Source organism: Delphinus delphis, chromosome 14, assembly GCF_949987515.2.
Source record: "Delphinus delphis chromosome 14, mDelDel1.2, whole genome shotgun sequence".
Taxonomy (NCBI): Eukaryota; Metazoa; Chordata; class Mammalia; order Artiodactyla; family Delphinidae; genus Delphinus; species Delphinus delphis.
The window spans coordinates 25,350,494-25,638,851 of NC_082696.1; the positions used below are offsets into that span (position 1 = coordinate 25,350,494).

The following is a 288,358-nucleotide window of genomic DNA, read 5'->3' on the forward strand; positions in this document are numbered from 1 at the left end:
ATAAAATGATGGATCAATGTAATGTTTTCAAAGGAGTGGCCCTTGAAAGTGACTCATTTGGGGACAATATTGCAGGCAAAGGCATTGGGAAATAAGATTTAGAAATGTGTCCAGGAATATAGAGTCTTCTGAAATTATGTGCAAATTTAGAGTTTCACTTGTGTCATCCAGATACAACCTTAGTATCCAGAATGGCCCCAGTGCTGATTAGTTAGGGAGCAACTGGGTGTTCTCTGAGTCGCGGGGGCTGGTGGGGGGGAAATGCTATCAGCTGGACTGGCAGACATACTCTAAACCCTCCTGGTGTATCCCCTTGGGAATGGAATGTGAGTCTCCTACACAATGATGTCATAGACACGGCCCACTCTGCCGAGCCATTCTCTCACAGCCTGGCGAACTCTGATGTCAGTCACGTGACAGGTCAGCTGGCTGATGCATGGGAACACTGCTGGCTGGAGCGCTGTGAAGGTCTGGTCCGGAAGGATCTGAATCTGATTGAGAACTGTTAGCACCATGTTGGTCCATGCCTAAGAGAAAGGGATTAAGAGAATTAGCAGTTTTCTCCAGCAGTTTCATTTGTACTCAAGTGTGGCTAATATGCAAATGAGTTTTCTCAGGCTTTAGGCTTCAATAAATGTAGTCTTTACTAATTTAATGCACTTATAATAAAACATCAGTTTAAGTTCATATATATATATATATATATATATATATAAGGACTAGCAGAGACTCATTTCACATTAGGAATACATTATTTCCAGCTTTTACAAAATACAAAAATCTTACTCCTCAGATTTTTAAAAACTCTCTTGCCTTCTCATGATGAGATTTTCATAGGCCATGTGAGATTTTTAATCAGCAGTCTCTCTAATGTCTAGAAAACTTGGAATAGGTCTACCTTAATTTAGGGTAACTTTTGAAATCATAAGCAAATCTCCAAGACGTGAAAAAGCAATTAAGATTTGTTATTTGTCAAGCAGGTCATCTGTTAAAGAATAATCTTACATCTCAGTTTGACTGGATACTTTTACAAATACAGTCTAAGATGATTTTTGTGGATTCTGAACTATGAAGTTTAGTTCTATGTTCAAGATACATCAGAGGAAAAAAGTATCTTGCAAGATTCATACTAATTCCAAGTTTATGTTCATTCTAAGAATACATTCCTGTATAGGTCCACAGAATCCTAGGGCCCAAGAGCTCCTATCTTACTATGCCTGCAACAGGAATCTACAACTTAAAATAAACGTCCAGATGACTTTTAAAGGGCTCTCCATGAGTTTAGATCCTTCTGTCTTTTCCCATCTCATCTTTTCTTAAATTGAACGAAACAGTGCCCCTCTTCTTTACTTCTCAAGCTCATTTTTGGGAGGTACCATAGAATTGCAAATATTAATTATATAAAGGGATAGGAACACTCTGAAAATGAGAATTTTTATGTGCTCAGGATGGGCTAGAAAAACAATTCATTGGAATAACCACATAATATGCACTTTGCCTTTTCCCTTTACATAATTCTTCATAACTACAGAATTGCTTCAGGGCTATCTTCAAATGACTAACTGGCATTGAGTCCTGGGTTTAAGTCCATCCATTTTCTAAGCTTTGGCGTCATCTTATTTACACAGGTGGGTTCCTAATTCTCAGTAGTATCTGTTATGACCCATAGAAACAATTCCTGAAATTATGAGAATACAATTTCAGTTTCACAAGGATGTACTGATGGATCCTATGTCTTAGGGGCAGGCAGTCCCCTGACTGTGGAGGATCATAACGTGTCTGAGTGCTCCCTGAGGGGCACAGGTGCGTCACTGGTACCCAGCTTCCCTCCTGCATGGCTGGCTGTGGACCCTTGCATCCTCTGGTGGGGGGCGGGTACCCACCTGGATCTGGGCTTCGGCGTCCCTTGCGGAGACACTCCGGGAGCTGCCGGTGGAGCCCGAGCGGGGCCTCTTCTCCTGGCGCAGCAGCTCGGGGCCAGCGCTGAAGGAGTGCCGCATCTGCCCCTGGTCCATCAGGTGCTGGGGCCGCTGGAGCAGCGGGGAGCCTTGGCCCCTGGGCCCCAGTGGCTCTCCCTTCTTCTCCACCTTGACCTCTTTGGGGAAGGTGGGCAGGTTATGCTGTTGTTTCCTCTTCTTGTACTCGGTCATCAGCTTTGAGATGGTCTTGTCGGCTGCCATGGTGTAGATTTTGTTGCCGGCGTTCTCCCACCACTCCTTCTTGCGGCTGGGGTCCTTCTTCTCTACCTTGGGGCTCGGGGGCAGCAGCAGCATTTCCCCGCTGGTCCCCCTCAGGCTCGGCGGCTCGCCCGCGTGATCGCGGGTCTGACTGCGGTCATCCTCGGAAGGTGTGTCTTTCCCCGAGAAGCCCCCAGTGGACGGGGTGGATGACCCCGACTGGAAGGAGGGAAGGATGAAGAAAGGGTCGCTCTTGAAGATCGGTGCCTCCTCCATACTGTTTTCCAGGTCCAAGTGCATCTGGATGTAGTTATTACACAGCTCCATGCACAGCTTGTGAAGCCTCTTGACCAGCCACACCCAGTCCGCGTTGCTGATGGGCTGGACACTGAGGGAGGGCATCCGAGCCCTCCACTGCCTCTTCTCCTTGCCTCTAGGGGGGCTCACCTGGGCTGTCTCCTCAAAAATGTCTTCATCTTCTGATGAACACTGCTGGGAGGAATCTGTGCTCCTCTCATCGTCCTCAAAAAGGACCTTCTTCACTTGCTCAGCAGTGATGGTTTCCTGGTTGCTGAGAACAGCACACACCAGTGCGTGGAAATAAATGTTAAAACTCATGGCAGACTGGCGGTAGAGGTTGGCAGCGCCCCCGATGCCAGACACTTTCTTCAGCAGGCACTTCAACCCAGGGCTGGTGTCAAACTCTCTGGCCGTCCTGTAGGAGTCCAACAGCAGGTCAAAGATGACGGCCAAGTTCTGCATGGAGATGTATCTGAGGAAGCCAGCCAGCTTGGTTTCTGGCACTTGGATCTTCTCCTCCCCAGGAGAGGGGCCTTTGACAAACTCTTCTAACAAGATATCATATAAGTTCTGGAGTAACACTTGATGGGATAGTAAACTCACCACAATTTCCCTGAAGGAAACACTTCAAATGAAAAGAAAGGCATTGATTAGTAGCCAGCTGCCTTATATGAGTTACCTTAAAGCAATTCAGACCTTACACAAACAGATGACTAGGCAAAATTACAAACTAAACTACTTGTATTTTAATGTCTTTCTTCAAAAAGGACAAATTTCTTGGGGCATTACAAGGTGACAATTTTAATCATGATTAATGGAATTCCTGACACTTTTAAAATCTGGGAGCTATAGAATTAATATTATGATATTGAGTTAACGATTCTCAACAAGACTTAGGAAACAAATAGAACAATTTTATTAAAAAATCTTTAACGTAGACACAATTATGTTATATGAGCTGTTTTCTTTCATAGTTATGAGTAATAAAACAAATCAAGAAAGTAACAATTTCTGTTGAGTTATAGTAATTTTAATTGGCCTTTTTCCAACCCTTTGCCATTTTTCCTTAAACCCAATGCTTTTACTATTTTTTTAAGTGATGGCTGAGGAATTTTTAATAAACAGAAAAATTAATATATAATAATTAACATTATGCTTGGACATTTGAGTTCATTTTGTTTCCCCAGTTTCACTTTTTCCTGCATATCTAGGAATGAAGTCTTTATTTCACTAAGATAGGCTTAAGAGCTTAAAGTCTCTTCTGCTAGTTATCTAGGGAATCCAAGAAATAGCTAATTGCAAGATTCCACGTTATTCTTTAACTGGTTGCATCATTTTATCTTGTGCAAGGATAGCCTCTGAAAGTACAAAGTCAGGATGTGACAGCACGTTGTATAACATACCCAGACAAAGGCAATATTCCATATAGGCTTGGGGGAAGAGAGAGGAAGAAGGAAGTATTTACTGGTCTGCACATTCCAGATATAGGAATTCTGACTACAACTGTCAAGTGTGTCAACTCTGCTAAGACACCTAGCTATGAGAATACCTGGAGAGATTTTTTTTAAAATTTAGAGTATAGTTGATTAACAATGTTGTGTTAGTTTCAGGTGCACAGAGAGTGATTCAGTTATACATATACATGTATCTATTCTTTTTCAAATTCTTTTCCCATTTAGGTTATTACAGAGTATTGAGCAGAGTTCCTTCCCTGTGTTACACAGGTCCTTGTTGGTTATCTATTTTAAATATAGCAGTGTGTACCAGTCAATCCCCAATTCCCAATCTATCCCTCCCCTCCATACTTCCCCTCTGGTAACCATAAGTTCATTCACTAAATCTGTGAGTCTGTCTCTGCTTTGTAAATAAGTTTGTATCATTTTTTCTGGATTCCGCATATAAGCGATATCATGTGATATTTGTCTTTCTTTGTCTGACTCACTTCACTTAGTATGATAATCTCTAGGTCCATCTGTGTTGCTGCAAGTGGCATTATTTCATTCTTTTTAACGGCTGAGTAATATTCCATTGTATATATGTACCACATCTTCTTTATCCATTCATTTGTCAATGCACAGATGAATGTTTCCATGTCTTGGCTATTGTAAACAGCGCTGCAATGAACAATGGGGTGCATGTATCCTTTCGAACCATTTTTCCCTGGATATATGCCCAGGAGTGGGATTGCTGGATCATATTGCTGGATCATAGCTCTGTTTTCAGTTTCTTAAGGAACATCCATACTGTTCTCCATAGTGGCTGTACCAATTTATATTCCCACCAACAGTGTAGGAGGGTTCCCTTTTCTCCACACCCTCTCCAGCATTTATTGTTTGTAGACTTTTTGATAATGGCCATTCTGACGGGTGTGAGGTGATAACTCATTGTAGGCTTGATTTGCATTTCTCTAATTAGAGATCTTGAGCACCTTTTCATGTGCTTCCTGGCCATCTGTATGCCTTCTTTGGAGAAATGTCTATTTAGGTGTTCTGCCCATTTTATGATTGAGATGTTTGTTTTTTTCAATATTGAGCCGCATGAGCTGTTTGTAAATTTTGGAGATTAATCCCTTGTTGGTCGCATTGTTTGCAAATATTTTCTCCCATTCTGTAGGTTGTCCTTTTGTTTATGGTCTCCTTTGCTGTGCAAAATCTTTTGAGCTTAATTAGGTCCCATTTGTTTATTTGCTGCAATTTCTGTCAAAGAGTGTTCTGCCTATATCTTCCTCTAAGAGTTTTATAATATCTGGTCTTAGATTTAGGTCTTTATTCCATTTTGAATTTATTTTTGTGTATGGTGTTAAAGAATGTTCTAATTTCATTTTTTTACATGTAGCTGTCCAGTTTCCCCAGCACCATTTCTTGAAGAGATTTTGTTTTCTCAATTATATAGTCTTGCCTCCTTTGTTGTAGACTAATTGACTATAGTTGTGTGGGTTTGTTTCTGAGCTTTCTATCCTGTTCTGTTGATCTATATTTCTGTTTTTGTGCCAGTACCATACTGTTTTGATGACTGTAGCTTTGTAGTATAGTCTGAAGTCTGGGAGCCTGATTCCTGCAGCTCTGTTTATCTTTCTCAAGATTGCTTTGGGGCTTTCCTGGTGGTGCAGTGGTTAAGAATCCACCTGCCAATGCAGGGGACACAGGTTCGAGCCCTGGTCCGGGAAGATCCCACATGCCGTGAAGCAACTAAGCCCATGTGCCACAACTACTGAGCCTGCGCTCTAGAGCCTGCGAGCCACAACTACTGAAGCCCATGTGCCTAGAGCCCGTGCTCTGCAACAAGAGAAGCCACTGCAAAGAGAAGCCTGTGCACTGCAATGAAGAGTAGTCCCCGCTCTCAGCAGGGGACTGAAAAAACCCGTGTAGTCCCCGCTCTCAGCAGGGGACTAAAAAACCCGTGTGCAGCAGTAAAGACCCAATGCAGCCAAAAATTAAATAAATGAATAAATTAATTAAAGAAAAAGATTGCTTTGGCTATTTGGGGTCTGTTGTGTGTCTATACAAATTTTAAATGTTTTTGTTCTAGTCCTATGAAAAATGCCATTGGTAATCCGATAGGGATCGCACTGAATCTGTAGATTGCCTTGGGTAGTAGAGTCATTTTGACACTATTGATTCTTCCAATCCAAGAGCATGGTATATCTTTCAAACTGTTTGTGTCATCTTCAATTTCTTTCATCAGTGTCATAGTTTTCAGAGTACAGGTCCTTTGCCTTCTTAGGTAGGTTTATTCCTAAGTATTTTATTCTTTTTGATGTGATGGTAAGCGGGATTGTTTCTTTAATTTCGCTTTCTGACTGTTCGTTGTTAGTGTACAGAAATGCAACAGATTTCTCTGTATTTATTTTGTATCCTGCAACTTTACCAATTTCATTGATGAGCTCTAGTAGTTTTCTGGTGTCATCTTTAGGATTTTCTGTGTATAGTATCATGTTATCTGCAATCAGTGGCAGTTTTACTTCTTTTTTCCAATTTGGATTCCCTTTATTTCTTTTTCCTCTCTGATTGCTGTGGCTAGGACTTCCAAAATTATGTTGAATAAAAGTGATGAGAGAGGACATCCTTGTCCTGATCTTACAGGAAATGGTTTCAGTTTTTCACTGTTGGGTATGATTTTAGCAGTAGGTTTGTCATATATGGCCTTTACTATGTTGAGGTATGTTCCCTCTATACCCACTTTCTGGAGATTTTAAAAATCATAAATGGGTATTGAATTTTGTCAAAATCTTTTTATGCATCTATTGAGATGATCATATAGTTTTTATTCTTCAATTTGTTGATGCGGTGTATCACACCGATTGATTTGCGGATATTGAAAAACCCTTGTATCCCTGGGATAAATCCCACTTGATCATGGTGTATGATCCTTTTAATGTATTGTTGGATTTGGTGTGCTAGTATTTTGTGGAGGATTTTTGCATCTATGTTCATCAGTGATATTGGCCTTTAATTTTCTTTTTTTGTTGTTGTATCTTTGTCTGGTTTTCGTATCAGGGTGATGGTGGCCTCATTGAATGAGGTTGGGAGTGTTCCTTCCTCTGCAATTTTTTGGAAGAGTTTGAGAACGATGGGTGTTAGCTCTTCTCTAAATATTTGGTAGAATTCACCTGTGAAGCCATCTGGCCCTCGTATTTTGTTGGGAGTTTTTTTGTTTGTTTGTTTGTTTTTTGCGGTATGCGGGCCTCTCACTGTTGCGGCCTCTCCCGTTGCGGAGCACAGGCTCTGGACGCGCAGGCTCAGTGGCCATGGCTCACGGGCCCAGCCGCTCTGTGGCATGTGGGATCTTCCTGGACCGGGTCACGAACCCATGTCTCCTGCATTGGCCGGCAGACTCTCAACCACTGCGCCACCAGGGAAGCCCCATTGTTGGGAGTATTTTAATCACAGTTTTAATTTCAGTACTTGTGATTCATCTTTTCTATTTCTTCCTGGTTCAGTCTTGGGAGATTGTACCTTTATAAGAATTTGTCCATTTCTTCCAGGTTGTCCATTTTATTGGCATATAGTTGCTTATAATAGTCTCTTATGGTCCTTTGTATTTCTGTGGTATCTGTTGTAACTTCTCCTTTTTCACTTCTAATTTTATTGACTTGAGCTCTCTTCCCTCTTTTTCTTGATGAGTCTGGCTAAAGGTTTATCAAATTTTTTTTTTAGAAGATATTGCGGGTAGGAGTTTATTAATTTATTTAGTTTTGCTGTGTTGCATCTTCATTTCTGTGTGAGGGCTTTCTCTAGTTGTGGCAAGCAGGGGCCACTCTTCATCGCGGTGCACGGGCCTCTCACTATGGCGGCCTCTCTTGTTGTGGAGCACAGGCTCCAGACGCACAGGCTCAGTAGTTGTGGCTCATGGGCCCAGTTGCTCTGTGGCATGTGGGATCCTCCCGGACTAGGGCTCAAACCCGTGTCCCCTGCATTAGCAGGCAGATTCTCAACCGCTGCGCCACCAGGGAAGCCCTATCAAACTTTTTTATCTTCTGAAAGAACCAGCTTTTACTTTCATTTTTTTTATTGTTTTCTTTGTCTGTATCTCATTTATTTCTGCTCTGATGTTTATGGTGTCTTTCCTTCTACTAACTTTGGGTTTTTTTTTTTTGTTGTTTCTCTAGGTGCTTTAAGTGTAAGGTTAGGTTGTTTATTTGAGATTTTTCTTGTTTCCTGACGTAAGATTGTATTGCTATAAACTTCCCTGTTAGAACTTGTTTTGCTGCATCCCATAGGTTTTAGATTATCATGCTTTCATTTTCATTCGTCTCTAGGTCTTTTTTGATTTCCTCTTTGATTTCTTCAGTGATCCATTTGTTGTTTAGTAGCATATTGTTTAGCCTCTATGTGTTTGTGTTTTTTACAGTTTTCTTCTTGTAGTTGATTTCTAATCTCATAGCATTGTGGTCGGAAAAGATGCTTGATATGATTTCAATTTTCTTAAATTTACCAAGGCTCTCTTTGTGGCCCAGCATGTGATCAATCCTGGAGAATGTTCCATGTGCACTTGAAAAGAATGTGCATTCTGCTGCTTTTGGATGGAATGCTCTATAAATATTAGTTAAATCCTTGTGGTTTAATGTGTCATTTAAAGCCTGTGTTTCCTTATTTATTTTCTGTCTGGATGATCTGTCCATCGATGTAAGTGGGATGTTAAAGTCCCCCACTATTATTATGTTACTGTTGATTTCTCTTATGGCTGTTAGGAGCACCTCAATATATAAGGCAGATACTATGTTGGGCACATATATATTTGCCATTGTTATATCTTCTTGGATTGATCCCTTGATCATTATGTAGTGTCCTTCTTTGTTTCTTGTAACAATCTTTTTTTTTTTTTTCTTGTAACAATCTTTAAAGTCTGTTTTGTCTTATATAAATATTGCTACTCCAGCTTTCTTTTGATTTCCATTTGCATGGAATACATTTTGCCATTCACTCACTTTCAGTCTCTATGTGTTCCTAGATCTGAAGTGGGTCTCCTGTAGACAACATATATACACGTGTTGCTTTTGTATCCATTCAGCCAGTCTGTGTCTTTTGGTTGGAGCATTTAATCCATTTACATTTAAAGTAATTATTGATATGTATATTCTTATTGCCATTTTAACTGTTTTGAATTTGGTTTTGTACGTGCTTTTTCTTCCCTTCCTCTTTTGTTCTCTTGTGATTTGATGACTAACTTTAGTGTTGTGTTTGGATTACTTTTTTTTGTGTGTGTGTATCTACTGTAGATTTTCGGTTTGCAGTTACCATGAGGTTTTTGATATAGAAATCTATATAAAAGCAAGATTGTTTTAAGTTGCTGTTCTTTTAATTTCAAATGCATTTCCAATATCCTGCATTTGTGATCTCCTCTTCTCACAATTGCTGGTTTTCATATCATATTTGTGTGCAGATTATTTCCTATTTTTACTGTACGTTTGCCTTTACCAGTGAACTTTTCCATTCATAATTTTCTTGTTTCTAGTTGTGGCTTTTTCTTTTCTGCTTAGAGAAGTTCCTTTAGCATTTGTTGCAAAGCTGGTCTGGTAGTGCTGAATTCTCTTAGCTTTTGCTTGTCTGTAAAGCTTTTGATTTCTCTGACAAATCTGAATGAGAGCCTCGCTGGGTAGAATATTCTTGGTCATAGGTTTTTCCCTTCCATCACTTAAATATATAATCCCACTCCCTTCTGGCCTGCAGAGTTTCTGCTGAGAAATCAGCTGATAACCTTATGGGAATTCCCTTGTAGGTTGTTTCTTTTCCATTTTTGCTTTTAATATTTTTTCTTTATCTTTAATTTTTGTCAGTTTGATTACTATGTGTCTCAGTGTGTTCCTCCTTGGGTTTATCCTGCCTGGGACTCTGCATTTTCTGGACTTGGGTGACTGTTTCTTTTCCCATGTTAGGGAAGTGTTTAGCTTATCTCTTCAAATATTTTCTTAGGTCCTTTCTCTTCTCCTTCTGGGGCCCCTATAATGTGAATGTTGGTGCATTTAATGTTGACCCAGAGGTCTCTTAGGCTGTCCTCCTGTCTTTTCATTCTTTTTTCTTTATTCTGTTCCACAGCAGTGATTTCTATCATTCTGTATTCCAGCTCACTTATCTGTTCTTCTGCCTCAGTTATTCTACTATTGATTCCTTCTAGTGTATTTTTCATTTCAGTTATTATATTGTTTGTTTGTTCTTTAGTTCTTCTAGGTCTTTGTTTCTTGCATCTACTCGATCTGTGCCTCTATTCTTTTTTTCAAGATCTTGGACATCTTTACTATCATTACTCTGAATTCTTTTTTAGGCAGATTGACTAGCTCCACTTCACTTAGTTGTTCTTCTGGGGTTTTATCTTGTTCTTTCATCTGGGACATACTCCTCTGCCATATCATTTTCTCTGACTTTCTGTGATTGCAGTTTCCATTCCACAGGCTGCAGGGTTGTAGTCCTTCTTGCTTCTGCTGTCTGCCCCCTGGTGGATGAGGCTGTCTAAGAGACCTGTGCAGGCTTCCTGGTGGGAGGGACTGGTACCTGTCCACTGGTGGGTGGCGCTGGATCTTTTCCCTCTGGTGGGCAGGGCCATGTCAGGGGGTGTGTTTATCAGGCAGCTATTTATTCAGGAAGACTTTAAGCAGCCTGCCTGCTGATGGGTGGGGCTGTGTTCCTTCCCTGTTGGTTGTTTGGCCTGAGGCATCCCAGCACTGGAGCCTACAGGCTGTTGGGTGGGGCCAGGTCTTGGTGAGAAAATGGCAGCCTCCAAGAGTGCCCACGCCAATGAATATTCACCAGAACTGCCGCCACCAGTGTCCTTGTCCCTGCAGTGAACCACAGCCACCCCCCACCCCCAACTCTGCAGGAGACCCTCTGATACTAGCAGGTAAGTCTGGCCAGTCTCTTATGAGGTCTCTGCTTTTTTCCCTGGGTACTGTGTATGAGCCCTGTGTGCGTCCTCCAAGAGTGGAGTTTCTGTCTCCCCCAGTCCTATGGAATTCCTGCGATCAAACCCCGCTGGCCTTCAAAGCCAGATTCTCTGGGGGCTCCTCCTCCAGACCCCCAGGCTGGGGAGCCTGATGTGGACCTCAGACCTTTCATTCCTGTGCGAGAACTTCTGTGGTATAATTGTTTTTCAGTTTGTGGGCTGCCCACCTGGTGTGTATGGGGTTTGATTTTATCACGATTATGCCCCTCCTACTGTCTCATTGTGGCTTCTTCTTTGGATGTAGGGTGTCTTTTTTGGTAGGTTCCAGCATTTATTTGTCAGTGGTTTGTTCAGTAGTTAGTTGTGATTTTGGTTTTCCCATAAGAAGGGGTAAGCTCATGTCCTTCTACTCCACCATCTTCAAACCCAAAGCTTTTAGAATCTTATTGAAGTTGGTTTATAGGCACCAAACCAGTTTTCCAGGATTAAAAATGTTAATGCTTTAGGTACATATGTATAAAAGCTTTAGTGCTTCCAGTGTGGGAGATAGAGAAGGTCTAAACACTGAAAAGTTTTTTAACTTTAGAGGTATTATGGGGCTAATATTTTCAAATAAAGAAATTGATAATTTAATTTGCAGCCTTCTAAAACAAACCTAGGAGAGAAAACAGCATTCCCTCAGCACAGGCTAATTCCTTTCTGCATCCTTTTCTGCCAGCACAGACGTGGGACTTGTTTGTGGGCCTTGGATGTGCATTTGGGGGAGGTGGGGGAGGGTGGATGCTCCCTAGACATCTGGCCAGATCTCCTGGTTGAGAAGCAGGTGCAACCCGCCAGTCATGACAACTTCCTAATCAATCAGGGCACAGCCCTGGTAAGGCAACATTAGAAGTGAATGCTCACATTTTGGTGATCCAGCCCCTTTTGTTTGGCTGGATTCCTGTACTAAGAAAACACTCTCAATTCCAACATTTTAATCCACCAATGTGGTTTAGGGTTTATGGCTTCCCATTCTTTTCACTGCTCTTAGAATTTCATGAAAATAGCTTATGCCATGATGTTGCAAACTAATTCCCATAACTGGATAATGACAAAATTACAACTCATTCATACTACTGATTTCAAAAGTCCAACTGTTACATTAATACTTAAATTTTTTTTATTGGAGTATAGTTGATTTACAATGTCATGTTAGTTTCAGGTGTACAGCAAAGTACATCAGTTACTATATTACATATATACCTATATCTCCTTTTAAGATTCTTTTCCCATATAGGCCATTACAGAGTATTGAGTTCCCTGTGCTATACAGTAGGTTCTTATTAGTTATCTATTTTATATATAGTAGTGTGTATATGTCAATCCCAATCTCCCAATTTCTCTCTCCCCACTCCCTTTCCCCCCTGGTAACCATTAGTTTTCTACATCTGTGACTCTATTTCTGTTTTGTAAATAAGTTCATTTGTACCATTTTTTAAGACCATGAATTTAAAAATTATTTTATAACTAGCAGGAAAAATATTTTAACTAGCAAAAAAGAACAGAAATCCTCCCATACATTTTTTAAAGGTTGACCTTGACCTTGGCGTAGTGGTATCTCAAAGAAAACATCGTACTTTCAGCAAAAATGGAATATGTACAAAGAGCTGTCACTCACAAACAGTAACCCCTTGTAACATATCACTTAAGCAACTTTTTTGTGGTAAAATATATATAACCTGATGTTACCATTTTAACCACTTTTAAAAGTTCAATTCAGTAGCATTAAGTACATGCACAATGTTGTGTAACCATCACTACTATCTATTTCTAGAACTTCTTCATCATCACAAACAGAAACTCTGAACCCATTAAATGGTAACTCCCCAACCCCTCCCAATTCCCCCACCATAGAAGTTACTTGAGGTATTAGGAGACCTGAATATGCACTCTTTTGAAGAAGCAGGCTGTGAAAGCCACCAATTTGGTCTAGTGCTTCATGTCCACAACTACAGGACCCTAACTAAGAAGGGAAATCCTGTCACTTATCACTGGGCTGGCCTCCCCACTATACCATAAATCTTCAAGGGACAGGGCAGTGCCTTTCTCATCTTCTTGTCCCAGGGCAAATGTATGCTGAGAGAAGCATTCAAAACAAACCAAAATAACAAAAACCAGATTAGTTCTGAGTGCAGGTGCCTGGAAGAAATGGTCTCCTTGAGCAGTGGCTCTGACACTTCAACCCCATCCTGCTGGCAGCCTGGACTCCTGAAGTAGGAAGCACAACCTTCAGAAGTCATCTGTTGATGGACACTTAGGTTGCTTCCATGTCCTGGCTACTGTAAATAGAACTGCAGTGAACACGGTGGTACATGACTCTTTTTGAATTATGGTTTTCTCTGGGTATGTGCCCAGTAGTGGGATTGCTGGGTCGTATGGTAGTTCTATTTTTAGATTTTTAAGGAACCTCCATACTGTTCTCCATAGTGGCTGTATCAATTTACATTCCCACCAACAGTACAAGAGGGTTCCCTTTTCTCCACACCCTCTCCAGCATTTATTGTTTCTAGTTTTTTTGATGATGGCCATTCTGACTGGTGTGAGATGATATCTCATTGTAGTTCTGATTTGCATTTCTCTAATGATGTTGAGCATTCTTTCATGTGTGTGTTGGCAGTCTGTATATCTTCTTTGGAGAAATGTCTATTTAGGTCTTCTGCCCATTTTTGGATTGGGTTGTTTGTTTTTTTGATATTGAGCTGCTTGTAAAGTTTGGAGCTTAATCCTTTGTCAGTTGCTTCATTTGCAAATATTTTCTCCCATTCTGAGGGTTCCCTTTTGGTCTTGTTTATGGTGTCCTTTGCTGTGCAAAAGCTTTTAAGTTTCATTAGGATATGGGGAGGGAGAAGGGTAAGCTGTGACAAAGTGAGAGAGTGGCAATGGACATATATACACTACCAAATGTAAAATAGATAGCTAGTGGGAAGCAGCCGCATAGCACAGGGAGATCAGCTCAGTGCTTTGTGACCACCTAGAGGGGTGGGATAGGGAGGGAGACACAAGAGGGAAGAGATATGGGAACATATGTATAACTGATTCACTTTGTTATAAAGCAGAAACTAACACACCATCGTACAGCAATTATACTCCAATAAAGATGTTAAAACAAACAAGCAAACCCAGATTTCTCTTTACTTAAATGTTGCAATCTGGTTTTAGTTCCAGTCTTTTTTTCCCCATGGGTGATTTTAATGTGGACCTCTGAGGACGCACCTAACCAGCAGATGCACAAACTTTTCTTACGTCTAACTCATCTTCTCCTACTTTCTGTGCTAAGAATTGCCCCTGTGAATGAGTCAAATCCAACAACGCAAAATACTTAAAGAATTTTAGAGGATGTTTTAAGGCGTAGTGGCTTCTACTAAAGAATTTGTGCTTTTCCTGTTTTACTGAATTTCATTGAGGGGGGGTAATTGTCTATTGAAAGTACTAAGTAAACTGAGGAACCATGGTGATAAATTTTTAAATCTTAACCTTTTAAAACAGTTAAACCAGTAACATAGGAATATTAGGTGATCCTATTTTTCCTGTGTTTTATTTATAATGTGAATTCAGCTTATTATTCCTCTCCCCCTTTTTCTCCTTTTACTTCAAAAATTGTTTTAGTAGGAATAATTGGCTGAAGGGACTAGAAATATATAAAAAAAAGGAAAACAGGTAAGAACTGAAATTTGAAAGTAGATCAACGCTTAAAGCTGTGGAAAGGAATGCACAATCATTGGTATGCAGAATAGATAAAAATGCCCAACACTTTGGCGTGCTTGGCAGTGGAGGGAAGCAGGGCACAGAACTGGGAGGAATACGTGGGATATCGGTAAAGTTCTACTTCTGAAGTGCAGTGGCAGGTTCATAGTTATTTCACTTTTTATTCATGCTTGATAACCTCTGAACCTTCCACATAGTCTTCTGTATGTACCACACACACTTGACTAAAAAAAGTTAGCACCTGGAAATTTCACCCAAATAGGTCTAGTAATCAAACTGCTATGCTACCTGGTAACTTTTGGAAAATTCACACTCTCCCCTTAACATGGAAATGGTAAAGGACACAGGCATTGTGCTCAGCTAGACCTGGTTTTGATTCCAGCTCCCCTGCTTCGCAGTCTCCCTGAATGTTTCCTCATGCACAAGTGAACGGGGATTACCTACTCCCTGTACTTCATCTATTGAACTCAAATACTTATCATCATTATTATTAGTGTGTCAGAAGTTTTAAAATGGGAACTTTCAGTCACTGGCTTCATCTTAAACTCTAGGAACAATGTTTTTTTGGCAGGATGATAGTATTTAGAAAGAGCAAGTTTCCTGTGGCATGCACTGAGCTTTCTGGATCCTAACAGCTGTACTGCTCATGAGAAGTTAATGATGTATTTCTCACTGAAACAATATGAATCAGAGCTCATATTATTTTTAAAACGGTTATGAGATGTATGATGCTATAGATACAGTGAGTTGTGCCCCGCCCCCGGCAAATTCATACATGGAAGTCCTAATCCACAGTATCACAGAATGCATACCTGGAAAAAGGGTCTTTAAAGAAATAATTGGGTTAACGAGGGCATTAGGATGGGCCTTAATCCAATATGACTGGTGTCCTCCTAAGAGGAGGAAATTTGCACAAAGGCATATACAGAGGAAAGACCATGCAAAGACACAGGGAACGGACGTTCATCTAGAAGCCAAGGAGGGAGGCCTCAGAAGAATCCAACACGGCCGACACCCTGATCTTGGACTTCTGGGCTCTGGAACTGTGAGAGATTAATTTCCTGTTGTTTAAGCCACCCAGTCTGTGTACTTTGTTATGGCAGCCCTAGCCAACGAACACATGTGAAATGTGGGAGATTTGGTTAAAATGCTGGCAAGTTTTTGCTAAGTGACTCCACAACCATTTTCAGTATTCTTGGCTGAAGCTTGAATTACAATGAGCAGGAGCTGGGCATAAATGGACTTTCCTTATTATAAGCGCTTAGCTGCTTACCTTTTCTTGGTGTGTCCATTTGGCTTCTCATCAGGAGGCAGTTCGATAATGAGCTGACAGGACTGAGCATGATCAAAGTTGTTTGGAGTCTTTGGGGAGCTCTGGGTGTCCAACATAAACACCTGCACACGTATACAAAGGTACAGGTCAGAGCGCCACCATCCTCGACCTGCCTCCGCCAGGGCTCAGCTGGATGGCCTTCGGCAAGTGGCTCACTCTTTCTACTCATTTTTTCACCTTTAAAATGAGGTTGGTAATGATTTCCTACTGGTATGTTTGTTGAGAGAATTAAATGAATTAATGTGTGTGTACTGACATATGCAAAGCATTAGAGCAGAAGAGTAAGTACTCAATAAAAGTTAGCTGCTGGCACGAATAGTAATAACACTACTGCTTCTGCCACGTGACAAGTCATTACACTCCAAATAGCAAGGACTGACATTTAATGTTGTTAAGAGTAAATAAAAAGGGGCTATGTTTGTAAGAGGTCTTCTCTGCTTTAGACGTCCGTTTGGTACATATTCTAAACCATATATACAGAATGTTCTCCGCTCCTGACTCATCAGCTTACAACCAACTTTTGTGACTTCTGCCATGTGTCAGAAGAAAAAGTCATTGGTACATGGTGATTCCTGCACGGTAAGTACATCTTAATTTTACTGGTTAGTTAACATTTACAAGTTGTTTAATAAATTTGAGTTGAATGTTAAGCTCTTTGCTGTGTATGGGAGATACAGGGAAAAAAATAAGTTTACCATTTTTAGACACTCATAGTCTAGCATTAACAATAGTATTTCAGTAACTATTTATAACATAAGTAGTGCAAGTCAAGTTATGTATGGAGTGCAGCGGCCGGGTGGAAAAGGACCCTATTTGATCAGGGCATTGCAGGATGCAACAAGCTGGAAATGGTGAGAGGACCATGACGCTGTTGACTAGGTTCAAGTGATTTCTGGAAAAGAACAGCACTGGCTAGAGCTCAGAGCCAGGACACATATGTCCCTAAAGGAATGAAAGGCAGTGTGGTGATGCACGGCCTTCAGAAACCACCCCTAGCAATAGCTCAAGCTTCCAGAGACCCTGGGATCCAAAACCCCATTCTTACCTGCTGAGCCATGGCTCGGATGCGCCAGTACTCGGCCTCAGCACTGGGGGAGGAGGACGGCGCCGCCACCCTCACCTGGCAGCCTTCCCCGCTGAAGCTCTCGGTGCCGCTGTGGAAGCAGCCCAGCAGATCCTGGGGAGAAACACAGCAGTCGTTCACTGGGTGCACCTGAGTTCATGGCTCCAGGCCCTGTCTTTGATCTGCCACTGTGTCTGGGACAAAATACTGATCCAGCTACCTTGTTCCCACCAAGTGAGACTGCCTGCCACAAGGAGGGAGGCGGAGTCCCGGCAGCCCAACTTGAGGATCACCAGGAAGGCTGGAGGTGCCCTGGTCTCTCCTCTGAGTGACTTACCTTCACCGGCTTGAGCGTGGCCGAGAAGGCGTCCTGCAGGGCACAGCAAGCCAGCCTCCACATCTCCTCCGTGAACACGGGGCCCGCTGTCACGAGGACGTACCTGCCAGGAGAAAAAAGGAAAGAAGTCTTGAATTCATATATTTTATTGTCACAAAAGGTAGGTAGGTCCTTCCAGACGCGTGCCTAGATTTAGTCTACAGTTCCCTTACAAGTCTTGCTGTCTTTTGTCACTCTTGCCTTCGGCCCATCTGGTATGCCATCGTCCTAATACAATTTCCTAACCCATTTAATGTAAAAAAAAAAAAAAATCAATGGATCCCCACTACAAATAGGCCGATGTTTAAACTTAGGCTTGCATATATATATTCTATACTAATTTTCCCATTCCAGCCCAATTTGCCACTACTCCTCTACACATAACAAGATAAAACCCTCTTGTCACTTGTAACTCTTATCTCCATGTATGTGTTCATGTTGTTCTTCTGCTTACAAAGTCGCCACCTATCGGAAGCTAACCCACCTTGGGAGATCTGACCAAGTATCATTACTACAAAAGGTCTTGCTGACTGCTCTACTCCCCAGGCGTCTCGTCCTTTCATGGCATTTATAGTTCCTCCTTCCTATTATTACTTTTCCCATGACTCTCTTTGTCCTTTAGAACAGGTTGTATGCTCCCTGTGGGTAGGGACCTTGGTCACATCACTTTCTGGGCAGCAGAGCACCCTGTATAGTGACTTACACAATAAACATTTGCTGACTGGATGAAATGAAGAGTTAGTAGCACAGTCATTTTTGTTTATAAGAAGTAGACTGCTACCATCAAAGAATTTAATTCCCCTGGATTTCATAATAAAAACTCCGTGGAGAGCCAGGGAACCTTTATGTCACCTAATACAGGAGCAGCCCACTCGGGAGATGGTTTCTGTGGGCTTGGCCACACACGCCACCAGCAACTCAAAGAGGTCCTTCAGCATGGTGTTGAGCATGCTCTCGTACCTGATGTCTGCAGGAAAATCAAAGCAAGATTGCACTCAGCGGTATTGCAAAGGAACGGGCTGGACAGCATCTATACTACAGCAAAAGAGGAAAGGCTAAATGATACAAAAAATATACAAGTATCTGGGAAATAGAACAATGAGAGAAATGGCCATAACAATAACAACAAAAAAACACTCATTATAGCAAAAATTGTCTTGGGTTTTACCTAATTTTAGCTTGTTTCATCCATTTCTAGATATATCAAGATGAAATGCATGTGGCTCACTTTAATGTGTTGATGTACACTTTTCAAAGTATATAATTCCTCTGCTTAAGCAAAATAGAACATATACTATTATACAGCCTGAATACTAGCTAGTAAAAAATTTTAATTCTTAAAGGGAAAGATAAAACAAACATTCCTTACGGCTGATCGTTGCATTAGATTGAGTTAAATGCTCTTAGTAAACAAAAAATCTTCTCATACCAACTACCACTTCTTGAACCTTTTCAGTTTGGCTTCAGTCTGCATGCTGTCCCCAGACTAAAGAAAATAAGACCTCCCCAAATCACATTCTGTTTGCCCAGTTCAAGGAATACGCCAGTGTTCTTTTCCACAAAGTCCTTGCGATGCCACAGAACCAATTCTCAGTGGAATCCTCAAGGGTCCTGAGCTGTGCAAAGCCAGGACCTGGACAGAAACTCTACCACTAGGGATGCAGTTAGTGCCTGCATGTGGAAATACCCATTTTTCTTCTTTCTCGATCGGTGTGTTTTTTGCAGGGCAAATTGTCCTTACTAAGCTTAGTGGAGACCCCCATTTCTTATCTTTGCTTTTTGACTCTTCCTTGGGGTCAAGTTCTCATGAGTTTCTCTAACCTCGCCAACAAGGGAGCCTCTGACCTCCCCTCTTCCCTTAAACTTCTGTATGTCTTTCCCTTTTCTTTGTAACCTTTAGGGCTAGCAGCAAGGTTCCTCCTGCTCCCAAATTTCCAGATCTTTCCATGGCAAGTATCTATTTCACAAATGCTGCTCCACTGGTACCACAGCTGACATAACAGCTCCCTCTCTGTCTGCTGACTTCAGCATACTATCCACCCCACACTTCCAAATCTTTTTCAAAGTGCCACAGATATGACCCCCCACTTCCCCGCTAATCTGTTAATAATCTGTTAAGTAACCTCTTGCCCATAATCTGAGCCTTTTCTAAAACCCTCCCTCTTCCATTTAGCCTCCCCAGATGCAGCAGGACAATAGGATACACTCTCTCCCTTATCCCCCAGCCTAGAGGGGTATTTCTTCTTTTTTAATTTATTATATACTTGAACTTGCCTCCCCTCTCCTAATGCACAGATATCCTAGACCTCATTAGGTGTTTTATTTTTAGTCACACATGTATTTTAAGCATTCTGTTTGATAATTTTGTAGAGGACACAGGGGTACCAATTTTCTTCTTGACAACCTACTATTAGAAGGCTGGCACTAACCATGTAATTCTATTTTAATAATTCCCAGGACAAAAATCATGCACTGGTGTTTACTAAGCACTTCTAGACAATGCTGCTGTCTACTAAACAATGACTCAGCATGAGCTGCTCTGGCACCATAGATACCTGAGTGGATGAAGCTCTGAATGTGCTCTACCACCAACTCACAGGACAGACCAATGGCATGCTTGAAGTTAGCAGAGGCCACGTCCCAGTAAGAATGGTCTTTATGGCTACGGCGAAGCCAAAGGGACATCACAGGAAGGAGAAGGTGAACAACTGCATAGATGCCAAACCCTGGTCCTGAAAAAGAAAGGTCAGCATCAGAATTGTGATCTTAGCACCTCTCCTGCAACAGAATGGCAGCGCCAAGTGACGGCAGAGAGCTTCCCACCTCTTTCCTCTTTCGCAGGAGCTCCCCATTCTGAGAAGGAGCAAGGAAAAAGAATTTACCACTGATTGGGAAATATATGGTCTTTGGTGACATTTTTCTTTTTTGTTTCTGCATGATTTAAATTACGTAATATGTAAATATACTCGTTAAAAATTCAAACAATACTGATAAAGCTAAAGTATCACTTGATCAATTCCTTAGTCCCCATAAACATACAAATACATATACACATATAAGAAAAAGTTCACCCTTTGAACTCTATGTATATTTATATGAAACTAAGAGTACATATATTTATAAGAAACAGAGAAATAGAGGTTTTTTTAAATTACTTTTATATAAATGGGATAAGGTAAACCTTGGTCTGCATGTTGATTTCTTGCCCATAACAGTTACAAGTTAGAGATCATTCTGTGTCAGCAAATTAGATATTCCTCATTTTTATTACCACATACTGTTCCAAACTATTCAAACTGTATATGCATTAGTTTACTTATCCATTTCCTTACTGATGGAAATTTAAGATGTTTCTATATTTTGCTTTATGAACAACACTGTAATAAAAATATTTGTGGAAATGTTGATGGATTTTTAAAATTCTGACTACACAAGCAAGGTATCCTTTTCATAATAAACACAGAAAACACATGAGAATATAAAGAAGAAAATAATATTTTGATGTATTTCGTTCTAGTACTTTTTGAATGTATTATCTTTGGGTGTATGTGTATATTTATAAATGCTTCTCATAAAGTTGAGATTGTACTCCAAGCTATATATATTTTAACATAATGCCCTGTAAACAATTATTGATGTCATTAAATATTATTCACAGATATTCATTTTAATGCCTGTAGATATTTACATGCTTTTACCATAACTTATTTAACCCATTTAGGGTGTTCATAATTATTTTGGTATTCAAGATGCTTCATCAAACATCATTATATATAGAATGTTATCTTCATTACTGTTAATTTCCTTTGATAGATTTCTAGGAGTAGAATTATTGGGCTAAAACGCTCTTCATACACACTTAGTAGTAGAAAATGATACTGACCAATAAAACAGATTTAGAAATAGTGGCATATAATTAATTCTATAAGATACCTGCTTATTCTTGGATAGAAAGTCTTTAAATTTTTAATGTGTAGGAGTAGCTATAATGGTGTTCCTGAAAAAAATTCTGATATAAACTTTGCTATGGGTCTTAAAACAGTATCACTTATCAAGTCTTCATCAGTTTATGCTGAATACAAAACTCCTCTTATTACTCGAGAATTAAACTAGTGGTTTCATTTGTGGTTCTGATTCTGTTAGTGAAAACTAAAATTTCTATAAAAAATTTCTCCGATCTTGGGAAAATTTGATGAGTAAGTGTGCATGCTAACCTTGACTAATTCAGAACAAGAAATAAATACCCAAAGGCCATTTCCTGTACTATCAGGAACTCACTAGATGTCTTTTCCCAAATATAATCACCTACGACCCTTATACAATTAAGATGTTGCTGTCTTCATACATTTGAGTGGTTGGTTCATGTCAGTGGTAGACCTGTTAAGCTCTACTGACAGCCCTGGGGCCAGGAGTATATGAGACCCAGCCACAGAGGAAGGCTGTAACCATAGAACAGAGCAAAGCCAACTGGCTCAAGGGGACATTGATACCACAGCATTGGCCTGAATATAGTGGGGTTCTACACATTCACCTACCTGGCCACCACCCATTACTTATAAATGGACTGGTGGGAAACCCATAAACAATACAAGAACATGTCTTTAATGGTCAACAAATATATACATCGAGCATCTATTATGCTCTCTGCGGTTACATCAGTGAAATAGACACTCATACAAATACCTTCCTGAGAAAAGTTATATGTATAACAAACTCCCTCGAAAGACAGACATAGAAATATTTACCAGGTGTTTTGGTAACATCTCTCAACAGCTCAAAGAGCAAATCCAAGGTCGGGGGTTGGTGCTGACGTGGACAGTTAGACACAGCTGCTGTGAGCTGCTCCAGCAGAATGATCCAGACTTCTATCAGACCTGGAAACCAAAAGCAGACCTCTGTGAAATTCGGTCAAACATAATACAGAATCGTCACAAGACCAAACTAAACACTATATATAAAAGGCTTCTGAAAACTACCAAGCGCTATATGGATATAAGGCATCACCCTGTAAGGTAGCCCTCAATGCCTATAAGCATGGATTAATTATGACTTACATGTTCTGACAAAGTCAAAGAAAAAAAAATACTGTTCAAGTGTCTTCCTTATTCCCCTTCAGGAAGAAGGTGATGTGGTGTGTAAATTCTACTATATGAAACAATTGTTAGATTCATTGGAAGTTGATGATAGCAAAGTAATCTTTAATCCTTTTTTAAAAAATTATAAATATATATAACAAAAATTGCCATTTTTACATGTGTAATTCAGTAGTATTAATTACACATATGATGTTGTGCAACCATCATTACTATTAATTTCCAAGACTTTTTCATTACCTCAAAGAGAAACTATAACCAGTAAGCAACAACTCTGCATTCTCCGTATCACTCCAGCACCTGCTAACCTGTGTCTGGCTTATTTCACTTAGCATAATGTTTTCAAGGTACATCCATGTTGTAGCATGTATAATAACTTCATTCCTTTTTATGGATGAATTATATTCCATTGTATGTATATACCACAGCTTGTTTATTGAGGTACAAAAGTATCTAGAGTAGAATATGCAAAATAGCTCACTCTATATCTTATTTTAATACTTCTAATTTTCCAGCAAAAGAAAACTGTATGAGAAGATGCAATGTTGAAATACTCCCATTAAAAAAAACCTACTTCCCCAATTTTGACTATCCCCATTAATAGGAGCCAAAACCAAAGTCATACACAATAAACATAAGAAAACCAGGTGACAAGAAATTCTCATGAACCTCAAAATATAAGTGGGGGTGGACAAGCTAATTAATAGGATATGCAGGGGAAAGAAAATCATGTTATACACTACTGTAAGGGGAGCAACCAATAAAATCCAAGTGGAAAACTCTACGTGACAAAGAACCTCACTTCTTCAACAAATAAATTGCAAAGACGTAAAAGAGAGATGGAGAGGAAAATCTATAGACTGACAAGGACTTAAGAGATGGAGCAGCCACACATGTAGTGTAGATCTTACATGAACCTTGAAAATTAACTGATATGTATAAGAAAACTGGCAAATGGGCTATAAGTTAAAAACAGCTGAAGCCACCTTGGACGTGAATCCGGGCCTGTCAGGCCCAGGTGGAGTCCCTGGCACGCTGGGCAGTGCGGGCAGTGCAAATGGCCTGGCTCTGACTCTGAGAACACCAGGCTGCCCTGTGCACCTGAGGCCACTGCCCTGCCCCTCCTGCAGCCCTGGGTCCCCATTGCCATGCACCAGCCAGGCAGTTCCAGGGATTTGGATGTCCGTGTTTTTGGGTGACCGTTACTTCACCTGCCGCATGCTTGCGGGATCTTGGTTCCCAGGCCAGAGGTCAGGCCTGAGCTCCTGTGGTGGGAGCTCCGAGTCCAAACTGCTGGACTAACAGAGAACCTCAGACCCCAGGGAGTATCAATTAGAGTAAGGCCTCACAGAGGTCCTCATCTCAGCACCAAGACCCAGCTCTATCCAACTGCCTGCAAACTCCAGTGCTGGATGTCTCAGGCCAAACAACCAATAAGACAGGAACACAGAAGCACCCATCAAAAAACAAACTTAAACGACAAAAAAATTGTTACAGACGAAGAAGTAAGGTAAAAACCTACCACACCAAATAAATGAAGATGAAATAGGCAACCTACCTGAAAAAGAATTCAGAGTAATGATAGTAAAGATGATCCAAAATCTCAGAAACAGATGGAGAAAATACAAGAAACATTTAACAAGGATCTAGAAGAACTAAAGAGCAAACAAACAGTGGTGAACAACACAATTACTGAAATTAAAAATACTCTAGAAGGAATCACTAACAGAATAACTGAGGCAGAAGAACAGATAAGTGAGCTGGAAGATAAAATGGTGGAAATAAGTGCCAGGGAGCAGAATAAAGAAAAAAGAATGAAGAGAATTGAGGACAGGCTCAGAGACCTCTGGGACAACATTAAATGCACCAACGTTCGAATTATAGGGGTCCCAGAAGAAAAGGAGAAAAAGAAAGGGTCTGAGAAAATATTTGAAGAGATTATAGTTGAAAACTTCCCTCACATGGGAAAGGAAATAGTCAGTCAAGTCCAGGAAGCACAGAGAGGCCCATACAGGATAAACACAAAGAGAAACATGCCAAGACACATATTAATCAAACTATCAAGAATTAAGTACAAAGAAAAATATTAAAAGCAGCAAGGGAAAAGCAACAAATAACATACAAGGGAATCTCCATAAGGTTAACAACTGATCTTTCAGCAGAAACTCTGCAAGCCAGAGGGAGTGACAGGACATATTTAAAGTGATGAAAGGGAAAAAACTACAACCAAGATTACTCTACCCAGCAAGGATCTCGTTCAGATTCAATGGAGAAATTAAAACCTTTACAGATAAGCAAAAGTTAAGAGAATTCAGCACCACCAAACCACCTTTACAACAAATGCTAGAGGAACTTCTCTAGGCAGGAAACACAAGAGAAGGAAAAGACCTACAATAACAAACCCAAAACAATTAAGGAAATGGTAATAGGAACATACATATCAATAATTACCTTAAATGTAAATGGATTAAATGCTCCAACCAAAAGACACAGACTGGCTGAATGGATACAAAAACAAGACCCATACATATGCTGTCTCCAAGACACCCACTTCAGACCTAGGGACACATACAGACTGAAAGTGAAGGGATGGAAAAAGAGATTCCATGCAAATGGAAATCAAAAGAAAGCTGGAGGGACTTCCCTAGTGGTGCAGTGGTTAAGAATCCGCCTGCCAGTGCAGGGGACACGGGTTCAATCCCTGGTCTGGGAAGATCCCACATGCCGTGCAGCAACTAAGCCCATGCACCACAACTACTGAGCCTGCATTCTAGAGCCCGAGAACCACAACTACTGAACCACGTGCCACAACTACTGAAGCCCGTGCGCCTAGAGCCCATGCTCTGCGACAAGAGAAGCCACCTCAATGAGAAGCCCGAGCACCGCAATGAAGAGCAGCCCCCGCTCGCCGCAACTAGAGAAAGCCAGCGCACAGCAACAAGGACCCAACTGAGCCAAAAACAAATAAATAAAAAGTAAATAAATTTAAAAAAATAGAAACCTTGAGTAGCAATTCTTGTATCACACAAAATAGACTTTAAAATAAAGACTATTACAAGAGACAAGGACACTACATAATGATCAAGGGATCAATCCAAGAAGAAGATATTAGAATTGTAAATATTTATGCACCCAAAATAGGAGCACCTCAATACATAAGGCAAATGCTAACAGCCATAAAAGGGGAAATCGAAAGTAACACAATCACAGTAGGGGACGTTAACACCCCACTTTCACCAATGGACAGATCATCCAAAATGAAAATAAAGAAAGAAACAAAAGCTTTAAATGACACATTAAACAAAATGGACTTAATTGATATTTATGGGACATTCCATCCAAAAACAACAGAATACACTTTCTTCTCAAGTGCTCATGGAACATTCTCCAGGATAGACCATATTTTGGGTTACAGATCAAGCCTCGGTACATTTAAGAAAATTGAAATCGTATCAAGTATCTTTTCCATCCATAACACTATGAGACTAGATATCAAATACACGAAAAAAGCTGTAAAATATACAAACACATGGAGGCTAAACAATACCACTACTAAATAACCAGAGATCACTGAAGAACTCAAACAGGTAATCAAAAAATACCTAGAAACAAATGACAATGAAAATACGATGACCCAAAACCTATGGGATGGAGCAAAAGCAGTTCTAAGAGGGAAGTTTATAGCAATACAATCCTACCTCAAGAAACAAGAAAAATCTCAAACAACCTAACTTTACACCTAAAGCAATTAGAGAAAGAACAAAAAAAACCCCAAAGTCAGCAGAAGGAAAAAAGTCCTAAAGATCATATCAGAAATAAATGAAAAATAAATGAAGGAAACAATAGCAAAGATCAATAAAACTAAAAGCTGGTTCTTTGAGAAGATAAACAAAATTGATAAACCATTAGCCAGACTCATCAAGAAAAAAAGGGAGAAGACTCAGATCAACAGAATTAGAAATGAAAAAGGAGTGGTAACAACTGTCACTGCAGAAATACAAAGAAAGGATCATGAGAAATTACTACAAGCAACTGTATGCCAATAAAATGGACAACCCGGAAGAAATGGACAAATTCTTAGAAAAGCACAACTTTCCAAGACTGAACCAGGAAGAAATAGAAAATATAAACCAATCACAAGCACTGAAATTGAAAGTGTGATTAAAAATCTTCCAACAGGGCTTCCCTGGTGGCACAGTGGTTGATAGTCAGCCTGCTGATGCAGGGGACACGGGTTCATGCCCCGGTCCGGGAAGATCCCACATGCCACGGAGCGGCTGGGCCCGTGGGCCATGGTCACTGAGCCTGCGTGTCCGGAGCCTGTGCTCCGCAACGGGAGAGGCCACAAGAGTGAGAGGCCCGTGTACCACAAAAAAAAAAAAAAAAAAAAAAATCTTCCAACAAACAAAAGTCCAGGACCAGATGGCTTCACAGGTGAATTCTATCAAACATTTAGAGAAGAGCTAACACCTATCCTTCTCAAACTCTTCCAAAATATAGCAGAGGGAGGAACACTTCCAAACTCATTCTATGAGGGCACCATCACCCTGATATCAAAACCAGACAAAGATGTCACACACAAAAATACTACAGGCTGATATATCTGGTGAACACTGATGCAAAAATCCTCAACAAAATACTAGCAAACAGAATCCAACAGCACATTAAAAGGATCATACACCATGATCAAGTGGGATTTATCCCAGGGATGCAAGGATTCTTCCATATATGTAAATCAATCAATGTGATAAACCATATTAACAAATTGAAGAATAAAAACTATATGATCATCTCAAGAGATGCAGAAAAGCGTTTGACAAAATTCAACACCCATTTATGATTAAAAACTCTCCAGAAAGTAGACATAGAGGGAAGCTACGTCAACATATTAAAGGCCATATATGACAAACCCACATCCAACATCATTCTCAATGGTGAAAAACTGAAACCATTTCCTCTAAGATCAGTAACAAGACAAAGCTGCCCACTCTCACCACTATTCAACATAGTTTTGGAAGTTTTAGCCACAGCAATCAGAGAAGAAAAGGAAATAAAAGGAATCCAAATCGGAAAAGAAGTAAAACTGTCACTGTTTGCAGATGACATGATACTATACATAGAGAATCCTAAAGATGCTACCAGAAAACTACTAGAGCTAATCAATGAATCTGGTAGAGTAGCAGGAACCAAAATTAATGCACAGAAATCTCTTGCATTCCTATATACTAATGACGAAGAATCTGAAAGAGAAATTAAGGAAACACTCCCATTTACCACCGCAACAAAAAGAATAAAAAACCTAGGTATAAACCTACCTACTGAGACAAAAGACCTGTATGCAGAAAACTATAAGATACTGATGAAAGAAATCAAAGATGATACCAACAGATGGAGAGATATACCATGTTCTTGGATTGGAAGAATCAACATTGTGAAAATGACTATACTACCCAAAGCAATCTACAGATTCAATGCAATCCCTATCAAACTACCACTGGCATTTTTCACAGAACTAGAACAAAAAATTTCAGAATTTGTATGGAAACACAAAAGACCCCAAATAGCCAAAGCAGTCTTGAGAACGAAAAATGGAGCTGGAGGAATAAGGCGCCATGACTTCAGACTATACAACAAAGCTACAGTAATCAAGACAGTATGGTACTGGCACAAAAACAGAAATATGGATCAATGGAACAGCATAGATAGCCCAAAGATAAACCCATGCACATATGGTCACCTTACCTTTGATAAGGGAGGCAAGAGTATACAATGGAGAAAAGGCACCCTCTTTAATAAGTGGTGTTGGGAAAACTGGACAGCTACATGTAAAAGAATGAAATTAGAACACTTCCTAACATCATACACAAAAATACACTCAAAATGGATTAAAGACCTAAATGTAAGGACAGACACTATCAAACTCTTAGAGGAAAACATAGGCAGAACACTCTATGACATAAATCACAGCAGGATCCTTTCTGATCCACCTCCTAGAGAAATGGAAATAAAAACAAAAATAAACAAATGGGACCTAATGAAACTTAAAAGTTTTTGCACAGCAAAGGAAACTATAAACAAGAGGAAAAGACAGCCCTCAGAGTGGGAGAAAATATTTGTAAACAAAGCAACTGACAAAGCATTAATCTCCAAAATATACAAGCAGCTCATGAAGCTCAATATTAAAAAAACAGACAATCCAATCCAAAAATGGGCAAACGACCTAAATAGACATTTCTCCAAAGAAGATATACAGACTACCAACAAACACATGAAAGGATGCTCAACATCACTAATAGTTAGAGAAATGCAAATCAAAATTACAATGAGCTATCACCTCACACCTGTCACAGTGGCCATCATCAAAATATCTACAAACAATAAACGCTGGAGAGGGTATGAAGAAAAGGGAACCCTCTTGCACTGTTGGTGGGAATGTAAATTGATACAGCCACTATGGAAAACAGTATGGAGGGCTCCTTAAAAAACTGAAAATATAACTCATATGACGCAGCATACCACTATTGGGCACATACCCTGAAAACCATAATTCAAAAAGAGTCACGTACCACAATGTTCATTGCAGCACTATTTACAATAGCCAGAATATGAAAGCAACCTAAGTGTCCACTGAGAGACGAATGGATAAAGAAGATGTGGCACATATATACAATGGAATATTACTCAGCCATAAAAAGAAATGAAACTGAGTTATTTGTAGTGAGGTGGATGAACCTAGAGACTGTCATACAGAGTGAAGTAATTCAGAAAGAGAAAAACAAATACCGTATGCTAACACATATATATGGAATCTAAAAAAAAAAAAAATGTTCTGAAGAACCTAGGAGCAGGATAGGAATAAAGACACAGATGTAGAGAATGGACTTGAGGACATGGGGAGGGGGAAGGGTAAGCTGGGATAAAGTGAGAGAGTATCACTGACATACATACACTACCAAATGTAAAATAGATAGCTAGTGGCAGGCAGCTGCCCAGCACAGGGAGATCAGCTCGGTGCTTTGCAACCACCTAGAGGGGTGGGATAGGGAGGGTGGGAGGGAGATGCAAGAGGGAGAGGATGTGGTGATATACATATGCATATAGCGGATTCACTTTGTTATACAGCAGAAACTAACACAACACTGTAAAGCAATTATACTCCAATAAAGATGTTAAAAAAAAAAAAGTTGAAGCTGGATGATGGGTACATGAAGGTTCATTATACCATTCTGTCTAGTTTTATATGTGTTTGAAATTTCCATAGGAGAATGGAAAAGCAATTATTTGCCTTTGGAAAGCAGAGGAATAATATCTAAGTATATCAATGATGAGAAGTAATTTTTAATACTAACTTAAAGCTCTTACTTTTATTCTTTTCTCTGATCTAGCTGTGTTTCACATATAACTTTAAGGCCCTCAATGAATTTATACTGTGGGAAACCTTAGGTGGGCTGCCTAGAAAAAAATGGATTAACGATTCGCACAGATGGGCAGGGAATGCTCACTGTTACATATACAAACTGTTTGCAACTGTTTTAAAGACTGTACTATAGATAAGCAACATTAGCTTCTGCTTTTAACCGTCTGGGTTGGAGGTTTAAGATGCTATGTAAAAATTCCTATATAATCATTAAAAATGAAACCTCTATTAGGCAACATCTAGCCAATTTCCAATATTTAATTGTTCTGTACAGTAGATATTTATTCTTTCCTATATTTTTTTCCTGAAAACTGATCTGAATTTGTAAGGTTTTACTGTTTGTAATCCCAGTGGAAAACTGGAAAATTTCTAGATATCCCCATAAGTGAATTTGTGTCTTGAAAAATAAAACAGACGAATAATGAAAAACAAACAAAAGAGCAAATTAAAAAATCTTCCCCAGAAAGTCCTTTTGCAAGGGTTTGAAACACCTATGCTCAGATATTAGACTTCTTTAAGGATATCATTTCCAGTTTTAGGTCTAGAAACAGGACAGGGTCATCTGAATTAGAACACAGCAAATGTGAACATGAGTGAACCAATCTGAAAATTATCCAAAGTTACTAGATCGAAGTCGAATTCACAGGAAATTACACAGGAACTAATTTGAAACATATTTTTAAAATTTATTCTTTTAATGAGCCTTCAGCTTCACCAGTCACAAACAGATTGTCTCTTCAGTAATGACTTAATTTCCCCAGTCTCTAACCAGATAGTCCTACAGGAAGTAATTATACAATGATTGTGTTTCCTAGAAGGTATTAAAGACAATTACCAGCCAATTTAAGTATCAATGCACCAAATGCAACCACAGTCCAATTTGCTAAATTCAAAAGAATTCAGAGTTAAAAACTATATTTAGTGGAATCTGCAAATCTACACTGGTTTTAGATGGAGGTATCCATCTAAAAAGGATTGGTTTGGAGACACTGATGTAAAACGTTGTCGGAGAGTCCATGGAAACTTTAGGTAGGCTTGTTCTGTTAGAATTATAAATAATAACGACATAAACGGATGACCATTCATGATCTGTAAACTACTGAATTCATGGCTTAGGCTTTTGGGAATACAAACATAGCAAATAACCTGGTTAGGCCCAATCAATTAACTTACCAGTGTCATCATCAAAGTCAGACAAGACTGACTCAATTCCATCCTCACTGCTTGCTGACTGCTCCTGAAGTCTTCGGGGCAAGCTAGCGAGTCGCCCACTAAGGAATATTGGCTTCAAGGGCATTTTGTAGATTTTAGCCAACAACTAAATTAAAAATACCAAATTGCAATTATAAATTGGAAAAAGCTGCACTCTATTAAATGACAACAAAACTATATACCGGAAGAGAAGGTGGAGAGAAAACCAGAAAAGCTCCCACTGTAGCAGTTTTAAATTTGGCAGTCCACAAGAGGCATTTATCCCATGAAGCAGCTGAAACAGCATTCAGTGGCAACAAAAAGGTAGAGGAAAAGATTCTGTGGGTACCTTTTCAGCATCTTAATTGCATACGAGTTTTATAGACTTTTATAAACCTGTGAAGGGACCCATAAACATGTGAAGAATTTTTGCCTAAGAGAAAGTGTTCTATGGGGATCACTGGGAAGAGAGTCTGTAGGCAAATGAGATACCAGACTCTGATTTCCCTTCCCCTGACTCAACATCAAGGAAATGGGGGTGGGGGGAGGGCACATGGGGGATGGAGGAATCCGAGGGCAGGGTGGGTGCGATGAAGGCATGAGAAGCAGAGCTAATAGGCTGCTCGGGCTCTTTACTCCACTCTCACTGCTACAGCCCAGACCGCCGGAATCTGTTACTGGGACAGACTCCCAAGGAGCCTTGTACCTTCACGAATTAGAATTGTGCCTGCTGTGGCCCCACTGTTTCAGAAATTAGGGAAACAGCTGGGAGTGAGACAGACAGAAATCCTGCCCTGTGCATCTTACAGACATACTCCTTTCACAAATAATAAATAAAATTTGACAGAAACGTTATAGGAAAAATTAGGCAGTCCTACAACGAGCGACCTAGGTGTGTGGGGAATGCTGGCAGGGAGTTGGTAGATACCTAAGCCCTGGTCTCTCTGAGGAGATGATGTTTCAGATGAGATCTGGACGATAAGGCGTGTCATACAGAGATCTGAGGAGAGAAAATTCCAGGCAGAGGGAACAGCAACAGCCCTGAGCAGTAACAAGTAGGGTGTGTCTGAGGGACAGAAAGGGAGTGTGGCGAGCACAGTGAGTGAGGGGCAAGGAGCTGAGGGGGGAAAGGGAGCGGAATCAGGTCATGTGGGCCTTGTGGAAGCAGCTGGAGGAGGAAATCAGGGCTGTGCATCCTTTCTAAAGCCCTGGGGCTTAATGCTATTGATGTTATCACCAAGGGAGAGTGAGGAACAGACAGACAAGAGGACGCCAGGGACACAACCTTAGAAGACAGGAGAAGAGCTACGGAGAGGGGGTGTCACCGAAGCCTAGGGAGAAAGGGCTTTGAGAAGGGAGCATCATCTTGTCCCATGGGCGTGTGACACGGTAACGACAGAGAGTCGCTGGACTTAGCATAAGGAAGGTCACTGTTCACACTGATAAATGATGTTTCACTGGATTTTTTTTTACTAGATCTTGACTGCATACTTTTTAAAATGTCTCTTTTCACTGTGTGCAGCCCACTGTCCATGTTTTCGTACCATCGGAAGGATTTCGATATCTGACACAGATATAGAGATTATGGTAGTTCACGTATCGGAGTATGACTGAGAAGTTTCAGAGATCTCAAAACCCAATTGTGTGTTTTAGTACATTTTCATTACTTTCTTTCTCTCCTTTGTAGAAGCGGGGGGGACAAAACTTTATACTCCAAAACTAAGCCCCAATCTCCTCAGAGACAGCAGAAAGTACTTCGCTTAGGCATCCACAAAATACCTCCATGCGTGTTTTGTAAGCATCTTCTGAGGTGGGTTTCAGGGCCTGCGTACCTGAGAACAGCGCCTGAGGTAATCCAGGGCAGGGAGGCACAGGTCTGGGGACGTGGCTCCGGATCCTGGGACACAGTCTCCGATTTCTTTACAGTCCACCTCCCCTGGGGGCAGCAGGAGAGACAGAGACAAATATTGTTTATCCCCTTATAACAGAAGACCTACTTAGTCATACAGCATGCGTTCCCCAAATGTCTACTAACGTAGAAAAGAAAGGAAAAATTACTCCAAATTGTACAACCCTTTCAGTCAAATTTCCCCCTACATGTGTACATGTTAAACACATTTGGGATCACACTGTACATCTTACCTTGTTGAAATTATTCTGTTCCGTAACTCCCCTTTTCACTAAACAATGACCACTTTTTCCATATCCTGCAACAGTACTTTCAGTGGCTGGATGGTGGTTTTTTGTACCTGGACACACGGCAATTTTTCTAATTAACTTCCCTGGGCCCTGCTGTTGATGGTGTGACTCTGAAGCTTTGATGACAGGATGATCCTGGAGACCAGCCATGTGCTGGGCAGAAAGGAAGCACTAGGCCTCTCTCTGTTTGGAAAAGGACCTCCTTTGTTGCCAGTGTTCAGCACTAACCAGGGATGATAAAGGAAGACTCTGGGAAGATCTGAGACATCTAGGGTGGGGATGGAGACTACTAAACTGAACTGAAATGACCTCTATTTTGTGTGTATATATCTAGAAATTTAACAGATCTGTAGGGGGCATCTAGACAGTCTACAGGCACACAGTAGTTGGAAATTATCATCTTTCTTCTCATGTACGAATCTACTTCTATACTTTTAATACAATTATTCCACAGTACTGTAATTGTTTCCGTCTACAATTGTAGCAACTGGCACCCTTCCCTGTGGGTAAACAGACATAATTACTAGGTATTCGTTAAAATTTAGCAGACAAAGAGGCATGTTTCTCCTTAAGAAAGAACAGATAACCATTTGTATATTTTAGATCAGGGACTGGTGAACTTTTTTTTATACAGGGCCAGAGAGTAAATATTTTAGGCTTTGCAGGTCACACTCTCTTTGTTGTAACTTCTCAACTCTGTCACTATAGCACAAAAACAGCCACAGACAAATGACCAGGGCTGTGTTCCAATAAAACTTGATTTCTAAAAACTCTGAGTGGGTGGGATTGGCCTGTGGGCCATAGTTTGCCAACCCCTAGTTTAGATTAACACACCTTACAGTATAAAAACACAGAGCAGTTCAAATTCATGTCGACATAACCAAGTGGGAATAAAAAATAAATCCATTTCCTATCCTGTTGATCACAGTGTTCCAAGTTTTTTACGGAGGCTGCTGTGCCACACATCAAAGTCTGTGCACGGGGCGGCCCCTGGAGGCGGGCAGGACACAGCCAGCGTGGCTGTACTGGGGCCGCGGATGTGCCCACTGACCCCAAGCCACAGACAAGTAACTCCACCTTATAATTCACAGAAAAAAATGGCATCTTTCTGTTTTAAATATCCTCAGGTGTGCACTGATAATTCTGCATCTCCATTTTCAGGCCCCAGCTCCCTCGCTGAGATAAGATCTCAAACTTCTAACATTTCTACCGTGAAAATTTCTAACATCTCCACTTGAATATTTCATAGAAACTCAACATGTCCCAGTGCCCAAAATAGAATTCATTATTGTTCCTCTCCTCCACTCCTTTTGGATATCCTAATTCTGGGAAACGTCAGTCCTGGCAAGGAACTTGGGGAGTCAACCTCAGCTCCACCCTCCCTTACACCCCACGTCAGAGCGGTCCAAGCCCTCTGGACCCCATCTCTACAATATCCTGACCTCCATCCTCTCTGTTCTCTCCCAAACTCCTGCACACTGGTCTCTGCCTGCAGCCTCTTGTCCTTAACCCACAGGGACACGTGCCTGCCAGTTGTTTCTAATGTCACATGTGATACACCACTCGGTGGCTTCAGAACCGTCCCTGCACATTCTCGATTTCCTGGTGTGGCATTCAGGGCCCTTTAGAGCCTGGCCCCTTCCTCTGTTTCCATCTCATCACCTAGGATCCCTCCTTTGTGGTACCTCCAACGTACCCTACTTTTAGAAAAGTAAACCTACAGCAGCTCACGCCGCAAAATTCAATTGTCACTTTCCCTTTGAAGTCTGCGTGGCCCTACTACCAAGCACCCCGTCTCAGCTGCTTGTTCATTTCAGCTTAAATAGCTTTTTTTTTTTTCCTAGCCTCTATGAAAATATTCATCTTCCTGAACTGTGACTATTGATTTGTGTCTGTTTCCCAGAAGAGGCTGTGAGCCTCTCACAGGCAGGAAGCATGTTATATTCATCTGTGTATCCCCACAGTATGTACGGGTCACCATGCCCCCGTAGCAGGTCCTCAACTGTTCACCAAACAATAGAATACCAATAATAATGGTTCTTAAATAAAATATAGGGTTGTGGAATAATGGAAAATACATATGTTGGTCTCTGCCTCTGGCTCCTGGCACAGAGCTCCTAAAACCCCAATTTCCTACATGATAAGACTACTAGGCTTCTTTTGTTCTAATATTTGATCTTCAACTCTAGTTCCTGATACAGAGCTCCTAAATCCCTTGGAATTTCCTGAGTGATAGAGTCTTTTGTTCTAGTGAGGCGAAGAGCTTGGTAAGCTCCTGGACGGGGGCTGGTCACCAGAAAAACCATAGGAAGAAGAGGGGGGTTGGAAATTGAGTTAATGATTGATCATAGCCACATGGTGAAGCCGCCATAAGAAATCCCCAGAGTATGGCGTTCAGAGAGCTTCTGGGTTGATGAACACATCTACATGCTGGGAGGAGGGTGTACCCCAACTCCATGAGGGCAGGAGCTCCTGAGCTTGGGACCCTCCTGGACCTCAACTTATATAACCTCTTGATCGGGCTGTTATCTGTATCCTTTAGCGTATCTATTACTATATAATACGCTGATAAATGAGTTCTGTGAGCTGTTCTAACGAATCACTGAATCCAAAGGATGGGGCGTCACGGGAACCTCTGATTTGTAGCCAAGTTAAACAGAAGTTGTGGGTAACTTGGGGACCTTCTACTTGTAATTGTCATTTGAAATGGCAGGGGGCAGTCTCATAGGACCGAGCCCTTCACCTGTGGGGTCTGCTGGTCTAACTCTGGTTGGGGTCAGAATTGATTTAACAATAGGACACCCAGCTGGCATCACAGAGAACTGCTTGGTGTGGGAACAAAGCCCACACATCTGGTGTCAGAACTCTTGTGAGTGAAGTAGTAGTTGAGAGAGTAAAGGAGAAATACAGGAGGAAAGTTTTTTCTAAACAAGGACTGGATTTTTTACTATCTAAGACAGAGATTCATTACTTTAAGGTATTCTTATGATTAAGATACTAAACTGTTTGGCTTCTATTTAGTGTAGAGCAGAGTTTAAAAAGAATAAAATCTTCCTCTTTCAAAAGAAACCTTCCGGGCTTCCCTGGTGGCGCAGTGGTTGAGAGTCCGCCTGCCGATGCAGGGGACGCGGGTTCGTGCCCCGGCCCGGGAGGATCCCACATGCCGCGGAGCGGCTGGGCCCGTGAGCCATGGCCGCTGAGCCTGCGCATCTGGAGCCTGTGCTCCGCAGCGGGTGAGGCCACAACAGTGAGAGGCCCGCGTACCGAAAAAAAAAAAAAAAGAAACCTTCCTCTGAAGCCCATTATGTAAAGTGGGTAAGTGAGGGGCTTTCATGGTTGCCCCTCAGCTCAGCCCTCTATTTCCCAGGGTATACAGAAGCATAGAATGGGTGTATGTAAGAACAGAATGTAACAAGGATGGTCTGTGGATCAGACCTGTGGCCTCCAGCCTCTGTCTTGAAACTTGCATTTTACTCCTGCTCCAAAATAAGGGGAACATGAATGAAGTCACCTAGCTTCTCTGTGTCCTATTTTCTTTTACAAAGAAACTGTCAGTTATTTTACAAGAATACAAAAGAATATTATGAACCTTATATTTTCTTTTTTTAAAAGAAGGCTACAGGTCTCAGAGCACACCAGGGTGAAAATCTCAAAACGTAAAGACTTAAGTTCCTTTTAAACTTTGGGTTTAACTAACTGCTACTCCCTTCCATTTCACCCCAGATAAACACGTGTTATACAAACATCTGATCCAGCAGGTTATGCTGTAGAGCAAGACTCTACTGTGTTAAAGTATTTCTAAACTAAGCATAAAATCAGCTAGGTAGTTCCTAAAACACACAAAGTCTCAAAGAAGGGTGACTTCTACACCTTCAAAATACGTTTTGTAATCAGTAAGGTCTGGGGGAAGGCATTCTTAATTTTTGCTTAAGAGCTGGGAACTCAAACTCTAATTAGGCTAATAGACTAATTAATAGACTTCTAATTATATGACACTGAGGACAGTAGTTTCCTGTATGAGGGTAATTATTGAACACAATATTGACTATTTTAAGATTCAAAAAGAAGTTGGAGTAAAATAATATATGAAGACATGCTTCATTATAAAATTATTCCATGAACACAATGAAAAGTATCAACCCTGGACAGAATCCAAGCTGCGTTTACAGTAAGCTTTGTGCTTCTGAGCGCACAGCATAGCGCCATCTGCTTCTATACCAGGATGCTGGCTTGCTTGCTGCAGCCAGTTCACACAGAGCCATCCAGGAGAGGGTCCCCAGCTGTCAGGAGGCAGGAAAGGAGGGCTCCACTTACCCAGTCCTTTGACAAACTTCATAAGGCACATGATGTAACTAGTGGCCGCATTAGCAAAGACCTGGATGTTGTCGGTATTGAGAAAAGCTTCAAATACATCAAACACCGGAGCCTGGCCTTTTCCTGAGGGAGGAAGATTATAGAGTTTTAAGAAAGTTAAGTCTCTATCCTTCAGGTTGCCCATACTCCCAGCACCTTCCACAGAGCCTTAAAAAAGGTCTGTTGGAGAAAAGCCTGAGCCTTTTGACTGGATAACTGGCTTGGCTCCCATGCTGTCCTTCTCAGCTTTGCCTGCAGAGGGAACTGTAGGAAGGCTATGAAGAGAGCTCAGTAGAGGGACGAGGGCAAAGCCGGCTGAACACAGGGCTGAGGCAATGGGTAGGTCTACATAGGGCAATTAAATATGTGGTCTTTTGGAATTCTCCTCCACACATAATTATAGGGAAGGGAAGGTTTAGATAAACCCCTGATGGCATATACTAATTTATTCATACCTAAGCCGAAAAGAGTTAACATAGAAGGCTTAAGGCTGCTATCCTTAGAAAGGCCTGCTTGCACAATGGGCCCTTGGCCGGAGTCTGGGAAGCCGGCTCTCAGAATATTCCCAAGCAACAGTTAACTGGATGGTTCACTGTGACTGGATGGTTGGTGCAAACAATGTGGTTTAATCTGAACCCCTGCTTTTTTTCAGGGAGTATGGATTTTGGAATATGCTAGGCAGAGGGTACCTAAGTGACCAGCCCTTTGCTGGGTCTCTAGTGGGCTTCCCTGGGCAGAAAGACCTACACACTGCCCTATGGTCATACATGTTGCTGCATTTTCCCTGTTGGAGGAAGAGTGTGCTCTGTGGGACCCCCTCATGGGATGGTGAGAAGCCTGTGCAGGGATTCTGTGTTTTCCCCTTATGATCTGGCTTGTCCTTACTATCGTGGCTGTTAGCCATGTAATAAATCTGAGCTATGTAATAATTCTTGGCATAACTACAGGCTGAGTCCCATGAGTCCTTCTGATGGGTCTCTAAGTGCAGGGGTAGTCTTGGGGACCCCTGACACAACACCTCTTGTCACTGGGCCTGCTGTATGGCTGCCCATCTATTTCCAGCCAGACCTGATCTCCCTAATTCGAACTCCCTGTTATTTGGATGCTTTTTGCTTCTTCCTAGCAAGTGGATAACATTTTTCTTTTGGCTTTACGAAAGAACTCAACACAGATACGTATAAGTGAAACAACAGAAGTCTCTCGGCCTTTTGTCCAATCTGTCACTGAGAGCTGGGCCTGATAACGCTCAGGGTTCTTGGTCTGCTGGCAGAACTCAGAACTTGTATTCCTGATACACCAGCTCATTTCCTGCTGCTAAAACAGCTGAATGCCAGTCTTCCTATTATCCAACTTCTTTTTTTTTTTTTAATTTATTTATTTTTGGCTGTGTTGGGTCTCCGTTGCTGCACGGGGGTTTTCTCCAGTTGTGGCGAGCAGGGGCTACTCTTCGCTGAGGTGTGCAGGCTTCTCATTGTGGTGGCTTCTCTTGTGGAGCAGGGACTCTAGGTGTGCAGGCTTCAGTAGTTGTGGCGCACAGGCTTAGTTGCTCCACGGCATGTGGGATCTTCCTGGACCAGGGCTCGAACCTGTGTCCCCTGCCTTGGCAGGCAGATTAACCACTGCACCACCAGGGAAGCCCTATCCGAATTCTTTTGATAGCATGAAGCTTGGCATAAAGAACTAATGCTCCACAGCCAGAATCATCCACACGTTCTTCCCATTATCACTACTCCTATTCAACATAGTACCGGAAGTCCTAGCTGGAGCAATCAGGCAAGAGTAGGAATAAAATACATCCAAATTGGAAAGGAAGAAGTGACATTGCCTCTTTTTGACGATGACGTGATCGTGTATACAGAAAGTCTTAAAGATTCCACCAAAAAGATTCCACTCAAAAACCTTAGAGCTAGGGCTTCCCTGGTGGTGCAGTGGTTGAGAGTCCGCCTGCCGATGCAGGGGACACGGGTTCGTGCCCTGGTCCGGGAAGATCCCACATGCCGCGGAGCGGCTGGGCCCGTGAGCCATGGCCGCTGAGCCTGCGCGTCCGGAGCCTGTGCTCCGCAACGGGAGAGGCCACAACAGTAAGAGGCCCGCGTACCGCAAAAAAAAAAAAACAAAAACAACAAAAACAACAAAACCTTAGAGCTATAATAATTATGGTTTAGAACTAATAAACAAGTTTCAGGATACGAAATCAACGCACAGTCTTACCCATGGAGTAGTCACCGACCAGGTACTCCTTCACCTCAGACTTGTCCCCACTGTGCACTGTTTCCAGGGCACTGAACAAGGGCCTCCAGCCCGACTGGATCTGGGTGGAACACACTTCAACCAGCTCACCGATGGATGTGACGACCTGCAGAGGCAAAGGAGGTGGCATTTAACGCCTTTTCCTTCTAAGAAGCAGGCGAATTTCTGGGAAGAATGATGTGCTTCTCTGCTCCCTATTTCTGGGTTAAATTTAGTGAAGGATAAAAATCAGAACCTAGAAAAACTCACTGAAAAGTCTTCTAAATAAGCAGCCGTATCACATTAATACGCATTTTACTAATGACTAGTGTTGCTAAAACTTTTCACAAGCCATTTGTAAATATTTTGGTGTTTCTGAAGTTAGGTTTTTGTCTTCTCATTATTGTCTTTTTTATTGAGTTATTAAGAGTTCTTTGTGCATTCTAAGTGTAAGCCCTTCCTGAGATATATGATTTGCAAATTTTTTTTTCACAGCTTTGGGCTTCTCTTTTTATTTTTTTTTTTATTTTATTTATTTATTTATTTATTTTTTTTGCGATACGCGGGCCTCTCACCGTTGTGGCCTCTCCCGTTGCGGAGCGCAGGCTCAGCGGCCATGGCTCACGGGCCCACCCGCTCCGCGGCATGTGGGATCTTCCCGGACCAGGGCACGAACGCGTGTCCCCTGCAACGGCAGGCGGACTCTCGACCACTGCGCCACCAGGGAAGCCCCTCTTTTTATTTTTATATGGTGTCTTTTGAAGAGCAAAAGTTTTAAATTTTGATGAAGTCCAAATCATCAATTTTTTTCTTTTTATGGATTCTGTTGGTGTCATTTCTAAAGAATCTTTGCATAACCCAAGGCCTCAAAGATGGTGTCCTATGTTTTCTTGTAGAAACATTTATAGTTTTTGCTCTTATTTAAGCCTATGACCCATTTTGAGTTATTTTTTGTGCATGGTAAGAGGAAGGGTGTAAGTTCATTTTCATTGTGTATGTTCAAGCACCATTTGCTAAAAGTAATATCCTGTCTCTCTACTGAACTGCAATGACATCTTTGTCAAAAATTGACCATACATGTGAGAATTTATTTCTATACTTTCTATTCAGTTCCACTGATCTATATAGGTCTACCCTTACACCAATACCACACTGGATTGATGACTGAAGTTTTAAAATCGGGTAGTGTAAATTCTCCAAATTCGTTGTTCTTTTTCAAATGTGTTTTCTCTATTCTAGATCCTTTGAACTTGCATATAAATCTGAGAATCATCTTCCCAATCTCTTCAAAAAGTCTGCTGATATTTTGATAGGAATTGCACTGGATCTATGCATCAACTTGTGGAAATCTGCCATTTAAGAAATACTGTCTTTCAAGCCATGAACGTAGCATATCTCATAATTTATTGGAATATTCTTTATTTTTTTCTCAGCAATGTATTGTAGCTTTCAGTGTACAGGTATTTCACATCTTTTACTAAATTTATTCCTAAATATTTTGTTTTCAATGCTCTTGTGAATGGAATTGTTCTCTTAATTTCAATTTTTGATAGCTTACATCTTGAATATAGGAATTCAATTGATTTTAATACATTGTTTTTGTATCCGGCAACCTTGCTAAACTCACTATTTTTTTTTTTAATTTATTTTTTTGGCTGCGCCACATGGCATGTGGGATCCTAGGTCCCCGGCCAGGGATTGAACCTGCACCCTCTGCATTGGAAGCGTGGAGTCTTAACCACTGGACTGCCAGGGAAGTCCCAAAACTCACTATTTATTCTAGTAACTTTTAAAATAAATTCCTTAGGATCTTCTACATATAAGACCATGTTGTCTATGAACTAAGACAGTTTTACTTTTCAAAATCGGATGCCTTTAATTTTTTGGTACAGTGAGTAAAAGTCATAATGTTGAATAGAACTGGTAAAGATGGAAATCTTTGCCTTGCTCCTAATTATTGGGAAAAAGCATTCAGTCCTTGACCACTGTGTAGTGTTTGATGTAAGATTCTCAAATACTCCCTTTATCCAATTAGGGAACTCCCTTCTATTCCTCATTTCTTGAAAGTTTTTTATTTAAAATGAGTGATGGATTTTGTAAAATGTTTTCTCTGTGTCTGTTAAGATAACCATAGGGTTTCAATCCTTTATTCTACTAATGAGATATATGACATTAATTGAATTTTGAGCTGTTAAACCAATCTTACACTGATTCTTCTGCCATCTCAAATCTTGTTGGTAAGCCCATCTAGTGGATTTTTCATTTGTTATTGTCCTTTTCAACTCTAGAATTTGCATTCTTTCAGTTTCCATTTCTCTACTTAGATTCCCTATTTTTGAGTCATTGTCATCATATTTTCCTTTAATTCTTTGAACCTATTTATGATAGCTGCTTAAAGTCTCTGTCCCCTAATCCAACATCCCAAGCCAGAGCCAGGACCCAGTGAACAGAACCCTCTTCCCACCATGTGCACCAGATTTCTTTAGCTAAATACTTTGTAATTTCTACCGTGATGGCATCATTGGTAGAGGTCACCAGCTCTTCTAGATCCTGTGTCTGCTTGTCTTCCCGCCTCCAAATCTGCATTTTGGATATATATAATCCTAGTTTTAGCTTAATCCAACATCTGGTCTCACTCTAAGTCAGTTTCTATTTATTGTTTTTCCCCCAAGTATACATCACTCTTTCTTATTTCTTTGCATATCTCATTTTTTTTTTTTTTGCTGAACATTGGACATTTTAGATAATATATTGTAGCAATGCTGGATTTATTTTTGAGTTTTTATTTATTTATTTATTTGACTAAGTTGCTTGGACTTACACTGTAGAATCTGTCTCTACTCTTCCCATGGCATGAGGCACCAATAATGTCTCTACTCAATTTCTTTATTTTTATTTTTCAGCCTGACTTCCTAGTGCTGTCCCCGTGTCTGCATAGGTTAGTTGTCACTTGATGAAGTAGGCAGAGATTCTGCTTAAATACCTTGAGCCTTTAAGGCTTCCACCCTCGGCCAACCAATGTGTGTGTACAGGCTCGGGAGAATATACAAAGTTCAGCCAGTTCCTAAGTCTCTCTGGTCTTTTACTTTCTGATGGGATCTGTACGGTCTATCCTATATATGCCCACATTTCAGTCAGCTAGAGATGGATGCATGACGGACTTACCTAGTCCTTCTATGAAATCTCTGGCTTCCAGAGTCCCACGTTACATTTCTTACTGGTTCACCACTGCAGCCTTAGGCTAGCAAAGTTGTAGTATTATTCTATTGCTCATTTCCTAATGAATTCACCACTTTTAGTTGACAGACCAATGGTCTTTTTTCCTCTTCTTCAAACCAAGTCTGTCTCTTAGTGCAGAAAAGCTGATTTTCCCAGTCAGCCCCACACTGGTCAAATTACTATTCTTGCCAACAGCTTGTAAGGGATGACTTCCATCTTCAGCAAGAAGGTCACAGACTCCCGCTGTTCTTAAGCAAAGTTCTGGCAGGAACTATTTTTCACCATAAATGCTACTCAATTTGTTGTCTGCCCTTTTGGTCAATCGCAAGAGTCCTGAAATGGCTGCTTTTGACAATTTTTTTTCTTTTCATATACTTGATTTTTGTGGAGAGGATTCACTAACTTCTTCATGCCACCACAGCCAAAATTCCTCCTGTAGTAAATCTTTCTGAACACTGTTCAGAACTTAATAAGCATAGTTACTTTAAAGTCAGTCTCTGATAACTCCAATATCTGGATTCCTGGTGGGGAGTTAGGGACAGTGCGTGTGTCTATTTTTATTATTTTATTTCTGTATTCATGACATTCTATTTCCTAACGAGCCAATTATTTTAGATTGAATGCAGACATTCAGCTTCACCCAATGGCCAATTCCCTCATGGCCAATCCAGTCTCAGAGCTCTGCTTACTTCTTTGGGCTTCCCATTGTTACTTAGTTTGGGGCATCTTAGTATTCCTTACTTTCTTGCCAGTGTGTACATGATGTTTAAAATAAAATTTTTAACCCCTGTTAAAATTTTTAGTAGATTTCAGAGACAGAGAATCTGTCTGTGTTCCTAGCCCACCATCATGCTAGATAAATATGAAGTCTCTAGCTAGTTTCTTTACCATCTGTCTCTCCGCAGAGAATATGATAGTGGTTAAGGGTATAGGCTAGGTATGAGAGTATAGACTATTACAGCTAGATTGCATGGTTCAAATCCCAGTTCCACCAATCACTAATCATGAATCCTTAGCTAAATTGCTTAACCTCTTCTTGTCACAGATTCCATATAGGCTTATTGGAAAGATTTAGTATGCAGCACTCACAGAACAGTCCTGCCAGTGCACTCAACAAGAGCCAGCAGGCTATGGCAAGGATGGCAGCACTGCTACCGTGACACACTGACCTGGTCTTGGACATCCTCGTCACACAACTCCAGCTGCATGATACGCTCAAAAGGTCGGAAGAGTGCTTCATTAAAGTGAAAATGAGGTGGCTCATTCCAGTCGGTGAGAACCTCCGTCAGTATATCATGGATGAAGGAAACTGCCTTCTGAGACACATGTCTTTCCTTATGGCAGGCAGCCTGCAAAATTCAGAGAGTCAAACACCCTCAGGACTTCAAGCAACTAAGAATCTGGTTTCTGAAGGTCTTCCTAACACACCTTATCGTAGGGAGGTGGAAGCAGCAATTCTGCTAAAGTAAAAGATTTCAAGGGATAAGTATCAATGAACAGCACACTGAACTGCATTTTAAATAATTTAACCAACTGATCAGACACATCTCCAATTTCACTTTGAAGTTTCTGGAAAAATAAGAGTTTCTAATAATTTCTTCTTCTTTTTTCCTGTAACGTGACTGTTTTCTTGGGTGGTATAGAACATGCTGACTAAAGACACTGGAACCTAGTCTGGAAACCACCCATGGTCTCATTGTTAGCCATGCCCCAAACATACGAAGATCAGATGCGACATCTGTCCCTCAGGGATGTGGGATGATTGCACCAATACAGCTTTAATTGGCTCACATCTTTGTATCCGTGTCCTTTAGCGGTCCTCTCCCACACTGACCCTGGGCTTGGATGTGTGACTTGCTTTGAATAATGGAACAATAGCAAATATTATGTAAGTAGAGAATTGAAAAGCAATTCTGATTTGGGGTTTGCCCTCTTGCTTTCCTTTGGAATCCTAAGAATGCCATGTGACTGAGCCAGGGCTAGTCTGCTGGAGAAGGAGAGACCACACAGAGAGGACCATCATCTGCCCAGGCTTACCAGTCATGAACCAGCCTGCCCCAGTCTTTGCAGAGGCTGACCACAAGTGAACACATAAGGCCAGCTGAGATTAGCCAAGCCTGGCCCAGACTAGAAGAGCTGCACAGCTCAGCTCGAATTTCTGACCCAGAGAATCATGAGCTAAATAAACAGTTATTGTTTGAAGTCACTAGGTTTTGGGGGTGGTTTATTATAGCATAATACGAAACTGATATATTGTTTCTCCATAACTATTTTTTACTCCCTTACTAGAATGTTCTCAGGTTAGTAAATTTACTTCCAAAAAATACTTTATGACATAGCTCTACCAAGTAAGTGCTAAAGGACTATTTGGAATAGTTACCACTGTGAAACAGGGCAACAATTTCCCCATCGACTTAGAAGTAGCCAGTCATCATGTATCGAGATGCTTACATGGAGTTACCATATAATTTATCATATGGACTGCTTTCTTTTGGAGAGTCAAAGGGGTCCTAGTTAATTTTGTTGGGAAAACCAGGATTTATGGTTCCCCTACTTAGAAGGCACTGCCTAGAATATGTTCAGCTATTAGAAAAGAGAGCCTGGCAGGAACAAAAGACATTGTTATATTCATGTATAAAAATGAAACTCCAGACTTAGGTTGATAGCAGACCATGAAGTATAAGAAAACGGCAGTGTGAGGTGTCTAGGTGAGTCACATAGTTTTAAAGATAGAGGGTCAGAGTGATACCAGGGCAGCGCTGCCCTTTGCGGCAATTCTTTAGGTGCCATAAGGTATAATCAGAGAACAATGATGCTTACGACCAGGTGATGGGAACCTTACTGCTGTGGCCACAGTGCCCTTTGTCCCATGCTGACTGGAGAGCCCTGTGCTGGCTCTGCTGCAGGAGGCCCCTGGGCTGCCCACTTTCCAGGTGCTCACCTCCACCAGGTGTGGCGCCACAAGACTCCAGCAGCGCATCACGTGGAACAGGGGCCTCGATTTGCTCTGCACGATCCTCAGCATGGCGTCCCCCAGGCGGAACAGGTGGAGGGCACTTTTTCGGTCTTGGGTGGATTTCACTTCTCCTACAGGAAGGTAAGACCATGAAAGCCATCAATCCAAAACTCAGAAATAGTTTGACCTGTTCAAACATGGAGAGAGGACGAAAATCAAAGAGCCATACTCAGATCAGTGGGATTATTCGGTATGAATTTGCCAACACAGGACAGGAGCCTGGATTCAAGAAAGAACAGGTGATTCACTTAACAAAGCCAGGGCCCACCTCTCCTGTTCACTGTAGCATCCCTGACATTTACACTTGTCAGGCAAACAATGCTTGTTGATAAGGAGGAATGATGTCGTGGTTAAGTAGAAGGGCCAGGGAATCGGCTGCCTAGGCCCAAATCCTGGCTCCATCACGTAGTAGTTGGGTTATGATGGACCAGAAGTTTACCTCTCTAATCCACAGTTTCTCATTGTAAAAGTGGGGATAATAGCACCTACTTCTTAAAGTTACTTCAAGGATGAAATGTGATAATGCTCATAAAGTACTTAGCACAGGGCCTGGCACAGACTGCTTGCCCCACATACTTAGTTATACTGTTACTGTTGTTATCGTCCCCATCCTTTACAGCCACCATCCACTTGGTCAATGCTTAATGGTACCTCTGAAGCCCTTGCCAAGCAGGTCAGGCCCCTTTGCACCCAATAACATGCGATCTAACCTCTGTCTTGCTTCCGTACAATCCTTGCCTACTCGGATCTCTTGCTACTTCTCTGCCACTGTCACCTTAGTCTCCTCCACTCTCTTTCTGCCCATGTGTTCCTGCTTCTCCCATACACCTACAAAATACTGATCACGATCAGCCTCTTCCAACCAGAACGTGCCTTTCTAGGTCGCCTTGCCGTATCAAATAAACTTCAAGATGACAGTACCAACAATCACTGACATTTACTGATTGTCTACTCTGCATCAGACATTGTGTTGGCTCTTGTGTCTTTAATCACTCTTATTTTTATTGAAGTATAGTCGATATACAATGTGTTAATTTCTGCTGTACAGCAAAGGGATTGAGTTATACACATATACACATTCTTTTTTATATTCTTCTCCATTATGGATTATCATAGGCTATTGAATATAGTTCCCTGTGCTACACGGTAGTACTTTGCTCTTTATCCATCCTGTATATAATAGTTTGCATCTGCTAATCCCAAACTCCCACTCCATCCCTCTCCCACCCCTCACCTTGGCAACCACAAGTCTGTTCTCTATGTCTGTAATCACTTTAATTTTACAAGCAACCTTTAAGAAGTAAATGTAACTACTGCCATGTACAGATTAGAAAACTGAAGATCAGAAAGGTGAACCAACTTGCCTAAAATGACGCAGCTGGTAAGTAGTGACGGCAGAATTTTAACTTGGATCTGATTGATTCCAAAGCCAATGCTTCTTCCCCCTAGGTCTGCTGCCTCTTCCTGACCCTCACTGCTCATTGTTTTTTGTAAGCTCGGAGTCTGCTGATTTCTCCATGCAGAAGACTCTGAAAGTGGTCTCTGGGCTCAGAGATGCTCCGGCAGTTGGCTGGGTCTGGGAGATTGGCTTTATATAGCTAAGGTTTTAAAGTCTATTAAAAACTCACAGGAAAGGACTATGGTTCTCAAATTAGAATCTGCAGTAAGCATCAAAATTCCTGATGATGGAAGGAACTCGGAGGTCGTGCACTTCAACCTGCCACCAGTGCGATCCTGGCCCACGGCTCTGTGACTCTGCCATGGGGACAAGGTACTCACTGTTACAGCACAACAACCCTGGCTGCTGATGGACAGCTGAGTTTGTGAGCAACCTGCCACCCACTTGGGATGCCTGGGTGATTCAGTACCACTCTACCCCCTCTTCCACGTGTTGGCCTTCAAGAGGGCCTTCATCTGGCATCATCCATGAAGACAGAGATACTGACCCACCGTTAAAGGGAGATGCCATGAGAGCAGTTTTTCTAAGAGTGGCCTGAGGCTTCTGTCAAGCCTTCCATTTTTCTCTCCCAGGTCCTTCTGAAATTAGAAGCTGCTTCTGCAAGTAGGCTGGACTGAGGCAGGTGTGTGCTTTGTGATACGGAGAGGAGTTCCTACCCTCACGTGAAGCTATCTGCATCGAGGAGCCACACCGTTTCTACATCACAAGCACCAGATTTAGCAGAACACAGTCCAGCTCCAGCGGTGATACCTGCAACAGCGGTGGCAGCAACATTTCCATTCACAAAGGATGATACCCCGCGCAAACCGCCAACCCCCACCTGCCGCAATTGTGCCTCAACACCAGATGACAAATTTCCACTCGAGCCAAGGTGACTGTGCACGAAGGGAATGTGGGTTCAAGTCTTTAGGCAGGCTGTCGGTATCAGAGATCTGGGCTGTTTCCTGCTAACCTCATGGCACAGTTTCTGCTGGGAAAGAATTACCTGGCATTGCCAGCGAGTAATCAACCGTTTCTGTAACGGAATGGAAAAGCTGGGACTGCGATGCTTTCTTCAGCTGGTAAAGAAAACCTCCCAGAGCCATGAGGTTCAACTTATCTGTAGCATCTTCAAAGAGCCTGGATGAAACAAAAAGACTTGTTACTTGGAAACAATTCAGCAAAGTCTTTATGGCAGAATGATTATGGTAATTTTCTTAGATGTGATTAATGAAAATGTGTAAACACTGTGAAGAAATGTACAGTATTGTATCTGTATTATGTATTATAAATGTATATAAATGTATTATACAATACATTTATATAATGACGTATTATATAAATGTATTATAAATAATACATTTATATAATAAATGTATTATAAATAATGTATTATATAATAATGTATTATATCTCTTATTACTGAGTACAAGTCTACTCTAAGATTCTAATCTGAAGGGCACAGACCATATTTAAAAAAATAATCTTTGTAGCTCCATGGCCTAGCTCAGCTGAGATGGGCACTCATAAAACATTTGGCAAGAATTTGAAAGATGGCAAAGCATCGCTCCCAGAAACTGAAAAACTGGGAATGGAATTCTTACAATTTCATAAGCTATGTTAAAGAAAAAACGCAGCAAGTTAATCAAGGCTTTTGTTGGGCTACAATTGGCGAGTTTAATGCTGGGCTTGGCTCTGAGGAGGATTCAGAAGCAGAATAAACTTGATCTGTAAGCCCCCCAGGGGCAGGGACTGACCTTCTTACCCCTCTGACTCATACACCCAGAGCCCTGGACATGGTGAAGCTCAAGCATGTACTGGAATAATGAATATTCCCTAACATTAAGGACTTTGCAGGTTCTTTTTGTTTTCCACTCTGTTGGGCATAGACATTTCTAGAAGGAGTTAGGGAGAAGGAGGTAAGCACAGGTAGCAGGGCTTAGAGGAGGCTGAGGCTCACTGGCACTTGGAATGTTGGGATCAAACACCAGTTTGTGTGGCACATGAGGAATGAGGCGAGCCAGCCTCCCTCTCCTCTGGGGTCATCCTGATGCCTGCCCTCCAAATCCGTGGTGACACCAGAAGATAAAGCAGCCCTACGGGATGCCATGTTCTGGGTAAGGGAGAGTGTCTCCAATAGGAACCGAATAACAAAGCCCTTGTGAAGGGATAATACACGGCACACAAGTTTTAAGATGGGAATCAGTGGATTACTCATTCACAAATTATCTAAACAAATATATTTTTCTTGTGTTTTGTAATTTCAACACCATTTGATTTCTGGATCCCATTAATCATTTCTTCTTCCTCTTTCCTAGTAGGAAAAGAGTGGTGAATATTATATCCCATCTGACACCTGTATACCACTTTCCAGCTTCCCAAACACTTTCACAGCCACCCTGTTGGATAGACAGGAAAAAGGGATTATTGTACCAGATCAGTAGATGAAGAAACTGAATCTCAGTGCAACTATTTACACAGACTCAACCCTGCAGTTGGTTGGCGTCAAAGCCAGGAATGAACTCGAGTCTTCTGAGCCCAGCCAGCGATGCTCCTCCCACATCTCTACACCCTTGCTGTCCATCCTCCCATGTGAACTTCACTGCACCTGTGCTGGGTCGTCTGGGCCACAGCCGCCAAGTGTGGATGAGTGAAGTGGGATGGTCTCCAGGTGAAGGTGACCAAAGCACTTTCCCCATCAAGAAGGGCCACCTCAGTTCAGAAAAGCAGATAACAGGAAAGAGGGGGCTCATTCTTGTCTAGTTTCACGTGCAGCCACAGGAACAAGTAGCCAAACAGCTACTTGTTTTTTTTTTTTTTTGTACACAGCTCACAAATATTAGTACATTAGTGGAATTTTGCACAGGCAGAAAGAAAAACCTCTTTGAAGACAAATTGGGACAAATGTTGACCTTAGCCTTATTAGACTAGGGGAACAAACGGTATCTATTAGTCTCGCAATAAATTCTTAAATGTTTTAAGATTGCATTTTCTCTAATAAATATGCATTTTTTTTTTTTAGAAAAGAAGGAGGACCACCTAACAGTTGGAGTTACTGATGATTCCCCCCTCTACATCTCCATGTGACTGCTGGGCATCAATTTAGATCACACTCCTGGGTGCAGGATTTTAAAATATTATCATAAAAATAGCAAATGTTTACTATTTGCCAAGCTCTGTCCTAACTACTTCCAGTGAACTAATTAATTTAACCTTATGGCTAGCCTGTGAGAGTTATGCTACTTTATGGCCCTATGCTACGATGAGAAAGCAAGGACTGTGGAAGTTGCCTGTGGTCAGAGTAAGTGCAGAGCCTTCGCCCCGGGTTGCCTGACCCCGCCCCTGAGCCTCCAGCCTTAGTCACTAGACAAAAGAGTTCACTGTGAGTGTGCAGCGTGATGGCAGACAGAGACGTACTTGAAAAAAATGACAAGAGGCTTCAATGACTGGCTAACAAATCGAGCTGTCCTGGGGAGGATTTTGAGAGCAGAAGAGGAGCATGTGGTGTGGCCAGCAGACGATGGGTGCTCTTTGGGGGACAGCCCCCCGGGGCGTGGTGGGAACAGCGCGCACCTGTCGGCCTGGGTGGAGAGCGTGAGCACGACCTTGGCGGCACTGCTGCCCGTCATGAGGCTGCCCCCACGGAAGTCGGAGGCTCGGCCTCGGCTGCCTTCCCGGACCAGTTCCTGGATGGAGAGGGGCTGGATGACGGGGGCCGCGCTCAGGGAGCTCCCCTGCTCCAGGCTCTGCTCTTGGGGTGAGCCCTCGCTCTCCGGGTCCCCGAGGAGCCCGCCTCTGGGGGCCTTCTGAGGCTGGCTGATGGTCAGTGGGGGCCGAGAGGTGCCGTCGCTGAAGTGGGTATGCTCCAACGTGCCCACGTACTCGCACACCCTGGAGAGAGTCACACACAGCAGCCGCTGAAAGTTGCAGCTCAGCTGGGCCCACTCTGGTGACCCCACAGTGAGATACAAAGGAGCTGAGCCAGCCTTACAGTCCTCCTGAACTGTTCCCCTTCCTCCGGCGAGAGCCCCTCTCTCTCCACTCCCACTTCCTCTCTTCCCGCTATACATACCTTTGTTTGAGTTGGACCAGACAGCCTGGAGGTGGGCTAAGGATTCCTCGGTGAAAGTTTGGGAACAGAGCTCTGTTTATCCTGGTATGTCCTGTCCAGCGTACTGGCTTATCAGGACTTTGGCTGTTTGAGTGAGTTTTCCCAAAGGGTCCTCTTCCCTCTCTCTCGTGCTCTAGTCAGGACTCGGGAAACATCTCCTCACTTTGAGATCCCAGAATGAGTGCGCATGTGGTGGACTGGCCCTCTGGCCACAATGGGCCCTCACTCAGGGGTTCCATCCAGCCATGTCCCACTGGGTCCTGAGAGCTCCACGTAACCACTACTGGGGCAGGGGGTGAGGTAGTCACCTAATCACAGTAAACTCAGAGAAGAGTCACAACATATGGTACAGCTGCCAGCTTCCAAACTGTTCCCAATAGGACCTGGGACTAGAGACCCCTCACCCCAGAGTAAGTCCGGTTACTAGGAAAGACTATCGTGGATAATCCACTCTGATGTTCCACAATCAGGCCATTTTCTGATTCCATAGAAATTTCTTGGGTGCAATTTAAGTCTTTCTCTTTTTCTCTTTCTGCCTGTGAAAGCAACGGAGAGTAGCGGGTCACCAGCCTCCACATTAAAACCCACTTGTGCTCCAGGCCGACTCATGCTGGCCCTTCCACATGTTCCTCTCAAGATGAGTTTTTCAACCCTAGAATCATCTTTGAAAGTCGACCAACACTCACTCAAGGCTGTACTTGCTTTGAGGATGATAAACAGAGCCTAGATCTGGCCAGTGCTCTGGGAAAGACCCGGATGCCTGAGCCCTGCTGCGGGCCAACATCCTTCTCCTGACCACCCTCCGCCGCTCAGCCAGAACTGAGCTTGTAGAGGCTGGGGTGTGTGCTGGGGAGATGGGCAAGAAAGCCGCAGCCTCCCTGTGCCTGCTGCGGGTGGAGAGTGGTCCTCCCTTTGTCCGAGGTCCACCTGACCGCCAGTGCCAGGGAAGGCAGGCTTTTCTTCTTGGTCGTGGGAGGACCGTGGAGCTCTCACTCTGTTTTTATTTTACAGGTGCTGTGAACTGCGTAACTGATGGGGAGGTTGTTTTTACTTTGATGCTACAAAGCTAAGAGCCAAACTTCTGGCTGTCTTTGACACAATGTACTATTCTATTTTTTCCTTTGTCTAGCTAAATTAAAAGTAGGCAAACTGTACTTATGATGTGTCCATGTAAGCTAACAAAAATCCTTCTTTCAACAAAAAGGACATTAATAAACACACAGCCATGTTATGCTGCTGACACATGACCAGCTTTTAGATCTGTCTAGTATTCACCTAATTTATGTGGTCTTTTACCAGCCTCTAGTTAAGAATCAGTTTTTCTTCCCTGGGATACTGTATCTGCCTCTCACAGACAATGTCAATGATAGTTCAGTTTCCTAAATTCAGTTCTGTCACTCTGTTCTCTGAGACATACATTCAGTTGGGCCCTTATTCCCTCTTCTCTTTTTAACCTCTCATTTGGGGCTTTTCCAAACTCTGTGAATTACTGTGAACTGTTTACGTGCTGGCAGGTGCGGGGTTCTACCCCTTCCCCATGGCAGGCCCCCTCCCGGCCCTCCCCCCCAACCGGCAGGCGGTGCCAGGCCTGTGGGACTGGGGATCCGGTCACACACCTGAACACGTGTGGCCAGCAGTCCGGGTTGTGGCTGCCCATCTCCAGGCCGACACTGAGGATGGCATCCATGCACAGGACGTGGGCTGTGTGCAGCCATACCCCCTGCAGCTTCCCGATCTGCTCCAGTTTCTGCTCCACTTTTAGTTTCACTGCGTCAGAAAGACATTCATTAGAATAACAGTCCAAGTAAGGGAGACAGAAGGGGAGGGAGAAAGGAGGGAAAGGAAAGAATGTGCTCTTGTGCAAGGGCAAAAGGAAACGGGGGATGTCACTGGATGTCACTGGCAGCGAGCTCTTCATTGGCAGGTCCCCGAGGCTCATCATGCAAACTACCCAGCCCACAGGCCCACAGACATCGGTGACCCCAGCCCCGGGGTTCAGAAGTCCATGGATTCTGAGCTGTGGGCCCACCCCTGGGATCTGGGTCAGTCACAGCAGTGAGGATGGGCTTCAAGCGCCAATCCCAGCTAAAGCCATCTGTGCCCAGACCCATCCTCTGCCCCTGTGTACTCATACTGATAATAAGAAAGAATTCCTGGCCTTCCCAAGTCCTCTCTGAGGTTTATTTAATATCAGGTGTTCATGATGATGATCATGTAAAACAACATATGTATGTACACACTCGGCGCCATGATGATCGCTTTACAACTGAAAATTCCCATATCATTTCACTCCCTGAGTTTACGTTTATACTTGTGATCTTCAAAAAATACTTTTTAAATTGTAGATAATGAATGAGAAAGGATGCAGAAGGTGACTTAAGATGTCAATTACGCAAAATGCCAAGGCAAGGCCAAACGACAGCATCCTCCATGAATTAAGGTGTCCAGTCACTGGAAGATGGGTCTAAGTGGGAAAACTGAGCAATAGTCCAGAACCCAGAAACACAGCACGCTCCCTACAGAGGAAGCCGAACCATGCTCCTACTGTAAAGGGCAAACCGATTTTTAGCAAAGCATCATTTGTCTCACGGATGTGATATTGATTTTATCTTTTATTTGTCTATAATTCAAATACTAGCTCTGGTTTAATAGTTTTTGAAGAACTCTAAATTTAAGTATTTTTATGTAACTTATAGTTGTACATTTTAAGTAAAAGTGTGATGCCCTTTTGCAGTTAACACTGGGGATGTGTAAGAGTTGCTTTGTTCTCACATGATTCTATTACTCAGGTTTGAGGAACCCCAACCTAACCTGTTTTTCTCAGCTAAAAGTGTGCTGACTCTTTCTGTGACTACCTATTTTATATACCTGATACATTGTTAGCACAAGTTGGACCAAGCTTCCAGTTTTTCCTTGTTTGCTGTCTGCCATTTATCTTCCACTGCTATTAGAAAGGCCATTCTCTTTCCTTACAACTAGATAACCATCCACTTCATTGACTAATTTAAACAAGTTAAAAATCAACCCTTTCCCAAGTTCACAAAGCTCAGGTTTTTCTCTGACAAGAGCAAAGCCTTCCTGAGCCTCCTCTCAGGGATTCCTCCATCGGTTTGATTCCCCCCTCAGAACCCTGGCCATTCTATCTTTCCCACTGTAGCCTGAGGGGTTCCTCAAATGTGCACCCTGGGAAGCTTCAGCCAGTGGCCAGAGGACGCCACAGGTGTGAACAGCTGAGCCAGGTGGGCCTCTGGCTAGCAGCCAGGTGCACTTTCCTAGTCGCCAGGAGCCAGTATGGCTCTTGTGTCCAGAGGGACCTATTGTCAGCAGTCTGGAGGGTCAGCCACGTAAAATTGACCCAAGCCTGTGGTCCCGCGGGATCTCATCACCAGTGGTATACAATACGCCATGTATCACACGTGCCAACAGGGACAAGTGTGTCTGCTCGTGTGTGCGGGCACATGCAGACCTCACAAAGGCACCAGGTGGATTCTAGCCCTTCTGCTGTTACCTTGTGCTATGGCATCACCGGGCTCCTGGACTTCCCTTTCCTCTTTCTCTTCCTGGACACAGGAGGCAGCTGCCATCTGGGCGAGGGCTGACGCACAGTTGGCTGCAACTCCTTTAGAGGAAACAAACAATCACCCCTTAACTGAGTCTATTCTCTAACCACTCACCTGGCAGAAGCACTCCTAAAAGACTTGTTGTCCACTAGGGCCGTTCCCAATGTGTTCGTCGGGAACACCCCTCAGGCCACGGGTCAGGGATACCGTGTCCGCCATACCTAGAGCACAGCTCAGCCGTGCTGCCTTCCGCAGCCCATCGAGGCTCATGCAGATGGCATCCCGTTCTTTTTGGTTCTGTTCTTTGATGCCTTCAGCTCCCAGAATGAAGGCCAGCCCTTTGGAGCTCCCCGCCATTCGGCCGGTCAGGGGGGTTGATAAAGTGTCGATCAAGTTCTTCCAGCAGCCAACCAGAATGTAGCGAGCGAATGCCACACCTAGAACGTGAAGGGGTGTGGGTTACCTTCCGGAGATAAAACAACCTGGCGATGAACGGCCTGGGATTCTCTGACCATCACATTAGCATTATCGAGCCATGTGCAATTCTACTACAGGAAATACAATGGAAAGGGTTATATCGGATTGTGCTTCACTTTGTGCTGATAAAAAATGAATGTTGCATCAGCAGCTGGACGATGCTAGTAACTTCCATCAGGTATTTTTCTGCCAAGATGAAATCTTAATTCATTTACGTCAGTACAGAAAGCTGCCACATAATAATTTAATTGCTGGTAACACATGCGATGGATGTATATTCATAAACTCAAGACCCACGTCACTACCTGCCACTGTGGAGTCATCAATTCTCCTGCCCTGGGTGAAAGGAGACTCCATAGAAGCTGAGGCCATCAGCTGCCCTCCAATTGCACTGCTCTCTAAGCCGTCGATATCTGTCAAGGAAAAAGGGCAAGATTTTTTTTTTCTTTTTAAAGAACACCCAGTCAAAAACATATGGCTACCACAATATTCATTTTCTTCCCAACAAACAGTCATGGGATCTGTTATGTACCAAGTATGTAGCAACCTTTCATCAGAATATTAAAATTTTTGTTTTATCCATTCAGTACAGTTTTCTTTCATTGCTAGAGCATTCTTCTGTGAGGCTGATGCGTTTTTTTTATTTGAAAAAATAAAGATAAATTCTGATACCTCTGTTGCTAGAAAATCTATTGATTTAGAATATTTTGACCTTTGCATACTCGCTTTTATTCAAAATCGTGGCATCATTTTACAGTTTTATATGTACAGGTTACTCCAACATGGATCTGTTTTTCAGAGCTTCCTCAAAAGAATTAAGAGGAGGATAAGCCTCTTTGGTCAGATAATCATATAATCTGATTGGAAGGCACAATACCTTACTAATAATACCTTACAATTTTCAAAGTGTTTTCACGTAACATTTTTTTCATTAGATCTTCCCAACAACTCCAAGTACGTAGGCAGGGTAGGTATTATCTTTCCTTATTTCACAGAGGAAGAAATAAGTATTCAAAGTAGGTAAATCGCCCACATCCTGAGGCTGGCAAAGGAAGGAATTAGACTTAGTATTCACATCTTCTGACACCCATCCAGGTCTCCTTCCATGACACCAAACTTCAGCTCAATATGGGATTCTAATTCACCCTGTTTAAATTTTTGTTAAAATATACTCTCATCTACAGAATTAGTTCAATGAACCATTCCTTAACATACTGGTAAGAAGAGACTGGCCTGGGTTGAGAGGGCTGGGCTTCAATTCAGCCTTGCCTCTGAATTAAGTAGTCTTGTAGCCTTGGGCCAGGTACTCCCTTCTCTGGGCCCCAAATTCCTCAGTAAAAAGGAAGTAACCGTTGGAGGAGTGACCATGGAGTAGAAGCATATGCATTTGAATGCAACTAACAGAGGCGAATGCACCACACAGAGGGGACGGGAGAAGAGGGTAACATAAGCTTATTCCCTGACTTTAGAACTTCACCTTCACCCCAGTAGGGTGAGACTTGCATGGTGTTTGAAAATTATTTCATTATATCTTTGATTCTTACAGTAACTCCAGGAAGTCTAGAAACTTCTGGTAACACATCTCTTTGAAAGTTGCCCAGAGAATGGATCGTAAAAGTTCTCACCTCAGTGAGAAGAAAATTTATAACTATGAGAGGTGATTGATGTTAACTAAACTTACTGTGATGGTCATTTTACCATATATGCATGTATCAAATCATTATGTTGTACACCTGGGATTAATATGTCAATTACCTCTCAGTAAAACTGGGTGTGGGAGGGAAGGCAGGGAGAAATCTATAGGACTACTACAGTGGGAACAGAGCAGTTTCACTGAAATTAATTTGACTTATGGTCAAATGATCTAATGACATTTGCCAGAAATTGCCACGTATCAAAGTTTTGTTTCCTACCTGCTAGGTAAAGGACTGATGAATTCAAGTAACACAAAGCTTATCTAAGTGCTAAAATTCCACAATCTAGAATACTTTGACATGACGTGAGGAATGGCCACAGGTAGTACAGTGTTGATGACCAGGTTACTGCTATTGCTTTTCCTTGCACATAATGAAAAGATTAGACGGACGTTTCCAAGCTCTAGGTTAACTGCTGCTCAGATTCACTTGTCACTTCACACCTGAAATTTGCTACAAAGAATCACAGAACGTAATTCTGTCGAATTCTCATGAAAAGTCTCTGTTTCTCTATCATTAATCTAAAGTTAGATAACTTCCCTATGGATGAAGCAATTGAACTTACCGTTCCATTATAAAAGAGATGGCTGATTAACAGTGATGACTGATGAATACGGCTCCTGTGACTAGCCTGTTATTTGTTCAATTTTTAAATTTTATTTATTTATTTATGGCTGCGTTGGGTCTTCATTGTTGCCCGCGGGCTTTCTCTAGTTGCGGCGAGCAGGCTTGTCATTGCAGTGGCTTCTCTTGCTGTGGAGCATGGGCTCTAGGTGCACGGGCTTCAGTAGTTGTGGCTCGTGGGCTCTAGAGCACAGGCTCAGTAGTTGTGGCGCACGGGCTTAGTTGCTCCGCGGCATGTGGGATCTTCCCAGACCAGGGCTTGAACCCAGGTCCGCTGCATTGGCAGGCGGATTCTTAACTACTGCGCCACCAGGGAAGTCCCTATTTGTTCATTTTTACATTTACTGTATGACTCCTTGTATTAAGATTCAGGGAAGAAATTCAGAGATTAATTTTGGCAGAAACTATGGTATTGAAATTAAAGCTGGCATGTTGAAGACCTTCATCTAAATTTCAAGGCACTTAGAAGCTCTGGACAGTACCTTTAATCTCAACCTGAAGCCAGTTTGTGCAGAGAGATGGAAACCAAGCATTGCTTACAGGCAGACTGAATAAATGTCTCATAAATGTCTTCATAAATATGAATTCCTATTTTTCAAATGGATGTAAATATTATCATGATTAATAAAATACTAATTGGTCACCTGTCTGGTGATGATGGTCCACAAGGCTTGGGACCCAGTCTTGCTTCCCCCAATTCCATCCTAGTTCTGGAACCAACACTCCAAATGCCAGACAATGACCAAGACACTGCCTGCTGTGGAGAGACCTCACTGTATGTCTGACTCCCTGCCTGATTTCTAAATAGTGCCTTCCCCCAAATTCCTCAGTGTTGATCTCCACCTGTCGGTAGTTCACTCTGCCACCTTTGTAAGAGCGGCAACCACAGACAATATAACATATCCTCTGGGACAACAGATTCTGCCTCCCAGCTGGACTGCCCCAGGTTCCTGCCAGTGTGCCCTGTCCGGTGCAAAGCCGTGTTGAGCTGTGTGAGGACATACACACCACAGAGAGGGCAGGGAAGCTGCCCACGTAGGGCCATGCTCTACTTATCGCATCAGCGGGAGCCATGAAAAGATCACTCAGATGGAAACCAGTCTGGGAACTGGGATCAAATTTATTAAGGCTCCTGATGACCGGTCCAAACTTTTGAGCACTCCCCGATCTTGACCTGACACTGTAGTTATGCCACGCCGAGCCATGAGTGGCTGCTATGGCCCAAATGCTGCCTTATGACCACACCCCATACTTCTCTTTATGTTCTCATATGATATTTCCAATAGTTAAATAGGATTTTAAAAACTCAAGACACTAAAGAAAAGATGCTGGGCAAGCTATTTTACATTCTTTCTTTTCTTTTTGGCCATGCTGCGTGGCTGGTGGGATCTTATTTCCCCGACCAGGGATTGAACCCGGGCCCCCTGCAGTGGAAGTGCAGAGTCCTAAAGCCGGGCAATTCCCTCGCATTCTTTTTCACTCCAGTACAGCTGGGAAGGGAAGGGAGGATCTCTGATACGGACAAGAAATGGGGATGAAGCCAAGTTTAAAATCAATCATTTTACATTACTGGCAAATTCTCAGAAGCACTGAATGATACAGGGTATCTATGAGCATGTGAGAGTTTCCAGGAATAATTCTGGGCTTTGCGCCCAGACAGTACTTCATATCCCCAGAAGAGGTCTACAGTTTTATCCCAGCAGACATAGGTGCTAAATAATTCCTAATCCAATGGGGCACAGTGAGCCCGCAGAGTCCCACGTGGAAAAAGGAAAGAAAGTTCTTAGGAGGTGAACTCGTGACACTTCCCTGGAACTGCCACCAGCTGCCAGGGAGGTTTTGTGGGTGCTGTTTCAGAGTCTGCTTGAAACACTACTGCTTCCCTGAAAGGGGCTTTGAAGCGTGGGCCCTCCCCACCCCACCGAGTGCCACGGAGCCGTGCAAGGAGCCACTGACCAGTCAGCATGGTGATGAGGGGAAGGCTGTTGTCCTCGGGGCTGCCCCAGTAGCCGGCTTCTCCGAGCATGTTTCTGTCGAGAACCTGGTGGTAAAGTTCCTCGATCCAGGCCTGGGAGAAGACCATCAGCACCCCGCTGGTCTGGACCTGCTTCATGAACTCTTTCTGCAGAGAAGACCACACGAGAAGGTGACCAGATATGATCCCTTGCAAACAAACAGGCTCTCATGTTCCTCTGCCACCTCTTCCCGTCCCGAGTCACTGAGTCACCACTTATGGGAAAAACACAACCTTGTTGCCTGGGGGACAGAGGGTGGCGAGGGAAGCGGAAACTGCAATGGAAAAGCCCCAAACTTCATGAAGGTCCTTTCATTTATGTAATCTTTTTAAGAAACCTGTAGAAGGAGTAGGGATACTACATTTTATATTTTTGCTCTTTGACATGTGGGAGGATTAAAAAATGCACAGAAATGTTTCACAGAGCACCTCCTTCTTACTGTCCCATCGGCAGCAGAGGTAGCATGTCCTCCCTGAAGGACGTGTGTCTCAAGAGATACTTGACTTACACTCATGAAGCCACCACTCACCCTCGGAAACACACAATTTGTCAATCATTTATCAAACAAATGATTGCTGATCCCTTAATGTCACTCCATGGATTTAGGCTCTCGAACTGGTACAGGGTCCCCCATGGAGGGATCTGCTCACGCCAGGGAGCCAACCACGGAAGAGTCCTCATCACTGTCATCACCTCACAGGAGGTGTTCTGTTGTCGACATTAGTGAGCTTAGCTCTGGGTCCGACTGGGTTCTGGTATATTTTGGAACTCAGTGAAGGGTTTTTGCAGCAGCATGCCTGCATTTTATGCAAAGGGGACCATTCTCGGCACATCTCCTGCTGTCACTTAAGACGCTGATTACGTTTTGTTTTGTTTTGTTTGTGGTACGCGGGCCTCTCACCACTGTGGCCTCTCCTGCTGCGGAGCACAGGCTCCGGACCCGCAGGCTCAGCGGCCATGGCTCACGGGCCCAGCCGCTCCACAGCATGTGGGATCCTCCCGGACCAGGGCACGAACCTGTGTACCCTGCATCGGCGGTGGACTCTCAACCACTGTGCCACCAGGGAAGCCCTGATTACGTTTTTGAATATGTCTTACACACGTGTGTTTAATGCCACTGGATGAAGTTACTGGGCCACTGGTAGGCAGTCCTTTCCAGGCACACGGGGTTCTTTGCTCCTGGAGCTAGGTGGGTAGCTCTGCGGCTCACTGAGCTTGCAAATTGCACAACGGTTCCTGGGCATCGCGTCCGCCCACCCTCCACAGCCCCACGGGCATCACCCATTCCAGATCAGCGTGAGATAGAACACACTGGCCATCCCATCACCCTGTGATGCTCGGGTGCCAGCCCAGAGGCCGCCGCTGGCCCTCGGCGTGGCGGGGCGGAGACGCACACTCACCATGGTGCCTGGCGCCAGGGCGGGCCGCTTCCGGTAGTAGTCGCCGTGGGAGAGCTTCAGGTTGAGCAGCAGGGCGCAGTGCGCGGCCGAGTACAGGCTGTCCGCGTTCATCAGCATCTGCAAGCCCAGGCTGCCGTTCCCGTCGAATCCCGGGGAGTGCATCATGCCTGCGGGAGACAATCCACAGACCTCAAACACGACGCCTGGCAAGACCCACTTAACATCTGGCTTGCCGCTTACGGAGAGGCACGAACAAATCCCAGGGAAGGAGCACCTCTTAAGGCATTTCTGTAAAACGACGACAGCCAGCAAGGAATAGCGTTCGGGCAGAGATGCACCATAGACTGGTGGGGAAGAGCATGCACTCCGGAGTGAACCTACTTGGGAAAATCTTTTTTGTTACTCACCGGGTGCTTTGGTAAAATCACTTAAAGCCTCCTTTACCTAGAAATAGGCAGAATAATTGATTGCCTCTGTCTCCTGCTCAAACTCTCCAAATGACTTCCCATCACAATATAAAAAAACCCGACCCCGCCCCTCCCCCTCAGCCACCCCAACCTGTCTGTTGTTCCTTGACCTCACCAAGCCTGGACGTGCCTCAGGGCCTTTGCATTTTTGCCTCTCCCCAGAATGGTCTCCCAAGATCTCTGGATGACTAGCTGCCTCGATTCTTTTTTTTGAAATTAATTAATTTATTATTTTATTTTTGGCTGTGTTGGGTCTTTGTTGCTGTGTGCGGGCTTTCTCTAGTTGTGGCGAGAGGGGGCTACTCTTCGTTGCGGTGCGCAGGCTTCAGTAGTTGTGGCACGCGGGCTCAGTAGTTGTGGCTTGTGGGCTCTAGAGCACAGGCTCAGTAGTTGTGGCGCTGCTCCGTGGCATGTGGGATCTTCCCAGACCAGGGCTCGAACCCAGGTCCCCTGCATTGGCAGGAGGATTCTTTTTTTTTTTTTTGCGGTACACGGGCCTCTCACTGTTGTGGCCTCTCCCGTTGCGGAGCACAGGCTCCGGACGCGCAGGCTCAGTGGCCATGGCTCACGGGCCCAGCCGCTCCGCGGCATGTGGGATCATCCCAGACCAGGGCACAAACCCACGTCCCCTGCATCAGCAGGCGGACTCTCAACCACTGCGCCACCAGGGAAGCCCTGCCTCGATTCTTTTAGGGCTCTGCCCAGGTGTCAGCTTTTCACAGACATTCCCCTTTAATTCCATCTAAAATAGCATCCCATACCTACAACCATCCTCTGCAATATTCCCCCTCACCATGCACTTTTCTTCATTGCCTTAATGGCATTTATATATATATATATACATATATATATATATTTGTTTATTGTCTGCCATTACTACTATTAAGTAAGACCTACAAGAGAGTGGAACTTTATTTGTTCACTAGAGAACCTCAGTGCCTAGAACAGTGCCTGATACATAGTAGATCCTTTAAAATTACTTGCTGAATGAATGAATAAGAATGAATGAAGACGTTTGCTATGGCAACTAGATGCAATACACATTTAAGATGCTTAGTGCAGTAACTCGTAAGTACAAACTTTTCTAAAAGTAATAATGTTCCTCAAAAAGCGGAACACGGAATTACCATATGACCCAGTGATTTTGCACTCTTAGGAGTGTACCCAGAAGAACTGAAAACCGGAATTTGAACAGATACTTGTATGCCAGTGTTCACTGCAGCAACTAAAATAATAGTGTAATAATAATAATAATAAAACCCTTTGAATTGGGCAATTTAAATGGGTGCATTGCATGGTATGTGAATTATATCTCAATAAAAGCTGTTAATCAATGAGGAAACAGTTTCAAAATATATATAAAAAAAGTTATTGGTTTCCCCCCAGCTATTGTTTTGAAACATTCTATTATATTTCATAGTATGGTTTTCACTTTGAAAGGCTCCTGTGTTTTTCATAAATTAACTGTAAAAACAAAAATCAGTGACACCTCATGCTCTAAAGATGGCCTCATTCAGCCAGAGAGAGTTGATGCCTAGGTCAAACTTACACAGACAGCTTGAGGTGACAGAAACTACCCAAGCCTGCTTCTCCTCATCTGGTACTATGTCTGCCCCAGTGCTACACTTGTTCCTACAAACACTCGGAGGCTGGATTTAGGGATGTAGGCGAAACAGCCCCTCCTGAACATGTGCGTGCACATGACATGCACCTGTATACTCTTCAGAGCATGTCTAAAATTATCCTTTAATCAAAAATGTGCCTCTTACATGAAATGCAAAAATTCTCAAAAATTATCGGTCAATTAAGCGGGAAATACAAATGTCTAACTGGAATGGTTACTTATATATCTGTGGACTTCTTAATGAATATGCTGGTAAGAAGATATGAATCAGAAGAAGCTTTCAAAGCTGAGAAAACTTTAAGACCTCTGCTCTATTTGAGAACAGTGTAAATAAACATTTTTGGTAGGAGTAAGTATGTCTATTATCCCAACAAAACCGCCAAGGCAGGCAAAGATTAGGCATTCCCTTTGCCTTCTGTATAGAGTTCGGTGAGAACTTTGCAGCTGCTTTACAAGATTCTTTTACTGAGAGTACTTGGCCCTGATGGTCCATAGGAATACTCCACCCTCTCAAGGTCCTGGTGGGTTGGTTCCAGTTCTCTGGAGTAGATAAAGCACAAGCGCAGTCTCCTTCCACAGTACACAGAAAGCAGCATGCAGTGTTGCTGGGTATTTAACTACCCCGGGTCGCAGGTGAAAGGAATATTCGAGTCTATCAACCGGGGGGGGGGGGGGGGGGGAAGAATCTGCAAGTGGCTTTGATCTTAGACATCAGTAATAGTTTCTTCTAAAATTTTGAAACCAACTATTTACCTTGGAATATGTTTTGGAACCTGAGCACATGCTCAGATGCTGAAAGTGAAAAAAGCTAATGTGTCTGCTGACATGAAGACCCAAATCATTAGCAGAGGTGTGACAAGGCCCTGGAAGTCACCGCGGGTGGCTATGCCGAGCTCTGAAATAATTTGTTAGACGTGTTAGGGGCAATCTGTTGGTACTGGCGTATATCTGTATGCAGATTAATTTCTTACAAAGAACTGGCAAATTTGACAATAAAACAAAAGAAGGTATAATCTATTAATTTAAGGAAGATAATTTTCTTGATTTACCAGATATAGGTCACTGGTGATATTAATAATGCAAATAACATGATCGGTGCAATTTATTAAACGTTTTCTATCTTCCAGAACAATCTCTTCTCACACATTATTTCATCTGATATATAATATATATCAATCTATATCTATCTATATATATATATATAAATTTGATATATATCAGATGCCCCACTTTATTTTACCAGTGAGGAAAGTAACTTGAAAATGTTAAGTAATTTGCCCAAAGTTATACAGCTAGAAATTGGCAAAGGTCTTTTGGGCCCAAACTCCAGGCTTTTTGCACTCTGCCACACTGTACTTGCTTCTAATGTTGGGAAAAGATCCCAATCTATCATGTTCCTAACAGATCCTCTGTTTTCATCCATCCTTCTGATTGGTCTCATTGAAGTGTTACTGAATTTGGGGTGACAAATTATAGTAACTATGACCTTTAACATCTTCTGGCTATCTGGTTTTTTCTCTACTTATCTGTAACTAAAGTTCATTCTCTCTCTATAACTAAGATGTCCTTTACTGTTAACAGGAGGATGGATCACCTGCTTGACTGGTTACCAGTGCAAGACTGGATACAAGATTAGCATAAAATGACCCTGAAAAGTACCTTCCATGTCTAAGATAATGTGATGTTTCTTTTTAAAGTAAACATTAAATACTTGATGTGAAACATTTAACAGTACTGAAGAGTATAAACAATATGAACAACAGCCCTGCTTCTCCCAAGCCCCAATGAGGCCCCTCCCAAAAAGACTCAACTTCCTTCTGTGTGTTATGTGGAAATACAATCACAAATGAGATCATATGACATACATTATACTGCAACTAGGTGTTTTCTAAAAAATATACCTTAGACACCTCTTGATACTGGCACTTATAGATCTGCCTCATTCTTTTTTAATAACTGTGCGTATACCACTGCATGATTGTATTGTGATTTATTTAATTAATGCTTTACTGGTAGACACTGATATTTTTTCAATTATGAAAAAGGATGAAATGATGAAATAACACTTCTGTAAGAATATCTGTGGGATATGTTCCTAAAAGCAGAATAAACACATATATTAAGTTTGATAGATGTAGCCAAAATATTTTCCAAAGACAGGACGGGCCCGAGTCCCAGACCATCACAGAGCACTGGATGGCCTACCTGAGACTCAATGTAGGGGGAAGTTAAGGAATCTTTCTTTCTCAAGTAATCAGTTGAGTTTCCTACTCTATGCAAACCTAATCCTAACTGGTAGAGGCGAGGTTTTCTACCTGTATTTTACCTTCTGTTCTCCACAAAGATACGGACATAAATGTGCATTATCACCTTTTGGGGTGTTTAAATCATGGGGCCACAACCTGAAGCTGGCAACACACTTGCCTTCTGGTTCCGTACTCACAAAGTCAGAGCTTCTTCCGGAGACTATGGTCCATTTCTGGAAGGTGATGGGAGGAGGAAGCAATGAGGAAGAGAAGGGAGATGCCCTGGCTGGGCAGGGGATGGAGGTCTGTGGCTCGCTGCTACCTGGCAGCACCTGGAGGGTCGGCAGGACCCCGGAGGAGGACACAGGATGTGCAGGGGCGCCCCCAGCCTTGCCAGAACATTCCAGGCCCCACCCTGGCAGGGAGGTAGAGAAATCACGGGACCTCCCAGAAAGGCTGTGAAGTGGGACAACGGGGGCACATTGGTGATGTGAGAGGTGAGGGGCCTCCCTATCCAGATCCCACATAAGCTCCCACTTCTAGTTTTACCCTGGCATGGGGACCCGAGGGCTAGCAGAGATCAAATGTCTGGCCAGTTAGGCAGGCTGGAGGTCTGGAGGCAGATTTGTTTTAATTTAAATAAATAGATATTTCTTGCACAATTGAGATTCATACTAGCTCTACTACCTTTTCCGAAACTTGGTACTTCATAAATATCAGGTTGCTTGCAATTAGCCTCACACTTAGTCACAGTCAGTCTCAAGATCCTCACCAAACACCACCAGTCTAAGGAACAGCAATCCCAAAGCCACGTGCCCGTGCCCCTCTGTCAATGGCTGGGGGAGGTTGGCTCTTGCTTTCTGGTCCCCAAGGAGCACCTTACACAGATGCCACTTTGTTCTACGCAGGACCAGACGCATTGCAGCAGCCATCGCAGCTCACATCCAATACCATCTTCATAAAACCCATGTTTGTCGGAAGGTTTTCAAACTTCCCCACCAGAAGAAACTTGAATTGCTTTCGAAGGAAAAGCTCCCCTGAATCGTGTGGAATTCAGGAGGCTCATTTCAACTGTAAGTTAGCTGTTGGAGGACAGGAGCCCCTGAGAAATACCAAGTGGGGTTGACCTTAGCCAGGAGGGCAGACCCTGCTAACAAAGCAGGGACAAATGCTCGATGGAAGTTTTGGGGAAAATAAGGTTTGAAGCATTTGACACAGAAGTTAATAATGAGTAAAATATCTGGGTTATGACTCCGGGAGACTCCCTTCTCCCCTTCTCCTATTTTGGCTTTCATAACTTTCTCTTGGGTGAACAAAGGAAATATGCCGTCCCCTTGTCTCACAGGTACAGATGTTTCTCTTTCACTCATCTTTCATCTTGGAGGTGACATGTGCAAGGGAGGGAGAGCTCTGCCTAAGGCCAGACGTGGACCCAGCATCCAGTCGCTTCGGCTGACCCACAGCGACATTCAGTGTGAGCCACTAAACCACTAAACCATAGTGGTAACTGAAGAGAATCAGCTTATTGGCAGCAGGACCACAGAGTGACGGGTCTGTAGTTCAGATACAGAGACCAACTCCTAACTGGTAAAAGCGCTGTGGAGGTCACCAGAATCAAAAAGACAAATGCCTAACAATTTGGTTAGAGACAATCACCATAAACTGCATTTGGAAACAACCGAAAGATTCTGAAGTCTCTTTTCAATGTATTGATTTCTACACGTAAAAACTAGTGTCACAGCATGTTGGGTTTGACGGGACATTTTATAGACCTCTTAAAGTTGAGCAGTTTGCAACATTCATGGGGCCGCATTCTGGTCACATAAAACATACACGAAAGTGCTGTTGTGCACGTGCTACAAATAAGTATTGATTTGAAAGACACAAAAAAACAAATGTGAGGCTTTGCTTCAAATTTTGTAAAAAGGCTTTGCTAGGATTATGTTTCCTAATTCTCATAGGAAATGAGGCAGGCCCTTTGGAAGGCATTCTTTACCACTGTCACAACTCATTTAATCTGGAATTACTAGGAGATGTTGTTTGTAAACATGAATTTATCTGAGAGCTGAATCTTACATGCTTAAACGCTGAAACTTCTGCAGCCGAGTTATTTTGTATGGATAATTTTAACTTTAAATAGAAGGGCCTAAATATAATTTTACCATTTCTTGATGACTCAAGGCCATCATTACTGCAACCAGGGGCAGTGCTGTGATCTGATACACAGCTGTTTTGGGGGATCACTGATGGGTGCCAGGCTCTCTGCCTTGGCACCAGGGACATCAAGCTGGTCAGAGCAGGCTGCCAAGCTCCTCCCCGCAAGAATGCTTCCAGCTGGGAAGAGGCACAGGAGCAGAGGCCCTACCAAACTCCTTCCAACTCAGGCTTTACCCTTGATTCTCTCAGCACATGAACTATTCATAGCTTTAGGAACCAAAAAGCAAGTTCATCAATCTACAGTCAATAAATATGTATTGAGGATAAATCATGCATATCTTGCACCCTTAGGACATAGCACAGTGAAGTTTCTCTATAAATGTTGACTGAAGAAGCATTTGGGTGTGCACGTGTGTGTGTGTGTGTGTGTGTGTGTGACAGAGAGAGAAAGAAAGAGAGAGGGAGGGAAAGAGAGAAACAAAAAAGACATACACAAAACACATACCCTGGGAATGTTCAATAAAAGAATGTAAAATCTAATGATGGTGGCATAAAAGATATTAGGGAGAAATATAATTTTTTTTTTTTTTTTTTTTTTTTTTTTTTTATGGTACGCGTGCCTCTCACTGTTGTGGCCTCTCCCGTTGTGGAGCACAGGCTCCAGATGCGCAGGCTCAGCGGCCATGGCTCACGGGCCCAGCCGCTCCACAGCATGTGGGATCCTCCCGGACCGGGGCACGAACCCGTGTCCCCTGCATCAGCAGGCGGACTCTCAACCACTGCGCCCCCAGGGAAGCCCTAATTTTTAAGAAGAGTATTTATATATTTTTCTAGCTTTTCAATGAAACATGATTTTTTGGTGTGTGTGTGTATTCCTTCACACAAATCAAATAACCAAACTCTATTTTTATATCTAATTCCAAAAAGAAAAATATTGAGAAAAAATGTCGGGTAGCCTTAAAAATTGGTATTTTCATGCCTTAAAAAGAATCACAGTGCAGTCAGGAAAGCTGAGAAATTGCATGCATCTCTCCTAACCACGAGGTAGGTCAGAGTTACTGAGCAGCCCAGGATCAGAAGCGCCGTGTCTCTGCTGGTGCCTGCTGCTACAGTATCGGATCATTCTCATATTAAAACATGTTCTTCCTTAAATATCCCTGGATCAAAGTGTTTTTCTTGTCCTTTTGACAAGGACAATCTGATCACTTCTTAAAGATACCTAAGCTCCCTTTTAACAACACAGCAGTCCCTTCTACCAAGTTCCAGGAACTGGGCTAGAATTTTTTTTGTATTTGTGTGTGATGTTGTTTGTTAGAAGATCAAAAATGGGGTAGACAAATGTAGGAAGCATCACGACAAACACATGTTCAAGGCTCAGTGGTGGAAGAGCAAGCGGTGATCTTGGCTTTTGACGGTTCCATGTTGGTCCTCAGGGTCAGTCCTTTCTAGTCCTGAGCACAGGCCCAGAGAGGTCCATGCACCTCAATATCCTGTGGTCAAGAGACCCCTGAATTTCAGGGGAAGGCACAGTTGATCACCCTGGGGTCAGGCAATCAATTATTCCTGCCATAAATTTTTTGCACCCATTAATTGCTTTCTTTCTGTAGCACTGTGAGATAATAGAAAATATATACATTGGTCTCTGCCCCCAGTTCCTGGCACAGAGCTCCTAAGACCCTTGTGGTTTCCTAAGTGATAAGAACACTGGGAGCATCTCTCGTCCTCATATGTGTCTTCGATCTCATCCATGACCCAGGGCTCCTAAAACTCTTGTAAATTCCTAAGCAATAAAGAACACGAAGAGCATCTTTTGTTTTAATGAGGCGACTCTGGGTGGGCTCCCGGATGACTCCTCAATGGGAGTAAAGAATTTTGGGTTCCACCCCCATCACCCCATCGTCAAGAAAGGGGAGAGGGGCTGAAAATGGAGCTAATAATTGATCATGCCTGCATGAGGAAGCCTCCATAAAATCCCAATAGTAGGGGGTTCGGGAAGATTCCAGGTTGCTGGACACATCCACACCGGAAGGGTGACACACCTCAACTCCACGGGGACAGAAGATCCTGTGCTCAGGACCCTCCCAGACCTCACCCTACGTAGCTCTTCACCTGGCCGTTCATCTGTATCCTTTATCATATCCTTTTGTAAACTGGTAAACAAAAGTGAGTGTTTCCCTGAGTTCTGTGAGCTATTCTAGCAAATTAAGCAAGCCTAAGGAGGGGGTCATGGGAACCTCCGGTTTACAGCCAGTCCATCAGAAGCACAGGTAACTCGTGTTACCTGGGCTTGCAGCTGGTGTCTGTAGCGGGGGTAGCAGGTAGGTAGCGTCAGAACTGAGTTAAACTGTAGGACACCCAGCTGGTGTCGGAGGCTTTTGCTGCTTGTTTTGGGGGAAAACTTCCACACATTTGATGACCAGAAGCATCAGAAGTACAGTGTTCTGTGTGACCCATAAAAAAGGGAAGACACACAATAGGAAAGAACTGGGGTTTTCCCTACATAGAAAGGAAAAGGCTGGGTTCTCCCTTTATGAGTACCTTTCAAGAAAACAATCTTTAAATTAATTATTCCCTGTGTGAAACGCTGCTACCCTGTATTCTTTATCTCCTTCCTCCACCAAAATCCTAGGTGACCATCTTCTGCCCTTCAATAAAACTAGTATAACTCTCTGGTATACTTTGGCCAAGATGCCCACAGCACTCCTGTTTAAATTACGGTCTGGGTCACAATGTTGACATTTGACAGACAGGAAGGATCTGAGACTGGAGAATGTGATGTTGCCATAGTATACTGGAGTATCACACACACACACCGTTTGAAGTTCAGGGGAATTCAGAATATATTGGGAGGACAGCCTGCATCTGCTCCAAGACCTCATTTGAAATAATTTACACGTCAATAAACCAAAAGTGCAGTGCTCTATGATTCTTAGACACCAAGGCGTAGAAGCATAGGAAGAATTCAGTGTTTTGAGAGTGACAGATTGTCATTTTGTTTCAGTCAGTATTAGCTTTCTAGAATGCAGTTACCTCTTACCCTTCACTCCACACCATACAAATTTATCAACCTCACAGTGTATTCCAGCCATCGACGGCTGTGCACTTCAAGCAAACCACCACCAGTAAGTTAACATTCCTTTGCTCTCTCTAAATATAAGAAACCCAAAGATTCATTAAGATGCTCTGAGCACTTCAAACTTCACGCATGCTGGTAACTGCCCCTTAAGCAAAATGTTCTGAATGGTCTTGTTGACTATGTAGCAAAAAATGATTCACAAACCTGAGCAGAAGGTAGAGGCGAAGTTCTGGAGGGCCGAGTCCACCTCTTCCACGCTGGGCAGGGCCAGGAGGCGCGGCAGGAGGCTCTCCAGGGACTGCACGAACAGCCGGGCGCTGTGCTGATCGGCTTCCTGGTTCTTCAGTAGTTTGAGAGACAGAGCCGCAGTCCGCAGGGACCTGTGGCCCAGGCAGTCCCGAGGGGTCTGCTCCCCATCAACTAGAGAACAGTTGTCGGATCCGATGTCCGACACGTCAGACCTCCCTGAGTCCTTTTCTGCTGCCATCGAGTACTGATCACAGGAATCAAATTCCGTCCTAGAGAGGTCTTGGTCGTCTACGCTGAAATTGCTCTCACTGTATCTGGATCCGTAGGACCTCATCCTGCAGTCAACGGACAGGAAGTTAGTTATATCGGGGTAGGCAACCATGTGGCTCCTTTGAACCACATCTGGCTGGTCCACGGCTTCCGGTTCTGACACTTTACTCAGAGGCTCCTTGCCCTCCTGGACGGCTGGCGACTTGAGGCCATTCTTGTGGTTTTCGGAGTGGTCCTCGGGTGTGGTCTGACCCAACTCTCCCTCCAAAGTGGTTTGACCCGTGTCCGTGGTGACGCTGATGCTGATGTCAGGGCTCCGCTCATTCCCCGACTCCCAGGGCGTGTGTTCCGAGGACAGGACTCGCCGCTGCCAGCGGAAGTCAGCCTCATTGATCTCCATGGAGTCTCGGCTCGACTCGGCCCCGTCCTTCAGCTCCTCCAGGCGCAGAAGCAGCAGCTGGACCTGACTTTCGCTCAAGCCCTTGCCCTGGCTGAGCTCTTCTAAGGCCCCAAGCAAGGTGCAGACGCAGGACACGGCAGCATAGCAGGCTTCGATGCCACCCTTGATGCACGCCTCAGTCATGCCATCCATGATGCTGAAAGCGTTCAAAGGAGAAGACGGCATCAATACGCGAAACATAGAAAAAGGCTCCAAAATCTATAAGAATTGTCTGACTGGTGAACAGTCTAATATTCAAAACAGATACTGTGATTTACATGAAATCTGGGCAGAAAAATAAAATGAACAATAAGTGAAACAAACATGGTCAGGCTGGAAAGTGGCCCACCTTGAATCACACTCTCAGTTGGCTGGTTTATTTGAGTACAAATAAAGACTGTGGATGGGAATTTATAATCTTCACAAGGACAGGCACAGAATCATCTCACTTTTGTATTATGTTCAGTTTTCCAAAGAGAAAACATTTATAATGGCTATAGGATAATACAGACCTTCCTCTATCAAAGAACTGTATTTCTGAAGAGATGCATGTGACTACAACTATTACAAATCAGATAATATTCCATTTCCTAGAGGGGCTATATGTAAAGGACTCATATAGCTACAGTATTGTAAATCAAAAAGGATTTCCCTAAAATAACCCCAATGAAGAATTTTTGGACATTTCATCTGGTACACTTTTTTCTTGAAGTCAATGAAAATATGGAAAGTTATATGATTCTAAAAAAATTGAGGTAAGACTTCTCCTATGGCCTGCAGGTACATTATTAGTCCCATTTCATATAATATAGATTCAAACAATTTCAGGGATTTGGAAACAACGTTAAGAATATTCAGAGAAGCAGTCTTCACTAATCAATACAGACCCCCAAATGAGAATGTATCTTACAGTTTGAGAAGATCCAGATGAGACTTTCGTTTTGAAATTGATCTTTTTTTGGATTCGGGTTCAGTGGAGCTGGGTCCTGCCAAATCACAGAGACGCTGCGGGCTCCCAAGTAGCTTTAAGAATAAGGAAAAAAGAATAACAGAGAAGTGAATATCATAAAAAAGCAAAAGAACCGTGAGATCAAATAAGCATGTACATTCTCTATTGCACGATACAGTCTAAGGAGAAACACAACTATTTGCAATTCAAATCTTAATAAATCTGACCTAGGTGTTCTTGACTTAGAATGCACATTGGGTTCCTGGCTCCCCAGTTCAGGACTGGCTTAGATAAAGAGTATCTCGAGGGATTGTTTCAAAATTTTTTATAGCACAGAACCACAAGCACCTGCATCTATGTTTTTTAGTAAGCCTGGCCTGTAATTTAACTTCCTGATACTCTCCCTGTCTTATTTTGCTATCAAATTGGCTAGCTTCAAAAACTGGGTTGAGAAACCAGTTCCCTTTCTGTTCCCTGGAAAAGTTCATGTATTATTAGAACTAACCCATTCTTTGAATGTTGGTATAACTTGTTTCTAAAGCTGTATGGGACCACTAATTTTTTTTTCTTAATGGAAAGATTTTAACTACTGATTCAATTTCTTTAAAGATGATAGGACTACTTAGGTCCTCAATTTCTCCTTGAACCAATTTTTTAAAGGTTGTGTTATTTCCTAGGGATTTATCTATTATATCTAAGTTTTCAAATTTACTGGCCTAAAGGTGCCTTACTATCTTCCTTAATTTCTTTAATATTTGCAACATCTATGGTTATATGCTTTTTTTCCCCCATTCTTATTTCTATTTATTTGTTTTTACCTATTCTAGAATTTTCAATTGCTTTTGCCAGGAGTTCTTCGATTTCCTTAGTCTTTTCAGAGTCCTGGTGTTTTTCACTTTATTAATTCACTATATTACATTTGCTTTTTATCACATCAGTACTTACTGTTTTTATGCTTACTTTTCCTCCTTTCTACTTTTTTGAATTTAATCTGCTCTTCTTTTCCAAACTACCTAAGTTGGAGAATTAGAACATTAACTTTAGGCTTTCTGTTTTTTGATGTAAGTCACTGAAACTATAAATATCCTTCTATGCACTGTTTTGGCTGTATCTCACAAGTCTTCATGTATAGAATTTTCATAATTTTTCAGTCCACACTAATTTTTATTTCCATATGGTAGGCGTCTGTACAGAAAACTTCAAATTGAGACTAAGAAAAATTGATTAATTAAGTATATTGAAGCAGACATCCTACTGCTATGTCCATTATTTTCAAAGGGACTTATACTTGCAAGAAAATGTATATCAAGTAGAAAAAGTTACATATTTTTCTCTTTCCATATTTCTTTCCTCTGCCAGAAATTGGGAACTTCTGCTCTCTTGGAGGCACAAAGATGAAGCTTCCACTTTTTTCCTTTGACATCAAAAAAGCAGCGATAATGCCAGAGGTCAAGGCAGTCTCTCTCTTTCTCTCCCCCTCTCTCCCTCTGCCTGCCTGTAGGCTGGCAGCCAAGTGAAGTGGCTACGCCTCTGGGCCTCTAGCTGTCCCATCTCTTGTTAGAAGGACAAGTGCATTTCAGGGCCACAGGAGTGGGAAATCTCACTTTCTCTTGGGATCCCATTACATTCCCTAATCCAACTTTACCAGTAATAACTTAGGTGACATATTTTAATTCTCACATTGATCTTGTGTCTATTTTTCAGGTGCTTCAGAACCTGGAGCGAAAGGAGACTGAGTGGTTAGGCTTCTGGAGGACTCTCAACAAATACTTAAAGAAAAGCAAGACATGTTTAACCTCATCTTCTTCCGGTGGAAATGAGGAGCGTGGTGTCAGGGGCTAGGGTGTCACAGGTCTGATAAAGACTAGGGCTTCCTTCTAAAGCTGAAACATGGGAGAGAGAAAAGGAAGCAAGGTGTTCTTTTTGATGATGGAATGTTTTTTGGGGGGAAAGTAGAAGCAAAAAGAAAATGTACTTTGAAAAGCAAAATGTCCTGTATGCCTTTGATTAATAGGCACAGAACACACATGGTGGAGTGACAAATTAGAGAGAGAACAGGGAAATAACACACGGGCGTTCAAACTCCAGAAGGGTAAACAAACATTCTGGGTGCCCAGCGGTTTTCTCTGTGTGCATAAGCCCTGCACATTTTGGTTTCTAGGTTACCAACCTTCCCAAGCTATTGGTATTGCCACAGTAAGTGGACGCAATGCTTCTGAGAACAACCTGGCCCACGTGAGTCTGCCATGCTCCGCGGGGCAGCACGGCCTGGATGTGATCCCCTGGTGTCAGTTCCAGCCTCGCCCTGCAAACTGACCTTGGGAAGCTAGCAAATCTATGAAAAGGGGAAACCACAACTAATTTCCTTTGCAGTACTAAAGAAGTTGTTATTGAAAGTACACTGAGAACTACACACCTTGTAGGCGAAGTATTTACTTAGCATTCAGCTATCTAGTGGCTCTGCCGTGGGCAATAATCACTCCAGTGCCTGTCAACTCTCAGGGAGAAAGAAGGGATGCTGCTGCTTCAAAACACCCTGTTGGCAGATATTCTGTCTTCGGGTTTCTCCGTCATTCAGTTAAAACGTACACTTATTCTCATTCAAGCACTGTAGTATTAGGTACCAGGGGAACATACAAAACCAATGTATACAAAACTATAAGCACTGTAGTGTTAGGTACCAGGGGAACACACAAAAACAATGTATACAAAACTATATTTAGGGAGACAAGAAGCTTGTTCCACATTGTACTGGGAAGCAGTCAGTGTGATGAGACATATAATCAATTCCTAAATGGTGGGATGGGATTTACAGAAGAGCGAAATCAATGGCCTGAGGAAGCAGAGCCATAAAGAAAGAGGATTTTAACAGAGAGGCCGCTGTAATTAGAACATCTGGGTTTATGTTTTAGTCATACTGCTCACAAGGACTCTGGGCAAGTAAACCTCTCCTCATGTAGCCTCAGTTTCCCCATCTGGAAAATGGGCATAATATTATATCCCTAAAGGAGTTTGTAAATAAGCTAATATGAAGTGCCAGCAGTGTCTGCCTAGCTTATTGTGATCAACCACTTAACTGGGTGAAGTGGAAGTGTGGCCAATGGGCACAGAACAGGGGGAGCTAGAACAGAAGCGGGAAAGTAGAAATTGAACAAAGCAGGGTCAGTTAGATGGAATGAGGGTCCATCCTGGGAAATGACGGGACGTGAGAATGATGCCGGATCTGGAAACTGGGCAGAGTATTTCAAGCTTGATGGGAGAGGCAATAGGCACCATTAAAGAGTGGAAATTAACAGTGGTGATTTACAAACGTAAGTCCAGGAAAATAAAAGGAAGAAAAGAAGACAGGCAGGAGTCAAGGAAACCAGGTCGAAGGGTGCACTGCCTCAGGCAGGAGGTGATGAGAACCAGCTGTTTTCAGCCTCTGTATGTTTTTCTCTTCCTCAGGGCAGCAATAAGTTTACCAGATGTTTATCACTTTAAAGACTCACCAAGTACTTATACAAACTTTACTGCATTTTGAACTGGCAATCTTTGGAATACTGCCACTATGTACAGATAATAAAATGGTTAAGTCCAGAGTTAAATGATTCAGCTACTATAACCTAGCTGGTAAGTGGCAGAGAGAGGATTCATACCTTGACTCAGACCCAGGTTCATTAAAGGGGTAGCTGAACCAGTGGTAGGAAAGGAGTCGCTAGAATCATCTGCATTATAATATGAAAATCAAGTCCAGTGAAAATGTGTGTAGAGAAGACCATAGGCTTGGGGTCAGATGGAGATCTGCACTCTTTCTCTTTCTTTTGACCCTGGGCAAATCATTTGACCCCTTGAAGTCTTAGTTTCTTTGTGGAAGGGAAAACTTTCTTTTTGGGGTAATGTACAAGCTGAGTATAAAATCATTTTGAAATCCAATTCTGGCAAAAGTGAATAAACATATACATCTGTGGGGGCCTCTGGAGTCTGGAGAAAAAGCTACAAAGATAAAGTACACCAGCAATGGTATACTGATGCCCTATAATCAAAGTCTACATTTTTGTCAGCACTTAAAAAATTTATAAGAATCTATACACTGATTAGTAAGATGGCAGAGCAGAAGGACATGCTCTCACTCCCTGTTGTAACAACACTGGAATCACAACTAACTGGTGAACAATCATTGACAGGAAGACACTGGAACACACCAAAAATGATACCCCACATCCAAAGACAAAGGAGAAACCACAGTGAGACAGTAGGAGGCACACATGCAATCACAATAAAATCAAATCCCATTAACTGCTGGGTGAGTGACTCACAAACTGGAGAACAATTATACCACAGAACTCCACCCACTGGAGTGAAGATTCTGAGCCCCAGGTAAGACTACCGAAGGCTGGGGGTCTGGCAATGGGAGGAGGAATTCCTAGAGAATCAGACTTTGGAGGCTAGCAGGATTAGACTGCAGGACTTCGACAGGACTGGGGGAAACAGAGACTCCACTCTTGGAGGGCACACACAAAGTAGTGTGCGCATCAGGACCCAGGGGAAGGAGTAGTGACCCCACAGGAGACTGAACCAGACCTACCTGCTAGTGTTGGAGGGTCTCCTGCAGAGGCGGGGGGTGGTTCTGTCCCACCGTGAGGACAAGGACACTGGCAGGAGAAGTTCTGGGAAGTACTCCTTGGTGTGAGCCCTCCCAGAGTCCGCCATTAGCCCCACCAAAGAGCCCAGGTAGGCTCCAGTGCTGGGTCGCCTCAGGCCAAACAACCAACAGGGACGGAACCCAGGTCCACCCATCAGCAGTCAATCGGATTAAAGTTTTACTGAGTTCTGCCCACCAGAGCAACAGTCAGCTCTACCCATCACCAGTCCCTCCCATCAGGAAACTTGCACAAGCCTCTTAGATAGCCTCATCCACCAGAGGGCAGACAGCAGAAGCAAGAAGAACTACAATCCTGCAGCCTGTGGAACAAAAACCACATTCATAGAAAGACAGACAAGATGAAAAGGCACAGGGCTATGTACCAGATGAAGGAAAAAGATAAAACCCCAGAAAAACAACTAAATGAAGTGGAGATAGGCAACCTTCTAGAAAAAGAATTCAGAATAATGATAGTGAAGATGATCCAGGACCTTGGAAAAAGAATGGAGGCAAAGATTGAGAAGATGTAAACATGCTTAACAAAGACCTAAAAGAATTAAAGAACAAAAAAATACAGATGAACAATAAAATAACTGAAATGAAAAATACACTAGAAGGAATCAATAGCAGAATAATCAATTGCAGAACAAACAAACAGAGATGAACAATACAATAACTGAAATGAAAAATACACTAGAAGGAATCAATAGCAGAATAACTGAGGCAGAACGGATAAGTGACCTGGAAGACAGAATGGTGAAATTCACTGCTGCGGAACACATTAAAGAGAAGAGAATGAAAAGAAATGAAGACAGCCTAAGAGACCTCTGGGGCAACATTAAACACAACAACATTCCCATTACCGGGGTCCCAGAAGGAGAAGAGAGAGAGAAAGGACCAGAGAAAATATCTGAAGAGATTATAGTCGAAAACTTCCCTAACATGGGAAAGGAAATAGCCACCCAAGTCCAGGAAGCGCAGTGAGTCCCATACAGGATAAACCCAAGAAAAAACACGCCGAGACACATAGTAATCAAATCGGCAAAAATTAAAGACAAAGAAAAATTATTGAAAGCAGCAAGGGAAAAACGACAAATAACATACAAGAGAATTCCCATAAGGTTAACAGGTGATTTCTCAGCAGAAACTCTGCAAGCCAGAAGGGGGTAGCATGATATACTTAAAGTGATGAACGGGAAGAACCTACAACCAAGATTACTCTACCCGGCAAGGATCTTATACAGATTCAATGGAGAAATCCAAAGCTTTACAGACAAGCAAAAGCTCAAAGAATTCAGCACCACCAAACCAGCTCTACAACAACTGCTAAAGGAACTTCTCTAAGTGGGAAACACAAGAGAAGGAAAGGATCTACAAAAACAAACCCAAAACAATTAAGAAAATGGTAATAGGAACATACATATGGATAATTACTGTAAACGTGAATGGATTAAATGCTCCAACCAAAAGACTCAGGCTTGCTGAATGTACACAAAAACAAAACCCATATATATGCTGTCTACAAGAGACCCACTTCAGACCTAGGGACACATACAGACTGAAAGTGAGGGGATGGAAAAAGAGATTCCATGCAAATGGAAATCAAAAGAAAGCTTGAGTAGCAATACTCATATCAGATAAAAGAGACTTTAAAGAATGTTAGGGCTTCCCTGGTGGCGCAGTGGTTGAGAGTCCACCTGCCGATGCAGGGGACGCGGGTTCGTGCCCCGGTCTGGGAGGATCCCACATGCCGCGGAGCAGCTGGGCCCGTGAGCCATGGCCACTGAGCCTGCACGTCTGGAGCCTGTGCTCCGCAATGGGAGAGGCCACAGCAGTGAGAGGCCCGTGTACCGCAAGAAACAAAAACAAAAACAAAAAAAAAATAAAGAATGTTACAAAAGACAAGGAAATACACTACATAATGATCAAGGTATCAATCCAAGAAGATATAACAATTATAAATATATATGCACCCAACATAGGAGCACCTCAATACATAAGGCAACTGCTAACAGCTATAAAAGAGGAAATCAACAGTAACACAATAATAGTGGGGGACTATAACACCTCACTTACACTAATGGACAGATCTTCCAGACAGAAAATTAATAAGGAAACAGAAGCTTTAAATGACACAACAGACCAGATAGATTTAATTGATATTTATAAGACATTCCATCCAAAAACAGCAGATTAAACTTTCTTCTCAAGTGTGCACGGAACATTCTCCAGGATGGATCACATCTTGGGTCAAAAATCAAGCCTCAGTAAATTTAAGAAAATTAAAATCATATCAGGCATCTTTTCTGACCACAACACTATGCTTTTTTCCACAGGGAAAAAAACGTAAAAAACACAAACACACGGAGGCTAAACAATACATTACTAAATAACCAAGAGATCACTGAAGAAATCAAAGAGGAAATCAAAAAATATCTAGAGACAATCGATAATGAAAACACGAAGATCCAAAACCTATGGGATGCGGCATAAAGCAGTTCTAAAAGGGAAGTTTATAGCTATATAAGCCTATCTCAAGAAAAAAGAAAAATCTCAAATAAACAATCTAATGTACACCTAAAGGAAATAGAGAAAGAACAACTAACAAACCCACAGTTAGGAGAATCAAAGAAATCATAAAGATCAGAGCAGAAATAAATGAAATAGAAACAAAGAAAACAATAGCAAAGATCAATAAAACTAAAAGCTGGTTCTTTGAGAAGATAAACAAAATTGATAAACCATTAGCCAGACTCATCAAGAAAAAGAGGGAGAGGACTCAAATCAATAAAATGAGAAATGAAAAAGGAGAAGTTACAACAGACACCGCAGAAATACAAAGCATCCTAAGAGACTACTACAAGCAACTCTATGCCAATAAAATGGAAAACCTGGAAGTAACTGACAAATTCTTAGAAAGGTATAACCTTCCAAGACTGAACCAGGAAGAAATAGAAAATATGAACAGACCAATCACAAGTATGAAATTGAAACTGTGATTAAAAATCTTCCAGCAAACAAAAGCCCAGGACCAGATGGCTTCACAGGTGAATTCTATCAAACATTTAGAGAACAGCTAACACATCCTTCTCAAACTCTTCCAAAGAATTTCGGAGGAAGGAACACCCCAAACTCATTCTATGAGGCCACCATCACCCTGATCCTAAAACCAGACAAAGATACTACAAAATTACAGACAAATATCACTGATGAATATAGAGGCAAAAATCCTCAACATAATACTAGCAAACAGAATCCAACAACACATTAAGAGGATCATACACCTTGATCAGCAGGATTTATCCCAGGGATGCAAGGATTCTTCAATATATGCAAATCAATCAATGTGATACATCATATTAACAAACTGAAGAAGAAAAACCATATGATCATCTCAATACATGCAGAAAAAGCTTTTGACAAAATTCAACACTCATTTATGATAAAAACTCTCCAGAAAGTGGGCATAGAGGGAACCTACCTCAACATAATGAAGGCCATATACGAGAAACGCACAGCAAATATCATTCTCAATGGTAAAAAAATGAAAGTATTTCCTGTAAGATCAGGAACAAAACACGGATGTCCACTCTCACCACTATTATTCAACATAGTTTTGGAAGTCCTAGCCATGGCAATCAGAGAAGAAAAAGAAATAAAAGGAACACAAATTGGAAAAGCAGAAGTAAAACTGTCACTGTTTGCAGATGACATGATAGTATACATAGAGAATCCTAAGACGCCACTAGAAAACTACCAGAGCTAATCAATGAATTTGGTAAAGCTGTAGGATACAAAATTAATGCAGAGAAATCTCTTGCATTCCTATACACTAATGATGAAAAATCTAAAAGAGAAATTAAGGAAACACTCCCATTTACCACTGCAACAAAAAGAATAAAATACCTAGGAATAAACCTACCTAGGGAGACAAAAGAACTATATGCAGAAAACTATAAGACACTAATGGAAGAAATTAAAGATGATACAAACAGATGGAGAGATATACCATGTTCTTGGATTGGAAGAATGAATATTGTGAAAATGACTATACTACCCAAAGCAATCTACAGATTCAGTGCAATCCCTATCAAATTACCAATGGCATTTTTTTTACAGAACCAGAACAAAAAAATCTTAAAATTTGTATGGAGACACAAAAGACCCCAAATAGCCAAAGCAGTCTTGCGGGAAAAAAGCAGAGCTCGAGGAATCAGCCTTCCTGACTACAGTCTATACTACAAAGCTACAGTAATCAAGGCAATATGGTACTGACACAACAACAGAAATATAGATGAATGGAACAGGATAGAAAGCTCAGAGATAAACCCACACACCTATGGTCAACTAATCTATGACAAAGGAGGCAAGGATATACAATGGAGAAAAGACAGTCTCTTCCATAAGTGGTGCTGGGAAAACTGGACAGCTACATGTACAAGACTGAAATTAGAACATTCCCTAACACCATACACAAAAATAAACTCAAAATGGATTCGAGACCTAAATGTAAGACCAGACACTATAAAACTCTTAGAGGGAAACATAGGAAGAACACTCTTTGACATAAATCACAGCAAGATCTTTTTTGAGCCACCTCCTAAAGTAATGGAAATAAAAGAAAAATAAACAAATGGGACCTAATGAAACTTAAAAGCTTTTGCCCAGCAAAGGAAACCATAAACAAGACGAAAAGACAACCCTCAGAATGGGAGAGAATATTTGCAAACGAATCAACGGACAAAGGATTAATCTCCAAAATATATAAACAGCTCATGCAGCTCAATATTAAAAAAACATACACCCCAATCCAAAAATGGGCAGAAGACCTAAATAGACATTTCTCCAAAGAAGACACACAGATGGCCAAGAAGCACATGAAAAACTGCTCAACATCACTAATTATTAGAGAAATGCAAATCAAAACTACAATGAGGTATTACCTCACACCAGTCAGAATGGGCATCATCAGAAAATCTACAAACAACAAATGCTGGAGAGGGTGTGGAGAAAAGGGAATCCTCTTGCACTGTTGGTGGGAATGTAAATTGATACAACCACTATGGAGAACAGTATGGAGGTTCCTTAAAAAACTAAAAATAGAGTTACCGTATGTCCCTGCAATCCCTCTACTGGGCATATACCCAGAGAAAACTGTAATTCAAAAAACATGCACCCCAATGTTCATGCAGCACTATTTACAATAGCCAGGTCATGGAAGCAACCTCAATGCCCATCAACAAACGAATGGATAAAGAAGATGTGGTCCACAGATACAATGGAATATTGCTCAGTCATAAAAAGGAACGAAATTGGGTCATTTGTAGAGACGTGGATGGAGCTAGCGACTGTCATAGAGTGAAGTAAGTCAGAAAGAGAAAAACAAATATTGTACATTAACGCATATATGTGGAACCTAGAAAAATGGTACAGGTGAGCCCGTTTGCAGGGCAGAGACTGAGACACGGATGTAGAGAACAAACGTATGGACACCAAGGGGGGAAGCGGCGGCGGGTGCGGGGGGTGGTGTGATGAATTGGGCGATTGCGATTGTCACGTATACACTGATGTGTACAAAATGGATAACTAATAAGTACCTGCTGTATAAAAAAAAAATAAAATTCAAAAAAACCAAAAAACATATACATCTGCACAGACAGTATCTGAGGGAGCAAAATGAAAGCTCAGCCTGGGGTCCAGTCAGATGCATGTAGTTAAAATTATCAAATGGCTTTGCTTCAGTGAGCACTTATCAACACCCCCTTAGTCCAACTCCCAACACATGCACACACAGCCCCCAGTGCTAAAGATACTATTTGTTACTGGATACTGTACAGAAGCAATTAAGTTCCAGCAGGCGACTGACAAACATTTTCTAAGTACTTCCTTTGTGCAAGACACGGTGCTCAGCCCCTCTTGGCAGACCTGGTGGCATCCTTCACTGCCTCCCTACCTCTTTCATTATTTTGATGGCTTCCACCCGGTGCTGGGGTGGGGGATAAAGCAGCACGCGGTGATAGAGCGACTGCAGCACGGGCTTCATGGAGTCCACTGACCCCACCAGCCGGACCAGCTCAGCTGCGATGTAATAGATGGTCCGAGCCACGGGCCCACTGAGGGCTGGTGCGGTGGAGGAGCAGCCTGACCCCCGGCCGTGGTCAGAAACCCCTGGAGACGCAGAGTCCGATTCGATGCTGGTACTCGTGTTGCCGCTATGAGCAGAGGTGATAGTTTTGTCATGAATTGGATTGCCCAGGATCACGATGAGAGCAGGGCAAAGGTTTTTCCTGAGAAGAGAACGAGAAGAAAGGAAAGTTTCCCTACAAGCCTAATGATAAAATACGAATACTATCCTGAGGGTAAATGCCAGGTGCCTTAAAAATGACAAGTAAGGGCTTCCCTGGTGGCGCAGTGGTTGAGAGTCCGCCTGCCGATGCAGGGGATACGGGTTTGTGCCCCGGTCCGGGAAGATCCCACGTGCCGCGGAGCGGCTGGACCCGTGAGCCATGGCCACTGAGCCTGCGCGTACAGGCTCCGCAACGGGAGAGGCCACAACAGTGAGAGGCCCGTGTACCGCAAAAAAAAAAAAAAAAGACAAGTAATAGTTGGGCTCTTTACTGCTCCTTCTTCTGGCTACCTTCTGCCCCAGCGTTCCCTGACTCCTCATCACTCCTGGGGATATCAACAGAATACTTTGCCTCATAATTCAAGCTGGGGTTAACTACATAAAATATCAAGAGAAGCATTAGAAATCATCTTATGTGAGGAAAATGGACTCAAAATGCTAACTTAGTTATGAAGTTTCATTTTACTATGAGTAACAAAGTTATTTATACTCCTCATTTGAGAAGTTGGTTTAAAATTCTGACACATATCATATCCATAGCATTCGACTTTCTCCCTGTCAATAAGCGCAGGAACCCAGAGCAGTTAGCTGGCTGCCTGAGGGTCCTGTCACTTGTGTGAATCTCTGACTATGATTAAGAGACTAGTATTCAGGTTGAGATGGAGAAAGTACCAGGGTGAGGCTGAGAAGAAGGCCCAGTTTTGGCGAAGGTGAATCGCCTCGCCTGTGCAACTCTCTGGTGCCTTTATATGATTTAGAACGTAGGCTCTCATGATCCTATGATGGAAAACAAAATGCAAAAGGGCCTTGGGAGGCATAGTTTGTTACAATAATTATCGCTTTCTCTCCCCTTTCTCTCTGTAGCTCCGTCTGGTGCATATAAGCAAAGCTATCTCCTTACTTTCCCTCTAATATATTTACACATAGATGAAATGGCCAGTGAGGCATGGATGCCCTGGGAAGGGACCCGCAGAGCCAGCTAGAGCGAGCGAGCCCCCCAGGTTGGGGTGGAGCAGGGGTCGGCGTCAGGATGAACACTCACCAGATGAGGTCCGTGAAGCCTCTGTGCAGCCGCATGGAGGAGGAGGAACTGCTGAGCACGGACAGAACGCACTCCAGGTACAGAAGCTGCAGCTGCTGACTGTCACTGCAGAGAAGCAGAACCAACATACAAATGCACGCAAGGTAAAGGCGAAACTAAAGAGGTGACGTGTGGAAAACACTGGGGAAATGTTAGGTATCACAGGGTGTTAATTTTGGGGTAGGGGGCAGTGGTAGTGTTATGGGTTGACTTGTGCCCCCCCCCCCGCTTTCATATGCTGAGGTCCTAACCCCTGGCACCTCAGAAATGGTCTTATTTGGAGTTGGGACCTTACACAGGTAACCAAGTTAAAGTGAAGTTATTAGGGTAGATCCTAACCCAATACGACTGGTGTCCTTATAAAACAGGGAAATTAGGACACAGAGATACATAAGGAAGGAAGACAATGTGAAGAGACATGCGGAGAAGACGGTCGTCTACAAGCCAAAGAGCGAGGCCTCCCAGCCCTGAGAAGGAACCAACTCTGCTGACATCATGATCTCCAATCTCCAGCCTCCAGAAGCACGAGACAATACATTTCTGTTGTTAAAGCCGCTTGGTTCGTGGTACTTTGTTATGGCGGCCCCAACAAACTAATACAGTTAGGATGATTTTTCTGTAATAAACTTTACTTTTTAGAACAGTTTTAGATTTACAGAAAAACTGAATATGGTATGGAAAGTGACCATATTTTATCCACCCCTGCACGTGGTTTATCCTGGTAAAGATGTTATTAACATCTTACCATTAATGAACAAATTAACAGCTACCATTAATGAACAAATATGGATATATTGCCTAAAGTCCACAGTTTATTCCAGAAATATTAATTTTTAATATGTTTAATTGTCTAAATATGTTTCAGATGTTTTATTGTACCATGATATCTTTTAGATGATTAATGCTTTACTAACTTGCATTTGGCTTTTCTTTATTTTTTTGAAAGCAGCATGGTTTTTCAACAGATGAATTATTTTTCTCATAATTATTACTATGGGGTTCCTCAACAGAACCAGATTAAAAAATAACAGATAAGTTTATGGGATGCACATTTTTATACCTGGATTAAGTTTTCTGCCTAATCCACCAGAAAGTATTAAAATCCAGGTGGGTGGTCTTTCTGATCATCACTTGACTCATAATTAAGAAAAATAATTATTAAATGCCCTTACTGAAAAATGTCTATCTTTCAAACTGTCAGTCGAACATCACAAAACTGAAATAACTATAAACAATAAAGAGTCTCAGTTTCTGAAATCACTGGAAATAAACCCAGAGAAAAGCTACAAGCAGTCAAGTTCCCTAGGAGTACATATCAGCAAAGCGTGCTGCAGCAATATGGCAACCCCAAGGCATCAGACTTGGTGACAGAGAGAGCTCATTGCCAAGGAAACTGGCCTGGGAGTCTCCTTGGAGACTGAATGCGGCAGCTTTTCTGTGGGCTGCTGCAGTCTGGAAAAATGAGTACTCGTGGCCTGGCACGCGTCATGTCATTAGAGGAGCACCTTCCATGCATGCCCCTCACTAGATACACATATGTGTGTGCACAGTGTGTACGTTTCATATTTGTCTGACTATAGACAGACGAATCTGTGAGCTGCACAGGGCAGAAAGGCGCCTAGAAACTAGCCAACTCTTTCAGCACACACTAGGGAACATCTGCCTACTTAGGAGGGCTGTGAGTCACTTTGTCTGGCCTTTTGTTTGAACAGGTTGAGCACCTACTGGTCTCACTCTCTGCTCGTCTCTGGATTTCCTCCCAGGCCCATGATCCACAGAGAACAACTCTCGTGGGTAGACCAGTGGTCCATGAAGGAGAAACAGTGCAGCCCTGGCAGGGTTACTGTGACAGCAACCTGGCAGCACATCCTCGATTTCTGGAGTTCTTAAAATTTTGTTTCGCTTTGAACTATTTTGATTTTGCCTCCCTTAGAAACAGATTCAAATTTAGTTAGAAAAAGGAGAGAGGGAGTTGCATAAGGAGTGGAATGGAATTAGAATACACAGTATGAAGGCTCAGCCTCGCCTCATTGATTCCAAGATGCCTCAGTATAGATTCCTCTCCGACATTCTGTACTGAGAAGAGAGGGAAGTGGGGAGAGGGTGGTGGGAAACCAACGGGCAGAGAATGAAAAAGTATCTTTCTAATCCCAAGTATCCTTCCAAAAATTCTTGGATTTAAACAGCATCACGTAACTCAACTTGCCTAATATAGAGCTCTATTAATATTGCATCTCCAAGGCATGTGAGTTAACCTGTGTGCCTGAATGCATTTTCTGATTTCTCCTGAGAGACTGAACATATCATGAGTACATACCCCTACAGAGCTAAAGACCTGTGAGGTATATCGGCATTGATTTTGGGAATGGATATTGGGTGAGAAGTAATGACAGTGGTGTGATTTCAGAGAAAGAACTTACTTAGAAGGTAGGAGAGGTGTCAAGTTTAGCCAATGGAAATAAAAGGAGTTAAAGTAGTAAAATCAGAAGAAACTATATAGATGTGAAAATTTAAGGAGAATTAATAGAACCACCAAAGTGAGAGCAGCCAAGGGCATGGTATTATCTGACCCGGGGGTGTTAAACGTTTCCCAGAGAAGCTGCACTAAGCCTGCTGCACCCCAGCTTCTGCAGTAATAGAACCCCCATCTTAGGGCAATGGAACCATGATGGGAAAGGCCATAACCAAACAAGGAGAAGAGTCTCCAGAGGCAGAATTATGATAAGGAAATTGCTTTGATAAAACAAGCAAGACTATGAGAATCCTATAAAAATCATTAAGCTCTATAACAATATGCCTAAAGCCATCTTTGATCCAATGTCCAATGAGAAATCGTAGAAAACCATATGCAGGTCATGTGAGTTATTTTTTTTTCCATTTAAAGCCTATCCCTGAATCATATGGTTTAGAAACGTTTCCATTTTTTCAGTGACTGATAGAAATGTATGACCTTTAGTTTCTAATACACATATGTGAGCATTTGTAATGTACGTTTGTGCATTGAATTTTCCCAACAACCTTCAGTCAAATTTCTAACGTAAGAAACTCAGTGTTCCTAAATGCATCACCAACTAGAATTAGCACTGATAATTCTGAAAGCAAACAAGCTATTTTAGAGCTAATATTTATCAAATATTTGTTATGTGCTGTGCAGTAAAAAAAAAAAAAAAAAAATTCCACTTATACCGGTACTTCCTAGAAGATATCGATATGAGTGTCTTTAATAATAATTATACAATAAGCGTAACTTTGGACTGTTTAAGGTATGCCAAGTTATATGGTTGCCCTATAGGTAGGGGTCCCTGTAGGTGACATTAGAGCCATCCAGGTTTTAAAGAACCATGAACTGAATGAACCCCAGATGCCAGGCAGGTCCTTACTAGACTTTGCTAAAGGCTCTTTCTGGGCCAGTGAACAATGGTATCATTTATAGACCTACAGACTTGTTCTAACTTCTCCTGATGGCTATTTTAAAATTATTAATGGCATAATTACCATGAACTATTATTAGCACTTTTGTAGCACTTAAAAATTTTAGATTTTTCCCTTAGCAAACTACTCAGAAAAAAAGAGTTTAATTTATTAGTTCTCCCTTGTCAGCACAGTAATGAACATAGCCTTTAAGTTTTTCAAAATTTCGTTGGTCTTTGTTTTATTCCCCGACAAGGCTAAGACCTGAAGGGGTGGGCCAAGAAGAAGAATCCTTGACAGCTGGCAACAGCCATCTTATTAGTTGCTACCAGCCAGCTGTGTGTCCCGCTGGGGAACAGAAACAACTGCACAGAATGTTAACATCAGATGAGGACTCTCCACAATGATGATGTAACAAGATGAAAGCCAATCGACAATCACATCTGAACAGAAATTTTTTTAAAAATCTGTACAATTACAAAAATGACCGAATATTATCCTCCCCTGTAAGTGACTCCTGCTGCTTCTCCAGTGACAACTCCGGCTCCCATCTGGCCCTTTTGTCAGCTAGAGAAAACTAGGATGCTCAATGCTAGAATTGCCCCTTGCTTTCTGACAGTAGCCAGTCCTTGAACAGAACCCCCAATTCCTTTAATCCGCACCAAATTACCTAACTCAGGTTCAAATCCTATAACAATTCCTAATACCCATCCTTTTACTGGATGTCCTATCGTTCGCATAGTGTACAGGCTCCCCTACTGCAGCAAGTTAATAACCCTAATTCTGTTAACCTCAGATGTTCGTGGTGATCTTGGGTTGGTGGGCACTGACAGTCTTTTAGGTTAATTTTCTCATTCAATCCTTACAAAAACCCTAACATATTTTATATTACTAATATTACATATTTTATATTACTAATATTATATATATTACTATATTATAATGCAAATTTAAAATATTTTGAATAATCATTAAGCATATCAATATTAAAATTATATTACGGATATAATTAACATTATAATGTTATTTTATTATAAATATTATTATAACATAATAAAATATTTTATATTATTAATTTTTTATATTACGAACATTTTTTTTTTTTAAGCTGTACACGGGCCTCTCACTGTCGTGGCCTCTCCCGTTGCTGAGCGCAGGCTCCGGACGCGCAGGCTCAGCAGCCATGGCTCACGGGCCCAGCCGCTCCGCGGCATGTGGGATCCTCCCGGACCGGGGCACGAACCCGTGTCCCCAGCATCGGCAGGCGGACTCTCAACCACTGCGCCACCAGGGAAGCCCACGAACATATTTTATATTACTAACATATTTTATATTTTATATTACTAATATTATATATATTACTATATTATGATTATAATGCAAATTTAAAATATTTTGAATAATCATTAAGCATATCAATATTAAAATTATATTACAAATACAATTAACATTGTTATTTTATTATAAATATTATTATAACATAATAAAATAATATAACGTGCTAATAATAATTAATTATAGGATCAATAAGCTTAGGGTGGTTGAGCTCTTTGCCCAAAGTCAAGAGCTAGTAAGGGGCCTAACGGGGGTTTTATCCCAGGTAATCCAACAAAGATAATGCAGTTGAGCCAATAGTAATTAAACTCTGATTGTCTCTCAGGAGAAAACAAGCCAATGAGAAACATATTCCAGCTCTAACAGCTGGCTCTGCCAAGATGGACGGGAACTGGGCAGGGTGGGTGAGAAGTTAGCACTGGAAGAGATCTAAACCCCGGGCACGGATGGGGAGAGTGAATACATAACCTATCCCAGCCTGGACACTGTCGAGAGTAAAGAAGGGTGATTGTAATCACACACAACGGGCACAGCCTGGGACTGTCCCAAGGAAATCAGGTAGCACGGGGTCCCTACAGATGGGGTCACCGTGGCTGGGGTTAGAGCCTGCAGGTTAGGATGCTCGTCTGAATCCCAGCCCTACTGCTCCAACTCTCCATGGTCAGGAAGATGGGACCTGAGTGGGGCACGGGAGCAGCCAGGTACATTCCATGTACATTCCCCCCGAGGGAAAAATAATGCCCATACCTGCAGCCTGCCTAGGGTCCTGGGGTGGGAGAAACTTGAGGGTGGGGTGTGGAAGAAGTTAAGTGCTATTTCGTTTTGGTTTGTACTACCTATGTATTAAATAAATCTCTTCATTTTTTAAGTGCCTGATAGAAATTGAGCTTAATTTGGTCAAAATATGCAGGTGACCTGGAGGAATGATAGATAAATTGAAGTAGAGACTATTCGGCAACAACTTTTAAGAGTAGTTTTAAGCCTAGCTTAAAAATAATCCTGAGTTTATGAAGAAACAAAAACAACAACAACAAATTTCTGCAGTGTTTCCAGCAAAGTGAGAGAGCTCATTCATGTCTGCAACTGGACTGTTTCTCGTAGCTCATTACCATATATAAAATTCTACAAGCAAAAGTTTTCTGAATTATCAATTACTCTAGTTACCAGTAAACAATAGTTTAATGTGTCTTCCCCAACTCAAAGGGCACTTCAGAATCCTACCATGTTGTAGAATGTTGCAATTAATTATAATATGTAGCTGGTAGAGACTTTCATCTCACCTTGGCAAGTCTGGCCTTTTTATGATTTGTCTTTACTACAGATGCAGAAGTTATCAACTTACTGCATGGAGAGTTGGAGCAGTGGACGTCACAAATGAACTAATATCACTGATTAAACTGTCATGCAAATAAATGAAAAGTATATAAAAATCAGAATAACGCACTTTTTAAAGATAGGTGTGTGAGTTCACAGGCTCAGGAGATGTTAGAAGAAATAGAAAAGATCACACAGCCCAACCTGGCCATTTAGCAGAGGAGGAAGGTGCAATAGCTGGATGAGAAGGCTCACCTGGAGCCACAGTCCTGGGACATGCCAGGTCAGGACCAGCCCTCATATCAACTAGGTCTTAGCCAACATTTTTTCCACTCACCTCCATGCTCAAGGGATTAACTCTTCTGCAAGGTATTGTTTTCCCTTTTTCTCATCAGAAAATTACATCCTTCAGTAATCGTATTTGGTCATGTGGGCTTGCCCAAGATCACTGAACACATGCCTCAGGAAAGACAGTGAACTGCTCAGTGAATACCAATGGGGTGGTGGGAACCACTGTCCCTATGCTCTGCAACTTTAAGTGATGCTGCAGGCAAAAGGTACTTCAGAAATAGTCCGTTAATGAATCAGAGCACCAGTGTTGAAGGCACTTACTTGATGGCAGCTTGGAGCTTCTCACACAGAACAGTGAGCACAGAGACAAGGTCATCACAGAGGGACTCTACGGTTGACCCTTCAAACAGAGGAGGTGACAGGCATTAGACATCGGCAGGGGGCACTACAGGCTTCCTCAACAGTCCTTCCCATCTTCTGCTTTTGATACTTTCAGGACTGGAAAGATGATTTTCAGATGCTGAGCCTTCCTCAGGTGACCAAAAGGGTCACAGAAAAGAATTAAAGGACTGATTATCCCATCAGTCCTTTCCAAAGTAAAACACTCAAGATAGTCCAGGAAGGAAATAATAGACTATTCATTAAAAATAAAATTCACTCACACTTAACAAAAAAGATTTGGTTAATTTAAGGAACAACACAATCAATAACAATTTTATCAATATTTAGGCCAGCAGACTACACATGTATCCCTTATTCTGACCTCTTCAATTTCTGGGTCTCCTGAGCAGACTTGAGCTGTATCCCAGAGAGAGAAAATATGGTGGCATGGAAGAAAGATGGGCTTTTCATACTAGGAAACTAGGGAAAGGAGGCAAAATAAGTTAGTCACCATCTTCACCTATTTTAGCTATTTGTCCAGCATCCTCAGGGTACGTGGCCTTCACTGTTAAAGGAGCAACAGCCACGGTCAGAAAAAAATTTCCTTTCAAACATGTTTGTGTCCAGAATCTAGCAACAAAACTCCCACAGGAGCACCAAAGTGTATTGGAAAAAGGCTGAAATTTGGAATCTGTTCAAGTACTGGTCCACAGTCTGCTGACTGTGAGCTTGGGTAAGCTTCAGTTTAGCCTTCGGCAAGATGCGATAAATAATAATGAAGTCCCAGCTCTGTTGGGCCAAGTGAAGTAACCAGTGGAAGCATTTGCTTTTTTTTTTAAAATAAAAACCTGTGGAGAGCTATACAAATGTGCCCAAGTGTTTGATGGATGTATAGAATGAATGAATGAATGAATGACCATGAGGTCAGAGAAGATGGAGAAAAAATGGCAAGAGTGTAAGAAGGAAAATAAAAATAAAATTGGAGGAGGGCAAGGGAATGATAAATGGCTGATCCTCAGAATTTAATATTTTAAATGCAGGAACAAATTGAGAAATGATAAAGTACAATGATAAAAGATAGTTTAAAATAAATAAAACCCACAAGTAGTCTTGAAACTCAATTTTAGGTAAATTTCAAATGAGTCCATCAATTTTTTTACTGATATAGATTTTAAAGATGCATCCTTAACCAAGAGGACTTTGACCTCTTATTTTAGTTTATAAAATCATCCTACGTTAAAGGAAGACATTATGGGAACTGCAAGAGCCAAAAGAGGAAGAGACTGGTGGAAAATCTTGGAGTATACCACTGAGAGCTTCAAAAGGTGAAAGGATGCTGCAGTCCAAGAATGCAGGAGGATGTGACTAAAACCACATGCTAATGTGATGCTTTAGAAAATGACTTCAAGCAGTCATTTTTCTTTCATTTATTCTTTTTCTAACTGTGGCTGTTTAGCTACTTCTTTCTCTCTGTTTCATTCCCTGGTCTTTTTCATCTTCTCTCTACCCCGCCCCTCCCTTTCCCCATTATTAACTGGCAAAAATATCAAAGAAAAGCAGATTTTTTCCAACATTTTAAAAATTACTGAATAAAATTCAAAATAAAAATTATATTTCAGTATTTCAATCAGATAATTTGAATTTTTCATATCTGTTTCAGAAAACAATACCATCAGACATTTTGAAGAAGTCAAAGTGCTTGTCTGTTGTACGCGGACCTTTATTTTTTCCTGTCCTGTGGGTCAGAATGAAAGTTCCTTACCTTGATTTCACCTGCTACTGAAACTGGGCTGTCTGTCCTTCCCTGTGAGGTGACTCATTTTTCATATCAAAAACTCGGTGTTTCACAAATACCCTTCAGGTGAAATAATGAACCTGACTTCATGAAGAGTGATGTAACTACAAAAACTAGCTTCCAGCAGGAAGGTGTGTGAAGAGTTAATTTCCTTGACACAGCTGGAGCAGGGACAAGTATGGTTGGCAGAGGGTGTAGGAACAGAAGGAAACAGCTGACTAAAGCTAAGCAGAGCCTCCAAGGAGAATGGGGAACTAACCCGAGAGCTTTTACTCAGCATTACATCCCCACCCCAAGCACACAGTAGGTGTTTTTACACCGGCTTTTTAAACTGAATGCACAGAAATCAAATCCAATACCTTGACTCCTGAATTCCTGCGGTACATCCGGGTTTTCAATTATCTAGTAAGGGAGACACACACAGGACAATTAGGAGATTCAGGCAAGAAAAATCCCAACTGTTAAACAACGGAAAGTTCTAGGAAACAAAGTGTCATCTGAGTGCTCTGGGCTCTGCTAACTTACCTAGGCGCACACTCCCACTCTTGATAGCATTTCATTACTCATGGTACTTATGAAAAGGCTGTGATGTCTGAACTGAGTTATCAGTTCCAAAAATAACTCATTCAAGAGTCCACAACCCCCTGGAAGTTTAAGGCCCACCGTGCACTTGATCATTCCAGGATGCTGCAGGGCTATGACCTGAGGCAATACCTGCCTAAACAGGTGCATTCTCTTTGCACAACAATCTGCCCCAAGGTCACAGACTGCACTCTGACTGGCACCTAATGAACCCAGATTCTTAATCGTAAGAAGAATCAGGTTCCTGGACTTCAACATACAAGTCCAAGATGACTGCGGGTCAGAAGCACCAGATTCCTAATTGATGGGGGAGTGTATTAACTTCTGACTGTCTGACCAGACCGACCCTCTAGGCCATCTCTAGGTAGGCCTAGAACTATCAGGGTAGAGACAGAACCTGGAGGGAAGGGAGAATAGGAAGGAAAAGACATTTACTGGTAGTAAGATTATTTCCCATGATACGGATAATTCAGTGACTACTGAGCTGAGAACAGGAAGGCAACCCTTCAGTCTCCCCACCTCTTAGCATTGGGAGATAAACAGAAGGCATTTCCATGCCAACTAACTACCAGATATAAATCATACCATAGCACTGATCATTTTTAAACTTGTTACGGGCATGTATTTCTACTCTTCTCTGTTCATAAATTTGCAAGCTCAGCAACTTCTACAGTGTTTTGGGAAATGCTATGTTAGTGCCTACAGCTCAGCACATGGATAAATATTAAGTTCAGAACAACATTTTCTGGAGGAAATCCATCTGAATCATTTTTATGGATAGGAAAACCACTACCACCTACCCCCAAATATTTACATGTGGCATTTTTTTCTTTTTAAAATGTGTAACAACAATTTAACAATGGCTTTTGTCATCGAAATAATTCAAAAATAAAGCTCGGTAATAACTCAGGGTTTCTGAGGCTACAAAATCAAACTGAGTAATCTGCCCTGGGAGCAGGGGTTGGGAGGGGCTAGACATTAAGTTGAAGATACATTTCATGCTAAGCTTTTGGCATTCTAGATTTATTTTCTTTCCACTGTATTTAAGTCTTTCTAATTCTGAGATGGCCCATGATGTCTTTCCAGGGATGGGTCACGCTAAGCACTATACACATCTTCTACAAGTAATGCTAAGTGTCCCATGGGAGAACATGCAGCCTACTTAGAGTGAGCCTCACCATCCCTAGGGACCACTCCCCTTTAATAGCTTTTTTTAAAATAACCATTCTTAGGTGGCAAAAGTTATGTCTCCCTCTACTAAACATCCTAAGTGCTTCAAATATTAGCATCCTGAGAATCATGTATTTCTGGGACACAATAACATCTCCAGGGATCTAATGAGTAATAGAAAGGAAATTAACAGGAAACACTCATTTTCTATCTCGTTTGGGATCTTGCCTCCGGATGGGGTGAGTCCAGATGGTCAGTGATGAGGGGGACCAGAAGGTTGATTAGCCACACAGTACCCAGGACAGAGGCAGACAACCCTCTAGCTTTATCCAGACCTCTACAACCATACCTGTCACCATTGTTACAGAAGAGCAAGATAAGCTAAAAAGCTGAGTCGTTTTACTTAAAACCCCAAATTCTCCTACTTAAAAATTTAAAAATATAACGAAATAAACTATCATAATTGAAATCTCTTTGAAACTACAAAGTTTCATTTAAATGCTTCATCTTAAAGCATTAGTGTTATAGTATTTCCCATCATGTTGCCATTTAGCAAGGATGGAACATGATAATATGCTAGTATCAGGACTCTCAACATCTTAGCTTTGTTTCCATTAAGAAATTTTTTCCTCTTAATGCTTTCTGCTTATAGATTTGAATTTCTTTTAAACTAATATATCTATACCGTCATATGCAAAACCTTAGTATAAATGAAATAGTTTTTAACAGAGTAAGCTAATATAATAAAAATATCTCAAGTTTAAACCATTTTTAATAAAATCTTGGGCTTTAGATATAGCAAACAGAAAAGAAAATCAGTACTTGTTTTTTCAGATTAGTGGATTTAAACAAAAAACAAAAATACACTGGCTGCCAGACTGCATATTAATAACCTGGACTGGGAGTCAGTAAGGAGACTAGGGCTTTTGTTCTGGCTCTTTCACTGATATGCTCATTAATTTTAGATTTCAGTTTCATCTCTCTGGGCTTCATCTTCCCCAGCTGTTTTTCTGAGGAACAGAAGAATTTGACCAGATAATCTCTAAGGTTTCACTGAACGCCATGATTTTCTAAAAATCAGAAAATAATTGAAGTTAAAAATTAGAAATGAACTCTTCATTTCTGTAAAATTAATTTCTGAGATATTCTGGATTGCCATTGAGATTTCCTATTCTAAAAAATAACTCATAAAGTGTTCATTTCGGAATACATCTTGCAGATTTTAAAAGAAGTTTAATCTGAATTATTAGAGGCATTTTTTTTAAAACACCAATTTTGAAGAGGAATCATCTCCTCAATTAACATTCCCAGGAGATAACATATACAAGAAGCTGATTACATTTACATTTTTCCCGGGAATGCTCATTTTAGACAAACTGCTGAAGTTTAGAGCAAAAAGCTCGAGTGGGCTTTGATGACAGAGAGAAGACAAATCCAGCTTCTTCCCTGATGGTACCAGCAGGTGAAGGAAACCTCCTGCCCCAGCCTTTTATTTCATAAACAGAAACATATACACCAAGCCTCAAAGCATGTAATTAATTAACTGCTAGAAATTTTTCTTAATTCTGAATTTACTTCTGTTTGTTAATACATCAAAATATTTTTAATAAAATTGTTCAATCAGAGATGTTTAAAACATGATTTTAAAAGAAAAGTGAATTTTAAATTAATGACTAAAAACATGACCGAAACCATAAGGAAAAATAACTCTCCAAGCTTTGGAGTGAAACAGGCAAAGACACATTTAAAGAGTTTAATTTATATAAATAAATGTTCTTCTGAACCAAGCCAGCCCTTCCTAATGTTTCAGTAGGAAGCAGCCCTGGCAGGGGGAGGGGAAAGCATATAGGATGTGGGACACTTAGCATGCGGTTACACAGAGACACTGGCAAGACCGGGATGAACGTGTGGGTACCGAGAGGCTCACCGTATTCTCCTGCCTTTGTCGTAACTGTAAAGTCAAGTCACTCAGCATTTGACTGAGAGTTGCCCGCACAGCAGTGTTTATACTACGCTGGTGACAGCTACATATGTATGTTTCAATGCACACCTGGTAAAGAAATAAGACAGCAACATACACGATCTGTAGATATCAGTTCATTACCAACATGCTTTGGAATTAATTGGAGAGGATGTTAAATCTCTCTTAAATAGAAAGTCAGCCTGATTTAAGACTAGTTGTCAATGAGTACTACTAAATATGTATTTTAAATCCCTGGGAATTTGTTTTTAATCATACAGGAAAAGTAATCTTTCCCTAAAGATTATCACTCTTAGAAGCTTATTATTCTGAGCATCACAGAAGAATGCAAATTAGTGATTTTTAGATATGCCAAATAATTCTACCTAGAACAAACTCAGGTGGCTAGAAATTAATCAGGAAAAGTTCTCTCCATGACAAAACAGGAACAGAATTTAACTCCTGAGTTATGAAGTGCGGGGAAAGGGTTAATGAAACCCTTTCTCCTCTATAAACAAGTTTGACCTTGGATTAAGTCTCCAGCTGTGTTCTTTTGGAAACCTGATAAAAGTGGGACAGTTAGCTGTGTTACTAGGCAGCATGGCTTAGGGTAAAAATGTCCCCCGATTACTAAGCTGCATCTGAATTCGGAGAACTGTGAACGAACTATAAAAACCTGGTGAGAAGTTTCCCTGGGTGACTGCTGTCATTGATCACACCCTCTGGGACCTCTGCCAGCTGAGCTCATGCAGTTGTTACAGATGATTGGTTCCTACATAGTTGAAACCTGGGGATGCTAGCCAAGGTGACTCTGTACCCACAAAGGTGGCTCTCATCTTTTTGCTCCTAAGCTGACATTTGAGAGCCAGCAACTAGCCTCTGGACTGCAGCAAGGACTCCTGTGAAAGATATATGCCTGCCGTTAACCTACTTCTGTTTCCTGTCCCATATCCTGCTAAGTGAACATAATGCCAGTTGTGGTCTAGTTGGGTCTTGTGAGTCTGAATGTCTAGCTGAACATGAGAAGACTCCCTGATGGCTGCTGCATGGAGAAGTCCCAATTTGGAAAAAAAAAAAAAAAAAAAATCTCTCATTTGATGATGATGTTGATGCTAAATGGCATGACTTTTCAGATTTTATTGCCTTTAATTCCTTTGGAAGCTATAGGAATGGGCATTGACAATAAATGCATGCTTTAAATTTGCCCACTTTTTCCTCTGCATAAGGTATGTTATCCTTTCCATTTTCCAAGCATATTTAGTCCCACAAAAAGAAAAAAAGGGGGATTTAATGTACCTAAATTATTCTTCTAGGAGTAACTCCAAGACTATCTACAAGGAAAATACAGGGTTCTCACCCAAATGGCAAATTTAATTTGATGATTGATAACTGAAACAAGAGAGAAACTAAATGTTAACCTTTGTTGCTGCTACTGCTTAAGCTAGACCTTTCTGCCGGGCCTCATTATAATAACCTTCCTGGTAAAATTAACTAGGTAAAAGTAAATATTTTCTAACAGTTTAATTTATCTCCTATTGAATGCTTAATATTCCAAACGAGCATTGAAAACTCAACAGTGTATTTGGAAGTTGGCTTAGATTAATTCATTTTAAGTTAAAAAATAAGAGCAAGTTCCAAAATATTTGTTTTTCAAACTACCATTTAGGGTATATCAGTTTTAAATTCATTTTCTTAAACAATCATGGATTATAATGTACCTGAAGGTACCATTTATACATATTTAGAAAAAAACATGTTTTAATCTTGAAAGGCTTTTACTTTTGCATGTGATGAAATAGTTTAAAAACTGTGAAAATACATCTGAGTGAGGTATTTCACTTTGATGAAATCAAATTCTCCACAGTGTAATCAGGCACACTCATACTATTTATACCTTAGGATTTAACAGTTTTCTTTAAATCTTATACTCTCCCAAGAAATCTTTATAACTGTTGATCTTTAAATCTCTAAGCTCTGACATTATAAATTTAAGGGGAAATTTTAAGCCTTAGACGCACTAAAGATGAGAGTAGCTATCTGGAGAGCTGAACTATACACTTAACATAAACATGATTTTCCTGAATACTGACAGCCATCTATATCCTGCTTAAAAAACTCTATCAGTCCCTTTAGACCCAAGAAAGAAAGCACACATGAAGAACTGGATTTGAAGCAACACAAACAGTGCTGTAAAGAGATGAACTTCACAAGTAACAAATGCATTTCTTTGAGTTTTAATGTTATCACCATTTTTAAGGTTTAGGTGCTATTACTACACGTACAACACTGGAAATGACTTATTGCAAGAGGCGTTTTATTAAGGGAAAAGATAGGCATGTTTAGTCTGCTTAAAAAAAAATTAACCTAAGGATCTCATTCTACTAAAGTTGGGAGTATAAATATGGAATATAACAAAAGGGTAAAAGGGTATCCTTTTAAATATAAAAATGATCATGGGGCTTCCCTGGTGGCGCAGTGGTTGAGAGTCCACCTGCCGATGCAGGGGACGCGGGTTTGTGCCCCGGTCCGGGAAGATCCCACATGCCACGGAGCGGCTGGGCCCGTGAGCCATGGCTGCTGAGCCTGCGCGTCCGGAGCCTGTGCTCCGCAACGGGAGAGGCCACAACAGTGAGAGGCCCACGTACCGCAAAAACAGAAAAAAAAAAGATCATGTATCTGATAATATCACTCTCTTTAGGTACTCAGAAAGAAATGCTTTATCAGTTATCCTGACATCTTCTGAAGAAAAGTTCCTTTAACTTGCTATATTAATAATAAATTGGTAAATCCGAAAGGTTTGCAGAACTACGTTTCCCCTTATAAACCTGACCATTGTAATTCAAGACCAGTGATTTTTCACTTTGTGAATGTTTTTCTTCCTATACCTCAGGGCAGTGCTAAGATGAGCACATTGAATCAGAGAAGCTCAGAGAACACCATGTCCAAAGTCAGGCTGAGTTTCTGGAAAAGGAGCTTATCAGTTTCTTCCTTTCATATATCCTGTATCAGTTCTGTCTCCCCATGCCCTTTGCTTTCGTGGTGCAGAACTGACACTTAAAAAGCCTCAGTCCTGCACCTCTGCCAGAGGCTCAAAGGGCAAGTCAAATACCTTGTGAAAAGCCACAGGCCCCTGATCGCCAGGGAATGCACGAAGACACAGGGCAGTGAGGAGTTTCGTAAGGGACATTTTGATCATTTCATGCATTTGTGGACATCTAGCTTTACGGCATGCTAGACACAACTGAGGGCAAAAACATACATCATTAATGAAGCAAAACAGACCCCGAAAGCAGGAAGGAACAAGAACAAGGAAACACAAGTTTGCAAGCCATCCATAAGCAAGTTTTGTATCACCGAGTCAGCAGACTGATAAATAACAGTACTAGGTTACAACCACGGTGTAATCGCTATTATTAAATATGAAGCAGCATAGTGGAATGTAGCAGATATTCGATATACATTAACCAAAGTGATAATAAGTTTTAAAGAAGCTGCCACAGCAGAAGTTTGCTTAACTTTACAAAGAACGCAGGAGCTTCGCTTTGCTGAGCTGTGCATTTACCTTCTCTTCCCTATCCTAATGGGGTTAGTGGCATAGCTTTGGTAAAACAGTGCATGGTACTGACTAACGAGTTCTATAAAGAGAAGAGCTAGTATGTTTCCAACTGGAAAATTTTTACGGAGATGACAATTTATGGTGATAAAAAATAGAAAGGATCAGAGATTAAGTAAGCTACAAGAAAGCAGAAATGTCTCTTATATGAATGCTTGCTGATCACATTAGAACCAAAGGAAATTTTGATGACCACTGTAAGTCTGAACTCTGTTATATCGTGACGACAGCTCAGTGGCCCTGCCGTTCCCAGGTAAGCAGCAGTAACGGTATGTGACAGGAGGCACCTCATCAAACGGGTCCTGTTGATGCAGACACACAGGCACACACACATACATACACACAGACAGAATGAACTGAAGTTGCTTTATTATTCCTAAGAAATACCTGTGTAAGTAAACCTGATCCCATGCTGGGGTAGGGAAATTTGCTGGTTTTCCTTTTGGATCTCAACTTACAAGGAAATTCTTAAAGTGCCCAGGCATTTACGGAAAACTCACTGGGACTTCCTTCTTCCTCCTCCATGTTCTTCCTGGCTTCAGCTGGCATATTCAAATGGCTTAAGACCCCTCAACCCCTCAATGCCTGCACCTTCTTAGGCAGAGCCTTCTGCTTTGTCTACACAGGCTCTACCAAACTCTAGCCTCTGTCCAGTGAACCAACCCAAAATGAAGTAGAGGGGATCTCTGCATTGCTCAGTGTGTCTTCTAACTCCAACTAAGTTCTTCAAGAGCCAGAGGTTAAAGGAAAGTGGAGAATGTCTTGCAAAGGACTAGTTCGCTCAAAGCCTATCTGGCAGGAAGTAGCCGAAGAACAGACACCTTAGAGGAGTCAAACCAGAGTCAGCAAAGAGGCTGGCCCACGAGGAAGGAAAGAAAGAGTTTCTGGAAGGAAAAGTGGAGAAGCTCCTTAGAATGGGGTTTCCTCAATCCAGTAGCCTCAGCTGGTTTAATGGGGCAGCTTCCTTGGTTGGATTTCTTGCCAGGAGGTGGGGCTACCCCTCCCAGTCTTAAAGAGAACAAGACAAATAAGATGCTTCCAGGATAAATGGACCAAGTAAGTCATCTGTGTACTCTTTTTCCAGGTTATATCTGAAGACTATCTGCTCCTTAATTGTAAAATATTTTATTTGAGGTATGGCTCAGAAATAACGCTTCCACATTAGAGTAAAAAAAAAAAAAAAAAAAGGATCACTGAATATTTAAAGAGAAGTCAGCCCAATTAAAATAATACTTTAGTGACAACTAGAACCGTGACATCAGAATCTTTGGCAGCAGGTCTTGAGCTTCAGTGTTTTTTAAGTTCCCTGGCATAACAAGTGGAACTATTGCTAAACTCCATATCCTCTGAGGATAACGTAATGTTCAGAAAAGACAAACTGAGTATCAATATGTAAAGACACCCAAGAAAGTGGCATATGCCCGATGGTCACTTGAATCTACGGTCACAGAAAAAGTAAAATGCATCAACACTTCTGCTTTACATGTAAAGCCACCATACAGCCATTCTCTAACGAAATGCCTTGGTAAAGGTCCAAAGTGGATGAGAATCCAAAGAATTTCAGTCAGTTGCTATATTAATATGGCAAGATTTCACTAACATTTTCTAAGACTGAGGGTAGCCAGGAAGCAATAGTATAGCATAGTGGTTAACAGCACATATTTGAAATATAAAAAGCCTAGATTTGAATATCTAAAAAAAATATTTCTTCAATATTGTTTTTTATTTATAAACAAATCAGTATAAAATAAGTCTAGATAGCAGTGGGGGGGAGCTTACTTACAAAGGAAGCATGTGGAAAGTGGAGTGGGTGCAATCAGACTCCAGCCTGGAGACCCCTCCCTCGCATCCACCTTTGGGCTTTCCTGGCCTAAAATCACTGGGCAAGCAAATTAACCTCCCTTTCTCTGGGATTCTTTATATAGCTTGGTTATGGTAAAGATTAAAAGAGAATGTGTGGAAAATACAATACTTATTGACATACCCTAGGAACTCAACCATCAGTAGCTACCATTATTAACCACTGTTTTGGAATTGAGGGATGGAGGATGGATGGAGTAAAAAAGGGAGGTTCCTGAAAGTAAAAATCTTAAAGAAAAAAAAAAGGTCTTTGAGAGACACTCTGCTTGAACTTGATAACATGCCACAGGGTCAAAGACTGGAAGTTTCCCATGACTAAGATCAAACCAGCAAATACACTTTACAAACAAGGCTTTCTCACTTAGAAAAATCCCACAGAGCAGCCTTCAGCAGGCATGAGAATATGCTCCAAATCTTACCAATGAAACAGTATCATTAACCATCTTCAAATCAGCTTCACAGCGCTTCTGGTTTTGCACTACCTCTTCCCAAGGCCTTGGCGATTTTTACTTCGACAGCTTTTTCCTACGTTAAGGTAACTATCCTCGGAACACTCAACACATCTGCTCATTTGGGCATAATAGTAGCAGAAATACTAAGCGTCCAGCTTTCAACCAATGAAGAGAATTTTGTATCCATACAGAGTTTTAGTAATGATAATTCATGAAATTAAACAGAAAACACATGTTGGATATTTCATAACTGTCCAATTCTAAATTCGGTTGATATTTATTCCTCCTGCATCATAGAAGACCCTATTCTGAAAAACTGTCATTATTGCAGTTTAATAAAGTAAGTTAAAGTTAGACACACAAATGAAGGCTGCCCTCTTATTTACATTTTCAGCACTTAATGATCCTTTTATAGTTTCAGCAGTACCTTGGGAAAACAGACTCATTTTTCATACTTAAGCACACATCCCATTTCCTGATCAACAGGTTCCAGGGTAAACACTATTCTTGAGTAACAGTCAATGCAGACAGAGTAAGAAAGAAGAGAGTGTGTGGATTTTCTCCCAACATTTCCACAGGGGTTTTACATGATTTACTTTCAGGTCTTTTTATAAATTGTTTCCAGCTATATCAAAAGTGACAATAGGAGAAAAGATTTTTTTTTCTTGAAGTCAAAGACTTATTTTTATGAGAAATTCAGCTACAACCAAGAAAGCTTCCAGGAGCTAAGTGGTAGTTTTAGGCTGAAATGTCCTGCTTTAAAAATAGAGATGCAGATTTTTCAAAGGCTAAATTAGCAGGTGGAAAGCACTTGAGAACATGCAAAAACCTGCAAAATCCTTGGGTTTCACTATGTCTACAGAATACCATTATTTTTGTGGCAGTATAACTCTCTTTTGTAGTTAATGCTTCCTGTAGATGAAAAAGTATTTCTTAAGCAACTTCTATGGTGAAAAACCAAAAGGTTCTAAGCTATTTTGCAAATTTGAGGAAATATAAAATGTAGGCAATGTAAGAAAAATACTTATACCTATCATGTGTATCTGAAGTAAACAATGATTTCCAATAAGTCTGCTATCCTTTCTTAAGTTATGCATACATAATGCACTTAGTAATCTAACAGCTGTAACTACTGATCCATCAGCTTATATTTATAAATTGTTCTTATGCTTTTCATATAAATAGATCTACTCCATGCTCGTCTTATGCCAGATTACATAAATATGGATTCGGGGAGGAGGTATGGTTTTAAAGGTTGACAGGGCCTTATTGGCGGAAACACATACTCAGAAGGAACAGTGGGATAGCTCTGTGGCAGTTTAAACCGTTAAAGCGTTTTAAGAAATATGTTTGATATATATCAAGCAATGACAAATGGGAAGGAGAAAACGTGGAGATGATTTGGCAGGAGAAGATGATGAAAGACAAGGGAAATTAGAAGAGTCAAAATCTTGTACTTATTAGGGGCCACCATTGAGAGGATTCTGCTGCTGTGTGGGCGTCCCTACTTCGTGGAGGGGGCTCGATTAGCCATGGCAAAGAGGCATGGCAGACCTTGCCTGGGATTTAGGTCTATAAACCCAGCAGAACACTATCCTTAGATCTCATTTTAATGAGATTATACCAATATTCACTTGTGGCAGCACTTCTCAAACTTTAATACGTTTATGCATCTCACGGGGTATCTTATTACAAGGCAGATTCTTATTCAGAGGTCTGGGTTGGGGTCCGAGGACCTGCATTTCTAACAAGCTCCCAGATGCTGCCATGCATCTGCCGGGTGGACCACACTTGAGGCTTTAGAGCATCACAGCTCCTTTCAATATGGCTTTACAACACAGCTTGTTGGAGAGAACAGTAACTATCAGAGCAGTGATTTTCAACTTGACTTCTGCAGTAGAATCAACCGGAGGCCTTTACAAAATTTGTTTGCCCAGATCCCTCCAAGACCAAAAAACTCAGAATTTCTAGGGCAACTCTAGGCATCTTATTTTTGCTAATACTTCCCAGGTGATTCGAATATGCAGCCTTTGAAGAGAACCCTCAACATAAAAGTAGGGCCTCTGATGCTTTGCAACTGTAAGTATCCCATACGTAAGAGAGTTCGTTTCAGGAGGGTAAAGAGAGGTCAAAGTTTAATCAAGTAACTACTGAAAATAGTCAGCCTTATACAGGAGCCTATGCAAACTTGTATAAGCCTGTCTCTAGTTCTGATCTTTAATCACTGTTGGTGGTGAACTGAGGCATACTATTCTCTTAAGAAAAAGGATCTATTTTAAAGATAAAAGGCAAGATTAGTTTAACTTCAACACTGTGTCTGCAGGGTGCTCACGCCTGGGAATGGTCTGGATGAGGGGAAGGGTAGCCCCTTTGAGAACTACCATTGATTTCCACGGGGCAAGTGTAAGGGCCCCTGTGAGTGTCCCTTCCACAACCAAACTATGACAGCACGTGCTACAGGGTATAAAGACCAAAAGCTCAGTCATACCGACCAGTCTTGCTTCCTGGTTCTATCACTTCCTAGCTGTGTGGCTAGTACAACAGTACTGTTGTGCAGATTATATGATCTAATACAGGGAAAGTTCTGAGAACGGTGCCTGGCAGAGAGCTAAATATGTACTAAAGGTAGCCATGTAACATTGTCTTAGCCATGTAATATGTACTTATCTCTTGCCACCAAGAGTGATGTTATGTTCTCAAGCCTCCTCAGAATGATCAACTCTAATGGCCACAGAGAGCCCAGAGCTCTAGCTAATGCCTGGTGGAAGTACTCCGAGTTGCTGCCAAGCCTGATGGATAAAAGATCCACTATTCTCAGCAGGAGAGCACTTTCCAGGGTGTTTTTCTCACTGGCTTTCTGATCCGTGCCACTGGATAGAGTGAGCCCCTGGTGCTGGCATCTGCATGCTCGTCCTCTGCTTCTCTCAGCAGCCTGGCGTGCAGATGTCCTTACCCATGGACTGGCCAGCTGCAAGAGTTGGATTCTTACTCCCTTCAACCTGGTGTCCACGCCAGGTCCAGGCTAGCAGAGAGGAGTGATTCTGCACACTGCCATTTATCAAAAGCACTTTGAAGGGGTGACCATTGTGGTCCTTACAAAGCAGTCTCCATCCCCCTGCTATGCTGGAGAATCTGCTGATGTTTCCAGTCACCAGAAAAGAGTGGGGCACCTAAGTGAGGGCTGGGGGAACCTGCAGCCTCAACTGTTAAGTTCCACCACGGACAGGGAGGTGGTAGGACCTTCTCGTGGATCTATAGGAGAGGTGGGACCTAAAAACATCTTCTGGGAGCCTGCACACTGTCAAGGGAAGGTCCCCGCTATCAAATACAGGATGAAAAGTTTATTTCTAAGATCTCTGCCAAGTCCTTCCTTCAGAGGAATGCAGTCCGAAGCCTCCATCCTGAACAATAAGTCAAAGCTAGCACTGGAAGTAACGCATTTTTCCATGATGGTCTGACCCCTGCTTTATGACCTTCATGCTGACATTCTGCTGGGAACTCTTCCAACTAGGGGATCTCAGGAGGCTGCAGAAGGGGCAAGAAGGGGAAGTAAGCTTGCTACTGTTGTCTCAGGAACCTAAGCCCAGTTGATGACCCATCCCTTCAGGGTCCTGGCTGTGTCAACATTATTTAGTGGAAGCCTGGACGTCGTCATCCATCTGCTGCTCCAGGAGAGCAGTAGCCAACCTTGACCCAGCATTTACAATGCGGCTGCCTGCACTGAAAGCTTTTTACATGGATTCTATCTTTCTTGTCTATTCAGCACAACCATACTACGAGATAGCGAGGTAGGCGCTGTTCGCATTGCTTTTACACAGAGAACAAACACAAGCCCAGGGAGGTATCTAAGGCAACACCGCTGGGAGGTGGTAAAGCCAGGACTTACACCCAACCAGTGCAACTCGAGAGCCCACGCTGCCACCACCAAGCTCAAACGCCTTTATCTTTATATCACTCTTGGGCTGAGATTTAAAAAATAAATTAAAGCTTTTTTCCCTTTATAGGTTCTGGTAGAGACCACTGTGTTTTGATGTTTCATCCTATCTAGACAGGTCTGCCAAGTCTCTACTCTGGCTTCCAGACCCCCTCTGAAATCACCCTTGACTTGGGTGGCCCACGGCAGTGTGTATCTGCTGCTCGGGAATTACATCTCGAATCTTTCAGATTCTCATTCAAAAACTCATCCCTGTGAGGATGATGAAGACCTCACCCTCTCAAAGGGAGCTTGGGAATCCCTGGTGGCCTCCCCAGTCCTGAGAGTCCTACAACAACCCATCCCCTTCCCCATACCCGTCCTGGGCAGGGGTCGAGCTAGGCAGTGGCTGGGCAGTGACACGCTGCATTTCCCTTCTTGTCCCTTCACATGGCAAAGAAATAACAAGCCTCTTACATGCCAATCCTGTTTCTTGCTCTGCTCAAAACTACATTTGTCACTTTGAAAGCAAACCGGCATGAGATATCTAAAATAGTCAAACTCATAGAAACAGAGAGTAGAATGGTGGTTGCACGGTGTGGGGAGGAGGAGGGAAATGGAGAGTTAATATTTAATGGGTATAAAGTTTCAGTTATGCAAGATGAATAAGTTCTGGAGACCTGCTATACAACACTGCACTACGGTTAACACGACTGAATTGTATAGTTAAAAAGTTTGTTAAGGGGCTTCCCTGGTGGCGCAGTGGTTGAGAGTCCGCCTGCCAATGCAGGGGACGTGGGTTCGTGCCCCGGTCCAGGAAGACCCCACGTGGCGCGGAGCGGCTGGGCCCGTGAGCCAGGGCCACTGAGCCTGCGCGTCTGGAGCCTGTGCTCCACAAGGGGAGAGACCACAACAGTTGAGAGGCCCGCGTACCGCAAAAAAAAAAAAAAAAAAAAATTTGTTAAGATCTCATGTTGTGTTCTTACCACAGTTAATAAAAAAAAAAGCAGGGGCTTCCCTGGTGGCACAGTGGTTGAGAGTCCGCCTGCCGATGCAGGGGACGTGGGTACGTGCCCCGGTCCGGGAGGATCCCACGTGCCGCGGAGCGGCTGGGCCCGTGGGCCTCGGCCGCTGGGCCTGCGCGTCTGGAGCCTGTGCTCCACAGCGGGAGGAGCCACAACGGTGAGAGGCCCGCGTACCGAGAAAAAAAAAAATAGCAAACCTACAAATGACAAGATCACTCACAAGTATCTCTTAAAATTCAACTAAAAATACTGATAGCTATTCTATTTCTTTACTTATATAGAGTGAAACATACTAATGTGGTAAAGAAAAGTGTTCTTTCTACCTACATAAATACTCATTTGAGAACTGATTTATGTCGTAGTGAGGGGTCAGCTGTCTTTTTTTCTTGACTGACACATAAAAATGTTCTATGTGCTCAATAATAATTTTCTCTCAGTTTTCACTCTTCAATGCCACATAATACCATACAAGCACATGTATGAGCCAATATAAATACTACTCATGATAATGTTAACTATGTATGATGATGGATATGTTAATTAGCTTGACTGTGGTGACTATTTCACAATGTATATGCATATCGAAACATCGAACATTTTATTTGTTGGCTATACCTCAATAATGATGAGAAAAAGAGGAAAAAAGAAAACATGCCCTAAGTGTTAAGCGTCTACCTGGTATACTCAATAAATGGTAATCATTAGTGTTAAAAAAAAAAAAAATACCCATGACTGTTGATAGTTAGGCTTTCTTTTTCTCTATAATTTCAGAATTCTGAATATATCATTGGCTCCTTGAGGTCTACGTGTGTAGTCTTGTCAAAACATACAAATCCTGAAGATACTCTTTTCAAGAAGTGGCAGGTAATTCATTCTAAGCATAGTAAAGTACAGCTTTGGAATGATGCTGTTTCCAAAAGCCAAAGGCATATGCCAGACATTCAAGAAAGCAAGTTTTCTGTTGGACATACTGCTGGGAGTGCTGAAGGTACATATTACTCTAGGCTGCAATACAGATGGAAAAGAGAAGGCTTCCCAATGATCGTTACAAAATGCATTCATCAGGGTTTAGGAGACGGGGATGCAATTTAATCAATAAACATCTCCTCTAAATCTCACACTTGGTTTCTTAAAAACCATTAAAAAAAAATCAAATTCTCTTCCATCAATCTTAGGAAAAATAGTAAGGGCAATACCTAGGTGTAGCGTCGGGAGAACCGGTACTGTTATTTCCATGGCTAAAGCCTCAAGTCAAGCAAACCAAAGCATGCAGAGCACCGACTAAGGATGGTGGCCCACACAGCCTGCTTCCCACAGATCAACTCCGTAGCCGAAATTCCCCACAATAATGATCAGACAAGGGCTCACCCCACTGCTGCGGCTTGGCTCCACCCCAGCATTTATCCCAGGTCGGGGTAAAGCAGCTGTGAGCAGACAGCACACACAAGCAGCACTTGAGCGTCTGGGGAAAACGGATACTCACCTCCGCGATCTTCAGCACTGCGCTCCCATTCAGGTCAAAGGTTGGGGTGTACGTTATGCAGAGTAAAACCTTTAACAGCCAGGAGGCAGAGGAGGAAGGAAGAGAGAAGGAAGTAAAAATTTAGAAATAAATTTCCACTTTACATGTTATTAGTGCAGTCCTGTTTTTTATGACTCTTTCGCTCTTTGCTTTTCATATGTTTCTTTCCATCCCACCCACTGCTCTCTAATTAGTGACCACACATTGCCCAATAAAATAGAGACTAATACTTGTAAGAGGAAGAAGCATTGTAAGCCTGGCCAGAGATGGCTTTCTTCAACTCCAGGTCTGTCCAGTAATAAAGAAAACCAAATGGCCAGGCTCACTGCTAGGTCCTGTACGTGAATTACCTAGATGGATATTTTTAGTAAGCGTCATTATTACTGTCCTCATTTTACTGATAAGGAAACTGAACCTCCGAACGATTAAATAAGCTGCCAAAGTCACACAGGTACCAGCTGTGGAGCTGAGATCTGAACCCAAGTAACCTGACTCCATGCCCTGACTGACCACGCAATACTGTCTCTACATCTTCCTAGACCCAAGCGTCACTATATTTTTCTGTTCCTGTCGCCTGCCCAGATCCACATGGGATTAGACATTCTTTTATGGGCACTTTCTTCTTTCCTTCTTTATTTCCCCGAGCACACGGCCTGGGGCTTATTTATTAGTTCCAGGTTCCCCTTATTCTCCAAGTTACATAGACAGTGAGTCGATGACATTTACAAGATCTTTAAAGACCACTAGAAATTCCACTTTCTACTTGTAGAGCTATTAGGGAATAGATCAATAAAAGCCCAGGGCATTTTAAGAATTGCTTCTAATTTTATAGATAAAAGGCTAGATGCTCCCCTGTCCATTTGGCTTCTGATGCTGCAAATTATCTCGCCGGTGGTCCCAGACATGAAATTGCTGACGTCTGCTCCTTGATCCCCAAACCCAACAGCCACGTCCTGCCTGCAGCTCGGCCTGTCAGTGGCAGCCTCAGAGGATGTTTCTCGCCTGGTTCTGCCTAACTCGTGAAATAGCGCCGAAGCCTAGCAAATTTACCTAATACAGGATATACACCTGCTCAACACATCAAAAAGTATAACAGTCCCATGGAACAAGGAACCTCTCCTAAATCGCTCAGTCTTAGTTACCAGCCAGGCCAGCCCTAGGAACAGTCACGCCTTTAGAGAAAGCAAACAGGTAGGTAATTAAAGAAGGAAAAAGGGATTCTTGCCAATTTTAGTCACAAGGTTAGAATAAATTCACTATTTGTTGTTCCTTAAGGCACCTGAGAGCCAAGAGCTGACTCCAGATAAAAATCGTCTGAATGCCACGCTGGCCGAGAGAGGGGGATTGTGGGAACTACTGCCCCATGGCTTCATGGGAAAAGGCTTTCTTTGGTTTGATGACTATCTTTGGGGGTCGGAGTCTGGCATGCAAGGAGGGATGAGAGCTGAGGACAACAGTGTCACCAGGTCCTAATTTGCCTGGGGAGAGGCCATGTCTTCTAATGCCTCTGTACTTGATGGTATCTCTGCCTGACACCCTCCTACCCTGGGATCCTCCTAGGCTTTTTCCTCATGTGGCTCATCTCTTGGCTTCTTGGTGGTCCCAACTCAAATGTCGCCCCTCAGAGAGGCCTGTGGCCCTCCCTGAACACTCTCTCTGAAATGGCCTCTCTCACAGCTCCTTGTTTCACTTGCTTCAGAGCAAGCACCAGTCTCATCAATTACTGTTTTGTTTATTTACTTATTTATAATCTTCTCATTAGACTGATAATGTCCTCTGAGCATCTGAAAGGCCCTCAGGCTTTCTCACAGGAGGCTTTCCTACTTTGATTTCTTGCTACCTTGCACAGCTTCTCTTTCTTATTTATTTTTTCTACGTCATGTTTCACGGCAGGTGGGTGGAGGGTATGAGACAGAGGCTGGTGTAGGTGGTGGTCTGGGGAGGTGAGGTGGCCCATCTTGGCCCTTGTTTTTTTAAGTCATTACGATAAAGGCTGGCAACTGGCAAGACCTTACAATATGAAACTAATCATGGCAAATTTTTGTCTGAACTGGCTAATTAATAATGTTACTTATAGGACCAATGATCGACTTCCTGCCTTCCATCGCTCCGTGCATTCATACGAGGTGTGCAAGGGTAAGAAAGAAGTTTTCAAAAGCCAACCCCGTTTTCTGTGAACAAGAGCTGCTTTATGCAACAGAGGCTGGAGGAAGTGGGAGCCGCGTCTATGGTGAGGTCTTCGGGAAGGGCATCGAGCTGGCATATTTGCTAATCAAGCTTCTCAGGGGAACAGAGGAGGCTGGACTCTGCCACTGGGAAGCCAGCCAAGTGTAGAGGGAGGCCTCATAGCAACGGTCTGAAGGAAGCTGAAGATCCCTGCACCCAACTGATGCTGATCCTGTTCAAAGATCATCGAAAAACAGGCTCTCCACACCTAATGTCTGGCCACTAATATCCAAAGACTCACTGAGCTCTATGCAAAAACTAAAAACAAGAAAAAATAGCGAAAGTGAAGCATAATAATGAAGCCGTCTCCTTAAGCTCACACAACTTGTTTTTCTGGAAGCAGAGCAGGTTTTAACTCCAGAGCTGACGGTGCCCATGGCCCCTCTGTGAGTCCCAAGACATATAAAGGGCCCCCAGTTTCTAGCAAGGATGGTGCAGCAGACAGAAGTGACTTATTGCAAATGATACATGGAAAAACGGTGCCCAAAGCCTGGCAAGCACTAATTCACTGGATTCAAACACAGACCGGGTGTAGGAAATTTAGGGTGACGGCAAATTAATTTCAAGTGTCTGACTTCCACTGCGTCATGAAAGAGTAAGAAGTTTAGACTGGTATTCTGAGCACGTTGGCCTCAAGGAAAACAGGAGCACCTAAATATTGAGGACAATTCCATTAAAAATACATCCCTCACAGGGTCATTAAAGCATACTGACTACATTATCACTGAACAGCAAGAACTTGAGTGACAGGCAGTGTCTTGCAATCTAGATGGTTGGTGCTGCTGCCTCCATAAATAAGCCAAGAGGATGGGGAAAGGAGCTGCAAAACCGTCCACAAAAAGGGCACGATCGTTACAGAGGCTAATAAAAATCGCAATTATGAAAAAACAATAACTGAATAGCGACTATATACAAGAAACAACCCTGCAATTAAAAATGTGTATAGAAACACTGGATAAAACAGATTAGACTGGAAAGGAGAAAGAGAAGCTGATTATTGCAAGCATTGGGCCCAAGTGATAAGAATCTGAAAAATTTAGCCACATTAGGAACACAGACAGATGCGGATAGATAATGATGACAAGTGCAAGGTCACAGGTATGCACTTCTCATCAGGAAAACCCCGGATGAATCCTCTCCCAAGGCAAGGGCATCTTATCGTCATGATTGGGGTTTCTCCATCAGGCTCATTCTGCCCTGCGATCACAATCACGACAGAGCAGGGGCTGTGATGTCAGGGCTAAAACACAAGTGTTTCAGTAACGTGACTGTGGCATGTGATTTAGTATTTAATTGCTGTGAATTTGCCTACATCCTCTAAGCCCCTTATCTTTAAAATTCCCATCCCACCTCACAAGGATATTTACAGGAAAAATTAATTAAATGACTTTAAAAAAAAAAAGAGGGGCTTCCCTGGTGGCGCAGTGGTTAAGAATTCGCCTGTCAATGCAGGGGACACAGGTTCGAGCCCTGGTCTGGGAAGATCCCACATGCTGCGGAGCAACTAAGCCCGTGCACCACAACTACTGAGCCTGAGCTCTAGAACCCGTGAGCCACAACTACTGAGCCCACGTGCCACAACTACTGAAGTCTGCGTGCCTAGAGCCCGTGCCCTGCAACAAGAGAAGCCACTGCAATGAGATGCCCACACACTGCAACGAAGAGTAGCCCTCACTCGTCACAACCAGAGAAAGCCCGCGCACAGGAACAAAGACCCAGTGCAGCCAAAAATTAATTAATTAAAAAAAAAGAGTACACACAGTACATATATCTCTAGGCTATCTTCTCATAGAGATTAAACAAGTCTCCATTTGACGTAACACATGGCAGCCATTCCAGTGTAAATAATTAGATGCATTTTAAGTAAAACAAAAGAAAAAAAACAATCAGGTCATCCGCATTCAAAAGTATAAATCTTTCCAAGTCTTCATCCTACTACGTATCGCTGCCCCCAGTTCCTACTGTCTAAAGCCCTCGTCATTCTGACCCAGCTCCACTTCCTCGCTCCTTGATGTTCTCCCTTTCAGGCCCCAAATCAATTCAAGGCATTATTCGCCAAGGTTCTAATTGCTGTGGGGTCACAAATATAAAGCAAGCACCATCTTTACCATTACAAACTCACCATCTATTGGAGAAATGAATACTTGTACAACTATACTTCATGGCTGACTATAGAGCGCTACTGCAACCGTGAGGTATATGATAATTCTTAAGGTCAGAAGACATCTCAACTTCGGAGAGCAGAGAATTCACAGATTAGATAATATGTGAGCAAAGCACTGATACAGGAGAGAAAAGGGAGGGACAGATGTACCAAGCAAAGGAAATGTTGTGAGTAAAGGTATGAAGTGTGAAAGCAGAGGCTGGAGATGGTGCTAAAAAGGTTGGCTGGAACCTTATTACACATCGACTTAAATGCCCCATGTTAAGTCTTTTGCACAGATTATTTTAGGGCTGGTTAGGGCAACAAATCACAACTAAAACTAGAGGTAGGGACTTCCCTGGTGGTCCAGTGGTTAAGACTCCAAGCTCCCAAAGCAGGGGGCACGGGTTTGATCCCTGGTCAGGGAACTAAGACCTGGCATTCCACATGGCAGAGTCTAAACAGACAGACAAACAAATAAAAACTAGATGTACTGAGGCAAACTGGAAATCAGAGCAATAAAGCAGACAATATGTTGTAGATGAATTAAAGACAGAGCCTAGTCATTCCAGTGGCAATGAACTGACAGGGGTGCATTGGTGAAGGGATGAAGGGAATTCACAAATAGAAGGCAATGGTCACCCATATATGAAATCTGGGTGTCACCCAACCACTGTTCTCTCCCCACCTACTCCCTACCATTCTAGTCAACCTGGTTGAAATTTCTCATATACCCCTATTCCCATATACTTCATAAAGCTTTATATTAGATAATAAAGTAACATGTTTTAGAGAACAAAGATATACCTTGTTCAAAATCCGTCACATAAATATTACTCTACAGATGTGAATTAATCCCAGAATGGGCAGAAAACGCAAAAGGCTTATTCCATAGCATTTATTTGGAGCAGTTTAGATATACTACTTAAATCTGGGTGCCCTCTCCACCGCCCACTAGATTTATGAGCTCCTTGGTAATAAGGTCTAACTTTTTTTTTTTGCGGTATGCGGGCCTCTCACTGTTGTGGCCTCTCCCGTTGCGGAGCACAGGCTCTGGACGCACAAGCTCCGCGGCACGTGGGATCTTCCCGGACCAGGGCACGAACCCGCGTCCCCTGCGTTGGCAGGCGGACTCTCAACCACTGCGCCACCAGGGAAGCCCAGGTCTAACTTCTTGATGCGCACCATGTTTATAGTGCCTTGCCAGGCTCTGGGAGGTGTGGTGAGTCCCAGCCCACGCTCAATCCCTCCTATGCATTGTCCACGTGAGTAATCAACTACACAGAGTTTCAGTGGGATTGTGCACCTGTGTGCCTAGTCACTATTGTAAAATGTGTAGGCAATGGGATAAGACAGGCCGGTGACACAGAAGGAAACTGTCCTGGGAATCTGAATGTCAGATCCAGGTGGTGTGACTGGCTAAAGGCAGTTTTTGCAGCCTTATGGGTAATAATACTAGAGCTTCAGATGACCTCGTTAGGGTAATCAGAATTTAGTGAGCCCCCATTCAGGATGTCCAGCTATTTGGCAGGACCTCAGGCAGGACAGGGAGAAAAACATCTCTACCAACCAGAGGGCATCTCCCGTGAGACTTATAGAACATCTGTTACTCTCTGCTGAACACCTATTTTTTTTTTGCACTAACACAGTAACTGGTAACTTATGTAAGATTTCTGAGTCAAAGAGCTCATTTCTGCTAAAGTTCCAAATGAGTCCTCTACAGGACCATTTGCAGGGGATGAAGGAGTAAAGAAATGATTCCTAAGCTTACTGGATAGCAACTGCACTCCCATTTTATCTCTCCCTTGTGCTGCATCACTCAGGCTGCCATTCATTCATTCATTCCACAAACACTTACTGAGGTGTGACGAGTGCTCAGGCCTAGTGCTAGGTGTTGGGCATACAGGAGGAACTAAAAAAGATACCCTGATCCTTGCACTCTGTAAAACTAACATCTGATTTCGAAGACAGTGACAAAACAAGGGATTACAATAAGTTGTGATGAACATGATGACTGGGAAAATGCACTGGACTCTGAAAAGCATATCAGGGTCTAACACACAGTACACTTGTAATGTTATACTCATCCTTTTTTTTTTTGGCGGCACCTCCCGGCCTGTAGGATCTCAGTACCCCAAGCAGGGAGTGAACCCGTGCCCCCTGCACTGGAAGGTGGAGTCTTAACCACTGGACCACCGGGCAAGTCCCCATACTCATCTTTAACAGAACTCTAAATTTATGCTGTAACACATATAATTAAGGAGTGAAAAACCCAGGGAGGAAGATGAGGAGACCATCAAGAAGTGAGCTAATCCGTGGGAGTCAACCTACCCTAAGGCACACTGGGGACACGGAGGCATGTTGAATGAACAGGAATCTTCTTTTCCTTACACTATTAAAATATACATTAGTGCTTAGTTTACACATAAGTGCTTCCTGAGGTCACTGTAGTTTCATTTCTCCAAATATCAGATGCTATATATAAATCAAATAATCTACTATAGCTCAAAAAAGTAACTCAAAACTTGAGTACAGCCCACAGGGGCTTTGTCTTTCCCTTATTCGAAGAGGAGCAAACTCTCTGGAAATCCTTGATGCCAGGCACCGTTTCAAACCCCAGCTCTGGTTCTGGCTGAAATTTTCGCTTTGTTATTTAATGAACATTCCCTTCTGGCCTCTCATGTATATTGGCTTGAAGATTCATAAACTTAAATGTATTTGCATAATTCCTTTTCTTGAGAAACAGCCCAGTTCTTTTTTTTTTTTTTTTTAACTCCGTTAAATTTGGCAAAAACAAGGATGGAAAATTCAGTGACAAGGACAGGAATACTGAGACACCAAATGCCTTTCTCTTGTGTGCAGGGCTTGCCCCCCTCCTGGGGGTGCAGCCTTGTGATTATGTGCTGCTGAAAGCCTACCTCGGCCATGAAATAGAAATAGATGCTTCCCCTCATGGTGCACCTATAAACAACAAAGCAGGCTCAGTCTCCTGCAGACAGCAGAAGGGCAGAGTACACATCTTTAGTTTGGGGGGTGCAGTATCACAAAGTCAACAGAGAATTTCAGAGGCCATCTTCCTATGGTCTAAATTTAAAACGTGGATGGCCAAAGATAAGCATTTTTTTCTTGTCTTGATCAAAGTTGCTCAACCTCAGAAATACCGACATTTTGGGGCCAAATAATTCTCTTTGTGGGAGATTGTCCTGTGTATTATAGGATGTTTAGCAGCGTCCCTGACCCCCATAACCTCTAGATGGCAGTGGCTCTCCCTCCCCCAGTTGTGACAACCAAAAAAACGTCTCTAGACATTGTCAAATATTCCCTGGGGGACAAAATGCTCACCTGTTGAGAACCACTCTTAGGTCATTTATACCCCATGCCTTGTGGATATAACTGAGAATCTCTACATCACCCTGCTTCCAAAAGCCTCAGAGCTAGAATGCAGGACTTCCAGAGGGGACCTGGGGTGAGCCACTGATCCTTCACCGGGCTTCAGAGATCCTGAGTTGAAGGTAACAACAAGGCTGTTGTTGAGCCACACCCCAATCTTTATTTTGATCCAAAGAAAATGAATCAAATTATTTTAGCGCATGAAACGTCTACCACTTGACTTAAATTGATTCACATTAGGCTGAGGTGACAGGTAATTACAGAAATCACTTTCTGGCTCAACTTGCCCAAATTCTGGCAAATAGCTATTCTGAGAGGTTTTTTTTAGTCAGTAGAAGGTTTTTCTAGAGCTCATGAGTCCCCAGTTTGGAAAACATTGCAAATTACTTATTGGTTTATGGTCATGTCTCAGGTTCTTTCCTGGCCTTTATTTGTTGCCACTAGTAATAAGTTTAATATTCAACATACACATCAAATGTGCCCTTAGCACCTAATTCTAGCAAATAGTACATCAGTGATATCTGTAGAAAAAATATGTAAATATTAAATTATAATGAACTTGAACTTAGCTAATTTGCTTGAACAAATAATCCAATCGTTCTTATTCTTCTTATCTTCTCCCTCTCAACTGTCTTCCTTGGCAAACTCTCCTAACTCTTACCTCTAACTAGAAGCCTCACAAATGCATTTCTAGAGCCAATATTTCTCCCAAGTTTCAAACCTTAATTTCAGCTTATAAACATCAGAAATGATATATGCAATTTCATGAAAATCACATAAACCACACTAAGTCTCCCACATGGTAAACAGCTTAACACTTCTTCCTGCTCTGAAATTCTTAATTATGCAACCATTAAAATTATCTGTGAGGGGATAAATATAGCCGTGTGGAAAATGCTTATAATCTAAAGTTAAATGAAAAGCAAAAAATAAAATCATATATACACAGTGAATGTAACTATAAACACATAAATCAATATGATTAGAAACGCATATACAGAAGTCAGTCACAGCGATGAAATCTACAATGAATGTTTTCTATTTTGGAAAGCCTGTAATGTGAAACTCCTTGTATTTATTCTTTTAAAATATTGTAACTCTTTGATATCTGACAATATGAATTCACCATCTCTCTCCTAAGTTAGCCCCTTAAAATCCATCATTCAGCCAGAAACTCCAGCTGCAAGTCTTGATATCATCTTGGATTTTCCCCTTCTCACCTACTCACCGCCTATGCCCCCGCCCATCACCAGCTACTGCAAATCCCCTCAGCGTGCTCAGCTGCACTTTCTGCACTCAGCTGCGGGGCACCCCTCCTGTCCCCTCCAACCTGGCTCTCACAATGAGCCATCTCGCCAGTGCCTCTGACTTGGCTCCGCTGATTCTCCAAGCATCCTGCAAAACACTTTCCCCTTCCCCCCACCTTCAACATCTAACACCCAGCTCTGCACATGTCACTTTCTTGCTACTCTGAAGACCCCCCAATCTCTACAGACTCCCGGCTACTTACCTACTCTGACCAGGCCCTCTAGAATCTGCTTCAACCTCCCCTTCAGGCTCATCAACCATTATCCCTCACTAATCCGGGTTTCTACCCTGTGCTTTTCCATCTCCAAGACTTTTCCTCTACCAAGAATGTCCAGCCTCCCTCCCAATATACATAATGAACTGAATTCCAAACACCTTTCAAAGTCCAACTCAAACAGTATACCCTCCTTGAAACCCCCAGTTGAATGTGGGTTTTCCTTCTGAATTTTCCCATTGAACTTTTCTTCTGCTACAACATATGCAACTATCTTGAATTATGGTAATTGTGCACACCTTTATCTTTTTCCTATTAGATTATAAATCCTTGTCTTAGTTTTGCTTTTAATACTATAAAGTTTTATGTATTGTTGGTAATGTAAATATATTCACAGACAATGAAATAAAGTAAAAAAAAAATGTCCAATGAATTATCTTTTCTAGTTTAACTGTAGCAAATTTATTTTGACCTAATCTCACAGTTAGATTTTTAAGAAGTTAATTTCATCAGTGTGTTCCGGATAACACTCTTACACCTCCTTCTCTCTTTCCCTCTGAGAGTCTCCACAGAATGGGTGCCTCATCTCAGATTGTCTGCCTATATACGCATGAGGTTTTTGATAGTTTTATACTCAATGCTTAGAGAAATGAGCAACAAAGCCTCTTGAGACAGTTTATAAAGGGCTAAAGACAACTTGACTCTCTATATGTTAAACATTTAATAATTATAAAACTCTTGTAGAATATCCAAATCATATGAACTCTGCCTAGTAGGACAAAATAGGAACTTATTTGCACAGATAAATGGTGGGATGTTTTCTGTAGACCATGGGATCATGGCTATTGGTTAGGACCCTAAATATATCTAGGTGGATAATAGATATATAATTTACAAAATTCTTCTTTTAAGCAAGGAAGCTACAATTCGACAATAGTAAATATGATGAGGTCCCTTTTCAGGAATCAGAAATATATATAGTTTCTTTCCTTTTCTCCCTTCCTTTACTATAGAAGAAAATTACCCTGTTATAGGCTGTATAGGAAGGGGCTATAGAGGAAGAAAAGAGACAAGAAGAAACACATAACGCAATGGTACTTCTAATGTTCTGGTTCATAATTTGAGTGAGTTCAGAGGTGTTCATTTTATTATCATGCTACACATACTCTTTTCTAATAACTAACAAAAATGAAAGCTAACACCAACCCTATGCCATGCACTGTTCTAGACACTTCTTTTATATTAACTCATTTAAGAGTCACTATTACAATAATATTAATATTATTTGCATTTTACAGATCAGAAAACTGAGGCAGATAAATAGCTTTCCCAAGGTCACCAGGCATTGTAGCTTGAGAAGCTGTGCTCTTACCACTCTGCTACCAGGTATTTTGACAAGAAGAAAAGTAACAAGAAGTTTAAAAACAATAGAGTCCAAAGACTGCTTCATAGGACAGTTACACAAAACCATTCTTTCTCCCAGACACACTTGGCCACTTAAAAGTTTCCTCAATGAATTCCTATCTACTCTAAGAGATTTCTAGTCTCCTATGATGTTTCACTCTTTTTCAGAAGCCATATTACTCACATTTGCCTTGCAGTTAAACAAGGATGCACAGTTTTCTTCTAAAACCACACATCCCAAAAGCAGATCGGGGGCTTCCCTGGTGGCGCAGTGGTTGACAGTCCGCCTGCCGATGCAGGGGACACGGGTTCGTGCCCTGGTCCGGGAAGATCCCACATGCCGCGGAGCGGCTGGGCCCGTGAGCCATGGCCGCTGAGCCTGCACGTCCGGAGCCTGTGCTCCGCAACGGGAGGGGCCACAACAGTGAGAGGCCCGCGTACCGCAAAAAAAAAAAAAAAAAAAAAAAAAAAAAGGCAAAAAGCAGATCAACTCGCAGCCTTGTTACAATGCCTTTCCAGAAGAACACAAATGACTGAAATAGCAACTCTGCTACCAACAACTGTGTAAGCCCAGCCAAGTAACTGAACCACTCCAGCTTCAATTTACCTATAAAAAGAAGGACCTGATTATGTATGAGGTTACTTTAATTCTAAAGTGTGAATACATGTTGATCTTTCTCATCTTTGAACTCAGATTATTGACTTTGGCTTCTTTTGTCAATTATCCTGGTGGGCCACTGGAAACCACCACATGTGTTGCCCTCTCTCCATTAGTCAGTAACTAAATTAGCAAGCAATTAGTAAGCCATATGCCAGATGCTCTGTTAGGCGCCAAAGGGATAAAAACAATACTAATAATATGTAATTAGTTTTCACTTACTAACTAGTGAACTTTTCCACTATGCCTGAGTTGAGTTTAGGACTAACTAGTTGGAGAAATTATGATATGTAGTTTCCCTGAATAAGCCACAGCATATGCAGTTTCCCTGAAAAAGCCACGGCCTTAGCTAACCTCATACCTCTCTGAAGGCATCATCATCCCTTCCCTCTGAGGAAAGTGCAGTAAAAAAGAAAGAAAAAAAAAAAAAAGCAGCAGGTGGTGGAGGGGATGATGCACCAGCTGCCTCTAACTGAGGGAAAGAAACTAGACTATGATTCTCACGTGATAAGTGATGGTGGCTGACTGCCAGCTCTCTCTCAGCACTATCCCCGTCTTTTTCAAGAATAGAATTCTGGGCACATGGCTGCCCAAAATAAAGACTACACTTTCCAGCCTTCCTTACAACTGCTGCCATATGACTGAGTCCTGGCCAATGGGAGAGAAGCAGAGGTGTCCTGCATCACCTTCCTCCTGCCAGTTGGCTGGAATGTAGAAATTTTGGCAGGAAACGGGGAGCCCTTGTGTTTCACAACCTGGAGAAACATAATCCAAGATACAAGAGTCTCTGCTAATGGGGTTCAGCCAATACTGGCCTAAGGTAGTGCAAAAGAACAACAAATTTCTGCCTTGTTTCAGCTGAAATGAATCCTAACTAATACAGCCTTCCTTTCTTCCCTTTCTCCAACCCTATCCTTGCCTACCTGATTCTTCCTTATGCTTTCGATCTTATTTGTTTTAAAAATGTCACTTCTTAAGAACAGCCTTCTCTGTCCTCTTCATCTGCCCTCCAGCAGGGTCTATTATAAATACACTTTTCTAAATTTTTCTTTCCTTATATTTATCACAGTTTACATGTATTTATCTATTTCATTGACTTCTATCTCCATCACTAGCCTCCAAACAAAGATTCTTTTTTTGTCTGGTTTTGCTTTCTTCACCATAGGATCTTCTGTGCCTAGCACAGTGCCTGACAGGAAGAGCTCAAGTATTTGTGGAGTAAATGATTGAAAAAATTGGAGGATCTCCCCATTCTAGGAATTCTAGAACATCCACAGTAAATACCACAGGGCTCTGCATTTATACTTGCTTTAACAAAAATCATGGGGAAAAGTTTAAAAATACTTAGCAGAGTTGCTCTCAAATATATTCAAAGGGCATGGCATTGAAAATGGTGGTGCTTGCTGTAAAAAAAAAAAAAAAGGGAAATTAATAGATAAGATGAAAATAGCTTCATCTAAACAAATAATGCATAAAGTATTTAATGGAAAATCACTTTTCTCAGTTTTCAATTGTTTGCTTCTGACTTTTTCATATATTTTTATTGTCTGTCTAATGCATTCATACCAAAGGGTAAAGAAGTCTGGGAGGAAAACTTAGAATTTTCTCTATATGTGTACAAAGGAAAAAGATGATCAACATTTGATCTTAGCAGCAGGAAGAGGGAGGGCTCTTTGAGAACCATTTAGTTCACAGAACCACGTTTTAGATACTTCCCTGCATTAAGTATGGAAATAATATGTAAGAATGTAGCTAACCTCCAATAATGGTACATTCTAAATTAAACATTTTTCATCAAACACCAGATTTTTTGTTCATACCAGAGATTGCTGCGAATCTTCTAAGTTGGTAGCTTTAGACTAAGAAGGGATTTCTCCTTGCTTATGAGAAGGCAGGACAATTCAACCATTTCCCCTTCAAATTTTACTAATGATCATTCCTTCTATAAGGCACTCTAGAAGATCAAATGCCCAGAATTAGGGATATAAAAAGTAACCATTTGAGTAAATGGTCCAAATATAAGACTTTGCTATTAAAACATTACTGAGAGGAGATTTAGAAATGGTCCTTCCATTTCGCCTGTTTCTTACTCTCAGACCGAGGCAGTGATTGCCGTGCTGGTATCCTGTAGGACCAGGTTCTAAATGGAAATCCCGAAGCTTAGGTCTAGCAGCCCTACAGTTAGTAAGCTCCTTCTCCACTAGTCTCTCCCCTTTACATTTTCCATAGATGTTTGGTTGGCTTTTGTTATAAAATATAAAAATACCTCAATGATATTCTCTTCCTTCCCCCAACTCTCTCTCTCTCTCTCTCACACACACGCACACCACCACCACCACCACCACCAACACCACCACCACCACCACCCAGAGACATGAGCTAATATGACGGGAAAGAGACTTGGATTCTTTCTTTATATTTGAATCTAGCTCACAGAACTAGTGAGCGAATACACTGTCATCGAAGGATACAGAAAACACACAGGACTTTGAGCCACTCCTAGCTTTGCCCCTTATTAGCCTGTAACTGATCTTTTCTATTCAATCATCTGTAAAATGCGGATAGTAATGACAACCATCTACGTCTTTCAGGCTAGACTTAGAAGACAAGGTAACCTACTGTTTAAGAAAACAGTTTGAGCCTAGGCTGAATTACAATTCAAATACTGGTCCTGCCATTTCACTAGCTGTGTGATCTTAGTGTGAATGTATTTAACAGTGTCTAATGCATAATAAATGTTAAATAATTGGCCCCTGTCATTTCTCCTTTGTAAATGTAAAGCATTCCACCAATATTCAATTATATTATCTAAAGACTCACATAAAATAGGATGTCCAATAATAGAACGCTCATCAAATGCTTGCTCAGTATCCAGCATCATATCCTTTCTTACCAACAAAGCCAGCTGCCCTCCCCAGACAGGATGCTCACATCTCTAACATGCTTACAGAGGCAGAAGGCCAGCCGCAATTCCCTCCTTTCTTTGAAGAGTCAGCCAGCTGTATCAGTTAATAACATCACTAAAGATTATCCATCAGAAAGAAAGAGAAAAAAAGTCCTAATTGCTCTAGTCAGGTGTCATTAGTTATGTACCTGGCTCCTATGAAGTCTGCACGGCATTTATGGAAATGGCACACACCACGGGAAAAATGTTACCAAAGCGAACAAGTATTTAACTTAAATATTAAGTGGCTCCCTGCCATCTACTAATCCATTTCAAAGGTAATGCATCTTCAGAGAAACCTTCTTCCTCATTATCTACAGTTCTGACACTCTACTTGCTCAGCGGTAAAATTTTTATTTGGGTTCCACAGCCATTTCAATAAATCAAAGTTGCCTTTTCTCTCCCCCCCCCCCCCGTTAGACACCATAACAAAGTGATCTAACCTCATCCCTATTTAATTTGTCAGAAGCAAGTATCATTGACATTTTTTAACCCTCCAACTGAAATTCTAGGTCCTTCTTTCTTAATGAGAACACTACCATCAGAATCTTGGGTTTCATTATTAGCTACTTTCTGTTTAATCTCAGGGAAATCTCTAAAAGACGGAACCATGTTATTTTCTCCCCAGGAATTTAATACAATTGCTGCAACACTTCTAAGAATGTGACATGGCTCAATTTCTCATGTTTATAAACACTAGCAGATAGCAACGTGTGAGTAAAATGTACGATACAGCTTTTTGAAAAACAGCACGTAGCATTTGTCATAAAAATGTACTATGCCATGGTTGGAGAGACACAGATAAAAACTGCAGGGTGTGGCTTTCTCTCTCCTGAATAGTATACTCAGACCAACATTTGAAAATGTCTACCACATAACATTTTAAAAGATTTTCCTACAATATATTTCTATAAAATGACTAGAGAATTTTTACAAGAAATATCTAGTTTAGATAATTTATTATCAGAATGAGTTACATAGAAGCGCCAAGAATAAATTAATATACCCTTCATATATAATGGGAATCCAGTCTTTCCATCTGAGGACTCATCCAATTCATATTCTGTCTTTCTCTATATATACCTATTATGCGTGTGTGTGTGTGTGTGTCTGTGTGTGTGTGTGTGTGTGTGTGTGTGTAATTTCTGGGAGGAAGAGTGGTAAAAGCATTTTAATGTGGTAATGATATTAGCAAAACAAGGACTTATTTTAAAGTTTTTACTCGGGTCATCACAAGCATTACAAAATTGTAAGATAAAAGGGTACACAACACATCTGAAGATGACTGAAGTTGGTATACAAATTCCTCATGCATGGAGAAAGGGTATAAAACGTATTTCTAAGCCCCATATGCTATAAGTTGTGTATATCTTTAGGCCCAAATGAGTAATTGAAATCTCAGAAATCGGAAATAATCATGGAGCCCTCACTTGTGGGTTATCACAGGCAGACCAACTCCAAAGTTTCATCTGATGTTAATAATAATATTACTGGCGAGAGAGTTTCAAGATGGAGGAAGAGTAAGATGTGGTGATCACCCTCCTCCCCACAAATACACCAGAAATACATCTACACGTGGAACAACTCCTGCAGAACACCTACTGAACGCTGGCAGAAGACCTCAGACCTCCCAAAACGCAAGAAAGTCCCCACGTACCTGGGTAGGGCAAAAGAAAAGAATAAACAGAGACAAAAGGATAGGGACGGGACCTGCACCAGTGGGAGGGAACTGTGAAGGAGGAAAGGTTTTCACACACCAGGAAGCCCCTTCGCGGGCGGAGACTGTGGGTGGCAGAGGGGGAAGCTTCGGAGCCACGGAGGAGAGCACAGCAACAGGGGTGCAGAGGGCAAAGCGGAGAGATTCCCGCACAGAGAATCAGGGCCGACCAGCACTCACCAGCCCGAGAGGCTTGTCTGCTCACCCGCCGGGGTGGGCTGGGCTGGGAGCTGAGGCTCGGGCTTGGGTCGGGTTGTTGGGAGAGGCCTGGCGGCGTGAACATAGCCTGAAAGGGTTAGTGCACCACGACTAGCCGGGAGGGAGTCCGGGAAAAGTCTGGAGCTGCCGAAGAGGCAAGAGACTTTTTCTTCCCTCTTTGTTTCCTGATGCGCGAGGAGAGGGGATTAAGAGCGCTGCTTAAAGAAGCTCCAGAGACGGGTACAAGCTGCAGCTAAAAGCGCGGACACCAGAGACAGGTGTGAGACGCTAAGGCTGCTGCTGCCGCCACCAAGAAGCCTGTGTGCGAGCACAGGTCACTATCCACACCCCCCTTCTGGGGAGCATGTGCAGCCCGCCACTGCCAGGGTCCCGTGATCCTGGGCCAACTTCCCCGGGAGAACGCATGGCGCGCCTCAGGCTGGTGCAAAGTCATGCTGGCCTCTGCCACCGCAGGCTCGTCCCGCATCCGTACTCCTCCCTCCCCCGGCCTGAGTGAGCCAGAGCCCCCGAATCAGCCGCTCCTTTAACCCCGTCCTGTCTGAGCGCAGAACACACGCCCTCAGGCGACCTACACGCAGAGGAGGGGCCAAATCCAAACCTGAACCCGGGGAGCTGTGCAAACAAAGAAGAGAAAAGGAAATCTCTCCCAGCAGCCTCAGGAGCAGCGGATTAAATCTCCACAATCAACTTGACGTACCCTGCATCTGCGGAATACATGAATAAACAACGAATCATCCCAAATTGAGGCGCTGGACTTTGGAAGCAATGATATATATATATTTTTTCCCCTTTTCCTCTTTTTGTGAGTGTGTATGTGTATGCTTCTGTGTGTGATTTTGTCTGTATAGCTTTGCTTTCACAATTTGTCCTCAGGATCTGTCCCTTTTTTTTTTATTAAAAAATTTTTTTTCTTAATAATTATTTTTTATTTTAATAACTTTATATTATTTTATTTTACTTTATTTTATCTTCTTTCTTTTTTTTCTTTTTTCCCTCCCTTTTATTCTGAGCCGTGTGGAGGACAGGCTCTTGGTGCTACAGCCAGGCGTCAGGGCTGTGCCACTGAGGTGGGAGAGCCACGTTCAGGACACTGGTCCACAAGAGACCTCCCAGCGCCACGTAATATCAAACGGTGAAAATCTCGCAGAGATCTCCATCTCAACGCCAAGACCCAGCTCCAATCAACGACCAGCAAGCTACAGGGCTGGACACCCTATGCAAACAACTAGCAAGAGAGGAACACAACCCCATCCATTAGCACAGAGGCTGCCTAAAATCATAATAAGGCCACAGACACCCCAAAACACACCACCAGAGGTGGACCTGCCCACCAAAAAGGCAAGATCCAGCCTCATCCACCAGAACACAGGCACTAGTCCCCTCCACCAGGAAGCCTACACAACCCACTGAATCAACCTTAGCCACTGGGGACAGACACCAAAAACAACAGGAACTACAAACATGGAGCCTGTGAAAAGGAGACCCCAAACACAGTAAGTTAAGCAAAATGAGAAGACAGAGAAACACACAGCAGATGAAGGAGCAAGGCAAAAACCTACCAGACCTAACAAATGAAGAGAAAATAGGCAGTCTACCTGAAAAAGAATTCAGAATAATTATAGTAAAGATGATCCAAAATCTTGGAAATAGAATGGAGAAAATATAAGAAACGTTTAACAAGGACCTAGAAGAACTAAAAGGCAAACAAACAGTGATGAACAACACAACAAATGAAATTAAAAATTCTCTAGAAGGGATCAATGGCAGAATAACTGAGGCAGAAGAATGGATAAGTGACCTGGAAGATAAAATAGTGGAAATAACTACTGCAGAGCAGAATAAAGAAAAAAGAATGAAAAGAATTGAGGACAGTCTCAGAGACCTCTGGGACAACATTAAACACACCAACATTCGAATTATAGGGGTCCCAAAAGAAGAAGAGAAAAAGGGACTGAGAGAATATTTGAAGAGATTATAGTTGAAAACTTCCCTAATATGGGAAAGGAAATAGTTAATCAAGTCCAGGAAGCACAGAGAGTCCCATACAGGATAAATCCAAGGAGAAACATGCCAAGACACATATCATCAAACTATCAAAAATTAAATACAAAGAACAAATATTAAGAGCAGCAAGGGAAAAATAACACAAAAGGAAATCCTCATAAGGTTAACAGCTGATCTTTCAGCAGAAACTCTGCAAGCCAGAAGGGAGTGGCAGGACATATTTAAAGTGATGAAGGAGAAAAACCTACAACCAAGAGTACTCTACCCAGCAAGGATCTCATTCAGATTTGATGGAGAAATTAAAACCTTTCCAGACAAGCAAAAGCTAACAGAATTCAGCACCGCCAAACCAGCTTTACAACAAATGCTAAAGGAACTTCTCTAGGCAGGAACACAAGAGAAGGAAAAGACCTACAGTAATAAACCCAAAACAATTAAGAAAATGGTAATGGGAACATACATATCAATAATTACCTTAAATGTAAATGGATTAAATGCTGCAACCAAAAGACACAGATTGGATGAATGGATACAAAATCAAGACCCGTATACATGCTGTTTACAAGAGACCCACTTCAGACCTAGGGACACATACAGACTGAGAGTGAGGGGATGGAAAAAGATAGTCCATGCAAATGGAAATCAAAAGAAAGCTGGAATAGCAATTCTCATATCAGACAAAATAGACTTTAAAACAAAGACTATTAGAAGAAACAAAGAAGGACACTACATAATGATCAAGGGATCGATCCAAGAAGAAGATATAACAATTGTAAATATTTATGCACCCAACATAGGAGCACCTCAATACATAAGGCAAAAACTAATAGCCATAAAAGGGGAAATCGACAGTAATACAATCATAGTAGGGGACTTTAATACCCCACTTTCACCAATGGACAGATCATCCAAAATGAAAATGAATAAGAAAACAGCAGCTTTAAATGACACAATAGACCAGATAGATTTAATTGATATTTATAGGACATTCCATCCAAAAACAGCAGATTACACTTTCTTCTCAAGTATGCATGGAACATTCTCCAGGATAGATCACATCTTGGGTCACAAATCAAGCCTCAGTAAATTTAAGAAAATCGAAATCATATCAAGCATCTCTTCTGACCACAACGTTATGAGATTAGAAATGAATTACAGGGAAAAAAACGTAAAAAAACACAAACATATGGAGGCTAAACAATACATTACTAAATAACCAAGAAATCACTGAAGGAATCAAAGAGGAAATCAAAAAATACCTAGAGACAAATGACAATGAAGACACAACCATCCAAAAAGTATGGGATGCAGCAAAAGCAGTCTAAGAAGGAAGTTTATAGCAATACAATCCTACCTTAAGAAAAAAGAAACATCTCAAATAAACAACCTAATCTTACACCTAAAGCAATTAGAGAAAGAAGAACAAAAAAAACCCCAAGTTAGCAGAAGAAAAGAAATCATAAAGATCAGAAATAAATGAAAAAGAAAAGAAGGAAATGATAGCAAAGATCAATAAAACTAAAAGCTGGTTCTTTGAGAAGATAAACAAAATTGATATACCATTAGCCAGACTCATCAAGAAAAAAAGGGAGAAGATTCAAATCAATAGAATTAGAAATGAAAAAGGAGAAGTAACAACTGACACTGCAGAAATACAAAGGATCAGGAGAGATTACTACAAGCAACTATATACCAGTAAAATGGACAACCTGGAAGAAATGGACAAATTCTAAGAAATGCACAACCCTCCAAGACTGAACCAGGAAGAAATAGAAAATATGAACAGACCAATCACAGGCACTGAAATTGAAACTGTGATTAAAAATCTTCCAACAAACAAAAGCCCAGAACCAGATGGCTTCACAGGCGAATTCTATCAAACATTTAGAGAAGAGCTAACACGTATCCTTTTCAAACTCTTCCAAAATATGGCAGAGGGCAGATCACTCCCAAACTCATTCTACAAGGCCACCATCACTCTGATACCAAAACCACACAAAGATGTCACAAAGAAAGAAAACTACAGGCCAATATCACTGATGAACATAGATGCAAAAATTCTCAACAAAATACTAGCAAACAGAATCCAACAGCACATTAAAAGGATCATACACTATGATCAAGTGGGGTTTATCCCAGGAACGCAAGGATTCTTCAATATATGCAAATCAATCAACATGCTACACATATTAACAAATTGAAGGAGAAAAACCATATGATCATCTCAATAGATGCAGAGAAAGCTTTCGACAAAATTCAACACCCATTTATGATGAAAACCCTCCAGAAAGTAGGCATAGAGGGAACTTTCCTCAACATATTAAAGGCCATATATGATAAACCCACAGCCAACATCGTCCTCAGTGGTGAAAAACCGAAACCATTTCCACTAAGATCAGGAGCAAGACAAGGTTGCCCACCTCACCACTATTATTCAACATAGTTTTGGAAGTTTTAGCCACAGCAATCAGAGAAGAAAAAGAAATAAAAGGAATCCAAATTGGGAAAGAAGAAATAAAGCTGTCATTGTTTGCAGATGACATGATACTACACATAGAGAAACCTAAAGATGCTACCAGAAAACTACTAGAGCTATACAATGATTCTGGGAAAGTTGCAGGATACAAAATTAATGCACAGAAATCTCTTGCATTCCTATACACTAATGATGAAAAATCTGAAAGTGAAATTAAGAAAACATTCCCATTTACCACTGCAACACAAAGGATAAAATATCTAGGAATAAACTTACCTAAGGAGAAAAAGGACCTGTATGCAGAAAATTATAAGACACTGATGAAAGAAATTAAAGATGATACAAATTGATGGAGAGATATACCATATGCTTGGATTGGAAGAATCAACATTGTGAAAATGACTCTACTACCGAAAGCAATCTACAGATTCAATGCAATCCCTATCAAACTACCACTGACATTTTTCACAGAACTAGAACAAAAAATTTTGCAATTTGTATGGAAACACAAAAGACCCCGAATAGCCAAAGCAACCTTGAGAACGAAAAATGGAGCTGGAGGACTCAGACTCCCTGACTTCAGACTATACTACAAAGCTACAGTAATCAAGACAGTATGGTACTGGCACAAAAACAGAAATATAGATCAATGGAACAGGATAGAAAGCCCAGAGATAAACCCACACACATATGGTCACCTTATTTTTGATAAAGGTGGCAGTAATGTACAGTGGAGAAAAGACAGCCTCTTCAATAAGTGGTGCTGGGAAAACTGGACAGCTACATGTAAAAGAATGAAATTAGAACACTCCCTAACACCATACACAAAAATAAACTCAAAATGGATTAAAGACCTAAATTTAAGGCCAGACACCATCAAACTCTTAGAGGAAAACATAAGCAGAACACTCTATAACAAAAATCACAGCAAGATCCTTTGTGACCCACCTCCTACAGAAATGGAAATAAAAACAAAAATAAACAAATGGGACCGAATGAAACTTAAAAGCTTTTGCACAGCAAAGGAAACCATAAACAAGACGAAAAGACAACCCTCAGAATGGGAGAAAATATTTGCAAATGAAGCAACTGACAAAGGATTAATCTCCAAAATTTACAAGCAGCTCATGCAGCTCAATATCAAGAAAATAAACAACCGAATGCAAAACTGGGCAGAAGACCTAAATAGACATATCTCCAAAGAAATACAGATTGCCAACAGACATATGAAAGAATGCTCAACATCATTAATCATTAGAGAAATGCAAATCAAAACTACAATGAGATATCACCTCACAGGGGTCAGAGTGGCTATCATCAAAAAATCTACAAACAGTAAATGCTGGAGAGGGTGTGGAGAAAAGGGAACCCTCTTGCACTGTTGGTGGGAATGTAAAGTGATACAGCCACTATGGAGAACAGTAATGGACGTTCCTTAAAAAACTAAAAATAGAACTACCATACAACCCAGCAATCCCACTACTGGGCATATACCCTGAGAAAACCATAATTCAAAATGAGTCATGTACCAAAATGTTCAATGCAGCTCTATTTACAATAGCCAGGACATGGAAGCAACCAAAGTATCCATCAACAGATGAATGGATAAAGAAGATGTGGTACATATATACCACATATGGAATATTACTCGGCCATAAAAAGGAATGAAACTGAGTTATTTGTAGTGAAGTGGATGGACCTAGATACTGTCATACAGAGTGAAGCAAGTCAGAAAGAGAAAAACAAATACCGTATGCTAACACATATAGATGGAATCTAAGGAACAAAAATGGTCATGAAGAACCTAGGGTCAAGACGGGAATAAAGATGCAGACCTACTAGAGAATGGACTTGAGGATAAGGGGGGGGAAGGGTAAGCTGGGACAAAGTGAGAGAGTGGCATGGACATACATACACACCAAACATAAAATAGATAGCTAGTGGGAAGCAGCCACATAGCACAGGGAGATCAGCTCAATGCTTTGTGACAACCTAGAGGGGTGGGATAGGGAGGGTGGGAGCAAGGGAGATGCAAGAGGGAAGAGATATGGGGACATATGTATATGTATAACTGATTCACTTTGTTATGAAGCAGAAACTAACATGCCATTGTAAAGCAATTATACTCCAATAAAGATGTTAAAAATAATAATAATAGTATTACTGCAAAGTACAGTTTTCTCATCATTAATATCCTAGCTGCTTGGCCAAAAATGTTTGTCTAAAATAAAAGTATACTACAAAAAAACTGTGTTAAGGCTAGGTTTATCGTGAATTGAAATATTTTTTCCCCAGTACCAACAATGTTTAAATGTTTAAAAACAGTAGCATGTACCAAAGGCCCTTATGTTTTGAATACCTTTTGGATATCTAATTATGAAGAATGGCAGCCCAGATTATTGTTTTTCTTTTTTTCTGACAATGTCTGACCTATTCCCAGACATTAACTACAAGTATCACAGTCTAGTATAGTATCATTAGAAAGTCCATTAAGACAGGCTTTCCAGGATTTCCAGCAGAGCTAACATGTGTCAACTCCTGTCCTCAGCAAGGCTAGCAGAAGGCACCACTGGGCTGGAATTAGAAAGCAAGTGTAAGTTTTTAAAACAGGTGTTTCTGTTGACATAACCATTAAACATCCTGCCATAGCTCCTAGAAGAATAGGTACTTTCTCATTTTAATTTTTAATAAAAATTCCTATTTTCCATGAAAAGCTGTATTCCTGGGAGAATTTCCAGAATAATATGAAATCTGTAAGGTGTGTCTCTTAGTATGACATCAACACTCAACCTCCAGTATTTGGAGACCTATTAGTGGACGAAGGATCAACAGGCTAGACTTGAAAGTCATAAAAGCGATGAATATGGCAGTCGGCCTTGCCTCTCTCAATGGTGGCACAGAGGTAGCAGAAAAGTAAAATCTAAGAGGCAGTTACTCTTCGGTTCCTAGGAATGCACAGCTGCCCAATGTATGTCAAAGGATAAGGCAAAACTGGATATTCCAGAATCAAAGAGAGTTAAAGTCAATGAGAGCTTAAAGATCAGCTAGCTCAGAGATTCTCAGTGCTTACTGTGTATAACAATATTCCTAGACCCACCCACTGAGATTATGACTCAGCAGCAGTATATAGTGGTAGCAGAAGTAGTAGGAATAGAAACAGTAATGTACAACACTTCTAAAGCACTTGCTTTGGGCCAGATACTGTGCTAAGTTCCTTACAACTAGCACCTCACTTAATCCTCACAATAGTCCTATTGGGTAGGTGCTTCTATTTCCCCCTTTCTCCAGATGAGGAGACCAAAGCACAGAGTGGTTCAGGAATCTGTCCAAGGAATCCAACTAGGAAGTGAGTAAGTATTCAAAGCCAGAAAGGCTGGCTTCCAAGTCTGAGCTCTTAATCACTACCCTAAATTACCTACCAACAGGGCTAGGGGGAGACGCAGGGCATTAAGACAATGTCATGATTGAAGTTGATCTTTTCTCTTCTCAATGGAGAAACTGAAAGCTGGAAAAGTGACATCTCTTATCGAAGATAAAAATCCTTCAGTGCATTTCCAGGAAGAAATCAACCATTATATGACAGCAACTACTGTTACACATTTCTCTACACACACTCCTCTAGGGAGGAAATGGACAGATGACGTGATCAAAAGCCACCTCATGGGTTCCAGCTGTGTTACTCTGACCAAGGTGCTGTTCTGGGATAGAGATTTCCATCCTTTTCTGCCCAACTCACTGTTCACTCACAGGAGGGAAAAAAGGGGGGAAAGGGATGGCAGAGACGCTATCCCACGTGGGAGATAAGGTTCACATAATTTGAGGACAGAAATAAAGCTGTGATTCTGATATGGCTCCCAAGGATGGTCTCCCTTCCCTTAAACTGACTATTCTATAACTATTCTATGCAGTTAGTATATGTCAAAACATCATTAGGTCTTTGTTTTACCATATACAGGCAGGCAGAATGCCTAGAATGATCAGATCTACCCCAAGCTTCAACTACTCACATATATTCTCTCAAACGGTCACAAAAACATTTGCTAACAACATTTGATACGCAAGATGAGGCCAAAAATCTTACGGATTTATTGAAATCGTACCTTTTTACTTACGTTGAACAGAAATGATCGTCGTCATTTCCGTTCAACGATCAAGGTTATTCTAGGGCATCCTAAGCGAGGATAATAACCATGTATTCCAAACCACCACGCGGAGGCATTTTCAGGATAACAATGAGGGCGGGAGCATCAGCGTTTGTTCCCGTCCCAGTGACGCAAACCGGGAGCCGCGTCCAACCCACCTTCATCACTTCCACCTGCAGGTCTTCGTGGAGGGAAGGCGTCACTTTCACGGTGTTCAGGATCTGATTGAGCAGCTGCTTCTCATCAGAGTCCGTTTCCATGGATACAAACCTCTCTTCCGCCAGAAGCTTCTGTAAAGAGGCACAAGGCAGTGATCAGATAGGCTTTCCCCTGCTGCCTCATTCTGTTGTAGCTTAGCATGTACTGAGGATAATGTTTCTTACTGGGGAGGCATATAGCTAGAGGCCATTAGGAGGAGCTGCTGCTATGTGCCATTAAAAAGAAAAATGCACCAAGCCTTTGGTAAACGGTTTTTGGCAAAACCGTTTAGATAATTCACGCTAAATTTTATGAAGTGCAGTTCTAACGTGGTGGCCAAATAGGTCATTTGGTTGGTGGGGACGGAGGACAAATGTGCCAAGGGGAATGTAGCCCCTCACAACATTCACACTTGCTTTTTTTTTTTTTTTTTTAAGTTTTTAATCTGTTATATTTTTGGCTGCATTGGGTCTTCGTTGCTGCGCGCGGGCTTTCTCTAGTTGCAGTGAGCGGGCGCTACTCTTCATTGCAGTGCTTGGGCTTCTCATCGCGGTGGCTTCTCTTGTTGCGGAGCACGGGCTCTAGGCGCGCGGGCTCTAGAGTGCAGGCTCAGTAGTTGTGGCACACGGGCTTAGTTGCTCCGCGGCATGTGGGATCTTTCCAGACCAGGGCTTGAACCCGTGTCCCCTTCAATGGCAGGCGAATTCTTAACCACTGCGCCACCAGGGAAGCCCTACACTTGCCCGTTCTGAATGTAGCTTTGCCACAGGAAAGGAGAAGGTCCTGGAGACGAGTTAATTTTTCAAATATTTACCTTTGTACTTCCTAATATGAGCTGTCATTTACCCAGGAATTATTCATGAATGTACAAATCTTAATACCATTCCATCAGAAAATCAATCCCACAAAAACCTACACAAGACGACAGTCACTTTCATGAGGTTTCCCAGAAGTCATTACACCTTGCAGGATAGCTCTCCTCTACGTGAGAACAATTCTTACTTTTCATAAAATTCTGAGATTGTACCAAAACCCCACTGCCTGCCACCTCTATGCCCTCATCTGTCCCTGGAGTCACGCAGATTAAGCTTCTAAAATATCTCAAGTCAGCTATGAAGTCCACCGAAATCTCTTCTTCTCCACACTAAACCTCCTCGGGAGCCATCGGATGTTCTCTGCGAGATATGGTTTCACAGACACTCTCCTCCTTAACATGTGGCCTCCAGTGCGCATGTAACACTTCAAGGGTGGTCTTCTGGTACAGAGCGGGGGCACCCGAGAGTGCATATGAAGGTAAATGTATGGACTTTGGGTGATTATGATGTGTCAACGTAGGTCCATCCTTGGTTAAAAAAAAAAGTACCATTCTGGGAGTGATGTTGATGCTGTGGGAGGCTATGCATGTGTGGGGGGAGGGAGTATATGGGAAATTTCTGCATCTTCCTCTCAATTTTACTCTAAATCTAAAACTGCTCTAAAATAAGTCTTTTAAGAAGAATAATAGTAAAAAGATGGCAGAGAGGAAAGAAAGAAACGTGGTCTTTGGTGGCAACATTGCTTTCCTATTCCAAACCCGGAATTGCTTACCTCTATAATTCTAGTTGTGTAAGGTAATTAAATCTGTTTATTGCCTAAAACCAAACAAAAAACAGTAATGCAGAAGTTTAATCACATTCTCAGATCAAATTAGCTTAGTTCTAAGTCACAGCACATTCTGTGCTGACTCACCCAGAAACTTCTCATTCACAAGGGCTGCAGTTAAGCTGTTCTTCCCTATTCTGTCCTGGGGCAATTGACTTTTGAGACCCCGGTGTAGGATGGATTTTATATTTATCCCTATTAAATTTGTCCTTGTCCGATGCAGCACAGGGTGGCAGCCATGAAGAATTTTTGGAATTCTGATTCATCCAGGGTAATGACTCCCTCTTCTAGCTGAAAGTCACTGCAGATCCAGAAAACAAGTATTTAAACCTTCTTCTTAGGACTCCCTGAATTTGTCTATACAGCTATACCTCATTTTATTGCACTTAGCTTTACTCCACTTCACAGGTACTGTGTTTTTTATAAATTGAAGGTCTGTGGCAACCGTGCGTCAATCGAGTCTTTTGGCCCCATTTTTTCGATAGCATTTGCCCACATCGTGTCTGTCACATTTTGGTAATTCTGGTAATAGTTAAACCTTTCCATTATTACTGTATTTGTTACGATGATCTGTGATCAGTGATCTTTGATGTTACTGCTACAGCTGACTGAAGGATCAAATGATGTTGGCATTTTTTACCCATAAGGTATTTTTTAATTAAGGTATGTACATTTTTTTAGACATAATGCTGTTGCACACTTAAGAGACTACAGTATAGTGTAAACATAATTTCTATATGCACTGGAAAATCAAAAACTTCATGTGGCTCACTCTAATATTTGCTTTATTATGGTGGTCCGGAACTGAACCCACAATATCTCTGAGGTATTCTCTCAAAAGAGATTTTTGACTCTCCTGTAATATATGTAGGGCAGCCCAGAGTTAGTTTATATACAAACCTGTTTTTACTTAAAGTGATAAAGACTAGAAAGCTCTTAAAAAATGCCTTAAGTTAATGGGAGGTCACAAGGGATGCTGAGAGGAAGACTCCCTGCCCCCCAGATCAGTGAAGTTCCCACGATTATTGAAAACATGATACTGTAACTTAGAGTGTTTGAGGGTTAAAAAAAAAAATTAACTAAATGGAAAATCTATATACTACTAAAGAAAAGGGAACATAGTGGCAGGTCAAAACAAACTCCCATTCTTTTTTTTTTTTTAATTAATTAATTTAGTTTTGGCTGCGTTGGGTCTTCGTCGCTGTGCAAGGGCATTCTCTAGTTGCAGCGAGCGGGGGCTACTCTTCATTGCCGTGCATGGGCTTCTCACTGCGGTGCCTTCTCTTGTTGCGCAGCATGAGCTCTAGGCATGTGGCCTTCAGTAGTTGTGGCACATGGGCTCAGTAGTTGTGCCTTGCGGGCTCTAAACTCAGTAGTTGTGGCGCACAGGCTTAGTTGCTCCGTGGCATGTGGGATCTTCCCGGACCAGGGCTCAAACTCGTGTTCCCTATTGGCAGGTGGATTCTTAACCACTGCACCACCAGGGAAGTCCCCCATTCATTTTTAAAGTTGGCCCAATTACTTTGGATAAAAGTTTTCATTGTTTGTTTAAAATTTTTTTTAATGTTTAAGAATTTCTAATGCTGTTGCATATTGAGATATACATCCTCTAATTCCAATCTTCTAGGGAAAAAAAGAGTTGTAATTTTCTTACTCTTTCATATTTATTTCTCTAAAGGTATTAGAGACCTCTCTGAACTTAAAGAGCTAACGATGAAACAGTAATGTGAGAAGACATCCAACAAACGCCACCAATCCCTGGTCAGGCTGCAAGAATACCCCGTAGGCTTGAACTGCACAGTACTTGTCATTCACATACCAAACCACTTAAGAAGTCAATGTATCTATACAGCCAACAACTTTGCACCTTTGGAATTAGACCTATTACGTACGATGTAAAACAAAATGAACAAATGCTCAGAGCAGGAAATGCATTTGTGCAATCTGACTTTTCTGACTACACAAAATTTCTTTCTTCTTCCCAATCTTGTTCTGGAAACAAAACACATTAATCCATTCGCCAACCTAACTATAGAACAGAAAACAAAACAAACTCTTTCCGGCTTACCATCATTGCTCATGACACAGACCCAGAGAACTTGAATGCATATGAGATTTGAGTTGGTATAGAACTGGAAGCATCTCTCTTGGGAGCCCTTACTCTGTTAAAAGTTTGGTGTCACAAAAACCATTTCATTTCTGTGTGGGCTTAGCTGAGTCTCCATGAGTCAGTGTCTGAACAACAAATGTTTAGCAAGATAATGCTGTACACAGAGAAATGCTGGTAAATACAAGAAAATCCTGTTATCTTCTCTGGTTATTACTCAGTTCAATCAAATTTTTGTCTGGGTCTTTAAACAGCTAGTATTTAGAATGTTAACTATTTGCTCTTTCAACGCCAAAGTGGTCTGTCAATTTCTGTCATCCTGTTGCACTCAGAGCCATACCTGTATCCCTGCCAAGGCATGTTGGGCCAGCTTCACATTCTTGGATTCCAAAGCCAACTGGAGAGGCAGCAGGCATTTCTCCCTGGCAAACACATAAATAAGGACAACATGTGAGCTCAGCAACGCTGGCAGTCAAGTGATCCAAGCCTTATGTACACCCACCCCCAAATGCTGCCACACACGTACACAAAACTATGACCAATAATGAAACTGCACATGGATTTTTAAAAACACAGCCAAAAAAAAAAAAGGCTCTGCAGAAATCATAGCATATCATGGGAATTCCCTGGTGGTCCAGCGGTTAGGACTCCACACTTCCACTGCAGGGGGTTCGATCCCTGGTCGGGGAACTAAGATTCCTCAAGCCGCGCTGTGCGACCAAAAAAAAAAACAGCATATCAGCAGCTCACTTTCTTAGGATGGCTACAGAGATAACATACACAAGTACTCTCAAACAATTGTTTTGGTGAACTAATCGTCACATGGTAAGTCCCTTCCCAGTCCATGAACACGCCCTGCTCTTTCCAGAAGTAATATAATTGCCTGTACTCAGTACACCTGGGGTGTATAACTCTAGAAAACACTGTTTATTTAGATTTCTATGCCTTGCTCATTCCTCTCCCCGACCTGGCAAATGAGGGCATCACCACCACTACTCTGCCTCATGGATATAAACTGAAATTTGATGCACTTGTCAATTTCTTCCCCAATTCAAACTGTTCAATAATCACTTATAGTTTATGAATTTGCCCTTTAGTCTCCCTCAGGGAGACCTAAATTTTGTGACGGATTATTTTTATTTTTTTATTTATTTTATTTTTGGCTGCGCTGGGTCTTTGTTGCTGCTCAGGCTTTCTCTAGTTGTGGCGAGAGGGGGCTTCTCATTGAAGTGGCTTCTCTTGTCACGGAGCACAGGCCCTAGGTGGGAGGGCTTCAGTAGTTGCAGCCCACAGGCTGAGTAGTTTCCACACGTAGGCCCTAGAGCACGCGGGGTTCAGTAGTTGTGGCACGTGGGCTTAGTAGTTGTGGCATACGGGCTCTGTAGTTGTGGCTCACAGACTCTAAAGCGCAGGCTCAGTAGTTGTGGAGCACAGGCTTAGTTGCTCCACAGCATGTGGAATCTTCCTGGACCAGGGATTGAACCCATTTCCCCTGCACTGGCAGGCGGATTCTTAACCACTGTACCACCAGGGAAGTCCCTGTGATGGATTCTTTTTTTTTTTTTAACATCTTTATTGGAGTAAAATTGCTTTACATGGTGTGTTAGTTTCTGCTGTAGAACAAAGTGAATCAGCTATACATATACACATATCCCCATATCCCCTCCCTCTTGCATCTCCCTCCCACCCTCCCCATCCCAGCCCTCCAGGTGGTCACAAAGCACCGAGCTGATCTCCCTGTGCTATGCAGCTGCTTCCCACTAGCTATCTATTTTACATTTGGTAGTGTATATAAGTCCATGCCACTCTCACTTCGTCCCAGCTTATCCTTCCCCCTCCCCGTGCCTCTAGTCCGTTCTCTATGTCCGCGGCTTTATTCCTGTCCTGCCCCCAGGTTCTTCAGAACCATTTCTTTTTTTTTAGATTCCATATAAACATGTTTCCAAGACAGAAATACAAACAAACCATCAACAGCTTTGATCCATGAGAAGTACCTGGCGTCAAATGAAAGACAAAAAAAATGGCTTGAGAACTATGTGTATTTTGAAGCTTAAGAAAAACATAACTGGGCCCTAAAATATGTTAGGAATAAACCAAAAAGGCTACAAAGAGAAATCTATTTTTCGGTAAGAAGCATTCACTCTGAATAATTAAACAATAGATCAAGAATTTTAATCAACCCATTATTTCCCCACAGAGTTACACTGGCACAACAAATGAAATGTTACTTCGTTTCACCAGGTTCCTCCACCCTCACTTAAACCAGAGCAGCCCCATTTTTATCTGTTTTATATTTTCAGCATAAACGGAAAGATTCATCGACTTTAGAGAGTAGGAAAGCCACAGGGTAAGACTACAGTAGTCGTTGGAGGAACAAGGGTCACTGTTGCAGAACACAGTGAAACAGAAAGTTAATTATAGCTCTGATTCCTTCCTGTGCACCTGCAGCTTTTCCATGGAATCCTCCATCAGCAGCTCCATGACAGATTGAGAGAGTACCAGACACTCCCCCTAACGCTGGCCACAAAGAACAAAACCAGACTATCGGAAAGAGCATTAAGCCCTCCTAATTCTTCTATCCCCAAGTTACAACACCCCACTTTTATATGAAAACTGATTCACACTACAGCCATTTTTCATTAGTACATCCTTTGACAGGTGGATAAATTACCCAACTGTGTTACTTCCAGTTGGGTGGCTATAATTTTGTCGCTGTTACGGTTATCGTCAGTTCCTCTCAGTTTCAAGGCAAACACTGCTATGCAGTCAGTTAAAGCAGGAATAGCTAATTTTCCCAATTTTGATTCTTTTATTTAATCATAACCAGTTTACAAGCTTAGAAAAATTAATTGGAAGGGTGAAAGTCAAGTGAGAATTAGCAATAATGGGCTGATGGAGGAATTAACAGAAGAGCCATAGAACTTCATCTGGAAACCCTTGAAACAATCAAATTTCCACCAGGCTTAATTCACTGTGAAAGAACGTTCATCTCCAGTTTTTGGAGTCAGCTCAGCCAATGAGGGCATGCTGGTAGTGAGCAAGTGTCGATGTCCCAAACTCTTAACAGTCTCATAGCCTGGGCCAGTGAAGTTCTCTGTTGAGTGGCTGTGTGCTGAAAACGCACACGTATTACACATTTCTCATCCAAGGCACCAAACGAGAGTGGATGCCGCATTCAGCAGCAACAAGGACCTTCCTGGAATGCTGAACCCCCGGACCCTTAGGGAGCAGCATTATGTTTGCAGATAAACAACAGCATGCTCACACTGCTCTGCCGTTGACAGTACCAGTCCTTGAAATCCTCATTCCACTCTCTTACCTACTTCTACATTCACACAATTTCTATTGCAGACCGGAAACAGATGGCTGACAAATGCCAGGACTACCAGGTCCCACCACGATTCCAGGGGACATCATTGAACTGTTCCCCATGCCAGCCGTGGTCACCAGGAAGGACTGGAAGATGTAATTGGTTCAGCTAGGTTTGGGTTTAATTGCAAGGTATCACCATTTAGTGGAAGGACTATGGGCTGTGGAATCACACAGACCTGGATTCAAACCCTAACAATTATAAATTGTTCAATCTCAGTTAATATACTTAACTCTGTTGAATCTTAGCTTCCTGGACTTCCCTGGAGGCGCAGTGGGGTTAAGAATCTGCCTGCCAATGCAGGGGACACGGGTTTGATCCCTGGGCTGGGAAGATCCCACATGCCGCGGAGCAACTAAGCCCATGTGCCACAACTACTGAGCCTGCACTCTAGAGCCCACAAGCCACAACTACTGAGCCCGTGTGCCACAACTACTGAAGCCCGTGCGCCTACAGCCCGTGCTCCGCAACAAGAGAAGCCACCGCACCGCAACAAAGAGTAGCCCCAGCTCTCCACAACTAAAGAAAGCCTAAGCGCAGCAACAAAGACCCAACACAGCCAAATAAATAAACATTTAAAAAAAAATCTTAGCTTCCCAATCCATTACAAGAGCATCTTAAGACCAGTCCTGCAGGGTTATAGTAAAGAGTACAGAAAATATATATCAGGGGTTGGAAAACTTTTTCCATAAAGAGGTAGACAAAAAATATTTTAGGCTTTGAAGACCATACGGTCTCTGTGCTCAACGCTGCTATAGCACAAAAGCAGTCAGAGACAACATGTAAATCAATGAGCCTGGCTACATTCCAATAAAACTTTATTTACAGGACTTCCCTGGTGGCACAGTGGTTAAGAATCCGCCTGCCAGAGCAGGGGACACAAGTTCAAGCCCTGGTCCAAGAAGATCCCACATGCTGTGGAGCAACTAAGCCCATGTGCCACAACTACTGAGCTGGCGCTCTAGAGCCCATGAGCCACAACTACTGAGCCCACGTGCCACAACTACTGAAGTCCGTGCACCCAGAGCCTGTGCTCCGCAGCAAGAGAAGCCACCGCAATGAGAAGCCCGTGCTCAGCAACAAAGACCCAACACAGCCAAAACTAAATAAATGAATAAATAAATTCATTTAAAAAAACCAGAAGACTTTATTTACAAAAACAGGCAACATGCCAGATTTGGCCTACAGGCTAGTTGCCCAGCCCTGATATAGACAAAGGCCCAGCAAAGACCATGATTTTCAGTACAGGATAACAAGGTCTATCTCATCTTGTCATAGTATCCAGAAAGATTTTGCAAAGGACATAGAGCACATGTCCTGGGAGGGTCTTAGCAAGACAGATTTCTCTTAGAAAATCAGTGCTTCGAGGAAGCAGACTGACAGACTTCATCTGGGTACTACACCAAGGCACTCCAGCCACCCAACTATCCATCCAACCAACACTTGAGTGCCTGCTGTGTGCAAGGGACCGTCATGGATGCTTGCAAAGACCCAACACGGAACAAGACAGAACAGATACTTGCTTTCATTTTATTCATGGGATGAAAAGGGAATAAAAATTACTTGTTATTTCGCTATTTAGTCTACCAGTCACTGTAACCTTAAATTAGGCATTCTTACCCTTGTTCTACAGTTGAGAAAATGGAGATTCAGAGAGGGTTCACAGCCTGCCCAATGTTACACGGCTAAAATCTATCGGAGACAATTCAAATGGAAATCCGTCTCACTCCCAAGACCAAGTTTCTTCCAACACCCTTTGGTGTCAAAAGATCAGAGCAAAGCTAGAATCGTTCTGTTTCTTAAGCTTTTTGGGATCATGAACACAAAAAGATCTTCCTAGAGGAGCATGCAAGTAATTTCAGGGGATTCACAGGCCCCCTCAAGCCCTAACTCCACATAGATCCCAAGTTAAGAGCCCCTGCTTTCCGGAGAAAGGACCTGCCCAACATGGCAGAAACCTCCGTGTCTGTGTAAGAGAAGTGGGCCATGTTCCCTGGCTGGGCTCAAGGTTCCACTAGGATGAAAAGCTTTGAAGTGATATTACACTGAGCCCTAAAGCAGAGAGGTGGCTGTGTGTGTGTGTGTGTGTGGCTGTGTGCGTGTGGCCGTGTGTGCGTGTGCGTGGCTGTGTGTGTGCGTGTGGCTGTGTGTGTGTGGCCGTGTGTGCATGTGTGTGTGGCTGTGTGCGTGTGCGTGGCTGTGTGTGCGTGTGGCTGTGTGTGTGCGTGTGGCTGTGTGTGTGCGTGTGGCTGTGTGTGTGTAGGAGGTGAGAGGGACGACTAACCCTCCTCAGGATCCAATGTCTCTCAGCGCCTCAGCCCCAGCAGGCCCCTAGATGAGTGTCATGAGCCTCAGATCACGACTTCGACATGAAACGAACACACGTGGGGCACAATTGATTTCACTGCTTGCTCTGTGGTACCATAAAAACCCTGCTGCCTTAATTTTTTAAAGTGATTTTAATAAAAGAGAATAACAGGCCTGTTAATTGAGTCTCAGGATGAAATTTATAATGAAGATGCAACGTGGCACACACTCAGTCCCCTCTGCACAGACCGTCTTGGAATAAATCATCTTTTGATCTTGCTAGATGATGCCTAATTGGGGAAAGGGCATACCAAAACCAACATTCAGTTACATCAAGCGATTATTTTTTATGCACGAGCATGTGCAAGATCACTCTTGCCTAATTAAATGTGGACAGTGGCCCCGGGTTTCATGCCTTGGCATGTCATTATTTCTTAAAGAAGAATAATTAGCAGCCCTGCACATGCATGAGGAAGACATCATCCCGTGACAGTGTCTGGTTGTGTCAAGGAGACTGAGTCTCTCTCCTTAACTGTGTTGTCATGGTTCACAGACAAGCTTTATTGGGCTGGAAGATAACAATGGACAAAGGGATATTAAAATGGGTGAATGGGGGAACAGATAGGATGTACCAAAAATTACCTTTCAATAATGAGCACAAAAATGAACTTCATGTAAAACCAAACCTGTTTCTGAATTTTAAGTTGCTTCCTCTTTGATGCACTACATGGGACGAAGCACAAAGATACCTTAGATTTCTGAGGTCTGCTTATGCTGTATACTTCTAGGATTCTATGATCTAAGCCGTTTATTCAGTAACTGTCCAGATTCCTTCACATAATAACCATGGCTCTGATTGCATATCCGCGGCCTGTATGTCCCAAGTACCGTGTTCACACCGTCATATTTACTATTTTATTATGTAGAGATTTAACTGTTGACAGAAGAAACTAAGAGAGACTAGATTACCTGTCCAAGGCCACATGTTTGTAAATGACAGAGCTGTGGTTTAAATTTAGACCATCTGTCTTCAAAACCCGTTCTCTGGCCTCCGCCAGCCGGCAGCTCCCCACCAACTGTGGCATATAGCACCCTGCTTTACAAACAGCAATTCAGATGTCCACCCGTTTAAAAGAATGGGGACAGACATCAAATAAGTAATGTAAATTATCTTACTGTGAGGGGTCGTTCATGAAGAAATGTGTTACATTTGACAGTTGGAATGCAGTTATGAATGTAGTTATGGAAAGGTATATACAGTTTGGATGAATGGGATAAATGCAGCTTTGGATCTAGCTGCTGGGTTCAAGGACAGCCATCACTTTTCCTAGTAATCATGACCTTTCCTAGTTTGAGTATAGAAGGTTTTTCAGCCCCTTGCTGTGACACTTGGGATATTATTTGTGTTTATGAATACCGATGTTTAAACAGTTTGCATCAACACTGATGAATTTTCATGGACTAAGCTTTCGCCAGAGCCAATTCACTGAGCCAACTGGAACTGAATTGTTTCCTTAATTGATTTTCTCTGCAGTGCAGTTAAAATGTTTCCATTTCTTTCTATTTTCACTCCTATTTTTATGAAATTATCTTCATCAGTGACCTCTATATTTCGCAACAAAGATTAGGTTCATCCTTCAGGAACTGTTCTAGGTCCTAGGGATACAACTGTGAACAACATAAAATCCCATTTCTCCTGCAGGATTTCGAGATGTCTTAGCAAGCCTACTGCGATTATTAAGTAGAACATATGAAACTGCCATTTTCTGTACATCAGAAAGGGTTGAATATTCATCATTTTACATGATTCACTTTGTTAAAAAGAATCCTAAATAGATAACCAACAAGGTCCTACTGTACAGCACAGGAAACTATACTCAATATCTTGTAATAACCTGTAAGGAAAAAGAATCTGAAAAAGGATATACATATATATGTATAACCGAATCACTTTGCTGTGTACCTGAAACTAACACGACATTGTAAATCAACTATATTTCAATAAAAATTTTTTAGAAAAGAATCCTAAATAATATAATATGGTTATGCTCATATTTTCCCTCAAAATATACTTTTATTATATTTCATTATAAAAGGCATACATGTACATTACAAAATCCAAACAGTACAGAAAGACACACAACAATGAAAATCAATGAGGGCACTACCTAAGAAGAGAGCTGGGCTGAATGCTGACCATGGGTATGTCCAGAGAGTGGCATGGGGGATCTTTCATTTTCTTTCTATTTATACTTTCTATTTGTATTAATTTTTATATAATAACTCTAGAATATACTGATATAATCTGAAGAAAATATTCAAAAAGCCACAAAGTCACTGGCTCCTCACAAGTTAACATCACAGTATTTTCTTCTCCTGTTCAGCTCAAAAAGGTGAGTGAATCTGCACATACACATAGAAAATATTAAATATGGAACTCATTTTCTTCTTGGCACTTACATCAACAGTCCAAGTGTCCTTTTTAGTAATTATATGTACACTTCTTGTTTATAAAGTAAACCTCCATTTACCTGATGGGCCTCACTATGCTAATAGGTTTTTGTACTGAGAGGACAACTGCAGACAATTTAGGTTATCAATCACCTGAAAATTTGTAAATACTATCTAGATTTTTATCTTTGCTATTTGACATGTGTAATTAAAAAATAAGCCGTAAAAGAATAGAAAGCAACATAAATATGAAAACATTTTGGTATACTACTGCAATAGGGAAATGGGTTTATCTTTTTCATTTTAATATTCTTGCAATATTTAAAAAATATAAAACACAATAGGTCAAGAAGCTAATTTATAAGAGTAAATTTTTTTTCATTTTGAAAAAAATTTTTTCCAATGACTTATTGAGACATGTAAGTTACATATAACATTGTAGAAGTTTAAAGTGTACAACAAAATGATTTGATATGTTTATATTGCAAAATAACGACCCCCATACGTTTAGTTAACAAGGATCACCTCACATAGTTACAATTTTTTTTCTTGTGATGAGAACTTTGAAGTTCTATTGTCTTAGCAACTTTCAAATATATAATGTAGTACTGTTATAGTCACCATGCTGTATATTATATCCCCATAGCTTATTTATCTTTGAAAAAAATTAAAGGTGGCTTGGTATTTTCCCCTGCAATCTAGAATTATCAATACTACTACTTCTACCAAAAGACATAAATTCTATGTAATCGGGGGGAAAAACACTAAAGGTTTTCTTTTTTTTTTTCCCCCTAGAGGACAAAAAAAGAGAAAATAAAGTCCATATTAATCATAAAGAGGTTGTTCCTGATTTTTTTTTTTAACAACTACTGAGCATCTATTATGTCTGGGGCACTGCACATGGCACTGAGTAAAGAACAGAGGAAGGGCTTCCCTGGTGGTGCAGTGGTTGAGAGTCCGCCTGCCGATGCAGGGGACACGGGTTCGTGCCCCAATCCGGGAAGATCCCACATGCCGCGGAGCGGCTGGGCCCATGAGCCATGGCCGCTGAGCCTGCGCTCCACAACGGGAGAGGCCAGCACAGTGAGAGGCCCGCGTACCGCAAAAAAAAAAAAAAAAAAAAAAAACAGAGGAAAACAGATATCATTCCTTTTCAAGATAGGGACAAGTGTAAATGTGTACATTCACCTTCTGAATGTATGAATAAGTAAACAAACGAACAAATAAATAAGTGGAAAATGCCTAAGAAGTGTTAACATAAAGGCCATTTAAAGATTGGTTGAGCTTATAAAAATAAACAAGTCCGGTTAAAAAAAAAAAAAGACCAAATCAAGTGGCATTCCCATTCCATTGCATACAACACTCTGTGTTGGACACAACATACTGGCTTTTCTCTTTGGATGGAGTGTTCTGTCACTTTCAACCAGAGGATTACTAACTGATACAAGGGAGAGTGACAGCGGATGTCACAGAAGTGCCAATTGTTAAAGCCTTAGTGTGCCACACACCAGGCTAAGGGCCTAGGCACACAATGTCATCTAAGCTGCACACCAACCCAACGAGGAAGGACGAATGTTATCGACATTTACTGATGAGGGAAGTGAAAGGGAGAGAGGACCAGTCACTCCTGGACAAGGGCTGGAGCAGCGCTGGACCCCTGAACTCAAGCTCCTTAACAGCATGTGACGTGAATGGTTACCATTTGTCACTCTCACACCTGTTCCAAGACCTGGTTAAGCATTTCACACACAGCAAGACCGTGAAGCACCCTTCACAAAGAAACTCCTTTCTGTCCATCATCCATCCATCCTTATACTTCCTCACTTTATCTCCCACATCAATCATTCACGCATGAACTTTTACATTTTTCCACTTATAAACCCCTCCTCACCTCCATCAACACACTTATCAGTTCCTCACATAACCACTTCCTGTGGCACCATGGAAAGATTTTACTCTTTAATTCTGTCATCAAAAACAATTTGTCAATGTATCTCAAGAGCTTAAAAATATTAGTATGCTTTGACCTAGGATTTTCTATTGTATGAACCTTTTCTAAAGAAATCATCAGAGATATAGCAAAGTATCACGTGCAGAGATTTATCTGTAGTTTTATTTATAATGTAAATAAGGTTAAATAAATTCTGGTACATCTCTGAAATGGAATAACATACAATAATTTAAAGTATCTTGAAAAGTTTTTATTAACACAGGAGAATGCTTTGAAAATGTTATGTCGAAGAAATTTAAAATGAGAATACAATGTAGAAAATATACCATACCATGGTCCTACACTTGAATTAAAAAGTTATATACACACACAAGTGAGTGGAGGAAAAAGGGACTGAGGCTGGAAAGAAATTCCTCAAAACCCCTCTGGACTATATCTCAGTCTTTTGGGAACATGGATGGTTTTGGTTTTATTATTTACATGTTTCAACATTTTAAAATCTTTCAATAATAAAATATATTACCTTTAGAAATAGAGAAGAAAGGAGGCTAGCCCTCTCCTGTATGTGCATAAACACACACCCCCTTTCCTTCAAAGCTTTCGCCTAGAATCCTCAAAGGCCGTGTTTCCAGTAACGGCTTCAATCTCATCCTGTCTGAATTTCCTCTGTGCCAACTTCATCTCTTCATCAAGTTACTACCCTTCCCACTTTATCAAAAGCTGGGAAATATTCCTGGAATAGTTTCTCTTTCCCCAAAGACATTTCCTTAGCATCTTTCAAACACTTACTGAATTCTTTCTTCTCCCCAAAACCTTTGTGGCTGAAAACAGGCTTGCTTATGACCCTCAAGTATTGATATAAATTACCAAAGTCACATGTATCTAAAATCAGTATGCTTAAATTAATTTTGCTTCTTTCTATGGCATGTTTTCTTCCAATTAAGGTTTCAGGTTTACAGTGTGAACATGCTAACAGAATGAAACATGCCTATGGGAACTGCCCTGCCCTCTAACATGGAACCACAGGCATTTTGTTACTTACTGATTTTTTTCATGATGAAAATGCTCTGACAGGCAATCTAGAGGCAACACTCTGCCCAGAATCTCTGTTGCGGAGGGGCAATTAGGGAGAAAGCACTAGAACAAATAAGATTTCTAACTCTAATACTCAAATCTTAGGGAAGAAGAGAAAATGAGCCATACCACAACATCATCTTTTTTATGTGCTGATAACTTTATGCAAATGGTAGTTACCTCTTGAAAAACAGTAAGTCTATGCAATAAACATCATTCAGAAACACCTATATAACCAAAAACAGGTAACTTAAAAAACAAAAACTAGGGCTTCCCTGGTGGCGCAGTGGTTGAGAATCTGCCTGCTAATGCAGGGGACACGGGTTCAAGCCCTGGTCTGGGAAGATCCCACATGCCACGGAGCAACTAGGCCCATGAGCCTCAATTACTGAGCCTGTGCGTCTGGAGCCTGTGCTCCGCAACAAGAGAGGCCGCGATAGTGAGAGGCCCGCACACCGCGATGAAGAGCGGCCCCAGCTTGCCACAACTAGAGAAAGCCCTCGCACAGAAACGAAGACCTAACACAGCAAAAATAAATAAATAAATTACTAAACACCTACCCCCAACATCTAAAAAAAAAAAAAAAAATCACTTCTGTCATATAGTCACAAGCCCAACCAGACTCAAAGAGAGGGGATATAGACCCCATCTCTCAGTTAGAGGTGTGTCAAAGAATCAGTGACCATGTTAAAAAAAAAAAAAACTAATCCCTTTGAGACAAAACTGATTTCTTTACATTCTATTCAGAACTCACTGGCCTATTAAAGCTCACAAATGGTGTGTATACATTTAGTATAATGACTTCTCACCACTTAAATGTCATGACAGCAAAATGGTAGGATTAAATGTAAAGTTACATTTTTCTGTGAGACAGAAATTTCCAGTTACGATGTCAAAACGCCTGTAAAACCAGTCTATTAGCAAATCAACACAAATGTCAGAACTCAAATTTGTATTCCTCAGTGGCTAATAATCTACCTTTGAGAAGTATGTAAGTTGTTCAGTAATAAAAAGATTTTTTATTTTAATATTTATGTAGCCTACTAGACATCCAGGCTCTGTATGAAGTATTAGGCATAATGATGAATGAGACAGAGTTCCTGTCCACAAGGAACCCACTGTCTAAGGGAGATAACACAGGTACAAAGTCATAAGCACTTGTATTAAGGTATACACAACTACAGAAGTATATAATAGGGGCAGGAGAGAGCCTATCTAGAAAAATTCAAATGTCTTCATGCACAAGGTGATACTCATTTGGCCCTGTAAAAGGAGGGGACAGTATGGGACATGGTCAGCCAGGTGAGGAAGAGGGAAAGGACATACCCAGCTGAGACTGTGAGCGCAAACGCGCGTGGATTCATGGAACAGCCCAAGTACAGTTATGACCCAATAAGTCATGGTGGGAAGACTGGTGAGAAATGAGTTTGACAAAGTGGATTTGAACCAGGTTTTGAAGGGTCTCACATGCGAGGCCAGAGAGACTGGCCTTTAGCCAATTGAAAATGAAGAGCTAATAAAAGATTTTTAATCAAGGGAATAAGGTGATCTCAGACATTTTCTATACAAAATGGAACTCTGGCTACAATGTGGGAAATGGATAAAAAGTACAAATATCATGGAAAAAAATTTTGGAGTCAAACTAATCTGGGTCAAATTTAGGCTCTGCCAATTACAACCTGTGCACTAAGTTTTCAACCTCTTCAAGTCTCGTTTTATTCATCTCAAAATACAGAAGTAACATTATCTACCTTGAGAAGTATTGCAATGATTGATAGGACGCTACATTAGAAACACTGCTGATTCCCAGCCTAACCTTCTCAGCACTCCTGAAGACGCCTGGGCCAACCCCCTTCTCTTCCAACCCCTGGATCTGTCCTGCCCCAGGAGAGGTCTCGTGGGCACAGGTATGGACATCCCAGACCGCAGGCAAATCTCAGACCACAACCCATGCAAACAGCTGCCCTGTGGCCAGGCCTCAAGCCTAGAGATGCACATTCCCAAAGATAGAGGTGGGGAAAGGGCCCACATGCTGTTTCTAGAAGGAGGCTCAGCATAATCTAAGTAGGGAACTCTTAAGTCTCAAGTACTCAGAGCATGAGCTGAGGGTGCAGGGTGGGCTCTGGGTGGGAATGTTCCCTTAGCCCCGAGGAGAAGCAGAACGGGGCCTCTACAACATGAGCCCAGGGCAGGGTCCCACCTCACCCAGGGCTTAGGGTGGTATGATAGTGCCTAACATCTTGTACGCCCAACAAATGATTGTTGTCAAGGTACTTTTTCTTACTGGTCACACTGTCTTGTTGTTATAGTTTTGTTGTCGATATTATTTACCGGCAGCGGGAAGATCTAGAAGAAGGAACTGCCCTCTGCTATAGGGATATAGTCCTGAAAGTACAATGTACTTGGGCCTGTATTAAAAAATGGAAAGGAGGAAACAGAACCTAGAGATAGCACAAAAGTAGAGTAGAGAGGACCTACTGGAAAAAGTTTTGAGGAAGGAAGTGGGAAGAATAATAACTACAGTTTTGTATATTTTGAGTTCAAGATTCCTTTGGGCATCCAAGTACTAACAAACAGAAAACTGGATGTACCCATCTGGAGCTCAGAAAAAATGTAGACAGTAGCCATCTAAAAGTGGTAGCTGAAGCCTCGGAAGCGGATGAAACGTCCAAGGAAAAGTAAAAGATGTAAAACAGAAGGACAGAGCTTAGAAAAATCCCTCCAGTCAGTGAGTGGAGAGAAAAAATGATGCCAGCAAAGGAAAAGTCAAAGGAAGCTGTGGTGCTCAAGAAGATGGCAGAAAGAAGGCTGCCTTCAAGATATGTCCATACAGTATTAATACCAATTGGTCACTGAGTGCCCACTCTGTGCCAGACATTATGACTTGGCATATATACATGATCTCGTTTCATTTAGCACTTACAGCACTATGTAACAGGTAATTATTTCCATGCCATCAATGAGCTAACAGGCTCAGAGACAGTAAGTAAATTGTCCCATGTCACATAACTACTGTAAAGCATTAGGCGCCGTTATAAGCTGAACCCTACTGTTAAAACTGAGGAAAAACTAGGAACACTTTGGTCTCTGTTGTACAGAAGAAGGTATGGAAAGGAAGAGGAGTGATGAGCCCATCCAATGGAAGAGGCTGTGAACTAGGAACTTCCTCATTATGTTACCTCGTTTAATCCTCATGAGAAATGGGGCAGTGGACATTATCAAGTCCATCTTACAGTTCAAGACATGGAAGCTCCCAGAGCCAAGTAGCCACGGACAGAGCTGGTAAATGGATGAGTCCAGATTCAAATGTAAGGACTGTGTGACACAAAAGCCTACACTCTTTCCATAGCAACATGTTGCCTCTGCATCATTAGGGAACAGGAACTAAAAGGGGAAGGGAAAGGCATCTACAAGGCGGAAACAAACACAGACCTTCCTGGAAATTAACCAAAGTAATAAAAAATATTAATCATCCAGTTGTCTTATGTTCTCCCCTAAAACAACCCAGCAGCACAAGAAAGCCAGTGCAATAATCCCCACTTCTCTCAGGACAAGTACCACCAAGAGTTGTTTCTGTCTGAATAAAGATGAGCTTTAGCAAGGATGTGGAGAAAAGGAAACCCTGTGCACTGTTAGTGGGAATATAAATTGGTGCAGCCACTATGGAAAACAGTAGGGAGATTCCTCAAAAAATTACATATGGAATTACCATATGGTCCAGCAATCCCTTGTCTGGGTATATATCCAAATGAAATCAGTATCTAAAAGAAATATCCACGTTCCCATGTTCATTGCTGCTTTATTCACAATAGCCAAGTTACGGAAACAACTTAAGTGTCATCAACAGATGAATGGATAAAGAAAGGTGATACCTATCTAGCTACAGATAGAACCACACACAATGGAATATTATTCAGCCATAAAGAGGAAGGAAATCCTGTCATTTGCAACAACATTGGTGAATCTACAAGGCACTGTGCTAAATGAGATAAGCCAGAGGCAGAAAGACAAATACTGCATGAGCACACACACTTATATGTGAAATCTAAAAAAAGTCAAGCTTAGAGAAAGAGGGAGTAGAATGGTGGTTGCCAAAGGCTGGAGGGCGGGCGAATAGGGAGACGCTGGTCACAGGGTACAAACTTTCAGTTATGAGATGGATTAGTTCTGGGGATCTAATGAACAGCTTAGTGACTATAATCAGTAATACTGTACTGTATCCGTGAGTCTTGTATACTTGAATTTTGCTAAGAGAGTAGATCTTAAGTGTTCTCACCATACACACACAAACTATGTGAGGTGTTGGATGTGCTGATTAACTTGATTACGGTAATCATTTCACAATGTATACATATATCAAATCAATACACTATACACCTTAAATATATACAATCTTATTTGTCAATTATACCTCAATAAAGCTGGCGGGGGCAGAATGAAACCTGTTATATTTTGAAGTTACAGTCTCTGTCCCCTGTTTAAAGCGCTGCAGCTCTTTTCTCCACAGGCATTGAGAATCACTTTCAGCATTCCACGTACAGAGACGACTCCCTTCAAGCAATTCATTTTGACAATAAGCATCAGACAGAGAACAGTGATGTTAAATTTTATTTTCCCATAAGCAGCAACTTCTCCCAGCAATAATATGTTTGTGGTATTTCAACAACTGAATATCCCAATACATTCAGCACTGCAAGCACTTTTAAAAAAATAAGCCTTGGGTGAAAGTCAAAAAAGGTTAGTTTGGTTCCTTATTAGCTGCCTGCTTTAAACACATTATAGACTCTACACTTTCCCTCTCCCAGCCTGTACAGTCAGCTGAATAAGACCTACATTAATCTGCCACTCAACAGGTAGGTCTGGCCTCACCTGATGTGAAGACACGACTGGGATTAAATTTATTTTTAAAGGCTGGGTTTGCTATTGGCATTATAGTGCCAAATTGAAAGTTGCAGTTTTCAAACTTTGGCAAGTTACCTCTCGGCCTGTTTTAAACCGCCTTAAACATGCTCACCCTGTAGGCAGTTTTATTTACCATACATCAGCCACGGGCTACTTAATTTCTCTTCAAGGTAATATCGTATCTATTCTATAACTGCATGACCTTCCTAAATGCAATATGCACTGGAAGAAAAACAAATGCCCAGTATTTTTTTATGCACTGAAGGGAAGAAACAGTAGCAGACTGTCCTTAGTGAAATTTTTAAAGACCAGAAGACTGGAAACCAAGACAGTAAGAGCAGCCTGATACCAATCCCAGTCCAGGGCCTGACAATGCGACTGCAAAGGACGGAGCTGTGACTAAACAGGAGGGCCCTCCAGACCCTCCTTCTCATGGGCGTTCACATAAGTCTTCCTGGTGTTATTATCCTTGGCACGCTTATCCCTCAGAGGTCACAGAGAACAAACGCAACACAGCCATTCACAACAGTCTTGGCTGTAAATGCCCTAAAGCCAAATAGAGACTTAGTGAGTTTGCAAAACTACATAGCCCACAAAATCAGCGGAAACAAGCTAAGGTCCTCAAGGCTGATAAAGACGTTCATACGGCAGAAAGGGAAATGTGTCAATGAATTTATCAAGTATTCACGTATTTTAAACACTGTAACTATGATTCTGCTATAATTACTATTTTTATCAGTAAAATCCCACTATATAGACTCTTCTAGCTAAAGAAAAAGATCTCTCCTTTTCCAAGGTAATGAAAGGACCCCCATTCAGAAAACGGAGAGTAACTGACTCGACCACGTAAACACTCTTCCAGCTGCACAAGATGCCCTGTTACTAGGGTGACCTGACCCACTGTCTATATCACAGCAGGAACATGCTGAACGGGATCAGAATGACCAGGAACCCTGCAGCTGAAAGACAGGGTCAAATCAACCCGGGAAATAAACATTCCGACTCACGTTTATGGGCCCTTACTCATCACCACTCTCACAGCCACAGTGGGTGGCTGTCCTCTCTCCCTGGGGACAACGAAGGACCCAATGTCCCCAGGCAGGCTGAGCTCCACCCAGTCATCCCCGGAGACATTTCTGCTGGCATGCCAAGGCAGCCGGACCTGCCCAACTGAAAGCTCAGGGTGTCTGAGCAGGGAGTGCCCCTGCCCTGGTGTAAGTGTGAAGGCCATAGGGAAAATCACAGTATCGTGGGCGGGAATGAAGTCTATTAACTCTGGCCCAACCTGCAGATTTATGATTTCCTTTTGGCCAACAAACATAGGGTATAATCCTGGGCGTGTTGCTGAGCTCTCTCTGGGACGTCGCTTCTATTCACAAGACACTGGGAAGGGTCTGCCCTTCCCAGCCCCCTTCAAAAGGATGAGAAGGATAAACTGAGTAGGAGATATGAAAGGGCTTTGAAAGCAAACACTTTATAGAAGTATCAGGGAGGTGTACTGGGAGAGGTGTACTGGGGAGAGTAAACTCTAAGGAAACCCTCTTTCGTCCTGGCTCAGACACCTGACTTCTTCTTAAGTCTCAGCTGTCTTATCTGCAAGATGGGGATCTATCACCTCTTCAAATTCTAAAAGCCTCTACTTCTCTGAAATGTGTGGTTGGCAGCCTTCTCCTTAGCAACTAGATTCCAACTTTGTTTTGACTGACAGTATGGTCAGCCTCAACTGGTAGATCAAGATTGGTCTAAGCCTTTCTGGAGAATCCTGTTTCCTACTTTTCAGCCTCCCCTGTGGCTCTGAACAACCTTTTGCTTTCCTGATATAAAGGACTAGAACTGTGTAGCTGGCACTGCCCTCCTGCCTTCAGTTTTTTTGCCTTCTGTCTTGGATTAGGATGTGATGACTGGAGCTGCAACAGCCTTTTTGTGGTATGAAGAGCCAACTATAATGGAAGGCCGACAGAATCCTGGACATACCAGTGCTGAAGGCCTAACTCCACACTGCATATTATATGAGGGAAATAAGCCCTATCTCGTTTAAACTGCTGTTAGACTTTCCACTACTTACCACTGAAGGCATTCATAACCTATATACACTGTGATAAAGCCTATTCCTAGAGAAGAGCCAGTATTCAAATAATTGCATATATGCCTTCTCTCTCGATACATTTTTCCAAAGAGGAAAGGGGAAATGAGGGAACAGATAGGGACAACGTTCATTCCTATTCTAACACATCTAAATGACAGGTATTCAGCAAACATGCATCAAGGACATAGAATATATTAGTTAAAAGAACAATTTTCAAGTCAGACCTGTATTTGAACCTGTATCATATATTAGCTGTGTGACTTCAAGCAAATGGTTTTATCACTCCAATCTGTTTTATCATTAAAATATAGGTTATATTAGAACCTATTGTACTTGTTGTAAAATTTAAGAAAGACAATGCATGAAGTCATTAGTACAATTCCTGGCATAGATCAATGCTCCATAATTGGTAGTCTTCAGTATTGCGGGGGGCAGGCACACTATATAGACCAGGGTCCCCGAGTATAAAGACGACGGAGTTTGCGGTCTAACTCACGGAGCACACGAGTAAATCAGTTATTTGCGGCAGTGGGACAAGGCTATGATATCCACCTGTGTGCCCAGGGTGTGGGAGAGAAGCCTGGCTCCATCTCCAAGACCCCAGGCCTTAAATGCCACAGATGTTTCAGCTCTCCTATTCCACCAGTTACCAAATACTCAATTCAGAATTTCAACTTGACCTGCAGAAGAAATAAAAAGGACAACAAAATGGCCAAACGACAGCCAGAAAAGAGGAAAAAGACCCCATCAATAGATCTTCAGGTTACAGCTGCCACATTCACCTGGGCTATCCTCCTACCCGCTGTGTCCCTGAGGGTCACAGGATTCCTTTAGGGAGAGTGTACTGGGGAGGGTGCTTTCAGCTGCAAGTGCTAGGAAATCCAACTCCCTAAGAGGCTTAAACAAGGAGGCAGGCGGGCTCCAGGCTGAGGTACGTCCATGCTCTCAAGGCACAGCCAAGAACCCAGGTTCTTTCCATCTTTCTACTGATCCACCCTCGATTTGTCAGCTTTATCCCCTGGCTGGCTCCCCTCACAGAGACAAAGCAGCTGTAGTTGCTACAAGCATCATTCAAATGGGACAAGTTTCAGAGGAAGAAAGAACTTCACCTCGACAGGACTGAGACAGCATCCCTCCCACGCTCCATTCTGATATGCGGGATGCAGGGCAAGCCCGTGGCCACACCAGCCAGTCCAGCCTGCAATGGGGCAGCCTCCTCTGAAGCACATGGCTGATAACAGAGGCAGTTCCTGATACCCAATCAGGCCTGTTGGGCATAGGGGGTGGTTAGGCAACCAAAGGTTTCTGTTCCACAGAAAAATGATGGTTCCAGTTCCCTATTTCAGATGCCAGAATTTATCTTAAAGAACATTTACAAGGGCCACAGTGCAGTTTTCCAGATCTTGCCAACTTGGGCTGATTTGTTTGTAATTCCCAAGGGCCAATTAGGCCTCTTTGTATTCTTGGAAATCAGAAACAACACTTAAATCCAGATTCTTATCTGCTCCTTTGTTCCCAGAACTTTGTTTTCCACTCTTAACATCACACTTTGAAACTCAGCACCAGAAAAAACAAAACAAAAACCCTTAATCCTGCTACAGACTGCCAGAACACCGAGAGCCTATTGTATCAGAGGGAAGCTTCTCTTGTGATTTGTTGCGTATTCTGCAAAGTACTGTCTATTTGATATCTTATGTAATCTCCACAAGACCTCAATAAGGAGGGTATTGTTTGCAGGACTACGATAGGGCAATTTCCACGGCTAGTGGTTCTAAAAAGAATCCGGGGACAGTTCCATAGGCCTGGGAGGCAGGAGAACAGCCAGCCACCTCCCTCCAAAGCATAACCGCATGCTTGCTGGGCAGGCCTAAAGCTTTGGGGGCCAAGGCAAGGTCCTGAGAAGGTAGGGCTGAGAGCAGCTCCTGTTTTCAGGTATGGGGAAGAGTTGGTGACTCCGAAGAATGAATGATTTGAGATTCTGGCTTCTGAAATGGGGAGAAATGGTTCTCAAAGTATAGCCTAGACACCTGAGGTCTTGTCAGAAGGTCCATAAGTTCAAAACTTTTCATTCTCAATCTCTTAGGAGTATACAGTGGAGTTTATCAAAAAAGAATATTCACAATTATTTGAAAAGGTGATGAAAATTACCCTCCTGTCTTAAATCATTTATTTACCTGTTGAAGCTGGATTTGCTTTATCTACTTCAACCAAAGCAACAGACTGTAACAGACTGAATGGAGAAGCAGAGCTGAGGATCCACCTGTTTTCTATTAAGCCAGATAGTAAAAGTATTGGCAAAATGTAAAATTTGTTTTGAAAGCAGTTACCTTTCATTAAAAAAAAAGTCTTCACAGGGCTTCCCTGGTGGTGCAGTGGTTAAGCATCTGCCTGCCAATGCAGGGGACACGGGTTCGAGCCCTGGTCCGGGAAGATCCCACATGCCGCAAAGCAACTAAGCCCGTGCGCCACAACTACTGAGCCTGCGCTCTAGAGCCCGTGAGCCACAATTACTGAGCCCACGTGCAGCAACTACCGAAGCCCGGACGCCTAGAGCCCGTGCTCCGCAACTAGAGAAGCCACTGCAATGAGAAGCCCGCGCACTGCAACGAAGAGTAGCCCCCGCCCACTGCAACTACAGAAAGCCAGCGCACAGCAATGAAGACCCAATGCAGCCAAAAACAAAATAAATAAAATGAATAGAATTTTTAAAGTCTTTATATTAATATGTAATGAGCTTATTTTTAATGAATTAAATATTTTAAAATTTCTATTTTAATGTCTAATATGGTAAATATAATCCAAAAAATTCTTAAAAAGTTCTTTGAGGTCCTCAGTAGTTTTTAAAAGTGTCAGAGGTCTTAAGACCAAAATGTCTGAGAACTGCTGCATTAATGTAACGAATGAATTGAAACTGAGCAGGACTCCGTGGGGCTCCTGGGCGTGGAAGCCTTTTTGTCCCCCATTTCTTGTTTGTAGGCAAAAGACTCCAGCCTCCATGACCTTCCAAGAGTTTCAAAGGGGAGATTCCAACAGTTGCTAATCAGGGAAGGGAGGGGATGCAGAGACAAGGTACAAGCAACCGAGAAACAATAGTCAGCCTTGGGGCAGGGTTCTGGTTCGCCTCAAGGGATACACATGACAATATCTTTGAATTCTCCACAGAACTAAAACCCTCAACAAATGGAAGGTGTTAGCATTCTTCATTCCAGAGAAGACCACCTGAGGCCAGATTAAAGGAACCAGAGAAGTTTATCAAGAGACCAATTGAGACCATTAAAGGAACCTGAGAAGCTCACTAAGAGAGACCACCTGAGGCCAGATTAAAGGAGGGCAGACCCTGCACACACCCTAATATTATCAGCAACCCGGGCCTGGAAACTTTGCTATAAAACTCCTCACCAAATCCAAGTTGGGACATACAGTTTTTGAGGGGCACGAGCCCACTGTGTCCCCCTTTGCCTGGCAAAGCAATAAAGCTATTCTTTTCTACTTCACCCAAAACTCTGTCTCAGATTTTGATTCAGTACCAGCGCAGAGGCCAAGTTTTCAGCAGAACAGATAAAGAAAATGTGATTTTCTGCACCCAGTTCCAACGGGGGAGTCCCCCCCACCACCAAGCAACTCTCCAACATCAGTGGGGTGTCCTACAGTTCAACTCAAAACGCTGTCTACCTGGGGACAGCATCAAATTCCAGTTAAGTCCCACAAGACTCAACCACCCCCACCCCTGCTTCAGATGCCAATCACAAGTTTAGGTTGTTACCTGTGTTTCAGACCGACCTGCCACAGAGTGGACGTTCTCAGCACACCCTCCTTAGGTTGGATGAATTTGCTAGAGCGGCTCGGAGAACTCAGAGAAACATTTTACTTACTAGATTATCGGTTTATTATATAAGGACATAGCTCAGGAACAGCCAGATGGAAGAGATGCAGAGGGCAAGGTGTGTGGGAAGGAGCTTCCCTGCTCTCTCCAAAGCGCTCCACTCTCTGCAAATCTCCACAAAGAAGCTGTCTGAATCCTGGAGGCTTCATGACGTAGGCACGATCGATTAAATCATTGGCTCTACGCTACTGAACTCGACCCCCAGCCCCTCTCCCCTCCGCAGAGGTCCAGGAGTGGGGCTGAAAGCGCCAGCCCTCCAATCATGTGGCTGGCTCCACCCAGCCAGCCCCCACCCTTAGGTGCTTTCCAAAGTCACCTCATTAACCTCGTTAACATAACAGAAAACACCTCTTTCACTCTAGTCACTTAAGCATTTCCAAGAGTTTTAGGAGTTCTGGTGCCAGAAATGGGATGAAGACCAAATACCCTTGAACACCGTGGGGGTTAGGAGTGGCGACCACCTGCAGTAGAAAATCCAAGTATAACTTTACAGGCGGCCCTCCTCATCCTTGGTTCTGCATCTGTGGATTCAACCAACCTCGGATCATGTGGTACTGTAGTATGCATTAAGTGAAAAAAATCTGTGTATAAGAGGACAGGACCCTCACAGTTCAAACGTGTGTCGTTCAAGGGCCAACTGTATATATTTATTATAAATCACAATATCACAGTGATTTGCATGTGTGTGTGTGTGTGTATATATATATATACACACACACACAAACACAGACACACAATGGAAAATTACTCAGCTCTAAAAGGAAGGAAATCCTGCCATTTACAATAACATGGATGAGGCTTGAGGGCATTACGCTAAGTGAAATAAGTCAGAAAAAGACAGACACTGTATGATCTCATATGTGGAATCTAAAAACCAAACACATAAAAATGCAGTAGACGGATTGGTGGTTGCCGCAGACACGGGGTGGGGGGATGGGTGAAAGAGGTCAAAGGGTACAAGCTTCCAGTTATAAGATGAATAAATTCTGGCCATCTAATGTACAGAATGGTGACTAGTTAATCATAATGTTATTATATACTTGGAAATTGCTAAGAGAGTAAATCTCAAAGTTCTCACCACGCACACAAACTATGTGAGGTGATGGATGCGTTAACTAACCTTATTGTGGTGGTCATTTCACAATATATACTTAAGTCATCACATTTTATACCTTAAATTTACACAACGTTATATGTCGATTATATCTCAATAAAGCTGGAAAAAAATGTATATATATATTTTATATATATATATATATATATATATATATATATATATATATATATATATATATATATATGCCAGTGACACAGAGGGCCCTGAGACAAACCCTGTGGGCTAGAAGCTGCTTTCTCACTAGGATGCTGAGGAAATATGAAGATGCGGGAGGGAAAACAGAGGCTCTTCCCCTGCCCAGGAGGCAGGAGGCAGCAGGCAGGCATGGTGAGCCCTTGCTAGGGAGAGCTGGTCCGCACCTGTGGCCTGCAATGTGGTCCCTGAAGATCTGTCTCCTTTACATCTACTGCTCGGTCAGTGATCACAGGGGGAAAACAGAGGTACCTACCTTCACCAGTGCCCATCCTTCCGTGTCCATATCCACTCACAGAAGCTGACAGGCAAAATGACTAGCTCAGGGTCCCAATGGCCCCTCATGGGAGCACCAGGACTTGCACCCAGGACCTAATGTATTACGATTATGTTTGCCTTCCCCTCAACAAGCGGTGGGCTCTTAGAGGAGAGATTCTGTGTTTTGTTTCCCACTGTGTTTCCAGCCCACAGAACGCTGTTTGCTCGGCCCTAACTCCAAACCCAGGACACCTGCTCCCCCAGCCACTGCCTCTTTCCCCAGAGCCCAGATCCCCCTCGCACTGTCCTCCTACTACCGATCAGGGCTCCAGATGCCGCCGACAGAGATGTGGACATTCAGGACCCAGAGCTGCAAGGCAATCAGCGCGAACAAATATTTATAAAGGCGTCCGCTGTACTGAATGCGTGGGCGCGCACACCTTAAACTAACAATCGCTTTCTTTCTTGATCAAATACCCGACTGACTTGAAATTACATCTATATTTTTACTATCTCTGAAACACATGCATGCTCTCCTCCCCCGTTTCAGCAAATATCATGTTACTGGCCTTATCATCCACATCCAGCTTTATTTCAGAGACAGAGATGGAGTGAAAATCCTGGAGGGTCCGCAGCCCTCCGCGGCCCAAGCTGGGCGGCCTCTGTGCTCAGGGCCCTCCCTCTGCCCTCTCCCCAGGACTCAGCTCCTGCACAGCTGGACCCAGTTTCCCGGCTTCTCTACCAACCTCTCTGAAATAAGCACACAAAACCCCTTTTGTTTTTGAAGGACTTTCCTCCCAGCTGGTAAATACAGAAAAACAAAATGGGGTTTACAAAACAAAGCCAGCAATGGGGAGAGGAAAAAAAAAAATCTTTGAAATGCAACAGCTCTCTGGATGTCACTAAATTAAAAATGAGCCTAGGTCTGCCCCCATTCAAAATACAACCTGTTCTAGATATATTCCTTTAGTTTAGGCCTAAAAATGAGTTCTGCCGTAAGTCTTCTCTTGGTAATTCTGCAGGTTCCCTCATCTTAACCATCCCTAAAGAAAGCACCTCAGTTGCTACTTAGATTCTTCCCTCTAGCACGTAAGCAGAAACCTGGAGAGGTAAGGGTTCGTTTTTGAGTCACATAATTACCCAGGCTTCCCAGTGTGTATTCACATCAATCCCAGACTAACATCTCTTTCATCTGAAGTCTCCTTTTGCCTTTCAGACAGGAGAAATCAATTTAGGTCATTTCCTGGCAAAGTCACATCTACACATTAATCTCGAAAGCTCTAATAATTCGTGGCTCGCCCCTCATCTGCATATAGGACACTCCCTCTTTTAAAAGCTCTAGCTCCTCAGAGATTGCACTTAAAGTTGTTTTCAATACAAAATGGTCTCATTGATATTCCAACATTGGTAAATTGTACTCATAAATGAGCAGTGGCTAACTATAGCCGATTTCCCAAGAGTCCTTTACAATCATGGTGCTTGGTCAAATAATTTGTTGCATGAAGTTTAGTTTTATATATCTCAGCTTTTCACATAAATTACAAATCAGAAAACAGAAACTTCTGTGTTAAGTCAATAATGGGAGAGGTAATACTCTGTAATGGGTTAAGAAGGTGAACTTTGACCCCAAGTCCTGACTGTCCCAGACTGGTTCAAGGAGTCTTTCCATCTCAGGGCTTCCCCCCACCTCACAGGAGAGCAGGCAGGATGGAGACCAGCATGTATAACACCTAAGAGTCCCTGGCACATAATAAAGGTTGAAAAATGTTGACTTAGTAGAACGTCCCAAACTTAGTTGGGAACATGTGAATCACAGGCAATTAAGCGTGCCAAGAAGCATCGTATTAACAGTACTGAACTAGAAAACAGATAAAGGGAGAGCTCCTGTGTCAAATTAATTGGACTTAGCTTGAAAAATATGTATCAGGGCATTATGTAATTACATAATCCTACTGAGTTATAAACAGTTCAACTACACATAACTATGCAGTAAAATATAAATATGAAATAGTTAATAAACAAAGATGTCCAAAGAAACTAAATACGATTCTAGTCTTTGTACCATCCGCAGTAGAAAGGTTCTAGCGGGTGAAAAAGAGAGATTCAAATACCTCACTGAGCCATTTGCATCACTGAATCGATAAGCTAAGGTCCCTACCCATCTCTTGGAATCCATTTTTATAACCCGTCAATGTAAACAATTTCTCAGAGTCATACTTTGAAATTAAAGCAGGAGATCTGGACCTAAATTGCCTGTAAGACACCGTTTAATTATAAAGAGCACGCACAGACTAGCCCACACAGCAAAAATCATACCTTCATTCCACTCAAAAGGAATGAAAACCCAAGAAAGAAAACTCATGATTGGACTGTTAAACTTTTTCAAAATTGAGTATGTTTCCTTCTAACACTTCCCTTTAGAGCTAAGTGTCAAGAAATAAAGGACATCAACTACTTGTTACAAAGGAAGGATGAGTGGTCATGGCTGGTTTTGAACATTAATATGTTGCTCACATCCCAAAATATCACTCAAGCCCAATAACCTCTACATCCCAGCTTGGGTAGGTTATGCACGTCTCTAACTGACTGCATCATTTAAAGTGCTTTTAGGTCCAGGGCTATTAACAAGGAGAAGCTTTATAATTGAGAGTTAATTGTAAGTCTTCCTTATCAAAGGGGTTAGAACACAAAAACCATTAGAATTGGCTTTACAGGCTGGCAGATACACAGAAGCAGCTGTTTGTAAGTTAGGAAACAGTATATAGTACTGTCCCTTATACTATGTTAAAAGGTGACAGGAATACTCTTTGTTTCCACAGCAATAGGGAAAGGAAAAAGAGAAACTAGATCTTCGGGGCACCTTGATTTCTTTTCTTTTTTTTTTTTTTTTTCTTTCTTAGCGGTACGCGGGCCTCTCACTGTTGTGGCCTCTCCCATTGCGTGCTCCGGACGCGCAGGCTCAGCAGCCATGGCTCATGGGCCCAGCCGCTCCGCGGCATATGGGATCTTCCCGGACCGGGGCACGAACCCGTGTCCCCTGCATCGGCAGGCAGACTCTCAACCACTGCGCCACCAGGGAAGCCCGGGGACACCTTGATTTCTAACGTGGATTTCAGCAGCCCCACTGCTAAAGGGTGGGCTTACCGGCTATTCCACATGCCACTTTCTCCCTGCAGACTGGTTTTTGTAGCTAACACAGAAATGTCACTCTGCTCACCTGTTTAGGGGCAGCCAGATCTCAGGGAGCCGGAACAGTTCAGGTCGACTTCCTGGCAGGCCCTTGGTCACTTGAATGATTCCCACTGACCCCGGGCAAGATGGACAGCTCCCTCCATTTTTCCTTTCATGGCTCCGTGGGACAAAGACTTCTCTAAGACTGAGCCAGGCTTAGACTAACCAAAGTGTCTAAAGCCTTCTATATGTATATTTATTTCTAGTGCAGAACCAGAAAAAGATCAAGAGAGCCAAAACTTACTTACATTTGCACGCCTCTGCAAACAGAAGTCAGCCGTGCTATGGAGGAAAGCCGGAAACCGCCAAGAGAGGAGACCTCACGATGAATTTAAATCCAGGAGAAGCACAGATGTTTGCAATTTACCTGGAATAACGTGGAAGCCTCATCAGAAGCACCTGTCCTGCATTTATGCTAACATCCTCCCTTCAGTCAGCATAAGCTGAAGGACCTGGGAATTCTACACTGGCACTCTTTGCCTCCTCCTCTTGACAGCAGGAGGTAGCAAGGGGAGCCCAACACTTCTCCATGACGTAAGAAGTGGAAAAAACAAATGATGACATCCAAACTGCCTGCCAAAACCCACTGCTCCATTTTCAATCACACACAGTCCTTCCCAGTTGATGTGGAGACACTTATTTCTTCAATTAAAAAACAAACAAAAGGACTTCCCTGGTGGGGCAGTCGCCTGCCAATGCAGGGGACATGGGTTCGAGCCCTGGCCCGGGAAGATCCCACATGCTGCGGAGCAACTAAGCCTGTGCGCCACAACTAAGTGAGCCTGTACTCTAGAGCCCGTGAGCCACAACTACTGAGCCTGTGAGTCACAACTACTGAGCCCATGTGCCAAAACTACGGGCCTAGAGCCCGTGCTCCACAACAAGAGAAGCCACCGCAATGAGAAGCCCGCCCACCACAAGGAAGAGTAGCCCCCGCTCACTACAACTAGAGAAAGCCCACGTGCAGCAACAAAGAGCTAATGCAGCCGAAAGTAAAAAATAAATTAAAAAAAAAAAATTTGCACAACCTGTAGAAGATGCCCCAGGGCTCAAAGCACAGAACTAAAGCACTAAAATAGATAAAAGCAGCAGAAAAGCAATTAAAACCATACAAAGAATAGGAAGCTATTATGGATGGTTCTCTCCAAGTATAAACGCTACCGAATGTGTTCTTACCCTACAGGAAAGCTCAGCAGGTCCCCAGATCAAAATAAGGAGAAACATGTCAACATCTGGGCTGAGAGAAGTGTCTGGACCAGGAAGGCAAAATGAAGCTGGGTAGCGGCTCAGCCGGGGTGGGGATGGGAAGGGGTGGGGGCCCTACAAGGATAAATGCGAAGGAGGCTGTTAGAGTCTTTCTGGGAACTGCAACTGGCAGAAGAAAAGTAATTAGGCTGAGGCTGGCTCTGAAGAATCATGGAGAAGGCAAACAAAATGGCAGCTGAGCCACGGCTGGAGGTATATGTGTGATGGTTCCCCAAGAGCACTGAGAAATGCCAACAAGAGGTTTGCTGCCAATGGCAAAATGGCAGCTGAGCCACGGCTGGAGTAATGTCTGGGATTGTTCCCAAAGGGCACTGAGAAATGCCAACAAGAGGTTTGCTGCCAATGGCTGTCTTTCAACAAAATTGCTCAAGGATTCCCTTGACGGTTTTATCTCATCTGGACCAGTCCTGTTGTAAGTTACTTGGGCTTAGAGAAAGGGAAAATCCTGGATTGGAGAGGGATGGAGGTGGAGATTCTTGAGTTCTTTAGAACAGAAATACTCCAGGTCAAATTCATGCTGGGGGCGGTGTATGGCAGGCTGCGTGCTTCTTCCAGGTGGGCCAAGGACTCTTCATGGGAACCCAATGAGAGCTGAACCTCTTGTATATTCAATGTCCTTTGATACAGAATAGTAATCAGGGTCTTGAAAGCTATCACCAGCCCTCAACCTCAATCTAATAATACACATTAGACTAGTCAGGGCTTTGGTTGAGTAGAGAGTAAGGAGTTTAAGACTATGTTAGCTGAGGTCAATGGACTGACTGGGTGTTGGGTTTCCGGTCTACACTTTGGGACCTACTATTTCGGCCAGTGAGATATTAGAGGTTCTGTCGTCAAAGTTGAGATTCCTATTCTGGCACAGATTCTTCCAAACAGTATGTTTTCCAAGAATCTAGGTGATGAGGACACAGGTTCCCTGAGATGCAGAGTCTGGAGAGGCACTGAACTAGGGGGTGAAAAGATGAATAATTTATATATATGAACTCCTTGAGGATAGGGGCTCAGAACAGACTCCCTAAACAACAGCCAACCTGATTGATAAATGCCATGGCAGAATCATGTGAAGAGTACAGTGAGAGTATGAAGGAGAGAAAGATCACCGTAGCTCAGTCTTCAAGGGTAAGTAGGAAGAGGAAGTGAGAAAGATTGCATGCTACGAGACACACAGTGGACAATTTTGATGAAGAGAGCAGCTCAGAAAACATCCCCCTATTATTTTAGTGTCCCATATAAAGGGGAGTATTGGATTGCTAACTATAGACCTCCAGACCTGCTGTCTTGGTCTTGGCAAAAGGAAGAGGACTTGTAACAAGTATGCTCTACTTCAACGTATGAGAGGGTCCCCAAAGGAGGAGGGGCAGAGATTGGGAAATGCCCCTCCGTAAAACCCTAGTACATGTGCAAGAGGGTATCCTGGAGTGGGGGCCTTACTAAATGTGTCCTTGGTCATGGGAAAGGCTTGTTTCTCTGATGGTGCCTGCCACTGAGGTGCGATTCAAAGCAGGACAGGACCACAGTCTGTAGAACCTGGAGGAGGCAGAATAGAGCTTGACTTGAATGTGGCTGGCCTCGGAAGCTGCGAGAACTTTCTGACAGAATGGGGAGTGTGGGGCCAGAACTAGGGTAAGGGAGTTGGCCTTGGGTACAAAATTTAAGGGAGCACTAAAATCTCAGCCCTCGAGATAAATAACATTTTAAGGTCACATTTGAAAAACTCAAAATTAATGTAAAAATTCTATGATGAGCAAAACATAAAAATGTTGAGACAGGATCTGGCATGTACTTGTACAACTCAGCCTCACTCACCTCACCCTGGTCCCAGTCCTGGGAGAGTGAGCCTCTTGGAAATCTGGCAGGGAAGATGGAGTAGTACACACAGGAGCAGGCAGCTCAGCCATGATGTCCAAAGTGGTAGAGGCCGAACGTCTGTGGGCCTCGGCATGGGCTGAAAAGCACCCTCCTTGCAGATCCACACAGAGCCATGTGAGGGTATCCAGACCCAACGCTCCAGGATTTTGAGTTTCTTTTTTTTTAACATCTTTATTGGAGTGTAATTGGTTTACAATGGTGTGTTAGTTTCTGCTGTATAACAAAGTGAATCAGCTATACGTATACATATAGCCCCACATCTCCTCCCTCTTGCGTCTCCCTCCCACCTTCCCTATCCCACCCCTCTAGGTGGTCACAAAGCACCGAGCTGAGCTCCCTGTGCTATGCAGCTGCTTCCCACTAGCTAGCTATTTTACATTTGGTAGTGTATATATGTCCATGCCACTCTCTCACTTCGTCCCAGCTTACCCTTCCCCCTCCCCATGTCCTCAAGTCCATTCGCTATGTCTAAGTCTTTATTCCTGTCCTGCTCCTAGGTTCTTCAGAACCTTTTTTTTTTTTTTTTTAGATTCCATATATATGTGTTAGCATACGGTATTTGTTTTCCTCTTTCTGACTTACTTCACTCTGTATGACAGTCTCCAGGCAGGATTTCGAGTTTCAAATCCACTAGAGAAGACAGCAGGCAGGACATTCTGGCCCAGATGCCAGCAGAGAAGCTGACCGCTTCCAACCAAGACTCGGAAGCAGAAGAACACTGCAGGAGTCCATCAGAAAGGGAAGAACATTCCCTGGGAATGCGCCAGCAGGTCAAGAATGTTCTAAAAGAACATTGGTACTGAACGGTCCACAGAAATGGCATGGTACTGAACGGTCCACAGAAATGGCATAAGCCCTTTTCCTACTAACATATACGGTTAGATAAAAATATAAGCTTTTCAACACTTCAGAGAGAAAAATGATCAGACAGATGTAGGTATCATCATAATCAAGCCATCACAAAGACAGTGGGGCACAGAAGGGGAAGACCAATGCATCAACGTGCATTAAGCTAAACATTACAGAAGTTACGGTACCTCCAGGTGGGCTCAAGCCTGGTGACGGCCTCACAAAACAGACATCAGCCCTAAATATTCATAACAAAAACCAGAGCAGCCCTGAAAATTCCATAAATGATCAGGTTACTTTGGTTATATTACTTGATTCCCAAAACCACAGGGAAAAAGGAAGAGGTGTAGGGGGTGAGAGGAAGTAGAAAAACAGGAAGAGAAAACATTTAATGTTGTTAACTACTAATAGCTCTTGTTCAGCAGCTTCCGGGACTTATTTCTTACTTGGCTGAAAGACCAGCAGCCAACAACAACAGTCAGTAACTATTAGCAATACCTTGACTTGGGCAGAGACATTTTACCAAGTGTGTCACTGTGAGTGATCAATCTAAGCTGCCTTTTGCTAGTCACACAAGGAGGCCAAGGAGATGGTAACCCCAACCTGAGTGACAGCCTGAGCTCTGGAAGGCCTCTTTCTCGAGTGTGGGCACACCGCGATGGCCCACCAACTCACAGGTTTTATTCAACCCCGTGAAGCTGTGTAAGATCTGAAGTATAAGAAGAGGGGAGAGAGGAGGAAAGACAGTGAGGGTCCAGTCTCCACATGGAGGAAGATAAGGGTGCTTAAGTCTCACCCCCAAGATCAAAAGCAAGACTATGGGCAGGAAGGTGGAAAGATTTTCATGTAACTATCTACTAACAAACTTGGGAAATATTCCACAGGGCGGGTTCCCTAGCCCTTCCTCCATCCCTGACATTCAATCTCACTGGGCACTCTGCGTGAATCCCCATCCTGGTTGCTAAGGCTGCTCACCGTATCACCAACGGGAGTAGGCATTTGCTCAGCGAAAGAGCCCAGGGCAGAAATAAGCAATGCCTCTGACCACTCCTTCATTCCAGCTAAAACTTTTTTCTGTGGGTTTCTCCCCTTCAGTGCCTTATGCATGACAAACTCCAGTCACCAGAGTCACTAAAAGCATTCACGTGACATCTAGACTTTTGTTTTCACAAGAAGTCCTCAGAGCAATCAATGGCAAAAAAAAAAAAAGATAATACAACCATAGTTCTTTCAAGGTTTCAATTTTCTTCTGGTTTGAGCTATCACTACTAACATACACAATTGATCAGAACAGTATTAGTAATTATCTATCAGAATGTTAACATATTTAACTTGAAAAGCAGTCAATTAATGGCAAAAGCAAAAATAAGAAAATCAGCACAGCAAAAGTATTTGACGCACAGCAATGGAAACCATAAACAAAACGAAAAGAAAAGCCAGAATGGGAGAAAACATTTGCAAACAAAGCAACCAACAAGGGATTAATTTCCAAAATATGCAAACAGCTCTTGCAGCTCAATATCAAAAAAAAAAAAACAACCCAATCAGAAAATGGGTAGAAGATCTAAACAGACATTTCTCCAAAGAAGACACACAGATGGCCAGAGACACATGAAAAGATGCTCAACATCACTAATTATTAGAAAAATGCAAATCAAAACTATAATGAGGTATCATCACCTCACACCAATCAGAATGGCCATCATCAAAAAATCTACAAATAGTAAACTCTGGAGAGGGTGTGGAGAAAGGAAACCCTCCTACACTGTTGGTGGGAATGTAAATTGGTACAGCCACTATGGAGAACAGTATGGAGGTTCCTTAAAAAACTAAAAATAGAGCTACCATATGATCCTGTAATCCCATTCCTGGGCATATACCTGGAGAAAAACATAATTCAAAAAGATATTATACTTGCACCCCAATGTTCATTGCAGCACTATTTACAATAGCCAGGACATGGAAGCAACCTAAATGTCCATCAACAGATGAATGGATAAGGAAGATGTGGTACGTATATACTATGGGATATTATTCAGCCATAAAAAAGAACAAAATAATGCCATTTGCAGCAACATGGATGGACCTAGAGATTGGCATATTCAATGAAGTTAAGCCAGACAGAGAAAGACAAATATCATATGATATTGCTTATGGAGTCTAAAAAAAGGGTATAAATGAACTTATTTACAAAACAGAAACAGAGTCACAGATATAGAGAACAAACTTATGGTTACTAAGGGGGAAAGGGGGAAGAGAAGGATAAATTGGGACATTGGGATTGACATATACACACTACTATATATAAAATAGATAACTAATAAGAACCGACTGTATAGCACAGGGAACTCTACTCAATACTCTGTAATGACCTATATGGGAAAAGAATCTAAAAAAGAGTGGATATATGTATATGTATAACTGATTCACTTTGCTGTACAGCAGAAACTAACACATCATTGTGAATCAACTATACTCCAATAAAAATCAGTTAAAAAATTTTTTAACATATTTATTGGAGTATAATTGCTTTACAATGGTGTGTTAGTTTCTGCTTTATAACAAAGTGAATCAGCTATACATATACATATATCCCCATATCTCTTCCGTCTTGCGTCTCCCTGCCTCCCACTAAAAAAAATTTTTTTTTAATTTTTAAAAAGTATTTGGGATTTGATTTAGTCCTCATAGCTCTTTCCAAAACCTGAAACAACAAAAAAATCTACAAATAATCACTTCTACGTGATTACGTAACAGAAATGGAAACAATCTGAATACGAAATCAGAATGCCAAGAAATAGTTTATGAACCTGGCTTCTTTCTCGTATACTAAATATCATTGAAGAAAAAACTCATTAAAATAGAAATATAACTGAAGAAAAAAAATTAACATATCCAAGTTCTTTCTTATAAGCAAATATTTACAGTGCCTACATTTAAAATTTTTTTTTAGATTTATTGTGCTCAAACAATAGAAAGATGCCATGTTAAACATAATAATGGACAGAGTAAGTGCCCTGTGGGCTTAAAAATGCCTGGAAGAAGGCTTCCCTGGTGGCGCAGTGGTTGAGAGTCCGCCTGCCAATGCAGGGGACACGGGTTCGTGCCCCGGCCCGGGAAGATCCCACATGCCGCGGAGCGGCTGGGCCCGTGAGCCATGGCCGCTGAGCCTGCGCGTCCGGAGCCTGTGCTCCGCAATGGGAGGGGCCACAGCAGTGAGAGGCCTGCGTACCATAAAAAAAAAAAAAGAAAGAAAAGAAAAGAAAAATGCCTGGAAGATGAATCAAAGGATTAAAGGAAAACTGATTCACAAGAGAGGGGGAAAGTCCACTATGGTGTATGTTCTCATTATATCACTTCCCTGATATCAAATGAAATAGGCAATCAGACTTGATTCAATAGCTCGTTTTTGTCCTAATTCCGGCTTATTCCTATACCCTGAAAAAGGCTTTGAAGGGCTCCCAACTATTGCAAATCACAGTCAGACTGAAACCTTCTGATATGCATAAAATTCTACATTTATACTTGGTGCCTCTTAACAGTGTTTTCCAGCTACATTTGTCTTCATTCTCCTCCCTGGGAATATAAAACTGAGTGCAAGCCTTAAATCTGCTATGTCTCATCCATACATTCAGTTCTCTGTACAAGAATGCCTGATGGACTTTGTCGCACATCTGGAATACAATGACACACAGTCCTCCGTATACAGGATGACATCACCAGCTTTTTATCATTCACACAAATACTCTGAATCATATTTCTAATAATGGTGAAGATATGTAAACGCACACACACACACACACACATACACACACACACACATATATATATATATATATTCATATTCATCCACGGTTCCTCATCCAGCAACTTGCCCACCAATTTTGTCATTACCTCCTATGGCTGAACAAGATGGCCAGCTGGCTCTGGGGTAAAGCTCAAGACCATGGACAAAAGCAACGCTCAGTGGCTAAATGGGATCAAACACGGCCCATTAACACTGTACTTTCTCCAACTCATTTGGTCACACACACACCTAGAGTTGGAAAATGTCAGTTGTCTTTTGATGAACATTCCCAGGCGCTGTACCAGGAGCCTCTTCTGGTATCATCATCACCTTCTTGCCCCTAACGCTGAAGGCAAACCTTATCAGAGACCCAAAACCATAGAAAGTCTCACTGTAGCTTCAACAACCCTTTGGATAGAGAAACAACCTTTAGAGCAGTATCATCAAATGTTTTTACTCATACAGCCACTAAGAAAATTTTAAAATTCCATTTTTCACACATTTTAAGTTGACATTTAAATTTCTCAACCATAATTTTAATTAATGGCAAAGGCTGTAATTCTGGCATATTGGAATTAGTAAAATTTTAATTAAAACGTACCACTCATTTCAAGGTATCTAATGAAATCCAAATACTACACCAATTTGAAAACCACCTTCGTCCATCAAAAAATACGTGAACAAACTCTTGTTTTAGAGTAAAAAAGGCTGTATTGTTCTTTTGTCTCCTGGAATTTGTATTTCCACTTTATCCCCACCCCCAACCAGAGAATTTTCTCTTGATATAACATGCTTTACCACTTGATTTTATTAATCTCCCTATTATATTTCTCTGTAACAAAAATGTGTATAAAGTGAGTTTTAAAAATTTCCTGTGGCTATAAGGCTTAAAAGTGTTCCATTTTCTTCTGATGCAAATGATTGATCCAAACAACATTAATTATAAGAATGTTAATATAGTTAACATGGAAATTACAATTTTATTGGAAATGTATTTCTAAAGAAATGAACAGGGCTTGTTTATTTTTCTCAACTAGTTCATATATCTATAGATGAATATTCTCTATTGCTAAAATAAGGTGGGGTTTAACATCAATTCCATACCTTTTTTCCCAGGTTTAAAGACATAAGCAATAAGAAACGATTTTTTGTATAAGAAAGGAATGAAGGAGATTTATCATCAAAAAATCTTTTTGTCTATTATCTCATAACTAGATTAGCTCCTCCTTCAATTTTGTTGAAAACCAAGAAGTAAAAACTAACCTGCAAAAGGATGTGTGCCCTGATCACTGTATTCATCCCCTTTATCAACACAGACACTAATATTTTCATAGTCCTTTGTTGGTAGGAAGAGGGTTTTGCACCCCAGGAAAACACACCACAGTCAGATTCGGGATGGGATGGGTAAGAGCTGTCCTTTGTCAGGAGAAGGTTAAGAAGTGAAATGGAAAAGGAGACATGGCAAAATCAGTTCTGAAGCAAATAATTTTAAGAAAGGGTAGAAATTGGGAAATCGTCTCCTTTAAACCATCCACGCCTTCGTATCTCTTGGAGTGTTTTCACATGGATACCCCAGCTGGAATATACCTCCTCCAGGCAAGACTGTTGCTGCCAGACATTCTACCCATTTAGAAGTTTTATACCCACAGAAGTACACTTGGTTTGATTAACATATGAATTACCTTACAATATATCAGCCTGTAGCAGACACTACAGAAGTAACACATTTTTTAAAAAGACAGAAACATAACTCTTGTTTAATCTACTTGAAAAGAGAAAATACCTAATAAATCAGTGTCCTGACAATATAGAAACTATATGCAACAAAAGATTATTTTTAATAATCGCAAAGAAAAATCTGGAAACGATCCAAATGTCTAACAATAAGAAAACTGCGAAATAATTTATGTTGCAGCAGCCATACGATGGACATATATGCGATATTTTAATTTGAAGAACATATATTGACATTAGAAAATGTTCTTCATATGGTGCTGACCAAAAAAACAAGCAGGAAACAAACTTGTAAATAAAACTTCATATTAATTTGTATGTGTGCTGGGGGGAAAATCTATTAAGAAAATCTATTAAGCCGTGTTCAGTGGTTATCCTTAGGTGGTGTAATTATGGGTAACTTTCTTATTTGCTCTTTCCCAATTTCCACAAAAAGCATGTATTTCTCTCATGATGGTGGAGGAGGGTGGGGAGTGGGAAGTTGAGGAATTGGGGAAATAGATTCATTGTCTCAGGGCTGCTGCTGCTGCCTATAGAGTTTGCGAGATGGTGTCCAACCAAGGGGCCAGTGAGAGCTTAAATCCAACCCACGTGGTGCAGGGCTGCTCTCCCACTAAGGGGGCGCCATTTCCCAACTCACAGTGGAAGATTCTGTCCACTGTCCACATCCTCAATTAGATTTTGGTCATTTCTCTCCTTGACCAATTTTATCCTTTCATCCCTGACTTCCACAGCTGGTTCCTTTGGATTACTGACTTCACTCACTCCAAGACAGGTAGAAATCAGTGCAGTCAGCTTCCCATCATGCTAACCTCATGAAATATCCCAGCTCATTGAGGCAAAAAAGCCACCAGTCAGCAAGTAAAATGCTATAAACCAGTGAGGTTTTCTGGCCCTTCAGGACAGCACAGCGGGCAATTTTTACTTCCACTATATTATACAACTCCAGTCTCCTTACCTCAGCAAGTGTGGAGGGATCTTCACAATGGTATCCACGCTATCCAGGGTTTCTGCAAAGGGAAAATTACAAAGTTAAAAATAAATATGTAAAGACTGAGAATTTAGATTGTATACAAATTTCACCGTTAGTTTCTTTTTTCCCCCTGGAAATTCCTATAATTATAAATAGTCAATTCTCAATTATCTGCACGCAAATCATCCATACTTAAAAATCCTTTTCCTTTGCTATAGCCCACGAGACTTCCTCTCAGAGCTTAAAGATTAGCACGCATTTCGCTTAGAGACAGAACAAATAGTTAAATTCCTAACCTGAAACAGAGTGCCAATTTAATCTAGTTGCACCTGGCTAAAAATGTTGTATTCTTGCAATAACAATAGAGAAAGAAAAGCTATTTCCTTGAAAATACCGTTTTAATACCCTTAAATAATAACTTATACTTGTGAGAGACTTTCAAGTTCACAAAGCACTTTATGCCACAGCTCATCTCACACACATTTATGACATGGCAGGTGAAACTTTTTAAAAATCATACTATAGTTAGGGATACTGACTGGGAGGCTCACCCCCCAAGTCTCATGACTCTGACCTGGATGTTCAGTACTTTACCATTGCTGTGGACTATTCATCCTCTTGCTGCCTCCAGTTGCTGAGATAATGAAACGTTCACGATTCTCTTCAAAAATAAAAACTGTTCTATTTCAATAGCTCCAACAATCCTGCACCCAATTCCAATGTGTGTGTGTGTGTGTGTGTGTGTGTGTGTGTGTGTTTGCGTGTGTGTGCGCACGCGCGCGTCAGAGTTGGGGGGGGATGGTTTTCCCAAACCAACAAGCAATTCCCTGACAGCAGCTGGGTGTCCTCCAATTTAACTCAACTCTGACAGGAACTGGAGAGAGCATCAGATCCCACAGATTTGGGCTCAATCCTACAAGCCTGTAACACCCCCCCGCACCCCACCTTCAGATGCCAATCTCAAGTCCGGTTGTCACCTGGGCTTCTGACCCACTGGCTAGAAATTAAAGTTTCCAACAACCCCCTCCTTGGGTTTAACTAATTTGCTAGAATGGCTCACAGAACTCAGAGGAACTCTCACCTAGTAGATTACTGGTATGTTACAGGATATAACTCAGGAACAGCCAGATGCTAGAGATGCATGAGGCAAGGTGTGCAGAAAGGGCAGAGAGAGTCCTTGCTCTCTCGGTGCACCACTCTCGCCAAATGTCCCTGTGTTCATTGGCCGGGAAGTGCTCCAAACCCCAGCCTTTGGAGGTTTTATGGAGGCTTCACTACATAGGCATGATTGATTGGCCACTGGTGTTTGAACTCAATCTTCAGCCCCTCTCCCCTCTGTGGAGGTCAGGGGGGTGGGACTGAAAAGGATGGTTTTCCTGGCAGCCAGCCCCCATCCGTACGTGTGGTCCAACAATCACTTCATTAACCTAACAAATGACTCTATAGCTCTCTTCACTTGGGAAATTCCAAGGGTTTGAGGAGCTCTGAGCCAGAAACAGGGACCAAGACCAAATATATATATATATTTCTTATTATAAATCACAACATCACACACTCCAACCGGTCTCCAGTTTTTCTGTTCAAACTCTTGCCTTCTCTCTTCACTGTTTAGAGTCAACAAGCCCTGTTGATCTGAACTATTTTTATTGGGGAAGGAGAAACATCTCTCCCCACCCTGCTAACAGACCAGAGGGAACAGTGGACACCAAATGTATCCCTGAGACTCAGGACTGAGAACAGGCCAAAACATGATGATAGCGTCTGGGCCCGCTGCGGTCCATGGGGCGAAACAGTGGGTGTACGCCAGACAGATAGCAAAATAGAAAGATGGATCAGCAGGGTGGGTGATGCTGTGGTCACAAGGCCAAGGGAGGAACTAGAAGGACTGAAGTCAGTTCTTAAGATGAGGCAGGATAATGAGAAAACAAAAGCCTGAGATGCAGATGCAGGGAGTGAGTCTGCACCTCATGGGTGAGTCCAGGCTAGCAGTCAACAGGGCAGAGCCAGTGCCCAGGACAACTGGACGCTGCATCCCAAGAAGAGGGTCTGACGCTGAACAACCAAATCGCTGTGGTTTTCCTCATCCCACAGAAGAGTTTATATTCAACTCAGGATGTGCAACAGTGCCCAACTCTACAAGTGCTAACAGAGAGCTAGAGGAAAGGGAAAAGAGAAAGGCAGTCACAGAGCAGCCATAACAAGCCCATCCTGTTCCAGAAGGGACGCCGGGTAGGAAGCTGCATCGGGGGTGGCATGTCAGAGCACAGGTGAAGCCCAGGGACGTAAATGTGGGCATCGCATTCTCAGAAACTGAAGCTGTGGCTCTCAAAGTGTTCAACTCCAGTCGGGCTGCGAGTCAGAGAGGAGAGCTCACGGCTCATTCTTGTGAAACGGCTCATTCTTGTGAAACGCAAACTTTTAGGCTGGGGAGGAGCTGCAAAGGGGACGGAGCAGCTCAAGAGGTCAGATGGAAACGGACGGGGTGCGGGCACGAGGCCAAGGTCAAGTGGGGGCCCAGTGTGGCTGAGAGGACTGGTAAGAGGGATGTGAGCATGGTCTGCTAGACTGAGGTCTGGGTACCTTATTCTTCAGGCGGTGGAAGAACAGAGGAGAAAGTCAGATCGCAGAGAGTTGAAAAGTAAGCAGGAAGTGAGGATGTGGACACAATCACTACATTCCCTTTTTTTTTATTATTAATTTTGATTGGAGTATAGTTGCTTTACAATGTTGTGTTAGTTTCTACTGTACAGCAAAATGAATCAGCTATACATGTACGTATGTCCCCTCTTTTGGATTTCCTTCCCCTTTAGGTCACCACAGTGCATTAAGTAGAGTTCCCTGTGCTATACAGTATGTTTAGTTACATTCACTTTTTCAGAAGGTTAGCTGTGAAGGTAACAGATGCTGTGGCTGGAAGGAAAAGTGGGTGGAGAGATAGATGGAAGGATGGTGGTTAGATAGACCATCCTTCTTCTCTTACTTGGTATTCAGGCCTCTAATTTTCTTTCTCTTCTCCATTTTCCAAATCCATTCTACAGGAGCTCCCTGATATATGCAAACACCTAAAGTTTCTAAAAGGGACATGGTCCAGTTCTAAAGTTCTGCCGTTCTATTTCATCCTGCCATTCCCAGCTCCCAAGCCTCCAGGATTGCCAGTGCTTGAAGGAGAATGCTATTCTTTCAGGCTCTCCACACGCTGACCCAGTCCCTTGTTCTTTTCTATTCCTTACTCAGACCATTTCCTCACTGACAAAAGTATCTAACCTAGATAGCTTAAAATAGAGAAAAAGTACATACATGTTCCTTGCCCGTTATTATGCAGCCATTAAGAAAACTGATTTTCAGAGACATATTAATAATAAAGTAGAAGAAAAGCTGAAGTTGAAAAACACGTAACAATCCGCCATATACGTAGAACCCTCTGCAGAAGGGAAATACTCCAAAATGCGATGAGTGTTTTCTCTGGGTGGTGACATTATGGGTGATTTTAATTTTTTCTTTATAGTGTTCGAATATTTTTCAATATTCTAAAATGAGCATATGTAACTAGAAAACAAGACAAATATCACTTAAAACCCAAATAAGACATTAACACGTTGATTTATGTATGTGCTGAACATGTGCCTCTCATATCGTAGGTACAGAAGCCACAGACAAGCATACAGTCCCTGTGCTCAGGAAGCTCACGTCTACACTGTAGACATTTGTTGCTTTCGTTGACTGGCATCCACTCCGCTGCCTCTGAAGCAGCAAACCCTAATTTTGTTTTGAGGAAGCCATCCTTCCCTGACTCTGGGATTTCACTGGGCCTTGTAGCCAGCTAGCCCAGAGGACTGGTTCAGGGATACATACTCAACCCATCAGGACGAAGAGAGAACTGTGACACCAAGGGCTGGGTGGGAGTGACTGCAAGAGCCCCACTCTCTTGAGATGATCCCATGATAGGCCAAGTGGGAAATGACCCCTTTCTCCTGTAAAGGCCTAAACGTGGAGATGCTCTCTCTCTCTCTTCTATGACAGTTTTAATGGGAGATGACTCCTCTCTCCTGTGATGGTCTAAATGTCTTTCTCCTATAATAGTCCAAGTGGGAGATGAGCTCTTTCTTCTGAGATGGAATAAGTGTGAAGATGACCCCTCTCTCCAATGGTACTTTTGATAAGAGATGACTCTTTCCTGGGATGGTCTAAATATCTTTCTCCTATAATAGTCCAAGTGGGAGATGAGCTCTTTCTTCTGAGATGGAATAAGTGTGAGGATGACCCCTCTCTCCAATGGTACTTTTGATAAGAGATGACTCTTTCCTGGGATGGTCTAAATGTCATGGTGACCCCTCTTCCCTATAATGGCCCCAAGTGTAAGATGACCCGTCTCTCCCATGATGGTCTAAGTCAGAGACGATCCCTCTCTCCTGAGATTGTCTAAGTGTGCTGATTCATGAACCCAAAGCTGTGGAGACTCATGCTGAGAATGTTCATCATCCCAAAAGAGCAGAGTGAGGTCCTTGAAACAGTATCTAATTCCTGAACCAAACTCCACCCACAGCTAGCCTTCCAAGGGGTATTTAGTTCATAGTGAATACATGCTATTTTGCTTAAGTCTGCTTGAATCAGGTTTTTTGGTCTCCTGAATCCAGTATATTTCTCAATCATCCTGCCCCTAAAAGAGTAGCTTTGTGCATAACCAACTATAATCCCCAGCAGCAGGTGCTATAAGAGGGTCCTGACAGCAGGGCTCAGAGCCCAGAGGAGCAACTGATTCGACTGCAGAGCTCAGGGGAGGCTTCGTATGTGAGCTGGGCCTTGGGATTCTGGAAAGGAAAGCTGTGGCAGAAGGATTAGCACAAGCCCAGGCAGAGAAGTGGGCAGCACATGGCATGTACAAGAAAGTACGTGGCTTACTGGGGACTGACGAACCCTTGCTATGGGGGCGATGGGAAAGAAGGCTGGGGCTAGATTCCAAAAAGCATTCTAAGGAATTCACACTTTACTCTAAAAAAAAAAAAGTATGGGGGTTGAGGAGTGAAAAGCATTTTATAGCCAAAAAAAAAAAAAAAAAAATGGAACAGTGGAAAATGGACTGGAGTGGGAAAGAGAACAGGAAACCATACCTTCATGTCTTTGTTTCTGCCTCATTCTCCCTCCAACATACCCTTCTAACAAACTAATTATAGGGAGAGAGCATTTTATTCATCTTTCTATCCCCACTGCTCAGTACAGAGGAGGTCTTAATAAATCTTTGCTACATAAGTGAAGAAGAGAAGAAACCCACAGCTTACCCATTCTCCAAGTCCAATTTACTTCAAAAGCCCCACCAGCTCACACCAATCCCCCCAGCACACCCCTGACCCCACATTCATCCCCTCTTCTTTGATCTCTTTTCCTGGTTTACTCATTCCAACCTGCACAATGAATTCCCCGCACTGTTATTTAACTGTTTCATGAGCTCCCATCTCTTCTTGCTTACTAAGAACAGCCACTGGGAAAAGAATCACATCTACTCTTCCAGGCAGGCTGGACTCCAGGCTCTGCTCAGATCATCTACCCGCCTCAGCTCTGGGCTTCCCGGTTACTTCAAGGACCTAAACTAGGCAACACTGCACTTTAACTTAACAAGATGTTGAGTATCGACATGAAAATTAAAAATACTAGATTCCTCTCCTCCTCCCTGTTACCTAAATCTGCTTAACTTACAGCAAAATATAACGAGTACAAGGAATAGCATGTTTAGAGCGCAGTCAGCCCTGCTTTATTATGTTACCCAGCCATCTGTGACCCTTCATTAGAGGCATTTGAGAATCTACCCTGATCACTCTGCTGAATGACAATGGCAATGCAAAAATAGTACTGTGGCTTTAAGAGCCTTGCTTCTCTCTTATGTACCTGGTCCATTTTTTTTTTCCTCTAACAATAAACAAATGGTCAAGTTCTGATTCTGCCTATGAGATAAACTTCCTAGACAACATTCTAGGAAATTTTGTGATGATAGGCAGACATTAAAAAAAAAAAAATGATGTGGCTGTGTACACACACACTCAAACATATGTGAATTCAGACCTAAATATTAACCGAGTCACCACCTAAAGCACCATCAGAATTCTCTATTTAGTGGAAAACCTGCTATAATAGCCCTTCTCTATCTCCTTTCAGGCTGTACCACAGTACGGTGTCATGACAAGCGCTGATGGCTCTTTGGTTGAGAGAGAAAGGGATTCAATTTTATGTTTTAATTAAGTGGCAACTGAGGGATCCCATGCAGGCTTGGGCAAGGCCAGAGGCCAAGGGAGCTGCCCTGGTTTCTCCTTCGCCTTTCCTTTTTTTTTTCTCCTTAAGCATCACTGTCACCTGAGCATGCTCCCGATCTCTCTGCATTCCCACCCAGGCAATTTTGATTGCCCACGTTCTTGCCTAATTGGAATGTCATTCAATTTTCTCCGAGGTTGAGTTCTACAACCTGAGTCTGATGGGAAACACAAATTTGCTACCTGGAACTTCTTTCAATGCTTGCACAGCTCACAAATCTAAAATCCCACCTGTCTGAAGGGCAGACGACAACAGAATTGCAGAGGTAACACCATCCCACCCGTACGTTATTCTTCATGTAGAATAACCATGAAAGCTAATACTTAACAAGCTGGCCTCTATCAGGAGAATCAAATTAAACAAGCTATTCCTTCCCGGTTACACTCGCCAAGGTTTTGAGATGGGGGTTGATGGTTCAACTTCCCTCTTGCCCACAGGCGCTTCAGAATCAGGCCCCTGGATTCCCACCGGCTTGCGGTCCTGATTCGGAGATGGGTGACCACCGTCCGCCGTGCTGGGGATCTGAAGAAAGGGGCCGCCCAGAGGGGAGGACGGCGTTTCCCCGTTAAGGTTTGGAAGATGATAAAGAGACCAGAGGGGAGGCGGATGGATGTCAACGCCCGAACCCAAATTCGCGTATCACACATCAGTTTACCGAGGCAACTCTCGCAATTGCGCGAAATGCTTCGATCACAGATGCTCAGCGAAAGCCCCCCACGCAGAGGGGCCACTGCAGCCAGCCCGCGCGACCCTTCGGCGGCGGCGAGCAGGACCCACCGGCAGGTGCCCTACGCCCCGCGCCCCGCTCGGCGCGCTTACCAAGGGCCCAGGTGCAGCTCTCTTTGATGGCTTTGTACTTGCTCCCGGACGCTTCCTTCTGCAGCTTCCTTAGGATCTCTTCCATCTTGACCTTCGCCGGGGGCCGGCCGCAGACAGCAAGGGGAGCGCACGCGAGGCCCCACGGGGACGCCGCCGCCACCGCAACCCGGCCCTGGGCGCCTAGGCTGCCGCTGCGCTCGCCCCGCTCCGACCCCGCGCGGCGGCTGATGAATCACGCCCGCTCCATGCAGCGGCCACGTCAGGCCCGGAGCCCCGCCCGCCGCCCCGCCCGCCGGGTCAGGTGCGCCCAGCGCGCGGCGACGGCCACGGCGACGGCGGGCTGGGGATCGGAGGCCGCGACTCGGCCCCGGCCCCCGAGGCGGTCCCGGGGGCAGGGAGGCTCGCGGAAAGGTGGAGGTGGACGTCCTGGGCTGGCTCGCAGGCTGGGCGTTGGCCGGGCTCGGCCCAAGGGAGCGTCTGGCTGCGGCCGGCAGCGGGCGGGGAGGGGCCTCGTCGCTGCTCCCGCCACACCCCCATCCGGAGCGGGCGGAGTTGGGGCGGCCCGGCCCCGGCTCGCTGAGCTCCCAGCGCCGGGTGGCGTGGCGCCCTCTGCGTCCCGCCGTCCAGGCGCTGCTCCCTCGTTAGTGATGAGCAGCTCTTCTGGGCCATCCTCTGTGCCAGGCTCGGGCGTTACCTGTGAATAGACTGTGATTCTGCCCAACCATGTATTCCACACCATCTCACGTGTGTGTGTGTGTGTGTGTGTGTGTGTGTGTGTGTGTGTGTGTGATGAACAGCCTCCTTATACACAGGTTAAGGTACTTCCCAAAGCAACAAGATTTGGACTCGAAACACACTCTTGCATCCAAAACCCCTTTTAAAAATCTCTCTTTATTCCCTTTCCATTCCTCTGTTGACCTGAATTGTTTTCCTCTGAAGAAAAATAAAGGCGGGGGCGGGCGGGGGAGTGGCGCACAAGGGCTACGTGACTTGGGTAGGGGTGGGAGAGGTGGACAGAGAAAGCTTCAGCAATGAAGAACCTTCAGGCCGAACTTGGGAGGCGGACGCGGACGTGGGGGGCCGGATGGGGAAGGCAGTGTGAGGCAGGACCTCTACTCTTGGGAGAGCACCTGTGTTTCAAGAACTTCATGTCGGGTTCAGCGATGGGAGCCCTAGGATGGTTGCTGCAGGAAGAAAGGAGAGGAAAGCAGGAGTCTTATCTGGAGTCTCATTTTTTTTCCTGTTGTGCAAGCTGCGGTTGGGAACTAAGAAAGGATTTTAAGCATTTTCGTTGTTCTTTAGAAATGTAACTGGTGGTAGTGAGGAAGTTACATTTCAGAGGAGTAGACTGGCAGCTGGGAAAGGAGTAAGAAGATTCTGCAGTAATCTAGAAATAAGTTAAGCCGATGATAGATGGAAAGGAACAGAGGAAAATATAGCAAGAGATATTTAAGGTGTCGAAGCAGTAGGATTTACTGACTGATCGAGGTAGTAACATATGGGATAACTTCCAGGTTTTTTGTTTGGGAAAATGGGAGGATGGTGGCCCCATCCTCTAAGTTAAAGAAGAGAGGAAGAGAAGGGTTTGGAATCCAGAGGGTATATGAGTTCAGTTTTGAACACGTTTAGGTTGAAATGGTAATGAGATACCATAAGGTGTCTTGTTTATGGGCAGGAACTCAGGACAGGGCTCCGAGATAGAAATGAGGATTTGAAACCATCAAGTATTGATAATTGTTGATGCCTAGGATTTGGCAAAGGTTGCTGGGAGGCAGTGGATCAAATGGGAAGAGCAGGAGGCCAGAGAGGAAATTGGGGGCCTCTTACCCTCAAATGATGGTCAGAGGAGCAAGTGCCCTCAGAGGAGGCTGAGAAGGAGCAGTTAGAAACCCGCAGTGCGGGAAGGAGGGCAGCCAGGAGAGGGAGTGTCGCAGGAGGGCGTCCAACAGATGGGGTGCGTTCAGACTGCTGCTTAAGCCCTCTTGGTAGTGAGGAGGCAAAACTTGCAAAGTGTAGCCCCCTAGGGACCCTTCTCCTCACATCCACACACCTTATGAAACCATCATTTGAAGAAGTGTTTCCAGTGCTAAAAAAAAAAGTTCAAAAACACTGTAGTCGATAATATAATTATGTTAGACTACATTGTTAACTATTTGGAAATATACATAGAGAGAGAGATCACAACTTTATACTATATAGAGAAATAAATTACAAATGTGTTAATGTGTTAAAGAGTTAAATTTAAGAACTGAACCATAGAAGGTTTAGAAGAAAATGTAAGTGAATATACTTATCTTAATGCATTAAGATTATTTCTAATAAACCAGCTAAGGAAGAAACTGAAAGGCAAACAGATTTGACTATTTCAATATGTAGAAGCTTTACGTCAAAAGTTCCGTACAAAAAATGAAAAGCAAATGACATTCTGAGGAGCAGATCGAAAAGAGAGTAACTCACCTTTTAATTTTATGTGTAGTTATGTTTTTTACTCTTTTTAAGATTATTATCTTTATAATTAAAAACAAATTCACTTAAGCTATACACCAGAAAAATAATATTTCAGAGATAAAATGATTCAATAGCTTTGTAAAAAAGCTTTTACAAAGTATTAAAAAAAACAGATGCACACTTTAAAACAGTAGGCAATAATATGAAGTCATTTCACAGAGGAATAAATACAAATGACACAACCTATGAAAAGTGTTCAAGCAACTACTAATCAAAAGGGCACAAAATCTTTCAATAAAAGGTGATTTTCTTTTTAATAAAATTGGCTAAGAGGTTTAAAATACTATTGCCTGGTGTTAGTAAGGAGCTGGCCAATTAGGTCCTCTCATGTTATGGGTGCTGGTGGAAGGATAACTTGGTACCCATTCCTGGAGGGATTCTGAATGTGTTTATAGCAGAGGTATGGCTCCAACCCAGAAATCCCACTTTTAGAAATTCATCTTAAGCAAGTGATTATGGAAGTGGATAAAGGTTTTGTTTTGGTTTTTTTCCACAAGGATTTCAGTGTGTCATTCAATTATCTTTAAAAATTGAAAACTATCTAAATGTCCAGCAACAGAAATGGATGAATAATTTATGATGTATGTATCCATAAAGCAGCACAGTATATAGCCTTTAAGATTAATGCAGGAGAGGAATATTGAATGACATGAAAAGCAGTTTCTACTTTATAGTTAAATGAAATAGAAGGTTGTAAAATGCTATGTACTTCTTTGCGCTAAATGAGCCCCATTTTATTATTTAAATATTTGATATGGATGTACATATGTTTTAAAATATGTACATATATATAAATGGAAAATAAACATAAACTATTAACAGTGCTTATCTCTGATGGGGTTATAGGTGAGTTTACTTCTTCCTTGAACATTTTTACTTTTATGATTGCAAATTATTTTTTTTAAGTGGTGGGAAAATGAAATAAAAGTAGTATCCGGGCAACAAGGTCAATGGCCACAGAGGACAAAGATAAACACAAAAAAGGATTAAATGGATGTGAGAGTTTAGTCAGGAAGCCTGCCCCAGAAGAATAATGAGGGCAGAATCTGGTTGCAGTGGATTAAGAGCAGGTAGAAACACATGTCTAAATAACCCGCTCAAGATATTGGCTGTGAAGGAAAGTAAGAGTAGAATAGTTAAAAGACCTTTGTTTTAAAAAAAATGTCAACTCACAGCAAAAAATGTCCTGAATCCACCCAGTATACACATAGGTACATGTATAGCTAGATTAAAAAACTGAAACAGGGCTTCCCTGGTGGCGCAATGGTTGGGAGTCCGCCTGCTGATGCAGGGAACATGGGTTCGTGCCCCGGTCCGGGAAGATCCCACATGCCGCGGAGTGGCTGGGCCCGTGAGCCATGGCCGCTGGGCCTGCGTGTCCGGAGCCTGTGCTCTGTGACGGGAGAGGCCACAGCGGTGAGAGGCCTGCGTACCACAGAAAAGAAAAAAAAAAAAAAAACTGAAACAAAAATTTTATTTCTAGAAAAATACTTACTGTTAAATAAAATAGAATTACTATTAAATATGATTTTTATGCATTGTTGCAGGCACACTTACCCATTTGGAAATTCAGTCCAGGTTGGAGACATGAACACGATGCTACATGCGTAACACAGGTGCTTTGTGCTTTGATGTCTATTTCTTTCCACTGTTTTTAGTTATGTTGGTTAAAAACTGGTTCACACACAAATAAGTGGTGTGGATGCTACTAATAACAATATACTCTACTTAGCGATAGAAATTGCAAATTTCAGTGAAGTCTTCTTTAATCTTAATCTAAAATGGTGATAAACTTATAATCATTCTTCAAGATATTTGAATAACAAAGTATTAGTAATTAGTTTCCTTCTTTGGGCATCAACTTTAACTCAAATATGCATCTGGGATTTTAAAAAACAAATGGATTTTTTATCTAAATGCTTTTCCTTGATATTTCAAATTTCTTTTTTGGAAATGTTTGAAGTTTCAAACAAATACTCGCAATATTATTAGTATCTTTCATTTTATTCCATTCAAAATGTTTTCATTAATAATGTTCTCTTCCTGTGTTGCAAAATGCTGAGGACATATAGTAACCACAGTGATTACTTAAAATGTATTTTGTAACTGTTGGATATCGTCAACATCTTGAAATATATTTTTACTTTTTCCCTATAGATCCAAATTCAGTTAATTAAAAATGTCAAAAAAAATCTAGTTATATGTGCCAATTTTGTTACTGAAACATCATCTCCAAAAATGTTAGCCAAAGGAGATTGCTTTTAAACAGAAAAATGTTTTTTAGTTCATATAACTTAATTAGTATTTTCCTCATAGCAATCAATTACTCCAGTATGATATAACATATGCACATATTATTCAATGGAAAGGCTAACAAAGATCCAACAATACAGTGGTTTACAGAACACAGACTTTTATTTCTCGCTTAAATTAAGTCCTGAGTTGGTGGTGCAGGTTGATACAGCAGTTCCAGGAGATCATTCAAGGACCATGTACCTTACATTTTACTCCTCTACCATCCTAGAGCAAGTTGTTCTCGTCTGTGTGACAAAGGATGGGTCCTAGGCAGGTTGTGCTCTAGTTCACAGGAAGAGGAAGAGAGAGTAAAGGAGTCCAGGTCTCAGACGTAGATGTCACACAAATCCATTTTCCTATATTCCATTGGTGAAGACAGTTGCAGAGACACACCTGGGTACAATATAGTCCGTCTGTGCCCCCAGGACCCCTGCCACAGCTCTGTTCCTGTGGCAGAGAGAGGAGGATTTGGTGGGTGACAGCTAATCTCAGCCACACCTTGAATTTCTGAACAAAGCACATCAAAAAGTGCTTTCTCTTAATGAAATCAAACAACTATGATTGGTTTTCAAGAGATTCAGTAAAGACTCAGTAGAATCCTTAAGATGCCAAATCTTTACAATGTGTGAAACAGTAATTCCAAATAGTAAAGTAGATGGTAATTTCTAATAATATTTTAAATTACTTTGTTATATTTCCTGGTCATATTTACTTCTGAATCACTTGCAATTCTGTTACAATTTACCAGTTTAATTTATGTTTTCCAAATAATATATTTTTCTAATTTTATCAGGTTACTTAAACCAGTTATGGATTAGGTTAAATTTAAACAACACAATAAATCCTTTATAAAAATTGTCTTGTCATATACATTTGGCGTAAACTGAAAGTATATTAGTGCTTTTGTTAAGTAGAGTCACATAACCTATGTCTGCTCACATCGGCCTAATAAGTATTAATTCTATTCTATATGTCCTATAGAACCACAAATGTGTTTAAGAGAATGTCTTATCACTTAGAAGTATATTTTTAAATTTCTCAGCTGATTTATCATTAAGAATCATATTCACCATGTCCATGTATGCTGAGAATAGTTTTTTCAGTAACTATGTGAGTAATTTTCTCTCTCGCCACACATATGCAATTAAATATGATAGTAATATTTTTTCATTAACTGACCTGAAATAGTGTTGACAAATTTATGTCTTTTTTCCTTTCTTTGAAAATATTTGAGGGCCTTACCAACCAGTTTGGCTTGTATTTCCAAGTTTATATGTGTGTGTACAAACTTAAGCTTTCATTTGCAAAAATATTACAAATAATAAAGTTTCAATGGTGTTGAGCATTTGACAAACTATATTTAATCTTTATTAAGAAGGCTTGAATTTATTTTTTTGATTAAGCTCAAATTTTAAAATTTATTGATTAAAAGAAACATTTTCCCCAATGTTTTCACTATTTGTAGGTCCAGATCTGGCAGTTCAACCAGAACATCCTTCTGTGCTTTTTACATCATCATTCTCATTTCTTGTAATAATAAAATAAACTATTTTGAGAATGGCTTATACAGGTTTGATTAAAATGTACAATTATTGCAAAGCCAAAAATACCTAACAATTACACCTAATCCAAAAAAACGTATAACCAAAACTTGATGGGAAGTCTTGCCAATAGTGGATAAATTCTTCTAAACTTCATTTCATGATTAACTGTAAATTACACTGACACACATTAAACTATAAAACATTAACTTCCTGATACCATTATGGTCAGATCCAGAAAATCAAATGAGATAGCAGTGAACAGAAGAGTGAATGGCCGGCTGACTCCCAGCCAATGCGTATAGCCATTACATCCCCTCCACCAGCTGTCACTCAACTCAGGTTTCCCCAGTACTTGCTGCAATGTGGACAGCACCATTTAAAATATATATACACATGGCATTCTGATATTGAAGGTGCCACATTACTTTACTTCTGAAAAGAATATTATCTGATGAAACAGACTAATTGATTCTACAATCCACTAATGGGTAGAGAACTGAAATTTGAAAAACACCAGACCAGCAGGAGATTTGATGGAAAGCATATTATACAGAAAAGAGACATAAAGGCAGAAGCTGAAGAGGTCGGAGGTAGCCAGCCTAATGGGTGAAACAAGTATTCTAAGAATATAGGGAAGATGGTATTTAGAGTACAGACAGAGTCTTTGGTCCAGTTAGGGGATGAAGGGCAATCTTCAGACAAGGAGGGGAAGCCAGGAGACTGAGTTTTGATAGTGTTTAGTTTGTTGATGTGGGGACAGGAATTTGTGGGAGCTACACCTGATAGCTTCTGCTTTTCTTGTGAATTAGGAAGACATTTATTGAGTGTAGGAGGAGAAGTGAATAGACAGAGGACCAAAAGTTTGGAAAAGGGAAAGAGAGATGACTAAGAATGCATAGAAGACTTCCTTGAGGTATTGAGAGCCTTAGTCTCTGAACCTAAATGTCTATGAATATTTAGGAAGCAGTCCCAATTCAGCAAAATTTCCAAGTCTGGTAATACCTAGTGAATTTGCTATTGCCTCAAATGCTGATCACAAAGGTTGATGGTGCTAAATCTATATTTCCAGCTCAAATCTCCCTTCCAAACTTATTTTACCTGATATTCAAATCATTGACCTTTTCACTTACTCTGATGCCTAACTCACAGTATATTAATGAGACTTGTTTGCAACATCATTTAACCCAAATATGCACCGGTATAATCTAAAAGTAAAATAACCTTATTTTTGGGTTAAATTCAATTTTGTATTAAATTCAGCCTAGGAAAATAGCATTTAATTTGAAGATGGTTTATAAAATCATTTGTGATCTTGAGCATTTAAAAGGGTAAATTATTTTTTATTAGAGAAATGCAAAACTACAATGAGGTATCACCTCACACCAGTCAGAATGGCCATAATAAAAAATCTACAAACAACAAATGCTGGAGAGGATATGGAGAAAAGGGAACCCTCCTGCACTATTGGTGGGAATGTAAACTGATACAGCCACTATGGAGAACAGTATGGAGGTTCCTTAAAAATCTAAAAATAGAACTATCATATGACCCAGCAATCCCACTACTGGGCATATACCCTGAGAAAACCATAATTCAAAACGAGTCATGTACCACAATGTTCATTGCAGCTCTATTTACAATAGCCAGGACATGGAAGCAACTTAAGTGTCCATCGACAGATGAATGGATAAAGAAGATGTGGCACATATATACAATGGAATGTTACTTAGCCATAAAAAAAAAAAACAAAATTGAGTTATTTGTAGTGAGGTGGATGGACCTAGAGACTGTCATACAGAGTGAAGTAAGTCAGAAAGAGAAAAATAAATACCGTATGCTAACACATATATATGGAATTAAAAAAAAAAAGTTCTGAAGAACCTAGGGGCAGGACAGGAATAAAGACCCAGAGGTAGAGAATGGACTTGAGGATATGGGGAGGGGGAAGGGTAAGCTGGGATGAAGTGAGAGAGTGGCATTGACATATATACACTACCAAATATAAAATAGATAGCTAGTGGGAAGCAGCCACATAGCACAAGGAGATCAGCTCGGTGCTTTGTGACCACCTAGAGGGATGGGATAGGGAAGATGGGAGGGAGATGCAAGAGGAAGGAGATATATGTATATGTATAGCTGATTCACTTTGTTATAAAGCAGAAACTAACACATCATTGTAAAGCAATTATACTCCAATAAAGATGTTAAAAATAAAGATGTTAAAAAAAAGTAAATGATTTTTAATACATTTTAAGTAATTTATATAATATATAGTGTACCCTTGTATAAGGATAAAAATTAAATATGCAAAATAGATAATATTAATAATTAATAAAATTGAAAAATGATTCCTTTATTTGTAAAACAGTTTTCTATTTTAGTAATAATTAGTATGTACTTCAATGTGATACATTTGGACTTTTGCTTCTGGCTATGATAACAGCAGCTTATATTGGAACAAACTTACTGTTGAAAGCAATTGTAAAACTGTATTTAAAAAATTAAAAGCATTGTTTGAAGGCATCAAAAGCAACCAAAACTGCCAGGACTTGAAGGGCCAAGATCCTAGAGTGAAAGGGAATGCACAAAAGTGAGCCAGTTGTTTACAGTTACTTTTTCCCCTTGGGGCACTTGCTAGTTCACATCATAGCACATAGAGGCCAAGCTGAAAATGGTAGTCTAGAGATGGGAGAGTTCTCAAGGTATGGGATGATGAAAATTGTAGTTCTGAGTTATTAAGGCAATTAGAACATGAGGAAACAAGGTGGTAGGGAAAGGGGAATCACACAAACTTAAGGCTACATAAAATTATATATAACATTATAAACAATAAAATAAATAACCCCAAAAATCTTGACACCTACTCATTAAAAAAAATTTTAATGAACAGCCTTTCTCATAGTCGTGATAAATCTGTGTGTGTAGATGTGTATATGTATGTGTAAATATTGGTATAGTTTTATGCAAATGAGGTAACATTATACATGTTCTTATACATTCTGCCTCTTTTCACTCAATGTTTTGTCACAGACAAGTCTTCCTTTTTAATGGCTGCTTATTATTCCTGTTGTATGACTCAATCTATATTGTTGGTTCCAGATTTTACTATTATAAAGAAGACTTCAATGAACATTTAGTTATTATATTACTTCCCTACCTCCGTACATACCTTCCTAGAGTAAACTCCTAGAAGTGGAAGTGCTGAGTCAAAAAGCATACACAGTAAAAGGGTTTGACAACTTATTGCCAGAATATGATCAAGGTACACAGATATCTGTTTCCACAAACAGTGCAGGAAAGAACCAGTATTGCTATTCTTCAGCATCACAATGTATTGAAAATTCCTCAGAAGGTTAGAGAAAGAGCCCTACAGCATATTATGGAAGCATTTATTATTCCTCAACAATGTGTCCATTTGAGATTCTGATTCCGAAGCAAGCACCAAAAAGAAGGACGGGACATAGACACGAGATAAGAATGTTCCAGTCACCACTTCTATTCAGCTGTATACTGACTAAATATCTCAGGCAGCACAATGAAACAAGAAAAAAAGTACAAGAATTAGAAAAGGAATAAATGAAATAGTCATTATTTGTAGGTGATATAATTATTTACAAGGAAAATCTAAAAGAATCTACAGATAAATTTTCAGAAATAATAAGGGTTTAGCAAGATTTCTAGATGTAGTATTAATATAAAGAGACAATTGCATTTCTATTCACGAGCAAAACCCTCCAAAATTTAGTAGCATAAAATAATATAAAGCGTCTAGGAATAAATATAAGAAAATGTGTGCAAGTCCTTTGTTCAGAATACTCCAAGTCTTTACTGAAGAATTTTAAGGAGATCCAAGAAAATGGAGAGATATACCTCATTTGTATAAAGAAGATGAAATATTGGGTAATAAGCAATTCCAGTGAAATTCCCAACAGGTGTTTTCATGGAGCAGAAATGGATGACTTTAAAATTCATTTGGCCCCTTTGTCATAAATTAATTGAGCATATGTGTGTTGGTTTATTTCTGGGCTCTTTACTTTGTTCCATTGATCTATATGTCTATTTTTATGCCAATACCATACTGTTTTAATTACTATAGCTTTGAATATAGCTAAAGTAATATAGCCAAGAATGTACAATGGGGTAAGTATGGTCTCTTCAATAAATGGGTTGGGAAAACTGAACAATGACATGCAGAAGAATGAAACTCAACCACTATCTTACACCATGCACAAAAATTAACTAAAAATGAATCAGAGGGTTTCCCTGGTGGCGCAGTGGTTGAGAGTCCGCCTGCCAATGCAGGGGACACGGGTTCGTGCCCCGGTCTGGGAAGATCCCACATGCCACGGAGTGGCTGGGCCCATGAGCCATGGCCACTGGGCCTGCATGTCCGGAGCCTGTGCTCCGCAATGGGAGAGGCCACAGCAGTGAGAGGCCCACATACCACAAAAAAAAAAAAAAAAAAAAAAAAAGAATTAGAGATTTGACATCAGACCTGAAGCCATAAAACTCCTAGAAGAAAACATAGGCAATAAGCACCTTAATGTATGCCTTGGCAATGATTTTTTGAATCTGACACCAAAAGCAAAAGCAACAAAAGCAAAAATAAACATGTAGGACTACATCAAACTAAAAAGCTTCTACCCAGCAAAGGAAACTATCAACAAAGTGAAAAGGCAACCTACTGAATGGGAAAAAATATTTGCAAATTATACACCTGTTAAGGGGCTAACAAGAAAAATACACAAAAGTTCATACAACTCAATTGCAAAAAAATTCAATTAAAAAGTTGGCAGAAGGTCTGAATAAACGTTTTTCCAAAGAAAACACACAGATGGCTAACAGGTACATGAAAAGATGCTGAACATCATTGATCATCAGGAAAATGCAGATGAAAACCACAATGAGATATCACTTTACACATTTTAGAATGGCTATTATCAAAAAGACAAGAAATAATAAGTGTTGACGAGGATGTGGAGAAAACGGAACGCTTATGCACTGTTGGTGGGAATGTAAATTGGTGCAGCCACTGTGGAAACCATTTTGGACATTCCCCAAAAATTAAAAAATAAAACTACCATACAATGCATCAATTCCACTTCTTGGTAGTTGTCTGAAGAAAATAAAAACACTAATTCAACAAGATATATGAACCACCATGTTCACTGCAGCATTATTTACAATAGGCAAAACATGGAAATAACCTAAGTGTCCACTAGTGGGTGAATGGATAAAGAAGATGTGGTATATATACACAATGGAATATTATTCAGCCATAAAAAAGAATGAAACTCGCCATCTGTGACAATATGGATGGACCTCAAGGGCATTACACTAAGTAAAATAAGTCAGACAGAGAGAGACAATTACCATAGGATCTCACTCACTTATACGTGCAATCTAAAAAGAGCCCCAAAACAAAAACCATCAAGCTCATAGATATAGAGAACAGATTGGTGGTTGCCAGAGGTGGGGGGTGGGGGTGGGGTGGGAGAAATGTGTGAAAATTTTAAAAAAATAAAAATAAGTTTAAAAAAGAAAATAAAGGGACTTTGTAAGATCTTATGATCAAATTAAAGGAAAAGGTTTTAAGTTTAATTAGCTATGCATATTGCTATAAAAACCAATATCAAAAAGAAATCAGTCTTGAGATTAGGAACCAAGATGGTGGAGTAGAAGGATCTGTTCTCACTCCCTCTTGCGAGAACAACAGAATCACAACTAGCTGCTGGACAATCATCAACAGGAAGACACTGGAACTCACCAAAAAAAGACACCCCACATCCAAAGACAAAGGAGAAGCCACAATGAGACAGTAGGTGGGGCGCAATTACAGTAAAATCAAATCCCATAACTGCTGGGTGGATGACTCACAGACTGGAGAACACTTATAAAACAGAAGTCCACCCACTGGAGTGAAGGTTCTGAGCCCCACGTCAGGTTCCCAACCTGGGGGTCCAGCAACGAGAGGAGGAATTCCTAGAGAATCAGACTTGAAGGCTAGTGGGATTTGACTACAGGATTTCGACAGGACTGTGGGAAACAGAGACTCCACTCTTGGAAGGCACACACACAGTAGTGTGTGCATCAGGACCCAGGGGAAGGAGTAGTGACCCCAGGGGAGACTGAACCAGACCTAGTGTTGGAGGGTCTCCTGCAGAGGTGGGGGGTGGCTGTGGCTCACTGTGGGGACAAGGACACTGGCAGCAGAAGATCTGGGTAGTACTCCTTGCGTGAGACCTCCCAGAGCCTGCCATTGGGCTCACTAAAGAGCCCGGGTAAGCTTCAGTGTTGGGTTGCCTCAGGCCAAACAACCAACAGGGAGGGAACCCAGCCCCACCCATCAGCAGCCACGTGGATTAAAGTTTTACTGAGTTCTGCCCACCAGAGCAAGAGTCATCTCTACCCACGACCAGTACCTCCCATCAGGAAACTTGCACAAGCCTCTTAGATAGCCTCATCCACCAGAGGGCAGACAGCAGAAGCAAGAACTACAATCCTGCAGCCTGTGGAAAAAAAACCACATTCACAGAGAGATAGACAAAATGAAAAGGCAGAGGGCTATGTACCACATGAAGGAACAAGACAAAACCCCAGAAAAACAACTAAATGAAGTGGAGACAGGCAACCTTCCAGAAAAAGAATTCAGAATAAGGATAGTGAAGATGATCCAGGACCTCAGGAAAAGAATGGAGGCAAAGATCTAGAAGATGCAAGAAATGTTTAACAAAGACCTAGAAGAATTAATGAACAAACAAACAGAGATGAACAATACAATAACTGAAATGAAAACTACACTAGAAGGAATCAATAGCAGAATAACTGAGGCAGAAAAACGGATAAGTGACCTGGAAGACAGAATGGTGGAATTCACTGCTGCGGAACAGAATAAAGAAAGAAGAATGAAAAGAAATGAAGACAGACTAAGTGACCTCTGGGACAACATTAAATGCAACAACATTCGCATTATAGGGGTCCCAGAAGGAGAAGAGAGAGAGAAAGGACCCAATATTTGGAGAGATTATAGTCGAAAACTTCCCTAACATGGGAAAGGAAATAGCCACCCAAGTCCAGGAAGTGCAGCAAGTCCCATACAGGATAAACCCAAGGAGAAACACGCTGAGACACATAGTAATGAAACTTAAAGTGATGAAAGGGAAGAAACTACAGCCAAGATTACTCTACCGGCAAAGATCTCATTCAGACTCGATGGAGAAATCAAAAGCTTTACAGACAAGCAAAAGCTAAGAGAATTCAGCACCACCAAACCAGCCCTACAACAAATGATAAAGGAACTTCTCTAAGTGGGAAACACAAGAGAAGAAAAGGGCCTACAAAAACAAAACCACAACAATTAAGAAAATGGTCATAGGAACATACATATCGATAATTACCTTAAACGTGAATGGATTAAATGCTCCAACCAAAGACACAGGCTTGCTGAATGGATACAAAAACAAGACCCATATATATGCTGTCTAAAACAGACCCACTTCAGACATAGAGACACATACAGACTGAAAGTGAGGGGATGGAAAAAGATATTCCATGAAAATGGAAATCAAAAGAAAGCTGGAGTAGCTATATTCATATCAGGTAAAATAGACTTTAAATTAAAGAATGTTACAAGAGACAAGGAAGGACACTACATAATGATCATGGGATCAATCCAAGAAGAAGATAAAACAATTATAAATATATATGCACTTAACATAGGAGCACCTCAATATATAAGGCAACTGCTAACAGCTATAAAAGAGGAAATCGAGGGCTTCCCTGGTGGCACAGTGGTTGAGAGTCCACCTGCCGATACAGGGGACACGGGTTCGTGCCCTGGTCCGGGAAGATCCCACATGCCATGGAGCGGCTGGGTCCGTGAGCCATGGCCACTGAGCCTGCGTGTTCAGAGCCTGTGCTCTGCAACGGGAGAGGCAGCAACAGTGAGAGGCCCACGTACCACAAAAAAAAAGAGGAAATCGACAGTAACACAATATTAGTGGGAGACTTTAACACCTCACTTCAATGGACAGATCATCCAAAATGAAAATAAATAAGGAAACAGACGTTTTACATGACACAAGAGACCAGATAGATTTAATTGATATTTATAGGACATTCCATCCAAAAACAGCAGATTACACTTTCTTCTCAAGTGTGCATGGAACATTCTCCAGGATAGATCACATGTTGGGTCAGAAATCAAGCCTCAGTAAATATAAGAAAATTGAAATCATATCAAGCATCTTTTCTGACCACAACACTATGAGATTAGAAATGAATTACAGGGGAAAAAAACATAAAAAACACAAACACATGAAGGCTAAACAATACGTTACTAAATAACCAAGAAAACACTGAAGAAATCAAAGAGGAAATCAAAAAATACCTAGAGACAAATGACAATGAAAACACGACAATCCAAAACCTATGGGATGCAGCAAAAGCAGTTCTAAGAGAGAAGTTAATAGCTATACAAGCCTACCTCAAGAAACAAGAAAAATTTCAGGTAAACAATCTAACCCTACACCTAAAAGAACTAGAGAAAGAAGAACAAACAAAACCCAAAGTTAGCAGAAGGAAAAAAATCATAAAGATCAGAGCAGAAATTAATGAAATAGAAACAATGAAAACAATAGCAAACATAAATAAAACTAAAACTGGTTCTTTGAGAAGATAAACAAAATTGATAAACCATTAGCCAGACTTATCAAGAAAAAGAAGGAGAGGACTCAAATCAATAAAAATAGAAATGAAAATGGAGAAGTTACAACAGACATCGCAGAAATACAAAGCATCCTAAGAGACTACTACAAGCAACTCTATGCCAATAAAATGGACAACCTGGAAGAAATGGACAAATTCTTAGAAAGGTATAACCTTCCAAGACTGAATCAGGAAGAAAGAGAAAATATGAACAGACAAATCACAAGTAATGAAATTGAAACTGTGATTAAAAATTTTCCGACAAACAAAAGTCCAGGACCAGACGGCTTCACAGGTGAATTCTGTCAAACATTTAGAGAAGAGCTAACACCCATCCTTCTCAAACTCTTCCAAAAAATTGCAGAGGAAGGAACACTCCCAAACTCATTCTATGAGGCCACCATCACCCTGATACAAACCAGACAAAGATACTACAAAAAAAGAATATTACAGACCAATACCACTGATGAATAGAGATGCAAATATCCTCAACAAAATACTAGCAAACAGAATCCAACAACACATTAAAAGGATCATACACCATGATCAAGTGGACTTTATTCGAGGGATGCAAGGATTCTTCAATATATATAAATCAATCAATGTGATAAACCATATTAACAAATTGATAAAAAACACATATGATTATCTCAATAGAGGCAGAAAAAGCTTTTGACAAAATTCAACACCGATTTATGATAAAAACTCTCCAGAAAGTGGGCATAGAGGGAACCTACCTCAACAGAATAAAGGCCATATATGACAAATCCACAGCAAACATCATTCTCAGTGGTGAAAAACCGAAAGCATTTCCTCTAAGATCAGGAACAAGACAAGGATGTCCACTCTCACCACTATTATTCAACATAGTTTTGGAGGTCCTGGCCACGGCAATCAGAGAAGAAAAAGAAATAAAAGGAATACAAATTGGAAAAGAAGAAGTAAAACGGTCACTGTTTGCAGATGATATGATACTATACATAGAGAATCCTAAAGATGCCACCAGAAAACTCATAGAGCTTATCAATGGATTTGGTGAAGTTTTAGGATACAAAATTAATGTACAGAAATCTCTTGCATTCCTATACAGTAATGATGAAAAATCTGAAAGCGAAACTAAGGAAACACTCCCATTTACCACTGTAACAAGAAGAATAAAATACCTAGGAATAAACCTACCTAGGGAGACAAAAGACCTGTATGCAGAAAACTATAAGACACTGATGAAAGAAATTAAAGATGATGACAACAGATGGAGAGATATACCATGTTCTTGGATTGGAAGAATCAATATTGTGAAAATGACTCTACTACCCAAAGCAATCTACAGATTCAATGCAATCCCTATCAAATTACCAATGGCGTTTTTTACGGAAGTAGAACAAAAAATCTTAATATTTGTATGGAGACACAAAAGACCCCGAATAGCCAAAGCAATCTTGAGGGGAAAGAAGCGGAGCTGGAGGACGCAGACTCCCTGACTTCAGACTATACTACAAAGCTACAGTAATCAAGACAATATGGTACTGGCACAAAAACAGAAACATAGATCAACGGAACAAGATAGAAAGCCCAGAGATAAACCCATGCACCTATAGTCAACTAATCTATGACAAAGGAGGCAAGGATATACAATGGAGAAAAGATAGTCTCTTCAATAAGTGGTGCTGGGAAAACTGGAGAGCTACATGGAAAAGAATGAAATTTGAACACTCCCTAACACCATACACAAAAATAAACTCCAAATGGTTTAGAGACCTAAATGTAAGAATGGACACTATAAAACTCTTAGAGGAAAACATAGGAAGAACACCCTTAGACATAAATCACAGCAGGATCTTTTTTGAGCCACCTCCTAGAGTAATGGAAATAAAAAGAAAAATAAACAAATGGGACCTAATGAAACTTAAAAGCTTTTGCACAGCAAAGGAAACCATAAAAAGATGAAAAGACAACCCTCAGAATGGGAGGAAGTATTTGCAAATGAATCAACAGACAAAGGATTAATCTCCAAAATATATAAACAGCTCATGCAGCTCAATATTAAAAAAACAAACAATCCAATCCAAAAATGGGCAGAAGACCTAAATAGACACTTCTCCAAAGAAGACATACAGATGGCCAAGAAGCACATGAAAAGCTGCTCAACATCACTAATTATTAGAGAAATGCAAATCAAAACTACAATGAGGTATCAACTCACACCGGTCAGAATGGGTCTCATCAGAAAATCTACAAACAACAAATGCTGGAGAGGGTGTGGAGAGAAGGGAACCCTTTTGCACTCTTGTTGGGAATGTAAATTGATACAGCCACTATGTGGAACAGTATGGAGTTTCCTTAAAAAACTAAAAATAGAATTACCATATGATCTAGCAGTCCCACTACTGGGCATACACCCAGAGAAAACCATAATTCAAAAAGACACACGCATCCCAATGTTCATTGCAGCACTATTTACAATTGCTAGGACATGGAAGCAACCTAAATGCCCATCAACAGACGAATGGATAAAGAAGAAGTGGTACATATATACAATGGAATATTACTCAGCTATAAAAAGGAATGAAATTGGGTCATTTGTAGAGACGTGGATGGAGCTAGAGACTGTCATACAGAATGTAGTAAATCAGAAAGAGAAAAACAAATATTGTATATTAATGCATATATATGGAACCTAGAAAAATGGTGCAGATGAACCAGTTTGCAGGGCAGAAATAAAGACACAGATATAGAGAACAAACATATGAACACCAAGGGGGGAAAGCAGCGGGGGTGTGGGGGTGGTGGTGTGATGAATTGGGTGATTGGGATTGACATGTATACACTGATGTATATAAAATTGATGACTAATAAGGACTTGCTGTATAAAAAAATAAAATAATATTCAAAAAAATAATAAATCTACACAAAACGGTTCTGGGATTTTGATAGACATTGTATTAAACCTGTAGATCAGTTTAGAGAGAATTGACATCTTTATTATGTTGAGTCTTTCCATCCATGAACATAGTGTATCTTTTCATTTATTGATTTCTTTCATCAGCATTTTATATTTTTTTAGGATATAGATCCTGAACATGTAAATTTAAAATTTTTCTTTGAAGCAATTATAAATAGTATTATGTTTTTATTGTCAGTTTTCACTTGTTCATTGTTAGTATATAGAAATAAGGTTGATTTTTCTGTGTTGATTTTGTCCTGTGCTTTTGCTGACTCATTCATTTGTACTAGGTTTTTTTTTTTTTAGTAGATCTCTTGAATTATCTATGTAGACAACCATGTTATCTGCAAATAGAATTTTATTTTTTTCTTTCTAATATATATGCCTTTTATTTATTTTTCTTGCCTTGTTGCAGTGGCTAGAACTCCTAATATGATGCTAAATAAGAGTGGTAGGAGTGGACTTCCTTGTCTTGGAGTATAATGTGGAATTACCACTTCTGTTTGGGCCACTTTACCTTTCTGCTTTTAAATATCATTGCCTTGATTATCAGTTGGTGTTATAATGTTTGCTTTAATCATCAAATATAATTTAGAAAATTTATATAAAAAAGCATAGTCTATTGTAATTTCCCATATTTCTGCTCTCTGTATTCTACATTCTTCTTTCTGATGTTCCAAAGTTCCTTCTTCTATCATTTCCTTTCTGTTTGAAGAGCTTCTTTTAGCTAGTCATTAAGATGAAGGCTGTTGGTAACAGATTCTTTTAGTTTTCCTTATCTGAAAATGTTTTTATTTTCCTTTTTTTCCTAAAGGGTAGTTTTTCTGTATATAGAATTTTCAATTGACCATTCTTTTAACACTTGAAGAATATTGTGCCACCTCTTTCTGGTCTCCATGGTTTCAGATGATTAATCCAGTTATTCAAATTGTTGTTCTTTCTTAGGTAATGTGTTATTCTGGCTGTTTTCCAGATATTTTCCCTTGTCTTTTGTGTTCAAGAGTTTAATTGGGTTGTGTCTTGGAATGGATTTCTTTGGGCTTACTCTTTTTGGGGTTAGCTCAGTTTCTTGAACCTGTAGATTCATATCTTCCACCAAATTTGAGAAGTTTTTAGATATTATTTCTTAAAATACTCTTTCAGCTCCACTTTCTTTCTCCATTTCTTCTGGAATTCTGAGTAATGACCTTACCTGGGATGTCTTCTTTTCTAGGTGATCAGTCAGGAAACACTGGATCTGAGTGTCTTCCTTCTGTTGGTGAAGGAACACAAGATACCCTCCTGCTGCGTTGTTCCTCCAATCCTAGGGTCCCAAACTAGTTTTCTTTCTTTTTTACCACCTTTAAGAGTTCTCCTTTGGTGTCTCATTATTTTCATAGTTTGTAGTTGTGCTTAGCAGAGATGAGTAGGGAAAAATGGCTCAAAGCCATTTTGTCCAAGCTGGAAGTTCCTTGTATATGTTTATCTTTTATATTTCTTTATACAAAAATCCATTTTGAGTTTTAGTTACCAGAATTTATTTTTAAAGCCTTATATACATGATGAACAACATAAGCTCATGTTATTTTGGTAAGTTTTGATAAATTTAGGAATTTTAATATGTGGACACAGGTCCTAGCTGAATACTTGTATATCGAGTATATGATGATTATCCAACAAAGTATATTATTTATCATGTGTTAAAAAAAAACATGTGCTCAAGTTCATTTTTAGGCCCATTTTCTTCTCATATAATGTAAAGCTTTTGTAGCTACAGTGATAGAATTTAAAATTGCTTTCTTAAGAGCTGAGTAATAACAATTTGACATCCTTTTTGATAACAAGGGAGTATGCAAGTGTCCATACACAAAATGGATAATTGTGTTAAGTTACTATATTTTTCACATTTGTGTTTTAAACATGGGTGTTAATGCTCTGAAAAATAAGTTACTAATAGTTGAAATGATTAGTGAGGATTCAGAAGAAAATGTTTCCTGACAAAGCCATACTCTTAAATTCTGTGTACATGTGAGAAAGGCATTGTACAAAGAAACTTATCAGCAAACACATTTTTTTAAATGGAAACATATTTGTACACTAATATAAAAACAGAGAGAGATCTAATTTATAGTTTCTAGTTTCTCTTTCCTTCCCTTATGATACAGTTCATGCCCTAAAAATTTACAAGCTATTATAGTTTCTGAAAAGAAAGAAATCTAAATGATATTGAAAACATGAATCACTTTTTCCTAATCTCTTCATTTTCATGATATGGCTGCATTTCATATAAAGGAGAATCATCTTGTTATTAATTATACTGCAGTTAATTAAAGAAACTGGAATACTGGCACTACTGGGAGACATAGCATTCAATTGTTTAAAAAATATATTTTTTAAGCACAAAACTTTCTCTACAAATAAACTCAGATTATAACTCAGAAAGAAGAAAGCAGCCATTTATCCTGCTGCAGACCTCCAGACACCTCCTTCTGGGACATCAGGGATTTTTGGAGCCCATTTTTCAGATGAGGAAAAATGAGACTCAAAACAAGGGACTTTATTGAAATCACATAGCTAACCACAAAGCTTCATCGGTTGAAACATAATGTCAATACACATGCTACCTCTGGGTCTTTTTTAGTGATTTCCTTTTGGTGGGATCTATTTTTTAAACCTTACATCTATCTCCAATAAAAAAGAACAGCCAAAAATTTATGGTAACTCCATGAATATTTAATATAATTCTGTGTTATAAGATTTTATAAATAAATTATCTTCATTCATTCATTCAAAAAAAAAAAAAGAAATCAGTCTTAAAACCCATAACACTTTTTATGATTCTTGTTCCCCCTTTATGTTGCTACCATTCTCTTAGTCTGATTCTGTTGTTATTTGTGATGAATGTAGAAAAGACCCCTGGAGTTAAAGGGAGCTTTGGTAAATGTGCAGGCAAAAGTGACTTTAAATGTTCCACTGGAAAGCTAATCTCACTTCATAGCAAAACTTAAAACTCTTATTTTTTAAGTAAGAGTTTTTAAGTAAAATAAGCAAAACTCTTATTTTCTGAGACTCTAAGTTGTTTATTCAAGAATCACAGTTTAACTTTAGTGGAAGATGAGAGAAGAAAGACCAAAAATGTATTGAGCAACTCCTAGGTATTAGGAATTTTTACAAATATTTCTTTTAAAAAATTGGTTGTGCATAAAAAATAATAAAGTAAAATAAAATTCATTTGAAAAAGCAAAGGTCAAGAAGAGCTAAACCATTGTTGAGGAAGAAGAAATAAGGAGGGGACATGACTTACCAGAAATCAAGACTTATCCAGCTATAAGAAATGGCGGGGGGTGGGGGGGGCTTCCCTGGTGGCACAGTGGTTAAGAATCCGCCTGCCAATGCAGGGGACATGGGTTAGAGCCCTGGTCTGGGAAGATCCCACGTGCTGCAGAGCAACTAATAAGCCCGTGCACCACAACTACTGAGCCTACACTCTAGAGTCCACGAGCAACAACTACTGAGCCTGCGGGCCACAATTACTGAACCCTGGGGGCCACAATTACTGAAGCCCACGTGCCTAGAGCTGGTGCTCTGCAACAAGAGAAGCCACCGCAATGAGAAGCCCGCCCACCGCAACGAAGAGTAGCCCACGCTTGCCGCAATTAGAGAGAGCCCGCGCGCAGCAACAAAGACCCAATGCATCCAAAAACAAACAAATAAATAAATAAATTTTATAAAAAAGAAAAGAAAAGAAATGAGGGGGAAATCTCAGAAGAGTGCTCAAGAGGCTTCAAAATCATGACTTAGCAGTAGCTACAGAAGTGTTCACGCTATTAGTCTTTGAACTGTACATGTTATATTCCCTTTTATATGTAAGCTTCCCCTCTTAATAAAGTGAAGGCGCAGGGAACAGTTTGGAATTCATTCCTGCAGTGATATGATGGCGGTGGCACCCAGCATCTGGTGGCAATAGTGGCGATGGAACCAGGTAGGGGATGGCTGGCTAACCTACCCCCCACCTGGAGACTTGATCTTGCCACTGTATCCCACATTGCTTGGTCTCCTTTAGAGTTGTCCTGTCTTCTAAGCTTCATTCTGCAGCCTTTCCCTGAAAATTCTGTGAACTACCAAATACCCTTTCAAAAAACTGTCTTTCTGCTTAAGTTTATCAGAGTTGTTTGTTGCTGTTGACAGTCAAGGAAGAAATATGGTCATTGCCATAAGGGAAGTAAACAGTGCTTATGGAAGCATATAGCAGGGGCACCTAATCAAGACTTGGGGGTGGGAGCCTTCCCACAAGTAGCGCCATCTAAGCTTTGACCTGAACGTGAGTAGAAGAGAACCAGGTGGCCAGAGGGGAGATCAAGGGTTCCAGGTTCCTCATGTTCTGCCTCTCCCAACGCCTCCTCTTCCAAGTGGTTTGTTTTAGTGATGGCTCCTGCCTCACCGCTCCTGCCAGGTCTCTTCTTTAAATACTTTAGGCAAGCTCCATTTTATTGTATCTCTTTATTTGATACCATTGATTACTTTGTCCTTGAAACACACTCCTTTGCTGGATTCTGTGAAACCACATTTCCCTTGTTGTCTTTTTTTTTTTTTTTTTTTTGCGGTACGCGGGCCTCTCACTGCTGTGGCCCCTCCGGCTGAGGAGCACAGGCTCCGGACGCGCAGGCTCAGAGGCCATGGCCCACGGGCCCAGCCGCTCCGCGGCATGCGGGATCTTCCCGGACTGGGGCACGAACCCATGTCCCCTGCATCGGCAGGCGGACTCCCAACCACTGCGCCACCAGGGAAGCCCTCCCTTGTTGTCTTTTTATTATTCTAATTGCACTTTCTAACCGTACCTCCGTTTTCTCTGCTGGTTCTCATTAGAGAGAACCAGTTCTCAATCCTAGCTCTCTTTTTCTCATGGTTCTTTCTCTCTGTCTCTCTCTCCCTCCCTCCCTCTTTTCTGCCTCTCCTCTCTCTCCCTCCCACCCTCCACAGGCTCTCACACCCACTCTTGGAGCTTTTGACACTATCACTGTGCTGATCGCGCGCCAGCTCAGCCATCTCTTCCAAGTGCAAGTAGTTTAACAGCCAAGAAGGAAGTAACCATGCCTGTTTTGCTCACTGTTGAATGCCAATGCCTAACTTGGTGCCCGGCACACAGCTGTTATTCAATAACAATACATGAATGCTTGAGTGAACAATTTTACTTACATTACTCCAGGTGTCTGGAAACACCTATCTTTATGTTTCTATTCGACCTTCTGGCTTACATTTAAACCTTAACTGTCCATTTACTAAGGGAACAAATAAACTATTTCAAATCTTTTTGGAAGTAGGTATACTTTTAGATAAAGGATTGTATTTTGTTAGCAAGCTCTGAGAGACTCACCAAGTCAATAATTTAGTGGTTGGAAGAGAATTAATTTTCTCTTGGGACTTAGGAGTGGATTCAAGAACCAAACAAAATGGACTTCACCGCTCTAATCTCAAATGGTCTCATCTACGGCTGAGTATAGAAGTCAGGAGAACTGGGAAAGAGAATTAGAATCAACCAGATATATCTGACCTGTGGGAGCTTGGGTAGCAGTGTTCTACTCCTTGACTACAACTCTGTGCGGTGTGGTTTAGAGTCTACGAGTCCAGGACACACAGGGAGATGGTGGCTGGTGGAGCTGTCTGGCTGGCGGGATAGGATAGATGCAGAAAGTGAAGAACCCTCCTCCTGGGCCTGCTGTTTTGGAGAAGAAACTTTTGGTCCCAGAAGTAGAAAGACATGAAAATTGCCTTTTGGGCAGTAAAACTACATAGGGATCTTCTCTAGAGCTCTACTGTGATCTGCCTTTGTCACAGCTGGAAGTTTATACTGCAAAAATGTTCTGGTTTTTTTTCTTTATTTTGTGGCTGCCCCACGTGGCTTGCGGGATCTTAGGTCCTGGACCAGGGATGGAACCTGGGCCACGGCAGTGAAAGTGCCAAGTCCTAACCATTAGACCACCAGGGAATTCCCAAAAATGTTCTGTTTTAACAAAACCTGAAGAGATTTTTGAAGAAATTCAGAAGTGAAGAAGGTTGAATGTTTCTTCGCCGCAATTCAGGTTATTTATTTATTTTTGATTTAGGGGGAACAATATGTATATGTTTTACAAGCACAGATCATGCCCCCCTCGGTTTTGACACACAAACAAATGTAGAAGGGAATTGACAAGCCATGTATTTGAAGGGGAAAGAAATTCTGCTTGCCTTTATGGCTGGTAGATCCTTACAGTTAGCTGCAGGCATGCCCAGAAAGGAGCACTTTCCTTTTTATCTTTACAGTTGGACTGGGCTTTAATATTAAAGATAAAATGTGCATTTAATATTTTATCATTTAAATAATATTTTATCATTTTAACAGATGAACTTTTAATGTTCACATTACACGTAATCCCAATTTATGAAACGTATATAACCTGAAAATTATTTTGTTCAGTCTATGATTATAAATGGTGGCTACATTCTTAGCCAAACTCACAAAATCTTATTTAATCCATCACAGGGATCACATATTCCTGGGCGTAGTTCTTAGTATTCCCAGAAAAAGAGACTGGACCACCACCTCACACTCTAAATTCTAAGCCCTAACACTGTTGAGTCTTGAGACCCTGAAGCCCTGATGATTTTGTCAATGGGAAGAATGGGTGGAGGTGCTACTGGCCGGAGAGGCCCCAAACAAGTGCTCCTACTGGTCTCCACAGAAACGGGAGGAAAGGGCTCCATGAATCAGGTGTCACCAACGCGGGAAGGTTCTTGGTGAAGAGGATATCAGTGATAGGAGAGGAATTGTGGGCACGTGGGAGTGGTCATTCAGTTGTATTATTTAGTCAAGTGTTTATAAGTCAGGGGATATTTGTACATATAATAGTTTCTAGACATTTCATTCTAGTTATTCTAATTGGAAATGTTAATTCATTCAACAAGTACTATGTTAAGTCTACAGATGCAAAGATAAAAAGGCACGGGTGATCTTCAAAACCACCTGTGGTTAACCACTTCCCTCAAATATTAGCATTTGATAGGTGTTGTAGAGCAGACAATTTGACTCTAAGGACTTTGGTAAATACTTGATCTGGAAAAATGGGAGAGCCCTAGATTGTTTATTGGAAAGTGATCCGTGTGTATTGAATACATGAAAAAAAACGACAAAGTTGACATTTGTCATGAAAATTCAATTTCTTGACCTTCTTATACAAAGTTATCCATATCTTCAAGTCAACTCTTTTTTTCCACCTTTACAGAGAAGATTTAAAAAATATGGATTCCTGAGATGAAGATCTGATTGACTGGTAATTACAAGGAAATCTGTGATGTCCATAGCTTAATTTCAAAAATTAAAAGGCAATAAACAGATTGATAATGTTTAGACTTCATAAAAATGTTAATTTCTATAGAAAATAATAAACAAAATTGAAATGTAAATGACCAAAAATAGTATGATGAATTGAGAAAAATATTTGCAATGTATATGAGAAAGATTTAATATCCCTAGTGAGGGGGTGTTATATGGTAAAAGTAACATTAGAGAAAATTGGGCAATAGGAGGTCATCTCAGATGAAATACAGATGACCAATAAACCTATGAAAAGGTATTCAAGCTACATATTCATAAATGAACACACAAAATGGTAAGACCTGACACCCTTGCCTTATTCTTCCTCTTAGGGGTAATACATTCAGTCTTTCACCATTACTTATGATGTTAGGTGAAGGGTTTTTGTAGATGCCCTTTGTTGGGCTGAGGAAGTTCCCTTCTGTTCCTAATATTCTTAAAGGTTTTATCACAAATGATGATTCTATTTTTTTCCAATTCTATTTTCGTTTAATGAAATAATCATATATATTTTTTTCTTTTTAGCTTTTAGTGGGAAATAACATTGACTGCTCTTCAAATGTTAATCCAAACTTGCATTCTTGGGATAAACCTGATTTGATCATGATGTATCATCCTATTTACGTATAGTCCAATTCAATTTGTTAATATTTTGTGTCTCTATACCTAAAGGATATTGGTCTGCAGTTTTCTCGTCTTATAATGTCTTCTCTGGCTTTGGTATCAGAGTAATGCTGGCCTCATAAAATAAGTTGGAAAGCATTCCTTCTTTCTAGAAAAGTTTATATAGAATTGGTGTTATTTCTTTGGTTGAATTCACCATTAACTTTTTCTGGGCCTGGTCTTCTTTTTGTGGGAGAATTTGTAACTATAATTTCTTTAATAAATATGGGGGCTATTCAGATGATTTCTTCTTGAGTGAACTTTCGTAACTTATGTTTTTCAATGAATTCCATTTAAATCAATTCATATAAATTGATTATATTATTTATATCATTGATTTTTTGCAACAGCTTTATCGAGATTCATGTATCATGTACTTCACTCATTTAATGTGTAAAATTTATTGATTTTTCATTTATTCAGAGTTATGCAATTGTCAACTACAGTCATTTTTTTAAATGTTTATTCCACTGTCTAGGAGGCAGAAATATGGGTGGAACTGCTCAACTCTTCTCTACTTTCTCCCTCCTCCCTGTGGCAAGAGGATGACCTAAGTGGTTGGTACATTTTTAAAAAGGGACTGAATGTTTTGGCTTAGTCTCTCCTGGGCTTCTGTTCCCTTTGGACCCAGTCCCTCTGCAGAACACATACATTCTCAGTGCACCTGTGTGACAAGGCCTGAGGTGGCCCAGGTGGGCCACTGACTTAAGTGACAGATATACAGGGAGGCCCATTGTTACAGCACTTGCAAGTTACCTTCACTAATCCATCTTCTATCAGTAATCAAACCCATATTTTGCTTTCCATCTATCTGATTCCAGCATTGATCACTCACTTACTTCCAAACTCAGAAAGGGATAAAAGTTGTGTTGCTTATTGGTCTTTTGCAATTTCCAGCTAGAATGAGTGAGAAAAGTCAGAAGGAAAATTCAGCTGGGGTTAGTCGTTTGAAAATGACTAACTGTTGAATAAACTTATTTTACAGAAAAGACTTCTAAGGCACAATGATGTTAGAGAAGTTTTAGTTTACATGGTTAGTTACCGGAGAGTCTGAGTGAGAACCCAGGAATCCTGACTTTTTGAATCAAAGCTTTTACCCTGGGAAGCTCTGTTATTGTCATCTCTCAAATATTAATATGCTTGGGATTCAAATTTATTTATATAAATTCACCTGTGCGCAGCTGTGTTTCCTTCAAAAAATTTTGGAGAAGAAATTATAGCCATACATAATAAAACAGGAAAGGCCTTATGAAATGACATGGTGTCTTTTTTCTTAGGTATCTTTGAAACTGTCTTAACATAATTCTCTACAAACTCAATTCTGAAAACCAGGACTTAGTCCATATATAGAAAAAAATGATTAGAAGTTCCTCAAACTTGATCTGTTTTTTCTGGAGTCACATAAAAATTGTCAGAATAAGCTATTACAGTGACCTTACAAGAAATTAAATCGACTGTGATTTTGTGAACGCTTTCATTCCATACATTAAAGAAAATATCTTTTGCAATCTGGGATAAAATGCAGAGAAACCGTTTCAAAGGTTGAAGGAAAGTACACTCTACTTCATTCAGTAAGCTGTGCAAAGCGCAACGTTCTGTAAAGACACACGCTGTTGAGTACAAAATTATTGTAGTATTTCAGATGGTGACTGCTACTGTTCTCGCCCCTTGGGAGCCGGGCAAGGGTGGAAATCCCTGCTTCTGCAGTCTGTAGCAGCTGAGAGCTGCCACCCCATCTTAGAGCAAAGGAACTCTTACCAGGAGCTGCGCGGCTCCTTGCTCCCCAGCTGTACTTTTGACAGCCCCTTTCTTAGGCGCATGCGCGCAGTGCAGACGCTCCCTAGCGCTGGCTCTTTAACTTGCCCTACTGTGGTCCTGCATCTCCCTCTCAATTCTTTCTCCAGTGACCTCTCCCCTCCTTAGCCCCTACACCCCATCTTCGCACCTCTCTGGTCACACACTTGGTCCCTCTGACTTCTCTCTGAATCCCCATCAGTGGTCTGGGTATGTATTTCCCCCAACACGTCCCTGGACCCCGGCCTTCCAGGGGCCCCTATTAAAGAGGCGATTTTCCCTGCCTCCCTCAATAAGAACTTCCAATTGTATGAGATCCCTTGAACCTCAGGCTATCTTTCTCTCCTGCTCTGTATTAGGCCGTGAGGGCTTTCTCCTTCTAAGTGAGATAAACTTTCTCCTTCTAAGTGAGATAAAGTGCCCAAGCAGATAGTAACCAATCCCAGCTGACCTCTGAGGAGGTTTTGGGATGAAATGAATTCATGAGAACTGAAGCCCCTCTTCTACTAAAACAACCTTGAGTAGGGAGACCAGCGGGAGGCTGGACCTAATATTTCACACACTTTTCCTTCTATTGGCTTCTCCCATTCCGAAGTCTCTGGAAAAGCTACTTTGCCTGGTTCTCCAGGGTAGGCGATAAGGTCCCCATTTGCCCAGGACTTGGTTTTAGCATTGAAAGTCCCCTTTCCCTGGGGATCCAGGTAAGCCAGGATGTTTGCACCCTCTCCCTGTAAGACGCCCTTCCTTGTGACAGAGCAGATGGTTCCCTCCAGGTAGAAACTCTTCCTAGAAGTGCTCTAGGTCCCCAGAGATGGAGGGAGACGATTAATTCCCTCAGGGGCATTCCCATTCTCTCTCCACAAGAATCACATGGAATTCTTGGTAAGTATACACCCAGACCTACTGTTAGTGACCATATGGTCTGGATTGCCAAGGCCATTTCCTGTTGGCCCAGCATAACATTTGGAAGATAAATTTGACACACCTCTCCCTTCCTACAGAAACATTTTCTATAGGCATGAAGTCTAGAAAGCTGTGATTTTAATAAGCACCCAACTGATTCTCATTACTATTACCAAAGTCTATGGTTAGTATAGAATCTACTATATCAGTATTTGGCTTACCAGGGCAGAGTAATAATTTTTCGAAAAACAAGGGACCCACGCTTGCCTAAACAGGTGCAATGTGAATATCATGAGACTGTGGCTTTAGTTAGAGCTTAAATGTATTGTTCGCAGTAGGTTTTATTCTACTACAGCAGGATTTATTATTATTCTGATGGTGCCAATCTGCAGAGCATATAGTTACAGGTATAGATATATCCTCACATCTTGTTTTCTTTTTCTCTAATAATCCCTTTCATCTCAAAACACAGATTCCCACAAAATGAATACACTTGAAATTATTTATCTCTGTGTCATCACCCTACCATAAGCATCATCCCTTAAATAATTCACTTTCTGTTGTGTCTTAATGCTTAAGAAGCTATGAACTTTTCATTATAGTCATACTCCAGCATCATATTAGATTTAGGAAATCGTTAGTCCAGGAAGCAAATTGTCCTGTCGTGTATGACCAGTTCACTCCGTGGTTCATGCCTGAATCCTGAATAATCATAAATGTCTTCTCAGCAGCATTTTTAAATGAAAGAAACAGATACAGGGATTTTAAATCATTTTTATCTGTTACATGTTTGTGAGTTCTCCCATCATTTATAATTAGTGGGCAGAGGAGACAGCAAAAACTATGCATCAGGGGATGTAATCATAAAACACCACTCCCCCTAAAGCAGAAATGTTCTAAATTGGAAACTTATTTATTGAAGGATTTTTTTTTACTCTGCTGGAATACATTGCAAGAAATTTATACATTAGATAAAAAGATATTTCCACATCAGGAAGTTCAAAAGATTAAGCTGCTACTGAAATGTAAATTAAAGGAATTCATAAATGTTTCAGAAAACATTACAGTAGAATTAACTGTAATTTGAGAAAGGCAGGCTCTGCAATAAGGTGAGATTCATTACAAAGCCAAAATTATTTTTTAAACCCCTGACATATTTAGATAGAATTTTCACGCCAAGTCAAATAATTATGAAATTAAAACATTGCTTGAAGGGATGCTCGGAATTTTATGCTAATGAGGACTTAATTTTAGAGGCTTGTTTTTCTTTGTGAAAATGTTATGTTTATGACTTTCTTCCAAGCTCTCAATGTGTATAAGTGTGACAAAATTCCTATAAGAAGCTGAGGTAAGAGGAACTTGTAAATACTTATCCAAATGTTCCATTTACTCATTTAGTTATTCATTCAGCAAGTATCTATTGAGTGTCTGTCTGTGCCAGATGCTGGGCTGTGCAGCATAGGAGGACACAGACAAGGTCTCTCTGCCTTCATGGAACCATCTGCTAATGGGGAAGATAGTCAACAAGCAATGAATAAATGAACAAGGACATTTCAGACTGCACAGTGAGAGGTTAGCTTAACAGGCCCAGGTTGTTCAAACCCTGCATGTTCTAAAGAAAGTCTGGTTTTCAGGGGGAGTGGTCTTTGACCATCTCCCGGGAGGTAACCTCTGAGTCCTTGTCATGTCCTGCCTGATAAGAGTGTTTTCAGATGCCTGAGGCCTTGGCCATGCTGTGTCAGTTTGACCTCTGCAGAGAGGTGAGCTGGAAACTGAGTAGTAAGTCAGCCACGTGGGCACTGCAAAGCTATGTGACTGACACTCAATAAAAACCCTGGACACGAAGGCTCAGCAGCACTTCCCTAATTGGCAATAGTGCACCCGTGTTGTCACACATTGTTACTGGGAGAATGAAGGGCATCTTCACGTGACTGTGCTGGAAGCAGAGCTGGAAACATGCATCCGGTTTCTCCTGGGCTTCACCCACGCACCTTTTGCCTTTGCTGATTTTGTTCTGTATCCTTTCACTTAATAAACCACAGCCTTGAGTATAATAGCTGTTCCGAGCCCTGTGATTCCTTGTAGTGAATCACTGAGTCTGAGCCTGGTCTCGGGGACCCTCTACACACAAACCACATTAAATGAAATAAACAGGGTGATGTGTTAGATTAATGGGGTGGGCGTGGGGTGCCTAGTTAAGATGGGAAATGAATTAAAGCCTGAGGGATAAGAGGGTGGTGAGCATGGGAAGAGCTTAAGGAGGTGTGCTCCAGGCAGAGGGAAGAGTAACTGCAAAGGCTTTGGGACAGTGAAGTTGTGGGCATGTTGGAGGGACAGTAAGGACGCCAAGAGCCTGGGGGGCAGAGGCAACGTGGCAGCAGATGCGGTTGGTCAGAGTAGCAAGGGCCAGATCATGCAAGGCTTTTAGGTCTCAGAAACGGGTCTGGATTTTGTTGGAAGCAAATGAGTCTTCACTGGGTGAGGTTACACCCAGTTCTGTTGCTTTTTTTTTTTTTTTTTTTTTAACTACAGCAGTAACTTGAGGCAAGTGAAGTCATTTTCTGAAGGGGCTCAGTCAGGTTGCAGCCTCACTTACAGCCACCCCTGTGTAACCCTGGGTTCTACATCTGCAGATACGGGGGGCTGATTTCACTGCACCACTTTACATAAGGGACTTGAGCATCCGCGGGTTTTGGCATCTGTGGGGTTCCTGGAACCAAGTCTCCGTGGAAAATGAGGGACGACTGTAAATCTTACCAGAAACAACCAGCAAACAATTCTGGAAGGGCAGGGGTCTTCGGGCACTGAATATGAATTCAGATAAGGGAGAGGTTACTCCTTCTCCATATCTTCTGCTCTGAGTAGCAGTTACCCTACTTTCAGTGCTATGCACAATCTTAATTTTAAATCACTAAGAAATACAAATGTCCAATATACATGTTCCAACTCACTTAAAATAAGCTGAACATCAAATTAAGGAGATGCCTATTTTTTTCCCTTATCAGACTGGCAAAAATGACGACATTTATAAAACACGATGTTGGCAAGCATTGGTCAGAACTCCGTGTGCTTTCAGTGGAAATAAAAATGGGCGCCACCATTTGGAAGGGCAATTTGTTAATATCAGTCTCTGATCCATTATTTCCACTGATAGAGATTTATCCCAAGGAAATATTTGCAGAAATACACAACGGGATGTTTGTTGTGGCAGAAAGCTGGTAACAACTAAAATACCCATCAACAGGAGAATAGTTGACTTAACTGTGGTTACTTTATACCATGGAATTATGATGCATAATGAAAAGTGAATAAGGTAAAACAGTGTCTGCAAGTATTGAAAAAATTGTTGCACAGGCCAAGCTTTATGACCAGGTCACACCATTTCCCATTTTTATCTCTATCCATATGATGATCCAATTTATTTGGTGGTTATATTTCCTGAAATCAAGAGTGATGGAGGGCTCCCCTGGTGGTGCAGTGGTTAAGAATCCACCTGCCAATGCAGGGGACACGGGTTCATGCCCTGGTCCGGGAAGATCCCAAATGCTGTGGAGCAACTAAGCCCGTGCGCCACAACTACTGAGGCCACATGCCATAACTACGGAAGCCCACACACCTAGAGCCTGTGCTCTGCAACAAGAGAAGCCACCACAATGAGAAGTCTGCGCAATACAAGGAAGAATATCCCCTGCTCGCCGCAACTAGAGAAAGGCTGTGCACAGCAACGAAGACCCAAAGCAACCAAAAATTGAAAAAAAAAAGAGAGTAATGGAGGCTGCTGGTAGATTAAGTTGTCATTGTAGGAATACAGAACAGTACAAACCTTCCCTTGGAGGTTTTTAAGGTCAGTTTGGGAGACGACACGGACACCTGTGGAGAGGCAGCCACCAAGACCAAGCGGGCTCTGAAAAGTCGTTATGGGCTGGGCTGAGGTGACCTCACATAGTGGGTCAAATGTAAGCAGGACAGAACTCACAGAAAATTCCAAAAAAAACAAAATGTCCCTTTCAGAAACAGAGTGAAATGTGGAAATTTTAAATATAAAAAGTCTTCTAAACATTGATGGTCCCTTCAATTTGTTAAAGTAACAAGTTTGTATAATTTTTAAATACAACTCTGATATGCCTTCAGTTTGCTAAAGAAGCAAATCTGTGTAATTTTTAATAAAACCTTACTCAGCCTAGGTCTGTGCTTTCTCATCCTCTTCCCTATCTTGCAAGTGTATTTTTTAAAAGTGCATTTTGAGAGCATGTATTACACATTTAGGTCTTAGCTGAATATTTATTGGAAAATTTCCAGGCTGACTTGCATTTTAGTGATCTCCCAGGAGCACAATAATCTCCTTTGTACTGGGGGGTGTGGGGGAAGGAGGGGGAGGGAGAGGGAGGGAGGGAGGGAGGGAGGGAGGGAGGGAGGGAGGGAGAGAGAGAGAGAGAGAGAGAGCGTGAGAGCAAGCATACTCTTGAATTGGTTTGGAGAGATAACTAGAGTCTTAAAATATATACTGACAACTGGCTATGCTCTACAGATTTCAAATGTGCGCCAATCAATTTAAGAATATGCACACTAAAACTGCATTTCAGGAGTTAATTGTGCAGGCTCTGCAGCGAAATGTCTGGGCTTGACGCCCAGCTCTGCCACTTACTGTGTTATCTGGGTAAAGTCATTAACCTCTCTGTGCCTCAGTTTCCTCATCTGTAGAAGAAGTGATAGCTGTACATTGCTCATGATGTTGTGAGGATAAGAGAAATGAATGGGTCTTTAAAATGGGGACTGGCACATAGTAAGTGCTAGAGAAGGGTTAGGTGCTATTATTATTATTTGCACAGTGGTACTGAGGTCTTAGACTAAGAAGGTTGGTCTGGCCTTGTCCTAGCTCTAACAGCAAGCTGCCGAGCAATCCTTTTTCTTTTTAATTAATTAATTTTATTTATTTATTTTTGGCTGTGTTGGGTCTTTGTTGCTGTGTGCGGGCTTCCTCTAGTTGTGGTGAGCGGGGGCGACTCTTTGTTGCAGTGCGCAGGCTTCTCATTGTGGTGGCTTCTCTTGTTGCGGAGCATGGGATCTAGGCGCCTGGGCTTCAGGAGTTGTGGCTCACGGGCTCTGGAGCGCAGGCTCAGTAGTTGTGGCGCACAGGCTTAGAAGCTCCGTGGCATGTGGGATCTTCCCAGACCAGGGCTCGAACCCGTGTCCCCTGCATTGGCAGGCGGATTCTTAACCACTGTACCACCAGGGAAGCCCTGCTGAGCAATCTTAAACAAGTAATTTAAACTATGTGTGTTTCAGCATCTCTGTCTGCAAAGTAGACAATAATTGAGCCTACCTCATAAGATTGCTCTGAGAATAAAGAAATGAACCCATATCATATACTAAGAATAGTGCTACATACCTTGAAACACTCAATAAATGTTAACATTTATTATTTCTAATTAAACTTATGTGTTCCAGATGACAATTTTTGAGCTCAGTATTTCAGTCTCTATTTGTTTCATGGCTTTCAGAGCTTGGAACTGACGTTGAGATTTAACCATTATCTATTCACAGTATATGCCTACACTAACCCTTCATTAACTCTGTTTCCTTGCTGGTTCCAAATGCTGTACTTACCTAAGACGCCACCTTTAGCTCAACTCAGAGATCATGACATCAGTGTGATGGCGGACATGGCATGGACATTGCACAAGTAGGTCAGAGTCTGAATCCCCTCATTTACTAAAGTAATTTACTTAATAGCTCAGTTTTAGTTTTCTTCATTTGTAGAATGGGCATAACAGCATTTTTTTAAAGTTTTTTTAAATTTATTTTATTTTATTTTTTACTTTTTTTTTGGCTGTGTTGGGTCTTCGTTGCTGTGTGTGGGCTTTCTCTAGTTGCGGCGAGCAGGGGCTACTCCTTGTTGCAGTGCATGGGCTTCTCATTGCAGTGGCTTCTCTTGTTGCGGAGCACAGGTTCTAGGTGCACGGGCTTCAGTAGTTGTGGCTGATGGGCTTGGTTGCTCTGCGGCATGTGGGATCTTCCTGGACCAGGGTTCGAACCCATGTCCCCTGCATTGGCAGGCGGATTCTTAACCTCTGTGCCACCAGGGAAGTCCCAAATGGGCATAACAGCTTTTAACTCACAGATCGTTGTGAGAATTTAAAGAGATATTACTTGTATGATAACTTGGCGGAGCTCTTGGAACGTAGCAATTTTAAGTGAATGTTAGTTGTTCCCACTCAGTGGAAGGCTGTCAACAAATCCCTTTTGGAATGTTGGTACACTAGTCCCAGGGAAGGGCTTAGAACTGCAATTGAGTTATAATCAGGCACAGAGAACAAACAGACCTGAAACAAGCCTTATGTCCCACTCTTAATAATTGTGCTGATTGCTCCAGAGCCATCAGTGATACACACCCCACTCTGCTCCTACAGCCCCAGGCACAGTCCTGCACTAGGACAGCACACAGTGCTGGCATCAGCAGTATCACTTGGTATAATTATCTTCTGCAAAGCCCAAGTACCGAGTGGGTGGCTATGGGGCCATGTCCTCTCCAGATCTCTAGACTATTTCCTGGCACAGTGCAGTGTGTATGAGTGGAACTCAACAGATATTTCCTGGAGGAATAAATATAATATTCAGTATTATACGGAAATGTAAAGATCCAAACAGAGAAAATAAAGGTAGCAGAGGTAGGACAAATCAGGTATTAAATACTGTTATGGAAAGTGTAAACAGAAAAGCCACTTGGCAAGGTGTATCAAGAACTTCCAAATATTCATATTTTTACCTATCAAATAAAAAAAACAGGATACCAAGTTATATTTAGAGTTTAATCCTAATTTTGTAAAAACCAAAAAATATATAATCCATATAATGTATATGGGTGATATGTGTGTGTCCATACAGAAAAAAAGAGAAACAGAAAGAAGAGATATATCAAAATATTTTGAGGCAAGGGAGGAGCCAGGATATATAGGAGTTTTTGTAAGGAAGCATTAAGCAAACCAACAGAAAGCCCAAACAATCAGGTAATTAAACATCAAAAGATTACTGCTAATTAAAGAAAAACCAGACATCTCAAGTTAATGAACTTAGTGCTTTTCTGTGTATGGGAAGAGTCTAGGCCTAATGAAATAATTCCTTTGATGTGCACCTTAACTATCTAGGGCCATTATCCTGCTTTTCTTTATCCTGAATCCTCTCAGGGTGCACTTTGGGCGAGGGTGGCTTCAGTGGCTGATGGGGTCATGGCAGCAACATCCTTTGTTTACTGTTGCGGCTCCTCCCTTACCTCTTTGTAACAGTCCCTCAGAGCTATCTTAGAGGCTGTACCTCAGGCTTACGTCCTCAGTAATGCCCCAAGCAAAATATAATTTTCAGCTTTTAGGTTGTGCTTTTTTTTTTTTTCAGTCCACACTGGATACCTAAAAACATTTTTAAAATTTGAAGATTAATTATTGATTGTAGGGTTTTCATATTTAATTTTATATGAGGAAAATGATTGATATTGGAATTTTCATTTTCTTATGAGGAAAATTATTTACCAAGCAATATAGAGGCATTGAAAAATCAAAAGGGGCTTCCCTGGTGGCGCAGTGGTTGAGAGTCCACCTGCCGATGCAGGGGACGCGGGATCGTACCCCGGTCCGGGAAGATCCCACATGCCATGGAGCGGCTGGGTCCGTGAGCCATGGCCGCTGAGCCTGCGCGTCCAGAGCCTGTGCTCCACCACGGGAGAGGCCACAACAGTGAGAGGCCCGCGTACCGCAAAAAAAAAAAAAAAAGAAAAAAAGAAAAATCGAAAGTATTTTTGGAACAGTTTCAGATTTACAGAAAAATTGCCACAGTACAGAGTTCCCATAAACCCCTACCGATTTCCTGTTATTAACATTTTACATCAGTATGGTACGCATGTTACATTTAATGAATCAATATGGATATAGTGTATTAACTGAAGTTATAGAATCACCCTGAAAATCATACTATGTGACTGATAGTTTCTCTCTGGTCGTTTAGTCGATTTTGTCTTGCACATGCTATACTGAATAACAGTGTTCTACCGCCATCTACTGTTCTGAATAATTTTTTTTAATTTGATTCTTAGAATTTTTCATTTATCTATACTTTCATAGCCTTTTAGAGCTGTAACTTTCCCTACGGTTCACTTTTTTAACCACCTCAATAAATAAGTGACTATATTGAGGCTCAGAGAGACCAAGGCTCACAGGTAGCTATTGACACAGCCATTCATCCATTCATGTATTCATCAAACAATTACTTAACACCTGTATTAGAAAAGGTGCTGGGGATACAAGGCGAATAGGAGAATGGTCACTTTCCTCAAGAAACTCACTGTCTAATGGGGACAAGAAAAGGATGATTATAAAACAATCTGATTACTACATATGCTTCAAGTCTTGTGGGAGCACAGGGAAAGGACACATGGTTACCTTAGATCGGAGGCGGGAAGGTAGGGAATATGCCAAGATTCAGGGCCATCTTGTTGGAAGACATGTGGTCTGAAGCAGATCTTAAGAGATCAGCAGGAACTAAATGGGTGAATAGGGCGGGGACTGGGAAGAGACGAATTCCAGAAATAACGTCAGAAAGAAAGGCAAAAATAGTCCGCTGTATGTGAGAAATTTAAAAGAAGAGCAGAGAGTGTAAAGTGAGCAGGGGTGACAGATGAAGCTGGAGAGGCTCACAGGGGTCAGACCATGGAGGAATTTGTGTGTCACTTTTGGAAATCTCATTTTTGTTTGTTTGTTTGTCTTTTGCGGTACGCGGGCCTCTCACTGTTGTGGTCTCTCCCGTTGCGGAGCACAGGCTCCGGACGCGCAGGCTCAGCGGCCATGGCTCACGGGCCCAGCTGCTCCGCGGCATGTGGGATCTTCCCGGACCGGGGCGCGAACCTGCGTCCCCTGCATCGGCAGGCGGACTCTCAACCACTGTGCCACCAGGGAAGCCCTGGAAATCTCATTCTTGATCACAGAGGTGACGGAGCAGCAGTGAAGGGAGCCTGGAGGAGTGTCAGGGTCAGGTTCACATTCAGCTGCATCATGTTAGTAGTCCTGTGGAAGATGGATTAGGGAGGGCGGGCGGTGTCCAGAACTGGAAACACGGAGGGCAGTGAGGAGGCAGCGTGGCAGTAAAGGCAAATGAAGTAGAGCAGGAGGAACAGGGATGGAGCAGAGTCTGCATTGTAGAAATACTGGGGAGGTAAAGTAGGCGGCAAAGCTTTCAATGCTGCCTATATATTGGATACACAGGAAAGAGTCAAGGATGATCTTGGAGTTTTAATTTCGGTGACCAATGTGATGGAGATACTGCAGAAAGAAGCTAACGGTTTAGGGAAGAGAGGGCCATTTGAACTCTGCACAGGTTGAGGTTAAATTGTCTGAGGGAGAATCCAGGTCGTGCCACCTTGCTGGAAGTTGGTCTAAAGGTCTGAAGCACAGAGGAAAAGTATGCACGGGAGACGTGTATTTTCAAGTCATGAGTATGTAGGTAGGGGTTGAAATCATGAAAGTGGATGATGTAACTCAAAGCAAATGTATGGAAGGAACAGAAGAGTGGTGAAAGGAAAGAAGCCCAGAGAACGCAACCCTGGATGTAGGCAGGGGCAGAGGAAGACTAGCACAGTAAGGACACAGGGAGGGGGTGGATGGAGAGCTAGCGTGAAAGAAAAAGACATCTCTGACAGCTGGTAGTTGGCCTGGCAACCAATAGCTAGGCTATGACGATCCAATGCCGAGCATAACTAATTTCACAGACTATTAACACCAGACAAGGTTACTCTGTAATTGTGGTAGCACAAGACAAAAACAGGCCCACTCCATAATTAGATGTGAATGCAGAAAAAAGAAAACCACCGTGCAATCCTTCCTGAAATAATGTAACTCAGAACAAAACCCCCACTTCCTTGAATCCTCTTCAAAATCACCCAATAGAAGCCTAAATCTTATTACTAGCCCCCCCAACACCCTCTCACTGAGACATCCTCATGGGCTACAGCCTCCCTAGCTGCAATGAGTCAGTAAATCTAACTTTATTTGACTATCAGTGTGTTCCTGGTGGTCTTTGGAATGGCACTGGAATTTAACATCTTTTTTTTTTTGCGGTCCGTGGGCCTCTCACTGTTGTGGCCTCTCCCGTTGCGGAGCACAGGCTCTGGACGCACAGGCTCAGCGGCCATGGTTCACGGGCCTAGCCGCTCCGCGGCATGTGGGATCTTCCTGGACCAGGGCACGAACCCGTGTCCCTGCATTGGCAGGCTTACTCTCAACCACTGTGCCACCAGGGAAGACCCTAACATCTTTACAGAAGCCAAGAGAGTAGAAAGCTTCATGGAGGGAGATATTAAAGTATCTACTGCCACAAAGAGGCCAATGATATCCATTGAATTTGGCAATAGCTTACTGGTGACCTTTGTGAGAGCAGTTTTAGTAGGATATTAGGAGTAGATGCAGTGGTGTGCTCTTACTAGCTTGAGACAAATGATTATATATATTCTTCCTAACTCTGTGTTCAGTGACATCAAATTGGTAGCTGGAAATCAGCCATGGGAGAGTAGCTACCCCATAGAAATTGGCAAATACTATATGTCAAGGATTTTTTTTTTGTCTTCAGAGAGTTGGTTGTTAAACTTTGGCCATCACATCACTAGGTAGAAGGAAAATGACAGTTGGCTGAGGAAGGAAAATGGAGAGAGAGAGAGTAGCGATAATTGAAAGGTTGCATAAGCCAGGGAGAAGAGATTGGATGAGGATTAGAGGGGAAATACAGGGTCAGCAAGAACCAGAACTCAGACTACCTGATTTTCTGTTCAGTGCTTCTTTTACCATCACCTCTTTACCGCACTGCTGTCAGTTTGGTTTACTAGTGAGGACGTGACAACTTACACGGGGGTCATTTCACTACAGCTTGGGAGAGAACTGGCAGTGGTTTGGATGCTTTTGAGGGCAAGGAGAGGAGAGAAAGAAGGAAACTTCTGGAGGAATATCTCCCAAACTCTAATGAGTGGCTGTTATAAACAGTACTGTCTCTGGTGTCAAGCTGGGTGGCGTGTGGCTTTGCCGCTCAGGGACTGTGTGGTCTTGAGAGAGCTGCTTAACTTCTTTGTGCCCCAGTCTTATCATCTATATGCAGGCGATAGTGGTACACACCTCATTGGGTGGGTGTGAAAAACTTACTGGCACGTAGCAAACTCCCAGCAAATGTGAGTCAGCTATTATTATTACTGTTACTTTTTCTGGACAGGAGGGTAAAACAACTAAAAATTTTCACTTTAAAATGATATATTTATGTATTTTTGTTTATAACACTCATTGCTTTTATAACCATAAAACCCCCAGGTTTATAAAAATAGAAACTTTTTTCAGTAACAATTTACGTTGTTGAGTGTTCTGCAATCCACATATTATCCAGTAGGAGGCGCTATTTAACCGTCTAGTATCCACTATAATCCATCATTTCAGGAATATGGCTGGGTGAATGATTGCATTGTCTATGGTAATGATTTACTGTTAATATTCATACATAGAATTTGCCCCTTACAAACATGAAAAGCCCCATTTCCAGCCTTATTAAAATGGAAAACCTATGTGAAAATCATCATCATCATCATAATCATCATCACCAACACTTTTGTTGCAGCTTACTAAGTGTGGGCATTATCCTGAGCATTTTACATATATTAGCTCTTTTGATACTTATTACAATGCTGTGGGGTGGGCACCATCCATTCTATAGATGAGGAGACTGAGGCACAGAGAAGTTAAGTGGCCCAACGTCACACAGCTAGTATGAGAAAGGATCTGAACCTGAGCTATCTGGTTCCACAGGCTGGGAATCACGTGTGAGGTATGTTATTGTTGGAACCCAACCAGGGTCAGTTTGGGTCTCTTCCAGAAATTCTGAAGAGTACTTTCCTTGCTTTCACTTCAGCATTAATGAGCTCTATTCCTCAAATCTACTGAAACAAGACAAAGAAATCACATCTCGTCCAAAATTATCTGAAGATGCTAAGACACCAATGAAACTCTCAATTTGTTTGAAATCACTTTGCCTGCAATCGGTACTTTATTTGATTTGTAAGAATATGATTTTTCATCACAAATATATTATACAGCTAATAAAACAAATATTTTCATTACTTTTGAAAACTGAGAGCATTTTCTTCACACAGTCTACACCGTATGCAGTTAACTCTCGGCAGAATAGCCCCTCGTGCTATTTAAAAAAAAAAATAATTAATTTTTTGGGCTGTGTTGGGTCTTCGTTGTTGCACGTGGGCTTTCTCTAGTTGCAGGCAGCAGGGGCAACTCTTTGTTGAGGTGCGCGGGCTTCTCACTGCGGTGGCTTCTCTTATTGCGGAGGATGGAGTCTAGGCATGCAGGCTTCAGTAGTTGGAGCATGTGAGCTCAGTAGTTGTGGCTCACGGGCTCTGGAGCGCAAGCTCAGTAGTTGTGGTGCACGGGCTTAATTGCTCTGCGGCATGTGGGATCTTCCCGGACCAGGGATTGAACCCATGTCCCCTGCATTGGCAGGTGGATTCCTAACCACTGCACCACCAGGGAAGCCCCTTTGTGTTACTTTTGAAAGTGAAAATTTTTGTTTTTAATGAAAATATGTGAAGCTGGTTTATGTAAAATGAAGGCTGGGGAAATTATTTCAGGTGGTTTCAGACACTAACTTTCTCAGTAATTTTATTTTATTCATCCTCAAAAATTGCCAGAGAACTGCATAACACAAAATATAGTATTTTGTTTCTATTGAGAATACCAAACTGAAATATAGGAGACTAAATTTTAAACACTGCTAAATATTTCCCACTTCTTTCATTTTAAATTAATGGGAAAAGTAAGGGATTCACATCTGAGAAATGCAAATCAAACCCACAGTGAGATATTTCCTCATGCCTGTCAGAATGGCTATCAACAAAAAGACCAAGGATAACAAATGTTTGTGAGGATGTGCAGAAAAGGGAACCCTCCTACACTGTTGGTGGAAAAGTAAATTGGTATAGCCACTATGGAAAACAGTATGGAGATTCCTCAAAAAACTAAAAATAGAACTATCATACGAGCCAGCAATTCCGCTCCTGGGAATGTATCTGAAGAAAAGGAAAACACTAATTCAAAAAGATACATGCACTCCAATGTTCACTGCAGCATTATTTACAATATCCAAGATATGAAAGCAACGTAGTGTCCATCAACAGATGAATGAATAAAGATGTGGGGTGTATATATATATATATATATATATATATATAAAAATATTAAAAAAGAATGAAATTTTGCCATTTGTAACAACATGGATGAACTTGGAGGGTATTATGCTTAGTGAAATAGGTCAGAGAAAGACAAAGACTATATAACTTATATGTGGAATCTAAAGAAATAAAACGAAAGAATAAAACAAAACAGAGAGACTCACAGATATAGAGAACCAACTAGTGGTTACCAGTGGGAAGAGGGAAGGGGGAGGGGCAAGATGGGGTAGTGGATTAAGAGGTACAAACTTCTATGTATAAAATAAATAAGCTACAAGGATATATTGTATAGCACAGGGAATATAGCCAATATTTTATAATAATTTTAAATGGAATATAATCTATAAAAATACTGACTCACTATGCTGTACACCTGAAACTAACAGAATATTGTAAATCTTCAATTAAATAAAAAGGAAAAGTGATTCAGAATAAATCTTTGGAAGTACAAGGTAAGATATGACCCTCATCGGATATTCTTCACGCTTTGCCCAAGGCCATGGCGGTGCGGACATTGAGAACTTGTTTCTCCTCAGTCACCCTCCCATCCACACCTGAGGAGTCATGGTGGTGACAGAAGCAGGGCCAGGACACAGGAGGTGGGGCTTTAGGTGCTGGTTGCATGCTGACATGACATATGATTTTTATTTGGAGAAACCTCAAAACAGGAAATGAAAAGGGTAGATGCAGCGGGGTCTAAATAGGTAAGAGATTTGTGGTAGGGAGTGGACTGTGGCAAAGAGGACCTGAATTTATCTGGAGAAGCCGGGTGGAGCGCTTCTAGGACGGAAATGAGCATTTGTTAATTTCAGTGTGTTCACGCATAAAATGTTTATAGCGTCCCCCTTGAGACCCAGACACAGTGCTGGACACCAGGGATACACAGATTAATAAAACATGGTCTTTCTGTCAAAGAGTTGGCACCCGAGTGGGGAAGGTGGGGATGTAAGCAGTGAGGAGTCTGAAGCAGCCATGGTACAAGGTACAAAGGTGGACCCCAGCAGGAATCGCCCAGCCCTGCCGGCGAGGGTCAGGGACCGGCTCCTGGGTTCGGTACACGCGCTTAGAGTGCGGCAATGACCCCTGTCCAACGTGAACACTCATCTCAAATGGCTCGAAACTTAAATATCGTATTGTTGAAAATCAGACCGTGATCCGACTTCAGGGGTTAAATATTTAATTGGTGATGCGCAGATTAAAATGTGTACACGTTGAAGCACTGAGAAGAAAAGCACTGGATGCGAGAGGACCAAGTGAGAGGGAAACGAGGCAGTGGGACCCCGCGGCTCCAGGTCTCTCCGGGCAGAGTAAGCTCACTCACACCCAGTGTAACCCGAGCCCGGCCCCTCCTCCCCCGCGCGCGCGCGCCTGGGCCAGCGGGGCAGGTCAGGGCGGTGCGCTCTGAGTCACCGGAATCTAGGTGGGGCGGGCGCCTCGCCCCCGAGGCCTGCCCCGAGCCGCGTCCTCCAGGAGCCGCCTCCCCGAGGCCTCCTCCCTTTTGTCGCGCTGCCGGCTCTCTTGGGTCACTCTCCGCCGGCGTCCGAGCCCCACGCGCTCCTCTCCTCTCCACCACCGCCGTCGAGATGCTGGCCTGCGGCCTGGCCTGCGAGCGCTGCAGGTGGATCCTGCCCCTGCTCCTGTTCAGCGCCATCATTTTCGACATCATCGCGTTGGCCGGCCACGGATGGCTACAGTTGAGCGGTACCGAAGAGTACTCCTCGCTGTGGTCGCGGTGTACCTCCAACGGCACATGCGACAGCCTCATGATATTTGGTGAGTGCCGCCGCCTCCGTGAAGTCCTCCGGGCGGCTGCTGGGCGAGCGCCGGCGCCCTGGGAGTGCGGAAGTCGCCCTATGAGAATGGACTAAACAGGGTCGAGAAGGGACTGAACAGGGTCGGGGGTAATGGGTGATTCAACAAATCTCTCTTTAGAGCCTAGGTTCATACATCCGACCCGAGCAAAATAAAGCAGTAGCAGCTTTCCGTGTCCAAAATCAGGCTCGACACTGGAAGAAAATGGCCCTAGTTCAAGCTACGTTTATTCGTAGGGTCTGTCGGTACAGCAAAAGATGATTTCAGCCATTTGAAAAGGGTTTGATGAGTAAATGTAATGAACAAAGTATATTTTCTTGGAGACCTACTGAAATTTCTTCCCATTCCGCCACCTATTTTATATCTTAAAATATGAAATATGGCTTATATTTTAAAATGTAAGTATTTAAAGTGCGTACCTTCCCTAATGTTGCTGTATTATTCGTTTAACTTGAACTAAGTGAAAGCAGCTCTTCTTCCTTTAAAAAAGGCCTTTAAATCAAAGTTTCAGCAGGGAAGATTTCAGTAGATACTGCAGTGTTTAATGCTGCAGGCTAATTCTTGTTAGAGGGAGTGTCTTTTGGGCTTAGGCCTGGCATTGCTGTTTAGAAAACTTTATTTTAATCTGATTTGAAATCTAAAAAGCAAACACATCTTCTACACCAGCGAAATGAAGCAGAGTTGACAATTTAATATACTGCAGATAGAGTATTTTATTTTTCCAGCATGGAGGAAGCCTCAGGGACTACCTGTTACTATTACGCGGGACTGGAGAGGAGCTTGCTCTGGGCCGGTACCACCCCCTGCTTTCTCGTAGATGGGAAGAACAGCCGGGGTCTATCGTGATTAGCATTGTGTGAGGGGTTCCGGAGAGGAGGGTTTAAGTATGAGAATAATCAGAAGCTTAAAGTCAACTACTACTGAATGGAGCCTTACCAACTGAGTTTAATAGTTTAAAACTGAGAAAGAAGGCTACCCTGCTTTTTTTCCCCATTCTCTGCTAGGACCTTTGACTTGCCCCGCACCTCCAAAGTGGCCCAGGGCTTCAAACCAAACTCTGTTTATTTCTGGGACCCTGTATCAGGGGCTTGGTGCTTTATCGTATCTACTGTGGAATTATTTGGAAGTTCTCCCCAAAAATTTACTCCCCAAAGGAGGCATGGTTCTCCTTAGCAGGTAATAAAATGTAAAGACTAAATGGAATTCCTACTTTCCTTAAAGTCTGTGTTTTTCCTCTCTTAAAGCGCAAAGAGCACACCTGCCAGGGTTTGTATTACCCCAAGTCTTTTAGGTTTTCGAAGGGAATTAATTTCTTTGAAATAATATGTCTCTATCTTCTGGTTAAAATGCAACAGAGTTCAGTATCTTGTAGGGGATTTAATAGACTTGCTTAAAACAGGTGTGTTTTTAAACAGACTTTGATAATCGTATCTCACTGCAAAGACTAATACAGACCCAAAGAATATTCAGCGATCCTGCGCATATGAATTAAGGAGGTTACTGTGCCGCGGGGAGAAGGGTGCAGGCAGAGCCTAGATCAGCACTATTGCTGGGACATGATCTGGCCTGCACAGCTCTGGCTGTGACCACAGCCCTCTTGTGAAAAATACACAATGCAGTTTTTATTTTTCTTGATTTGCAGGATGAACTCACCTTCCTAGGGTGTGGCTCTTCTAACCTCAGGCTGATAGAGTGCTTTGATATAGAAGGGAGTAAGCAGGTTTTGTTTCTGTTTTCTAATTTTTCTAATTTTTTAATTAGACAGGCGTCTAAAGCATTAACTTTTTTTAATCGTAGAGAAAAGACAGATCCAGTCAGTGTACAGTTGATGTTTCAATTTGATATAGAAATTGGTCTTTAGAAAAGTTCGGTTTTCCAAGTGAGCCTTGAGGAATCTAGTACTGCCTCTGTGATGCAGCTAGAATGATTTTCATAAGCGGTCGGTGGCTTTCACATTCCAATTTGGTTATTCTGGTGACCTTTGCAAAGATAGTCAAGTGCCAAGGATGTGTTAGACGTGGCTTTTGCTCAAACCCTAGAATCAAATCATGAATCTGGCACCCACTGTCACTAGGTGACCTTGGGAAGAAGAAAACAGCTATGATTTCACCAGGAGAGGTCCATCCCAGGCTATTGAAGTCAAAGATGAGTTGGAGTGATTATTATACTTCCACTCTGTCTCCTGCCATGGACTGTTGGCTAGTTTTGCCTCACAGGTGTAGAAATTGTGTATTCCTATCCCGTAGGTTGATTATCTAGGCGTCTCTGAACTTTTGAGATTTTCAGATAGCTGCAGTTAGGCCTTGCCAAAAACAATATGTTCACGTGAGGTCATATTTTATCTAAAATACAGTAAGCAGTTTCCACACACTCCCACGTATGTACAAACACAACAAGGAATAAGGTTGATGGCTCTGGTTAAAATGATATCTCAATATTGAGAATTAAGTGTGTATAATCACTTTTTAAAAAATTCTTGCTATGTGCTAGAAAATAGACCTTGGGATGTACCACTGTAAACTACAGTATTAAGAAAGTATACCTGTTTATTACAAAGTGCTTCACTATCTCTTTTATTTGCTGGCATTTGTAACAATATGTTCATTTTGCTGGCAGGTATCAGCAATAATAAAATAATAGAGACTTTTTTAATAAAGGTAAATAGTTCCATAGAATTATGTAAAAAGCAGAATGTTATATTCTTCACTGTCATTAACTTTTTAAAAAGAATTTCAGATTACCATATCACCTCATTTTTCCTCATCAATGAATCAAATTAAACACTGAATATTTTCTTTTACATAATAGTAACAACTAAATAAATACAAATTCTTGTTTGAATTTTTAAAAAAGTCATGGTTTCTAGTCCTCAAAATTGGAAAAGAAAACTCTAGATTTAAACATTGAAATGATCATTCAAATTTCATGTATAAAGAAAATGCAAAGTTAGGACTTCCCTGGTGGCACAGTGGTTAAGAATCCGCCTGCCAATGCAGGGGACACGGGTTCGAGCCCTGGTCCGGGAAGATCCCACATGCTGCGGAGCAACTAAGCCCGTGGGCCACAACTACAGAAGCCTGCGTGCCTAGAGCCCGTGCTCCACAGCAAGAGAAGCCACGGCAATGAGAAGCCTGCGTACTGCAACTAGAGAGAAAGCCTGCGCACAGCAACGAAGACCCAACGCAGCCAAAAATAAATAAATAAAAGAAGATGCTAAATTAAATTTGAATCCATGTTCACAGATAGTATTTTTGCACTCCTGGCACCTTCTTTTACAGTTTTAAGAAAGAGTACATCAGGAGGATATTTTCAGCATCAGAGATGTAGATTTCAAGTCCTAAGCAAGCTCTGACTTGTCAGGGTAGAGACTAATGAAGATAAGTTTACGCATAAATTACAGGGACAGCTGAGATGAATTTACGCTCCAAGAATGACGGCGGGGAGTCAGTGTGGCAGCATTGGAGAGCCTTTGCCTTGGATCTGAACTCAGAAGTGCAGAGCCTCCTTTTTACCAAAGATACCACATTGAATGTTTTTTACATGAAATCAGCCTTGGATAAGTCAAAGAATCAGGTTAATACAGGAAATATTTTTAGATCATCTAGCCCTGTGGTTCTTAAATGTACGAGAAATGAGAAAAATATCAGTAAGTATGAAGTTAATAGTTTTACATTAGCCTAAATTCAACTTAAAGGATTTCATTTTGAGATTATGTTCTTGTGGCTTTTTTGCAGAGGGGCAGGGTCACGTATTCAAATGTTCTTATTTTATGAAATTAGGCATTAGTAGATAGATTAATCTTTGTGGGCATGTGTTCACATTCGTACATAGTAAAACAAAAGTTGGACACTCTCAATTGATTTTCATAATTAAAAAAATATATGTGTTGATTTATAAAATCTAGACATCTAGGAACCAGTGATCTTGACCAGTTTACTCCACATTTGCTGCGCTTAGCACTACCAGAGAGCCTCAATTCCTGATTTGTCTTTTCTCCTTGTAAATGGCCAGAGACTCCTACACTATTAGATCTAGGAGGGATGAATAGTGCGCCTACTCAAGCTTTCTCCAAAGCCCACCTATCAGCATCGCCCATGGCTGATCTGAACTTCTTCCCGTTGTTCAGCAACTTAATTTTCTCCACGATACTATTTGTTTAAAAGTACCTCTCTTACACCGACAAGAGGTGAAATGTGCTTCTCTGTAAATTCTTCTTTCCAGCCTTCTTCCAACGGACAGATTTTCAAACATTTGAGGGTAGATTCCAAATTTGCTGCTAGTTATTTTGTCTGAGTTCACACAGAATTTCCTGTATTTTCCCATCTTCCCGTGTAGGATGGTTTCCCCACTCAGACTTTAAAAGAAGGCCATAAAGGGGTAAAGTTCCATAAAAACCAATGGGAAAGGGTTATCATCTGGCTCAGTTTCAGGGGAAAATGTAGAGCATGTAAAGAATCTCACACCTACTGTGGAATTTCTCCCCAGAGACCCCGGCATCATTCTTCCTTTAAGCCATTCCTTTCCTGCCTTCCAAACCTCCTGCAGAATCGTTCTTCCTGTGTCGATTTTTTTGGAGGCTTTCCTGAGTCATCCTCCAGATTTTTGCTACTCGTGTGTTAGGGACCAGCAGCATCAGTATTATCTGGGAGGTTACTGGATACTCAGCATCTCAGGCCCCACCTACTGAATCGGAATCTGTATTTTAACAAGGTCCCCAGGTGATTCGTAAGCACTTTTAAGTTTCAGAAGCACTGGCCTGTATTACTGCAGATCTCCTCATTGACTATGCAACAGTCTTTTTGAATATATCATCTACCCATGTTTATATTTATTTGTAGATAGCATCTTTTTTTTTTGAACCTGGAGGAGATATATATATATATAATATATATATATTTTATTGGAGTATAATTGCTTTACAATGGTGTGTTAGTTTCTGCTTTATAACAAAGTGAATCAGCTATACATATACATATAGCCCCATATCTCCTCCCTCTTGCATCTCCCTCCCATTCTCCCTATCCCACCCCTCTAGGTGGTCACAAGATAGGATCTTTTTTATTTTTTCAATTATGGTCTTGTCCAGTTTTCAGTTCTGCTTGTGTATGACAATAAAGAACTTTATAGAAACAATAGGAAGGAATCTGACAAAATCTTGTATTAATGGGTAGGGCTTTCTGTATTGTTCATAGATGAATCCTTTGTTCTGGAAAGGAACCATCCTCTACTCTAGTTGGGTGACAATTTGGAATCTGCAGGGCACTGAGTAAGGGGCTAGGCCACAGACTGTTTTGGTCAATGTTTGGTGCCCACATGTAAAGCTACTGAAGAATGCAGCAAATCCATTAAAAGAAATACTAATTTGGGTTGAAAAAGTAATGACAGTCTCCAAAATGTCACCCACGATATAGCAGTAGTGCTCGCCTTGTCTTAAAATAAAAGTTTATTTATTTTTTTCTTTTCATAAACTTAACTTTGATTGACGTTTTCTAGCTTGATATTCAAGGTATTTATTTATTTTTACTTTTATTGCTCTTTTCTTCTCAGTCGATCTTACTGGTCTTTTCCCAGCTGTATTTGCCTTGTAACATCATGTTTTCGTATATAATCTCTGGAAAAACGTATAGCATTATCCCTCACACAAAAAACTTAAAAACATTTTTTAGAAGAAACTCAGAATTTCATTAGTAACCAGTGAATGGTTTCCATGTTGCTGACTTAATGTTGAACCTTTGCAAGCAATAGCAAAATCTGGTAGGCCCTTCATTACCTAACTGGATCTTTAGTGAATCTTATCTAAAAGTGGATTTATAATGTTGCTGGTTTCTTTGATAACATAAAGTTCTTCAAGTGGTACTTAGAAAATAAACTTAGGACAGAATAAATTATATATATATATGAAACACCAAATTTATCTTCCCTTAAGGAAACAAAACAAAAAACAACATTCCTGCGCAGAAACTCTGTTTACCTGGAGTGCAGCATGCTTTTGTGGTCTCAATTCAGAGAAAGATAATTGACAATGACAATCCTTCCCCAATCCCCTACACACACACACACACACACACACACACACACACACACACACACACACATTCTGCTTATTTGAATTTAATGATAGTATTTAATTGAATTTAATGATTGGCAGTAACCATGAAAAAAATCTATAGAAATGAGACTATAATTGACCGTAGGTCACATACTGAAAGTTACACGCTCCTTTTTGGCAGTGCTGCAATCTGTTTTTATAAGGAGATTAATCATCTATCTTAGTTGTTCTCAGATTTTAGTATGGATGTAAGAAATACCACTAAAATGCGGATTAGGAAAGGCAGAAATTTAGTGTATAAAATATTAATGAAGGACAGACTTGTCTTCAGAATAGATGAAGATGGACTGTCTTCAAAGACCTGAGGACCATCTGTTGATGCTGAATCATGAAAGAAGTAGCTTCAAGATAAGTTTTACAAATTGATGTTTTTCCATTGAGGCTGGTAAATAGGGTACAATTTAGACCAAGGTATGATATAAAAATATATAGTTCCCAAAGGGTTGGGTAAATTTATAGATATTAGACTGATTCTGGGTGATTAAGGGAGACCAAAGGCACTTAGCCTACAGATTTATCTTAAGTTTTCAAAATGTATGTCACGGAGAATTGCCATGTTGTTAGTCTACATGGCTGTTGGTTCCCTTCTCAGGCAGAATATTGGGCTGGAAGGACCCTGCTCAGACCTGGTAGGATCCATCTCATCATCTTACAACAAAATAGTCATTGACATGAGGCAGCAGATTGCCTTCCTTGTTATCCATCAGTCAGGACCTTCAAAACCATGTCAAGATTTGTATCTTTTTTTTTTTTTTTTTTTAGTTGATACCTCATTGTAATTTTCTTTTACATCTTTATTGGAGTATAATTGCTTTACAATGGTGTGTTAGTTTCTGCTTTATAACAAAGTGAATCAGTTATACATATGTTCCCATATCTCTTCCCTCTTGCGTCTCCCTCCCTCCCACCCTCCCTATCCAGGCAGTCACAAAGCACCAGGCGGTCACAAAGCACCAAGTTGATCTCCCTGTGCTATGCGGCCGCTTCCCACTAGCTATCTACCTTACGTTTGGTAGTGTATATATGTCCATGCCCCTCTCTCTCTTTGTCACAGTTTACCCCTCCCCCTCCCCATATCCTCAAGTCCATTCTCTAGTAGGTCTGTATCTTTATTCCTGTCTTACCCCTAGGTTCTTCATGACATTATTTTTTTCTTAAATTCCATATATATGTGTTAGCATATGGTATTTGTCTTTCTCTTTCTGACTTTCTTCACTCTGTATGACAGACTCTAGGTCTGTCCACCTCATTACAAATAGCTCAATTTCGTTTCTTTTTATGGCTGAGTAATATTCCATTGTATATATGTGCCACATCTTAAATGATAGTTAAGTGAATCAATGTGGGTGTTTCCACTCTCAAGGAGCAGGTTTTACACGTTCTACTTCCAAGGCAGCCTTTCTCCAGACAGACTGTTGCTTAACTTTCCATTTTGATTTTCTTTAGACTCAGCATTTTAAATAGGGAAGATGCTAATTGAGTTGATTTAACATAACATAGGAAAATTTCTTAAAATGATCTGTTCATATTTACATTCACCTGTTGGTTTTAGGTTAGGTGAATTGGCTTACTATTTCTTTTATTTAATTCCTTTCAAGTACCTGTAACTAAATGTAAATTACACCTCAGCGGTAATGTCAGCGGAAGCAGTAATAGCAATAATCTAACTTTCTATTAATCTTCCTCAAATAAACAGGCAAAATGATTGATGTTACTCTTTATAGCAACATCATACATAATTTATTTAGCTATACTTTAAAAACCTTAATCTGTGATTGTCAAAGTTTGATTACTAAATATGTTCGCTGTTAGGATGCTTCTCCTGTTTTTATTGAAAACTCACATTCTGCTATACAACTGATCTTCCTGTTTGCATTCCTCTGTATGGCTTATATAGCTGTGTTGCCTTTTCATTGAACAGTTTCAAACATGTGAACTCACCTTAAAAGGAAAACTCAGTGTCTGCTTATTGGAATTTAATGATTTTATTTAATTGAATTTAATGATTGGCAGTAGCCATGCAAAAATCTACAGACATGAGACTGTAATTGACAGTGGGTTACATATTGAAAGTTAACATGCTCCAGCTATTTTTATAAGAAGATTAATCATCTCTCTTAGTTGGTCTCAAACTTTAGTATAAATGTAAGAAATACCAGTAAAATGCAGATTCCTTTCCAACTCTGATTCAGTATGTCTGGAGGGATGCGTAGGAATCCATACTTTTTTTTTTTTTTTTTTTTTTGCGGTACGCGGGCCTCTCACTGTTGTGGCCTCTCCCTTTGCGGACCACAGGCTCTGGACGCGCAGGCTCAGCGGCCATGGCTCACGGGCCCAGCCGCTCCGCGGCTCGTGGGATCTTCCCGGACCGGGGCACAAACCCGTGTCCCCTGCATCGGCAGGCGGACTCTCAACCACTGCGCCACCAGGGAAGCCCGGAATCCATACTTTTTATAAGCACCACTGATGATTTTGAGTCAGTGTTTTATGGGCTAGACTTCGAGATGGTCTGATTAATTAATGTTCTTTCCAAAGCATGGTCCGTTTTCTCTGGAAAGTTACCTTACTCGAAGGACAAGGCAAAAGTGAGAAAAGAGACTTAATCTCACATTTTGGCTTTATCCATGTCTATTTTAAAATAAAACATTTCTATTTTACCTTGGTCTTACTGATCTCACGGGAAGAGAGCAAGACGTGGAGGAAAGTAATAAAAGTTATAAACATATAACTAGGCCCACTCAGGTACTGTCATGACGCCATCCTGACCAGTGCCACTAAGGGGTAATTTGTGTGAAAACATGGTATTTGAGCATGTAAAAAACATTGAGCATGTGTCGTTTCCTTAATTACCTATTATACCCCAGTCATCCCTGAATCTAGATGAAGATTTGGAGGGAGTGTGGAGGCTAGAGAAGGGAACAGAGGAGCTCAGCCCAAGTTTGTCTCTAACAGTTGAAGATGTAAACATGCAGTGGAGAACTGAGGAAGAGTCTTCATATGACAGTGTAGAACCTTGAGAACGTTGAATAAAGTGAAAACTTGAGGTACTGGAGAAAGTCATCGGAATACATGAGGACATTTTTGAACAGAGAGGGCTGGAGAATTAATAGCTCCATGACTTTTCACACAAGAGCTCTCATCCTCACCGTAATCTTGAAAGAAGGCATTTTAGCCTTGGTTAACAGAGGAGCAGACTGACAGTGGCTAATAGGTAATAGAGGCAGGGTATACACGAGGGCAAGCTGGCTCCCAAGCCCTTGTTCTTTCTGCTAGTCCTTAACTTTGTCTAACACTGACCAGTCCAATGACCCCAAATTAAGTCAGGATTTGTTTGCCAGCCAAGCTCGGTTAAAGCTGGAGTAAAACCAGTGCCGAGGTACACGCAGCTCTCCTTTTCAAATGCCATAAAGAAAAATAGGTTAAGGGTGCATGTTCATCCATTAGTGAATGAGTGGGTAAACATAATGTGGGCTGTCCATACAGTAGAATAATTATTGGTCATAAAAAGGAGTGCTGGGCTTCCCTGGTGGCGCGGTGGTTGAGAGTCCGCCTGCCGATGCAGGGGACACGGGTTCGTGCCCCAATCCGGGAAGATCCCACATGCCGCAGAACGGCTGGGCCCGTGAGCCATGGCCGCTGAGCCTGCGCGTCCGGAGCCTGTGCTCTGCAACGGGAGAGGCCACAACAGTGAGAGGCCCGCGTACCGCAAAAAAAAACAAACAAAAAGCAAAAAACAAACAGAAAAGCAGTCCTAATCCATGCTGTTCCAACACGGGTGAACCTTGAAGACATTATGCTAAGTGAAAGCGTAAGACAGTCACAAAGGCCACATAGTATATAATTCCGTTTATATGAAATGTCCAGAATAAGCAAATTTATAGAGACAGAAAGTAGATCAGAAGGTGAAGGAAGCGGGGAGGAGAAGGGCTCTGCTAACGGACGTGGGGTTTCTCTTTGGGGTGATGAAAATTTTGGAATTGAAAGCGGTGATGGTTGCACAACCCTGTGAATGGAGTGAAAACTACAGAATTGTACGCTTTAAATGGATGAATTTTCTAGTATGTAACTTATATCTTAAAAAAAAAAGAAAAAAGAGTCCTGTTCTGGATTCAGACAGTCTGGAAATCAAACTTGGCTGCCAGCTGTGTGGCTCTGGGCAGGTTATCTGGACTCTCCAAGGCTTAGTATAATCTCACTTCTAAAATAGAAATGATAACAGAGTGTGAACCTTAAAAAGTTATTGTGAGGATTCAGGTTGCTAAGGCACGGCGGGTTCTCAGCCCAGTGCCTGGCACAGAGCGATTACTTCCTACATGTCAGTTACTACCTCTAGAGAGAAGGTTGTGTGGGAAGAGATTTTACAAATCAGTGCAGTTTGAACAATAAGAATGATTGGCTGGAATCCTTAGCTTGGGAGTCATGACTCTTCCCTTCCCACAGGGGCAGAGCAGAATGACCCAGGGCTAGAGCTGCCCATGTAGATCTTCAAATCTAGAACTCAATTTCCACCTCATCCTTATTGTTTTTAGGGCCCATGTCAATAATTGAGAATTATTGTGCAATAAATTCTGAATACTTCACAAGTTAAAATTTAGAAATGTTGTTTGCACCTAAACTTGTTATAAAAAGCACAGCTAGCTACTTTACAATTAAATTGTTTTATTTTATATCTCTGTCTGGTCATACGTACTATGAGTTTTCACTAATTATTTTTGCATGGGACCAAACCTTAATATGGAAAAAAGATCCTTTTAAAGGTATTTGAAACAGTTCCTCAAGAGATTGTAATTTGGATTGTTCCATAGTAAAAATGTTGTTTATTGTGGTCATGTTATAGTAGAACTTGAGCGACTCTGTTAAATATACCTGTTTATATGCCAGTTTATTAAATGAGATACAGTTTGATGTAGTTTACTTTTCATTTCGGAGGTATAAACATTTGCCCCAAAACTGAGGGGATAAGGCATTACTGCATATCAGTATGTTAATGTCCTACCTATGAATTGCCTATTCTTCCCTTAAAATATGGAGATGCTTAAGTATTGTCTAAAGAAAATCTGTTCTTCCACCCAAATACAATTAGTAGAAAGAAAAAAAAAAACCCATTGATGCTTTGATAAGTAACTTTTAAATTTGGCTTGTCTGTCTTACTAATTGCTGTTTCTTTCTTATAGCGTGGGGAAAGGCAGCTGCCGCCATGCTCCTCTGTGGCTTCATCATCCTGGTGATCTCTTTCATCCTCTCTTTCTTTGCCCTCTGCGGATCCCAAATGCTTGTCTTCCTGAGAATGATTGGAAGCCTCCTGGCCCTGGCTGGTAAGACTGTGCGCCAGCAATCCTTTCTTCCTCTCTGCAGGGGACATCAATATAATAATGTCCACGCCACAAAGAAGATCTCTGACAATACAGTTCCTGATCTGTTCTCGGAAAATGTGTCACCAAAGGCAGAAGTAACAGAGGAGAGATGTATTTTAAGAGCTGGATCCCTTTTATCCTCTGCCTGAGACAGCGTTCCATGTCCCCCATCCAAGTGAGGAAGGTTGTCACTCTACCTGCTGGTATCTCTCGTAGATGACCCCATGCCCTTGACACCCCTGCCCCGAGGGACCAGGGCTGGAAGTGCAGTGTCTCCATAGTGGTCCCAGGCTGGCCTCCCATGAGCCCCATGCCTGAGGGGACTGGAATGTCCCTGAACCATTGCACTTGTTGAAGGCGTTCTGCAGTCCTAGGATGTGGTGGGTCACAGAAGGTTTTCTGCAGTAGGATGGGGGATCTGGGAGGGGCCAGATCTGGAATTGCCTCTTTGCAGTTTAGAGCCAGGGTCGGGGGATGGGAAACTTAGTTATGCAGCTGAGTGGGGCTTGGAGAGAACATTTATTAAGGGAATATCAGAACTAGCAAGAATCTAGAGGCAAGAATTATTTGAAATTTTAGGTGGGCACCTGGCAGTAGGGAAGTCTGCCAAAGGAGCAGGACCCCAGCCACAGAGCTGGATTTAGATGCAAATCTGGATTTCCTGAGGAGGGGAAAGAAGAAGATGCTGATAAGGGCAAAGTGAGGCGGCCATAGTCCATTTCTCAAGCTACTAACTTAGGCTCATGGAACAAATGCCGAAGTCCAGCCACAGACCTGGGGTATAAATACAAAGTGAGCATATGGTTTTGGAAACAAGTCAGAAGCCTTGTAACTAGAGGGGTCCATAGGATCAAGCCTGAGCCTGAGTGGGACTGCTGTGCGCAGGGTTCCCTGAGTACAAAGAAGGTGATGGCAGGATCTAGGGCAGGATAAGTGAGGAGCAAAAACGCCCTGGCTGGGAGGAAGGAGGTAGCCTCCGAGAACCAGCCAGTGCAGGTCTAACCGTCCCCTGTACATTTAAACATGTCTCTTGATTCAAAATAAAGTTTACTCGAGTGTTCCTCATGTTTCAAACTTTGCTTTTGGAATAATATTTTAGAAACAGAAATGGCTAGGAATCACAAAACATATGAAGAATCTTGTTGAATCCCCCCTCCACTTTTATTTGGTGTTTTGTAGTTCAAATTTACAAGACCTTATCAAAGAAACAATTTGATGTAGCTTCCTATCACATGTCTTAGAAGACTAGGTAGATGCCTATATAAATCACCATTAGAAATAACACTATGACATTAACGTTCATTGAAGAATCCTTTATGACCCATCAATTCCACTTCTAGGTATATATCCAAAAGAACCAAAAGCAGGGATTTGAATAGGTACTTGTACGTCCATGTTCATAGCAGCATTATTCACAATAGCCAAAAGGTGGAAACAACCCAAGTGTTCAGCAGCAGATAAATATATAAACAAAAGGTAGTCTATACCTACAATGGAATATCATTCAACCATAAAAAGGAATGAAATTTTGATGTGAGCTACAACATGGACGGACCTTGAAAACGTTATGCTGAAAGAAATAAGGTAGATACAGAAGGACGAATATTTTATGATTTCACTTGTATGAAGTACCTGGAATAGGCAAATTCACAGAGACAGAAAGTCGATTGGAGGTTACCAGCAGCCGAGGGGAGGGGGTAACGGGTACATGTTGTGGATGTTGAAAATGTTTTAGGTGTGGATAGTGGTGATGATTACACAACATTGTGAATGTATTGAATGCCACTGAATCGAACACTTAGCAAATGGCTAAAATGATAAATATTATGTTGAGTATATTTTACCAAAATTAAAAGAAATCGTAGTAAAACTCTTCTGTCCACCTTAACATTAAAACATTAAGATCTAGTAATCGCCATCTCTAGCTAACAGGCTTGCAGGAGTTATTGTAAAAAAAACTCGTTCTGGTGAGTTTCGATAGATAAACAGCTGAACTGTCCTGCTTAACCCCGTGTTCTCATCTTACAATTTAATTCTCCTCTTCTTCAAAGTTGGACAAGTGGAATGGGAAATGTTTAATAGAAAAATAAAAAGCCTAGAGATCTCAATACATTTTTAGTGGTAATAATGTTGAATAAGCCCTACTTGATTTTTAAGATATATTTCATAACAATTCTTTTTAATGTGATGTATATTATTGGGTTAAAATCAGAATAACTGAACACCAATACAATTTAGATTTTGTAAAAATTGATCCAAACCATTACAAGAACTTTATGTGATGAACCAAAATGGGTAAATAACAATGTTTAACATTTATCACTAGGCATATTAGAGAAAAATGCAGAGAAGTGTTCCTTTTGTGTCATACACAATGATTTGCAGAAAATGACAAACTTAACTAGTGAGAGTTTGTTATTTAAACTAGACAGAAAGTGGGACTTCCCTCGTGGTCCAGTGGGTAAGACTCTGAACTCCCAGTGCAGGGGGCCCGAGCTTGATCCTTGGTGGGGGAAGTAGATCACACATGCGTGCCGCAACTAAGAGTTCGCATGTTGCAACTAAGAAGACCATATGCCACAACTAAGAGTCTGCATGCCACAACTGAAAAAAAACAAAAAAAGATCCTGCATGCCGCAACTAAGACCTGGTGCAGCCAAAATAAATAAATAAATAAATATTTAAAAATAAATAAATAAAGTAGACAGGAACCAGAGAAATATTTAAGATCTGCACTAAGATTGCCTTTCATAAGTTGCCAAAGAAGAACATTTTAAGTTGGGAAATAGAAGCAACAAATCAAGATGTGGAAACATCTACAGCCTTTCTAGTAATTTAAAAAAAAAAAAAGAAAACTAGTTAAGGGTATATCTGTGGAGCTAGTAGAAAAAAATTAAGGTGAAAGAAAGGTGGTGGCGAGGACTGTTCACTCCCTGACGTACTCCTGGGAGCTCAGCCAGCTGATCCCTCTTTGTGAAGAGTAGCGTCTGAGTGTCACAGAGCTAAAATCTGCTTATACCCAAAGTCATGGGTATAACATGCATATACTAAATACTAGGTAAAAATTGCATAGCATAGCATAGCATGTGCATACTCATTAGAGCTTTATAGAATTATGCATGTTCATTGAAAAAGACTACAAAGTAGATTTAATAAATTCCTTTTATTTTTAAGCAATGTAAATTGTTAATACATGATTAATAATAATTGTAACAATGTGACTCATATCAAAGAGTTTAGAAATTTTTTTGACATATGTTTTCCTTCCCGTATCTTCCCTTTCACTTGTTTTTTTTTTTTTTTTTTTTTTTTTTTTTTTGCGGTACGCAGGCCTCTCACTGTTGTGGCCTCTCCTGTTGCGGAGCACAGGCTCTGGACGCGCAGGCTCAGCGGCCATGGCTCACGGGCCAGCCGCTCCGCGGCATGTGGGATCTTCTCGGACCGGGGCACGAACCCGTGTCCCCTGCATCAGCAGGCGGACTGTCAACCACTGCGCCACCAGCTAAGCCCCCCCTTTCACTTTTTAAAGCACTGTGGTTATTCCCCTCTTTTGCTTCTATTTCCCCAGAGGCTGGAATGCTCTTCTTCCTCTCCTCCATCTCTTCATTTCTATTTATTCTTCAGATTCCCCCTTCCTCTGCAGGCTTTTCTCCTGATTCTCCCATTGATCATTCGCATCATTGATTCATTGTTTTATTTAGTCATTTATTTATTGAATGAATATTCCTCTATCTGTGTCTGGGTGTGCATACACACAGACATATGTATATGTACATATGTTTTATTTTGCTAACAGTGATAATATTAACTTATGTTTGGCACAGGAAAAGCAAAGATGAAAAAGTAGGCTCTCCTCTACCCTCTTGCTTCCTGTTGCACACCACAATTCAGCACGTTTTACTTTAGTATGTATAATGCTTACATAGGTACATGAATCTCTAATTTTCTGTCTGTATTTCATATACTCAGTATTCTACTCAGCCAGGTATCTCTGACACACAATATTCAGTCATCTTTTTTGGCTTATGATTAACTAGACTCCCCCAGCCCCTTTTATCAGCATTATTTAGGTGGATTTAATACTTATTTTAAGGCAAAAATGTTGTGGAAGAGGAAATAATCTGTTGTTACCATGCATTCATTCATTCATACATTCATACTTTGTATTTTTTTTTTCCTTCCTTTTAGCTGTGTTCCAGATCATCGCCCTGGTAATTTACCCTGTGAAGTACAACGAGACCTTTAACTTGGCTGACAGCGCTGGTGGCATCTACATCTATAACTGGGCCTACGGCTTTGGGTGGGCGGCCACGATTATCCTGATTGGCTGTGCCTTCTTCTTCTGTTGCCTCCCCAACTATGTAGATGACCTGCTGGGCAATGCCAAGCCGAGGTACTTCTACACATCTCCCTAAGGTGAGGAATGAGCAGAAGAACATCACTGCTGCTGAGATGGACTCCAGAGAAAGAAACTGTTTCCCCCGGAATACTCTGAACCTATGTTTGGGGCAGTGTTCATATCATTAAACTATAGTCAAAATGCTACAATACTTTGGGAGAGGATATTTCTTAAATAGTTTTAGAGTTTCATATTCATCTTTTATCTGTGATTTGTAGAGTTAAACAAGACTTACTTCTTTTAACTAATTACCTAATTACTAATATGCCAGTGTTTCCTTATATCTAGCCATACCATTTATATTGCATTTGTAAAAGAATATGAGAAGGAAACTTACGTAATTTATAAGGTAAAAATGAGAAGCCTTCAGAGATTTGAGTAATCTGATCAGGTTTCTGTTTTTCCCAGATGGAATGAACGGGGTCTATTAAGGACTAAGGAGAAGAGGAAGATATTGGTAAAAATTGCCAGTGACCAAATATTCTAAAAGAAATGCAAAAAATAAATATTTTTTCAAACCTTCAGCTATTTAAAGAAGCCAAATCATTTCCTAAATGCATATCATTTGTGAGGATTTCTAATTAACATCATGAATAACTGATTTGGGGCTAAGCTTCCCGTTAACTTGATATGGCATCTAGGAAAGTATTCTTTCATAGCCAAAGCCTGTTGCAGTAGTAAGACCTCCTTAAGTAGTGAAATCTTAAGATGAAATTTTCTCTTTTAAAGTGGTTTGTAGGGTTGGGGTGTGGTAAAGTGCTACTAATAATTCTGCGCTGTTTGGTGTCTATATGTTCTAGACTAGGGTAGACTGGATTAAAAGGTTGATTGGTCTAATTCTTCGTAACCTCTAGGTGGGATTAGGTTGTTTAGTAAACCATTAGGAGGGCCATTCCCATCACAAAGTAACGTGAAAACAGCCGAAAGAGAAGAAATGGCTTGAATTTTTCGCCTTAGGCTTGACCAGGCTCTAATCGTGTAGACACAGCTTCTGATAGATTGCAGCTGTAATCAAAAACTCAAATACGGTTAAAAACCTGGTTTCCCTTGGTAAACAGATTAAAAATATCTGAGGTAAAACATGCAACAGGAGAATTCAGGGATGTGGGATTTCTCTGAATGGCAAATATGATATATCACATGGATTTTTTTTTTAATATTTGTACTTATGTAATGAAAACCAATTCATTTTATGTATCAAATTATTATCTTATAAGTTGTAAAAATAAGCAGTTGCAGTTTTCATTACAAATTTTTCCCAATAAACCAGGTGTTCTAATCTTGTATCTAGTTTGCAGTTTTTTTGGTTTTGCTTCTCAGCCCCCCCCCCCAATCTGAGGAAGGGGATTTCTTTTTTAACATCTTTATTGGAGTATAATTGCTTTACAATGTTATGTTGGTTTCTGCTGTATAACAAAGTGAATCAGCTATACATATACATATATCTCCATATCCCCTCCCTCTTGCGTCTCCCTCCCACCCTCCCTATCCCACCCTTCTAGGTGGTCACAAAGCACCAAGCTGCTCTCCCTGTGCTATGTGGCTGCTTCCCACTAGCTATCGATTTTACGTTTGATAGTGTATATATGTCCATGCCACTCTCTCACTTTGTCCCAGCTTACCCTTCCCCCTCCCCGTGTCCTCAAGTCCATTCTCTACATCTGCGTCCTTATTCCTGTCCTACCCCTAGGTTCTTCAGAACCATTTTTCCCCCCTTAGATTCTATATATATGTGTTAGCATACGGTATTTGTTTTTCTCTTTCTGACTTACTTCACTCTGTGTGACACACTCTAGGTCCATCCACCTCACTACAAATAACTCAATTTCCTTTTTTTTATGGCTGAGTAATATTCCATTGTATATATGTGCCACATCTTCTTTATCCATTCATCTGTCAGTGGACACTTAGGTTGCTTCCATGTCCTGGCTATTGTAAATAGAGCTGCAGTGAACATTGTGGTACATGACTCTTTTTGAATTATGGTTTTCTCAGGGTCTATGCCCAGTAGTGGGATTGCTGGGTCGTATGGTAGTTCTATTTTTAGTTTTTTAAGGAACCTACATACTGTTCTCCATAGTGGCTGTATCAGTTTACATTCCCACCAATAGTGCAGGAGGGTTCCCTTTTCTCCACACCCTCCCCAGCATTTATTGTTTACAGATTCTTTGATGATGGCCATTCTGACTGGTGTGAGGTAATACCTCACTGTAGTTTTAATTTGCATTTCTCTAATGATTAGTGATGTTGAGCATCCTTTCATGTGTTTGTTGGCAATCTGTATATCTTCTTTGGAGAGATGTCTATTTAGGTCTTCTGCCTATTTTTGGATTGGGTTGTTTGTTTTTTTAATATTGAGCAGCGTGAGCTGCTTGTAAATTTTGGTGATTAATCCTTTGTCAGTTGCTTCATTTGCAAATATTTTCTCCCATTCTGAGGGTTGTCTTTTCGTCTTGTTTATGGTTTCCTTTGCTGTGCAAAAGCATTTAAGTTTCATTAGGTCCCATTTGTTTATTTTTGTTTTTATTTCCATTTCTCTAGGAGGTGGGTCAAAAAGGATCTTCCTGTGATTTATGTCAAAGAGTGTTCTGCCTATGTTTTCCTCTAAGTTTTATAGTGTCTGGCCTTACATCTAGGTCTTTAATCCATTTTGAGTTTATTTTTGTGTATGGTGTTAGGGAGTGTTCTAATTTCATTCCTTTACATGTAGCTGTCTAGTTTTCCCAGCACCACTTATTGAAGAGGCTGTCTTTTCTCCATTGTATATTCTTGACTCCTTTATCAAAGATAAGGTGACCATATGTGTGTCGGTTTATCTCTGGGCTTTCTATCCTGTTCCATTGATCTATATTTCTGTTTTTGTGCCAGTGCCATACTGCCTTAATTACTATAGCTTTGTAGTATAGTCTGAAGTCCGGGAGCCTGATTCCTCCAGCTCTGTTTTTCTGTCTCAAGATTGCTTTGGCTATTCGGGGTCTTTTATGTTTCCATACAAATTGTGAAATTTTTTGTTTTAGTTCTGTGAAAAATGTCATTGGTAGTTTCATAGGGATTGCATTGAATCTGTAGATTGCTTTTCTCAGGGTCTATGCCCAGTAGTGGGGTAGTAAGAACATTGGATAAAATGAAAAGTTGCTTTTATCATTTTCAAGTTTTAAGGGTCCTGCTCATTTTAGGTGAGCATTAAAAAAACAATTTTTGAATGAACTTTAATGGTTTCTAGTAGTCTGCTCCCTGAACTTCTTCCTCAGTGACCAATACCCAGGACACAGATATCAAATAGTATTTATCCAGTGCTGTCACCAGAGGGAATGGACCAAGAGCTTTCTGGTAGGTCAGGACACCCGGGAACATCAGTGTGGTTTAGTTGGTGGTTCTCGTATCTTCCGTGGCACAGCTTCCCGCTTGAGATGGGATCTTCTTCCATTCAGGTCATGGGACTGCAAGCAGTCTCTTTACTTCTTTTCCTCTTGTCCATCTTCCATTTGCCGGTTGATCGTTTATTTTTCCCACGATGGCTCATAGGTGAATTCTCCTCTGGTGTATACAAATGTGAAGAAGGTTGCAGAGTAGCATGGTGGGAGAAAGGATATTTCTTCTTAGTGCTTCTGTTGGCCAGTTGGTCCTTGGCAGTGACTTTTTCTTCTGTGCATTTCAAAATTTGAGGTGAACGTTTCTCATCATAAATCCACAAGGATCTGGTCTGGGTGACTGTTTATACCAAAATTAAAACAAAAAAACCCCTAGGGTTTGAAGTGATCATTAACAATGTTTAAAATGCCATCTTTTAAAATAATTGCATAGCTAATTCAAGAAGATAATGGATATCTAGAGATTCAGAAACTGGGTCTCCCATTAGACGTGAAAATGACTCTCAGATACAGGTCCTCTAAAGCAAGCACTTTTGTCTTTGGATTTTTTTCCCTTCCAACTCTCTTCTTCCCCTCCTAAACAAGTAACACACTCGATCCTAATGATGCACATTTAGGAAAAATACAGCTTCCTGGAATCCATGGTCTGTACTAACCGGAACATTTCTGCTGGAATGTTTGTGACAAAGACAGAGGAAGCATCATTACTTTGGTTAAAATGTTCCGCTTCTTTCAGCCTTGTTCCAGCATAGAGATCCTCCATTCCTTGTTAGTTCATGTTCATTAGGACAGAAACCTTTCTGTCATAAACAGAGCAGGAGAATTCCAGGGAATTCAGGAAAGTAATGGAGAATTTGACTGAGAAGCCATCTGAGGACTAACAATGCATTGCATGAGATTTCCCATGATTAAACCAAGCTGGTTTCTAGCTCTGTAATTATATTGAGTCCCCAACCTTTAAACAAGCAGTTCTAGGTTCCCAAACAATTATCTCACGCTCCCACTGTAAGTAGTCAGGTATGCCAAATGCCATTTGCCACTGAATGTAACAAAGAGGTAATGTGTCTAGGACTTTGGGGTCTCACACAAAGTAACTGTGGAGTGCAATTACTTTTAGCTTCAAAACCATACATTGCAGGGCTGACATTAAAGTTTGATAGGCTTTCCTTCCTTAAGAGAATCAAAACAATGGAAAAATATAGTCATAATAACCTCATTAGGTTGATTTTTGCTACAAACGCCTGATGACAGTCCTATTAATATAATAAACACAAATGCTGAATCGACTTCTTTTGTTTTCCTAGGAAGACCTGAAAAGGGCATATTTGAGTCTCATCCCATTGTTGGCTCTTGCTAGCTATGCAGGAGTCTATAGCTTGAGCGGTTTACCATCCCATGTGTTTCATAACCTCATCTGTAAAATGATTGCAGTGATCCTTTTCCTTCAGAATTCTCTGATTCAGTGTGTTTGTATGTGCAGCTGCTCATTATTAATTTACTCAAATATTGTTGGGCAAAGGAAAAATGGTAAAGTAATGCTATTTTTTGGTGTGTTTTTTTCAAGTTGATTTTCATAACTAGAGACAATGACTAACATCTTTTTAATACTGTGATGGAATTTTTTTCTTTAATTGAAAATTAAAGAATATTCCTTTCATTGGAAGATCTACTAAATAAGTGTATATAGACTCTATCATGAGCATAAGGAGCCCTGAAGCCTAGAAGAAAATCTTTATATTCCACGGAGCTTCTGATTCAAGATGGCGGAATGGACTCTATTTAATAATCACTTCTCACCAGGATAGAAAAAAGTGTAGAATAGTAAACAAGTGCCAGAGGAAATAAATCATAACCAAAGAGGGATGTTATCAGCTGACCACAGATTCTGTCAAATTTCTGGAAGACGAAAAATGAGTGACATTGTCAACATAGCACTGGAGCTGCCACCCAGGATAAACTCAAGCTGGCCGTCAGGCAAGTAACAGCTGTGCTGCTTGATAAGTGCCAAGCTTGACGCTGGCAGGGAAAAGTAGGTCTGGGAAAGGAGGAGGGTGTAAATCAGGGGGATTAGTTAGAGGTCTGCCTCATGAGGAGTTCACCAGTTGGCCTGGCCTCCCATGCCCCCACCAGGCTGCCACCTGAAACTTACAGAGTGGAAGAACCCAAAGATGATGGTCATGCTTCCTAAGTAGCATGCTCTAAGTGCTTCCCATGTACTAACCCATGTAAACCTGGCCTAGACCCTCTGATATGAACTTAATTATCTTAATTGTTCAGAGAAGAAATGGAAGCACAGGAATGTGAAGTAATTTTCTCAAGGTCAGACAGCTAGTAAATAACAACGGTAATTATATATACAAAACACACCGTGTTGCGGTACAGTTGTTTTTTTTTTTTTTTTGCAGTCCGCGGGCCTCTCACTGTTGTGACCTCTCCCGTTGTGGAGCACAGGCTCCGGACGCGCAGGCTCAGCGGCCATGGCTCACGGGCCCAGCCGCTCTGCCGCATGTAGGATCTTCCCGGACAGGGGCACGAACCCGTGTCCCCTGCATCGGCAGCCGGACTCTCAACCACTGCGCCACCAGGGAAGCCCGCGGTACTGTTTGATGCAGTAAGGCATAGTCCAGTAGGTATTGATACCATATGAGGATTCCAGGCTTCCCTCTCCTTCCATCGTGTCTGTATGGGTCTCTCAACCCCTTCTAATTCTCCATACTCCAGGGAGGGTTCTGCCTTGCCTGTGTGTTCTGGGGGCATTTTATTGTATAATGGAGAAGCATGGAGGGCCGGAGTGTAAAGGACTAGGCCTGGGTGAGGGCTGGTTCTTCAGAGAGAATTGGGGGTGAGAGAGGAAGATGAAGGAAATTAATGGGAAAGAGAAAAAGGGAATTAAAAAAATCTTCTAGGATCTCTGTATCTCACTGCACCGTGTGTGAGAAACACAGTTCACACTGTGTTGGGTTTTCATGGTTCGACTATCTTCTTTTGGGCACTTCTCTGTGCTTGGACCCTTACTTCCTGAGTCATGACTTCATGAACATCACAGGTAGGAGCCATTTTCCAAACCATCCCAGGGGTGTGGCTGATATTAGAGGGGCCAGTCTTTTTTTTTTTTTAGGAACTTATTATATTACTGATAGTTTTAGCCTCTTAAATTCTCAAGTCCTATGAACAAATTATAAGACGGATATTATCAGCACAGTTTTAGATACAAAAACAAACATATTAACAAGTAATAGTAAAATCAGCATACAAAAGAGGGCCTATTTTGACTCTCAAGATAAGACTTTCCTAGAGGGGCCAGTCTTGATGGAGTGGGCATTGTAAAGAAAAACCCTTTCATCTTCTTTCCTAAGCACTAATTTTTAGACTTTCTAAAATGTGCTGCTTTTGATACTACAGATTACTGGTCCTAACTGAAGTATAAGTTTTAAAAAAAATAGTCATCCATACACTATACAGTATACACTATACAGTATAGAATGCTGTGCATCTTCATTGTTGTATAAAGGATATTTTGAAATATGTATTACAGAAGAAAACACAGTGAACACATGATATTCACATAGAACATAGAGTATATCAGTATAGATACACCATATCTCATCCTTTTGGCTTTTGTGACACTGAATATTCCTGATCAGAAAAAGAAATGCATGGAAGAAGGGCTCCTTTTCACTTTCCTACATCATCACCCAAGTACTGTCAGGAGAGGAAAGTGAATACATAACCCCCAGTTTTACCTTAATTTTTTTTTTTAATTTATTTTTGGTTGCGTTGGGTCTTTGTTGCTGCATGCGGGCTTTCTCTAGTTGCGGCGAGGGGGGCTACTCTTCGTTGCGGTACGTGGGCTTCTCATTGCAGTGGCTTCTCGTTGCAGAGCACGGGCTCTAGGTGCACGGGCTTCAGTAGTTGTGGCTCACGGGCTCTAGAGCGCAGGCTCAGTAGTTATGGCGCATGGGCTTAGTTGCTCCGTGGCATGTGGGATCTTCCTGGACCAGGGCTCGAACCCATGTCCCCTGCATTGGCAGGCAGATTCTTAACCACTGCACCACCAGGGAAGCCCTACCTTAAATTTTTGTACAAATGTTTAATCTGAAATATAGATTAAAATATATATAAAAATATATAATTTTTTAACCATAAAAATGTTTTAAATCACAAATCTATTAATTACTTAACCCTCCACCTTCAGTCCACAAACTTTCAAATAAAATAGAATGACGTGAGTGAAGCTTGTCCCATTTGGGGAAGACATTGTTTCCTTAGAGGCAATTATGTAAACTCCAACTCCTCGATTTAATTTAGGTAGAAGATACAAATAAACGTTTTTAATAGTCCTAAGACTTCATTCCCTTCCAGCGCACCGCAATGAAGAGTAACTCCCGCTCGCCACAACTAGAGAAAAGCCCGTGCGCGGCAACAAAGACCAAATGCAGCCAAAAATAAAATAAATAAATTTACAAAGTATTACCAGTAAAACCATGATAGGAATTCAAACAATTTTGACATCTAAATTGGTCTGAAAAAGCGATGACTTTGACCGAGAATATTTCTACAATTATGCAGTAAGGATGTAATTGAAACTGTGGCCAATGGTTCTGCCACGGGCAGGAGCAGGTTGCTAGGATGCTGGGGTGAAGAGATTCAGCGCCAGCTCTCTCTTTTGAAATCTCTTCTCTTTTCCTTGATCTTTCTGCAACAGTTATTTTTGCAACAGAGCTTTAAAAACAGGTTTCTTGGGGGGCAAAAGATGGCTTTATCTTATCTCTGTAGAGTGGTTTCAGATTTTAAAATTCCTGAAGACAGACCGGGCTTGGGACCCACTGCTGGATGATCAGAGCCCTTGGCCTTTGGAGATTATTCTTCAGTGAGCTTGGCTTGCCCTGTCATTCTTCCAGTGCATTGTTCCTGGATTTCTCAATTCTGGTAAGTATCTGGGTGTGTTTTCGGGGTGTGGCAGACATGAGTATAACACACCTGAAGTGTGGGAAAGAGAAAGCCAAAAAGGGAAATCAAAAGAGGTTCAGATTCTGTCCCACTAATGATGTTCCACTTGTACTATTCTGTGTTTTGCTGTAAATTTTAACAACGTACTCTCTCCAGCTGCAGAAATAAAGGAAAACTCAGAAGTGTGTGTGTGTGTGCGTGTGTGTGTGTGTGTGTGTGTGTGTGTGTCTGTGTGTTTAAAGATAGTTCTCTGGTGAAGAAATGGAATCCTGTTGATTTAAATGGCTTAAGATTGCCTTAGCGATAATAAGTCATCAAATAATCATAATAGACAGTTGTATAATGGTTTGCTCAGCTAGTTTTTCCCGTACAAAGATTCAAGGGAACTAACCTGCTAGTATCAACTGGTTTTGAATAAGTTACTTTCAAGAGGGTACTCACTTGGAAACTCTGAACTTAATCATTAAAAGTAAATTGCTGAGTGAGACTTTGAAACCAAGTTTCATGTGCGAATCCTCCGTTTCCCTGTTCTATGCTTTCTCTTCAGCGGCTATTTTTAAATTGAAATGCTTCTGTGAAAATTCATATTTTCAAATTACACCTCATTCAATTCCTGGTCAAGCAACATCTCAATACCTAACCCTCTTTTAGTAACAACAACAAAAAGAAAAACTGGTTTCAGTGCAGATGTAGAAGGTTAATAAACTGAAGCGTGTATAGGAAGCCGGCATTTGCCATGATTAATTTCATGTTGACAGAATTTACCATTGGAATAATTTCCTCTTCTGAAGATGTCTAGCAGGTCAGAAATTGGGTCTCAAGACTAGAGATATCAGTGTGATAAAATGAATTCCCGGCTGACACCAAACAAACACAAACCGCTTTTGTAAATCAGCCTCCCAGCCCTCACTCTGGAGGGATCTTCCCAGTAGGGCTGTTACAACTCAGGAAAAGAACAGATGCAGCCTCCCAGCAGGAGCAATCTGGGCTGGGTGCCCTCGTGCAGGACACAGCTGCACAGCCCCACCAGGGGCAGCCCTGGCTGTGGGATCAGGGCATCCCAACGCCACAGTGGAATAGCCCTCACTCCAAAGAGGAGCTCTGGTATGGATGAAAATTACTACCAGAATAGTTTTAAGAAGTCAGCCATGCCTCCTTCCATCCCCTCTGCACACCTCCCTCCCCAGATGTATCAGTAACTTCTATAAGGCTCAGAAACACAGAGGCATCAGGGACTTAGTACCAGGTGAACACACTAAAGGGTAAATTCAACATCTGGAAACATCACCAGTTAAGTTGAAACTGAGTCAAATGATTTGTCTTTTTCTATCCACATGTGCCGCAAACACAGGGACCTCAAGGGAAACTATGCCATATTAAAATAAACAAAAAGAAAAGAAATGCTGCATTGAAGTTCCTCAGCTCAGAATGCTACTTCTGCACCCCCTGACTGAGCAGATTAACAATAAGCTTCTGGCTCTAACTGGCTAATTCCTAGCCTAATTGTCCTGGTGGGATTCTCTGAGAATCATTGGAAGAGCCGCGACTTTCACACTTGCGTAGATTGGCACTGTCCTTGTCCCACGGCAAAGGTGAGTTGTTACGGGAAATTCATTTCAAGCAGACAGCCTGCCTTTAGGCTTCCACTGGAGTTGTCTCAATTCAGCCTGTTTGGTACTAAGGGATTTGTGTATAAAACATGCCTAGTTGTTCATGTTCTTTTACTTGACAGGTTTTTGTTCTGAGATTAGAAAACTTTTCAGAATTTATAGTTGTGTAATCTTTGGGCTGCTTTAGGAAATGAACGAAGAATGGGGTGATGTTAAGCCCAAGGCAGCCTGTCTTCTGTAGTTTTTCTTTTCACAGGTCATCCACGAGGAAAGCACTGTTTGCGGCCCTATGTTTTGGTAACAGAGCAGCCCAATCTTTTCCTCAACCTGGGCGGTGAGTCATCACAGCATGAGTTAAGACTGGCAGACCCGGTGTAGACAACTTCTACACGTTAAAACACAAAACTTTCAAATTAGGAGTTTGGGATTAACATACAGACACTACTATATATAAAACAGATAATCAACAAGGACCTACTGTATAGCACAGGGAAGTATACTCAATATTCTGTAATAGCCTATATGGGAAAAGAATCTGAAAAAGAATGGTTATATGTATGTGTATAACTGAATCACTTTGCTGTACACCTGAAACTAACACATTGTTAATCAACTATAGTGTAATATAAAATAAAAATTAAATTTAAAAAAAACACAGTGCTTTCTCCTGAAACACCTTTTCCACTGAACAAAGAAGTTTGGAAACATGGACAAAATGAGAATCCTCAAAGAAGCTTCCAAGGCTTATATTCCATGCCAAGCTTACATGTTCAACACAGGCTTCTCCTTTGCAGGAATTAACTGATACAAACGCTTTTTTTCTTTTGAGTTCTACAAATGCCTTTAAAACTTTTGTAGAAGAAAAGTCACCACATAGAATCATGATTTAATATTCTAAGCACAAGATGAGAGGTTGATTTTCCCTAGAGAAATACATACAAAAAGCTCCAAAAAATACTTGTGTTCCAGATGTTAATGGCTGTTACTAAAAAAGATGCTATAGTCACGTAACTGCGGTAACATCTACGTTTTATCACTTTCTTACTATGTACCAGGCATTTATTTTTACCTTAACAACAATCCATTTAGGCAGTTACTTTATTACCTCAATTTTAGAGCTTGGGATCCAAAGGCTTAGGAGAGGTGAGTGACTCCAAAGTAAATAATGGAGCCGTCATTCAAACCAGGTTGGTTTGATTCCAAAGTCCATTCTTTCAACCATATACAAATATGCTAGAGAAATACAGTGGTAAATGCAGTGTAAAGAATTTTGTCTTATTTTTTGTTTTTTATTACAATACAAATTTCAGAACTATTAAGGTGCTAAAATGAATTCTAAGTCATCAAGAGGAGCTTTTTTTTTTTTTTTTTTTTTTTTTTTTTTGCGGTACGCGGGCCTCTCACCACTGTGGGCCCTGCCGTTGCAGAGCACAGGCTCCGGACGCGCAGGCTCGGCGGCCATGGCTCACGGGCCCAGCCGCTCCGCGGCACGTAGGATCTTCCTGGACCGGGGCATGAACCCGTGTCCCCTGCATCGGCAGGCGGACTCTCAACCACTGCGCCACCAGGGAAGCCCAAGAGGAGCTTTTGACAAGAGAACCCTCTGTCATGGCACACTGCCCTAGTTTGGATTCCCGAGACAAGGACTGGGGGTAAGTAGTTTATTTGGGAGGTGATCTCAGGAAGCACCAATGAAGGAATGAGCAGAGTAGAAGAGCTTAGGATAAACGACAATCAAGCATGTGTTTATAGTCACATCACTGACTTGGGGCTCAAGATCGCTGAGGAGCTGTGAAGAATGCACCTCTGGGCTTCCCTGGTGGCGCAGTGGTTGAGAGTCCGCCTGCCGATGCAGGGGACGCGGGTTCGTGCCCCGGTCCGGGGGGATCCCACATGCCGCGGAGCGGCTGGGCCCGTGAGCCATGGCCGCTGAGCCTGCGCGTCCGGAGCCTGTGCTCCGCAACGGGAGGGGCCGCAGCGGTGAGAGGCCCACGTACCGCAAAAAAAAAAAAAAAAAAAAAAAAAAAAAAAAAGAATGCACCTCAATGTACTTCTACTGCAGGACAGGGCGGCTGGGCTATTTATCCAACGGCTGCTGTCCTTTATCGTTGATATTTGCTCTGGGGTTTAAATCCCAGCACGTTTGAACTCTCCTGTGTGCAGGCTAAGCAAATACCCATGGCGCCAGGCAAAGGTCTCAGGCCAAGGGGCGGAGAGACAGACATTTGGGCTGGGAAGCTGTCAGTGTGCAAGGCCACTGTCCTGTAGCTGCGGGGCCAGATGAGTGCCAAGGAGACATGGTGGGACATTGCCTGTTACAGTCCCCCAGTCCTGGCTTTGCTCAGAGTACCCCTGCCCCACACTGAGCAGCTCTGATACTGATGGCTCAAGGTAGTTGAAGGCCATGGTCTCTAAGTGGACTTATAAATGGGAAGATGAGTGAAATGAATTACAGTCCCCATAGCTTCAGCCTTTGCTGAGGCTTTAATTGATATTTTGTAACAGCAGCTGTTCCCTTCTGTGATGATCAAGGTCAATTAACACCAGTACAACAACTGATTATTGGCCTGTTGGTCCACCTACATGAGGAACCCAAAATAACCCTTGGCAGTAGCTTTAGGTTCAGTGTAACACTTATGTCCCCTGGTTGAAGCACAACCCCACAAAGACGTAAACCTCGAATTCTGCCGATCCTAAAATTCCTATTACAGGGGGCATAAGTTCCCTCAAATTAAACACTGGGAGTGAAGGTACAAGGGCCTGACCCCAGCTCTGAAAGGTCTGTGAGCTGCTACCTTAGCTGAGACTATAAAAGGCCGTTTTAAAGAAGACACATTCAGAGGCTGGAGAAAGCTCAAAGTAATCCTCCCCCAGGTTTCATCAAACTCCCTTGGACGTAATTCTTTCTACTTCCCCTCCTCCTCCATAGCAACCTGACTCCTATTTTATCCCCACACCCACCTGGGTGCAGAACTAAACAGTTTTTAACGTTTCTACAAAGCCTTGAAGAGCATCAAGAATTTCATTGATGTTCATGACCTTCCCTGATGATTCGGGGGAGAGCTGGGGATGTGGTCACAGCGAAGAGCATTCAGTCATCTTAACCATTTATCCTTCCCTATCCTCTCCCTTTTGGATTCTCCCAAAAGATCCAAATTCTTCTTTCATATTATCCAGAATTGTATCCCCCTTTCCGTGAAGCCCTGACACGAGCTAGCAGCCAAGCCCTGGACCATGTTGGCTCACCACATCACTCTTACTCCATCTCATTGCTTATCTATGAAGCAAAACAGCACAGTGATTGTGATGTCAGACATCTTTGCTCATTATTTGCTGTGTGTCATTCAACAAATATTTAACATCTTTAAGACTCAGTTTATTTATCTGTAAGTTGGGGATGATTATAATGTTTGTGGTGATTAATTGAAAGAATATATGAAAAGAGTCCAGGGCTTCCCTGGTGGCACAGTGGTTAAGAATCCACCTGCCAGTGCAGGGGACACGGGTTCGAGCCCTGGTCTGGGAAAATCCCACATGCTGCAGAGCAACTAAGCCTGTGCGCCACAACTACTGAGCCTGTGTTCTACAGCCCACGAGCCACAACTACTGAAGCTTGCATGCTTAGACCCCATGCTCCACAATGAGCAGCCCGTGCACTGCAGCCAAGTGTAGCCCTTGCTCGGCGCAACTGGAGAAAGTCCACGTGCAGCAACAAAGACCCAACTCAGCCATAAATAAATAAACAAACAAACAAACAAATAAATGAGCCAGCACAGTGTCTGACACATACCAAGTGTTCAAGAAATTAGAGCTCCTGCTCTTTGTAGATAGTGTAGATGTTTTGAAAATTTTTCTAGCATTGTTTTCTCCCATAAACCTTGTTTTACTGGGGCTTTTCCTTGGGTTGAGGATAGGAATCAAGGAGGGGTAGAAATCGCAGAGAAATAAAGAGGGCTGTGTATAGCATTCACCTCTTCACAGAGAGGATATAAAACACCAAAATAAAGAGATGACTGGTGAGCTCTGAATCTCAGAGCTGACTTTCTTGAGTCTCCTGAGTTGTGAAATCAGCCTAACTGGAAGAAAAAAGGAATTTCTATATTCTAAGAATTCCCCTTACATATCAAGAGCAAAGCAGGGAGGTCTCATTACAAAGTTCTACTTTAAGCCTTAGACAGAGAGAACTTAGTATGCGATTTATGTTAAGTTCCCACTAAACAGAACAAGAAAGCCTTTTGCTAGAAAAGAGGAATTATGGGTGGAAGTAGAGGGTAGACAGAGGCAAGCGGTCAGGTTTAAAAGTCCTACTTACCCTCTTAGGATAAAGATCTGGGTTGAGAAGAGGCATCAGGAGGGATAGAAATTACAGAGAAGTAGAGAGGGAAGCTCAGAGTGAGGATCTGTGTGTGTGTGGGGGGGGGGCGGTATTTATCACGTGCCTCACTTTCCACTGAAAACTTCAGAAGGAAGCCATCTCTCTTAGCTTGCCAGGTGGCATGGAAGGGACCCAAATCCTCTCCACCACACCCCACAAGGGTACCAGGCAGTGCTGACCGCCCAACAAGGTAGACAATGTTTTTTCTTGTCCCCGTTTTACGGATGAAGGAATCAAGGCATACAGAAGTTAAGTAACTTGCCTAGAATCACAGAGCTAGTAAGTGGCAGGGTTAGGACTCAACCTCAGGCTGTCCCATGCTTTCAGCCTCTCTACCACATTGCCATTTAAGGGTACAGGTATTTACAGCACAAGCTAAGGACAAGGAGGGCCATGTCAGCAGCAACTGATGGCTAAGGTCCCTGAGAAACTGCACCCAAGCCTTGCTAGAACCAAGGAAACAGACGACCACTCCAAGGATGGGCCTTTGTTAAGGGAGAGAGAAGCAAATGGGGATCAATTAGGGAGATTATGATTCAGCAATTATGAAGACCACTCCTCCCCACAAGCAGGTAAATGCTCCCTGCACCCTGTTGTCTTCCTGGGAAGGGGGAGATGGATGGGAGACCCTTGAGGAAAGGATGAAACAAAGAAGTGTGAACTTTGGATAACTAAGTATTTGCCTGTAGAGGATTAAGTTCCCCTCAGAGAGACTATTAAACTAGAACAGGCTACTTTACCTTTCATTGTCAAGTTTAATTTCACCTTCCCTCACTCTCCTGCCATTACCAAAATGCAAGCTGAGATCAGTTATGGAAAGTACAAGAGCTACATCTGTTTGTGAGGCACGCTTGCCTCACTCACACACAGTGTGTAAATTGATTTTTCTGCATTACGTATCTGTTGCACGTGGTAATCTGGCAACTCCCCAAGGGCGCTGTGCATGTCTTGTTTTTTATTTCGTGGTGCATACAGGTGCAGGTCTGGTGCATACAGGTGTTCATTAGTGCCTCCTGAACAAATGCATGAATGAATCCCTTAGAGCATTTGCCTCTGTGGTCCCACAAAAAGTCACTTTAATCAACTACTGCGTCATTTGTCATCCTTGTGGATTGTCTTCATTCACTAAAGAACTGTTTTTTGGTTACCCAGCAACAGCTATAGCAGGGAATTCCTTGAGAAGCCATGGTTGTTAATTTTTCTGTTGCCTGCATTAACAGGGGTGTCTCAGTAAATTACTCCCTAATGTTGGGGACTTAGGTTTTTATACAATACCTTTGCTACTATCAATACATGCTCTAATGAATATTTTTGTGCATTTGCATTTATCCACTAGATTTCTTTCTTTGAGAATAGGTTCTTGGGGGTGGAACTGGTAGGTTATATTTTAACGAGAGCTAGTGTGGTGCTGTAAAAAAGCACAGACTTTGTTATCAAACGCAGGTAAGTCTTGAACATCGCAGGGTAGATGGTGGTTAGGGGCACCCACCCTCCTCAGTCAAAAATCTGTGTATAATTTATACTCAGCCCTTTGTAACCACGTTCCTCTGTATCTAGATTCAACCAATGTCAGATTGTGTAGTACTGTAGTGTTTACTATTGAAACAAGTCCCCCTATAAGTGGACCCACACAGTTCAAATCCCTGTTGTTGAAGGGTCCTACCTTTTTCACTGGTTACTGGCATGGCCCAAGCAATGGGTTTGACTTCACCGACTTTCAGTTTACTTACACACAAAAGGGAAAAATACATCACTCTCACAGGTTTGCTAAAATGATAAAATGAGGTATTCCAGTACCTGCCATAAAATAAATGCTTGATAAGTGCTTCCCTTCATCCTATAGTTTTGAAATATACTGCCTTATCACTTCTAAGGTCTTCATGGTGCTAGCAATTCTAGGTGTCATTAAAATTTCCTCTTTGTCATACAGTCATTAAAAAGCATATATATATACACACACATGCACACGTGTATGTTTGTATAAAATAATTAGTATGTAATGTTTAAAAATTTTCTATAAATGAATTAGAAAAAGAAAATACATAAGAAAAATAGGCAAAGAACATGAATAGGTAATTGAGAATGTGAATGGCAGAAACATAGAAAAGATAGTTAACTTCATTAATTTTTAGATAAATGATAACTAAACAATGATATGCTATTTCACGCCCACTAGACTGTCAAAATCAGAAATCTTAAGTTGAAAATACTTAACTTACTCGAGAGGGTTACTTACACTGCTCAGATCCAGTAATTTCACTTCTGGGTATTTACCTCAAGGAAATAACGCTAATTCAAAGACATATGCACACCAATGTTCACTGCAGCATTATTTACAATACCCAAGATATGGAAGCAATATAAATGTCAAATGGATGAAGAAGGTGTGGTATATATACACAGTGGAATATTACTCAACCATAAAAAAGAAATCTTACCAATTATAACAACATGGATGGATCTAGAGAGTATTATACTAAGTGAAATAAGTCAGACAGAGAAAGACAAATACTGTATGATCTCACTATATGTGGAATCTAAAACACAAAACAAATAAACGAAACAAAACCAGACTCATAGATACAGAGAATAAATGGATGGTTACAGGGAGGGGAAGAGGAGGGGTTGAAATAGGTGAAGGGGATTAAAATCTACAAACTTCCATTTATAAAATAAATAAGCCACAGGCATGTAATATAAAGCATAGGGAATATGGTCAATAATATTGTAATAACTTTGTAAGTAGACAGATGATTGCTACACATCCTAGTGATCATTTCATAATGCATGCAAATGTCAAATCACTATGTGGTACATCTGAAACTAACCTAATATTGTATGTCAACTATATTTTAATTTTAGAAAGATGAAAATAAATACATAACAGTTTATGTTTTCCACAGTAGTCAGAAAATTTAATCTTTCTGATTAAATTCATGTAATTATTCAGCTTAGTAAGGATGGACAAAATATGCTTAGGGTTCCAAGAAATACCTTCCCTGAGAGACTACACTATAGCATTGCGGTGCTCAACTGGTATGCTGAGGCGCATTGATGGACCACAATTCTGTCATTGGCTTGCAACCAAATTTTGATTAATGTGTAAGTTGCTGTGTGTGTGTGGTTTTTTTTTTTTTTTTGCTATAATTAATGACATTGGACATACCAAAGAGGTAAAGGAATAACAACGCACTTTACATCAGAGAAAGATCTCATTTGCTAAAACATGTGTGAGCTTTAAACCTAAGTTTTGAAGGGAGACTTGCTGAGGCAGTGAGCACTTTCAACAAGGGTGCCAAGACCACTCCAACAAATGGTACAGAGAAAACTGGATATTCACAGGCAGAAGAATGAAATTGATCCCTTAGCTTATACCATATACAAAAATTAATACAAACTAGATTAAAAATCTAAATGTAAGACCTAAAACTACACAGCTCCTAGAAGAAAACATAGAGGAAAAGCTTCATGACATTGGATTTGGCAATGATTTCTGGATATGACCCCAAAAGCAAAGGCAAGAAAAACAAATATAGATAAACGGGACTACATCAAACTTCAAAACTTCTGTGCAGGCCTTCCCTGGTGACGCAGTGGTTGAGAATCTGCCTGCTAATGCAGGGGACAAGGGTTCGAGCCCTGATCTGGGAGGATGCCACATGCCGCGGAGCAACTAGGCCCATGAGCCACAACTACTGAGCCTGCGCGTCTGGAGCCTGTGCTCCGCAACAAGAGGGGTCGCGATAGTGAGAGGCCTGTGCACCACGATGAAGAATGGCCCCGCTTGCCACAACTAGAGAAAGCCCTCGCACAGAAACGAAGACCCAACACAGCATAAATAAATAAATAAGTAAATAAACTCCTACCCCCAACATCTTCTTTAAAAAACACACAAAAAAACCCCCTAAAAAACACAAAAAACCCACAAACTTCTGTGCATCAAAGGTCATAGTCAAAAGAGTGAAAAGGCAACCCACAGAATGGTAGAAAATATTTGCAAACCATATATCTGATAAGGTGTTAATATCCAGAATATATAAACAGCTACAAATCAACAAAAAAGCCAAATAAATCAGTTAAAAAATTGACAAAGGACTTGATAGACATTTCTCCTAAGATGATAGGTAAATGACCAAAAAAGCTTGTTAAAAGATGCTCAACATCACTTACCATTAAGGAAATGCAAGTCAAACCACAATGAAATGTCATCTCAATGGATAAAGAAGATGTGGCACCTATATACAATGGAATATTACCCAGCCATAAAAAGAAATGAAATTGAGTTATTTGTAGTGAGGTAGATGGACGTAGAGACTGTCATACAGAGTGAAGTAAGTCAGAAAGAGAAAAACAAATACCGTATGCTAACACATATATATGGAATCTAAAAAAAAAAAAAGGTTCTGAAGAACCTAGGGGCAGGACAGGAATAAAGATGCAGATGTAGAGAATGGACTTGAGGACACGGGGAGGGGGAAGGGTAAGCTGAGAAGAAGTGAGAGAGTGGCATGGACTTATATACACTATCAAATGTAAAATAGAAAGCTAGTGGGAAGCAGCCACATAGCACAGGGAGATCAGCTTGGTGCTTTGTGACCACCTAGAAGGGTGGGATAGGGAGGGTGGGAAGGAGACGCAAGAGGGAGGAGATATGGGGATATGTGTATGCGTATAGCTGATTCACTTTGTTATACAGCAGCAACTAACACAACAATGTAAAGCAATTATACTCGAATAAAGATGTTAAAAAAAAAAGAAATGTCATCTCATACCCATTAGGATGGCAACTATCAAAAAAATGGAACATGGCAAGTGTTGACAAGGATGTAGAGAAATTGGGACTCTTTTGCATTGTTGGTGGGAATTTAAAATAGTGTAGCCACTAAGGAAAACAGTTCTTCTGAAAGTTCAAAATAGAATTACATACAGTTTAGCGATTCCACTTATGGGTATATACCGAAAAGAATTAAAAGCAGGATTTTGGAGAGATATTCACATTTCCACATTAATTGCAGCATTATTCACAATAGCCAAGAGCTGGAAGCAATTCTAGTGTCCATCAACAGATGACTAGATAAACAAAACATAATACATACACCCACTAGAATATTATTCAGCCTTAAAAAGGAAGGAAATCCTGTCATATGTTACAACAGGGAAGAATCTTAAAGACATCATGCTAAGTGAAATAAGCCATTTAAATAAAGACAAATACTGTACAATTCCACTTGTATGAGGCATCTAATGTAGTCAAATTCATAGAAACAGAAAATAGAATGGGGGTTGCCAGGGGATGGGAGGATGGGAAAATGGGGAGTTATTTAATGAGTATAGAGTTTTAGTTTTGCAAGGTGAAAAATTTTTGGAGATCTGTTGCACAACAATGTGAATATATGAACACTATTGAACTGTATACTTAAAAATCATTAAGACGGCAATTTTTCATTATGTATTTTACAACAACTTTAAAAAGATTTAAAGAAGTGTGCTATATTCCCCAAAGTTTGGAAATCGGTGATGTGAAACACTAAGTGGTATGATTCTCACTTCATACAACACCACTTGCAGCTCTGCTGTTCTGGGCAAAGAAACTCAACATACCTTGGCCTCAGTTATTTCTTCTGTAAGATGGGGTTATTTATCTCTGTAGGTTATGCAACTTTACTTAATAAGGAGAAAAAATGTCAAACCTCTTAATTGGTTTGTTTCCTTGAAAGAAGCATTTCCTGATAGGGAGGTAGAGTTGGGCCATACTAATTTTGTTCTGTATCCTGAAATTTGCTCTCCCCCTCAAGCTTCAAATTACCACAGACCTTGCCTCTAAAGGAGTCCTTCCTCTCTGATCCATCAGGGTAATGTGGACCTATGACTCTTCCCTCAAGTCTGGGAAGCATTGGTGAGACAGGCTGGAACATTCAAATAAGGCTTTACCTACACTAGGAGATAACACATGGAAAATAAACACAGATGGGCCTATGGCCTACATAACCTGGTTTATAAAACAAACCTACCTCTGGTTTGAAAACATGCCCTTTCTTGTGGAATGAGGAGGAAAGACTCTAGGATTATACCTTTGCTTTTAAGCTCCCAGTCTGAGTACATATGGCGCTGATGCCATCTTATTACCCAAGCTCTTAGGAATTCAGTCCTTGATTTTTGATCCAATTAAGAGATGTCCACTGTAGGGTTAACTTCATGATGGAGGCTGGAGGGATGATGCAGAAACACTGTTCTAGAAACCTCTTTTTCTGAATTAAAGTAATCCGAACCAAATATCTTAACAGATATCAGAAACTGGATTAATGAAACACATATTATCACTAAAATTCAATAATCAAATAAACTAATAAAATTCATTTCTTTATTTAGTATCTCCCCATGGAGTAAGGGAAATCACATTTTGGTCCAGTGTTTTTCTGAAGGTATTGAGCACTGCCTGTGTCTCCTGAGTCTGATGTGAGACCAACATCACCAATGAGGAAATAGTAGAACAGACAAAGAAGAGGAAATTCTGCACTTGACATTTGCTCGTCTGGGATGTATTCCACCTTGCCATTCCCCACAAAATTTCTGGCTTCTGAGGGAAAGCAGTGAATGGGGGAGCAGTATATTATGATGCCTCTGAGAACGTTTAAGCTACTTTCATCTTGCTTTCTTATTTATGGCACGTGTCAAATTTATCAGTCCCTTACCTGTTGGGATAACCAGGAAGGCGATGGCTCTGAGGCTCTGGTCAGTGTGCGGAGTTTCTCCTAGGTGGTACTCTTCTGTTTCATTTTGAGAGAAAATATAGGTAGGAAGTAAAAAAGTCAATTTTACAATCTTAAACTCTCATTAATACATGCTCCATGATAGTTGTTCATCTTTTATAAACATTAATCCTTGGAAAAATTAAATTTTGATAGTAGGTCTAGAACTAATGGAAAATAACTGCAGCACAGAGGGCTTTCTGGAATGTATTATTTTTACAATAGAGCTCTGGTCTATGCTGATCATGGAAATGAGCTAGAAAACTTCAAAATAATTTCCCAGGTACCTGCCTCCCTGACCTGGGACAGGGAGGGGGGTGAATACTTTTTTTCCATCTTGTAACAAACATTTATTTGGCAAACTATTTTATAGAAATAGACCCTAAAATCAAAACCTGGGTGGGGCTTAGGAGTTATTTTTAATTTCTTTAGTTCTTCAGGCGACTCTGAAGTATGGTAATTAACTACTGGTCTAAACTAAACGGGAGACTGACCCTTCCCTCTCAATTCCTGAATACATCATTCTTAGTTTCAGCTTCCTGTCCAAGGCCCTCTTCTCTACCTGAAGATTGACACCAAATGAGCTTCTTAGAGCAAAAATAGTATGAGTTACACTATTTGTGATAAGCTTCTAAAACCAGCTTCAAAGATAATGACTAACATGATGCTCAGAAAGAAGACCCAAAGTGCTTCTGGCAAAATACCTTTGTCAAATGACATGAGGGACATTGCACAAAGGAAATGGCTTTCGACATGGAAGAACAATTAGTACTGGGCATTTGTGGGCAGATATTTTGCTGTAAGGTTAGGGAAAATACTAATAGAATCTGTATGGAGCAGTTCTTACTAATGTGTGATTGATGTATGGAGAATTGCTTAATGGTGTTTTGGCCAGCATCTGACTACAAATCTCTACTGTTTTAATTTAGTTGCTATTTTTTTTTAACATCTTTATTGGGGTATAATTGCTTTACAATGGTGTGTCAGTTTCTGCTCTATAACAAAGTGAATCAGTCATACACAAACATATGTTCCCATATGTCTTCCCTCTTGTGTCTCCCTCCCTCCCACCCTCCCTATCCCACCCCTCCAGGCTGTCACAAAGCACCGAGCCAATATCCCTGTGCCATGCGGCTGCTTCCCACTAGCTATCTACCTTACTACATTTGTTAGTGTGTATATGTCCATGACTCTCTCTCGCCCTGTCACAGCTCACCCTTCCCCCTCCCCATAACCTCAAGTCCGTTCTCTAGGAGGTCTGCGTCTTTATTCCTGCCTTACCCCTAGGTAATTTAGTTGCTATTATTCTGTGAGCTCTGCCTCGGTGCCTACTGAGCTCAGTGACTTGGGCACAGGAGGGCTCTGGCCCCCGTAGCAGAAAGAAGGAATAGCTCTGAATGCCAACCTGGTGCACGGCTGGTGCTTCTCAGGATGCTTCTTGATGGTGATTCAGTGATGGAAAAATGCTACAAGCTTTGCCCCAGCCAGTCACCTCAACTGAATGGAGTCATGTTTTGTTGGGGGTTAGGGTCTAAACTCAACATTTGAAGGAAAAGCCCAGATAATCAAATTACCCTCGAAAATTCTATCCTCACACTGAAACCCCAAAGCAAGTTATTTTGGTTTCCGCTTGTGTTTTAACTATGGTCTCCATCTCCCCATGGGAGTGAGGTCAGCATCAGATTTAAATGGAGAGAACTACAGAGTTGATAAAAGGATAGTTTTGTTCCTCTGATTTCTTTTTTGTTCTGTTTTTTCCCCCCAGTTCAGATAGTTTAACTCATGTTGGTTTTCTATGCCATTCACATATCATTCTTCCATTTCTCTCAGTTTTTGTTTTTTTTTTTTGGAGTAACATAACATTTTGGTACATAGGTCTTGGAGTCAGGCTTCCTGAGTTCAAATCCAGGTCCTACAATTTATTAACGACACCCCTGGGCAAATTACTTAACCTGGGCGAGCCTCAGTGTCCTGTGTGTCAAAGGGGGGTACTAAGTGTGCATACATCGTAAGGTTGTGAGGATTAAACCAGTCAACACGTGGAAGACCTAAGGACAGTCCCTGCTAAGAGTAAGGGCTGAAAGGGCAAAGTTATTAATATTTAGTGGTGACTGTGGGGGGATTGGTTGACAAGGCAGTGTTCGATCTTGAGAGACCCACCACAGAGCTGTGAGGATCCCAGGTGCTTTATGAACATAGGTGTTCTCTTCAGGTGAGACAGTGCAAATATTCTTATATGACTCCAGTGATTAATTTTTGAATATTACCCCATTGCAGCCTAAATAGCCATGATATCAGCCTCTGGCTAAAGGAAACACCACCATGAGCGACTGTTCTCTCTTTGAACTCAGTTGATGAGTCCTAGAGCCTCCTTCAGGGCATCTCAGGACCTCCTGTCATTCCTCCTCCTGGGTGATAGACAGCCTGGCACATTCTCATTAGAGGGAGTAAGTAGCGCTTATTGTCATTGTTTCCAGGAAAATAACGTGTTCTAGGACATAACATGTGTAAGTATTGCTTGAGCTTCTTACATGATGGTGACATGGCTTAGAAAGTATGTAAATACTCATTCGTGGAAACGGCACAGAGAAATCAGCTGGTGAGAGATCAGATCAACTGGCTTTTTAAATAGAGGCTACCTCGTCTTTGGTTAGAAGACAGGGTAAGCGACTAACAACCTCAGCAACAAATGGGTGGCTCACTCAGTTAGAAGATCAGGGTCTTGTCTCTCAGAGTCCCTGCTCGTACGGTTCATGGAAATTTTATTACTTGGGACCAACCTACATGGCCTCCCGATTGGTGAGGGAGGTCAACTTCTGAAGGCGTGTCTTTGATGTTGGGAATCTGTTGGCTAGCCAAGTGGGGTCAGGCCGAGGAGGCCCTCAAAAGCCAGGTAAAGGGATGGGATGCATCAAAGCAGGGATGCATCAGAGCAGGGCCAAGTGTAAGCGATTTTTTTGTTTGGTTTTGGTTTTTTGGTTTTTTGAAGTGTAAGTTATTGTGTCAGGTTGGTCATCCTGCAACTCTTGTACCTTTAATGTCTCATCTGGAGCGCCCTCCATTTCTTAGGGAGTAGACAGCTCTCATGCCCAGCTTCTAGTCTAGAGGAATAATTGTGAGAACTAAACCAGCATGCACACAGAAGCTGAAATTGCTTCTCCCCTCCCTACCTCACCCAGGTTTTGACAGCGTTCCCACCTCCACCTGGGGCCCTCTACCTGAGCCCCTCCCATGAGCTGACTCAGGAACGCTGGCCTCCGCACTCCCTGGAGGCCCGGGAGGATGGCAGCCCCTCTGCCCAGGGCTCCATGCCCTCTGCCCTAACAAGCAAGGCAGCAGCACATAATTCCCTGGCTTGGTAACTCTCCTGAGATGACTTCTCACAAGGTGTGAAGATTTTTCAGATGATAGTTTCCAATTTCTTAGGGAGACTGGTTTATACAAGGATATCTTGCATAAACCTAGCAAGGTAGAGCTGTTCTCAGGATAGCTGCAGTCATTTACCAATTCACCATACGTTTGCTGAGCACTATCTGTGTGCCAGGCAGGTACTGTGTCAAAGAAAAGCTGAACAAAGATGAATAAAATGTGGTCTTTGGGCTTCCCTGGTGGCGCAGTGGTTGAGAGTCCGCCTGCCGATGCAGGGGACATGGGTTTGTGCCCTGGTCCCACATGCCGCGGAGCGGCTGGGCCCGTGAGCCATGGCCGCTGAGCCTGCGCGTCCAGAGCCTGTGCTCCACAATGGGAGAGGCCACAACAGTTAGAGGCCCGCGTACCGCAAAAAAAAAAAAAAAAAAAAAAAAAATGTGGTCTTTGTTGTCAAGGAGTCTATGCTAAATAGCGGAGGCTCATGCTACTCAGATGTCAGCTGCCCACCCTCCTACCCTCCACACATCTCTGACATCTCGATGGGCATGGCTGGACCTCCACTTTATGGCTGGGAAGTTCTAAGCCTCGCCAAGAGATAACTATATCTATCTATCTATTTATCTATCTATCTATCTATCTATCTATACCGACATATAAAAACATAAAAGGATATATCTATATATACAATTAATTCCAAAGGGTTTGCAATCCCACAATTCTTCTGTCTCTGTGTCTACACATGTTGCTTCTGATTCCTTTCAAATAAACCTGGATGCCAAATCCCAACTCATTTCTGCTTTCTAACAACAACTTATTTATTGTAAGGCTGGTTGGCTTTTCCAGGGGAAAGGATCTCATCCTAGAGTGTGATCTAGGACACTTCCTTTCCCTGCCCATATATTTCTCCTTCCTTTATTCTCTCCCCTTGCTCTGAGGATCAAATAGATGGCTCTCCTTGTCTGGTGTGATCTTGACCTTTTCTCTGAGGTCTAAGCACCAGATGATATTTCTTGCAGGAACTCACTAAAGCCAAGCAATCTTAAGAAAATTTTCCCAACAAAAATGCTTCCGGCCCTAAGAGAAATCTCATGCCTGCTACAAAGGAAGAGAATATTCTCTACCCTGTTACATATATTACAAATTAAATATTATTATAGTGACAGGTGTCTTCATAGAGACCTATCCAGGGAACTCCAAGTTTACCAAGGAAGATGGCCAACTTGGCCTGGGGAATTTAGGAAAGCCTGCATAGAGGATGTGACACAGCTCTATGTGGGGTGGAAGACAAAGGTGCTGTTGTGCTGATCTCAGCATAGGGTCAAGCTTTCATTCTAAGCATCATCACAGCTGAGGTGTCAGCTCTCAGGAGGTAGTTGTTCCACCTGTCTGGGGACTGGGCATATCCATCCCAGGGGTTCAGGGCAGAGGCTGGGAACAAACACAGCTGCAAGCAGTGGGGAGTCCCGGCAGGTGGAGCATCGTATGTGAAAAGGATGGAACTAATGCCAAGTGGCAGTCCAGGCAGGTGATGGCGTCAGGGAGGTCTAGCCAGGCAGCTCAGAGCTCTGGGAGGGGAGCAGAGCGTGGGGATATAGTAGTTGAACGAAGACAATCTGTGGAGATGTGGTCAGGTTGATGGTCTGACAGAAGCCAACAGGATGTAACTGCAAAAGGGGCTTCAAGATCAAAGCTCTCATCCTGGGAGGGAGAGAAGGGACAGGCAGAAGCTAAGAAGGTTATTAGCTCAGAGGAACTGGGAGGTAGCTTGGGGTTACTTGGAGCACAGAGTCAGGAGAAAGCTGACATTAAGGCTGACATCTAAGTGGCTGAGTGGCTTGGGGCAGGGCCCCTCCAGTTCTGTCTGATGAGGTTCAGATGCATAGCTGGATACAGGCGGTGGGCACTGAGCAGGAGGAGACTCTGCTGACAGTTAAGGATGAAGGTGCAGAAGCTGGGTAGGGAGCCGGGCAAAGCACTGCTGTCTGATCCTAACCTACTCATCTGTCACCTTGCAGCATCAAAGACTCCTCTAGGTCTTCCAGAACTTGGGGATGTTTCAACTCTTTCCTTTTCTGGACCTGCATCTTTATCATAATTTCAGGGCTTAATTCTAGGCCAGGAGGTACTATTCTTATTTTCTGCTTTTAGTTTTATTTCTCACTGGTGCTGAGTGAGACGCAGCAGCGTTGGACCCCGGCATATGGTCTTCCCTGGGGAAATAGGCCCCGCCCACCTGTAAGCTACCAGGCTCTGAGGCAGGACAGCGTGGGTTTGAATACTGGCTCGACTAGCTGGGTGACCTTGGACAAGTTACTCAACTTTTCTTTGTCTCGTTGTCCTCCTCTGTAAAATGGGGATAATAATAGCGCCCACTTCACAATGTGGTTGAGGATTAATTAATGTGGATATTATAAGCATTTAGAACAGTTCTTGGTACTTAATAAACAACTAATAAATGTCAGTTATTATTTCTCCAATAAGGAGGGAGCCTGAGAAGGATCCTAGGCTGATCTGAGGGTGTTATTCACTCAATTAATGTATTCTGAGTGCCTTCCATGTGCCAAATATTGCTCTAAGGTTTTGGGGTGTATCAGTCAATAAACAGACAAAAACCCCTGCCCTATGATGTCATCTTTTTCTGTTGACTCTGAAACAAAAAGTAGGATTTTCAGAACTGCTCCCTAGGGGAGCTGCAAGAATTCCTTTTCATGTTTTTTTTTTTTTTTTTCTGTAAAATCATTTACAAGGATTGAGGTAGCAAATACTAAGGCCAATCCAAGGGCCTCAGCCAGGACAGACCTGACCTGCCACCACTGCTTCCGTCCTGCTGGGAAGCACTGTTACTCCTCACAAACCTCCTCGGAGGAAACCCAGGACAATGCTCTGCTTTCTCTTTTATTTTCTGGCCATGCCACGTGGAATGCAGCATCTTAGCTCCCCGACCAGGGATCGAACCTGCGCTCCCTGCAGTGGAAGTGCAGAGTCTTAAGCACTGGACTGCCAGGGGAGCCCCAACGCTGTGCTTTCTTAAGAGCCAGTGAGCACTTTGTGGATCTCCTCTCCCTGCTTTCCCTCAGTGTAGGATTGGTGACATACTCTATCTAGATCAGGGCTTCTCAACCTTGGCACTATTGACATTTTGTGCCAGATGACTCTTTGTTGAGGGGAGGCTGTCCTGTGTGTTGTAGGATGTTTAACAGCATCCCTGGCCTCTACCTGCTAGATTCCAGGAGCATCCTTCCAGCTGTGACAACCAAAAACGTCTCCAGACTTTGCCACGTGTCCCCTGGGGGTAAAATCATCCCTGGTCAAGAGCCACTGCTGACAGTTCCACAGTGGATGAGGCTGCTCGTCACAGCCTCAGGGCCCACGTGACTCTAGTCTCCATTGTCAGTGAAGCTTCTTTGGTACCCAGAATCTGAGCACCTCTCCTGGCCTGTGCTGATGGCTCATGGCTTCTACACTCTTATCACACAAATGGGCAACCCTAGAAGCTGACTCGGGTTCACTCAGGACAGAAGGGTGGTTTGTGGATGGGGGAGTAGAAAGAGGAAGAGGCAGCTGTTCACTCCTTTGCATTTTTACGGGTCTCAGACCATACTTACAGATGGAAGCCACGCCAAGAGTAGCATCCAGCTCTTTCTGAGACAGAAACTGGGCTCACCGCACTTGGGCAGAGTCAGGTACAAACAGTGGCACATTTTTTTCCTTTATGTTGTTTCTCCTCCATGTTACAATACTGTCTAAGCTGGAGTCAGCTCATCTGGGTGTGTTCTGAACTGGTTTGATCTAGCTCGGGGGACCTAACAGCTAGTTTTTTTGTTTTTTTTTTTGTTTTTTTGCGGTATGCGGGCCTCTCACTGTTGTAGCCTCTCCCATTGCGGAGCACAGGCTCCGGACGTGCAGGCTCAGCGGCCATGGCTCACGGTCCCAGCCGCTCCGCGGCATGTGGGATCTTCCCGGACCGGGGCACGAACCCGCGTCCCCTGCATCGGCAGGCGGACTCGCAACCACTGCACCACCAGGGAAGCCAAACAGCTAGTTTTGAAGTTCTCAAAAACACTGGCAGAGAGTGGTCATCCCTGAGAGCTGTGGCTCAGGCAGGGCTGAGTGCTGGCTCTGAGAGGAATTGAAAGGCCCATGGTGCCCTGCATCCCCCAGCACGTCAGCAAGGATATTCACTGGCCCTTTTGTGTAAATGCCTCGTTCAGTGTGCAGCTTTGGAATGGTATCTCTTCTCGCAAGGTGACTGCCACATGACTGAATTATTTTGGAGTCAGAATTAAATCTAGAATATATGTTGGGATATTGATTTTGAGGGCACACCTTGTCCTTTAAAATTTTTGTTTTTAAATTCAAATCTCGTTTCTTTGTAAATTGCCTTTTGAAAGACGTAGGTGTGCAAGGCTTGAGGGACTCCATTCTTACAAGTTTGTAAAATGATTTTCCAACTCAGCTGGACTTTGCTCTAGTGCAGCCCTTGACAGCACAGTTCTTTACCCTGTTCCTGATGCTTCTGGTTCTTTCTCGAGCTCAGACTTTTTAAGGGGATCCATCATAAACCATTACCATAGGGTGTTTTTTAAAAAATATATGGTTCTAACGTTATGGGCAAGAAAAGAACAAGCGAAACAAAAGCAGCAGCCACACTGAAAAGGTACACTGAGGAAGAGGTAGCGGAGAGTTTTGAAATGATACGTGTCTTAGAGGCAGGGCCTGCTGGGAAGCCGGGCGTGGCCTGCTGTCTGGCAGAGGCCCTCTGCCCCGACAGGGTCCCAGCCACAGATGCCTCAGAGGAACAATTTCATACTGAAACTTCTTTCCTCTTGAAAACTACACTCAGTTATCTTTCAGTTTAGTTCACTCTGAGTCGGACAGCTGAGAAATGTGAAGAAACCCTGAGGAGGTGGGTTGCTCCAGGTGACTCAAATCAGTGGCTCATAAATACATGACAAGTTTCTATCCTGGGAATTGTTCTTCTTCAAGTCACCTGAATGGGGCTTCCTGTCAGGGCTTTACAAAGCCTTTCTCCAGCCCTTGCTACACTTGACAGAGAATCAAGCCTATTTTTTCGCCCTTTCTCATAGAATGTGCTGGCTTAGCTTCTCTGTTCTCTGGTATTAGCACAGCCCAAAGCCTAGAGAGCTTAGGGAATGGGACATTTTAGACAGTTTGTAGAGAGACTTTTTTTCCCACTTTCTCAAAACAGCGCTGCTCGTAGCTATGTTTCTCAAGGGCATCCACCTTCTCCTGGGAACGTTCTGTTCCTAATGGTAAATGGTCTGTAGGAACCTGCCCAATCTTGCTTCACAGTATGTCTACATCACTTAGGAATTCAAAACGAGTTCACCATAAGCAAGGGTCACGTTCTAATTATTTCACAAATATCAGACCAAGTACAGAGTTGGGTTCTAGGCAACACTTTCCAGCTCAGTTTTTCCTCCTTCAATATGAAACTTACAGGAAGAGCTACTTTCAAAATCCATTTTTTCAGACTCCTGGATTGTATATTGGTGAGTGACTAGATTGCAAAACAACCAGGTACAAAAAGGAGCCAATAAACTCAACGGAAATGAACCGTTCAGCTGAGAAAATCACCACTTGGTGATAATATAGAAAGAATAGAAAAATGGTCTCAGAATTGTCCTCTAGAATAAGAATACTACTTGCTAATGATTGCAGAAATTTTACAAAGTAAAAGGTTTCCAGATAACTCTGCCTGAGGGCATGATCAGTCAGTTGTTCATCTGACAGATGTACTGTAGTGACCACCGCCTTGCAGCCCAGCTCTGCCCTGCTTCCCCTGCACAGCCCCTTTCCGTCATATTTGATACATCATCTCACATAGTCCCAGCCAGGCTGGCCTGAGCCTTCCAAACACCCAGCCAAAACCTGACATGGCTCTTCATTGCTTTTTTCCTTTTTTCTTGTACTTCTGAAATTAATTTTCCCATGGAAGTAGCTCCTGGAGATTTTCTATGGAAAGAAAATATATAAGACCCCATAGGCAACAGGCAATTTGGGTGGCTGAGCAAGGGCCCTTCGTCCCTCTCCAGTCCCTCTCTTTATCCTGCATCTATTGTCATCCAGGTACACATGTGAGATTTCATTTTGCAACTCAAGTTGGAGGGAAAAGATTTGGGGGAATAGGATTTGGTTGGAGGGTATAAGGGTGAGGTCTGTTTTTTCTCCAATCTGAGTGGAAACAAAAATGATAATACTTTTCTCATGTGAGACTTCAAATTCTGGCAAGGGGCAATGGCTAGAATTAAAGATTTGGGAGAGCCGGACACAAGCAGAGAGCAGCCCTGGGGGCCAGGTAAGCCGTGTGGCACGGAGTGAGGGCTGCAATGTGGGGCAGGGTTTCCTGAACTGCAGTGAGTTGTGCTTGATGACTTTTAGGGGATCTTCCAATTTTAAGAGTTGCCTGTGATATTGAAGTCTCTTAGTAATTTGATAGTCTATGTTGTTAAAAACACATTGCCATAAGGTAATACTTCATTATATTTTTCTTCTTGCAACATTGTCCTATAGATTTTCAATAACAGATTTAAAATAGGGATTGCTTAAGGGAGAATAAAAAAGAATCCATTTCACTTGGCCTAGCAACAGAAGACGATCTGTATCCCAAGCTGCCGGCATACTTTACACAGCACAGCTGCGTTCAGATTCCATATGGCTGCAGTCTCCATCCTAACTGAAAGACAGCATCTCATTGCTCATGGTCAGAGCGCTGGGGCAGGCCTTCAGCACAGGTCACCGAGAAGCTAGTAATATCCTTGTACCCACTGTAGGGGTTCCTACCGCTGCACAGGAAGCTCTGTGCAAATTCTTGGTTGAGTTATGCTACAGAGGAGTGGTTCCCAAGGTCTGAACATGGACTCCTGCAGGTCTATTCTGACCAACTGACATTTATCTGGAGCGAAATGAGGAAAAGAACAAGGCAGTATTTTTTTTTCTTGATGTTAATTTAGTCAAAGGCTCTCCCTTATTTGAATCACGTTCTTCCCATCTTTAGATGTTAAAATTTCCTTTCATTTAAGATACAACGGTGAGAATAAATGGCAGGGTCTTTTGTTTGCTTGTAATGCCTATACATGACAAAATAAAACTCTGCCATTCTCTGCAATTTCCCCAGCCTGTGAATCCCCGTTATAGATGCAGTTGCCAACTAGACCTCTGAGGAGCAAGTCTTACAGTTCATATTTCTATCGAGCCCTGGGCTGTGAGCTGGTCACTGACAACCTCGGCAAGGCCTTCGGATGCCTTTAGTACTTTGTTAAAAATAAAAATGATAATTAAGTTATGATCACATCTCTCATCTCTCCAAAGCCTTATTTTCACTTATCTGCATTTTTTAGTGTTTTTCATTCTGGAGGAAAAAAAAGGTGGGGTGAGGGGCTCCTCTAGGGCTCACGTAGGGAGGAAGGCTGATGAGAAAAGTGGAGTCCAGAACTGCATTGGCTGGTCCACGTGAGATAAATCACGAGGAGAAGTGCCTGGCACTCATTCCAGGTGAAACAAGGAACGGCCCCTAGGGAGTGGGACCTGTGGCATCATTTGATGGGCGGGACCCGCTGGATGGGATTGGGTCACTCGCCCCAATGCTGTGAAGCACCTCTCACCAGGGTACAGGCTTTACCTGTCTGGTGGCTCAGGGAGCCTGGGGCACTGGCTGAGGATCCCTCTCTAACCATCAGCACCCAGTGTACCATGAGAAAACCCAAAATAAGATCAAGCAAAGCCAGAGGAGGAAGAATCCGAATAAACTTTGCTACCCATCCTGCGGGAGACTCACAGAAGACTCACATTGCCTTTCTTGGGGAGAGCCTATTGGACACTCCCTGCGACTGGAAAGGACTTGAACACTCAGGTCTTTTGCTTGAGCCTGCTTTGCCTGGGGGGCTTTAGTGTGTGGGGAATATTGGAGTCTGTTAAGTACCTTTGTGTTCTGATGTAATTTCCATAATTACTTGGGGCTCAAAGACAGAGATAAACTACTGAGGCTGTGTTGGGTGGTGAAGAGTTTGGGGGGAGGTGATCTGGGATTTCCCCTTGAGTGAGTGGCATTGTCAGTATGGACTGTTGGGTTGGGAGTAGTGGGAGATGGACTGAGAAACATTTATTCGCTCAGCTCCCTTTCCCATTGGCTACATATTGGTCCCATGGGACATGAATTCTGAATTTCTGGGTGGTGATTGCATGAACCCCGACAAGTTCTCTTGGGGCCTGATTCCTTAGCGTCAATAGGAAAGCCAGGGGAGGAGGTAAAGAGTATGTGGCACTGGCGTGAGACAACTGCTATTGGGTAGTGGCTGCTTGAAGTTCAGGGCGTATGTGGAGATGTGGAAACTCTGCCCAAAGACCTCGGAGACAGGGGAGGCTGATGTGGCACCTGAGTGGTTTACACGTTGCACCACTCAAATTCAGTTGTGCTCTCTAAGTGTCTAGCACCCATAACTAAAATGTGGAGACTCCATTTTTGTGAGAACAAGATTTTCTCACTTATTCCTCAGGAGAGAAAGTGTATGTTCAATTGGTCACAGAGTCTGTTTCAAGGTAGTAGCCAGTTATATGTCTGAAAAGATTGAAAGCAAGAGATTAGAAACAAATTATAGTTCCTAAAGCTGTAGCTAATCCAATGGGCATAAGTGATTTTCATTATCTTGTTGCTTCACCATCCCTTCTAGAATTCCCTTTTACTCAACCGTCACTGAATTGGCCTCAGTGATTTGACTGATGGTTGACCCAGGTTCTTATTGTCAAGTGATGTTACCTTGCTTTTATTTGGGGGTATAATACCTGCAATTGCCCATTTATCCTTCTCACTGGGCATGGAGTCACCAAGAGAGCCCCAGTATATCTCTTAGATTCTAAACATACTCTTCTCTGACCCATTGTGTAGAAAAGATCCTAGAACTTCACGTTAATCCTTATCAGTTACTTCCGTGGTAGTATAATTCCTTTATGTGGTTGCTGGTCCACTGCTAGATGGTGATCTGGTGGTAGTTACAATTCCAAGTTCAATGGAACCTTTACTGTATCCTTTGGCTGATGGTTTCTCCCAAAGAACTAAGATTTTTAACCTAGCAGAGTCAAAGGCTTCAAGGAAGGGAAGCGTAGATTCTATAAGTGGGATACTGGGAGAGGTGGCAAGAAGGCCCAATTTTATTTGTACTACTGGGTTTCAGGACCAATGTCTTATAGCTGTTGGGGATGCACTCTGTATCAATCTTTGGTTGAATGTGTCTATCACATGCTAGCAGAAATTACCGCTAAACCACAGGGTTTTGCCCCTCAGCTGACTTCTTATCTGAATCTTTAACAGACTGCCATTTTTTAAAATACAATCTGAATGATGGGGCACACGATAAGAACAGTGGGTACTGTGTTCATGTACCATATTTTGTACCTCCCTCACTGTTAAAAAAGTTCCTCGGAGGGGCTTCCCTGGTGGCGCAGTGGTTGAGAGTCTGCCTGCCGATGCAGGGGACACAGGTTCGTGCCCCGGTCCGGGAAGATCCCACATGCCGCGGAGCGGCTGGGCCGTGAGCCATGGCCACTGAGCCTGCGCGTCCGGAGCCTGTGCTCCACAACGGGAGAGGCCACAACAGTAAGAGGTCCGCATACAGCAGAAAGAAAAAAAAAAAGTTCCTTGATCTAAGGCAATGTTCTATAGGATACCAAGTTGATAATTCAAGTATTCTATAAACTCGTGGTTCATGGTACTGTGGACATACTGAAAGCAGAGAAGGCAAATGCTTATCTGGACTTGGTGTCAATTCTGCTAGGAACTGTGAAGTATGGGATTTATTTTACCTTACTTTTAAGTTAATAAGTTAATCTGCTACTATTTTATGGATGTTGGCAGAAGACACAAGACTCTTAGATCAGAGACAAAGACTTTTTACTCTTAGTAAGCAGCATGATGTACAGCATTTCCTCCCGTGTCCAAGTCTCACAGAAGAGTGACAGAAGGCCCAGGTAGATTTGTATCACAAATGAGGAATACTCAGCTTAGGGAATCTGTTGTTCTACAGCAAGCAATAAACCAGCCTTCTCTTTGTCCTGAGGGGAGACCTTACCTCATCCCTCATGATAGACTGCTGCAAACAAAACCCTGAGACATGGTCTGGGTAAGACCTATGAGGGCTTTGTATTCTTAGCAGACTCAGAAAGAATGGGCATGGATGCTTACGGGCCTACGGCAGATTCCCTCTCTGAACAAGGACAACTCCTTGTCTCCTCTCTGGTAGAGGGACTAGTGTTATCAACTTGCCACCAAGTGGCTTTATGGCTTCCTTGAGGAATGGCTCTACATTGAGGGTTCAGTGTCCATTACTGCTGCCAGAAGGTTAGGGATTCACCAGTAGCAGCAGCTAGGTCAAGCTTTGTGTGAAGAAGCACAAGTGTTGGGCCAATGCAGAGGCGCCATTCATGGGCCCATTCTGCAAAAACAAAGGTGACCTAGGAGACAGGCTGGATGACATCCACAGAACAAGTCCTCTCCTCCTCTTGGTGGTTAAGTGCCACTCCGCAGTGGATGTTCTCTATTGGGCATTTACATGAGATGTAGAAAACCTTGTGGTTTGTGTCCGTTCACATCAGTCCACCTGTATACCTTTTTGCTAAACTTCCAATCTTGCACCTTCTGAGGCCCTTCAGAGGAGTCCAGTTGCTGATTAAAAACTATGTGTAATGGGCTTCCCTGGTGGCGCAGTGGTTGAGAATCTGCCTGCTAATGCAGGGGACACGGGTTCCTGCCCTGGTCTGGGAGGATCCCACATGCCGCGGAGCAACTAGGCCCATGAGCCACAACTACTGAGCCTGCGTGTCTGGAGCCTGTGCTCCGCAACAGGAGAGGCCGCGATAGTGAGAGGCCCGCACACACTGTGATGAAGAGTGGCCTCCACTTGCCACAACTAGAGAAAGCCCTCGCACAGAAACGAAGACCCAACACAGCAAAAATAAATAAATAAATAAACTCCTACCTCCAACATCTTAAAAAAAAAAAAAGTTAATGACATTAAAAAAAAAAAACAAAAAACTATGTGTAATTTTTCAGGCCTGACCAACTACAAATGTAGTTACAAAAGGCTTCTCCCAGCAGGTCTCACCAGGAAAACTGCCCTCCCTACACCAGACTTGGTGCACAGCAGATTTTGAAAGAAGTTGCAGTCAAGGACAGAGGCCCCTCTGGCTGTCATGCTCTTTATAATATTTGCATTCTTAGCCCAGGTGCTGGGCTCTCTATCTGAGACCTTGGTCCTTTTCAGGTGCCTCTGCTGAAATGTCCTTACGGGGGAAGAAAGGGGAAACCCTGAAGGTGCTTTTTTCCCAACTCTCAGTACCTATTACTTTTCTGCTCCTAGCCCTCTACCTATCCCCTTGACCTTCCCCTGACCCCAGAGCCCATTAAACTGCTAGAGCCTTTTTCTCTGAGTTCCTTCAACAGAGAGAGGCCCCCCACGTCTGTGCTTAACCCCCTCGTCCTTAACCAGCACACTATTCCATGGGAAAAAATGGGGACAGGCGGAGTCAGCACTTGCTCCAGTTTTAGCCTTTTCTTAACACTGCCACAGTAAGTGATTAAAGGTTTAACCCTTTCATGCCTCTCTTCATTCTTTGTGGCTTCTTCCTTCAGCTGGCTACTCCCATACCTGGTAGCCCAGCTCTCTCTCCCAGCTCAGCTGAGCTCCTGACACCTTCAAGTCAAGCAATTTTTCCATTATCTAGGCATTCATGTGTATCCTTACCTTAAGCCATTTTTGCCAACCAAAAGCTATAATCCCTTAGCACCTGTATATACTTCTATAGGTTATCATCTACAACATAGATCAGTCAAGAAAACGAAAACCACTCAAGGTATTTCAGGTAGGAGGGGATACAATACAGGAAGTTCACTTCCAAGAAAACAATGTGATGGATTGGAAGAGCCTAGCCACTGCTAGCTTTCAGGAAATCGGGAATTCCAGTAACTGTGGGCAATCCCCACAGATTATCTCAGGTACCAGCAACACCAAAGTGGGTGATTTGCAGGAAGATTTTTGGAGAAGCTGCAAAACTTTATATCTGTCCTCTGTCCAAGACATGCCTGACCACTGCTGCTGGAGCAATAATGGCCTCTCTTTCTCTCATGCCTCCCAGATCTCATGTGGTGCCTCTCAGAACCAAAATGGAACCTTGCTGACAAGAGAAACTACAGATGTAGTTTTTAGGGTTCCAGATCCTGGGATACAGGGAGAGCATATGAGGGAGCAGGAATGGGATTGTTACACCCACACACAAGCTGGGCCAGCATATTAGATTAAGATTGTGTGTCTCTCTCCTGTTCAAGGACTGCCTCCCATATCTTTATGCCCCTAACACCTAGTCCAGTAACTGACACAATGTGGGTATTCAGTACATTACTATGCTTCTTCATCCACTAGCTTTCAAGAGGTCACATTCCTGAAATTTGGCTTTGTAGGTTTTAATAAATAATGTGAGTAGTTGTAAGATAGCTTTTTTCTGTTTTATTATTTCCAAGCATACAATTCAATCATGTTTTCTAATAAAAACTTTCTTCTACTCACTGTCAAGGGTCAAGCTATCACATATGGCCCTAGCTTTGCTGTTATTTGTTTCCATAACAATAAATAGAAAGGCAATAAACAGATTATAGTTGTCTATCAAAAAAATTGTTTCATGCCATTTCAGTAAAAACTGTATAAAATTGTAATAATTCAGAAGTTACAATAATATAATAGATAAGTAATATTTGTATGTTTTTTAATTTATAAAACACTTGTATAAATGCTTTTCCCTCTCTCTCATATCAACCGTGTGAAGAAGACAATATTGCTTCCCCCATTTTATTGACAAAACGTGTTCAAAAGTTGAGATACTTCTTGCTCCTTACTTAATGTTCTTTTACGGCATTTAAACATTTCAAGACTTTTTTTGGTTTCTGAAAGTGTTTTTTTTTAATATGTTAGGTTGAACATTTTCCTATAAAGATAACCATAAAATATTTATATTCAGACCTCAAAAGAAAAATGAAAATAGACAATATTTTCATTATAGTTTTTACAGTTGAAAAGAACCCCTGAGTTTACCTGATATAAATCTTTACTTCAGCAGCATCCCAAGGACTAGCCGTGGAGCTTTCACTTAATACTCCATTAATGGTAAATTCATTATTTTACTAGGCAGCCCATTCCCTCTTGTACCAACTATATATTATTGATGGAGCACAAACCACTTCTCTTTCACTTTAACCACTTGACTCTCATTTTGCCTTCCAGAGTTACACCATGTTAAATCAAATCTCTATACCATGTGCCCAGTACTGTAATTTTTGTGTAGACATAGTTTTGGAAAGAACACTGAACTAGGAATCAAGAGACTTGGGTTACTGTTGCAACTCTACTATGAACTAGCTTTTTATCCTCAATATCCCTGTATTTCTTTTTTTTTCTGACATCTAAAATTGCAGGGTGCTGGTAGTCAACTAAACCGAACCTCTATGCATCTCTTTTTTTCTGTGCTTTTAGTTCTGCGCAGCAGTCTGGGAAAGGTTGAGGAGTTTTTTATGTGTCTTGACTGTGACCTTGTGGCATAGAAAGTTGTTGCTCACCAATATTCATGTTTCTAAACACACTGAAAGCCTATCTTTCCCAGCCCCTTATCGTTAATGGGGCTTTGCAACAGAATTCTGGCCAAGGAGATGTAGATGAAAAAGGTGAGGTACCACTTCCAGACCTGGCCTCCAAACCTCAGGTGTTCTGTGCTCTCTCTCTGTATTTCTCTCTCTCTCTCTCTCTCTCTCTCTCTCTCTCTCTCACACACACACACACACACACACACACACACACACACGGTATGTTTCTGTTTTATATTAGCATGTATATAAACACTAGGGGAGAGAAATACAAATGAAACAACAGTGATATAACATTTTGGGCCATAAATAAAAAATATTAAACAGACTGGAAATACGAAATTTTGGGCAAGTGTGTGGGCAAGAGGCTCTCTCATATACTGCTAGTGGGAATGTAATAGAAAAGGTATTTTAGGGGCCAGTTTGTCAGTATTCATTAAAATCAAAAGCGAATATACTTTTCCCAACATTTGCTCTTTCTTGATTCTACCACAGAGAAAGCTCTCGCTTGCCATAATAAGACATAGGAAGGCAAGTTTACTCACAGCAGTACTTTCTGTTTCAGAGAATTGGGAACTGTCTATATGGCAGGCAATGGCAAAATGATTAAGTAAAATCTTATATTAGTATACTACGTAGCAGTTTAAAAGAAGAGGTACATCTATGGCAAATCCCCAAGTCAAAATGCTAAGTGAAAAATAGGTAAGTTGCTGAATAATAGATAAAATGTTACATAGATAGATATAGATATAAATACAGATATATCTACATCTTCCTGTCCATATGTATCTATGTACATAGATTGGCTGTAATTGTACAGAAATATAGATTTGGAAGAATATTCACACTACTGAAAACAATGGTTAAATCTATAAAGGAGAACGGAATTAGGAAAGTTCATTAAGAGAATATTTTTTTTTCTTTTTCATATCCTTTTCCATTATGGTTTATTACAGGATATTGAATTTAGTTTTCCTGTGCTATACAGTAGGACCTTGTTAGTATCTGTTTTATGTATAGTAGTTAGTATCTGCTAATCCCAAACTCCTAGTTTACCCCTCCCCCCTTCCCCCTTTGGTAACCATAAGTTTGTTTTCTATGTCTGTGAGTCTCATAAATAAGTTCATTTGTGTCATATTTTAGATTCCACATATAAGTGATATCAGACGGTATTTATCTTTCTCTTTCTGACTTAATTCACTCAGTATGATAATCTCTAGGTCCATCCATGTTGTTGCAAATGGTATTATTTCATTCTTTTTTTATGGCTGAGTCATATTCCATTGTGTATATATACCACATCTTTTTTATCCATTCATCTACTGATGGACATTTAGGTTGCTTCCATGTCTTGGCTATTGTAAATAGAGCTGCTATGAACACTGGGTGCAGGTATCTCTTCAAATTATAGTTTTCTCCTGATATATGCCTAGGAGTGGGATTGCTGGATCATATGGCAGCTCTAGCTTTAGTTTTTTAAGTTTTAAGTTTTTCCATACTGTTTTCCATAGTGGCTGCACCAATTTACATTCCCACAAACAGTGTAGGAGGGTTCCCATTAAGAGAATATTTTTTATATTTATATATTTTTTATAATTTTGCATTGATATTTTTAAAATGATTGATACAGTCACACCTTTTATAAGGAGTCATACTTATATAACACTTGTGAGCTTAAATATTTTTTATAATTTTGTATTGCTATTTTAAAAATGATTGATATATTCTCTTTATAATGATTCACACTCATATAATACTTGTGAGCTTAAAATTATAATGAGAACTACCAGGTGGTTTCTCCTCATTTGAGAACGGAGAGGAGTGACTACTCGTGCTGTCTGTCCCTTGCTAACCCTAGTACGTCCTGGTTCTACTGTTGTCAGGTCACCTTGGTTGACCTGGGCACGTCACACTGGTTTTCTTGAGCGCCAGCCTCACGTGACACTGTCCCCACAAGCTTAAGCTGAGTGGCAGGAAGCCAGCTTGGCCCCACTCCATACTTCTCAGGAAAGACTAACTTTTGTGGTAAAAATAAACAAGGTGCAGAGTACATCCAGCACACATTCTGGTTTATCCTGTAAAATCTCTGGGCATCCGTTCATGCAAGTCTGGAAACGTCAGTCCTCCCAACAGAATTGACTCCTGTTACTGAATAACGCCGGGTCTCAGCCACTCTCCCTCAGCACTCTCATTTGGATCAGCGTTACCTGTTTGTCCACCACATCTTCAGCCCCACTGGCTGCATGAGAATAGAGATGCGTGACTGGGATAATTGGGGCAAGGCTCTAATCCAAATTTTCTTAAATTCAACTACAGACTCACCCTCAGAAATGATAGAAACAGGGCTGCCTTGTAAATGGCCAGTTCAAAGCTGTTTTTTTTTTTTTTTTCGGTACGCGGGCCTCTCACTGTTGTGGCCTCTTCCGTTGCGGAGCACAGGCTCTGGATGCGCAGGCTCAGCGGCCATGGCTCACGGGCCCAGCCGCTCCGCAGCATGTGGGATCCTCCCGGACTGGGGCACGAACCCGCGTCCCCTGTATCGGCAGGCGGACTCTCAACCACTGTGCCACCAGGGAAGCCCAAAGCTGTGGTTTTTAATGGCAGAGTTTTGATAATACAGAAACATGTCGAACCATTCTAGGGACTATAGCCCCATCAATTTTTTTCACAGAGTTAATCTTATAAAAACCATATTAATCCTTGAATAATGATGTTTTGTCTCTTTCAAGGAAAACAATATCAGGTCCCAAAAGTTTTCTAAACAATCCTTTTTGTGGATGATGTCCAAGTGTATTATTGTTAAATGAACTCATCTGTATGTAGTTGTCAAAATAATATAATGGCTACCTTCTCTAATGATTCTGTTTTTTAATAAAAGGTATCCTTTACAAATGGATAATTCATATTAATGGCTTGTTTCTTAAAAAATTTTATTGGAGTAGAGTTGATTTATAGTTACTTTCAGGTGTGCAGCAAAGTAACTCAGTTATTATACATATTTAATGGCTGGTTAATGATTTGGATTCCTCAGGCAGTTTCTCTAATTATTATTTAAGCACTTAGGTACTGCTCAGTCTGGGACCGTATACAAATAATAATATTTAAAACTTCTAGCGGAGGCGGGGCAATGAATTCTTGCTTATAACGCAACCAACGGCTCAGTACATCAGCATGCAGCATTATTCTTCCTGGATCATAGTCTACTCTGTACTTAGCAAAAGAATCTCTCATCCCTTGTGTGGTAACTGAGCCAATGAGAGGGTTTGCAAATCCACGGCATGCTACTTGCCACTCCACCAGCTGGCGTCCCCCACAGTCATTGCTAGTTGATCCTAGTGGTCTTTGCAACTGAGCCCAGATATGTCTTCAGAATCCTTCCCAAAAGATGCTCTGACACAGCCACCAACCAGCAGAGCTGGCTCACGAGATTCACTTTGTAATAGGTTTATCCTATTACGTTATGGGCTGAATTGTCTCCCTGAAAAATTCATATGTTGAAGTCCTAACCCCCAGTCCCTCAGAATGTAACTGTATTTGAAGAGGGGGTCTTTAATGAGGCAATTAAGCTAAAATGAGTTCATTGGGGAGGCCCTAATCCAATGATTGGTGTCCTTACAAGAGGGAATTTAGACACAGACATGTACAGAGGGAAGATGACGGGAAGCCACAGAGATAAGACTGACATCTACCAGCCAAGGAGAGAGACTTGGACACAGCTTTCCCTATGGCCTCAGAAGAGACCAACTATTGTCCACACCTTGATCTTAGACATCTGGCCTCCAGAGCTGTGAGAAAATAAATTTCTGTTGTTTAAGCCACCTAGTCTGTGGTACTTTGTTACTGAAGCCCTAGCAAATGAATACACGTCTCATAAAAAAGGACAAAATAGAAGTAAAATGGTGGAAGTGATTAAGAAACTTCTTGACTTCTATAATAATAGAAAGGAATCCTTTGCGATTTTTTTTAAATATTCACACTCAAGGTAACATTATCTGTCTAGGTTGAACTATAAGATATGGATACCCCACTGTTATCTGGCTTGTGGTAGTTAGTCCCAATACCATAGAGTAAAGTCTCTGCAAAAAGGAACAAGGTTTTATGTACATTATAAAATTCTAGAACAGACTCTGAAGTCAGAAGTTGAATTTGAAACATGATGAGTCTAAAAATATGAAATGGCTCTGTGGTAAATGGAATAATGGTTCCCAAAGATGACCATGTCCTACTTGCCAGAACCTGTGATGATATATTATATTACATGGCAAATGAGAATGAAGGTTTTAGTTGGAATTTTGGTTGCTAATTGAGTGACCTTATAATGGGGGAGATTATTGTGGATTATCTGGGTGGGTCCAACGTAATCACAAAGGTCCTTAAAAGTGGAAAAGGGAGGCAGAAGAGGAAGTCAGAGTGACACAATATGAAAAAACTGGACTCACCATTGCTGGCCTTGAAAATGGAGGGAGGGGGCCCACGAGCCCAGGTATACAGGCGGCCTCTAGAAGCTAGAAAAGACAAGGAAATGGATTATCTCTCAGACCTTACAGGTAGGAGTGTAGCCCTGCCAGCACCTTAATTTTAGCCCAGTGAGACCCATGTCAGACATCTAACCTACAAAACTGCAGGATAATACGGTTGCATTGCTTTTAAGCTACTAAGTTGGAGGTAATTTGTTATGGCAGCAATGGGAGACGAATAAAAGGTCCAATAACTGACTAAATATACTTGCAATGCTAATTTTAGAAAGATGTTACTGAAAACGATTTGCTCCTAGAATAGTGGCAGCTCTTGTTTTTTTTTTTTTTTTGCGGTATGCGGGCCTCTCACTGTTGTGGCCTCTCCCGCTGCGGAGCACAGGCTCCGGATGCGCAGGCTCAGCGGCCATGGCTCACAGGCCCAGCTGCTCCACGGCATGTGGGATCTTCCCGAACCGGGGCACGAACCCATGTACCCTGCATCGGCAGGCGGACTCTCAACCACTGCGCCACCAGGGAAGCCCTCTTGTTTTATTTTTGAAGTAGGAGCATCATGGACTATCTGCTCCTTATCTTTATCTACAACTTTGCTCTCTGACCTTTCCCCCAGTCCTCTACTTTTCATTCCTCCACATCAAGATCAGCAGCAGAAGCATCTGATTTCCTTACGTATTTTAACACATTACCTTTATCCAGTCACCCACACTTAAAGCTCTGAGGACGACTTCACCTCCTGCCCCTCCTTCCCCACCCTCTATCTCATTAGATTTCACATCCTGTCTATCTGTCGTCTTGTTTTTCTCACTTACTCCTTCCTTTAATTCTACTAGCCCAGTTCTGCACTCGACCCTTGATCCCTCTTGCCTTTCCAAGTTTTCTAACTGACTTCATGACCCTCAGTGCCTACACATACCAATCTTCCTCCCCCACTTTTGCCAGGATAACCTTCCCATGAAGATCTAAAAATCGGCTTCCCTCAAGGTTGTTTTTCAAGGCCATCTACAGGGAGGCCCCAGCCCCTCTCTCTAGTATCATCTACATCACCACTCATTAATCCACCTAAGCCTAGCAGTAGTTAGGTCCCAGGTCAGGGGTTCTCAACCGTGATGCACAGGAGAGTCACATGAGTAGCTTTCAAAAAACACTGATTCCCTGGCCAGTTAATCAGAATCTCTAAGCCTGGGGTGTAGGAAATGGATACCTTTTTAATTTCCACAGGTGAGAATAATATCCAGCTCAGACTGAGCTGCCCTGGTCTAGCCAGGTGGTTCTCAAACATGAGTGTGCATCAGAATCACACTCATGTGCATCGGATAGAACACAGGGTGCTGAGTCCCATCCCAGGGTTTATGATTCAATAGGACTGGAGTGAGACCTGATCATGTTTTTTCTTTTTTTCTTTGAGATATAATGCACATATTATAATAGTCACCCTTTAAAAGTACACAATTCAGTGGTTTTTAGTATATTCACAAGGTTGTGCAACCTTTAACACTATCTAATTCTAGAAAATTTTCATTACCCTAAAAGAAACCCATTAGCAGCCACTCATTATTCCCCCCTTTCCCCCAGTCTCTGGAAACCACCAACCTACCTTCTGTCTCTGTAAATTTGCCTATTCTGGACATTTCATATAAATGGCATCATATAATACGTGCTCCTTTGTGACTGGCTTCTTTCACTTAACACAATGTTTTCAAGGTTCATGCATGTTGTAACATGGACCAGTATTTCAGTTCTTTTTATGGCTGAATAACATTCCACTGTATGGATATAGCACATTTTATTTATCCATTAGTCAACTGATAGAAAGTTAGGTTGTTTCCACTTTTTGCCTATTATGAATAATGCTGCTATAAACATTCCTGTATACATTTTTGTGTTTTCAATGATCTTGGACTATAGATCTAGGTGAGGAATTGCCGGGTCATATGGTGACTCTATATTGAGACCTGAGAATCTGTCTTTCTAACAAGTTCCCAAGTGATGCTGAAGTTGGTGGTCCAGGAACCACATTCCAAAAACCACTGCTCTATACAAACTGGATTACTAAGTCTTTCCTCAGATACCCTGAATCTTTGACATCTGTATCTTGTTGGGCACTTGGTCTGATGTTCTTTCCTTCTTATCTTTACCTTGTGAAATCCTACTCATTCTTTTAGGCCTATCCCGAGGCTGCATCCGCCATAAAGTCTATGAAACCATTATCTGTGTGATGTTTTTCTTCCTCTGCCTGATTGTAAACTCCTTATGGCCATTGAGTTCATTTGAGTCATCTTGATATGAAAGCCCTGAAGATAAGCCTAATGCTCATACGTTGCTGTTCAGTTGAACAGAATTCCAAGTCTTTTGATGTGGTAGTCTAAAGACAGGACACTAAAAGGTGTGACTTTACATTTTTCCCTTTCTCTAACACCTGATATCTGATAAATTTCAATAATTTAGTACTCCTGAAGGCCTCTGACAAGTTCCTCCCCAGCTGGTCTCATGATCGGGAACCAGAAGATTAAATTATAAAGATCCTTACACTTAAAATTCATTTTTATGAAGGCTTCTTGGACATTAATATAATGGTAATCCTAGAAGCCAGGGTCTCTATGGAATGCTAGGAAATGACCAGGGAAGTAAAATTTGCCTATCGATAGATTACTTCAGATGTAGAATAGCACGTCTATTTGTACACCTTTTCATGTAACTTTCATTGGTATTCAGTGGAATATTGCATTTCCCAAGTTTTCAGCAATGCTGGGAAATAGCTAAGACACAAAACAAGCCCTCTATTAGCAAACTTATATTTAAGGGTTAATCATACTTCAGAAGGCTGTGATGGGGGCTCAATAAGGAAGTGAATATAAAGGAGCTGGCCCCGCTTCAGTTCCCAATATACGGATTTGCTATTAGTAGTAGCAGTAGTTCCTATCTCCTCAACTCTTAGTGCCAGCAGATTTTGCTTATAATTTACTATGAAAACAGAACCATGAATGAGAACTCTGTTTTGTCCTGTTCCACATCTACAAATGTATCTGCACCTGCCCCCAATCCTTTCAACTTTCTCTTCCAGAAGGTGAACTATGCTCTCCTATGCCCCCAGAGTCCCACCCCTTCTCCTTACTCAGGAACTAGACTCCATTTATCATCCATTCCTGTCCCTCGTAGCAGGGGAGCCAAGCTTGGCACTAAGAATTCCCTTCCCTTCCCCCATATAGAAGCTAAGGAGAATCCCACCCAAGTCTGAGTTCTTTTTAAGTATCTCATCTCAAAATTTCTCTAGTGTAACTAAGGGATTATAACATTGTGTCTTATTGAATCCAAGCAGAGAGGATTCTGGAAACTTATGAAAGCGTTAACAATGTATTTTATTCCCCTTTGTAAGTCTATCCTTTGAGAGTTAATGTTTGTTTTGGGAGACGTGTGAATAGATGCCAACAGGCGTG

At 41.7% G+C, this 288,358-nt stretch overlaps 2 protein-coding genes and 1 long non-coding RNA gene across 4 annotated transcripts; 2 read left to right on the forward strand and 1 right to left on the reverse strand.

The window, feature by feature from the left end:
- Nucleotides 1-335: 335 nt before the first annotated feature.
- Nucleotides 336-182,974, reverse strand: ARFGEF3 (ARFGEF family member 3). Its single transcript, XM_060030511.1, has 34 exons — nucleotides 182,768-182,974; nucleotides 175,634-175,685; nucleotides 138,689-138,770; nucleotides 134,561-134,692; nucleotides 109,519-109,587; nucleotides 97,140-97,262; nucleotides 93,820-93,862; nucleotides 91,606-91,684; nucleotides 84,895-84,999; nucleotides 83,460-83,793; nucleotides 72,844-72,956; nucleotides 71,180-72,090; nucleotides 61,406-61,572; nucleotides 59,947-60,112; nucleotides 55,978-56,085; nucleotides 55,417-55,632; nucleotides 55,144-55,254; nucleotides 53,252-53,402; nucleotides 51,098-51,415; nucleotides 48,531-48,664; nucleotides 46,012-46,157; nucleotides 44,240-44,419; nucleotides 39,834-39,978; nucleotides 37,584-37,706; nucleotides 32,903-33,006; nucleotides 31,053-31,197; nucleotides 22,115-22,243; nucleotides 19,925-20,101; nucleotides 18,222-18,336; nucleotides 17,331-17,433; nucleotides 16,976-17,107; nucleotides 15,871-15,992; nucleotides 1,884-3,102; nucleotides 336-527 (listed from the first exon to the last, which is right to left on the reverse strand). Exons 1-34 carry the CDS (start codon nucleotides 182,850-182,852, stop codon nucleotides 336-338), a joined length of 6,531 nt encoding a protein of 2,176 aa, XP_059886494.1. The 5' UTR covers nucleotides 182,853-182,974.
- On the forward strand, nucleotides 10,658-17,400 carry LOC132437251 (uncharacterized). The gene is made up of 3 exons (XR_009521986.1): nucleotides 10,658-10,811; nucleotides 16,374-16,509; nucleotides 17,229-17,400. It is a non-coding gene; the product is annotated as an uncharacterized lncRNA (long non-coding RNA).
- A 43,202-nt stretch (nucleotides 182,975-226,176) lies between the features above and the next one.
- PERP (p53 apoptosis effector related to PMP22) lies at nucleotides 226,177-243,667 on the forward strand. Of its 2 annotated transcripts, XM_060029899.1 has the most exons (4): nucleotides 226,177-226,482; nucleotides 237,805-237,945; nucleotides 242,173-242,400; nucleotides 242,792-243,667. In XM_060029899.1, the coding sequence occupies exons 1-3, from the start codon at nucleotides 226,293-226,295 to the stop codon at nucleotides 242,397-242,399; spliced, it is 558 nt and encodes a 185-aa protein (XP_059885882.1). In that variant the 5' UTR covers nucleotides 226,177-226,292; the 3' UTR covers nucleotide 242,400; nucleotides 242,792-243,667. The 2 variants fall into 2 exon arrangements, with proteins under 2 accessions (XP_059885882.1, XP_059885881.1); XM_060029898.1 differs by having other exon boundaries at nucleotides 226,181-226,482; nucleotides 242,173-243,667.
- The last annotated feature ends 44,691 nt before the right edge of the window (nucleotides 243,668-288,358 follow it).

Bases quoted from the DNA above. Each gene is read 5' to 3' on its own strand.
- ARFGEF3 (XM_060030511.1), bottom strand. From the start codon at position 182,852: ATGGAAGAGATCCTAAGGAAGCTGCAGAAGGAAGCGTCCGGGAGCAAG. The intron at 93,863-97,139 runs GTGAGCCTCTCG...CTCCCTTACTAG, and splicing joins GACAAAGGCAGGAGAATACG to ATAATTGAAAACCCGGATGT. The intron at 33,007-37,583 runs GTAAGTGGAGCC...TGCTGCCCCCAG, and splicing joins GAAGTTTGTCAAAGGACTGG to GGGAGGTGGACTGTAAAGAA.
- PERP (XM_060029899.1), top strand. From the start codon at position 226,293: ATGCTGGCCTGCGGCCTGGCCTGCGAGCGCTGCAGGTGGATCCTGCCC. The intron at 226,483-237,804 runs GTGAGTGCCGCC...TCTTTCTTATAG, and splicing joins CGACAGCCTCATGATATTTG to CGTGGGGAAAGGCAGCTGCC. The intron at 237,946-242,172 runs GTAAGACTGTGC...CCTTCCTTTTAG, and splicing joins AAGCCTCCTGGCCCTGGCTG to CTGTGTTCCAGATCATCGCC.